This window comes from Oncorhynchus tshawytscha, linkage group LG11 (genome assembly GCF_018296145.1).
Source record: "Oncorhynchus tshawytscha isolate Ot180627B linkage group LG11, Otsh_v2.0, whole genome shotgun sequence".
Lineage (NCBI taxonomy): Eukaryota > Metazoa > Chordata > Actinopteri > Salmoniformes > Salmonidae > Oncorhynchus > Oncorhynchus tshawytscha.
In genome coordinates, this window is record NC_056439.1 from 28043667 (window position 1) to 28280309 (window position 236643).

At 42.6% G+C, this 236643-nt stretch overlaps 6 protein-coding genes and 2 pseudogenes across 12 annotated transcripts; 5 read left to right on the forward strand and 3 right to left on the reverse strand.

Moving 5' to 3' along the window:
* The first annotated feature begins 1736 nt into the window (after positions 1-1736).
* LOC112261636 lies at positions 1737-4490 on the forward strand (annotated as a pseudogene).
* A 6318-nt stretch (positions 4491-10808) lies between these two features.
* Positions 10809-20433, forward strand: LOC112261638 (annotated as a pseudogene).
* Positions 20434-38626: 18193 nt separating this feature from the next.
* Positions 38627-113038, forward strand: ldah (lipid droplet associated hydrolase). Its single transcript, XM_024437116.2, has 7 exons — positions 38627-39024; positions 39596-39748; positions 52979-53113; positions 56833-57002; positions 93662-93902; positions 103925-104007; positions 111080-113038. The coding sequence occupies exons 2-7, from the start codon at positions 39604-39606 to the stop codon at positions 111272-111274; spliced, it is 969 nt and encodes a 322-aa protein (XP_024292884.1). The 5' UTR covers positions 38627-39024; positions 39596-39603; the 3' UTR covers positions 111275-113038.
* Positions 113039-120944: 7906 nt separating this feature from the next.
* On the reverse strand, positions 120945-126754 carry LOC112261640 (growth/differentiation factor 6-A-like). Its single transcript, XM_024437117.2, has 2 exons — positions 126321-126754; positions 120945-123484 (listed from the first exon to the last, which is right to left on the reverse strand). Exons 1-2 carry the CDS (start codon positions 126736-126738, stop codon positions 122481-122483), a joined length of 1422 nt encoding a protein of 473 aa, XP_024292885.1. The 5' UTR covers positions 126739-126754; the 3' UTR covers positions 120945-122480.
* Positions 126755-131800: 5046 nt separating this feature from the next.
* Positions 131801-135512, forward strand: mtres1 (mitochondrial transcription rescue factor 1). 2 transcript variants are annotated; one of them, XM_024437120.2, is made up of 4 exons: positions 131801-131909; positions 132706-133153; positions 133422-133494; positions 134876-135512. In XM_024437120.2, exons 2-4 carry the CDS (start codon positions 132726-132728, stop codon positions 135056-135058), a joined length of 684 nt encoding a protein of 227 aa, XP_024292888.1. In that variant the 5' UTR covers positions 131801-131909; positions 132706-132725; the 3' UTR covers positions 135059-135512. The 2 variants fall into 2 exon arrangements, with proteins under 2 accessions (XP_024292888.1, XP_024292889.1); XM_024437121.1 differs by lacking the exon at positions 131801-131909 and adding an exon at positions 131917-132005.
* Positions 135394-140419, reverse strand: bend3 (BEN domain containing 3). The gene is made up of 5 exons (XM_024437119.2): positions 140215-140419; positions 139489-139687; positions 138595-138649; positions 138253-138449; positions 135394-138084 (listed from the first exon to the last, which is right to left on the reverse strand). Exons 3-5 carry the CDS (start codon positions 138644-138646, stop codon positions 135832-135834), a joined length of 2502 nt encoding a protein of 833 aa, XP_024292887.1. The 5' UTR covers positions 138647-138649; positions 139489-139687; positions 140215-140419; the 3' UTR covers positions 135394-135831.
* A 10705-nt stretch (positions 140420-151124) lies between these two features.
* On the reverse strand, positions 151125-203057 carry LOC112261644 (prenyl (decaprenyl) diphosphate synthase, subunit 2). Of its 2 annotated transcripts, none has more exons than XM_024437129.2 (8): positions 202913-203057; positions 188083-188220; positions 176927-177125; positions 166756-166830; positions 164205-164378; positions 154505-154636; positions 152432-152464; positions 151125-151460 (listed from the first exon to the last, which is right to left on the reverse strand). In XM_024437129.2, the coding sequence occupies exons 1-8, from the start codon at positions 202972-202974 to the stop codon at positions 151305-151307; spliced, it is 969 nt and encodes a 322-aa protein (XP_024292897.1). In that variant the 5' UTR covers positions 202975-203057; the 3' UTR covers positions 151125-151304. The 2 variants fall into 2 exon arrangements, with proteins under 2 accessions (XP_024292897.1, XP_024292895.1); XM_024437127.1 differs by lacking the exon at positions 202913-203057 and adding an exon at positions 198601-199260.
* On the forward strand, positions 202027-233325 carry sobpa (sine oculis binding protein homolog (Drosophila) a). 5 transcript variants are annotated; one of them, XM_024437122.2, is made up of 9 exons: positions 202027-202339; positions 210998-211069; positions 217192-217327; positions 217955-218167; positions 220043-220194; positions 220704-220727; positions 224323-224418; positions 228225-230238; positions 230798-233325. In XM_024437122.2, the coding sequence occupies exons 1-8, from the start codon at positions 202244-202246 to the stop codon at positions 230226-230228; spliced, it is 2793 nt and encodes a 930-aa protein (XP_024292890.1). In that variant the 5' UTR covers positions 202027-202243; the 3' UTR covers positions 230229-230238; positions 230798-233325. The 5 variants fall into 5 exon arrangements, with proteins under 5 accessions (XP_024292890.1, XP_024292894.1, XP_024292891.1 ...); XM_024437126.2 differs by having other exon boundaries at positions 228225-229947; XM_024437123.2 differs by lacking the exon at positions 220704-220727.
* The last annotated feature ends 3318 nt before the right edge of the window (positions 233326-236643 follow it).

The window sequence follows — 236643 nt, forward strand, 5'->3', positions numbered from 1 at the left end:
GTATTTATAAAGCCCATTATACAGCAGATGTCACAAAGTGCTTATAATGAAACCCAGCCTAAAACCCCAAAAGACAAGATGTAGAAGCACGGTGACTAAGGCAAACATTCCAGAGAAAGGCAAGAACCTAGGAATGCAAATGTTCTTCATGTTGGACCTGTGCTGGCACTGTCAGTAATCATTATTGGAGCAGTGGTATTACTCATCAAAAGCTTTGAGGATTATTTTAAAGGGACCAGGCATCAATCCAATAGGTATTGTTTTCTATAAGGGTCTGTGGTCCTACAATGGATGGAACAACTTAAATTGTGACAGAAGAGCTGAAACATCCTAAGGTTAAAAAAATTACAGAACTGTCACATATTATAGAGCTGTCACACTTACATTAGCCTACAGAAACTGCACATTTAAGTTATGTTAGTACTGATTTAAAGTACAAAGTACAAAGTACAAAGTAAATGCATCATATTTTCATTATATCTCATACAGGGTGATTTCAAAGGAACACTAAAAGTGGTTTAGGTATGCTGTGCCTGCATCTTTTTGGTATCTACTGTATTTTCAATAATGCAGCATGCTTTACTCCAAGGCACAGGGAAGCATAACATGCCCTACTTTAACTGTGTCCCTGACACATAAAAAGCGAGATTCCTATTGATGATTTTGGACCAACTCGATTGATAACAAAGTGAAACATCATACATTTTAGTGAACCACCCTTCCTCTGAGCTATTTGAGGTATTACTACTGTTCCAAAATGTTTGACATTATAGTATATGGGTATATATATTCCTGGTATGTTTCTTTCTTCTTTAGTAGACTAATGTTTCCTCGTAGAATAAAGCCGACAGCCCTGATTCAACTCAGCCACAGTCTAGTAATAGTTAACTGATGTAATAGTAGGTGTGACCTTGTACGATACGGACAAAACATTTATGCCTCTCCCCAGTTTGGACCTTGGTGTTGGTAAAACACATCTGTTGAGAATAGATCTACTACCAAGTCTCAGGATGGTAGCTAAAACACAGAAACTCAGCTTGAAGCGTGAAGTGGGGCTTATTGGTGCTATCTCATTCATTGCCGGGACCATGATGGGATCTGGAATTTTTATGTCCCCTCAGTCTGTGCTGGTCAACATAGGAAGCCCAGGAGCCAGCCTGGTGATCTGGGCAGCCTGTGGTCTGCTGGCTACGTTGGGTTCCCTCTGCTACGCTGAACTGGGCACTGTCATTTCTGAATCTGGGGCAGAGTACATATACATTCTGCGGATATTTGGCCAAGTAGTTGCCTTCATGTTTGTCTTTAGCTTCGTCATTGTGATGAGACCTGCCAGTGCAACAGGGATAGCACTGAGCTTTGCTGAATATGCAGTGGCTCCTTTCTACCATGACTGTACCCCTCCAGAGCTGGTGGTCAAGTGTGTGGCTGCAGCAGGGATTTTGGTGTTAGCAATTGTGAACAGTATGAATGTACGTCTGGCTATGTTCATCCAGGTATTTTCCATGGTGATCAAGCTGGTGGCCTTGGCAGTGATAATTATAGGAGGTGTGGTGCTGCTTTTCAAGGGGAACACTGAAAACTTTGAGGATTCCTTTAAAGGGACCAATGTGGAAATCAGTTCCATTGGGATTTCTCTTTATCAGGGCCTGTGGTCCTATGATGGCTGGAACACTTTGAATTATGTCACAGAAGAACTAAAACGGCCTGAGGTAAGGAACAATTAAACATTTTGATATTGTTTTGTCTGGATGTTTCTAGAGTGCTACAATTGTATGTTTTACCTGGAGTAGGAAAAATATACCATTTCATTTTTTGTACTACTGAGGTTACAGGCCACATGAAACAAACCAAAAATACTGAGTATAGAATATGCAGGAAAATCAACTGCACCAATACCTGACAAAGAGTATACTGCCTGACAAAATGCTTTGATATTTGAACAATCCCACAGACAGCGATACTGTGTTCCCGTATCTAGATTGCATTTGATAGACTGATCCAGGTGGAAAGACAGTGTAACATACAGTATGTCTGCAGACCAACATCATCAGCTAGGGGGCAAGTCTACACTCAGCTGTCATTTCTATATTCACATGGCTTCTGACAGCTATTTCAGGTGGCTTTAGCACCAACACATATAACAATTTTTCCAACCCTCGGGGAAAGAGAAGGAATTTCTACGCCATCCATAAACATTTAAAGGAATAATCTAACTGTGCGATGACATAGCATCCCCTTTTCTCCCTCTCCTAGGGGAGGGTGTAATCTTTATGGGAACCCTTTTACAGCTATAAACAAAGATGACACAACAACATACTTTATTCAACCTGAGAAGTTAATATTAACTAAGAACTTTACACCCAGCATCAAAGATTTGCCAGGTCATGTCATAATTGTTCTTGACTAAAAGAAGAGAGGATCTATCGTTGACAGCAGATTCTCCTGTTGTTTGTATAAATTTGGCGTTTGGCCATGGCAGAAACAGAAACAGAGAGGATTCAACTGAAGCGCGAGTTGGGTTTAGTCAGTGCTGTGTCATTGGTAGCAGGAACCATGATTGGATCGGGAATATTCATGTCCCCTCAGTTTGTGCTGTCTTACATTGGAAGTCCAGGGGCAAGCCTGATCATTTGGGCATTGTCTGGCCTTGTAGTCATGCTGGGGGCACTCTCATATGCTGAGCTAGGAACCATTATTAAAGAATCAGGAGGGACTTTATCTACATTCTTCGAATCTATGGACAGTTTCCTGCCTTCTTTGTGGCCTTCACCTTCCTACTAGTGGTGAAACCAGCAAGCATTGCAGCAATATCCCTCAGTTTTGCAGAATATGCTGTGGCACCTTTCTACCAAGACTGTTCTCCTCCTCAGCTAATAGTGAAGTGTGCTGCTGTTGCAGCCATCATGGTTGTAGCCATGGCAAACATCTTGAATGTACGTTTAGCCATGAGAATTCAGGTGGTCTTCTTGGTGGCTAAGCTATTTGCATTGATGGTTATAGTAATTGGAGGGATAGTGATAATTGCACAGGGAAATGTTGCTGTACAACAAAATGCTTTTGATGGTACGAACTTGGGTTTGAGCTCCATAGGGATGGCTTTTTACCAAGGCCTCTGGTCCTTTGCTGGCTGGTACAACTTGAACTATGTGACAGAAGAGTTGAAAAGACCTGAGGTAAGAATGCACTGTAATAAGTCATGTATTTCCTTACATAATCCTAAGGACTTGAACTATCTTTCTCCACCTTGCATCCTCTCAGGTAAATCTGCCCAGGGCAGTTATAATTGCCATCCCCATGGTAACCATGCTGTATCTACTAGTCAATGTGAGCTACCTGGCTGTCATGACGCCAAGAGAACTGATGTCGTCGAATGCAGTGGCTGTCACCTGGGGGTGAGAGTGCTTGACTCCATCCACACACCTCTCTCTCATTTCTTTACATTTGTGGTGAGCTGACAAATTATCTTGTTGTCGTCAACAGGAATAAGGTGCTCGGGAGCTGGGGATGGGTGATGTCTATCGCAGCCGCTTTGTCTGCTTTTGGCTCCCTGAATGGAACATTCTTTAGTGGCGGCCGGGTGTGCTTTGTGGCTGCAAGAGAGGGACACATGGTTAGAAACACATTCAAGAGACAGACCATTTTAACAAAACCTTTTTTTTTCTGATGTAAGTAGTAGTTTTCTATGTCAATATTTGTGTTTATTTCCTACCCCAGCCTGACATTCTGTCCATGGCCCATGTGAATCGACTGACCCCCTCTCCAGCCCTGATCTTCACCACGGCTATCTCACTCCTGGTTCTCATCCCTGGTGACTTTCAGAGCATTGTCAACTTCTTCAGGTAGTTTATGCTTTGACTTTAAAATGTCTCAATACATAAATGTTTTGTTGCTGCTTTATTTATCTTCCATCCCTCTGCATTGATATTACCAGTTTCACTGCCTGGTTCTTCTATGCAATCACTCTGTCTGGGCTCCTCTACCTCAAGATCAAGAAACCTGAACTTCCCAGGCCATATAGGGTGAGTCTCATAGGACATATAATTTTTACTTTTATTTCTGTTTCCATTTGAACAAGACATTGGTTTCTAACAATTGAATTACCCAAAGGGTCCCATCTGCTGCCCACCCCTCTTGTGAGCGTACCATTGTTTTTGTTTGTTCAACCAGGTTCCCATTGTAATCCCCATCTTGGTCATCATCGCAGCAATTTTCCTTGTGCTGGCACCTATAATTGACAACCCCGCGATAGAGTACCTCTATGTCACCTTGTTTATCTTTAGTGGTGTTTTGGTTTATGTACCCTTCATCCACTTCAAACTGTGCCCTGGACTGTTGGAGAAAGTCACTGTGTTCCTGCAACTCTTCCTAGAGGTGGCCCCAGCAGACAAAAATCTATGATTTATTTTACAGAATATATGTGTCACGTTCTGACCTTTATTTCCTTTTGTTTTGTCGTTATTTAGTATGGTCAGGGCGTGAGTTGGGGTGGGCAGTCTATGTTTGTTTTTCTATGATTTTGGTATTTCTATGTTTCGGCCTAGTATGGTTCTCAATCAGAGGCAGGTGTCATTAGTTGTCTCTGATTGAGAATCATACTTAGGTAGTCTGGGTTTCACTGTTTGTTTGTGGGTGATTGTCTATGTTAGTTGCTTGTGTCAGTACAGTTCTCATTATAGCTTCACGGTCGTTATTCGTTTATTGTTTTGTATAGTTTGTATTCAGTGTTCAGTGCTTTCTTTAATTAAAAAATCATCATGAACACATCAAATTGACCCAGAACATCATCCGTGTATAGCTTTTTCGAACATAAAGGAAGGGCTCAATTGAAAGTTTATCAGTACCTGTATCAGATCTCTGCAAGTTCCAAAATCTTTTTAAAAAGAATACCAAATCCTACTCTTATTCAGCATTACTATAATATACTTTTGTACAACTTTTCCAAAAACTGTATGGAACATTATAGCAAAGAATAGCTATAATTCCTCATACAGTGTATTGACCTACATAACGTGCAACAGGTAGGTTCAATACAATTTTTTACTTACTAAAAGACCAAATGATGTCTAAAAATGTATCCTCGTGTCTCTGACATTTACACAGATTCAATGTAACTAAATAATAAATAAATGCAACACCAATGTTAAGATGTTTACTAACATGAGGACTTTTTTATTTGCTTTTTAGAGAAAAGCTGTCAGGTGGTGAATGTAGCTGGTGCATAGAAGTCAGGAGAGCAGAGATGAGTGGACAAAGCCCTTTACTAAGGAAATCATTTGCACAGAACGCAACCTCGTTACAAAACAAATGTCCAAGGAACAAGTCAGGCAGCACAAAGTACAAAACCCAAGTACCGGCTGCCACAAAGCACAGGTAATAAAACAAAACCCGGCGCAAACCAGCAGGAAGCGTGCCAATCTTGACAATAAACAATTCCACACACAGACATGGGGGGGAACAGAGGGTTAAATACACGACAAGTAATGAGGGAAATATAAACCAGGTGTGTTGAAAAACAAGACAAAACAAACGGAAAATGAAATGTGGATCGGCGATGGCTAGACGACCGGTGACGTCGACCGCCGAACGCCGCCCGAACAAGGAGAGGAACCGACTTTGGCGGAAGTCGTGACAAAAGCAGTGAGAATGCTGATGAACAGAAGTCTCTAAGGGTTTACTTGACCTGTTAATCTTACATTCAGTGAATAAATTATTTCAGTGAAAAGTTATGTTGATTGTTGAAAAGTTATGTTGATTGTTTTAAGTGATGATTTGTCTTAAGTGATGATTTGGCCCTGAGTGAATCCTTAGCATGTAGGCAGGGGCCTTAGGAAACAAGGTACAAGCATGTTTCCTGTACACTGACCTTATAATCAATAACCTCAGCTTTAGGATTTTTTGTTTTAGTGGAACTGGAGATAACAGAGCTGGACCTGGCTAGATCTGAACATTGCACCATAATGTTTATGATTCAGTACAATTGATGTTATTCATTAAGAGAATTGCCATTTAGTACGTAAAGGGTCCAGAGTTCCAGTGGTGTTGTGGGACTTTGACTGTGAACTCAGGATGTTGTCTAAACAAATATTTACTAAATTTGGAGAAAACATCTAAAACTTAGGTAGTATATGAGAAATATTGATAAAGGTGATATAATATTTGTTCATGCAGTAAAATTATTCAAATTGATTTGCCCATTATGTGTGATCTCCAGTGTCAGCAAGGTTAAAGACCTTTACGAAATACTGTAATTATACCAATATATGACAGAGAGAAAAAATGACGTGACTGGGACATCCAACCTCAGGAATGGCCCCAATGTCATGTCAGGTAGGCCTTTGTTTGTTTTTGTGGCTCGAGTTATGCCTGCTGGTAACTGGGGGGAACTGTTATCTTACTGATCCTTCCTCACTTCCTGACCCTTCCTCTCTGGTTATCATCCTCCTCATTCAGGTGGAACTCAATGTCCTACTAGAATGCAGCTTCGTTCTTCACACGGCGGATTGTGCCTTCTGTGAGATGTTGGTCATCGACCCCCAGGGAGAGGCTGTGTATAGACAGGCTGCAGGAGCTGAGGCCTTCCAGGCTGCAATGGAGAAGTTAGTGCAAACATTTACCATAAAGATAAAACATGTATTGATCATTTGTATATAGAATGCGCTACTAGTCCCTCTTGTAAAACGGTTCTCCATCCTCCAAGTCATCAGGAGAATGAACAGCACAGCTGTGTATGGGGACATCTTTGTGTACAGTCCAGTCCTGACTTCCACCGGGTCAGAGATATGCTCATTTTCGCCCCAATACAAACAAAGCAAAGACATTATGTACGCTCTGGCAAACACTGTCAGGAAGTAAGTGAAATTAGTCTATCATCCCAAAATAACTGGAATCATATATAACTCATCAATTGCCTTTCTTTCTTTTTTTCTTTCTTTTTTTTAAATCTGGGAAAATGTTCATGTTAATTTGACCATAAAAGCTTTTAACCATTTAGATTTTTTATTCAATTATTTTTTAAAGTTAACCACCAGAGGGCAATACATCACAATAAAATTCAGAACTACTGGGTAACATATTCCCAAATCTCATCTGCAGGTTTCACCCAGGACATCCCACCCCTGAGGTCAAATAGGTGAAAGAGTTCATGGATACCATGTTGGGAGACTGCTCAAGGGATGAGGATATGACTTTCCTGATACTAAGGGTATACAACCGCTTATAAGCAATATTACAAGTCATGTTTTAAATATTGTGTTGTTTTATACCTAACATACAGATACAGCTAGAAATATGTGTGCTGTGATTGACAGGTCAGAAAAACTCTCTTGGAGGGGTACCAAGATGCTGAGAGCCCCATCCAGAAATGTGTGGCAGCTTATCTGGTGCTTATGAAGAGTCCTGACAATGTGCTGCTTAGCAAGGTGATCACCATGCTGAAGGATGAGCAGGACCCACAGGTCAGGAGCTTTGTGGCCTGCCGCCTTGACAACATCTGCCACTCTGTTGATCCCAAAATGCAACAGTAAGTGACGGTTTTCTACATGATATGTTCAGTCACTCCCTCTTCATTTACATGATTCATTTAATGTGTGTGATCACAGTGGTGGAAGGTGTTGATGTTTTCTGTATCTCCTACTGTATATGTATTTGACACATGGCTAAGGAAATCATCTTCATTGAGTTTCTATTTTTCACAGTGGCGTAAAGTACTTAAGTAAAAAATACTTTAAAGTACTACTTAAGTAGTTTTTTGGGGTATCTGTACTTTACTATGTATATTTTTGACTACTTTTACATTTACTTCACTACATTCCTATAAAAAATAATTTACTTTTTACTCCATACATTTTCACTGACACCCAAAAATACTCGTTACATGTTGAGTGCCTAGCAGGACAGGAAAATAGTCACATTCACACATTTATCAAGAGAACATATGGTCATGCCTACAGCCTCTGATCTGGCAGACTCACTAAACACAAATGCATTGTTTGTAAATTATGTCTGAGTGTTGGAGTGTACCTCTGTACATTTTAAAAGCAAGAAAATTGTGTCTTCTGCTTTGCTTAATATAAGGAATTTGAAATGATTTACACTTTTACCTTTGCTACAGAAGTATATTTGACCAATTCCATTTACTTTTGATTCTTAAGTATATTTAGAACCTAATACTTTTAGACTTTTACTCAAGTAGTATTTCACTGGGTGACTTTCACTCTACTTGAGTAACTTTCTATTAAGGTATGTGCACTTTTACTCAAGTATGACAATTACCGTGGGGCAAAAAAGTATTTAGTCGGCCACCAATTGTGCAAGTTCTCCCACTTAAAAAGATGAGAGAGGCCTGTAATATTCATCATAGGTACACTTCAACTATGACAGACAAAATGAGAAAAAAAATTCAGAAAATCACATTGTAGGATTTTTTATGAATTTATTTGCAAATTATGGTGGAAAATAAGTATTTGGTCAATAACAAAAGTTTATCTCAATACTTTGTGATATACCCTTTGTTGGTAATGACAGAGGTCAAACATTTTCTGTAAGTCTTCACAAGGTTTTCACACACTTTGCTGGTATTTTGGCCCATTCCTCCATGCAGGTCTCCTCTAGAGCAGTGATGTTTTGGGGCTGTTGCTGGGCAACACGGACTTTCAACTCCCTCCAAAGATTTTCTATGGGGTTGAGATCTGGAGACTGGCTAGGCCACTCCAGGACCTTGAAATGCTTCTTACGAAGCCACTCCTTCGTTGCCTGAGCGGTGTGTTTGGGATCATTGTCATGCTGAAAGACCCAGCCACGTTTCATCTTCAATGCCCTTGCTGATGGAAGGTTTTCACTCAAAATCTCACGATACATGGCCCCATTCATTCTTTCCTTTACACGGATCAGTCGTCCTGGTCCCTTTGCAGAAAAACAGCCCCAAAGCATGATGTTTCCACCCCCATGCTTCACAGTAGGTATGGTGTATTTTGGATGCAACTCAGCATTCTTTGTTCTCCAAACACGATGAGTTGAGTTTTTACCAAAAAGTTATATTTTGGTTTCATCTGACCATATGACATTCTCCCAATCTTCTTCTGGATCATCCAAATGCTCTCTAGCAAACTTCAGACGGGCCTGTACATGTACTGGCTTAAGCAGGGGGACACGTCTGGCACTGCAGGATTTGAGTCCCTGGCGGCGTAGTGTGTTACTGATGGTTGGCTTTGTTACTTTGGTCCCAGCTCTCTGCAGGCCATTCACTAGGTCCCCCCGTGTGGTTCTGGGATTTTTGCTCACCGTTCTTGTGATCATTTTGACCCCACAGGGTGAGATCTTGCGTGGAGCCCCAGATCGAGGGAGATTATCAGTGGTCTTGTATGTCTTCCATTTCCTAATAATTGCTCCCACAGTTGATTTCTTCAAACCAAGCTGCTTACCTATTGCAGATTCATTCTTCCCAGCCTGGTGCAGGTCTACAATTTTGTTTCTGGTGTCCTTCGACAGCTCTTTGGTCTTGGCCATAGTGGAGTTTGGAGTGTGACTGTTTGAGGTTGTGGACAGGTCTCTTTTATACTGATAACAAGTTCAAACAGGTGCCATTAATACAGGTAACGAGTGGAGGACAGAGGAGCCTCTTAAAGAAGTTACAGGTCTGTGAGAGCCAGAAATCTTGCTAGTTTGTAGGTCACCATTAAAAATCCTACAATGTGATTTTTCTGGATTTTTTTCCTCATTTTGTCTGTCATAGTTGAAGTGTACATATGATGAAAATTACAGGCCTCATCTTTTTAAGTGGGAGAACTTGCACAATTGGTGGCTGACTAAATACTTTTTTGCCCCACTGTAGGTACTTTTTCCACCACCGATTTTGCATCTGTCTGTCCAGCTGCAAAATCATGGGCTTGATTGTGTTCAATATAATCACAGCAAAATAATACCCTTTATTGTCCTAATTCCCATAATCATTTGTGCAACTCAAGCAAGTTGTGGGTTCTGAAAAGTGCTCTCTTTCTCTCTTGCTCAAGAATAAGACAGTTAGTATATCGAGGAGGCATTGCATCAGCACTCTGTTAATAACCACTTCGCCACAATGTCCCGCACCTGCAAAACAGACACCGCCATGGGCTCCATAAAGAGCAACATGATCTTTGATTCCACTGCATCCCTGCCAAAGGAAGTCCTGCTGGAGACCACCTTCAAAGCCTTTGGGTATAACAGTGATATTTTTTTTTTAACTATAGAAACTTTAAAATATATATTTACATAATAAAATGAAACATTTAATTAAAATGTTTCTTATTTAAAAGAATATTACATCAATATTGGTGTGATTACATTGATATCTTGTCTCCCCCTTTTTTCCCACTTCCATTTTGAAGGTCTGTATTGAAGGAAATGGATATGAACTGAGCCTTGAGGCCCTTTTTGGAGAGCAAGGTTTCACCCCTGTCTCCAAGGCCTGTACTGGGCTGGTCTCAAGATGCCAGACTCAGTCCAACAGGTGCTGGAAAACTGTATAATTTGATATATTGCTGCTCAAGGAATAGTCTTTTCGTTTGGCTTGTCAGTGTGAGCTGAAGTATTCAAAGACAATTTTAATCATCCATATCTTACAGGCCCCACAGGACCTCGTAAGAGACATTGGACAGAACCTCCAAAAGCTTGTCAGGGAACTGCACTCTCAAGACTCCGCTGAGGCCATGGCCTACCTAAGGATTCTTGGAGATGAAGTTGGATACATCAAGTCCAGTGAGATGGAGCACATGGCCCCGGACCCTAGCTATGAACTGACGTGTTCTTCAAGATAATGCCTCTTAAGGTAAATCATTGTTGACTGAATAGGTCATTCTGAGGGGGAAAGCATATAATAATATACAGTATGTGGAAACAATATAACTAAACAAAACAGTAAATTACAAATGAAGCTAAACATGATTTCAATTATTTCTATACATTTAGAGTATGACTGACTCACAGTCTCTTTGTTTCAATTAGCCATGCAGTCTCTGATATCCAGCATTGACAATGAGCTTCATGCCCACTATATCTTCCTGGATTAGAGTTTTTCCCTTCCCTCTGTGTCTGGCTTACCCCTGAAATTCTCCTTGTCTGGTGTCTTTGCCTCTGGAGCTAAGCGAGGTCTGAACTTTTCCCCTGGCATGGTAAACTGCCTGCTCTTTTGCTTCTATTCAATTACATGTATAGGCCTTATGGAACATGTTTGATGGATTTTGACTATATTTGGACAAATTCTTTCATTTATTTAGGATCCTAGGTGATTTTTACGTGTAAATTATGCCTTTCTTACCTGTAGCAGCAGCTGTATTTCATGCAATCTATTGATGTGGAGTATATTACACAAATAGGCCTCGACATTCCTGAGTTTGTGGTGGCTGGCATCGAGATGCACACCAGCATATCCCATGAGAGTTCCCTGAGTGCCAAAGTCACCATTAGCAGGAATGTTATCAAACTCTTCATATCTGCACCCAACGGAACCACTCAGCTTCTATTCAGTGTCAGGTGGGAATTACTCTAACTTCAACTTAAATTATTTTACTTCTAATAATTTAATTTGAAATATAAGTGGCACATTATGGTTAGCTCACATACATATTAAGAATCCAGTTTGTATTAAATGCCATAATTTTTAAAAATGTAGACCAACTTGACTTAAACCAGCCTCAACTTGCATCAGTTATATTAAGCATTACTATATGATGTAAAAAGTCATATTAAATATTCTTAAATTAAATTCCTACAACTCTTCAAAATCCAGAAAGAAGCTGATGTAAGTGTCCTCCACCCAGACTAAGATGGTGCCCTCGATAGGAGAGAGCATGACAGACTCCACTGAGTGCCAGCTCCTGTTTACTGGTATGAATATCTGCACCACACTGTGTTACGCCAACGCAAACTCAGACGATGCTCCATACTACCCCCTTACAGGGGAGAGCAGGTGAATGCTGCGTCCATTGCTTGGATTTCCAAACATGATTGATTTCAACTGTATCATTCTATTTATTAAAAGGATCATCTTTAAGAGACACATGTCTGTCAATCCATTAGGCTTGATGTGGAGCTCCATCAACAGGGGAGGTCACAGAATACACTGCTGCCATTACTTCTGAAACTCTCAGAGGGGGCAAGGAGGGACTAAAGAAAATGGACTCTCTGAACCTATCCCCGAGGGTGGAAGGTATGTGTGTCCAATGGAGAACAAAAAAAATCGAATTAAGACGGACAAATGCCATAAATATCCACATAAAATCAATTGGGGTCTGCAGAGCGTTCTGAAAGTATTCAGACCACTTGACTTTTTCCATATTTTATTACTTTACAGCCTTATTCTAAAATTGATTAAATAAAAAAATGACCTCAATCTACAAACAATACTCCATAATGACAAAGCGATAACAGGTTTTTTAGGAATTTTAGCAAATTCATTAAAAATGTAAACAGAAATACCTTATTTACTTAAGTATTCAGACTCTTTGCTATGATACCTGAAATTGAGCTCAGGTGCATCATGTTTCCATTGATCATCCTTGAGATGTTTCTACAACTTGATTGGCATCCACCTGTGGTTAATCAAATTGATTGGATATTATTTGGAAAGGCACACACATTTTGTTTTGTGTCGAGACATAGATCTGGGGAAGGGTACCAAATAATGTCTGCAGCATTGAAGGTCCCCAAGAACAAAGTGGCCTCCATTCTTAAATGAGAAATGTTTGGAACCACCTAGACTCTTCCTAGAGCTAGCTCCCCGGCCAAACTGAGAAATCGGTCAGGGAGGTGACCAAGAACCCAATGGTCCCTCTGACAGAACTCCAGAGTTACTCTGTGGAGATGGGAGAACCTTCCAAAAGGACTACCATATCCGCAGCACTCCACCAATCAGGCCTTTATGGTAGAGGCTAGATAGAAAACACTCATCAGTAAAAGGCACATGACAGTCCGCTTGGAGTTTGCCAAAAGGCAGTTAAAGACTCTCAAAACCATGAGGAACAAGATTGAACTATTTGGCCTGAATGCCAAGCATCATGTCTGGAGGGAACTTGGCACCACCCCTACGTTGAAGCATGGTGCTGGCAGCATCATGCTGTGGGGATGTTTTTCAACGGCAGCGACTTGGAGACTAGTCAGGATCGAGGGAAAGATGAACGGAGCAAAGTAGAGAGAGATCCTTGATGAAAACTTGCCCCAGAGCGCTCAGGATCTCAGACTGGGGTGAAGGTTCACCTTCCAACAAGACAACGACCCTAAGCACACAGCCAAGACAACACAGGAGTGGCTTTGTGTAATGAAGGGGCGGCGAGTCAGAGGCAGGTGCAGGTGAAACATTTTAATAAAACAAAACCAAGAACATGACACTAACATAAGGCAGAACGCCGATACAGAAGAACAATACCAACTGGTGAGTGAACATGGGAGAGTAACATATAAAGGGGAGGAAATAAAGGTAATGGAGTCCAGGTGTGAATCATAATGATTAACAGGTGTGCGTAATGATGAGTGCCAGGTGTGCACAATGATACAATCCTAGGACCGGTGGTTAGTACTCTAGAGACGTCATATGCCGGGGGGGAGAAGCAGGAGCAGACATAATCCCCAGGATGAAACACAGGGGTCTCACTGCGGTGACGGTCTGCCTGTTCCCTCTGACGATGAACGGCGTGCTGGGGTCTCACTTGCGCATTGTTCCACACCTCCTCCATGTGCCGGAACTACTCATCTACTACAGGAGCCACGGTCTGGCCCGGGGTCCATGGGGCCAGGGCCGGCTGGAAACCCAAAACACACTGGAAGGGGTTCAACCCAGTCGAGAAGTGACTCCCACCAGAATGGTGATGAAACCATCAGAAGGGGGAAGATCAGTAACAAAGTTAATGGATAGATGGAACCAAGGTTGCTGAGTCACGGGAAGTGGCAGGGGCATCCCTGCTGGAGCATTTCCGGGGGGGAATTGGTTTGAGCACCCACGGAACAGGAGTTGACATATCGAGTAACATCCTGCACCACAGTGGGCCACCAGTATTTCTCAGTGAGGGAATGGATAGTGCGAGAAGTCCCTGGATGTCCAGCGATGACAGCTGTGTGCCCAGGTCAGCAGCCGATCCCTTAACCCTGTGGGAACGTAGATACGCATGGGAAGATAATTCTGGGGTGCGGGCTCCCTCTCTAGAGCCTGGTGAATGTCCACATCTACTTCCCAAATCACTGGACCCACGACTCGGGATTGTTGTGATTATGGGTGCCCTCTGGCTAGGACCCTCCCCTGAATCGTAAGTGTGGGACAGGGCATCGACCTTGATGCTCTTAGAACCTGGGCGATAGATCAGCATGAAGTAGAACCTGGTGAAGATGAGGGCCCACGTGGCTTGGCACAGATTTAGTCTCCTCGCTGTCCGTATGTACTCAAGGTTCCGATGGTCGGTGAGGATGACGAATGGGTCCTTGGTGCCCTCCAGCCAGTGTCTCCACTCCTCTAATGTCAACTTCACCGCCAAGAGCTCCCGATCTCCAACACCGTATTTCCTCTCTGCGGGGGACAGTTTCTTGGAGAAGAAAGCACAAGGATACAATTTTAATGGGTCCCCCTGTCTTTGTGACTAAACTGCCCCCACACCCACCTCCGATGCGTCTACCTCAACCACAAATGGTAGAGTGTGATCTGGGTGTTTTAGCAAGGGGGCGGAGGTGAAACGCTCCTTGAGGAGACGAAAGTCCTCGTCGGCTGCTGGAGACCAAACCAACCTACGAGGCCCACCCTTGAGGAGGGAGGTGAGAGGGGCGGCGACGGCACTGAAGTTCCTGATGAAGCGGCGGTAAAAGTTGGCAAACCCCAAAAACCGTTGTAATCCTTTGATGGTGGTTGGGACTGGCCATGACCTTACCGCATCTACCTTCTTGTCCTCCATCCTCACTCCCTGCAGGCTGATTTGGTAGCCCAAGAAGGAGACAGCCCTCTGGTGGAATTGGCACTTCTCCGCCTTGATGAATAGGTGTTTAGCCAAGACTGCTATAATGCGAGTGATGTGATCTTCCAGGTTGGTCGAGAAGATCAGGATGTCATTGATGTACACAATCACCTGACGTCCGAGCATGTCCCTGGACACCTCGTTGACGAATGCCTGGAACACTGACGGAGCATTGGTTAAGCCAAAGGGCATAACCAAGTACCCGTATTGACCAGACATCATGCTGTAGGCCCTCTTCCACTCATCCCCCTCCCGGATGCAAATGAGATTGTAAGCACTCCGCAGGTCCAGTTTGGTGAAGAACTGGGACTCGCGGAGCTGCTCGATGGCTGACGGCACCAGCGGGAGAGGGTACCGATACTTTGTGGTGATGCCTCGATTACCGTGGCCTCAATGACAAGGGCGTCCTCCCTCCTTCTTGGCCATGAAGAAGAAACCAACCAATGCAGGGGACGTGGACCAGCGGATGAAACCTTGTTGGAGCGCCTCTTGAATGTAGTCCTCCATGGTCTGGGTCTCAGCCACCAACAGAGGGTAGATGCATCTGCGCGGAGGTGTAGCACCGGAAAACTAGTCAATGGTAAAGTCCCAGGGTCGATGAGGAGGGAGACAGGTAGCGTGGGTCTTGGAGGATACCTCCCTTAGACCCTGATATTCCTCCGGGATGTTGGGGCTGAAGGGCAACCACAGGACTCTCAACCGACGTGTAAACAGGGGACAGGAAAGCAGGTCTTCCGGCATTCAGGTGACCAGTTGGGGATTCTCATCCTCGACCATGAGATGGTAGGGTCATGGCGCTGAAGCCAAGGTAGGCCGAGGATGATCTTGTGAATTAGTGCACTGGTGATGAAGGGGATGTTTTCCTGGTGATTGGGCTCCACGGTGAGGTTGAGTGGTTGGGTGATGTGTGTGATGGTTCCGGATCCTAGAGATCGACAGTAGAGACTTTGAACCGGTAAAGGAGAGGAGAGCGGGTAGGTAGTGATATTGAGAGAGGAGGCAAGGGTCTGAGTCCCCCGAGGCGCCGGAATCCACTAAAGCTGTAGACACAGGGCATGAGGGACAGGCAGCCAGAGTGATGGTACTACAAAAAATCTAACAGGAAGAGCAGTAGATGGAATACTCACTCCTGGTCCAGGGGATGTAACATCACGTGACCCTCCCTCTGCACTAGTGGATCCTGGATTCTGAAGAAACGGACACCGCTGGCACCGCCGGCTCATTTCATCCACTGGTAGCTGCTACTGTCCGGAAGGTAAGTGCATACTCAGCAGCTGTCTGATTCCCCTGCTGGAGCTGAAGCAGATGCTCACCTCCCTCTCTGCCCTCCGCGGGATGATCGAAAATACATGAACCCCTCATAAAACCCAAGAAGACTAGCAAAAAGAAAATAGCAAAAGGAGAATGGGAAAAACACGCTGGTTGACTTGCCAAACATACAAGACGAACTGGCACAGAGAGACAGGAAACACAGGGATAAATACACTTGGGGAAATAAGCGACACCTGGAGGGAGTAGAGACAATCACAGGAACAGGTTAAACAGATCAGGGCGACACATAAGGCAGAATGCCGATACACAAGAACAATACCAACTGGTGAGTGAACATGGGAGAGTGACATATAAAGGGGAGGAAATTATGAAGGTAGTGGAGTCCAGGTGTGAATCATAATGATTAACAGGTGTGCGTAATGATGAGTGCCAGGGCCCTCATTTATCAATGTTGCCTACAAACTGAAATGTTCGTAAAACATGTGTGCAATAATTTCTAAGCAAAGTGTGGGATTTATTGATTTGTACTTATACTTGAGAATGTGCGTACATTTAAGCACACCTCTGACCATGCGTACACACAGCACCTTGTGGTAGATAAGTGAAACTGCTAATGAAATACCATCCACCAAATGGAGAAAGGATTGACATACTGTATCAAATAATAAACTATGAAGAAAAAAGATAATACATTAATGGTTTATTCATGTATTTCTTTCATAGACACTTATGCTACTAATAGTTTTCTCAGGGTGCTATCAAATTCATAAATATGAACCCATTTAAGCCTAATTAAATAATCAAATAAATTAGAAAGGGAGTGGAATGTAAGGTTGGAGGCAATTTAGTTAAACCAGTTAAATAATATTAAAGGCAACACTGAGGCATCGTGACTTGTCCAACATGGTAAAACTTGCATTTGCTGGAGGATCTGGCACAAGCTGCATTACGCAGGGAGCGTGTTTTCAGTGAGCGTGCAGATGTTTTTGCTGAGAGTGACACTTGGCTTATTAGTAGATTTCATTTTCCAAGGCATAGTTTATTGTATCTCTGCAACCAACTCTCTCCAGTATTAGAAAGGGAGATGAAACGCACCAATGCCATCCCAGTGCATACCCAAGTCCTCTCCACCCTGGGATTTTTGGCCACAGGAACATTCCAACGGGAGATTGAGGATCGGTCTGGCATTTCACAACCAACCATGAGCCGAATATTGCCTGCAGTCCTTCATGGCATTATTTCATTGACCCCACAATACATACCGTTTCCACTGCTGTGCAACAGGCCAGAGTGGAAAGGGATTTCCATACCATAGCTGGATTTCACAATGTCATTGGAGCAATTGACTGCACCCACATCGCAGTAAAAGCACCATCATTGAACAAATTCAACTTATTCAACCGAAAAGGTTATCATTCTGTCAATGTGCAGGTCCTCTGTGATTCAAATGTGCCTTTGTTTAATGTAGTGGCCAAACGGCCAAGTGGGACACACGATTCATTCATTGTGCAGGACAGTTCAGTCGGCCCTAACCTCCAGGAAGGAGCTGTTGAGGATGGATGGCTTATTGGTAAGTGACTTATGTTTTATTTGCAAGGTTTTATTTGCCATGTTAGACCTCTACTGGGAAACAATATCTGAAGGTTGTGTTCAATACCGCAGGACACCGGGGCGACCCATTAAAACCATGGCTGATGACTCCCCTCACAAACCCCACAAACCAACAAGAGGCAAGGTACAACCAAGGCCACGCACGCACAAGAGCAACAGAGGAGCGCACCATAGGCCTGCTGAAAGGGCATTGCCTGGCTGCAATACCAGCCTAGCAAGGTTTGCCTCTACAATGACATTCCTTCAAATGCCATTACGTGAATGTAATACAATGTGCAAATTCCTTTTTAGGTTTGCTACATTGTCAAGGCTTGCAGTGTGCAACATTGCAATCAATAATGGCATTCCCCTGAATGATCCACCCAGACCCACTCGCCAAAGGACACCCTTCTTGTAGGCCTGGGGATGAGGGGTCAGCCAAATCACCCACATCTGTCAAGATTTCATGTTTGGTTATCTTTGTTATATTCATTTTGTTACATTTATTTTGTTATATTTATTGTCAAGAAAAAATATTGAGATGTGGTCCATGTCTGAATATAGATGCAAAAATAAAGCTTGACTTACCATCAGTTGGTGTGTCTGGTATTCCTTCAGGGTCTGGGAGAGGGTCCTCAGTATCACCATCACAAATGAAGCCAGACACTGAGGTCTCTCCAATTATGCTGCCAATGTGCTGGTCCATAGCAGACAGTGAAGAGTCACTCTGCCCTCCTCCTGTTGCACTTATCCCTTTTGTGGATCATATTTCCATTTCCTTTTCATTTCATTAACTGTTCTGCACTCAGATGAGGCAGAATTTACCACAGCTGTAATCTGCTCCCAAGCATTATTTTGTCTCTTATCTGTCAATCCATTGCTGAGGGCTCCAAAAATAATGGCTTGTTTTGTTTCCACTTTGGTGATCAAAAGTATATTTTATGCGTCCGAAAAGTTTTTTTTCTTTGTCTTCTTTGATTTCTCCATGTTGGCGGACAGAAATTAGTGACATTTCTTGCAGCTTCAAAGGGAAGGTTTGTCACTATAAATGGTCATTTAGGGTGGTTCTTTCTGTAAATGAGACTTAACGTGCACTCGCACAGTGTTTTAGAATGTGTCTGATTTATCAAGGCAAAATACTTACAGGTATCAAGCGTACAAGCAATTGATAAATACCAACTTTTTTGTTCTTGTGAATATTCTACATTTTCTTTGTACGAGTTAATTTATAAGATTTTCTACGCAACATTGATAAATGTGCGTAATGATGAATCCCAGGACCGGTGGGTAGTACCCTGGCAACGGCTTACGCTGTGGGGGAGGAACAGGAGCAGATGTGACACTTTGGTACAAGCCTCTGAATGTCCTTGAGCGGCCAAGCTAGAGCCCGGATTTGAAACCGTTTGAACAACTCTGGAGAGACCTGAAAATAGCTGTGCAGCGACGCTCCCCATTCAACTTGACAGAACTTGATAGGATCTGCAGAGAAAAATGGGAGAAACTCCACAAATACAGGTGTTTGTAGCGTCAAACTCAAGAGACTCGAGGCTGTAATCGCCGCCAAAGGTTCCTCACCAAAGTACTGAGTAAAGGGTCTGAATACTTATGTAAATGTGAGTTCATTTATTTATTTTTTATACATTTGCAAACATTTCTAAATACCTGTTTTTGCTTCATCATTATGGGGTATTGTGTGTGGATTGATGAGGAGAAAAAAACGATTTAATCAATTTTAAAATAAGGCTGTAACGTCACAAAATGTGGAAAAAGTCAAAGGGTCTGAATACTTTCCGAATGCACTGTATCTGTCCTCTCCATATTAGGTGCTGAGCCCACAGAGGCGACCGTAACACTGAAGTACTGCAAGGACACTCTAACCACTGACTTCCAGATCCCTGATTACGACAGGAATAAAGCTGGCAGTCACAGACGGCAACGTCAAGGGGAAGAAGATGCGTGGCACAATATTTCACAGTTGTTTCTAGTTGGCCGTTCCAGGTAAAAGAAATCACAGTGTTGTAATTCTTTCCAGTCTTCCTCTGTGCAAAAAGTCATTGTGAGATATGCTAAGTGTCAGACAGCTTTTTCTCTGTGATGTGTGACCTGACAATGTCAATAACAAAATGTAACTGCAAACAGTAATGATTAAAGTCTTACATCTGGTTTTCCCATACATATGACAACAAGTTTGAGGTGAAGATGAAGTCCGACCTGAACTCTGAGATTCAAAACTCATCCCAAATACAGAAGATTACCAGAGGCAGCTACAAAAGCTCATTGATGACATACTAGATCAGAAAGTGGCTAAAACTGATATGAAAGTGCAGCACATTGTTACCAAAGCCATTGAGGTGAGGGATGTTGCCGCTGTGTTTGAAATATATTTTGGTTAATGCTGTCACGCCCTGGTCTTAGTATTTTGTGTTTTCTTTATTATTTTGGTCAGGCCAGGGTGTGACATGGGTTATTTATGTGGTGTGTTTTGTCTAGGGGTTTTTTGTAGGTTAAGGGATTGTGGTGTAATATAGTAGTCTAGGAAAGTCTATGGTTGCCTGGAGTGGTTCTCAATCAGAGGCAGGTGTTTATCGTTGTCTTTGATTGGGAACCATATTTAGGCAGCCATATTCTTTGAGTGTTTCATGGGTGATTGTTCCTGTCTCTGTGTTTGTTTGCACCAAATAGGGCTGTTTTGGGTTTTTCACGTTACGTTTAGTGTTTTGTATTGTTCGTTATTATCTTTATTAAAGATGTATCGAAATAACCAAGCTGCATTTTGGTCCTCCTCTCCTTCGACAGAAGAAAATCTTAACAAATGCCATCGGCAGTAATTTTTCCAATTGTCTACTCCCAATTGCAGCAGTTTTGTTTCCATTGATAACATTTCTCGACAAAAAGTATCAATCTCAAAGTATCTATTTTTAGGCAAGCAACATTTAGACAAGGTTGCTTCACAAGGTTGCTGGAAGAAACAAGAGGAGCCTCGCTGAACTCACTCTGCCCACCGGGCCTGAGAATCTGTTCCTTCAATCGTAAGTATCTGACAATTCACATATTAAATAGGTTGGGGTTATTTCCATTTCAATCCATTCAATTCAGGAGATAAAATGAAATCTCAATTTAATAATGGCAAAGTGTCAGGGGAAACAGAATAAATTCATCACTAATGACAAGTTAATTTGTCACTTTCTTGTTTTTTTGTTTATTTGTTTTTACAACAGTGACAGCCCTTACAAAAAAAAGATTGCAGTTCCACTGCAAACTTACTGCAGTAAAAAAAATTGTGTTATTTTGGACGCAGTATTTGCAGCATACTGCAGTTATACTGCATTCTAACTACAGTTATACCACAGTGTACTGCAATTATACTGAACTCTGACTCAAACCTTTTTTCGTAAGGGAGTTTATTCAGATACCAGTTCAACCAGAACAAAATCCTTGTTGAGCCTTTGGGAGGAAAATCTTCTGAAGAGCTAAACTTTCACACTACCCTGTACATTCCTTCGATCGATGTTACTGAAATAGGTTGGATGACTCCTGCCAATGAGACCCAAATCCTAACTTTCACCATATCCCGCTCTTTTGACTTCATGCTGCCCTTGCTTATCTTTGCTGAGGTGACCTCCAAAGTGATCAGCAACTTCTACAAATGGGACGGATCCATCTCTGGGGGAAACAACACTGTTGATGCTCCCAGCTGTATTGCTCATTATAAACTGGGTGGTTTGAGCCCTGAATGCTGATTGGCTGACAGCCGTGGTATATCAGAACATATGACAAACCTTTTATTTGTATTGCTCTAATTACATTGGTAACCAGTTTATATTAGCAATAAGGCACCTCGGGGGTTTGTAATATTTATTATTACTTACATACAACGGGTTACCAACATATTCAAATAATGATTGACATATTTTAATTAAATAAGTTATTTTGATGAATTTATTGATACTATTTCATCCTACCACAAGATATAGTCCAGGAACAAATCTATGGTTGCTACCCAAGCCGGCTGGTCGTTCGTTCTATTCTAATAGAATAGAACGGTCGTTCGTTCTAATTTTCTATAAAGTCACCATATGACAATGGTTTCATCCAATGATTTCAGGAACTGTGGAAGATAATCTGAAGTACCTCATCAAGGGTCCCTGAGCCACAGTTTCATTGATGCCAGCTTCATTGTCCTTGAAACCTTGAGTGTGACAGACAAACTGAATGCCAGGGCCAACGACAAGATTGAAGCCTCAAGTCCCCTGGGCATGCAGACCTTTCTGTACTACTCTGCAAAGTCAGAGCTCTTCTGAAGAGGTCACAGGGGACGATAACTTGGATGCAACCATCAGAGTGGGCTCATTGAAAGCTGACTCTTCCTACAGCCATAACTATACCATTCGCCCCCTCAAAAGAGAAGGAAGAAGAGAGTTCAACCTGCGGGTGAACTCAACACTTATCCAGGCTCACAACATGATCAAGGGAGTGTATGCCAATGACAAGTTGTCCATTGTGTCCAAATCCAATGTGCAGGACGATGCCCTCAAGCATATGGCAGAGCTCAACTACAAGGATGGCCAACTATCCCTGAAGTGTGATGCTGTTTCCAACGCTCTGGGCAATATACTTAACAATAAAGTTGAGCTTGGAATCTCCAGTTAGGTAATCATTTTGAGAGTCCCAGGCTAATGATGCAACAAACCCGGGCTTACTCCCTTCTCACAGGATCCATGAACTCTGATGGTCTTGAAGTCAACTCTGAAGGCTCCCTTACCTTTAAAGATGGCCATGGATTACATAGGTCCACTGTGACAGTGAACAGAAATGGACTGGTTACCAGTGGCACCAACAGCATGCAGTGCAGTCCCTTGACATTTGAAAACATCTACAATGGTGACATAGGTAGTAGTGGCACCACCCTGACCTCCACGACCAAAGGAATGGCTGAAGAAAGCAGCGTCAAGTTACGTTTGGAGGGCAGAATGTCAAGTACTGAGGCTTCAATAGGTAGGTAGTACCTTCAGAGGCAACGCCTATGATTCAAACGCAAGAAGCACAATTAAACTGGCATTGAACAGGAGGGGACCTTCCCCAACAACATGAAGGGATCTCTGCAGGACATGAAGACAGAAAACACCCATGGTCTGAGTCTCACATTATGGACCCTGGCTTTCTGCTCTTAGACAGACTACTTCATCTGTGAGGATGATACAAACATGATATAAAGGTTGGCATGAAGCCTTGTTTTACCTCCATTGACATGAAAAATTATCTCAAGTTCTTTGACCTCCGTATGACCAATGAAGGCCACGTGAAGATGAAGCCTACCAAGCTAAACCGGACTGGAATTGTAAGAGGAGCCTATGGAGAAGAACATGAGCTCGGGCTCATGAAATATGCTGACCTACAGTAGCTGGCACACTGAAGTTAAGCACAACTGGGAAGATAATGGATGCACAGATGAGACAACTGTGAAATTTAAATTGCAGGACTGACCTCCAGTGTCAATGTCAATGCCATAATCAACAGTGATGGTCTGGTGGGCCTGTTTGGGAAGCAAACTGGGCAGCTCTACAGCAAGTTGCTTGTGAAAGTAGAGCCTCTTGCACTTACTTATTCACATGACTGCCTGGCCTCAACCACACCTGCTAGAGAGTGGAGAATCTGCTGCTCACCTGGATAACACATTTGACGGTCTTCTAACACCCAGTGAACAGTCATTGACCTAGAGGACTAAATCCAAGTTTGACAACCACGCTTATAATCAAGACTTATAACAATGCTGAGAAGCTCAGAGAAGGAAAATCAAGAATTCAATGTCTCCGGTTTCTTGAAGTTTGACAAGAACAGTGACTCACATATCGTCAAGCCTCCCTTCATTAAAATACTTCCAGCTGCTTTTGAGCTTCTCATGAATGCTGTTGTCAATGCTCCGGACGCCATGCAACAATATATCATCAGTTTAGACATTAACCAGCTAATTGGTGGGCTAAGACTTCATTTGGACAATCTTCAAGTCAGTGACAAGTCAATGAGAGAGAATGATTTGGAGTACAAAGTGAATGAGGTGAAAGAGAAACGGATTCTTTTGACACAAGAGTATGCTGTGACACTGGAAGACTTGAAGGCCTCTGTGGAGAATGAACTCCACCAAAATCAGAGACCTGATGGCTACAGTCAGGGGCAGCATTGAGAGGGGAGACTTTCAAATGCCATTCCTCTCACAAATTGGAAATCAACGGAAGGACTTTGATTACCATTTTAAAATCAGAGAGACAATTGTCCGAGCTAATGATGCAATTGAGGATGTCATCAGACAGATTGATCTACAGAAGCTAGGCGACAGCCGTGTTGCCTGGTTGGGGGACATTGATGGTAGATTTAGAATCAAAGAAAAACTTAAAGATAAAATTAATGATTTGAAACAGGTTATTGAGACCTTTGATGTCACAATGTTTTTCCAGGATCTGAGGGATTGCATCCTTCCAATCAACTTTGCTATATATGTGGAGCAGCTAACTGCTAAGATTCCCTCTGAGGAGATGACCAGGATCCTTGAATCTATAATGGATGTAATTGTCAACTGGTTGAAATTGCAGACAAAATCAATGCTGTATATTCTCACATCAGAAATCTGCTTCTCAGGTATGATTTTGACAAGATAATTAAAGTGTTCATGGATCAGACTGTAGTACTTATTAAGGAATTCAAAGTTCAAGGAACAATCGCAGGTTGATGCAACCTGCAATCACAGGTTGATGCCTTGAGATCTATACACTGAAGTCATGTATGGCAAAGTTATGCAACTACTGGATGGGGCTGTAAGTACGTTAAAATCAATTGACTTCAAGCAAAGCATTGATGAGCTAAATTAATACATTTCTGGAGTCATCAAAACCATAAAGGAGTTTGACTAAAATATGTTTATTGACAATGCTAACCAGAAGATCAGTGAATAAACAAGTTATGTTAATAATCAAATTGAAGCATATGGAATCGCTCTTCCGGAGAATCTTCAAATAATAGGAACAACTCAAAGAGCCAAAAGTTGCCGTAAAGATTATGACAGATGTGATTGATACTACAGCCTTCGATGATATAAAGTTGATTAAACAGAAAGCCCTTCAAAATATGAGAGAGACTTAACGGCATGAACATTAGAGAGGAGATACTCATCTATCTGCAAAAGGCAAGTGACTCCTAAACCAACAAGGTCGGCTACATTTCTGTTCAGCAGAACAAACTAATTGAGAAAATCCGCAAAGTGGCCAAGGACCAAGATGCACTAAAGACAGCAGAGGTTGAGATTTCCTCCTTTTTAGTGCTTCTCTCACTGACCTTGTCATTCCCACCATCCAAATCAACGTGAACTGAACAGGCTGCAGGACATAAGCATTCCGGCCCAAAACTCAGTCCCTGAGTTCACCATTTGGAGTTCTTACACTGTACCAGCCATGACCATAGATTTTGAGGAAATCAAAGAAAAGATCATTGCATTCATCAACCAGGTCTAAGAATATGAGGTTCCAATGCATCTACCCGAGGCCATCTTTTAAGACTTTAAAGCACTTTACCTATCCGACCTCCCGGACCTGACCTATGCAAATTGCATAAAAATTTAACTAAATGTTCCATTATCTTTGTAACGGCTGTCGTGGGAAGAAGGTGAGGACCAATGCGCAGCGTGGTACATGTTCATCTTATTTAATGAAAACTGAACACTGAATAACAAAACAACAATGAAAACAACCGAAACAGTTCTATCTGGTGCAGACACACAAAGACAGAAAACAACCACCCATAAAACACAATAGAAAACAGGCTCCCTAAATATGGTTCTCAATCAGGGACAACGATTGACAGCTGCCTCTGATTGAGAACCATACCAGGCCAAACACAGAAATAGCAAATCATAGAAAACTAACATAGACAACCCACCCAACCCACGCCCTGACCATACTAAAACAAAAGACAAAACAAAGGAACTAAGGTCAGAACGTGACAGTACCCGCCCCAAAGGTGCGGACTCCGGCCGCAAAACCTGAACCTATAGGAGAGGGTCTGGGTGTGCGTCTGTCCGCGGTGGCGGCTCTAGCGCGGGACGTGGACCCCACTCCACCATAGTTTTTCCCCGCCTCTTTATCCGCCTCCGTGCCCTCTTAAGGACGGCGACCCTCGCCGCCGACCTCGGACTGGGGACTCTAGCCCCGGGTCCCGAATGGATGGGAGATTCCGGCAGCACCGGACAGGCGGGAGACTCCGGCAGCTCCGGAGTGAAGGGCGATTCTAGCAGCGCCGGCGTGACGGACGGCTCTGGCAGCTCCTGGCTGACTGATGACTCTGGCAGCTCCTGGCTGACTGACGGCTCTGGCAGCTCCTGGCTGACTGGCGGCTTTGGCAACTCCTGGCTGACCGACGGCTCTGGCAGCTCCTGGCTGACCGATGGCTCTGGCAGCTCCTGACTGACGGGCGGCTCTGGCAGCTGACCGGGCAGCTCTGGCAGCTCAGGACAGAGGGGCGGCTCTGGCAGCTCAGGACAGACGGGCGGCTCTGGCAGCTCAGGACAGACGGGCGGCTCTGGCAGCTCAGGACAGACGGGCGGCTCTGGCAGCTCAGGACAGACGGGCGGCTCTGGCAGCTCAGGACAGACGGGCGGCTCTGGCAGCTCAGGACAGACGGGCGGCTCTGGCAGCTCAGGACAGACGGGCGGCTCTGGCAGCTCAGGACAGACGGGAGACTCTGGCAGCTCAGGGCAGACGGGAGACTCTGGCAGCTCAGGGGACAGCAGCTCAGGGGCGGGAGACTCTGGCAGCTCAGGGCAGACGGGAGACTCTGGCAGCTCAGGGCAGACGGGAGACTCTGGCAGCTCAGGGGACGGGAGACTCTGGCAGCTCAGGGCAGGGGAGACTCTGGCAGCTCAGGGCAGACGGGAGACTCTGGCAGCTCAGGGCAGACGGGAGACTGGCAGCTCAGGGCAGACGGGAGACTGGCAGCTCAGGGCAGACGGGAGACTCTGGCAGCTCAGGGCAGACGGGAGACTCTGGCAGCTCAGGGCAGACGGGAGACTCTGGCAGCGCTGGGCAGGAGGGAGACTCTGGCAGCGCTGGACAGATGGGAGCACCTGTAGGGAGGAGACGGAGAGACAGCCTGGTGCGGGGGGCTGCCACCGGAGGGCTGGTGCATGGAGGTGGCACCGGATAGACCGTGAAGGCGCACTGGAGGTCTCGAGCACCGAGCCTGCCCAACCCTACCTGGCTGAATGCTCCCCATAGCCAGGCCAGTGCGGCGAGGTGGAATAGCCCGCACTGGGCTATGCTGGCGAACCGGGGACACCATGCGTAGGGCTCGTGCCATGTACCCCGGCCCGAGGAGACGCACTGGAGACCAGATGCGCTGAGCAGGCTTCATGGCACCTGGCTCGATGCTCACTCTAGCCTGGCCGATATGAGGCGCTGCAATGTACCGCACCGGGCTATGCACGTGCACCGGGGACACCGTGCGCCTCACGGCATAACACGGTACCTGCCCGGTCCCTCTCTCTCCACGGTAAGCACGGGGAGTTGGCTCAGGTCTCCTACCTGACTTAGCCACACTCCCCGTGTGCCCCTCCCAATACATTTTTGGGGCTGCCTCTCGGGCTTCCAGCCGCGCTGCTGTGCAGCCTCTTCATAAAGCTGCCTCTCGGCTTTCGCTGCCTCCAGCTCTGCCTTGGGGCGGTGATATTCCCCAGACTGTGCCCAGGGTCCCTTGCCATCTAATATCTCCTCCCAAGTCCAGTTCTCCAGGTATTGCTGCCTCTCGTCACCACGCTACTTGGTCCTTTCTTGGTGGATGGTTGAGCACGGCCCGAAAACGGCGGGTGAACTCCGGGTAGTGGTCCCGAGCAGAGCCTGGGCCGTTCCAGACAGCGTTGGCCCATTCCAGGGCTCTACCCGTCAAACAGGAGATGAGGAGGCTCACACTCTCTTCACCCGAGGGAGTCGGACGAACGGTAGCCAGGTAGAGCTCAAGCTGGAGCAAAAATCCCTGGCACCCAGCTGCCACTCCATCGTACTCCCTCGGGGGTGCGAGACGCAATGCGCTGGGACCAGACGATGACGGAGGAGGAGCGGGTTGTGTCGTCTGTGTGGGAGCTGGGGTGGATGTCGGGAGACCACTCCTCTCCCATCGCTCCATCCTCTCCATCATCAGGTCCAACGCCAAACCGATCCGATGGAGGACGGCTGTATGATGGAGGACGCGCTCCTCCATCGATGGAAGAGGGGTGGTCACTGCTCCTGCTGACTCCATGGTAAAAAGGTGCGAGCTTCTGTCAGTACTTCTAGAAGTAGTGGCTAGAGGAGTCAGGTGCAGAGAGCAGGGTAGTAGATCCGTGGATAGTTTATTCCCAAAGCAACAGTGTCGGTCAACGCCACACACACGGGCGCTATAAGACCCAGTCCAAAACAACAGGACCAAACGGTTCGGGAAAAAATAACATCCACAGAAATCACACACACCAAATAACAGAAAATAGGCTCCCTAAATATGGTTCTCAATCAGGGACAGCGATTGACAGCCGCCTCTGATTGAGAACCATACCAGGCCAAACACAGAAATAGCAAATCATAGAAAACTAACATAGACAACCCACCCAACTCACGCCCTGATCATACTAAAACAAATGACAAAACAAAGGAACTAAGGTCAGAACGTGACAATCTTTCAGGGTATTTTGTCATAGGTTTAGTTGGTGATATCCACATTAAAATTATGTATGGTGTGAGCTTCTGCGATGCTTCCCGCAAGGATGGCATCACCACTTTCATGGCTTCGGTTGGTTTCCTCATATTCCTTCTTACAGGGAGGTCACCTTCACAGGTGTATGGAAAAGTGTGCAGCCTCTAACTGGTAAGAAACACCTGAATTACTGGCACTTTTATTTACTGCACATACTACAAACCTCTTTACTATAAATCGTCATAATGAAAGCTTAGAGTTTTCTAGATGTTATTTTTTATGGACACAATACACAATACATTGGATTATTTTTGCCGTATTTAGTGTTTATACTGAAGGTATGAGACAAATGCTGATCCCCTCTTGTTCCTTATCTATCCAGTCTAACCCCGACAAGGATACAGACATAGTGAGTGTCAAAGCCACTCTGAAGAGCTCTGAGAAGTTGAGTTTCCAGGTTGCCTGAAATATGGATACCATGCATTCCACGATTGAAGGGCTCAAAGAGCAGATGCCTGCCATCACAGATGTGCTGCTCAAGTTCATAAACACTTGTCACATAGCTCACTTTGGCTTCGATGTAAACCGTGCCTCCATGAAGCTGAAGAACTGTCTCCAACGTCCTTGAGAGAGCCTATCATGAGGTCCCAATGTGTCTCGATACACTACAGAATTTTAGTAGCTGACAACATACTGTCTATAAACATCACTGATATGAGTGACACGCATCCACTAGGTTTTCAGTTCTTACGTTCTTGCGTGAGACCAATTTCGCTCTTCCCGGACTAGAGGAGAGACTTTCTGGACAGGAGGTCTATGAGAGGGCCAGTCGCTCTGTGTCTGCAGCCATTGACCGGGTTGCCCAAAGGTTCTTAAATCTCATGGAGGCCATAACTGAGATTGAACGTTTCATTAAATGTTTTGAGTTCCCCCTCCCTGGTAGCAATGTAGTCTTCAACGGAAAGGATATTGTTGCCAATCTGAGGTCTGCCATTAAAGCCACCAATTATTATATAACCGACGAAGAGAGCGACTTGGAGGATGTGAGTCTGGAGGAGCTGATCCAGGAAGTGAATGAACTCCTGCAACTATGTTTCCAGATGGCAGGACAGCTGATCCAGGAAGTGAATGAACTGCAGATGGCAGGAGAGTTCCTCAAATTGGAGGAAATCCAGGAAATGTCCCGCAAAATCTTGGTTGTGGCAAGATCTGAAGCTGGCGAGTACAAATACTGCCAAAATGAAGATCCAGGAAACCTATAATGAGGTGACCATGGAGCGTGTGAACAGTGACCTCAAGGAGCTTGCCGTGATTTTACAGTCTCACTTTTATGGGGGACTCAATGAATTTATCAACCTAATTGAGCAGGTGTAGTAAAGCATGGCTCCATACATTAGAGTAACCTTGAAAAAGATGGACGTTGATTTTCCTCTTCCCTTCTTCTGGAAGCCTTTCAGTGAGTGGCCAACGCAGATCAGGCAGTGAGTGAGCAATGCGTATCACCACTTGAATGAGAACAGCTAACTGCATTGACTGTGCTATATGGAAAAAAACACTATACTAACATATACTTTATGCTTGAGCTCTGACTTTGCTATGGAAAACCAAAAAATATTATACTAACACATATACATCATGTTTGAGCTGTTATTATATATGTATCTCTGTGTTAAATTTTAAAGAGAGTTTTATGTTTAAATTGCTGAACAATTAACAATTCATGTAGCATGTTGTTTCTTTTTGATGACTATGTTAATTGAGACAAAAAGGGGATTTTTACAGCACAAGTGTAGTACTGTACATTGTTCAATTCCAAGATATGGTCAACAATGCATTCAAGTGGGATTCTTACATCCCAACAATGGAAGATGGTTCACACACAAAGTACAGACTCCAAGATCCTTCTTTTGTTGGAGCTTAAGGTTGAAATAGTGTGGCCCTTAGATGGCAGGGTCGTCCAACTCATTGGAATATTTCTAGTTTTAGAAGTTCAGCTGTCTACAACATAGGAAGCTAAAAACCTTTGTTTGCTGGGTCCAGTTATTCACCCTTTACCCTGCCTCTTCTCTCCCTCTTGCCCTCCCTTCTTTCTCACTCCAAATATCCCATACAGCCTCTTGCCCTCTTTCATACTGTGTGCCACATTCCCCCTGCTTATTTCCCCTGGTTACCTGGTTGGACACTTAATGCCCCCCACAGCTATTTCATATACTCTCCCGAAGAGGGGCCCATAACAAATGTTGCTAAGCATGGTGGCTGTCACCTGTTTGGAATTCAGGGCTGTGTTGGTCGCCAGAGCGTGCTGCTTTTCCCACAGTAGTCTATCAAAAAGTTTTATGTTTGAGTTTTGCTCAAACATCAAACTGTATGGGCATCAACAATATCAGAATATGTAAATGCATTCTATCTTATAAATAACTCATATTAGACTAAAAAAAGGTTCAAGATCATTGCTGGAAAGGTGAACCAGAAAGGACTTTGGCTTCATGTATTACTTCATTATGAGCAATCTCCTTCAGATTCAAGTGGCTAAGTCACATGTCCAGCTTGGACAAGTATCTGTATGAGTTTCATGTTAATTTCAGAAAATGTAAAAAATGAAAAGTTCAGTGTGGCTTTATTTTCAGGAACAAACATGCAGTACATCATATTTCTTTAAATATTCATAGAGGTCAACAAATGACGGTGTGTTTTGGTGTTGGACACTAGCAAAACATTTGTTTTCATCTTTTTCTAGTAAGACATATGGAGTATATACAGTTATACAGTTGTAAACACATACTTTCTTCTGCTATTCAATTCCACTCCCCGCTCTCCCCACCTGACCCCAAAATGAAAGGCAAAAATAGAACAACCCATCCCTTCCCAATACCCCATTTCGTATTACATCGTCATACCAACATGATCACATATAGGCTTATTTCTCGAGCAGACATTGGTGGAATTGCATCATACATACTGTATGTCTGCAGGTGACCGGTGCACCTACTGGCTTGCCCAGAGGGTGCCACAATATGCTACAGGTGGCCAGACTTAACTGACGGTGTTACTATAACATAACAAGCTATTGCCCAGATATTAAAGTGACTTCAGAGGTAATTAATAAGATGTCCTATTGTTAAATATCCCTGAATTGGATTACTGCCAGCCTTGAGTAATCTAATTTCTATGAAGGAGTAACAAGACTGCAAAAGAAAAAAAATGTCTGTGATTTACGGGGTGCGTGAAAGGGAATGAAACATCCGCTGTGACACCCCCACCCCATTCCCATAATATTCCTCATGCACATTGTCAGCTGTGTGTCTTTAATGAGTAGATGCAAAGGATATACTGCTTTGTCAAGACAAGGCCCAAATCCCTGTCATCAGCGTGAAGAAAAGATGGAGGAAAAGGGAGAAGGGCGGGGTGCCTTGTAAGAATTTGCAGATGAGTAGGTAAACCACCACTACCCTCCGTATTATTGGCCAACGTGCAGTCATTGGAAAACAAACTGGACGATCTACGATTAAGATTATCCTACCAATGGGACATTAAAAACTGTAATAGCCTATATTTCACAGAGGCGTGGCTGAACGACAACACGGACAATATAGAGCTGGCTGGCTTCTCCGTGCATCGGCAGGACAGAGCAGCTACGTCTGGTAAGACGAGGGGCGGGTGTGGGTCTATTTTTCAATAACTGCTGGTGCGTGATGACTAATATTAAAGAAGTCTCAAGGTATTGCTCGCCTGAGGTAGAATACCTCAAGATAAGCTGTAGACCACACTATCTACCAAGAGAGTTGTCATATCTATTATTCATAGTCGTCTATTTAACACCACAAACCGATTCTGGCACTAAGACCACACTCAATGAGCTGTGTAAGGCCATTAGCAAACAAGAAAATGCTCATACAGAAGTGTCACTCCTAGTGGCTGGGGACTTTAATGCAGGCAAATCTGTTTTACCTCATTTCTACCAGCATGTCACAAGTGCAACCAGAGGGGAAAAAACTCAAGACCATCTTTACTGCACACACAGAGGCACATACAAAGCTCTCACCTCACCCTCCATTTGGCAAATCTGACCATAATTCTATCCTCCTGATTCCTGCTTACAAAAACTAAAGCAGGAAGTACCAGTGACTCACTCAGTACGGAAGTGGTTAGATGATGTGGATGCTACACTACAGGACTGTTTGCTAGCACAGACTGGAATATGTTCTGGGATTCATCCAATGGTATTGAGGAGTATTCCACCTCAGTCACCGGCTTCATCAATAAGTGCATTGACGACCTCGTCCCCACAGTGACCATACGTACATTTCCCAACCAGAAGCCATGAAATACAGGCAACATCCGCACCGAGCTAAAGGCTAGAGGTGCTGCTTTCAAGGACTGGGACTCTAGAAATCTCGCTATGCCCTCAGACAAAACATCAAACAGGCAAAGTGTCAATAGAGGACTAAGATTGAATCCCACTACACCGGCTCTGACGCTCATCAGATGTGGCAGGGCTTGAAAAGTATTACGGGCTACAAAGGGAAACCAAGCCGCGAGCTGCCCAGTGACGCAAGTCTTACAGACGATCTGAATGCATTTTATTCTGGCTTCGAGGCAAGCAACACTGAAGCATGAATGAGAGCACCAGCTGTTCCCGGACAACTGTGTGATCACGCTTTCCGTAGCCAATGTGAGCAAGACCTTTAACCTTTCTAGGGCAGGGGTTCCGCTAGCAACAACATTCCGCTGAAAAGGCAGTGCATGAAATTCAAAAATATTTTTTAGAAATATGTAACTTTCACACATTAACTAGTCCAATACAGCAAATGAAAGATAAACATCTTGTTAATTTACCCATCATGTCCGTTTTCAAAAATGCTTAACAGCGAAAGGACAACATATGATTATGTTAGGTCATAGCCAAGTCAAAAAATACACAGCCATTTTTCCAGCCAAAGATAGGAGTCATAAAAAGCAGAAATATAGATCAAATTAATCACTAACCATCGATGATTTTCATCAGATGACACTCATAGTACATCATGTTACCCAATACATGTATGTATGTTTTGTTCGATAATGTGCATATTTATATCAAACATCTCAGTTTACATTGGCACCTTACGTGCAGTAATGTTTTGATTCCAAAACATCTGGTGATTTTGCAGAAATACTCATAATAAACATTGATAAAAGATAGAGTTATTCACAGAATTAAAGATAGACTTCTCCTTAATGCAACCGCTGTGTCAGATTTTAAAAAACTTTACGGAAAAAGCATAATCTGAGAACTGCCGTCAGAGCCCAAAACAGCCAGAGGAATATCTGCCATTTTGGAGTCAACAAAGTTAGAAATAACACCATAAATATTCACTTACCTTTGCTGATCTTCATCAGAAGGCACTTCCAGGAATCCCGGTTCGACAATAAATGACTGATTTGTTCCATAAATTCCATCATTTATGTCCAAATAGCCACTTGATGTTAGCGTGTTCAGCCCAGTAATCCATCTTCATGAGGCGCAGGCGAAAACTCGAAAAGTTCCGTTACAGTCCTTAATAAAAAAGGCAAACGATGTATGGAATCAATATTTAGGATGTTTTTAACATAAAACATCAATAATGTTCCAACCGGAAAATTCCTTTGAAGAAAAGCACTGGAACGAGAGGTAACTCTGTCGGGAGCACGCGTCATGACACCAAGGCACTCTGCCAGACCACTGACTCAAAGAGGTCTCATGAGCCCCTCCTTTATAGTAGAATCCTCATTCAAGTTTCTAAAGACGGTTGACATCTAGTGAAAGCCGTAGGAAGTGCAACTTTATCTATATCTCAATGTGTATTCGGTAGGCCAAGCTTTGAAAAACTACAAACCTCAGATGTCCCACTTCCTGGTTGGATTTTTCTCGGGTTTTCACCTGCCATATGAGTTCTGTTATACTCACAGACATCATTCAAACAGTTTTAGAAACTTCAGAGTGTTTTCTATCCAATACTAATAATAATATGCATATATTAGCATCTGGGACAGAGTATGAGGCAGTTCACTCTGGGAACGCTATTCATCCAAAAGTGAAAATGCTGCCCCCTATGCCAAAAAGGTTAATCAGGTCAACATTCACAAAGCCGCGGGGCCAGACGGATTACCAGATGTGTACTCAAAGCATGCACAAACCAACTGGCAAGTGTCTTCACTGACATTTTCAACCTCTCCATGACCGAGTCTGTAATAACAACATCTTTCAAACAGACCACCATAGTCCCTGTGCCCAAGAACACGAGGGTAACCTGCCAAAATTATTACCGCCACGTAGCACTCACGTCGGTAGCCATGAAGTGCTTTGAAAGGCTGGTCATGGCTCACATCAACACCATCATGCCGGAAACCCTAGACCCACTCCAATTTGCATATCACCCCAACAGATCCACAGATGACGCAATCTTAATCAAACTCCACACTGGCCTTTCCCACCTGGACAAAAGGAACACCTATGTGAGAATGCTGTTCATTGACAACAGCTCAGCGTCCAACACCATAGTGCCTACAAAGTTCATCACAAAGCTAAGGACTAAAGGATCCTGGGACTAAACACCTCCCTCTGCAACTGGATCCTGGACTTCCTGACGGGCCTCCCCCAGGTGGTAAGGGTAGGCAACAACACATCTGCCACACTGATCCTCAATACTGGGGCCCCTCAGGGGTGTGTGCTTAGTACCCTCCTGTACTCCCTGTTCCCCCACAACTGTGTGGCCAAGCACGACTCCAGCACCGTCATTAAATTTGCTGATGACACAACAGTGGTAGGCCTGATCACCGACAACGATGAGACATCCTATAGGGATGAGGTCAGAGATCTGACAGTGTGGTGCCAGTACAACAACCTCTCCCTCAATGTGAGCAAGATAAAGGAGCTGATTGTGGACTATAGGAAAAGGAGGGCCGAACAGGCCCCCATTAACATCAACAGGGCTGAAGTGGAGCGGGTCAAGAGTTTCAAGTTCCTTGGTGTCCACATCACCAACGAACTATCATGGTCCAAACACACCAACACAGTTGTGAAGAGGGCACGACAACACCTATTCCCCCTCAGGAGACTGAAATTATTTGGTATGGGTCACGAGATCCTCAAAAAGTTCAACAGCTACACCATCGAGAGCATCCTGACCGGTTGCATCACCACCTGGTGTGGCAACTGCTTGGCATCTGACCGTAGGGCACTACACAGGGTAGTGCATACAGACAAGCTTCCTGACGTCCAGGACCTATATACTAGGCGGTGTCAGAGGAAGGCCCCAAAAATTGTCAAAAAACTCTAGTCACCCAAGTCATAGACTATTCTCTTTGCTATCACACGGCAAGCGGTACCAGAGTGGCAAATCTAGATCCAAAAGGCTTCTTAACAGCTTCAACCCCCAAGCCATAAGACTCTTGAACAGCTAATCAAAGTGCTACCCAGACCCCTCTTTTACGCTGCTGCTACAAGCCATTAGACTGCTGAACAATTAATCAAATGTCCACCCGGACTATTTACATTGACCCCCCACCCTCTGTTTTTACACAGCTGCTACTCACTGTTTATTATATATGCATAGTCACTTTACAAATTACCTTAACTAACCTGTTCCCCTGCACATTGACTCGATACCGGTACCCCCTGTATATAACCTCGTTATTGTTACGTTATTTTCTTGTGTTACTTTTTGATTTGATTTGATTTTTTTACTTTAGTTTATTTAGTAAATATTTTCTTAACTCTAATTCTGGAACTGTATTGTTGGTTAAATTATTGTAAGTAAGCATGTCACAGTAAAGTTGTTGTATTTAGCACATGTGACAAATAACATTTGTTTTGAATTGATTTGATTTGATAAAAATCATATAAATTATTGTAAATTCTTGCAATGTTTCGTCTCAGTCCTAATTTGACCTTTAAGATCAGATGCAGCCTTGCTCCTGAGAGACCTTGGCATTTGGGTGTCATCAGCACCTTGCACCAGGATCATATTAGTCATAAGGTCAGTTTCCATTCCTTTAGGGAAGACACACGGGTACTTAAGAAAGACGCCAAAGCCAGCCAGTAGCTCTCTTTTCGCACCTGCTGACACCAATTGTTCTTGAAATGAAAAGGTTTTCCTTAAGTAAATCTGAGCTGATTTAACACCAACTTGATATAAAGGCAAATAAACACTATCTTCTGCCACTGAAATATTATGGCATGATACTCCTGATAATTTTGTGCAAGCTTTTCAAATTCCATTATTGTTTGTATCATTACTGTAAAGTTATGTTCCGCCTCCCTTACTAAGAAGGATGCCCCCCAAAAACAACTAAAGAACAAATCTGCAAATGGAAGAGAGGCACCTTTGACAGCAGGAGAGGGACATCCCACCACCTAGGAGGAGGAGTGATTTCATTGCTACACACAATGTGCTGATATTGTCTTCTCCGTCAGCCCTCAAACATTAACGGCTCCCAGCTTGTGGCTTCTAAATAATAAGGAGTTCAGGTCTGGGAACTTTTCAGCCACCCCATCACACCACACCACATCACACCACATTCCATTGGAAACAGCAGCAACTTCACCACCACTGTTGCCTCCCACAGGCTGCATGAGAGCCTCCGATCTCCCTCCCTGCAGGTTTGGGAGCACATCCAATTTTGTGATGCACAGTGCCAAGCCTAGTTCCTCTTTGAGTGAACTCTTCACAGCTGGACCCAAATGACTTGCAGGTGTCTCTGTAGGCTGCACATCCCCGGCTCCCCCACTCATGGCCAACGGGGGCATCACCTTTGCCACATTGGGGATCACAGCTGGTGCAGCGTAACACTCAACAGGAAATATCTGACAGCAGCCCGCCAACGTGAATATGGAAAATGTCCATATATATATATATATATATATATATATATATATATATATATATATATATATATATATATATAGAGAGAGAGAGAGAGAGAGAGAGAGAGAGAGAGAGAGAGAGAGAGAGAGAGAGAGAGAGAGAGATAAATTGATGGGGTGGGAGGTTGGATAGTTGCTATGTAAATGCAACAGCCAAACAGGACATCTTTTGAATGTACTGTCCCATCTGACAAGGTGCAGGTGTAACAGTAAGTACTGTGATCATGAATTTTGCTGGACAATGGATGTGATGTTCAGTGGTTGTAAGTGTGCTATGGTTCTTACATGTTTCTCAATCATTGCCCAGCTGCTGTTTTATGGACCTGGTCAGGCATATATCAGCCCCTACATAGTGAAAGCTCTGAAATGTGGCTAACTGATTTAGGTTTAGGCCAGATCCATTGAGTTGAGGAGAGTTTTATCTCCTCTCCCAAGAGAGGCTCTCAGTCCTGCATGTTAACATGCTTCCTGAAATCAAAACACACACACACACACACACACACACACACACATAGACAGAGGCATCTGCATTCCCATCAACAACCAACATTAAATATTCTCTGTCCCTCCTGTATTCCCTGTACACTCATGACTGCATGACCAGGCACGACTCCAACACCATAATCAAGTTTTCTGAAGACACAACAGTGGTAGGCCTGATCACCGACAATGATGAGACAGCCTATAGGGAGGAGGTCAGAGACCTGGCAGTGTGGCCAGGATAACAACCTCTCCCTCAACGTGATCAAGCAGTACCGGAGCGCCAAGTCTAGGTCCAAAAGGCTTCTTAACAGTTTCTACCCCCAAGCCATAAGACTCCTGAACAGCTAATCAAAGTGCTACCCAGACCCCGCTTTTACGCTGCTGCTACTAACTGCCCCCGCACATTGACTCTGTACCGGTACCCCCTGTACATAGCCTCACTATTGTTATTTTACTGCTGCTGTTTAAGTATTTGTTACTTTTTTTTCCTATTTTTTACTTAACTTATTTTTGTTAAACATTAAAGCATTGTTGGTTAAGGGCTTGTAAGTAAGCATTTCACTGTAAGGTATGTTCTATTCGGCGCATGTGACAGAAACAATTTTATTTTATATTAAATAGCTTTGTTTGTTTGAAGAACAATGTTTTCACTCCAGCTCAGAAGGTGGCGGTAATGCACCTAAACAATGTTTTCCACACTGGTATTGAACCTCAATGAGAGAGAAGAAGACGAAGCAAACGGCGAGGTTTCAAACCACTTATATTGTAGTTGTGTTGCGCAGAATATCACATCGTTAAGTATTGATGGGATTTCAGCCATATTAAACGCTGCTCCCATGTTTTAAAAGATCTGATACACAGCTGAATTGTCTCAGATCCCCACACATGCGGTCGTGTCTTCAAGGTGTGATAATTTGCTGAACATGGTTCAAATGTAGCTATCTAATCTGGAACGACACGGAAGACTGTCAGACTGGACCAGCACGAAGCCGGGTGCGCGTTATCGCTCTTCTTTCTTCAGTCTCACTGGCACACACTACTAAGGCATCACCATCTTCTGTGTAGCAAAGCATTTGGAATACAGTAGCTTCGGCAAAACATTTCATTTCGAGAAGTAATTTGGTATGTAATTATCGCTGTGAAAATCTAGCTAGCTGACCTATTGGCAACATAATGCTAGCTAGCCAGCTCACAGAAAAATGTTCATATGCAATGAGCTAACAAGTTATCTAGGTTGACTTCAAATACAAGACATGTCATGTCAGACAACCTAAAAACGATTACTTAAATGCCCAACTAATGCTTATAAGATCATATAGCTAATGTATTACACTGACTGGGTGTCAAAGTTCATAACACGTTTAGCTGATAACAAATAGGTGAAAGGTTGAGTGTAGTGTGTTCTATTAATCTCAGTGAAATTGGACCATTCTCGAAAGGACAGGCTCTACTAGCTACAGTAGCTGTGCAGTTGAGATGCATAGAAAATATTAGGCTACTTCTGTAAGCTATTACTAAGGATATGATGTATTTCATAAGGTGTCTGATTAGCTCCATAATAATGAAGGCCCAATATTCATCCTATGAATAAAAAACATGTTTTTGTTGCATAACAAACATAATGTAACATTTCCAGATGTATAGTATGAAATAACAATACATAACCCTGTTTATGCCTCTCTCTCTTGCTAAGCCTTTGAGATGGGATCCTCAGTGATGGAGGATAAGGATGAGGCCTACACAGAGCACCTATACTGCTGTGGTGCTGTCACAGAAGTGCTCAAATTCGGCACCCGTAACCTACACTCTGGCAATCAACCTAAAGTGCTTTTTCTCATCATACCAGGTGAGTGTCATTAAAGCATTTTCTTAATTCAAGGGAAATGCATTATGCTATCCCTGGTTAGATTATTGTGAGATGCCTGTCGTTTTCATCCGAAATCTGTATTGGTAAATCGACTACAGCCAAGGTATTTTGAGTGGGCTATCCCTTTAAACTGGAGATATAAAAGTGGTATTGTTAATACTACAAATTAAATTGTATTCCTGACTAAGCAGTTTGCTGTAATTTACCCTTGGTGTCTCATCATCATGTCATGTGATGTTGATATTATTAAATGTGTTAAGCCTTACGCACTATCCTGAAAGTCTGAGACTATGTTCTCTGGACCAAATAGTACACCAACATCGTTTGGGTCTCGTATGCCTCGATACAACTCTGCCTATGTCACCCACTTCTTTGTGTTTAAATTTGGAAACTTTGAGAAAGATGAGCCATAGAGTCAGGGGGAGATTCAGTCATGCCAGTGACCTTTGAAAGGTCGCAGTGACTGGAGCTCGTTCATTGCCCTCTGAATATCACTGAACTTGGGGCTCAATGGACCCTTTATGGCTGACAGAGACACTGCGAAGGCCCTGTTATTGTAGACCAGCTGCCCTTTTCCCTGTGATCAGAGCAATGATCTTTGTGTCCAACCTTAGGTACAACCGGTGTTTCATACCCTAAAGCACTCACAGGTGCCTCTGTGTTCTCTGTAGGTGTGTGTTTTGATTGACGAATGGAAACCATGACCTCCTCCAATGAAACTTATGTTTTTTTGACTGTTTCGATAGAACACAGGTGCGACAGCCAATCATTCTAAAACGTCAATGCATGTAGCCGACTAGAATTATAGACATTCAGTAGATACTTTTGTATATATAGTGTATGTGGACACCCTTCAAATTAGGAGATTTGGCTATTTCAACCACACCCATTGCTAACAGGTGTGTACAATCGAGCACAATGCCATGCAATCTCCATAGACAAATATTGGCAGTAGAATGGCCTTACTGAAGAGCTCATTGATTTTCAATGTGGCACCATCATAGGATGCCACCTTTCCAACAAGTCAGTTCATCAAAGTCCTGCCCTGCTAGAGCTGCCCCGGTCAACTGTAAGTGCTGTTATTGTGAAGTGGAAACATCTAGGAGCAACAATGCCTCAGCCGCGAAGTGGTAGGCCACACAAGCTCACAGAACGGTACCGCTGAATCCTGCAGCACTTAAATATCTTCTGTCCTCGGTTGCAACACTCACTATCGATTTCCAAACTGCCTCTGGAAGCAATGTCAGCACAAGAACTGTTCGTCGGGAGCTTCATGAAATTAGTTTCCATAGCCGAACAGCCACACACAAGCCTAAGATCACCATGCACAATGCCATGCCTGGCTGGAGTGGTGTAAAGCTCGCCGCCATTGGACTCTGGAGCAGTGGAGACGTATTCTCTGGAAACACGTTCTCTGGAGTGATGAATCAGGCTTTACCATCCGACAGACAAATCTGGGTTTGGTGGATGCTAGGAGAAGGCTATCTGCCCCAATGCAGTGCCAACTGTGCCAACGATAAAATATGGCGACAACAGACATGGCAAGTCTGCTTCTAGCTCTTAAGCAACTTTGCAGTATTTTGTTTTTTGTGTGTACATTATTAGCCCAGAACATTTTTGTGTTATTACATACAGCCGGAAATAACTTTTGGATTTCAGAGCGGTGGTAACTCACCAGCATTACGACTTTCCCGAATTGTATCCTTTGTTTGTAACCCACAGAACAATTGAACTTATCACAGAGGCTGCTCCAAGATGCCGCCAGCGGAGAAGAGATATTCGGAGTGGACTTCTAGTCCGACTCAGGAGGCGGACACACCATCCACCGCTTCCGAGTATATTGCTCGCTAATGTTCAGTTTCTGGACAATAAAGTAGATGAGCTCAGGGCAAGCATCTCCTTCCAGAGCGACATCAGGGACTGTAACATACTCTGTTTCACAGAATCATGGCTCTCTCGAGATATACTGTGTTCTCGGTTCATCACACAGACAGGAATAAAGAACTCTCAGGGAAGAAGAAAGTCGGGGGTGTTAGTTTCATGATTAACTACTCATGGTGTGATTGTGATAACATACAGAAACTCAAGTCCTTTTGTTCACCCAATCTAGAATACCTCACAATCAAATGCCGACCGTATTACCTCCCAAGATAATTTTCTTCTGTAATATAGTCACAGCCATGTATATTCTCCCTCAAGGCGATACCACGGCGGCCCTCGAGGAACTACACTGGACTTTACGCAAACTGGAAACCACTTATCTTGAGGCTGCATTAATTGTAGCTGGGGACTTGAAGTTCTTGTGACTAGGAGGCGCTATTAAAATTTTTGGATGAAAAACGTTCCTGTTTTTAAACAAGATATTTTGTCAGGAAAAGATGCTCGACTATGCATATAATTGACAGCTTTGGAAAGAAAACACGGATGTTTCCAAATCTGCAAAGATATTGTCTGTGAGTGCCACAGAACTGATGTTACAGGCGAAACCCAGATAAAAATCCAACCAGGAAGTGCCGCATTTTTTAAAACCGCCTCATGCCAATGACTCCTTATATGGCTGTGAATGAGCTACAAATGAGCTTACGTTTTCCACGTATTCCCCAAGGTGTCTACAGCATTGTGACGTCTTTTTAGGCATTTCCATTGAAGAATGGCTGTAAGGGACCATATATAGCACGTGGTCACATGGTGTCTCCCGCAGAAAATCTTGCGTAAAATACTGAGGTAGCCATTTTTCCAATCGCTTCTTATGAGAAACCAATTGCCTCAACGGATATATTATCGAATATATATGTTAAAAACACCTTGAGGATGGATCCTAAACAACGTTTGCCGTGTTTCTGTCGATATTATGGAGCAAATTTTGAAAAAAGTTTGGCGTTATAGTTGTAGCATTTTCCGGTCGATTTCTCAGCCAAGCATGATGAAGAAACGGGAGCTATTTCGCCTACAAAAATAATATTTTTGGAAAAAAGGAACAGTTGCTATCTAACTGGGAGTCTAATGAGTGAAAGCATCTGAAGTTCTTCAAAGGTAAATGATTTAATTTGGTTGCTTCTCTTATTTTCGTGAAAATGTTGCCTGCTGCCAGCAGAGCCTAGCATAGCATTATGCCATGATAAATTTACACAAATGCTTGTCTAGCGTTGGCTGTAAAGCATATTTTGAAAATCTGAGATGACAGTGTTGTTCACAAAAGGCTAAGCTTGTGTTTGAATATATTTATTTCATTTCATTTGCGATTTTCATGAATATGAAAAGTTCCTAGGGGTATTTATGTCTGCTGCGTTATGCTAATGCGTTTGAGGCTATGATTACGCTCCCGGATACGGGATTGCTCGTCGCAAGAGGTTAACAAAGCAAATTTGAGGAAAACACAACCAAAGTTCTGTCAACACATTGACTGTAGTACTCTGAAAAACATTAGATCACTGCTACTCGCCTTTTCGAGACACCGACAAGGCCCTCCCTTAGGCAAATCAGATTACGACTCCATTTTGCTCCTCCCTTTCTACAGGCAAAAAGTCAAACAGGAAATACATGTGCTAAGGTGTATTCAACGCTGGTCTGACCAATCATTTTCCAACAATCGTTTACAGGCAGATTATTTAACTTATAGTTCACTGTATCACAATTCCAGTGGGTCAGAAGTTTACATACACTAAGTTGACTTTGCCTTTAAGCAGCTTGGAAAATGGTAAAATCAAAAGAAATCTCGGAAAAATAATTGTAGACCTCCACAAGTCTGGTTCATTCTTGGGAGCAATTTCCAAATGCCTGAAGGTACCACGTTTATCTGTACAAAAAATAGTATGCAAGTATAAACACCATGGGACCACACAGCCGTCATACCGCTCAGGAAGGAGACGTTCTGTCTCCTAGAGATGAATGTTCTTTGGTGCAAATCAATCCCTGAACAACAGCAAAGGACCAAGTGAAGATGCTGGAGGAAACAGGTACAAAGTATCTATATCCACAGTAAAACGAGTCCTATATCGACATAACCTGAAAGGTCGCTCAGCAAGGAAGAAGCCACTGCTCAAAAACAGCCATAAAAAAAGCCAGACTATGGTTTTCACCTGCACATGGGGACAAATTACTTACTTTTTGGAGAAATGTCCTCTTGTCTGATGAAACAAAAATATAACTGTTTGGCCATAATGACCATCGTTATGTTTGGAGGAAAAAGGGGGGGGCTTGCAAGCCCGAGGAACACCATCCCAACCGTGAAGCACAGGGGTGGCAGCATCATGTTGTGTGGGTGCTTTGCTGCAGGAGGGACTGGTGCGCTTCAAAAAATAGATGGCGTCATGAGGAAAGAAAATTATGTTGATTTATTGAAGCAACATCTCAAGACATCAGTCAGGAAGTTAAAGCTTGGTCGCAAATGGGTCTTCCAAATGGACAATGACCCCATGCATACTTCCAAAGTATTGGAGTGGCCATCACAAAGCCCTGACCTCAACCCTATAGAAAATTTGTGGTCAGAACTGAAAAAGCATGTACGAGCAAGGAGGCCTACAAACCTGACTCAGTTACACCAGCTCTGTCAGGAGGAATTGGGCAAAATTCACCCAACTTATTGTGGGAAGCTTGTGGAAGGCTACCCGACACGTTTGACCCAGGTTAAACAATTTAAAGGCAATGCTACCAAATACTAATTGAGTGCATGTAAACTTCTGACCCATTGGGAATGTGATGAAAGACATGAAATCTGACATTTCACATTCTTAAAATAAAGTGGTGATCCTAACTGACCTAAGACAGGGAATTTTTTACTAGGATTACATGTCAGGAATTGTGAAAATCTGTGTTTGAATGTATTTGGCTAAGGTGTATGTAAGCTTCCGACTTCAACTGTATATACTATTTTCTATTCTACTGTATTTTAGTCAATGCCACTCCGATTTTGCAACTCCTAATATTTATATATTTTTTCCGTTCTTTTACTTTTAGATTTGTGTATTGTTGTGAATTGTTAGATATTACTGCACTGTTGGAGCTAGGAACACAAGCATTTCGCTACACCCGCAATAACATCAGCTAAATATGTGTATGTGACCAATAACATTTGATTTGATTTGTAAAGTTTGGTTGAGGAGGAATAATGGTCTGGGGCTGTTTTTCAGACCCCTTAGTTCCAGTGAAGGGAAATCTTTATGCTACAGTATACAATGACATTCTAGACGATTCTTTGCTTCCATCTTTGTGGCAACAGTTTGGGGAAATCCCTTTCCTGTTTCAGCATGACAATGCCCCGTACACAATGCAAGGTCCAATGGTTTGTTGAGATCGGTGTGGAAGAACTTGACTGGCATATACAGAACCCTGACCTGAACCCCATCCAATTTCTTTGGGATGAATTGAAACGCCGACTGCGAACAAGGCCTAATCGCCCAACATCAGTGCCCGACCTCACTAATGCTCTTGTGGCTGAATTGAAGCAAGTCCCCTCAGCATTGTTCTAACATAATGTTCCGAAATCCAACAAGCATTCCAACATGCACCCGCAATAACATCTGCTAAATATGGGTATGTAACCAATAAAACATTTGATTTTGATCTTGTTGAAAGACTTCCCAGATGAGTGGAGGCTGTTATAGCAGCAAAGGGGGGGGCAGCTCCATATTAATGCCCATGATTTTGGAATTATAGGTTTGACGAGCAGGTATCCACGTACCTTTGGTCATGTAGTGTATATTCCTTAAAATTTTTACATGAAAATTTGTTCGTAAAAAGTTTGAAAACTTTTAATACCAGCACCTAATATGTTGTGTAATGTGTAGGCGAATGTTCTATATTCTGTGTGATTGTGTTGTGTGTGAGCCTCTGACGTCTTGATTTCCTCCTGAGGATCAATAAAGTTTAATTAAATAAAACTGATAAAAAAAGTAACCAAGAGCAGCTCTCTTTAGCCTGAAGGGTAAATAGATAGGATAGCCTACTTGATACATAGGCCACCCTCATCGGCCACCCTCCATCAATATATCCCTCCAACCTCCCTCCAGGCATCCCTCCATTCTCAACAGATGGAGGAGAGTTAAAAAGGTCAGCAAGATCAAGGGAGGGAATGGCAATCAAATGTTACCTCCAGGTTACATTCCAAAATCATTCCACCAAATATTTCAGCAATGTATGAAAAAAGCTAAACCAATAACTTGGGCTGACATTCCAGTGCTAGCCCTCAATCCACATGCCACAATGCTATTAGAGGTACCAGGCATGTTACTATTCGATAAGCGTTTGAATTGTGCCCCTGTAATACCACCGTGATTAAAGTGAGTTAAAATACATATTTTAAGGTGCAGTGACTGAAGTCTAAGATTTACCACTGCTCATTGATAACTTAAACTGCTTGATTTTTGCAGAATAAGCCTACAAGGCAAATGTGTTTTTGGAAGTATAACTCAATCTTTGGAAGTGCAGTGGAAGCTCTAAGTGCACTGCAGGTGCGGGACTACGTCATTGCTGCGGTACTTCTGGCACCAAGCCGAGAGGTCAAAGACGCTAGGGAGGGAGGTCTGCACAGTGTTCAGCTCAGCAGGCCCAAATTTATAGGCACTAGAAAAGCGCCCTTTCTGGTGAGGGAAGAAGGGAGGAAAGATAACAAGTGGGAAAGACTGGGAGGGGTTGGTTTGACTTTTCCTTGAATTACTCAAGCTTATAGGGATTCAGGAGTTGTCCTCTTCAAAAACTGATACATTTGGTCACGAGACATCTGTATTTAAAGAATTAGGCCTAATAGATACCCAATGGACTATTGTGTAATGAGTCAGACTCACATTAAGGTAGTTACAGTATGTCACTACATTAATAGTGCATCATCATGTGTCACTCTCTTATTGCCAGTGTCTGCTATATATATATTTTGGACCTGAACTGTGGCTAACAGTGTATTCCGTTAAAGGTGCACTATTCAGAAATTGCTCTACCATTTCCTGGTTGCTAAAATTTTAATTGATCGCATAATTTCAGTTTATGTGACAAAGCAAGCAAGTATAGTGTAGTCATTGTACCATCTAAACCGCTGTGAAATATACTTTCCATAACCAAAAATATCAGTAGCTGGTGTACAAAACTGAAAGTAAAAGACGCAAAACCTCAACTTTAGAATGGGAAGCATAGAAATAGTGCCCATAGAACAGATGTATCACTTCTTAGACTTGCTTTCAATGAGAATGACAGATCTATAACTCATGTCTATGTGAATTTGGTTGGGTCGCCCAAATATTTACATATTACAGCTTTAAAGCGACAGACACACTAAAACAATAAGAATGTACTTTTATTGAGTTATTATATCTTATAAACAAAGAATATTTGATTAAATAATGGATATTTCCAACAATGTAACATATAATAATAATAATAATAATAATAATGAAATAACTGTTTTACTAACTTTAAGCTCTTACTAACTTATTCCCTAATCAAGAAGACTTCTGACTTTCTTTCCTTCTATAGGCTGTCTGCTTCGTTCCTCCTATAGAGGGAGTGGTGTTACTGTCACAGAGTGCTAGTTGGGGAAGGGAAACATATTAAAGTGTGGATTCAAGCCTGACAGCTCTCTCTCTACCCATTGTCTGCAGTTTGAACAGATGCAGGACCTCCCCTGGTATTTGATACTTTGACCCACAGATCTCTTTAAAGCATTATAAAGTAAACACCTTCTTCCTTAGGCTGAATGAAATACCATTATAGCCTCATAATTTGTCTGGGTTGACCCTGCAGACTTAAGGAGCATGTAGTTCACTCTGACTGGTTAAATAAACAGATATTATTTATATGTAGTAAGACATTACATTACTTACTGGCTGCTAACCCTTTCAAGTTTTTCTTTCCCTTTTTTTGTCAAGAGTTAGAATTATGTATTTAAAATACATTTTAAGAAGGCCATCTGTGAGAACCCCAAGAGAGCAGGGTGTGAGAGGAGATTTAGTAATAAAGAGAGAGTGAATGATGACTGTCAAGTCAAGACCCCTTTCCTGCAATGTGCAGCGTCGTCACAGACAGTTATGAAGAATGGCCTAACCAGTGAAGAGTAGCGTGCTGCTTATCCTTCATCTCCCTGTATATCCTTTACCTCCCTGTAGTCTGTAATATTTATTGTATCAGTTACATTTTTGGTACCAGTTGCTGAAATCAAAAATAGTTTTACATTTCCCAATTTCTTTAGGTGCATTTGGGTACAGTGTGCTTGTGAAGTCCTCATTGTAGTCTAAATTAGTTATGACTTGTTTAATGGCTAGCCAACATCTGGTGTGGCCTTTGCTGTTGCGGTAGATGGTGTAACTTCGTCGGAATTTCCCATCGCTGTCTCATCGAAAACAATGACATCTGAATTTCGTCCTGATGTTGTGCTTTACCTACAGTACCTGAGTACCACAAACGGAAACCCTCTTTGCTCCCACTACCTCAATACCTCTGTCATGGATTATTCAGTACTCAGGTGTTTAAGAGTCTTATTGTGGAGTTAAGTATTCAGGCTTTTCCCTCTCAACCACTGACTCATGATTCTGTGAGACCTCAGCCATCTCTCTCCATCAACTCATTTGTAACCCATTGTTAGTTCAGGTTTCTTACTATGTGCTCTGTCTCTCTTTCAGCCCACAGACTTAACATTGTGTACTAATGTCATTTGTTCTATCCATTTGTTTTTGTCTTATTTTTTCACAAAAGGGGACTTCTGCAATCTCATTCATGACCTCTCTTGAGTGAGAGGTACACTCGTCGCAACATAGAACCCACGTAATCCGCCCCTGGTCCATCAATTGGCTGTGAACACCAGACAGATGTAACCTCCAGCGATTCACATTCCAAACTCGGCTTTGCTGATAGAGACAGATGTTGGGCCCAAAACTCAAACTGAAGCTTATGTTCATAAAGACCAAGAATCAGTTGAAAGTTAATCTGTTCACATCCCAATTATGTGTTCAGATTCGGGTACCTGTCTACATTTTGCAAAAGCGCGGTCTGAGGTGTGGTCCCAGACTGCTACAGTATAAAGCTGTTTTCTTTTCTACACTTGCCCCGAGTTCAAACTTATTCAAGCTGTGTGACAGTGGGATTCAGGGGGCCTTCATTACTTCTCTTGGGAGTGCAAGCCACAAGCGGGATAATGGGGGCGTCTGTTGTGGTGCCTAGCAAAAATAGCACTGTCATTTCCAATGGCACATCTCTGGTATGGGCTAGGTTTCTGAAAACCTGCTTCTTGAGCATGTCTGGGGCCATCTGGGAGAGATTTAGAAACCCAGCGTGAATAAAAACATACAAATGTATTTAATCAGTAGGCTAGGAGGGGCTGTGGATGGAGTCTAGAAAAGGGTGCTGCATTTAAGGAAAGCCCATCCCCTGCACACTCCCCACTGTCTGGGAGAAAGAGGGAGTTGACTGTTTACTCAGCTTGTGGAGAGCAGGAGAGAGTCAACACAATGTTCAACTGCGGGAGCCTGGCAGATATGGAGAAAGGTTGCCCAGCGATGAGAGAAAAGAGGGGGCCTTATCTGTCATGGTCGGTTAAAGGGGAAAGTTGGATTTCACGTTCAAGAAGGTCAAAACAAAGTGATGGTGTCCATTCTAACTGAATCTACTACAGTGGAGGCATGAGCTTTCATGAGATTCAAATGAGTTGTTTTTTCACTGATCATCACAACCTAGGCTTACTCCTGTCAATGAAATGAATAAGACTGAATAAGTTTCCACCTCCCTGAACTATTTCTAGGGGAATTGTCCTTCTAATAACTTGTGCTTCATAAATACAGTGCCTTCAGAAAGTATTCACATCCCTTGACTTTTTCAACATTTTGTTGTGTTAGAGCCTCAATTTACAATTTCTTAAATACAACTTTTCAGTCACTGGCCTACACACAATACCCCTTAACGTCAAAGTGGAATTAGGTTCTTCAAATTTTTTACAAATTCATAAAAAATTGAAAGCTGAAATATCTTGAGTCAATAAGTATTCAGCCCCTTTGCTATGGCAAGCCTAAATAAATTCAGGAGAAAAAATGTGTACAAGTCACATAATAAGTTGCATGGACTCTCTGTGTGCAATAATAGTGTTTAACGTGGTTTTTGAATGACTGCCTCATTTCTGTACCTCACACATACAATTATCCATAAGGTCCCTCAGTCAAGCAGTGAATTTTAAACACAGATTCAATCACAAATTCCAGGGAGGTTTTCCAATGCCTTGCAAAGAAGGGCACCTCCCGGATAAAAAATAAATGGAATGGAGGTAATCACAGAAAAAATCCTAGAGGAAAATTTGGTTCAGTCTGATTTCCACCAGACACTGGGAGATGAATTCACCTTTCAGCAGGACAATAACATAAAACACAAGGCCAAGTTGCTTACCAAGAAGACAGTGAATGTTCCTGAGTGGGTAAGTTACAGTTTTGACCTAAATCTGCTTGAAAAAAATCTATGGCAACACCTTAAAATGGTTGTCTAGCAGTGATTAGCAACCAATTTGAAAACGTTTGAAGAATTTTGAAAATAATAATGGGCAAATGTTGCACAATTCAGGTGTGGAAAGCTCTTAGCGACTTACCCAGAAAGACTTGCAGCTGAAATTGCTGTCAAAGGTGCTTCTGCAAATTATTGACTCAGGGGTGTGAACTTATGTAAATGAGATATTTCTACATTTAATTTTCAATACATTTGCCGAAATGTCTAAAAACATGTTTTCACTTTGTCATTATGGTGTGTGTAGATGGGTGAGATTTTTATTGATTTAATCCATTTTGAATTCAGGCTGTAACACAAAATGTGGAATAAGTCTAGGGGTATTAATTATTTCTGAAGGCACTATATCTGTACTCTTCTAAGTCTATTTGCCTCCCATATTTATTTTTGTACACTTGGCTCAGCAGAGAAGCTTGCTTGCTCTCACACAAAGTGTTGTGCAACATCTTCAGCTGCATTTGGCTCTTGATTAATGACTCAGGATATGTGAATGAAAATATGAAAACACTACCGAGAACTGCGGCAAGTGTTCTGAACTGTAGTGAGAGTTCAGACTCCGACTACAGGTTTTATCCCATATCCCTCACCCTCAAACCACTGTTTATCATTATTTCCCACAAAAGTCTCATCTATGGTAGGTCCATGTACTTTATGGTTGCCGTCACCCACCTTAGAAGAATAGAGTTGAACTCCTATCCTAAATGTTTAGGATGGTTTCAAGATTGCATCAGCTTTCACAAGGAATCCAAGTCCTTCTGCCAGGCAAAATAAGACAAGTTAATTATTTTGCTGATATTAACTGTGTGATTGTTACTTATTAGCTTGTTAGCTTGATGGGAGCATGTGGTTAGCTGCTTTCAGAATGCAATACAAAAACATCTAGATTCACATCTGTGTGTTGCAATGGCTTTACTTCGTCCTGAAGACATACCAGGGGGAAAAGTATGGGGTCTGCGTGTTGCCAGTTATTTCGTATGTGTTTTATACACACCCAATATTCATAAAACTAATTGGATGTATTTTGGGGATAATAGACAAAAATGAATGTAACAGAAGCAATGTGTTCACTCATTGACTGTATTTTCTCCCACCAAGAAATGTTCCAACATTCAATTTTTAACAGTGGCATAAGAACTATCCTACCAACAAACAACTCAACACCATTTTAACAAACACACCATCCAGGTGAATTTTATCCAAAGTGTTAGATTGCTTTAGCTAATTGTTCCACATGCTTTAGCCTAAATGTGGCATGTTATTGAACGATGATTGTCTATGTGTTGTTGTAACACTCCTAATGGGAGTGTTCTTCCAAAGATTGCATCTGTGGCTCTCTCTGTCAGCACCCTCTCACGGGGGCTGTTATACATTGAACGCTCATGAAATGACACTTACAGGCAAAATCATCATAACAAAAAATTCCAAAATAATGCAGTTAACACACATCCGGATAATACGCACTCACGCTTACAGTATACATCAAAATATCATATATATGCCTACAAGCAACTCAAACAAGCACTATACAAAACATTGACGAACATTTGTCCTGTTGGACAAAAAAAGACAGACCACACAGAGTAGCCATTGTTCTTTAGCAGCTGCTATACAGTTTTCTTTACACTTTTATCGCACCCTGATAGTCCGAAATAAACCCCCACCCAGGATAAACTCTCTTTTTTTACCTATGGAATAAAAGTCCCTCTTTGTTCTGTGTAAAGATATCAGTACCATGAGCTAAATAAAGTTCCTAGCTAGCAGCTGAGCTGACAGTGCTACCTATGACATGCTGCTGTATGGGGGCTGATGAGATTGATGGCAAAGGCCAGGGAATGACAGCCATTACATGGCCAACACTTTGTTGTCATGCGTGACATCTTCAAGAGTAGAGAAGAAAATGATTAACATACTAAGAAGTTGGTACGGTTGGCTGTCAATATATGTTTTATAGCATTTAGTCATGTAGCCTACCTCCATAAAGTGTAGTTTATGTTTTTGTTATGGATGTGCATCTTTCCCTTTCAAGATGATTTGATACAAATCTGGAGACATGGGCTCTGATACAATACAGGAATGATATGTTTGAGTATAAAACGATTCGGTTTGATTAGAGAATGAATCAAAGTGATTCTGTGCGATACGATTTGATGCACTAACATTTGTTTCATAAACACATTCATTTTCCATTCTAAATAAAAAATCTGCTGCTGTTGTAGCTCATGAGCTGAGCCTCTGAGCTGACTTGTGTGTGTGTGTGTGTGTGTGCGGTTTGTGTGTAAGTAATTATGTATGTACTGTAGGCACCTGATCTGACCCATAATGGAGACTAGGCATCTACCAACCCGCTACCACTATCAGATTAGGGGAGGGCAAGGTAGCCTATGTATCCAACACTGCGGTTTGTGGTCCACAGACAGATGCATTCGTATCTTTTTTGTTGTTGTGTATTTTATCTTTATTTAACTAGGCAAGTCAGTTAAGCACAAATTCTTATTTTCAATGACAGCCTAGGAACAGTGGGTTAACTTCCTTGTTCAGGGGCAAAATAACAGATTTTTACCATGTCAGCTCGGGGATTCAATCTTGCAACCTTTCGGTTACTAGTCCAACGCTCTAACCACTAGGCTACCTGCCGCCCCAACTTGTGAATCTGTGAATCGCTACATCCCTAGTTTTTAATCATGTGGTGTTACATTTGCAGAGCACTTTATGATGTTTATAGTGTTTTTGGCATCTTTGCAGGTAACCCAGGTGTGGTTGGCTTCTACAAGACCTTCATGCAGACGCTTCACCAGACATTGGGGCGGCGCTACCCTGTGTGGGCAGTGAGCCATGCTGGACACTGTGTGCCTCCTGATACTATGGATATGATTGAAGGTACATAACTAATTCATATCTCTTATTGAGAGTGCTTTGTGCAGCTGGACTTTCTATGAGTCCTTATTGCTGGTGTATCCACAATGATCCACTTCCACTTATTCACATCAACAGTACATCTCCTGACCACTAATGACTGATTAGCTAGCTTTGAAATGGGCAGGTCCTTGTTAGCTCACTCTCCAATACAAAAGACGATGCTAAGGATGGCGCAGGAGAAGAGGAATGTTAGCTGAGCTGGACGAGTTAGACTGAGCCAAGGGGCCTCTCCCTCTCTAGCCAGCACCACCATATGAGCCCTGTAATATTCATTCATAAAGCAGTGAGGACGTTTTTATTGTGCCTGATACATGGGAAAGACATTACCAAGCCCTCACATGTAGTAAGTTAAATCCCTTCTCTGAGGACTCATGAGATACATTGGACGATATAGTTTGGATCTGTCCACCTTGAGAAGGACAAAGGACAAATATATCCATCTTGTGGGTTTGTAAAGGACAGATAAGTGTGTAGGTGTAAGTTAACATTCTGTCAAAGTGTACCCTGGTAGGTAGACTCATTTGGATGTGCGATAACTAGCGTGAGTTCTGATGATAACTTGACGGAATTCTTGATTTCCAGGCTTCTCTTTACGTAGCTCAAAAGCCTGGAGACAGACATGACAAAGTCACGTAATCAGACAACCTATTTTGACCATATAGATTCCAATGTTGAATTTGCAGATGTCAGATGATTATGGTCATGACACAATATATATATTTTATTATAATGAGAAATAATGATGTAATACTTAGTATTGTCCAGAGGTTTGGTAGAGTTAGTCTAGATTAAATAGACATTCATGTAACAAAGTGAAGCATTGAACAGTTCCTCTTTTATTGTGAACACATGGCACACACTTGTCGAAACTTCCAACTCATAAATGATTCATGGAACACACAAGGCAAAGTCTGGAGATAGTCAATAGATACAGTAAAAATAAAATCAGACAACCCTGCCAATTCGTAGCATGTCATCCGATCATCAGAGAGAATAAATGAAAACCACTCTGTTCAGCCTGGTGTTCTAGGGGGTGACAATGAGCAGCAGCCCTATCTCAAGATGGGCAGGGAAGGACTCATCTTTTATCCCAAAACCTCAACAACGGCCCTGATTAAGACCAGAGAAAGGCTCAAATTGTCTAGCAGCAAGTCCTGTGTTCATCTCAATAGTCCTTCATCACGTCTTTCCATTTGGTGAGATGCCCTTATCCAAGGAAATCTGCTCACTCTGATTAGGATTTACTGTAAATACTACTAAATAATTTATCTGCTTGTGGCTATGATAGCCAGGCTAGACCTGCACGCTCATGTGGTTATCATGCAGTATTATTCCAGCATTACTAACTAGGTGTTCATTCTTAGGATGGCACTTTCCATATCCACTCGACTATTACCCACATCCAACATGGAAACACAAACATGTCTGACATATCAGCTTCCTTTTCACCTCTCTTCTTGCGGCTTCAATCCAAGCCTTTGGGGATTTACCACCCTGGTCAACCCCTTGAATGCTTGCCATTGATTTACAACTTGTCAAAGAGCATTCAGTTTGCTAAGGGATAGGGTGGCATCGTAGAGCAGCAGCTTCTAAAACCTCTGGGACGTCCAAGGAAAGGCCTCGCCGATACAGAGAAACCCATACAGCATTGATTGGGCCTCCTCTGACTTTCCAGTGACTTGTGCAAATTAAAGACTGGCAGTTATTATTATTAACAGCTAATGCATACTTGATGAAGTTGAAAAAAAGTTTTCCAGTTTTGGAAAAACAAACAAGAGTAATAAAAAAAAGTGCAGCATTTAAGGTTCTATTCCAAATCTTCCAGTGGTAGAAGTGTTCCTGTGGCAAGGCAAGTTTTACTTGATGGTTTTGATGACTGTAAAAATATCTGTTAATGCAAACACAGGGAACATTCTCCCTGTGCCAGCATCAATAATCCATTCCTGGGTCACGGGATCCTCCAGGGGCCTCAGATCTCATTCATTTTGTCAGAATGAGTTTGCAACGCTACTTTTCACCAGCAACTTTCTCACTTTGATATGGCTAAATTGCACACTATTAATGTCCAGAGTACTAAAACACGCATTCAGAAAATGTAATCCCCCCCAAAAAATGCTACACCAGCCAAGGTCTAATATCACGAGAGGTTTTTATGGAGACTTTCTGATTCCAATTATGCTCCCACCGCTATCGTCGGTCACGTCTACAACTCCATGTGATTTTTGCCATGGATATTGGTTGGTTGATTGTTTGAGCATATCTTTTGAAATAAGTGTTGGAGACAAATGGCACAAAATAGTCGAAATTTGCAATAATGACTTAAACCTTTTTGTTTACCACCACTTTATGACATTTTGGTCTGATGCCCAGCTTTTCAATCGGATCAAATAATTTCAAGACAACCTTCACTTTATCTTGTTTCCTGAACGCTCGTTTTTTTATGCAAGGTCGACAAGTGTGGGCTACCACTGTGGTACAGATGTTGAACCCAGCTTCACAAACCCTTTTGAGAAGGAAGTTTGTATTCTGAGAGGAAGTATGCACAGTACAGGACCTAGGCTGTTGCTAATCTCCTTCTCATCTCTTTCTCCGTATCCTCGTCAGCTTCATTAATGGTGCAACCACACCCAATTACAGAGGAGAGAGTACCAAAAAAAAGAGCCTACACCTCCCATGTTGCAATCAGTAACACCACAAGTTAGGTTTCTTTTGACACATAGGAAATCAGTTACCTTTTCCCTAGAAGAAAAAATGCAGCACACATTTATTGCACATTTGTGAGAAGGCTTTAATCGCTTAACGGGCCGCCCCAGCCTGGGATGTTCTTTCTCTTGCCAAGAGGATCATTATGTTGTGTGGGGGAATTTGTCTTTGCCATATGTTATTCTTTATTGATCCATTAATCACAATTTGCACTCATTTTGTTTTTTCCATTATACAGTAAGCATATCCCCAACCCCCACAACCTTCCCCACCCGATCCTTATGCTGTCTGTACAGAACGGCTGCTCCAAATTCCACTCTGAAAGAATCAAACATCAAGTCCCTCACCAATTATGTTAAATTCTATGCGGATTGATTTTTTTCGTTCTGAAATTAATTTTGAATTTGTCTTTTCCCGCCCGCTAAATCACCATAGACACTTTGTATTCTTCCTTTCAGTCTTTCTTACCTTCTCTTTCATCATCTCTCCATCTCCTTTTCTCATACCCTCTAATCATAACATTGTCTTGGATTTGACTGCTCTGCACAGGTAGGGAATTGTTAACCGCTTCCTTCAAAGTTTTGTTCTCTCACTAGATTTTCAGCATTATATGATAAAATATCGTTAAATATATTTCCAACAAGATTACAGAAATGAAATCAAGATGTTTCTAGAGTACTTCCTAACTTCGATTGCCCTTTGGATGTTCTTGTTTTAATTTTGTTGTCAAAGGGTCCTGAGTACTACTAATGAGAGGACATCAGTGAATGAAACAGTGAACATTACCGTAACATGATGTCCCTGGGCCTATGTTGGGGTGATCCATGTGCCAAATGTAAATAAAGACTATCTTGTGTACAGAGACATTGATGAATGATGCTGGCTCATGTCCTTGATCAGAATGATTTGGGTGATGGTGAAATAGATGTCATACTGATATAATACTGAATACTAATGATGAACCTTGATCTTTGTAGACCCAACAGTGATGGCAGCGGGGGACGTGTTTGGTTTGAACGGGCAGATTGAGCACAAGCTGGCCTTCCTCACGGAGCACGTTCCCAGGGACTCTCGCCTGGTCCTGGTGGGCCACTCCATTGGCTGCTACCTCATCCTGGAGATGATGAAGAGGGATCCTGAGCTGCAGGTGAGTCCTCACTTTGATTCAAGTAATACTGTAGAAGTGAAGTTGTAGTGTAATGTCTATAACATGGAGATTTGTCAAGCTTTAAGTGATCTATGAAGGTTTTCATAGATCTCTACAACCTTCTTGACCCACAGTTGACCCGCTTTTTATGTTCATACATTAGAATTACTGAATTCATTTACCACCATGATAAGCATTGATTCCCAAATAGCTGCCTCTGCTTCATGGTACTCTGCTGTCCAGTGATGGGTTAGGCTGATTCCAGGGTGGGAGCATGGCACATTGCGAAGTGCAGTGAAAACACTGCCTCAGCATGGGAGAGGTGCATGTTCGAGACGACCTGTGAAAACATCCTAGGCCGAGATAGGACTCCCCCTGTAACCTTCCCACTCCGCTCGCAACGTTAAAGGTTAATGGCTTGAATAACAAGCAATTGTATTTTTTTTCTGGGGGGCATTCCAGCTCTTATTTCAGATAGAGCCTTTTCACAGGATGTTTTTGTCTTGTTTCTCTACTTGTCTGTAATTTCCCTTCTCTGTGGGGCTTTTTCCTATGTCCTATGTGTTGTAGAGACCAAAATGTAGAAACATTGGTAACTGCTCTGTCTAATCTTAATCGTGCTATCTTTAACATTTCCTCAAGCAAATAGTGCTTAGTGATACAGTTGAAGTTGGAAGTTTGCATACACCTTAGCCAAATACATTTAAACTCAGTTTTTCATAATTCCTGACATTTAATCCTAGTAAAAATTCCCTGTCTTAGGTCAGTTAGGATCACCACTTTATTTTAAGAATGTGAAATGCCAGAATAATAGTAGAGAGAGTGATTTATTTCATATTTTATTTAATTAATCACATTCCCAGTGGGTCAGAAGTTTACATACACTCAATTCGTTTTTTTTAACATTCTCAGTTCGTTTTTTTTAACATTGCCTTTAAATTGTTTAACTTGGGTCAAATGTTTCGGGTAGCCTTCCACAAGGTTCCCACAATAAGTTGGGTGAATTTGGCCCATTCCTCCTGACAGAGCTGGTGTAACTGAGTCAGGTTTGTAGGCCTCCTTGCTCGTACACGCCTCCTTGCTCGTACACGCTTTTTCAGTTCTGCCCACAAATTTTCTATAGGATTGACGTCAGGGCTTTGTGATGGCCACTCCAATACCTTGACTTTGTTGTCCTTAAACCACTTTGCCACAACTTTGAATGTATGCTTGGGGTCATTGTCCATTTGGAAGACCCATTTGCGACCAAGCTTTAACTTCCTGACTGATGTCTTGATGTTGCTTCAATATATCAACGTTATTTTCTTTCCTCATGATGCCATCTATTTTGTGAAGTGCACCAGTCCCTCCTGCAGCAAAGCACCCCCACATCATGATGCTGCCACCCCTGTGCTTCACAGTTGGGATGGTGTTTTTCAGCTTGCAAGCCCACATCATGATGCTGCCACCCCTGTGCTTCACAGTTGGGATGGTGTTTTTCAGCTTGCAAGCCTCCCCCTTTTCCTCCAATCATAACAATGGTCATTATGGCCAAAAAGTTATATTTTTGTTTCATCAGACCAGAGGACATTTCTCCAAAAAGTTTGATCTTTGTCCCCATGTGCAGTTGCAAACCGTAGTCTGGCTTTTTTCTGGATGTTTTGGAGCAGTGGCTTCTTCCTTTCTGAGCAGCTTTTCAGGTTATGTCGATATCGGACTCGTTTTACTGTGGATATAGATACTTTTGTAGCTGTTTCCTCCAGCATCTTCACAAGGTCCTTTGCTGTTGTTCTGGGATTGATTTGCACTTTTCACACTAAAGTACGTTAATCTCTAGGAGACAGAACGTCTCCTTCCTGAGCGGTATGACGGCTGCGTGATCCCATGGCGTTTATACTTGCGTACTATAGTTTGTAAAGATGAACGTGGTACCTTCAGGCATTTGGAAATTGCTCCCAAGGATGAACCAGACTTGTGGAGGTCTACAATTATTTATTTAGATTTTCTCATGATGTCAAGCAAAGAGACACTGAGTTTGAAGGTAGGCCTTGAAATACATCCACAGGTACACCTCCAATTGACTCAAATGATGTCAATTAGCCTATGAGAATTTTCCAAAGCAATGACATCATTTTCTGGAATTTTCCAAGCTGTTTAAAGGCAGTCAACTTAGTGTATGTAAACTTCTGACCAACTGGAATTGTGATACAGTGAATGATAAGTGAAATAATCTGTCTGCAAACCATGCAAAAAATTACTTGTGTCATGCACAAAGTAAATGTCCTAACCGACTTGCCAAAACTATGGTTTGCTAACAAGAAATGCGAGTGGTTGAAAAAATGAGTTTTAATGACTTCAACCTAAGTGTATGTAAACTTCTGACTTCAACTGTATGTAGGCCTTTATAGATATACAGATCTGTAATAGTCAAGGAATGAATAATAAAGTGCTTAGTCTGAAAACATGCAGTACATAAAAATAGCTAATTCTATCAGGTTCTTTTATTTTATCTCATGTTTTCAAGTCAAAAACTTAAACAACCAGTTGGCTTTAAGTAGTGTTACCCAAATACCCCACGACCACTTAAATAGGCTACATGTTTATGCATCAACCTTGAGCTGCGTCACTCTCCCTCTCTGTCTCTCCTTGAGCTGGTATCTCCTCCTGAGATTTGGCACAGCCCATTCTGTGGTCCAGCCGGCTCTGCCATATTCTTGTCGGTAAAAAAGAATGAAGAGAAAAATACTTCCTTTCCCACTGAAGATTGCAGGCTGCCAAGAAGAAAACACAAGCGATTATGTCCTGTAACGTATGATGTGTGATAATCAGAAACTCCTGTTCCTTTGGGTCTCAGGTATTTGTGTTGGAATAATGGCTTGCCTTATGGGTTGGGACACCGACGAGGCCTAGGTAAGCAGTGGCGGGCCTTTTTGTATACTTATGGACAGAAAAGGAGTCAGAGTTCAGCTTGTAGCAGGGACCAGACTGGGGTGAGTTAGCACACTTCCAGAGCAAAGCATCTGGCATGCTGCCTGCCCCTGAAAATTAGATTTGGGAGGAAGGCCTGATGAGAATGTCTAGGTTATGCCCAGAGTTTTCTCCAGGTGCATTATGAAGAGTTTATGTTTGGCTTGGTCTTTCTAACACCATGTTCATACAATACTACAAGCTTTGCTTTGCATCTGACACAATTTGGAGAGAAGTTGTTTGTGTCTGTTTGTGTGTGTGTGTGTGTGTACAAGGTAGCATACACTTAGTATACAAAACATTATGAACACCTGCTCTTTTCAGGACATAAACTGACCATGTGAATACAGGTGAAGGCTATGATCCCTTATGGATGTCACTTGTTAAATCCACTTCAATCAGTGTAGATGAAGGGAAGGTTAAAGAAGGATTTTTAAGCCTTGAGACAATTTAGACAAGGATTGTGTATGTGTGCTATTCAAAGTGTGAAGACACATTATTTAAGTGCCTTTGAACAGGGTATGGTAGTAGGTGCCAGATGCACCGGTTTGTGTCAAGAACTGCAACGCAAGGGCACCCGAGTGGCGCAGTGGTCTAAGGCACTGCATCACAGTGCTAGCTGTGCCACTAGAGATCCTGGTTCGAGTCAAGGCTCTGTCACAGCCGGCCGTGACCACGCTGACACAGTCGCCAGGTGTACGGTGTTTCCTCATACACATTGGTGTGGCTGGCTTCCAGGTTAAGCTGGTATTGTGTCAAGAAGCAGTGCGGCATGGCTTGGTTGTGTTTCGGAGGACGCACGGCTCTCGACCTTCGCCTCTTCTGAGTCCATACAGGGTTTGCGGCGTTGGGACAATACTGTAGCTACCAATTGGATACCATAAAATTGGGGAGAAAAAGGGGTAAATAAAAGAACTGCCACGGATATCATATTGGTCCATCCGCCAAAGGACATCCAACCAACTTGACACAACTATGGGAAGCATTGGAGTCAACATGGGCTAGCTTCCCTGTGGAACGCTTTCGACACCTTGTAGAATCCATGCCCGACAAATTAAGGCTGTTCTGAGTGCAAAAGGGGAGGGTGCAACTCAATATTAAGAAGGTTTTCCTAATGTTTGGTATAGTCTGTGTATATTGGTTAAAAAATCAGTCTGATCTTCCTGGCAGCACCATCATGTTTTCCTTACCGGGACAGAGAACTGAGTCAAACAAAAAGCTCTTTAGAAGCCAACTCACTTAACCTATCCCTTTTCAATCTCTGTACCTGTCATTTACACACAAACAGCATCTCCCGTTGACTTGACAACAGATGGCTTTCCATCTTGCTCATACAGTTAGCATGTAAGAAAGGTGTCTCTGGGGATTCTCTGGTCAGAGGAGCGTTCTAAATCATTTTCAGCTTTGTGGCTGGCAGTTCTAACTGGAATCCAATTAATGTGAAATGATAGGTTAGACCATGTTGGCATGAGATAGCCATCAGATCATGTTGTATACATCCAATATGACTTTAAGGAAACCAGCTGCCTCAAAATATGTTTAGCGTGGCAGCTCTCTCTTCCTACCGCCTTTCACCACAATGCTTGTTGTAGTAATGGAGAGGGTGATACCCTGATACTGGGCACAGCAGGCTACAAGGAGCCAAGTCTGTCTTATTTCAAATGGAAATCCTCACACTGTTTCCACAATGGCACTTTGGTTCAATGGAGTTTGGCTTGAGTGAGGCTTATGCTGGAGCTTTCTGGCTGCTCATCACTGAGTAAATGCTGTGATTCACATTAGAATGACGCCACCTGTCAGAAGACAATGATCTATGATATACATTGACATCTGTCTCCCCCGAGATCATTGTCTGAAGCCAAGATTAAGAGCACAGCTGCCAAGAGTGGTCTTAAGTGGGAGACTACACTATTGAGACACCATTTTTGAATGGCAGGGGAAGGCTAGATTCAAACCAGCATGTTGAACGTTTATGCATTTGTTTGCTGCCTGCCCCCATGTCTAATGTTTATGCTACTGTGCAAATACTACTGGGGTTTTTGTTGCCCAAACTTCAGAAGCAGACATTGGGGTCCAGTAGCAGGGGATAGCTGGAACACTGCTGGAGTGCAGGCATAAAGAGCTGATAGCCTGAGGGGTCAGGAGAAATATGCCGCAGGAATGTAGCCTCACAACCCACTGCAACAGGGGGTGCTGGAAGCTGTGAAAACAATGGTCGCACGCAGTTCAGGGGAGTTTATATTTGAGTCTGTCTATGTTTATGTGGGCTATTAACTGCAATAGATCAATACTATGTGTTCTGAGTTTGTGCTTACAGTATATAGATCAATTCTAAATTCTGTCTACACTAATTATATTTTATTTTATTTATTGAAACTTTATTTAACTAGGCAAGTCAGTTAAGAACAAATTCTTATTTACAATGACGGCCTACCCCGGCCAAACCCTAACCCGGACGACGCTGGGCCAATTGTGCGCCCCCCGATAAACAGTACTTTTTAGTAGGCTACGTTGTGATTGTATATTTAGCACTGTTTGGAAGAACATTGGATATGATATGCCAAAACAGTGATTTCACTGGTAACCACCACTTGTTTATGTTAATCTCCATGGGATCATTATCAGGGCAGACAGACAGAAGCAGATTGGCAGAGAAATAAAGACAGAGTGGAAAAGTGATTGTTGGATATCTGGACCAGGTTGTTTATGTCTAGAGGAAGAATATGTATGGCATCTAGCCTATAGAGCCTATGTGTTGTCAAGCAGGGTAACTGACCCAACAGCCTTCAGTTTCATCTTCTGTATCTTAACCTTGTTCTGAACACCTCCAAAACAAAGGTCATGTGGTTCGGAAGAAGAATGCCCCCCTCACCTCATACAAGAACTTGGGAGTATAGACTTGGTTTCCTCTATCGTAATCGCTATTCTTTCACCCCAGATGCCAAACTAACCCTAATTCAGATGACCATCCTACCCATGCTAGATTAGGTAGATGTAATTTATAGATCAGCAGGTAAGGGTGCTCTTGAGCGGCCAGATGTTCTTAACTATTTGTCCGTCAGATTTGCCACCAATGCTCCTTGTAGGACACATCAATGCACTCTATACTTCTCTGTAAACGGTCCATCTCTGTATACGTGAAGCAAGACCAACTGGTTGATGCTTATTTATAAAACGCTATTAGGCCTCACTCCCCCAATCTGAGATACCTACTGCAACCCTCATCCTCCACATAGAACACCCATTCTGCCAGTCACATTCTGCCAGTCCCCAAAGCACAAAATTAGGAAGCTGCTGCTTCCCTCTTTAATAATACCTTTACTGATGACTTGAATCAGAAAAATAAAGTAATACATTTCCAGAAACAGGCAAGATTCCCAAGTTCTTGTGAAGTGAGGCTCCAGTTACGAGGAAGTTGATACTCCAGTCCACACAATATGAAACATCCTTTTCTCTTCAGTGCTGGGCCCTAACCTGAGGTAATGATCACGCTGGTCTGCTGGTCCACATTCACTCTCTTTTAGAGAGTCCGTCAATACAGAATATTTCAAGAACTTTGAAAGTTTCTTCCAGTGCAGTCGCAAAAACCATCAAGCGCTATGATGAAACTGGCTCTCATGAGGACCGCCACAGGAAAGGAAGACCCAGAGTTACCTATGCTGCAGAGGGTAAGTTCATTAGAGTTAATTGCACCTCAGATTGCAGCCCAAATAAATGCTTCACAGAGCACAGAGTTCAAGTAACAGACACAGCTTAACATCAACTGTTCAGAGGATACTGCGTGAATCAGGCCTGGTTGAATTGCTGCAAAGAACCCACTGCTAAAGGACAGCAATAAGAAGAGTCTTGATTGGGCCAAGAAACATGAGCAATGGACATTAGACTGGTGTAAATCTGTCCTTTGGTCTGATGAGTCCAAATTTTTAATTTTTGGTTCCAACCGCCGTGTCTTTGAGATGCAGAGTAGGTAAACAGATGATCTCCACATGTGTGGTTCCCACCATAAAGCATGGAGGAGGAGGTGTAATGTGTGGGGGTGCTTTGCTGGTGACACTGTCAGTGATTTATTTAGAATTCAAGGCACACTTAACCAGCATGGCTACCACAGCATTCTGCAACGATACGCCATCCCAACGGGACAATGACCCAAAACACACCTTCAGGCTGTGTAAGGGCTATTTGACCAAGAGGGAGAGTGCTGGACTGCTGCATCAGATGACCTGGCCTCCACAATCACCCAACCTCAACCCAATTGAGATGGTTTGGGATGAGTTGGATGAGCATATTTGGGAACTCCTTCAAGACTGTTGGAAAAGCATTCCTCATTAAGCTGGTTGAGAGAATGCTAAGAGTGTGCAAAGCTGTCATCAAAGCGAAGAATCTCAAATATAAATATATTTTGATTTGTTTAGCACTTTTTTGATTACTACATGATTCCATACAGTATGTGTTATTTCATAATGCTGATGTCTTCACTATTATTCTACAATGTAGAAAATAGTTTTAAAAAACCTTGAATGAGTAGGTGTCCAAACTTTTGACTGGTACTGTACAAGCTCTAGGATGCCCACAGGCCTCACAAGACTCATCTGAAGGTCCCCCGGTACCAGCTGAAAAAAATGTAATGTGTATTTAGTGACAAAAATAAGGGGTTAAAGACATATAACATTTTTGTAAATGTTTGCTGATCTTTCTTATATATTTATACATCAAGGGGTCTTAAAATTCTAAATGAAATATCAAAATTATCCTTGGTATGACCTTCTTAAAAGGTTCCATATAGCTTAGTAGACCCCCCCCCCTCTCCTGGCTTGCAAAAGTATTCACCCTCCTTGGCATTTTTCCTATTTTGTTGCCTTTCAACCTGGAATTAAAATAGATTTTGGGGGGGGTTGTGTCATTTGATTTACACAACATGCCTACTACTTTGAAGATGCACAATATTTTTTATTGTGAAACAAACAAGAAATAAGACAAAAAAATATGGAGAACTTGAGCGTGCATAACTATTCCTCCCCCCCAAAGTCAATACTTTTTAGAGCCACCTTTTGCAGCTATTACAGCTGCAAGTCTCTTGGGGTATCTCTCTATAAGCTTGGCACAGCTAGCCACTGGGAATTTTGCCCATTCTTCAAGGCAAAACTGCTCCAGCTCCTTCAAGTTGAATGTGTTCTGCTGGTGTACAGCAATCTCAATTGAGGTCTGGACTTTGACTAAGACATTTAAATGTTTCCCCTTGAACCACTTGACTGTTGCTTTAGCAGTATGCTTAGGGTCATTGTCCTTCTCGAAGGTGAACCTCTGTCGCAGTCTCAAATCTCTGGAAGACTGAAACATTTTTCCCTCAGGAATTTCCCTGTATTTAGCACCATCTATCATTCCTTCAATTCTGACCAGTTTCCCAGTCCCTGCCAATGAAAAACATCCCCACAGCATGGTGGTGGCAGCATGGTATTCTCGGTGTGATGAGAGGTATTGGGTATGTACCAGACATGGCATTTTCCTTGATGGCCAAAAAGCTCAATTTTAGTCTCAGCTGACTAGAGTACCTTCTTCCATATGTTTGGGGAGTCTCCCACATGCCTTTTGGTGAACACCAAACATGTTTGCTTATTATTTCCTGACCTGTTTGGAGAGCTCCTTGTTCTTCATAGTGGCACCTGCTTGGTGGTGCCCCTTTGCTTAGTGGTGTTGCAGATTCTGGGGCCTTTCAGAACAGGTGTATATATACTGAGATCATGTGACAGATCATGTGACACTTAGATTGCACACAGGTGGACTTTATTTAACTAATTATGTGACTTCTGAAGGTAATTGGTTGCACCAGATCTTATTTAGGGGCTTCATAGCAAAGGGGGGTGAATACATATGCACGCACCACTTTTCCGTTTTAAAATGTTTAACATTTTTGAAACAAGTTATTTTTTTCATTTCACTTCACCAATTTGGACTATTTTGTGTTTGTCTATTACATGAAATCCAAATCCATTTAAAAATCGATTCCATTTAAATTCCAGGTTGTAATGCAACAAAATAGGAAAAACACCAAGAGGGTGAATACTTTTGCAAGGCACTGTAGTGGGCTAATAGCAGTAATGGCAAAAATATTTATTTCATATGTTTTATTGATACTTCAAGGAGTCTTAAAATTCTAATCTGGTATGACCTTCTTAAAACAATTCCATATAGCTTAGTAGTTCCCCAACCTGCACCCGAGTCTATAATATTGGGACCGCAGCGCATCCCGCCATAAGGAGAGACTGCTATCAGGACCCAGCCATAGCCACATAGAATTGAGCTGCCACAAGCTCGATACCCACTAATATCATAAATATTATAACACTTCCCCCATGAATGTGTCTAGTTCAGGACGTTACACATGAACACATTTACAAGCAGTCTGAGATACCTACTGCAACCCTCATCCTCCACATAGAACACCCATTCTGCCAGTCACATTCTGCCAGTCCCCAAAGCACAAAATAGTAAAATTAAGTCAAATTACTTGATATGAAAAAGGTTGAGAATCACTTTGATGGCCTAACATGATAAATCTTGTGTTATGATAAATGTGACCGACCACCTTGATTGTCTTATGTAGCAAAATTTGGTATTGTGTTTTGTACATTGGATAAAAGCACATATACAAAATGGTATATCATACACTGCATTTGAAGAACAATGGGAAAGTAATTATGCTTTGAAAGTTGATAAACTTGTGACTTCACTTTTGAGAAAATGGCCTTTTGAGAAAATGTTTTGATCCGAGCGTTCTGTCATAACAACAACAGTCAGGCACTCAAGCTAACTGGCTAACATGAGATAACCGTTCATAGACCATTTTACTCGCCCTAGCAGAGCTGGTTAGGCTGTTTTTATGTTATCCAGAGCTTTGGTGATTGCAACTGTGCTGCTGGCAACAATATATGATTTTTTTGCCAAAGTTCGTAAATATGTCAGTTATTTTGCGCTCTGGCACACTCAGACGAGAGTGCTCTGAAATCGGAGTAGATAGCCAGAGCGAATTTACCAGCTACGTCTATCAACAGTTGTTACGGTGACATTCTATTGAAATGGTTACTTGTATAGTGGAGTCTTTTGTTAAGACATGTAGCTAGCTAGCTAGGTAAACAATGAACCATAATCCCAACTCACCCAGCATGAATCTGCAGGTAGCTAACCAACCGGGTTCAATGTTAGCCAGCTAACATTAGGCTATAACTAGCAAAGCAAATGGCTCTGAGATACGAATAATAAGATCATACACGTAACATAATGTTAGCTAGAGAGCCAGCCAGCTAACATTAGCTTGCTAGCTAACAGTACGCTTTAACTTGAAATGAAAATGACTTTCTGTCAAAATTAAAACGTGTAATATCATGGATGTATGCCTTTCCCTGTCACAGATGCCATGGTTGCCCTTAGTCTGAAGATGTAATCCGGATACAGGTGTTTTCTCCATCTCCTTACCTATCATACTCTAATTCCACTGATTTCAAACCTCAGTCCTCCAGAAAGTAGAGAGCAACACTTATGCAGTTCTACTACGTGATACATTTTTTTTTAAAGCTGCGTTAGACAGGATTACCTACTGTACACATACTGATCAGCTCAAATAGACAGAAATGTGCTATATGGCAGACTAATCCAAAGTCATCTCTAGGCATGTCCAGCCCGCTCATTATCTCAGCCTATCATGGCTAGCGGGAAGGTTGCTGGCTTTTTCTATGGCTAAACCAACTAGGCTCGTGATTTAACACTTTTATTTGTATTTACAGATGGCATACAAGTCTGTTATTAAGGCACATGAATCTTCACATGTTCCAGAAGGCATCTTTGCCAAATAAACTTATTTTAATTTAAAAAAAGTTTAAATGTCTCTCCTGTGAAGTAGTGACATGCGCCTAGTTTCCTGAAATGAGTAACAAATATTAGTTAACATGTAAAATGATGGGGAAAATGAATCTTCAGAATTTCTTCTAGAAGCTATGGAGTGATGACAAATGGTGACAAGGCCTCAAAACACAAGCCTCTGGAAAGACGTCAGATCTGGGAGGCCCTTAAAATCTCACTTTTTCCTAGGTGCTCAAACTGCCCCAGCTGTTTCTGTTGAATGGCAACATTTTATCACACCCATTATTCATGGTTTTGACTTCGCAAAGCCAGGCTCTACATCTCCACCAGGCTCAGAACATCTTTCGCATAGGAATGTGAGGCGGTAGTTCGAAATGGAAATGTACTTTCCTATGGGACTGAGTTATCATCAGTACCGTAGTAGCCCTATGAAGTCTTTGTCACTGTTTTGGGGTGGATGCTGAAGCTAAGAGAGTAATGGCCAAGGTTGTGTACCACACCTCAAATGTTGAGTGACTGGAGACATGGGTTGGACATGGATAGAAATGTTTTGAATGCCTTTTAATGGAGATATGTGTATCATTAATGCAGCTCTGTAGCTGTTCAGTGCCTTACAGCAGGAGTGTCAAAGTAATTTTGCCAATGGGGCCATTTCTGTAAAGCCACATTTCAGGAGGGCTGCATATTGGTGACGACAAAAAAGTGCATTGTTACACACTTATGTAGTCTATATGCTTACTTAACACCATACTCTGGCAATTGCCTTGACTGCATTAACAAGCAGTTTAAATAAGTTTGGTCCTAAAATGTCCACTGAGCCTCATGTTTGACCCCTGCTCTAGAGGTTCTATATACAATGTACACACCCTATATAGTGTAATGGAGTCTAATAGTGTAATGGAGAATATTGATGGCTTGTTAACTGTTTGGGTGGGCTCTGGCAAATTTTACAAACTAGATCATTTTCATCAGCCTGATGGGAATATTACATCTACAAATGATAAATAAATGAATACATATTGAAACATTTTAATCTGCTTTTGTCTTTCATCTTGATAATGAAGGCGTTTCTATAGAGCAAGAAAAAGATTTACCTCTCATTACCTTTCTCTGTGGTCAGGAGTATTCATTACATTATGACCTTCACCATAAGTGTGTCGTCACAAATCTACCTGTCATCCCCACATACGTTCTCTGGTCCAGCTTTCCATAACTGTACTTTCCACCTGATGTCACTTACCAGCCGAGACAGCTGACACACGTAGACACCACATTATATGCCATGGAGACTGGAGAGTGAGCCCTTAGGTCAACTCCATCCTTCCCTGTCTCCAGCTACCTCCTCTTTCCTAGTCAGAAAATCCACGGAGCAGGCCTAATAGCAGGGAGTTTGGGCATATCAATGGAGCCTGAGCAGTCCCCAGGCTACTTCTCTCTTATGAGGTGCGAGAGAGGTACGCGAGGAGAGCTTTAGTGCAGCCCTTAACCCACACTCTGTCACTTAACAGCAGCGGCTGCAATGGTCTGCACAAGGCCTTCCACACGCTCCATGGCCAGGTGGCCTGTACACTAATGTTTTACGACCAGAGGAACACCTGCTGTCTAACAGTGCGCTGGGTCTGGCCTGGCATTGCGTGGCCTGTCGGTCCATTGGACCTCGTTACCGAGTGTGTTAGGGCGGGCTGAAAGCCCCTGACCAACGTTCCATGCTGTTCCCAGAAACTTCTGTTAACTTTCCTTCTCTCTTTCCTACTCCTTTCATTTCTCAACTCAGCAACAATAAAAAAGGAAGGTAATATCTATAAAACAACTAATGTTGGAATTTTTAGTCGTTGACAAATTGTTCCCATTTCGGAAAACCATTTGGTTTCCTTAGTTCCTGGGTAAAGCTGTACCTCTCTGAGCTTGTGTGTTCTTTACAAATGTTTCACTGTCTCAGGAGTTTGACTTCAGGAGTTGACTTCAGTAAACAGTACGTACGTGTGCAGGCGTGCGTGTTTTATTTCACGAAACAGACTGAACATACACCCAAGTGAAATGTACGTGTCCTGTTGGCTGCAGCTCTGGTGCATCTGTAAAACATTAACATTCCTGCTCTGTCACATTTAGAGCTCAGGTCTTTAGAAATCAGCCCTTTTCACTGGGACATCTTAAGTCCACTCCTTTCGTCCATCCTCTGTCCGCCACAGTACAGCCAGATGCTGTTGCAGGTTCAAGGACTCTTCTGACCCGGCCACAGGGACTGGTCGTGTGTGTGTCCTAAGAAAACAAGCCGTAATTGAAGGGAAGACATGAAAATGTGTACACTGCTTTCAGAAAGTATTCACATCCCTTGACTTTTTCCACATTTGTGACCCAACACCTTGATTCAGTCGTATGTAGCAATATTTTAAATGGTGTTTTTAAAATATTTTTTACATTGGATGAAAGTATAGACTCAGAGCTAGAACATTTTGTATCAAACACTGCAGTTAAGGAACAATGGGAAAGTAATTCTGCTTTGAAAGTTGATCAAATTGGCCCGTGAATGTTTTGGTACACCTACTGGAGAGCTCTTCTTTGTCTACACCCATTCAGCATTGCTCACACCCTCTTAAGCCTTAGCCCCATCCATCTCTTTTAGGATTCACATTTGAGGCCATGTGCTAAACAGAGGAAGGTAGTGTAGTAAACAATCAAAGATTAAGACTAAAAGTGCTGAAAGTAATAGTAAAAATTGTCTTTATCTAGTCCTTGGCCTATATCCTAATCTGACTTTGGTGCCGGTCATGTTGTATTTCACTTTACCATCTTTGGTAAACACAATATCAAATAAAATCAAAATGTATTTGTTACATGCACAGGATACCGAAGGTGTAAATACTACAGTTTAGACCTGTAATCCCAACCCATACTACACTATATATAGTATGTGGACACCCCTTCAAATGACTGGATTTAGCTATTTCAGCCACACCCCTTGTCGACATGTGTATAAAATCAAGCACACACAGCCATGCAATCTCAATAGACTAACATTGGCAGTAGAATGGCCTTACTGAAGAACTCAGTGGCTTTCAATGTGGCACCGTCATAGGATGCCATCTTTCCAACAAGTCAGTTAATCAAATTTCTGCCCTGCTAGAGCTGTCCCGGTCAACTGTAAGTGCTGTTATTGTGAAGTGGAAACGTCTAGGAGCAACAACGGCTCAGCTGCGAAGTGGTAGGCCACACATGCTCACAGAATGGGACCGCTGAGTGCTGAAGTGCGTAACACGTACAATTTGTCTGTCCTCGGTTGCAACACCCACTATCGATTTCCAAACTGCCTCTGGAATCAATGTCAGCACAAGAACTGTTCGTCGGGAGCTTTATGAAATGGGTTTCCATGGCCGAGCAGCCGCACACAAATCAAATCAAAATAAAATAAAATGTATTTATATAGCCCTTCGTACATCAGCTGATATCTCAAAGTGCTGTACAGAAACCCAGCCTAATACCCCAAACAGCAAGTAATGCAGGTGTAGAAACACGGTGGCTAGGAAAAACTCCCTATAAAGGCCAAAACCTAGGAAGAAACCTAGAGAGGAACCAGGCTATGAGGGGTGGCCAGTCCTCTTCTGGCTGTGCCGGGTGGAGATTATAACAGAACATGGCCAAGATGTTCAAATGTTCATAAATGACCAGCATCGTCAAATAATAATAATCACAAGCAGAACAGTTGAAACTGGAGCAGCAGCACAGCCAGGTGGACTGGGGACAGCAAGGAGTCATCATGCCAGGTAGTCCTGAGGCATGGTCCTAGGGCTCAGGTCCTCAGAGAGAGAGAACGAAAGAGAAAATTAGAGAGAGCATACTTAAATTCACACAGGACACCGGATAAGACAGGAGAAGTACTCCAGATATAACAAACTGACCCTAGCCCCCCGACACATTAACTACTGCAGCATAAATACTGGAGGCTGAGACAGGAGGGGTCAGGAGACACTGTGGCCCCATCCGATGATACCCCGGACAGGGCCAAACAGGAAGGATATAACCCCACCCACTTTGCCAAAGCACAGCCCCCACACCACTAGAGGGATATCTTCAACCACCAACTTACCATCCTGAGACAAGGCCGAGTATAGCCCACAAAGATCTCCGCCACGGCACAACCCAAGGGGGGGCGCCAACCCAGACAGGAAGCTCACATCAGTGACTCAACCCACTCAAGTGATGCACCCCTCCTAGGGACGGCATGAAAGAGCACCAGTAAGCCAGTGACTCAGCCCCTGTAATAGGGTTAGAGGCAGAGAATCCCAGTGGAAAGAGGGGAACCGGCCAGGCAGAGACAGCAAGGGCGGTTCGTTGCTCCAGAGCCTTTCCGTTCACCTTCACACTCCTGGGCCAGACTACACTCAATCATATGACCCACTGAAGAGATGAGTCTTCAGTAAAGACTTAAAGGTTGAGACCGAGTTTGCGTCTCTCACATGGGTAGGCAGACCATTCCATAAAAATGGAGCTCTGTAGGAGAAAGCCCTGCCTCCAGCTGTTTGCTTAGAAATTCTAGGGACAATTAGGAGGCCTGCGTCTTGTGACCGTAGCGTACGTGTAGGTATGTACGGCAGGACCAAATCAGAGAGATAGGTAGGAGCAAGACCATGTAATGCTTCGTAGGTTAGCAGTAAAACCTTGAAATCAGCCCTTGCCTTGACAGGAAGCCAGTGTAGGGAGGCTAGCACTGGAGTAATATGATCAAATCTTTTGGTTCTAGTCAGGATTCTTGCAGCCGTATTTAGCACTAACTGAAGTGTATTTAGTGCTTTATCCGGGTAGCCGGAAAGTAGAGCATTGCAGTAGTCTAACCTAGAAGTGACAAAAGCATGGATTAATTTTTCTGCATAATGTTTGGACAGAAAGTTTCTGATTTTTGCAATGTTACGTAGATGGAAAAAGCTGTCCTTGAAACAATCTTGATATGTTCGTCAAAAGAGAGATCAGGGTCCAGAGTAACGCCGAAGTCCTTCACAGTTTTATTTGAGACGACTGTACAACCATTAAGATTAATTGTCAGATTCAACAGATCTTTGTTTCTTGGGACCTAGAACAAGCATCTCTGTTTTGTCCGAGTTTAAAAGTAGAACATTTGCAGCCATCCACTTCCTTATGTCTGAAACACAGGCTTCTAGCGAGGGCAATTTTGGGGCGTCACCATGTTTCATTGAAATGTACAGCTGTGTGTCATAGCAGTGAAAGTTAACATTATGTTTTCGAATGACATCCCCAAGAGGTAAAATATATAGTGAAAACAATAGTGGTCCTACAACGGAATCTTGAGGAACACCAGAATTTACAGTTGATTTGTCAGAGGACAAACCATTCACAGAGACAAACTGATCTTTCCGACAGATAAGATCTAAACCAGGCCAGCCTTTTCTAAAAAATTTGAGAGGAATGGAAGATTCGATACAGGCCTATAGTTTTTTAGATTTTCTGGGTCAAGGTTTGGCTTTTTCAAGAGAGGCTTTATTACTGCCACTTTTAGTGAGTTTGGTACACATCCGGTGGATAGAGAGCCGTTTATTACGTTCAACATAGGAGGGCCAAGCACAGGAAGCAGCTCTTTCAGTAGTTTGAATAGGGTCCAGTATGCAGCTTGAAGGTTTAGAGGCCATTATTATTTTCATCATGTCAAGAGATATAGTACTAAAACAGGTAGAACAAGGATCGGACCAAAATGCAGCGTGATGATGATTCATGATATATTTTAATGAAGGAAAACCTATACATACAGAAACTACAAAAACTAACGAAATGAAATAATGAAAACCGAAACAGCCTAGCTGGTGAAATACAAAACACTAAGACAGGAACAATCACCCACAAACACACAGTGAAACCCAGGCTACCTAAATATGGTTCCCAATCAGAGACAACGAGAATCACCTGACTCTGATTGAGAACCTCAGGCAGCCATAGACTATGCTAGACACCCCTACTCAGCCACAATCCCAATACCTACTAAAACCCCCAATACCACAACACAACACAAAATAACCCCATGTCACATCCTGTCCTGACCAAATAAATATATAAACACAAAATACTAAGACCAGGGCGTGACAGAACCGCCCCCCCCCCCAAGGTGCGGACTCCCGGCCGCACACTAAAACCCATAGGGGAGGGTCCGGGTGAGCGTCTGTCCACGGTGGCGGCTCCGGCTCGGGACGTGGACCCCACTCCAACCAAGTCTTAGTCCCCCTGTAACGCGTCCTTTGATTGACGACCCTCGCCGCCGACCTTGGCCTAATAACCCTCACCAAGGACCCCACTGGACTGAGGTGGAAGCTCGGGACTGAGGGGAAGCTCGGGACTGAGGGGAAGCTCGGGACTGAGGGGAAGCTCGGGACTGAGGGGAAGCTCGGGACTGAGGGGAAGCTCGGCACTGAGGGGAAGCTCGGCACTGAGGGGAAGCTCGGCACTGAGGGGAAGCTCGGCACTGAGGGGAAGCTCGGCTCTGAGAGGAAGCCCAGTACTGAGAGGAAACTCAGGCAGGTAGTAGGCTCTGACAGATCCTGGCTGACTGGCGGATCTGGAAGATCATGGCTGACTGGCGGATCCTGGCTGACTGGCGGATCTGGAAGATCCTGGCTGACTGGCGGATCTGGCTGCTCCATGCAGACTGGCGGATCTGGCTGCTCCATGCAGACTGGCAGCTCTGGCTGCTCCATGCAGACTGGCAGCTCCATGCAGACTGACAGCTCTGGCTGCTCCATGCAGACGGGCAGCTCTGGCTGCTCCATGCAGACTGGCAGCTCTGGCTGCTCCATGCAGACTGGCAGCTCTGGCTGCTCCATGCAGACTGGCAGCTCTGGCTGCTCCATGCAGAATGGCTGCTCCATGCAGACTGGCAGCTCTGGCTGCTCCATGCAGATTGGCAGCTCAGGCTGCTCCATGCAGGCTGGCAGCTCTGGCTGCGCTGAACAGGCAGGAGACTCCAACAGCGCTGTAGAGGAGGAAGGCTCTGGCTGCGCTGAACAGGCGGAAGGCTCCGGAAGCGCTAGAGAGGAGAAAGGCTCTGATAGCGCTAGACAGGCGGGAGACTCCGGCAGCGCTGGAGAGGAGAAAGGCTCTGGCAGTGCTGAACAGGCGAGGCGCACTGAAGGCCTGGTGCGTGGTGCTGGCACTGGTGGAACTGGATAGAGAACACGCACAGGAAGCCTGGTGCGGGGAGCTGCCACCGGAGGACTGGTGTGTAGAGGTGGCTCTGGATAGACCGGACCGTGCAGGCGCACTGGAGCTCTTGAGCACCAAGCCTGCCCAACCTTACCTGGCTCGATGCCCACTCTAGCCCGGCCAATATGAAGAGCTGGTATGAACCGCACCGGGCTATGCACCCGCACTGGAAACACCGTGCGCTCCATAGCATAACACGGTGCCTGCCCGGTCTCTCTAGCCCCCCGGTAAGCACAGGGAGTTTGCGCAGGTCTCCTACCTGGCATAGCCATACTCCCTGTGAGCCCCCCCAATACATTTTTGGGGCCGACTCTCAGGCTTCCATCCGCGTCGCCGTGCTGCCTCCTCATACCAGCGCCTCTCGGCTCTCGCCGCCTCCAGTTCTTCTTTGGGGAGGCGATATTCTCCAGGCTGATCCCAGGGTCCTTCACCGTCCAGTTCGTCTTCCCATGTCCAGTCCCTCTCTCGCTGCACCTTGGTACGGCTACACTCCCCTGGTTTAGCTCAGGGTCCTCTCCCGTCGAGGATTTCCTCCCAAGTCCAGAAATTCTTGTCGCGCTGCTCCTGCTGCCGCTGTTGCCTGTTACCACGCTGCTTGGTCCAGTTGTGGTGGGTGATTCTGTAACGGCTCTCTTCTATCTCCTCCTGTGACGAAGAGGTAGAACAAGGATCGGACCAAAATGCAGCGTGATGATGATTCATGATATATTTTAATGAAGGAAAACCTATACATACAGAAACTACAAAAACTAACGAAATGAAATAATGAAAACCGAAACAGCCTAGCTGGTGAAATACAAAACACTAAGACAGGAACAATCACCCACAAACACACAGTGAAACCCAGGCTACCTAAATATGGTTCCCAATCAGAGACAACGAGAATCACCTGACTCTGATTGAGAACCTCAGGCAGCCATAGACTATGCTAGACACCCCTACTCAGCCACAATCCCAATACCTACTAAAACCCCCAATACCACAACACAACACAAAATAACCCCATGTCACATCCTGGCATGACCAAATAAATATATAAACACGAAATACTAAGACCAGGGCGTGACAGGTGGTTAACTGTTTTTTTGTCCTCTGACGTCTGGTAGGCAGAGGGAGTCTGGAAGGACATCAAGGAATCTTTGTGTTGTCTGTGAATTTATAGCAAAACTTTTGATGTTCCTTGGTTGGGGTCTGAGCAGATTATTTGTTGCAATTCCAAACGTAATAAAATGGTGGTCCGATAGTCCAGGATTATGAGGAAAAACATTAAGCTCCACAACATTTATTCCATGGGACAAAACTAGGTCCAGAGTATGACTGTGACAGTGAGTAGGTCCAGAGACATATTGGTCTGTGGACCTTTCCATGTGAATATTAAAGTCACCAAAAATTAGAATATTATCTGCTATGACTACAAGGTCCGATAGGAATTCAGGGAACTCAATGAGGAACGCTGTATATGGCCCAGGAGGCCTGTAAACAGTAGCTATAAAACGTGATTGAGTAGGCTGCATAGATATCATGACTTGAAGCTCAAAAGACGAAAACATAAATTTTTTTTGTAAATTGAAATTTACTATAGTAAAATGTTAGCAACATCTCCGCCTTTGCGGGATGTGTGGGGGATATGGTCACTAGTGCAGCCAGGTGGTGGGGCCTAAACACAGTAAATTCATCATGCTTAAGCCATGTTTCAGTCAGGCCAATCACATCAAGATTATGATCAGTGATTAGTTAATTGACTATAATTGCCTTTGAAGTAAGGGATCTAACATTAAGTAGCCCTATTTTGAGATGTGAGGTATCACGATCTCTTTCAATAATGACAGGAATGGAGGAGGTCTTTATGCTAGTGAGATTGCTAAGGCGAACACCGCCATTTTTAGTTTTGCCCAACCCAGGTCGAGGCACAGACACGGTCTCAATGGGGATAGCTGAGCTGACTACACTGACTGTGCTAGTGGCAGACTCCACTATGCTGGCAGGCTGGCTAACAACCTGCTGCCTGGCCTGCACCCTATTTCATTGTGGAGCTAGAGGAGTTAGAGCCCAGTCTATGTTGGTAGATAAGATGAGAGCACCCCTCCAGCTAGGACGGAGTCCGTCACTCCTCAGCAGGTCAGGCTTGGTCCTGTTTGTGGGTGAGTCCCAGAAAGAGGGCCAATTATCTACTAATTCTATCTTTTGGGAGGGGCAGAAAACCGTTTGCGACCAGCGATTGAGTTGTGAGACTCTGCTGTAGAGCTCATCACTCCCCCTAACTGGGAGGGGCCCAGAGACAATTACTCGATGCCGACACATCTATCTAGCTGATTTACACGCTGAAGCTATGTTGCGCTTGGTGACCTCTGACTGTTTCATCCCAACATCGTTGGTGCCGACGTGGATAACAATATCTCTATACTCTCTACACTCGCCAGTTTTAGCTTTAGCCAGCACCATCTTCAGATTAGCCTTAACGTCGGTAGCCCTGCCCCCTGGTAAACAGTGTATGATCACTGGATGATTCGTTTTAAGTCTAATACTGCGGGTAATGGAGTCGCCAATGACTAGAGTTTTCAAAATGTCAGAGCTAATGGTGGGAAGCTTCGGCGTCTCAGACCCCGTAACGGGAGGAGTGGAGACAAGAGAAGGCTCGGCCTCTGACTCCGACTCGTTGCTTAATGGGGAAAACCGGTGGAAAGATTCTGTCGGCTGAATGAGCGACACCGGTTGAGCATTCCTACAGCATTTCCCTCCAGAAACCGTGACAAAGTTGTCCTTCTGCGGGGACCGTGCGAGGGGATTTATATTAACGTTACTATCTGTACTTACTGGTGGCACAGACGCTGTTTCATCCTTTCCTACACTGAAATTACCCTTGCCTAACGATTGCGTCTGAAGCTGGGCTTGTAGCACAGCTATCCTTGCCGTAAGGCTATCGTTCTCCTGTATATTATGAGTACAGAGACTGCAATTAGAAGGCATCATGTTAATGTTACTACTTAGCTTCGGCTGTTGGAGGTCCTGACGAACCATGTCCAGATAAAGCATCCGGGGTGAAAAAGTTGAATGAAAGAAAGTTGAGTGAGGGAAAAACCAAAAATATAAACGGTAATTAAAAAGTAAAAACCGTAAAGTTGTCAGGTAGCAAAGTAAGGTTGGCAACAAAACGCACAGCAACACGTAAACAAGTCTGCAAGTTGTGACCGGAAAAGCCTAAGATCACCATGCACAATGCCATGCATCGGCTGGAGTGGTGTACTCTGCCATTGGACTCTGGAGCAGTGGAGTCGCGTTCTCTGGAGTGATGAATCACGCTTCACCATCTGGCAGTCCGACTGATAAATCTGGGTTTTGCAGAAGCCAGGAGAACGCTACCTACCCAAATGCATATTGCCAACTGTAAAGTTCGGTGGAGGAGGAATAATGGTCTGGGGCTGTTTTTCATAGTTCGGGCTAGGCTCCTTAGTTCCAGTGAAGAGAAATCTTAACACTACAGCATACAATGACATTCTAGACCATTCTGTGCTTCCAACTTTGTGGCAACAGTTTGGGGAATGCCCTTTCCTGTTTCAGCATGACAATGCCCCTGTGCACAAAGTGAGGTCCATACAGGAATGGTTTGTCGAGATCGGTGTTGAAGAACTTGACTGGTCTGCACAGAGCCCTGACCATGACCCCATCAAACTCCTTAGGGATTAATAGGAATGCCGACAGCGAGCTAGGCCTAATCTCCCAACATCAGTGCCTGACATCACTAATGCTCTTGTGGCTGAATGGAAGCAAGTCCCCGCAGCAATGTTCCAACATCTAGTGGAAAGCCTTCCCAGAAGAGTGGAGGCTGCTATAGCAGAAAAGGGGGTACAAACACAATAATTCCCATGATTTTAGAATGAGCAGGTGTCAACATACTTTTGGTCATGTAGTGTACCATGCACAATGCATGAATCTGCAGGTAGCTAAAGCTAACCAACTAGGTTCAGTGTTAGCTAGCTAGCTAACATTAGGCTATAACTAGAAATGCAAATGGATTTCTGAGATATGAAACAGCTCATATACGTAACGTTAGCTAGCGAGCCAGCCAGCTAACCTTAGCTAGCTAGCTAACAGTACGCTTTAACTTGCAATGCAAATGGATTTCTGACAAAATTAGAAATGTATTATTCCGCATTCACGATAACTGGGAACTTGGCCAAAAATGAGCCCCAACTGGGAAAAGTCATTTTGAACTGTCATCTAACTCGGAATTCCAACTCTGAAACTCGGGCCTCATTCCAGAGCTCCCATTTTCCGACCTGAATATCATTGATGTCATGATTTGACCTCGTATTTTGCTGAGTTCCCAGTTGTCTTGAAAGCACCATAATATCTGAAAATGTAGCTAGACTTTTACCCGTATACATGGATGAACGCTTCTCCCTCTCCCTGGTTGCCCTTAGCAAACCATCTATGATCAATGTCAGCTAGCTAACATTAGGCTATAACTAGCAAATGAAATGCAAATAATATTACTACACGGCTCATACACATAATGTTAGCTAGCGAGCCAGCCAGCTAATGTTAGCTAGTTAGCTAACAGTATGCTTTAACTTGCAATGAAAATGACTTTCTGACAAAACGTCAAACTTATAATTGCTGGAAATGTAGCTTTACTCTTACCCGTATACATGAATGAACGCTTCTCCCTCTCTGTCATGGATACAGTGCCTTGCGAAAGTATTCGGCCCCCTTGAACTTTGCGACCTTTTGCCACATTTCAGGCTTCAAACATAAAGATATAAAAGTATTCAGCCCCTTTACTTTCAGTGCAGCAAACTCTCTCCAGAAGTTCAGTGAGGATCTCTGAATGATCCAATGTTGACCTAAATGACTAATGATGATAAATACAATCCACCTGTGTGTAATCAAGTCTCCGAATAAATGCACCTGCACTGTGATAGTCTCAGAGGTCCGTTAAAAGCGCAGAGAGCATCATGAAGAACAAGGAACACACCAGGCAGGTCCGAGATACTGTTGTGAAGAAGTTTAAAGCCGGATTTGGATACAAAAAGATTTCCCAAGCTTTAAACATTCCAAGGAGCACTGTGCAAGCGATAATATTGAAATGGAAGGAGTATCAGACCACTGCAAATCTACCAAGACCTGGCCGTCCCTCTAAACTTTCAGCTCATACAAGGAGAAGACTGATCAGAGATGCAGCCAAGAGGCCCATGATCACTCTGGATGAACTGCAGAGATCTACAGCTGAGGTGGGAGACTCTGTCCATAGGACAACAATCAGTCGTATATTGTACAAATCTGGCCTTTATGGAAGAGTGGCAAGACGAAAGACATTTCTTAAAGATATCCATAAAAAGTGTTGTTTAAAGTTTGCCACAAGCCACCTGGGAGACACACCAAACATGTGGAAGAAGGTGCTCTGGTCAGATGAAACCAAAATTGAACTTTTTGGCAACAATGCAAAACGTTATGTTTGGCGTAAAAGCAACACAGCTCATCACCCTGAACACCATCCCCACTGTCAAACATGGTGGTGGCAGCATCATGGTTTGGGCCTGCTTTTCTTCAGCAGGGACAGGGAAGATGGTTAAAATTGATGGGAAGATGGATGGAGCCAAATACAGGACCATTCTGGAAGAAAACCTGATGGAGTCTGCAAAAGACCTGAGACTGGGACGGAGATTTGTCTTCCAACAAGACAATGATCCAAAACATAAAGCAAAATCTACAATGGAATGGTTCAAAAATAAACATATCCAGGTGTTAGAATGGCCAAGTCAAAGTCCAGACCTGAATCCAATCGAGAATCTGTGGAAAGAACTGAAAACTGCTGTTCACAAATGCTCTCCATCCAACCTCACTGAGCTCGAGCTGTTTTGCAAGGAGGAATGGGAAAAAATTTCAGTCTCTCGATGTGCAAAACTGATAGAGACATACCCCAAGCGACTTACAGCTGTAATCGCAGCAAAAGGTGGCGCTACAAAGTATTAACTTAAGGGGGCTGAATAATTTTGCACGCCCAATTTTTCAGTTTTTGATTTGTTAAAATTTTCTTCACAAAAAAATACAGTTTTATATCTTTATGTTTGAAGCCTGAAATGTGGCAAAAGGTCGCAAAGTTCAAGGGTGCCGAATACTTTCGCAAGGCACTGTACCATGGTTGCTCTTAGTTTGAAGATGTAATCCAGAGACAGGTGTTTTATACAACAGCCATCCTTGTTCTTTTTTCGACTACCACTGCATTTGCAATCATACTCTGCTTCCACCAGACACAACTCTGTCAACTTCTTCCGTGACAACAACACTGATGATCGCCGTATCTTCCCCATCACTTTCATCAGAAGACTACAATGTCTAGTTTATTTTCAGAGCCAGAAAGAGTCAGCATTGCACAATCGTCCATCAGAATTTTCCCCACAAAATCTTTGTTGATTGTGCCTTTTAAATTCAGTTGTGAGCAGTAGTAACACTTTTGCAGTTTTTCGGGATATCTTTCAAAACATCTGCGGTATAATGGATTATCTACACATACTGAGCAGCTCATGTTATAGACAGAAGCATGCTACATGGCAGACCTATCCGAACTCATCTCTCAGCATGTCCAGCCAGTCCATTATCTCAATCAATCATGGCTAGCGGGAAGGTTCCTGACTTTTTCTGTGGCTTAACAATTTTATTTGTATTTACAGATGGCATGCAAGTTTGTTATTAAGGCACATTAAAGTTCACAATTCTTGTTCCAGAAAGAATTTCTGCCATAATGTTCAAATGCCTCTTCTGTGAAGTAGTGATGTGTGACATACGCCTAGCTTCTTGGAACGGGTCACATTTTGGTGTTACAACCTGAATTTAAAATGAAAAGCTGAAATATCTTGAGTCAATAAGTATTCAACCCTTTGTTATGGCAAACCAAAATAAGTTCAGGAGTAAAAATGTGCTTAACAAGTCATATAATACGCTGTGTTGACACACTCTGTGCAATAATAGTATTTAACACACACTTATCTGTAATGTCCCTCAGTCAAGCAGTGAATTTCAAACACAGGTTCAACCACAAAGACATGGAGGTTTTCCAATGCCTCGCAAAGAAGATCTTGTATTGGTAGATGGGTAAGAAAAAAGCAGACATTTAATACCCTTTTGCGCATGGTGAAGTTATTAATTACATTTTGGATGGTGTATCAATACACCTGTCATTACAAAGATACAGGCATCCTTCCTAACATTTGCTGGAGAGGACGGAAACTGCTCAGCTGGTGATTGTCAAGCAAATCACTGCTGGTCTCACGGTAATTGACCTTTAATTAACATAAACACATTTAGCCTCTCCTGGCTACCACCCATAGCCAACAAGCCACTGATGCAGACCTTTGGAACATCTACATTTTAAAAAGTCTAATAAATCCATCTAATATAGCCTACACTATCACAATAAATCCATTATTAATTTTATACAGGTCGCAAGAAACATGATATGAAGAAAATGTAGTCTATTTCAGAAGAACAGAATAGCATACTCTGAGTTGTCCCTATGTTAGGTCCTGATCTGGCTTTGCCATATGACTGTGTGCTAGTTCATAGTTCATTTAGCAGACAAGATTTGCTTAGAATTCCTTGGCATTATTTTTATTTTATAGTATGAAGAATACAATTGAACGTAGCTGAATAAAATAGAAAGGATATTTTCTCCAAACGATTTGAGGGAGTGCGCACATTCTGTGTTGAGCGTTAACAAAGAAACAGGTACTCCTATATGCTTAATTTAGTTATTTATGTAACTTTAGTCGTGATACAAATGTTGGTCTATATGTTTTGATTTGTAATACATTTTAAGGCTGCATGATGCGACTCAAATGATGATTTGAAAAAAGTCACATGAAAGGCATGAGCTCTGCTTTGTTTTGTTTTTGTCTCTCATTCACAATTTGACAAGCACTTGATAATGCCTCAAATGTCCTGGCTGCATCCCCTCTGCGTGTCCGTAATGCCCCCTATAAAAATCCATGCCTTTTGCGGCCAGTAGCCATTGTGCCCATGGGCTGAATATAATCATTATAATTCCCTTCTCCCGGGTGTGTGCCAAAGCAACTCTCACTCACATTGCTCTCCGTCATGTGATCGGGTCTTTTTCACAGGCTACAAGTGAAGACAGACACATCGGGGACGCAACTGCGCACGTCCTTATCCATTTCCGAGGCGCATATTGAAGATATTGGAAGAACTGTCAACATTTACTTTTCGTCAGCCAACAAGATGAGTAGGCCTAACGAACAGCAAAAGCATTAGCCTATGTCAATCTACCATCCCCCATAGTACAAAAGTTGACCTATTCTATTCTGTGTGAGAAATAAATATTCCAAACAAAGTCTGGGACAGTTATGGGATGCGATATATCCCAAATGAATACAACCACTAGCATTAAAACCCAGTTTTAAGCAACGAGCCTGACGAAACAGATGAGAATGTTTAGCTTAAAATGGCTTCACATTATAAGCGCAGCAATGTACACCCGGCAATGGGCTATAAGCGCAAATGTTCCATTAGCAGGAAAACACCATTCTCAAAAGTGACCACAAATGCGACTGTGCATGTAATGCTTTTATTATAATTTTCACCATAAAAATGCACTGTTGTCTTCCCCACCCGTTGTAAAGCGGATTAATGTGCTTCATTTTAAGTAATTATTTGGCCACTTTAGTTGTGATACAAACCTTATCAAAACATATAGGCCTATGGGCTAGGCTACTTGAGGTGTGTGACTGATTTGAAAAAAAATAAAAAAAGAAGTAATCTATGCACTTCAATAGCGAATGGAGGACGCTTTTCCTGTGCTTCCTTTTCATGCCAGCCAGGTAGTCTATACTCCTGTTGTAAAGAGAAGCAACCTGCTTAATATTAGGAAAGTTGCGAAATAAATATAGTAGGCCTAGCCTATAGAAAGCTGATGGGATCTTCCTCTTTTTAATAGAGGCCATCATTCTGTTTTCTCACGCAATTGCATAGCCTATAGAAATGTTGCGCAACATGAGCTTGATTCGATTTTCAATTACATTTGTATTGATGTCAGAGTCATTAGAGGGACAATAGAGTGCTTAGTACCAGGCAGTTAGCAAATTTGGTATAATGGCCATCAGCAGCATTAGAGCTAGGAAAAGCCTGATTGCCGTTACTAAACGGTCACCTGGAATTTGACTGCCATCATGACTCGTGCCAGTGTGACGGAAATACGGTTACTGTTAAAACCGATAGAGTTTAATGGCTGTGATAGGAGAACACTGCGTTGTAGTTACTCCGTAATACTAACCTAAATGACAGAGTGAAAAGTTGTAATAAAAAAATATTCCATAACATACATCCTGATTGCAATAAGGCACTACTTGTTAGGGCTAGGGGTTCCGCTAGCAACAACATCCGCTGAAAAGGCAGAGCACGAAATTCAAAAATATTTAACTTTCATACATTCACAAGTGCAATACACCAAATTAAAGCTTAACTTCTTGTTAATCTACCCACCATGTCCAATTTCAAAAAGGCTTTACAGCGAAAGCACACTATATGATGATGTTAGGTCAAAGCCTAGTCACAAAGACACATACAGCCATTTTCCAGCCAAAGAGAGGAGTCACAAAAAGCAGAAATAGAGATAAAATGAATCACTAACCTTTGATCTTCATCAGATGGCACTCATAGGACTTCATGTTACACAATACATGTATGTTTTGTTCGATAAAGTTCATATTTATATCCAAAAATCTAATTTTACATTGGCGCGTTATGGTCAGTAACGTTGTGCCTCGAAAACATCTGGCGAATTTTCAGAGAGCCACATCAATTTACAGAAATACTCATCATAAACTTTGATAAAAGATACAAGTATTAAGCACAGAATTATAGATATACTTCTCCTTAATGCAACCGCTGTGTCAGATTTCAAAAAAGCTTTACGGAAAAAGCAAACCATGCAATAATCTGAGTACGGCGCTCAGACACAAAAACAAGCCATACAGATACCCGCCATGTTGTGGAGTCAGTAAAAGTAAAAAATAGCGTTATAAATATTCACTTACCTTTGATGATCTTCATCAGAATGCACTTTCAGGAATCCCAGTTCCACAATAAATGTTTGTTTTGTTCAATAAAGTCCATCATTTATGTCTAAATACCTCCTTTTGTTAGCGCATTTAGTAAACAAATCCAAACTCACGAGGCGCGGGCAAGTCCAGGCGAAAGTTCAGACGAAAAGTTCAAAATTTACATTACAGTTTGTAGAAACATGTCAAACGATGAATAGAATCAATCTTTAGGATGTTTTTAACATAAATCTTCAATAATGTTCCAACTGGAGAATTCCTTTGTCTTTAGAAATACAATGGAACGCAGGTCGCTCTCACGGGTGCAATCGTGATCAGGTCATGGCCTTCTGCCAGACCTCTGGTTGAAACAGCTCTCAATCGCACCCACTTCACAGTAGAAGCCTCAAACAACGTTATTAAGACTGTTGACATCTAGTGGAAGCGTTAGGAAGTGCAATATGACCCCATAGACACTGTATATTCGATAGGCAATGAGTTGAAAAACTCAAAAAATGTGGCAAAGGAATTAACATTATGTCCTGAATACAAAGCGTTATGTTTGGGGCAAATTCAACACAACACATCACTGAGTACCACTCTTATTTTCAAGCATAGTTGTGGCTGCATCATGTTATGTATATGCTTGTCATTGGCAAGGACTAGGGAGTTTTTTAAGATAAAAATAAAAGAAATAGAGCTAAGCAGAGGCAAAATCCTAGAGGAAAACCTGGTTCAGTCTGCTTTCCAAATTCACCTTTCAGCAAGACAATAACCTAAAAGGTAAGACCAAATGTACACTGGAGTTGCTTACCAAGATCACATTGAATGTTCCTGAGTGGCCTACTTACAGTTTGGATTTTAATCGGCTTGGAAATCTTTTGCAACACTAGAAAATGGCTGTCTAGCAATGATGAACAACCATCTTGACAGAGCTTGAAGAATTTAAAAAGGAATACTGTGGTAAATATTGTGCAATCCAGGTGTGCAAATCTCTTAGAGGCATACCCAGAAATACTCACAGCTGTAGTCGCTGCCAAAAGGGATTCTAACATGTATTGACTCAGGCTTGTGAATGCTTATGCCAATTAGATATTTATGTATTTAATTTTCAAGAAATTAGCAAAGATTTCTAAAACATGTTTTCACTTCGTCATTATGGGGTATTGTGTGTGGATGGGTGAGAATCATAATACATTTAATACATTTTGAATTCAGACTGTAACACAACAAAATGCTGAATAAGCCAAGGGTTATGCCTACTATCTGAAGGCACTTTAGGTGTGTTAAAGGGAGAGGAAGAGACCAAAGAATTAAGTGTGTTTGTCTGTGCATGTGTGTGTGGTTGTCTGGGTGTGTTTTGTGTGTGTTTGTGATATTAGTTATTATATTGGTTAGTTAGTATTATTCTTTCATTAGGGTGTGTCTGAGCCTATGCAGTTTGTTCAGTGTTTAAGCACCAGCCTCTTCTTTCTGTAGTCTTTAGAACATTCCTCTGTTCCACTGGAAGAGGAGCTGCTTCCCATCAAAACTACCGCTTTACACATCAAAGCTCACCTGTGTCCCTCTGCGCACCCTCTTTCTCCCTGTCTCTCTTTTGCTCTCAAACATACTACATTTTCTCTCACGCTCACACTCACACATATTGGTATCTTTTAACATCTCCATTAATCTATAGTTACAAGGCTACATTGGTACTCAATGTTGAAGTATTGCCAAAGCGAGCCATGAAATTAGAAGATTAATGATGAAGCAACATTGATTATTTTAAAAGGGAGAGCCTCTAATTGAGCCCCACTATGGACGCGTCATAATACCCATAAAACATAGAGGTTAAACACCGAAATGGTTACAACTGTTTTTTCACCATTCATTTTATCCAATGTGGATTTTAGAAACACTTTTAAATAAGGGCTGTGTTTCGTGTAAATTACCCTGGCATGAATTTTTGATAACTTTGTAAATCTCTCTTGGACAAGGTGACTTTTTTATCAATAGATTCGTCTAGCTAGCTAGTTACTTTCTACTTTAATCTAAAATGAAAGATATATTGAATTTTTAAATTTACTGTTCCATATTTTATTTAACTAATATTTGGTGTCTTGTTTATGCATTTGGTCTTGTGTCCTGTACAGCATACTATCCTCGTAGCAGTAAAGATATTTATAATGTGCCATGAATACTATGCTAGTTTTTTTTAAAGAAGCCATATAGCTAGCTAGCTACCTACCTAGATGATATTAGCAGCATACCCTTATTTTACTAGATCCTCTTCTTCTCCCGGTGGAAGTCTTTATTTAATCCCTTATAATTTCTGCCAACTATATGAACAAGGTGAAATCGATTTAAATTCATGGTGTCAGAATGCATTAAAGCAATTCAGATCTAATGTGTTGACATGTTCTGTTGCAGATTCAAAGCCAAATTAACTACTTGCAGAATGTATCTATAATCATGAATGAATAAGCATATTTATTTGACAAGAATGCATCTAGTCACCCATCAATTCGTCAAACACCTGAACTCAAACAATTACATTGTTTTCAGGAAATCAAAATTGGAAACAATGCATACACAGCTCTGGAAAAAATTAAGAGACAACTGCAAAATTATCAGTTTCTCTGGTTTTACTATTTATAGGTATGGGTATGTGTTTGGGTAAAATTAACATTTTTGTTTTATTCTATTAACTATTGACAACATTTCTCCCAAGTTCCAAATAAAAATATATTGCATTTATTAACAGAAATTGACAACTGGTCAAAATAACAAAAAAGATGCAGTGTTGTCAGACCTTGAATAATGCAAAGATAAATAAAATATTCATTTTTAAACAACACAATACTAGTGGTTTAACTTAGGAAGAGTTCAGAAATCAATATTTGGTGGAATAACCCTGATTTTCAATCATAGCTTTTATGTACCTTGGCATGCTCTCCACCATTCTTTCACATTGATGTTTGGTGACTTTATGCCACTCCTGGCGAAAATATTCAAGCAGCTCGGCTTTGTTTGATGGCTTTTCACCATCCATCTTCCTCTTGATCACATTCCAGGAGTATTCAATGGGGTTCAGGTCTGGAAATTTCGCTGGCCATGACAGGGTCTTGATCTGGTGGTCCTCCATCCACACCTTGATTGACCTGGCTGTGTTGCATGGAGCATTATCTTGCTGGATAAAACAATCCTCGGAGTTGGGGAACATTGTCAGAGCAGAAGGAAGCAAGTTTTCAACTAGGACAACCTTGTTCGTGGCTTGATTCATGCGTCCTTCACAAAGACAAATCTTCCCGATTCCAGCCTTGCTGAAGCACCATCATCACCGATCCTCCACCAAATTTCACAGTGGGTGCGAGACCTGGAGAGGCCTACAAGCCACAGTGTCTCACACCCACTGTGAAATTTAGTGGAGGATCGGTGATGTTATCAAATCAGGAGAAGAACAAGTGAAACAAGCAGCATAGGGAATATGGGTGAATGTGGGGAGGGGCTAATAAAGATAAGATGGAGAGTTCCAAAGTGTCTGAAGTTGAGGGACCATGGGGCATAAAAGGCATAGTGTGGAATAAAGGGTATCTAGAGCGATGGTTGCCCATGGAATAAACATAAAATGGGGTGCTGGAGTGCCTCTGCATCCTTTTTAGGTTGTTGTCACAAGTAACCGGCGCATGTCCAGTCATACTCGGGGTCTAAGCGTGTGTCCCTCGGCGTCATTCCGTCTCAGTTGCAGCATTAAAGTCGTGGTCATTGTGTGTCTGTGTATCACAACATTAAAGACAATTACAATGAGTGATTACAGTATTTCCACAAATTGAGCCATAGACAATACAACGTAATATTTGAGGACAGCATTTTGTTGACAACATGGGGGTATACACTATGTCTACTATGTGTGAATGATGGAAGAATCTTACCCCAGCTATAGGTCCATTTGAGTGTGTATGTTCATTTAGGGATGCTTGCTCTCAAAGTCCTGCTTGCATGTCTTCCTGTCTGCATCTATAAAGTTAAAGTTCAAAATGGAGGAAGTTAACAATTTGTGGCTTTGATTGAAGTTGACACAAAAGATAAACTAAGCAATACGATGCAACAAACTACTACCCATTTGAAAGACTGTACCACACAGGCCAGTACAATAGCCTGCACATGGAGAGGAACCTAAAGGCACATACAGTACCAACCAATACTACTCACTGACAGACAGGGCAGGTGTGGACCAGTGTTGGCTGCAGCCTTCTGGTTCGCAGCTGCTCCCTTCTTCTTAGCAGCCACCGCCATGGCATCAGTCAACAAGTTCAACTCCAACTTGAGAGTGGAGCATGCGTTTATATATAATTGTGTTTCAGGTTGAAAGAGCTTGCCTACATTGAACAAAATTATAAAGCAACATGCAACAATTTCAAATATTTTGCTGAGTTACAGTTCATATAAGGAAATCAGTCAATTGAAATTTATTCATTAGGCCCTAATCTATGGATTTCACATGACTGGGAATACAGATATGCATAGGCTGGTCACAGATACCTTAAAAAAAAGGTAGGGGCGTGGATCAGAGAACCAGTCAGTATCTGGTGTGACCATCATTTGCCTCATACAGCGTGACACATCTCCTTCGCATAGAGTTGATTATGTTTTGTTATGTTATATGTTATATTATGTTGATTATGGCCTGTGGAATGTTGTTCCACTTGTCTTCAATGGCTGTGCAAAGTTGCTGGATATTGGTGGAAACTGGAACATGTTGTCGAACACGTCAATCCAGAGCATCCCAAACAAGCTCAATCGGTGACATGTTTCGTGAGTATGCAGGCCATGGAAGAACTGGGACATTTTTAGCTTTCAGGATTTGTGTACAGATCCTTGCGACATGGGGCCGTGCATTATCATGCTGAAACATGAGATGATGGCGGTGGATAAACGGCATGACAATGGGCCTCAAGATCTCGTCACAGTATCTCTGTGGATTCAAATTGCCATCGATAAAATGCAATTGTGTTCGTTGCCTTTGGCTTATGCCTGCTCATACTATAACCTCACCGCCACCATGGGGCACTCAGTTCACAAAGTTGACATCAGGAAACTGCTCGCCCACATGACGCCATACACGCTGTCTGCCATCTGCCCGGTACAGTTGAAACCAGGATTTATCCATGAAGAGGACACTTCTCCAGTGTGCCAGTCACCATCGAAGGTAAACATTTACCCACTGAAGTCGGGTACAATGCCGAACTGCAGTCAGGTCAAGACCCTGGTGAGGAGGACGAGCACGCAGATGAGCTTCCTTCCCTGAGACAGTTTTTTGGGTTGTGCAAACAAACAGTTTCATCAGCAGTCTGGGTGACTGGTCTCAAGACGATCCCGCAGGTGAGGTAGCCGGATGTGGAGGTCCTGGGCTGGCGTGGTTACACGTGGTCTGCGATTGTGAGGCCGGTTGGACGTACTGCAAATTCTCTAAAACAACATTGGAGGCGGCTTATAGTAAAGAAATTAACATTAAATTCTGTGGCAACAGCTCTGCTGCAGTCATAATGCCAATTGCATGTGCCCTCAAAACTTGAGACATCATTGTGTTGTGTGAAAAAACTGCACATTTTAGAGTGCCCTTTTATTGTCCTCAGCACAAGGTGCACCTGTGTAATGATAATGCAGTTTAATCAGCTTCTTGATATGCCACACCTGTCAGGTGGATGGATTATCTTGGCAAAGAATAAATGCTCACTAACAGGGATGTAAACACATTTTTGCACAACATTTTAGAGAAATAAGCTTTTTGTACATTTGGAAGATTTCTGGGATATTTTATTTCAGCTCATGAAACATGGGACCAACACTTTACATGTTGTGTTTATTGTTGCTAACTAGCTAACCATGAGCTAGCTAACTAAATAACAGGCATTTTCAATGTAGAACTTGCCCAAGACAGTTCACAGAATTGTCTATTTAAACAACTTTAGCCAATTTATTCATTATAAAATGTAGCTAACATTAGATAGTTAATCCAAAGATTCTTACGTTTGCCTCAATTCGGCAGTCTCTTCCAAATCATCATGGCCCTGGTGAGTGATGTTAGGCTGGACACATTACAACGCTTTTTTCTGATAAAAACTAGTTAATTGCATCAGCCGTGGAGCCCAGTTTCATAATATGACCATATTTCTCAGCTGCTTGCCGTCGTTTTGAAGCAATCACAAAAAAACAGACCTTATTTTAGGGCATTTTTCACCCTGTCAGCTCCTATTAGTTCTATTGAGCACCGTGGCACCAACTCGCCTTCCGAACATTCTATTCCCAGCTTATTGTTCTACGTCACAATGCCTTCGCTATTGTTGGCAGTGAGACCTGCTCACATTGTTGGTAGATAAAATGTAAACATCAACAAAAAATTACTCATGGAACTCTGAGGTCGTCCCATTGTTTCCTATAGGGGAATTATAGGCATGTCTGTCTATTTCACCAAATATCTCACAATGTGTATATTTAGATTTGTTTCAAGTCGGACGCCATTTTAATCATGAGAATCTCCTCTTTCTAATTATGTAAGTCTGGGCAGCGAGCTTGGTTGTCATCAAATGCTAGCCCCAAAATACGTTTTGCCCGTGGAACGCTGAGCTCCCCCCATTGTTTTCCTATGGAGACGCATGCCGGTCTATTTCACCAAATATCTCACTGTGTATATTTCGATTTTTTTCAAGTCGGGCACCATTTTAGTCATGAAAATCTCTCCTCTTTGTAATTATGTAAGTCTGGGTAGCGAGCTTAGTTGTCATCAATCACTAGACCAGAAATAGTCAGAAGTTTTCATTTTTTCCCTACTTTCTCATTATGCAGACATAAGCACAGTTGACACCATCGAGGTGCTGATGTTTACTTTCTACACAAGTCGTTTTTTTCCAGTTTCGTCTGACGAACAGATAGTAGTGGTCAAATAAAAAGGATACATTTTTTTGTGCCATTTAGGCGAAATGGAATTCCAAGCATCACTCCAGTCAAAACAGGCTCTGTGAACGTTCGATTCCATTCATTTGCTATGGGCTTGTGCTAGTGTTCCAGCTTAGCCAACGTTCTTTTGCCGTTTTTCAGCCTTGGGTGAATTTTGACTCGTTCTATTGTCCAGCCTAGTGATGTGATGCTTGAGACATTCATTTTTAGCTCTGTATGATAGCCACATTAGCAGCTAATTAGCATTTCATTTTGATGGTAGTAAATATAGGCGAATATATTGATAAAAGTCACCTTGCCCGAGTCAGATTTACACGGTTATCAAAACGTCATGCCAGGGTAAGCCTACACGAAACACAGCCTTATTTTAAGTGTTTGTAAAATCCACAATAGATAAAATGAATGGTGGAAAGACGATTGGAACCATTTCCGTGTTTGACCGCTAGGTTTTATGGGTATTATGACTCATACTGTGGTAAACTATGAATGTCACAGGTTTCACAGTAGTAGATCACTGTTAATGCATGCTATTATGTTAGCCCCCCCGTCCCCCTCCCCATGTAAAAAAAAAGCAGCCTTTCTTCCTACTATCTGGTCTTAAGGGGATGCCTTAGTCTTTCAGTGAGTTTGTTTCACTCACATTGGAGGATGGCCTTTCTCTCTTCCTCCCTCCTTGTCTCTCTTTCCCCCTCTTCACCCCTTTTACCCCTAAATTTAAACCTATCCTTCCGCCCACCTCTCCATCCATTCCTTATGTCCCTGGTGCAGTCCTTGAAAAGGAGTTAAACCTCCGGGTCCCCATAAGGATCTCTGGATCTAGTTTATCAATCCCTGCTTTGAACTGGTAAGAAAAAGAGAAATACAGCAACCACAAAGGATGGATAATATTCACATCCTTGCTCTCTCTGGGTCAATGACTGACTGTTATGTTGAGGTTTATCACTCTTCCAGTCTGCTGCTGGCCAAACAGTGGCAGGTGCTTCCTGTTTCCTAGGACTGGTGTCTTTTCTCTCTGACTCTCATTTTATCTATCTATCTATATACAGTATCTATCTCTCTCTCTCTTTCACTTTTTCTCTCTCCTCTTTTATTTGTTCTCCAGCTCATGTAAGCACATGCGTTGCCCATGTCACGCCCTCTCTTTTTCTGGACCTCTCATCGCTTTTACCGCTTTCATTCTACCACTACGACACACATGCTCTCACCAACAATATATTTATTTATTTATCTCTCTCTCTCTCTCTCTCTCTGTGTCTTTGTCTCTCTTTCTCTCTATCTGTTTTGTCTTTTATGCCCTTGCTCCTCCACTTAAGCAACTCCTTCTTCACATAGTGCCCCCTGGCAGCACTAGTGTAGCATAACATTAGAGCTGCACACAACTTTTAACTCTAGACTGAATGTTGCAATAAGATACCTGCACATTGTCAAAAAGTTTGGAAAAATCCAAAACCAAATTCATTGTATTTATTAAAACATGATGCCCAAAAAGTGCAATAGTCCATCTTTAAAACTGAAGCCATAAAAAGCTGAAGTTAGGTGAAGGTCTGTGAATGTCATGGACTATCTATGCTTCTATATTTATTGTAAGACACACTGAATTAATGCATAGAAGAATGAGGTTTAAGTTGGGTATTGCTAACATCCTTTCTTCTACACGTTCTTGTACAGGTGGTGAAGTCAGTGATGCTGTTCCCCACCATCGAGCGCATGGCGGCGACCCCTCAGGGAAGGGTCATGACCCCGGTGCTGTGCCGCCTGCGCTATGTGGCTTACCTGCCCATCTTCCTCCTCTCTCTTCTACCTGATGTACTCAAGGCCTTCATGGTGAAGCTGGTCTTCGGAGGGCTGCGTTCATTGGACCACTCGACCGTGCCGCCTACTGTTAGCCTCATTAATGTGGACACCGCTGGTGAGTCCTCTCCCTCTGTTCCATTCAGTTTCATTTCACTTCAGAGCCAAAGAAGAAGGGGAAACGAGTGAACTCAAGCTTTGTCAAACTACCGTGATTAACCTGTCCATGTAAAGACAATCTAATTTTGGCCTGTCTATATTATAATTTCCATAGTCTGTACATGCTCACAATTACAGTTGAAGTCGGAAGTTTACATACACCTTAGCCAAATACATTTAAACAGTTTTTCACAATTCCTGACATTTAATCCTAGTAAAAATTCCCTGTCTTTGGTCAGTTAGGATCACCACTTTATTCTAAGAATGTGAAATGTCAGAATAATAGTAGAGAGAAGGATTTATTTCATATTTTATTTATGTCATCACATTCCCAGTGGGTCAGAAGTTTACATACACTCAATTAGTTTTTTTTAGCATTGCCTTTAAATTGTTTAACTTGGGTCAAATGTTTCGGGTAGCCTTCCACAAGCTTCCCACAATAAGTTGGGTGAATTTTGGCCCATTTCTCCTGACAGAGCTGGTGTAACTGAGTCATGTTTGTAGGCTTCCTTGCTCACACACGCTTTTTCAGTTCTGCCCACAAATGTTCTATAGGTTTCAGGGCTTTGTGATGGCCTCCCCAATACCTTGACTTTGTTGTCCTTAAGCCATTTTGCCACAGCTTTGGAAGTATGCTTGGGGTCATTGTCCATTTGGAAGACCCATTTGCGACCAAGCTTTAACTTCCTGACTGATTCCTGAGATGTTGCTTCAATATATCCACATAATTTTCTTTCCTCATGATGCCATCTATGTTGTGAAGTGTACCAGTCCCTCCTGCAGCAAAGCACCCCACAACATGATGCTGCCACCCCCGTGCTTCACAGTTGGGATGGTGTTCTTCGGCTTGCAAGCCTCCCCCTTTTTCCTCCAAACATAACGATGGTCATTATGGCCAAACAGTTCTTTTTTTGTTTCCTCAGACCAGAGGACATTTCTCCAGAAAGTTCGATCTTTGTCCCCATGTGCAGGTGCAAACCGTAGTCTGGCTTTTTTATAGCGGTTTTGGAGCAGTGGCTTCTTCCTTTCTGAGCGGCCTTTCAGGTTATGTCGATATAGGACTAATTTTACTGTGGATATAGATGCTTTTGTACCTGTTTCCTCCAGCATCTTCACAAGGTCCTTTGCTGTTGTTCTGGGATTGATTTGCACTTTTCGCACAAAAGTACGTTCACCTCTAGGAGACAGAACGCTTCTCTTTCCTGAGCGGTATGACGGCTGCGTGGTCTCATGGTGTTTATACTTGCGTACTATTGCTTGTAAGGATTAACATGGTAACTTCAGGCATTTGGAAATTGCTCCCAAGGATGAACCAGACTTGTGCAGGTCTAGAATTGTTTTTCTGAGGTCTTGGCTGATTTCTTTTGATTTTCCCATGATGTCAAGCAAAGAGGCACTGAGTTTGAAGGTAGGCCTTGAAATACATCCACAGGTACACCTCCAATTGACTCAAATGATAGCCTATCAGAAGCTTCTAAAGCCATGTGTCACGTTCTGACCTTTATTTCCTGTGTTTTATATTTAGTTAGTATGGTCAGGGCGTGAGTTGGGTGGGCAGTCTATGTTTGATTTTCTATGATTTGGGGTTTTCTATGTTTCGGCCTAGTATGGTTCTCAATCAGAGGCAGGTGTCATTAGTTGTCTCTGATTGAGAATCATACTTAGGTAGCCTGGGTGTCACTGTGTGTTTGTGGGTGATTGTTCCTGTCTCTGTCTTTGCACCAGATAGGACTGTTTAGGGTTTCACACGTTCCATGTTTATTGTTTTTGTAGTGTTCATGTGTACATTTACATATTAAAAGAACCATGGACACTTACCACGCCGCATATTGGTCCTCTGATCCGTTTCGCCTCTCCTCTTCGGAAGAAGAGGAGGAAATCCTTGACAGAATCACCCACCCAACTCGGACCAAGCGGCGTGGTAAACAGCAGCGACGACAGCAGCAGCAGCAGCAACAGCTGCCAGCATCACAGGACTACACAACTTGGGAGGAGATAGACAGGTGGGCGGTCGACCCAGGGAGAGTGCCGGAGCCCGCCTGGGATTCAATGGAGCAGTGCAAGGAGGGTTACAGGAGGATGAGGTTGGCGAAGCCAGCACGGCAGTGCGACAGGTACGAGAGGCAGCCCCAAATTTTTTTGGGGGGGGCAGACAAGGTGTGGTACTAAGCCAGGTAGCAGACCTGAGCTCACTCCTCGTGCTTATGATAAGCAGCGCATTACTGGTCAGGCACCGTGTTATGTGGTTAAGCGCACGGTGTCGCCAGTGCGTGTCCATAGCCCGGTGCGATATAGGGCAGCCCCCGAAAGTGCCATGCGAGTGTGGGCATTGAGCCAGGGCGTATGGTGCCTGCTCAGCGGGTCTGGTCGCCGGTACGCAGTTTTGGTCCAGGTTATCCTGCGCCGGCTCTGCGTGCTGTGTCTCCGGGCGCTGGGAGGGTGCAGTGCGTCCTCTGCCTGCGCTCCGCTCGTGCCGGGCAAATGTGGGAGTGGAGCCTAGGGGAGAGGTGCGTGTAGTGAGCACTAGATCTCCCGTGCTTATCCACAGCCCGGTTCAACCTGTGCCTGCACTCTGGAGGGTCCGGGCTAGAGTAGTTGTCCAGCCTGGGGAAGTGGTGCCAAGGTTGCGCACCAGAGCTCCAGTGCTCCCCACAGCCCGGTCCTTCAGGTGCCTCCTCCTAACACCAAGCCTCCTGAAGGTCTCCCCAGCCTGGTGGTTCCTGTGGCAGCCCCACGCACCAGGCTGTCTCTCCGTCTCCTCCCTGCAGGTGGTCCCGCCTGTCCGGCGCTGCTGCCGGAGCCTCCCGCCTGTCCGGGGCCGCTGCCGGAGCCTCCCGCCTGTCCGGCGCCGCTGCCTGAGCCTTCCGCCTGTCCGGAGCCTCCCGCCTGTCCGGCGCTGCTGCCAGAGCCTCCCGCCTGTCCGGCGCCACTGCCGGAGCCTCCCGCCTGTCCGGCGCCGCTGCCGGAGCCTCCCGCCTGTTCGTCGCCACTGCCGGAGCCTCCCGCCTGTCCGGCGCCGCTGCCGGAGCCTCCCGCCTGTCCGGCGCCGCTGCCGGAGCCTCCCGCCTGTCCGGAGCCTCCCGCCTGTCCGCTGCCGGAGCCTCCCGCCTGTCCGGCGCCGCTGCCGGAGCCTCCCGCCTGTCCGGCGCCACTGCCGGAGCCTCCCGCCTGTCCGGCGCCGCTGCTGGAGCCTCCCGCCTGTCCGGCGCCGCTGCCGGAGCCTCCCGCCTGTCCGGAGCCTCCCGCCTGTCCGGCGCCGCTGCCGGAGCCTCCCGCCTGTCCGGCGCCGCTGCCGGAGCCTCCCGCCTGTCCGGCGCCGCTGCCGGAGTCTCCCGCCTGTCCGGCGCTGCTGCCGGAGCCTCCCGCCTGTCCGGCGCCGCTGCCGGAGTCGGAGGCGCCAGAGCCCGTCAGTCCAGAGGCGCCAGAGCCCCTGCCCCTCTGTCCAGAGCTTCTGCCCCTCTGTCCAGAGCTTCTGCCCCTCTGTCCAGAGCTTCTGCCCCTCTGTCCAGAGCTTCTGCCCCTCTGTCCAGAGCTTCTGCCCCTCTGTCCAGAGCTGCCCCTCTGTCCCGAGCTGCCCCTCTGTCCAGTGTGGTCATTGAGAGGGGTGGCCATGGTGAGAAAGCCACGGAGGCGGACAATAAGGCTGACTAAGACAATGGTGAAGTGGGGTCCGCGTCCTGCGCCAGAGCCGCCACCGCGGACAGACGCCCACCCAGACCCTCCCCTATAGGTCAAGGTTTTGCGGCCGGAGTCCGCACCTTTGGGGGTACTGTCACGTTCTGACCTTTATTTCCTGTGTTTTGTATTTAGTTAGTATGGTCAGGGCGTGTGTTGGGTGGGCAGTCTATGTTTGATTTTCTATGATTTGGGGTTTTCTATGTTTCGGCCTAGTATGGTTCTCAATCAGAGGCAGGTGTCATTAGTTGTCTCTGATTGAGAATCATACTTAGGTAGCCTGGGTGTCACTGTGTGTTTGTGGGTGATTGTTCCTGTCTCTGTCTTTGCACCAGATAGGACTGTTTAGGGTTTCACACGTTCCATGTTTATTGTTTTTGTAGTGTTCATGTGTACATTTACATATTAAAAGAACCATGGACACTTACCACGCCGCATATTGGTCCTCTGATCCGTTTCGCCTCTCCTCTTCGGAAGAAGAGGAGGAAATCCTTGACACCATGAGATCATTTTCTGGAATTTTCCAAGCTGTTTAAAGGCACAGTCAACTTAGTGTATGTAAACATCTGACCCACTGGAATTGTGATACAGTGAAATAATCTGTAAACAATTGTTGGAAAAATTACTTGTGTCATCAAAGTAGATGTTCTAACCAACTTGCCAAATTGATAGTTTGTTAACAAGAAATTTGTGGACTGTTTGAAAAATGAGTTTTATTGACTCCAACCTAAGTGTATGTAAACTTCCGAGTTCAACTGTATGTGTATATTCTCCTACACTGTTCTCTTTTATCCAGTAGTGACTTCCCCCATAAAACATTGCGTGTGAATCTCATGTTGCTTTATCCAGTCTTTTGAACGAAGAAAGAAAGTAGCTCCGTTTTGGCACACGAAGGCATACATTACTGTAGCATCAGGAGATACGATGTTTGTAATTAGGTTTATATAAAGCAAAGATAATCCCAGCCGGGAGTGGCTGCCAAGAGGAGGATGGCATATTTCACTGTCAGAGATTATATGTTATTTATTAGAACTCCTAGAATATATCCCCTCTTTATTTGCCAGATGATTGCTGGGGTATGGGTATAAGCGGGAGTAATTAAGACCGCTCCTTGGAGGAGGAGAAGAGCCAGCCATCCCTCCTTCCTGCACAGAGTGGAGGAAAGCTCACTCTCTCTTTCCCTCGGATTTGAAGTGCGCTGTGTTTTCCCCCACCGTCTGTCCTGGGAGGGGAGAGATTGATGTTGTGGCTGCCCGAGGGCCTATGCCAAAAAAGGTCTCTACAGCAAGTAGCCATGCCCTCAGTCTCTCCTGTGAGGTTAGAAAGCCTCTTCTTCTTCTTGCCTCTGTTGAGCATGTTTTTTATTATTAGCACTTCCCTTTAATTTGCTTTTGGAATTTTTATTCCCTCATGGTCAAAATGCTTTGCGTTTTCCTGCTCAATTAATTATATTCGGACTAGTTAAATAAAGCTTTAAACAACCTAAATTCTTAATGGTTTTATACCTTTTTTCGAAAGAGAAGATCATTTTTCTTTGATTTCTAAAGGCAAGGTGGAATAGAGTTGTTCCTTATTGGTGTTGCGCTATTGAACATTGGCCCTTGGCTACAGATGGTTCTCTGTCATGTGTTACATACAGTATATAATAAATGGCCAGTTGACAGGCCTAATTAACAAAACATGTTGCGATTAGATGGAATTTCCTGCGTACATTTCAGCGTTTATTTTTTCTGAAATCCCTCGCAAAGAAGCAGAGAACGTTGATGTTTTGGTGCTGAAGGAGGGTTCTGGGTGCTCAATAGCAGTAGCAGTCACAGGCCGCCACCATTATTATACAGCTTTGAAGGGAAAGCAATAGTCTGTACCCCATTTCTTAGCGTGTACTGCTCTAGACAATTGAGTTGACCATAAATTGTAGCCTAATGCCAATTATTATACAATACGAAATATATAGAATTTTGTTCACACTTTATTGTTTGAAGTATTCATTTGATTTATTTAGTAAGTATAGCTTACTTATTAACTGAACTGTGTCACAGACATTCCATCCCACCCATCTGTCTCTTGGAAAACAATATTTGTTTGTTCTTCAGCTTATTTGAACACATCTCATTGTTCTCTCATTCCTGCATGCCTTTGCTTGTTGCTGGTATTCATCCTGCTTACTGGTGAGTTGGCAATCTAGTCAGAGACTGACTCCACAGCCTGTCTCTTCAGACTCCGGGGCCAAGTGGAACAGAGTTAGCAGCATATACATCAGGAGCACAGCAGGAAGGGGATTAAACTCCTCTAAGCAGGCAACCTTGCACCAGGTAGAGCAATGTCATCACTCAGCTGGAGGGAGACTGGCCTTTTTTCTTTTTAAGGAAGTCCAAGTAACACAGTGAACAATATCCTCTGCACGTACTCCATACTGGGAAGAGGGATGTGCAGCACGAAGAGAAAGTCTTGCACTAACTTTCTTTGATATGTGTAATGTTTTGCCATCATTACCTAAACACAGGGTAAATGTGACTGGACTTCTCAACTTCCTCATTGTACTGGTCTTTGCTGATTGCATGAGATTTTATATGTTATAAAATCAATGTTATGCTACAGGTAGATTACAACCTCACAAAAACAGCAAGATGATAGCCTGTTTCAGGTGGGAGTGTTTCGCTATAGTAAGGCACTGTAGCTACTTATTAGTGCTGGCAGCAGCAGTGAGACAGTGGTTTCAATCTGATCTGGGATCTGTGCTGCTGATTCTCTCTGGTCTTATCTCCTCAGCCAGTCACTAACGAGCCACATGTGTGAGGATCTGTAAATTGGGCTGGAATGCCATGCCCTACCAAGTACAACCCCCCCCAACTCCACTGCTAGAGATAAGGGAGCTTGCTACAGCTGGGGATGTCTCCCCCAACAGATCTCATGGACAGGTTGGATTCTCCCTCCCCTTAGCCCCCCCCACACACACACACACACATACACACTCTCTCTGTTTCTCTCTCTCTCTCTTGCTAAGTTCCTATTACTCTCTTTGTCATCCCATCTGTTTTCCTTACTGTGCTCTAATTCATCTTTACTTACATGCAACTCAAACTGCATCACAAGTCTTCCATTGACATTGATGCATGATTTACCTTGACTTCCTCAAGTTAGGAATCTGTCCTCAGTCATGTGTTACAGAAAGACCAGGAACGTAGCCTAGAGGTTACTATGCTCAAACTTGACATGTGAGTGACTGGGGTAAACAGAATATTTTAAACATAATATTGCTGATATCGGCAGGTACACATGAGGAAGGGGGTACAGATTTTGTTTTCTGTCATAATACGCAGATAACTGGCCATTTGTGAGAGATCAAACATCACCCAACCCAAATGCCTAAAGGCTTTGAAATCAAGGTGTATTTGCGTTGAGGTTGGTTTTCCTATATCACCATATACAGTACAGTATATTCTCTCAAAATAGTATAACATCTACCTGAAACAGCATCTAGTTGGTTTCGGTGAATACTCAATGCATTTTTTACTTAAAGCCACACTGTCAAATATGCATACCATCAAAGAGGAATAATTTATTTTGATGTAGTATTGCTCCATATGCAACAGTAAGGCTGTGTAACTAAATGGAAGTAGATTAACCATTTATGAGTAATTACACAATGGTGGGAAGAGAAAGTATTCAGCTTGACAAGGTTAAAGACCTTTGGAACCATGGGGATGCTATCATGAAGTAATTTACACACTCAGAAAAAGCTGGATTTTACAGAGAGTGAAGATTTACGGAGATAGTTAAAAATGTGTGTGGAATGTAGGAAGTAGCCCATAAAGACCCGGGGCAGCACCTCAAGATGTCTCACAAACAGGAGTTACTGGTTGAGTTTTTCTAGACAGCTAGATGTTGATTGAGACAGGGTTACGGTGAGGTTTCAATGTTTCCTATCATTCGATCTATAATTGTTTCACCCCCCCCCCCTGTCTTGAGTGTCTGAAAGCACAGTCTCACAGAAGCTATGATTGACTCATCTTGGATGTACAATTGAATTGCTTATTAAATAGCCAGATGGTAATATAATATCACATTTTGATTTAATTTTCAAGGGAGACTGTATTTTAGAAACATATGTGCAGCACATCGGTTGAGATCCTTCAGGTTGCAGTGTGTCGCAGTTTTTGCACAAATTGACACACACAATGCCTGCATTCACTAGGCCGTTCTCTCCTGTTGGCCATCCCTCTGGAGCATAAATCAGAGAGCTAAGTGTGTCCCTCTTGTTGCTGTGAAGCTGTTGAAACCCCCAACTCACCGGGATCTCTGGGAGACGTACAAGCTGCCTTACAACCCTGGACTAAACCCTCAAAATGTAGGAAATTACCTCAAAGACTAAACAAACCAGTGCTATATGAAAGAATCACACCCTCTTTACTGACTTGGAACTTTTCGTCTTTCACTCTTTCTGCCTCTCACCCTTGGCCTTTGGAGTAAGAAAAGCATTCTTTCTCTCCAGTCCTGTGCCAGGTACAAAGCGCTTCAAAGCCGGCACTCCACAATACAAGGCGACGCCGCTCACAGATTATGATTAATATGCGCACAAGTGGTGCAGATTTGCAAACGGACATTCGCTTCCTCCTCCTCGGAACAGCAAAAGATGGCAATATGAGTGGCTAGCTATGGGGACCTGAATCCCCCCTCCCCCTTCCACACACAGACACACACACACAAACCCCCCACTGCCACCACCTCATCCAGAAAGGGACCATGGCAGTGAGGAGATAGGCGTGAGTGATCACTCACAGGACAGGAGGATATTCGTACAGGATATTAACAGTTTTCTCATCCATATATTCCTCCCCAACCACCCACTGAGTACAGCCTAGAGATTACTCTCACTGAACATTTCCTTGAATCATTGTGTTGAGCAGAAATTAGCTATTCGGTTCGATGATTTTGTATGTGTGTGTTTGTGTGTGTGCAGCTTGCGTGTCTGAATTATTGATGGACTCTCAAAACTTCTGAAATAGCAGCAATATTTTCCAGCGAGTGCAGCTTTAAAAAAAAAAAAAAGAGTGTCCCTCGACTAATGTTTTTAATAAAAAGTTCATGCTGCTGAAAGGGAAATGTAATGGAACGTAGAATCAAAGGCATTGAGTTACACTGCTCTCTGGTGAGGGTTTTCCCCATCTTTCACTCACATTTTTACCGTTATCATTTCTGGTATCCAATGAGCCATCCATGTTCTTCCCCATTATATTTTCCAGCTGTGTAAGATTGAGATAGATAATTGGGAGTTAGTGGGGGGTGAGATACATTAATCTCTGATTTCTTAGTCCTCGTACTCTTTCCTTTGAATTTTTGTTGAATGTTAAAACAATGATACTACACATGCCTGTGTGATACTACATGTCTGTCTGTGTGTTTTTACAGCTTGAGAAAATAGAAGGAACAGTGTTATACACTCAGTGGCCAGTTTATTAGGTACACCCATCAAGTACCCGGTCGGACCCCAGTAGCATGAAGGGATGCACCTGGTTAGCAACAATGTTCAGATATGCTGTGGCGTTCAAATGTTGCTCAATTGGTATCAAGGGACCTAACGTGTGCCAGGAAAACATTCCCCACACCATTACACCATCTGTATCGTTGACACCAGGCAGGATGGGGCCATGGACTCATGCTGCTTACGTCAAATCCTGACTCTGCCATCGGCATGACGAAACAGGAACCGGGATTCGTCGGACCAGGCAATGTTTTTCCACTCCTCAATTGTCCAGTGTTGGTGATCGCCTGCCCACTGGAGCCCCTTCTTCTTGTTTTTAGCTGATAGGCTTGGGCCCGGTGCAATAGCCCATCCGTGACAAGGACCGAAGAGTTGTGTGATCCGAGATTCCGTTCTGCACACCACTGTTGTACTGCGCCATTAGTGGCCCGCCTGTTAGCTTGCACAGATTCTTGCCATTTTCCTTCGACCTTTCTCATCAACAAGCTGTTTTCGCCCACAGGACTGCCGCTGACTGGATGTTTTATGTTTGTCACACCATTCTCGGTAAACCCTAGACACTGTCGTTTGTGAAAAGCCCAGGAGGCCCGGCCGTTTCTGAGATACTGGAACCGGCGTACCTGGCACCAACAATTATACCATTCCTAGGTCACTCGTTTTGCCCATTTTAACGTTCAATCGGACAGTAACTGAATGCTTTAATGCCTGTCTGCCTGCTTTATATAGCGAGCCATGCCCTAGTTTTATGAACCTAACCCTAACCTAATAAACTGGCCATCGAGTATGATAACAACAGCTTAATTATGTGACTTGTTTTATTTCAGCCAATGCTATGTACATGGGGAGTCAAGAGATGTTGGAAGTTCTGGAGAGAGACAACTTCACCATCAATCAAAACCTTGACAAGGTAGGAAACATACAGTATATATTTAATGTTTATTGTGATCTTGTTGGAATATACAGTGCATTCGGAAAGTATTCAGACCCTTTCACTTTTTACACATTTCATTACATTACAGCCTTATTCAAAAATCGATGAAATACATTTTTATTTTTTATTTTTTTATTTACATAGATATTCAGACCCTTTGATATGAGACTCAAAATTGAGCTTGGGTGCATCCTGTTTCCATTGATCATCCTTGAGATCAAATCAACAAAAACAATGTATTAGTCACATGCGCCGAATACAACAGGTACAACCTTATGTTGTACAACTTGATTAAAGTCCACCTGTGGTAAATTCAATTGATTGGACATTTGGAAAGGCACACACCTGTCTATATAAGGTCCCACAGTTGACTGTGCATGTCAGAGTAGAAACCAAGCCATGAGGGTGAAGGAATTGTCCGTAGAGCTCAGAGACAGGGTTGTGTCGGGTAACAGATCTGGGGAAGGGTACCAAAAAATGTCTTCAGCATTGAAGGTCCCCAAGAACACAGTGGCCTCCACCATTCTTAAATGGAAGAAGTTAGAGCTGGCCGCCCGGCCAAACTGAGCAATCGGGGGAGAAGGGCCTTGGTCAGGGAGGTGACCAAGAACCCAATGGTCCCTCTGACAGAGCTCCAGAGTTGGAACCATCTCTGCAGCACTCCACCAATCAAGCCTTTATGGTAGAGTTGCCAGACGGAAGCCACTTCTCAGTAAAAGGCACATGACAGCCCTCTTGGAGTTGCCAAAAGGCACCTAAAGGACACTCAGACCATGAGAAACAAGATGGTCTGATGAAACCAAGATTGAACTCTTTGGCCTGAATGTCAAGCATCGTGTCTGGAGGAAACCAGGCACCACTCATCACCTGGCCAATACCATCCCTACAGTGAAGCATGATGTTTTTCAGCAGCAGGGACTAGGAGAATATTCAGGATCGAGGAAAAGAAGAACGGCACAAAGTACAGAGAGATCCTTGATAAAATCCTGCTCCAGAGCTCTCAGGGCCTCCAACTGGGGTGAAGGTTCACCTTCCAACAGGACAAGACCCTAGGCACACAGCCAAGACAACATAGGAGTGGCTTCGGGACAAGTCTCTGTATGTCCTTGAGTGGCCCAGCCAGAGCCCGGACTTGAACTCGAACATCTCTGGAGAGACCTGAAAGTAGCTATGCAGCGACACTCTCCATCCAACCTGACAGAGCTTGAGAGGATCTGCAGAGAAAAATGAGAGAACTCCCCAAATACAGGTGTGCCAAGCTTGTAGTATCATACCCAAGAAGACTCGAGGCTGTAATCGCTGCCAAAGGTGCTTCAACACAGTACTGAGTAAAGGGTCTGAATACTTATGTAAATGTGATATTTCCATTTTTATTTTTAATACATTTGCTAAAATGTCTAAAAAAAACTGTTTTTGAATCCATTTTAGAATGAGGCTGTAACGTAACAAATTGTGGAAAAAGTGAAGGGGTCTGAAGAATGCACTATAACTCCATCCCGATATAACTTGATAAAGTTTACCCATAGATACAGGGTGAATACAGACGGTAAAACAAACCATCTCTGGTGGACATATTGAGAAATGGACTGACATGTTACATGCTGACCACACTCACCCGCATTGCGTGTGCGAGCAGTGCGTGTGCAAGCGTTGCGAAATAAATGTACACGTACATGTTATTCATTAATTTAGTCCAAATTGCTCGCACGCCAACGAGCGTCTGCATATTCAGGCGCTAAAATAGAACTTGGTTTTATGATTAATGCTTGACGCCCTGGCTAACCCCACCTCTCCCATCTCCTCATTGGATTTTAAGAGCATATACCCACATGGGTGATTGAAAGATGAAATGAGGTCCACACTCCAGTTAAAGGGGCGGCAGGGTAGCCTAGTGGTTAGAGCGTTGGACTAGTAAACGAAAGGTTGCAAGTTCGAATCCCCGAGCTGACAAGGTACAAATCTGTCGTTCTGCCCCTGAACAGGCAGTTAACCCACTGTTCCTAGGCTGTCATTGAAAATAAGAATTTGTTCTTAACTGACATGCCTAGTAAAATAAAAAGGTGGTGGCTAACCGCCATATAAAGTCCACAGAATAATTTTTTATTTTTTTATTTAACCAGGTAGGCTAGTTGAGAACAAGTTCTCATTTGCAACTGCGACCTGGCCAAGATAAAGCATAGCAGTGTGAACAGACAACACAGAGTTACACATGGAGTAAACAATTAACAAGTCAATAACACAGTAGAAAAAAAAGAGGAGTCTATATACATTGTGTGCAAAAGGCATGAGGAGGTAGGCGAATAATTACAATTTTGCAGATTAACACTGGAGTGATAAATGATCAGATGGTCAGATGGTCAGATGATGAGATGGTGAGATGGTCAGATCAGATGATAAATAAAAACAGTATGGGGATGAGGTAGGTAAAAATGGGTGGGCTATTTACCGATAGACTATGTACAGCTGCAGCGATCGGTTAGCTGCTCAGATAGCAGATGTTTGAAGTTGGTGAGGGAGATAAAAGTCTCCAACTTCAGCGATTTTTGCAATTCGTTCCAGTCACAGGCAGCAGAGAACTGGAACGAAAGGTGGCCAAATGAGGTGTTGGCTTTAGGGATGATCAGTGAGATACACCTGCTGGAGCGCGTGCTACGGATGGGTGTTGCCATCGTGACCAGTGAACTGAGATAAGGCGGAGCTTTACCTAGCATGGACTTGTAGATGACCTGGAGCCAGTGGGTCTGGCGACGAATATGTAGCGAGGGCCAGCCGACTAGAGCATACAAGTCGCAGTGGTGGGTGGTGTAAGGTGCTTTAGTGACAAAACGGATGGCACTGTGATAAACTCCAGTTTGCTGAGGAGAGTGTTGGAAGCAATTTTGTAGATGACATCGCCGAAGTCGAGGATCGGTAGGATAGTCAGTTTTACTAGGGTAAGTTTGGCGGCGTGAGTGAAGGAGGCTTTGTTGCGGAATAGAAAGCCGACTCTTGATTTGATTTTCGATTGGAGATGTTTGATATGAGTCTGGAAGGAGAGTTTACAGTCTAGCCAGACACCTAGGTACTTATACAGTGCCTTGCGAAAGTATTCGGCCCCCTTGAACTTTGCGACGTTTTGCCACATTTCAGGCTTCAAACATAAAGATATAAAACTGTATTTTTTTGTGAAGAATCAACAACAAGTGGGACACAATCATGAAGTGGAACGACATTTATTGGATATTTCAAACTTTTTTAACAAATCAAAAACTCAAAAATTGGACGTGCAAAATTATTCAGCCCCCTTAAGTTAATACTTTGTAGCGCCACCTTTTGCTGCGATTACAGCTGTAAGTCGCTTGGGGTATGTCTCTATCAGTTTTGCACATCGAGAGACTGAAATTTTTTCCAATTCCTCCTTGCAAAACAGCTCGAGCTCAGTGAGGTTGGATGGAGAGCATTTGTGAACAGCAGTTTTCAGTTCTTTCCACAGATTCTCGATTGGATTCAGGTCTGGACTTTGACTTGGCCATTCTAACACCTGGATATGTTTATTTTTGAACCATTCCATTGTAGATTTTGCTTTATGTTTTGGATCATTGTCTTGTTGGAAGACAAATCTCAGTCCCAGTCTCAGGTCTTTTGCAGACTCCATCAGGTTTTCTTCCAGAATGGTCCTGTATTTGGCTCCATCCATCTTCCCATCAATTTTAACCATCTTCCCTGTCCCTGCTGAGGAAAAGCAGGCCCAAACCATGATGCTGCCACCACCATGTTTGACAGTGGGGATGGTGTGTTAAGAGTGATGAGCTGTGTTGCTTTTACGCCAAACATAACGTTTTGCATTGTTGCCAAAAAGTTCAATTTTGGTTTCATCTGACCAGAGCACCTTCTTCCACATGTTTGGTGTGTCTCCCAGGTGGCTTGTGGCAAACTTTAAACGACACTTTTTATGGATATCTTTAAGAAATGGCTTTCTTCTTGCCACTCTTCCATAAAGGCCAGATTTGTGCAATATACGACTGATTGTTGTCCTATGGACAGAGTCTCCCACCTCAGCTGTAGATCTCTGCAGTTCATCCAGAGTGATCATGGGCCTCTTGGCTGCATCTCTGATCAGTCTTCTCCTTGTATGAGCTGAAAGTTTAGAGGGACGGCCAGGTCTTGGTAGATTTGCAGTGGTCTGATACTCCTTCCATTTCAATATTATCGCTTGCACAGTGCTCCTTGGGATGTTTAAAGCTTGGGAAATCTTTTTGTATCCAAATCCGGCTTTAAACTTCTTCACAACAGTATCTCGGATCTGCCTGGTGTGTTCCTTGTTCTTCATGATGCTCTCTGCGCTTTTAACGGACCTCTGAGACTATCACAGTGCAGGTGCATTTATACGGAGACTTGATTACACACAGGTGGATTGTATTTATCATCATTAGTCATTTGGGTCAACATTGGATCATTCAGAGATCCTCACTGAACTTCTGGAGAGAGTTTGCTGCACTGAAAGTAAAGGGGCTGAATAATTTTGCACGCCCAATTTTTCAGTTTTTGATTTGTTAAAAAAGTTTGAAATATCCAATAAATGTCGTTCCACTTCATGATTGTGTCCCACTTGTTGTTGATTCTTCACAAAAAAATACAGTTTTATATCTTTATGTTTGAAGCCTGAAATGTGGCAAAAGGTCGCAAAGTTCAAGGGGGCCGAATACTTTCGCAAGGCACTGTAGATGTCCACATATTCAAGGTCAGAACCATCCAGGGTGGTGATGCTGGTCAGGCGTGCGGGTGCAGACAGCGAACGGTTGAAAAGCATGCATTTGGTTTTACTAGCGTTTAAGAGCAGTTGGAGGCCACGGAAGGAGTGTTGTATGGCATTGAAGCTCGTTTGGAGGTTAGATAGCACAGTGTCCAAGGACGGGCCGGAAGTATATAGAATGGTGTCGTCTGCGTAGAGGTGGATCAGGGAATCGCCCGCAGCAAGAGCAACATCATTGATATATACAGAGAAAAGAGTCGGCCCGAGGATTGAACCCTGTGTCACCCCCATAGAGACTGCCAGAGGACCGGACAGCATGCCCTCCGATTTGACACACTGAACTCTGTCTGCAACGTAATTGGTAAACCAGGCAAGGCAGTCATCCGAAAAACCGAGGCTACTGAGTCTGCCGATAAGAATATGGTGATTGACAGAGTCGAAAGCCTTGGCAAGGTCGATGAAGATGGCTGCACAGAATAAGAATGGATGACTGTTAGCTTCTAGTAATCTCTAGTAAGGTTTCCCATTTTATCTGTGGATTATTAGTTGGAGTAGAGAACTCACAAAAAGACTCAAAATGGGAAAAAATTCTACAAAAATCCCCCAAAAAGGAGCTTGTGCATTTCAGGTAAAATTACAACCCAATGTTTATGAACCCAGGACAAATTAGCTAGCAACAGCAAACTAGCTAGCTAAATGTCCATTCATGTTTCATGTGTTTCCACCTGTCCCCAAATTAATATAATTGGTTCAGAGTTCATTTTGATATTTCAACATGCTTGTACTGATCACGTCTGTTGGGGATGGACAAAATCAAAATGTGCCTAATGGCACATGCGGACGCACGCACGCACATGCCCGGTCTAGTCAGCATGTTAATATAAGGTGTTGTTTGAAACACAGTGACAGAAGTTCTCCCATGTGCCAGTCCTTCAAAGTGTTAGTCCCTCTCTGACCCATTTAAACTACTGGAGGACCTGCAACATATCCTCCTACACACCATCCATTTACCTTCCCGTTACCTATTCACAGGGAGGTGTTGAACTCCTGAGGACTCTTGGCCCAATGCAGTGGAACACTTACAAACTGCAGTTAAGAGATGTCTCAGTTGATCCATTTTATTAGCCTCATAAATCTGCTGTTCATATACCCTCACGTTTTAATGTTTCCTTGTTGGCAGATGTGAATATTTTATGGGTTACACTCTCTGTAGCTATAACATTCTCACACATACACTCTCTTTTTCTCAAACACAAACACATACACTGTAAAGACAAAAGCCAGACATTAAATGGCAGATACTCCTTTTCTTCCTTTTCAAAGAGAGTGGAGAGGTGAGTGCCACATTCAAGCTGATCAAAGGGAGATAAGCTCTTGCTTCATAGTTGATGTGCAGAGGGTGTGGTCAGATTATAATAGCAGGTGTCACTGTAAGGATCCCCCTTCCACTCTCTCTATCAGGGTTGTGCTCAAATCAGAATTAAATTGAGGATGCCTCACATATTCCAATTAAATTATTGTATTTGAACTGAATTTGAATGTACGTTTTTATTAAAGGCAATATAATTGAATTCAGGGAAATAGCACGGACCCTTCAAAAAGAAGCCAAACAAACAAAATGGTTGATGGAAATATAATAGCCTATTTTTTAGCACTGAGGCTAAAGGAGTATTATGAACCCTGTTTCCAGAGAAAAGTGATGTATTCTTTGGTATCTGGAAGTGTGACCTGTCAGATTCAATGAAACTCTCATGTTTTATGACTGAGTAGAATTTCTTTGAATTTCACTGAATTAAATTCTACTTCCTTTCACTCAAATTAAAATTCTACATCCCATGTGGTGTGGCCAACTCATGAGGTGAATGCGAGTCAATTCCAAAATTCTGAATTGAGCCCAACGTTCTCTCTCTCTTTCTCTCTCTCTCTCTCTCTCTCTCTCTCTCTCTCTCTCTCTCTCTCTCTCTCCCACTTTATTCTGATCCATTTTTTCATCAAGAATAATGAGAATAATGTGTATCCCCTTCAGTGTGTGTGCATGCGTGTATGTGTTCTCGCTAGTGTACTCCTTCCCCTCTCTGTGATATTAACCAGAATCCCCATCCTCACAGAGGATGGGTGGAGGCGATGGATCTGCACTGGTTGACAGTCTTTAGACTTCATCTATTGTCGGTTAAAAAGGAGAATTAAAATAAGTGAATGAAAACCTTTGAATCTTCCAGTGCCAAGTGTATCCACAGATCAAATGGAGTTGTAAATTCATAATGAAAAGTGTTAATGCTATGTTAGTTATGGATATTTTGTCATTCCTCTGTTCAGCTTGTGTTTTACTATGGAGCCAGTGACCACTGGTGCCCTGTGCAGTATTATCAGGAGATCAAGAGGAAGTTTCCAGAGGGAGACATCAGACTGTGTAGTCGAGGAATTCGTCATGCCTTCGTCTTGGACGCAGGAAAGGAAGTGGCTGGTATGATCTTTGAATGGATCCGCGAAGATTTGCAAACATGGAGCTAGTTTCAAATACGGTGCAAGCAGCATGACAGTGTGACCGTGATTTAAAGAAATTGTCATCGAAATATCAATTGGATAATGATATTGTCAGTTTATGTTACCTAAATTAATGTAAAACTTTAAAGGAGTGATGACATCTGGTAGTGAAATGAAAGAATGAAAATATTTGTCCAAATCATTGTCAAAGCTCTTTAAGCACTTAACCAGTTCCCTAGGCTATAACGTGTGATTATAGCCACTACTGTACCATCACTGCCTTATAGTTACAGAGATATCAGGTAGGCTTCAACAACCACATAGTTTTTATGAAAATCCCAAAATTGACTTGTATTTTGACATTGGACCCCAAAACTTTGTTCTCTGTTTTCTTTCCCGATTTTACATTTTAAAATTAGTTTTTATTTCAATATACTGTATAGCTAAGTAATGCATAATGACCAAAACTTTGATACGATTATTAATTCTAATTGTATTGATTTGCGTATCGCGTTATATCTTTATTGGACCACCAATCATATAAATATGTATTTTTTGTTACCAAATTTCTGTTGGGTTGGCAGGCAATTGTGATACTTCACTTTGTAAAGTATTGGTATGTGTTTGGTGAAGAGGACCAAGAGAAATCAGCTGGAATCTATTCATACATTTGATTAGTTCATAGGTTCTTAATTACCCTGTAATGTAATGTAACTATTCAATCAAAAACAACATCCTTTTCGTTTTGCAAAAATGCACATTAATGTCAAACAAACTCAAAGGCATATTAACTCAAACATGCTTTCCTGATGCATGGAAAGAAAGAATGCTGTTTCTGAATTATTCCAGACACGTGTTGAACATGTTTGATTGCGCATGGCAAAATGTGTTGGCAGATCAACTCAATGGTTTTATTTGATGTATGTTTTTCTGTGTTCTGTCAACACAGCCTGATACAGATAACTTGTCTCCATTTCCTGCCCTACAGTGCAGTGCCGGAACAATGTGTTTTTAGTGCATGTTTGATTGAATTTTGCAATAAATCTGTGATGAAATAACAAAAAGGCATGCTCATCATTTCAAAAGTTTAACTCCATCTAAAGTTGGATTTCCTATATTTGGAAGTCTAAGAAAGTCTATTTCTGACAAAGGAATCTGTAGACTTAGTGTTCATCTTTGACCTCCAACCTCTGACCGAGCTCTCCTTCCACTGTTGGCCACCAGCCACTGGTGATGTAACCATTTACAGGAAAGCTCTTCAAAAAGCCTTTCTTAATTTACGTGTTTGATGGGGAATCTTGGTTTATTAGTTGTCTGGATGTATTTGATATCTTCCCATTTTGAAATGCAAATGAATATGGAAGGCTTAGTGTTATCTGAAGCTTAGGCTCCTGTTGAATACACACTGAGACTAATGTTGTTTATACCAGTGTGATGGATGAGATCTGGGCGGAGAGGGAGAGAGAGTTACTAGATGGGGTTTCGTTCATCCTAGTCACGACTGCAATGCAGTAGAAAGGATTTCAGATACAGAGACTAACAGAAATTCATTAAACAAAGCAATTGGTGGTTGATCCTCTACAAAAAAATGTTTTTTGAGTTGTGCTCATGTGTACATTTGGTTTTACATTGCTTTAGATTATATTGCTTTAAATTACTAATCATTATGTACCCTGTATTAACTAAATGTTTTCTAATTGTCATGAAAAATATGAAATTAAATATATATACAGTACTCGTCAAAAGTTTGGACACACCTACTCATTCCAGGGTTTTTCTTTATTTTTACTATGTTCTACATTGTAGAATAATAGTGAATACATCAAAACTATTAAATAACACACATGGAATCATGTAGTAACCAAAAATATATTTTAGATTTTAGATTCTTCAAAGTAACCACCCTTTGCCTTGATGACAAAAAAATGAAGAAAATCCCTGGAATGAGTAGGTGTTAAAACTTATATATAATTATTAAAAAGTGATAGCTTTTGTAAATATTTTGAATTGAAATAAATTAAGGACAGGTGTTTATCTGGGGAATGTATGTTCTTTCACATCCATTGACTTGCTTTGTGATTGCAGTGCCTCTTTCACATTTCCTTTGAAAAAAAATAGAATTCGTGAGACAAAGTAATGTATCATTGATGACTGTCACGACTTCTGCCGAAGTCATTGCCTCTCCTTGTTCGGGCGGTGCTCGGCGTTCGACGTCACCGGTCTTCTAGCCATCATTGATCCTTTTTTCATTTTCCATTGGTTTTGTCTTGTCTTCCCACACACCTGTTTTCAATCCCATTCATTACCTGTTGTGTATTTAACCCTCTGTTTCCCCTCATGTCTTTGTCAGAGATTGTTTTATTGTCAGTGTAGTGTGATTGTTGTATAGGTGCGCGTCGGGTCCTCGTACCCATGTTTGTTTGTTTATGTACATTTAGTGTTATGGAGCATACTCCGTGGACTTTATTAAAAGACTCCATTTTTCACTCCATTTGACTCTCCTGCGCCTGACTTCCCTGCCACCTATTACACCTATGCATGACAATGACTAACTATTGGGTTTTTAAATTCTATTTCCCAGCTCCACAAAGAAAGACAATGTAGTGGTGTGTGAGTTAATATTTGCTCTGACATTTCAGCATACCCTTTTAAAGCCATGGCATGGTCCCTTTATATCTAATTGTCCACAGTTCAGAAAATTCTGTGACTTTTTTCCGCCTCTTAGAAGGAGGGGTTAAATAGTCAATTTCTTCCATAAAAGTACAACAAGATGGCAATAGAGACAGACATGTGCAGCCAAAACACACAAGAGCTGATTCAGGACAATTATCCCCATTCTGAAGATGAAGTGGCATTTCCCTCAGTCGTGTTTTACAGAGGCAGGCACCAAAAACACTCCAGGGCCTCTATAAAGAGTCTCAGAGTAGGAGTTCTGATCGGTTTTGCCTTTTAAATCTTAAATTAATATGATTATATGGACAGAGGGGACCTGATCTCAAAATGAGTTTCTCACAGTGTATTAACATTGCCAGAATTGCAGTACTTTAATGTAAGTTTTTCTGAACCTGGAAAATTATTGGAATTTTACAATTTATTGACTGCTTAAGTGAAGGCGATCTCTTTGAGTTTTGAATACAAAAAACAAAATCAGTTATTTGACAAAAAAAATACTAATCTTGGAAGTAAGAGTTTGCTTTTGTCAGAGTAAGCTGTCAGCCCTTTTGGGGTCAGGAAGGATGTGTTGAGCTTGCTGACATCTGAAGGCTTTCCAATTCTAAGACTATAAAAAAGAAAAGGTTCTTAATTTGCCTTAGGGGAAAGTCAACTAAAATCTAAATGTTTTTTGAAGTAGTTAATATTTTGTTTTTGCTTCATTTAAATAAACTCAAGCTCAGGAATGACTCAATGGATTGAACTCCATGGAAGTTCTGAGGACTAAATCTTGGTCTGAGCATTGGCTACACATTGTTATGTGCTTCTACACCTGCATTGCTTGCTGTTTGGGGTTTTAGGCTGGGTTTCTGTACAGCACTTTGAGATATCAGCTGATGTACGAAGGGCTATATAAATAAATTTGATTTGATTTGATTTGTTATATCCCTCGTGGTCATCGTTTAGATTTTTCTGTGAATGGACTTGGCATTGACCATGGACTGATGGCCAGGGTGCCTGTGCTTCTATCAAAGATCTGCTTTAGGTAGATGTTATATCTTACCCAACCCAAACCCCATGCTAGTTTTTACTTATGGAAAACATAGAGGGAAACATCTCCCTAGAGATATCCATCACCAGCTGCATTGTGGAGACATTGGAGGAAAGAATCCCTGTGTAAACCAAGCCTACTTTAATCTCCCTCTTTGGCCCCATCAAAAGGAATGACAAAACCCCTTAATTAACTTATCTTTGATTTAAACCATGAGACAAGGGTATTTTGTGGCGGGAAATGGAGTAATCCTGCCCTGGTGGTTTAAACTGTGGCAAAATCAAACAAGCATTACTGTGTTATGTCTCCTTAGTGGTGCAGGTCCCCTTGCGGGGACAAAAAAATACCCTGGAATATTCTGTATTTCTCCTGTTCCACTATCGTCTGCAACAAATCATCATTTTACAAAGTCCCTTTAATTGTTTCCCTTTGTTATGTTTTCTTTTGACATTGATACAGTAGCTTATTTTCAGCCTTCCTCAAATGTTTATAACAAAATTACATCATTTAATTTCCAAATCCCACAACAACTACAGTGCCTGAAGAAAGTATTCACACCCCTCAACATTTTCCACATTATGTTGTGCCTACAATGTCAAAGTGGAATTATGTTTTTTTGATATGTTTACAAATGAATTAAAATGAAAAGCTGAATTGTCTTGAGTCCATAAGTATTCAACCCCCTTGTTATGGCAAACCTAAATAAGTTAATGAGTAAAAATGTGCTTAACAAGTCACATAATAAGTTGCATGAACACTTTGTGCAATAATAGTGTTTAACGTGATTTTTTTAATGACTACCTCATACAATTAACTGTACGGTCCCTCAGTCGAGCAGCGTATTTCAAACATAGATTCAACCACAAAGACCGGGAAGGTTTTCCAATGCCTCGCAACGAAGGGCACCTATTAAAAAAAGCAGGCATTGAATATCCCTTTGAGCATGGTGAAGTTATTAATTATACTTTAGATGGTGTATCAATACACCCAGTCACTACAAAGATGCAGTCGTCCTTCCCTAACTCAATTGCCGGAGAAGAAGGAAACCGCTCAGGGATTTCATTGAGGCCAATGGTGATTTTAAAACAGTTACACAGTTTAATGGCTGTGATAACAGAAAGCTGAGGATGGATCAACAACATTGTAGTTACTCCACATTACTAACTTAAATGACAGTGAAAAGAAGGAACACTGTACAGAGTACAAATATTCTAAAACATGCATCCTATTTGCAATAAGGCACTAAAGTAAAACTGCAAAAAATGTGGCAAAGAAATTAACTTCATTTCCTGAATTCAAAGCATTCTATTTGGGGCAAATCCAACACAAAACATCACTGAGTACCTCTCTTCATATTTTTAAGCATGGTGGTGGCTGTATCATACTATGTGTATGCTTGTCATTGGTAAGCACTAGGGAGTTTTTTAGGTTAAAAAATACATGTAATAGAGCTAAGCACATGTAAAATCCTAGAGGAGAAACCTGGTTCAGTCTGCTTTCCAACAGACACTGGGAGACAAATTCACCTTTCAGCAGGACAATAACCTAAAACACAAGGCCAAACATACACTGGAGTTGAATGTTCCTGGGTGGCCTACTTACAATTTTGACTTAAATCGGCTTGAAAATATATGGCAAGACTTGAAAATGGCTCTTTAGCAATGATCAACAACCAACTTAACTGAGCTTGAAGGATTTTAAAAAGAACAATGTGCAAATATTGTACAATCCAGGTGTGCTAAACTCTTAGAGGCTTACCCAGAAAGACTCACAGCTGTAATCATTGCCACAGGTGATTCTAACATGTATTGACTCAGGGGGTTAAATACTAATCTAATCAAGATATACTAGTGTTTTATTTTACATGCATTTTTTACAAATGATATATTTTTTCTTCCACTTTGACATTACAGAGTATTTTGTGTAGATCATTGACAAAAAAGGACAAATCCATTTTAATTCCACTTTGTAAGACGACAAAACATTTTAAAAGTCCAAGGGTGTAAATACTTTCTGAAGGCACTGTGTGGGTTCTTTTTGTCCCAAGGTCAAAAAGTCTGCGTTTCAAATCTAGCTTCTGCTATACAGGGAAGACCGTGGTTATCACAGTTTTTGCTCTAATATATTACTAAGACTCTCAAAGTCACTTACAGGAAGACTCAAAGGAAGATTATTCATATTATTATGAATACAATATTTAATAAAATAATCTTTACAAAAAAACTGGTGAACATAAAATGAGGATAAAAAGTGTGCTTACATATACTTTTTCAAATATATACTACTATAAAATATTTCCAAAAGAGAAAAGAGCTGTTTACAGTTCATTTACAATTACATTATGTACAGACCTTTATAACCCATAGAATACATACATACATACATACATACATACACACAGTGCATTTTACATGAACACATATAAAACTAATGGCCGTCTAACGGTTAAATCTCAAACATTTCCCTTCTCAACAAAATATGAACTTGACCAAGCTTTTACTTGTACAATGATCTTTATACAGAAGCTTACATGTCTTTAAAAATATGTGGGGGACTTTCATACAATTTGCGTTTCTTGCCAGAAATCAAATGCTCTCTAATATTCAATAAATCCAATCCATAAATGTGGAAAGGAGGAGAATGAAAAGGTAAAGGTTACCTTTATCTGAATTTCCCTTGAAAAGTATGGGGAAGACATCATATTTGAATAGGTTAAAGCAGAATTATGGGGAAATACACATTGCATAGATGTTGTTAAGTACTTGGAATTTTATATCAATAACGAACCAATGCTCTTACACAAACAAAACTCAAAATATATTTTGTCAGTGTTAACAGCTACTAACTTTAACATTGCCCAGGTCAAACCGCAACTGATGATATTGTTAAATTAGAATCAAGCATGCAGATCTCAAGTCAGAATACCTCCCACATTGCTTTTGTAACAGACCATCCTTGGATAAGCCGACCCAGGAGTTGGTCAGATGTTCACAACAACACTTTGTACTCGTGAAGCATCCATGAGTCTTGAAACAACATCCATCCTAACCATGGCACAGCTTTCACCTTTTGTTGCGTTAGAGTCTAGGATTTTGAGACATTTTCCCCCAGTGATCTTTACAACACTCAACACTACATCCTAACATGTGTCCATTGTTCTTGGCAAAATTGCTCAAGCTTTGTCAAGTTGGATGGGGATCGTTGATTTACAACAAACTCTGTCTTTCCACAGATTTTCAAACGGATTTAAGTTGAGTGGAGTCGCAAAATGTGCAACAAAATGTAACAACTGTGCAGCGGGAATACTATTTCAAGACAATGGACATGCTAAGACAAGCTTGCTGAAGTAAACATGCAATGAAGTATGGAAAAGCCCAATCACTTCCTTGTCCTGCCATTTTCATGAAAATGTGTTTGGCATTATGGATCACAAAGAAGCAGAAAAAAAGTCATACAAAGTAGCTGTAATAGGACACGCACACAAACAAAGTGGAGAAAAATACAAATGTATCTAATATCAAGGCATAGCATACCAAAGGAGCTACTCTCTGGACTAAATTAGCTTTTGGGGTTTATTTTCTGCCTGCCACTTTTGTTTTATTATCCTTTGCCGTATTGATGTAATTTAGATAAAGGGTATACACGCTAATCAAGAAGCTCTTATGGTAACTATTTTCCACTGAGCAGAATGTCACTACAGTTGAAAAGATATTCAAAAAGGATGGTAACTTTGGTAGTAATCATGTTTCCATCAAAAATATGTGCAACAGGAATTTACAGGAAGTTGTATCATTACACCCCCTTTTTCTTAATGTTTGGGCAGTTTTATGTTTACATTTAAATAGAAACTCTGGAAAGTTGATTCGAACATTGCTATTGATCAATGTATGTTAGGTGAATTCAATGATGTTTGGGGAGTTGCATTATAGCCATGTATCGGCCTCCTGGAAATGATGTACCACTAAATTTCCTCTGCTGTTTGAAAATATAACACAAGCAGAGGATTTCTTGTTTGTTTTTGAGCGTAGTCCTTTGTTCAAAATGCCACTATATTCCGTTTTGCAGGTTTTTGTTTTAATTCATAAAGAACCAAATCGGTTTAACATAACCGTAAAAGAAAACCGTAAAAAATAAACAATCTCTGGTTTGGACTAAAACATGTGGAACAAAATGCATGAAAGCTGCTTTGGATTTTGGTTAGAAATTAAATGAAATATTTTAACAGACAGAATTCCAAACAAAAGAAGCAAACACTCAAATATGGTAATTAGTACATTACATTTGACTCACAAATTGTATATCAGTACAAATACTCCTGTACTTAGAAATGCACTAGTCTGTAGTCATAAATGATCAACTATTTGCCTTTTGTGCAAAAACATGGGAATATATCTATTTGAAGAAATAAAACTAAATGTACATCAATCTTGATACACCACACGGGGGTCAATGCAGACAGAATGGTTTGGTAATTTCAAATTCTGTTCAAGAATCTTTGTTTAAATTTGACTTGGAATTACAGGAAATATAATTACATTTAAACTGAAACTCAGTGATATGACGTTACCACAAACAGCGTTAAATATATTACAGAGAGAGTGTGAAGCAAAAGGCTGATCTCTTTCACTAATACTATGAAATATCTGCAAGGGAGTTCTCTCCTAGGGACACCACATATGATCTGTGCCTAGTTTACACTTTGCAAGTGGTTTTGTTTCCTATGTGTTGACTGTGCATATTTAGTTACCTTGTATTAATGTGATTCCACTGGGATTTGTGAAATAATATACAGTGGGGAATTTACACTTAATTACCACCTTTGAAAAGCAGGTAATAACTTATTTATTGCTGTGATTCCTGTATGTTTGGAATGACAATGAACAAACACGGCAGGGAAGAGTTGGCTAAAGCACAAACATACACTACATGACCAAAAGTATGTAGACACCTGCTCATGGAACATCTCATTCTCAAATCTTGGGCATTAAATTGGGGTTGCTTTGCCTGTTGCTGCTATAACAGCCTCCCCTCTTCTGGGAAGGCTTTCCACTAGATGTTGGAACATATTGCTGCAGGGACTTGCTTCCATTCAGCCACACGAGCATTAGTTAGGTCCGGCACTGATGTTGGGCTATTAGGCCTGGCTCGCAGTCAGCGTTCCAATTCATCCCAAAGGTGCTCGATGGTTGAGGTTGAGGTCAGGGCTCTGTGCAGGCCAGTCAAGTTTTTCCACACCGATCTTGACAATCCATTTCTGTATGGGACCTCGTTTTTCTGCAAATTTGGAAGCACAGAATCATCTAGAATGGCATTGTTGGATGTAGCATTAAGATTTCCCTTCACTGGAACTAAGGGACCTAGCCCGAACCATGAAAAACAGCCAAGACCATTATTCCTCCTCCACCAATCTTTATAGTTGGCACTATGCATTGGGGCAGGTAGCGTTCTCCTGGCATCTGCCAAAACCAGATTAGTCCGTTGGACTACCAGATGGTGAAGCGTGATTCATCACTCCAGAGAACACGTTTCCACTGCTTCATAGTCCAATGGTGGCGAACTTTACACCACTCCGGACGATGCTTGGCATTGCGCATGGTGATTTAAGGCTTGTGTGCAGCTGCTCTGCCATGGAAACCCATTTCATGAAGCTCCAGACAAACAGTTAGTGTGCTGACGTTGCTTCCAGAGGCAGTTTGGAACTCGGTAGTGAGTGTTGCAACCGAGGACAGATGATTTTTACGCGCTTCAGCACTCAGCGGTCCCGTTCTGTGAGCTTGTGTGGCCTACCACTTCGCGGCTGAGCCGTTGTTGCTCCTAGACATTTCCACTCACAATAACAGCACTTACAGTTGACCCGGGGCAGCTCTAGCAGGGCAGAAATTTGACGAACTGACTTGTTGGAAAGGTGGCATCCTATGATGGTGCCGTGTTGAAAGTCACTGAGCTCTTCAGTAAGACCATTCTACTGCCAATGTTTGTCTATGGAGATTAAATGGCTGTGTGCTCAATTTTATACACCTGAAGGGGTGTCCACATACTTTTGTATATATAGTGTATTTGGACCAGCAGGCTAACATGCCACTCTGGACTGAACTCTAAAATAAAATGGAATAGATGGAAATTACATCCAAAGACCAACACATGTTGCTGTTTGATCAATAGTATTTAGCAAAATCATGTGCTCTTATAATTCAGTACCTGGAGTGTTAAATGGTGAATTCCAATGTTCCATTTCCCTGACAAGGAATTCCTATGGACATTATAAGGCCTATAGGTTCTGTGCTGTTGACAGGGAAATTAATTGCCATATCAATCAAAGTTAGCACGGGATCTTCTTGTTTAAGTCATGTACATTACCAGCTGTAGTAGAAAGCCTACTCTGCAAAAAAATGAAATTTCTCAGTTGCAAGCAATAATAAATCGGAGTCATGCCATAAAAATCTGCTTCAAATTCACCTTGTCGGCCTTCATTCATACCGCCTTCATTCATACCTTAAATGTTCCATATCATATACCTCTGATCTTTGCATAGTAATGATATAGAGTGATATAAGCAAATGCATTGTGACACAGCTATTTTTCTAAGTTAACTGTGTAAATGGGTCCTATAGCATATCCCTAACTAAAGATCACTGTTCCTCCAACTTGGGCTGATAGACAGAGGTTTCTACAGCAGACAGCTCCATGAATGGGAGACGTTTTCTGTCTTGCTAAAGAGATGCATAACAATGTCCAGATTTCTCAATACTGACAGCAGCATTATCTAAAACATGTCCAAGAGATGACAGTAGGGTCTTGTGTGATGCAAACGGCAATATTCAAAAGTCCTTTTTGATTGTGTCCTCCCATACATTTGAAATGTTGTTTTAGTTAAGAGCAAGCACAGTGGGAGCAGTTCAATGGAACTAAAACTGTCTTACTATGTCTTCTGATAGTTAAGGATATCAAATCATTTACTCCCATGCCTCTCTTATAGGCACACAAATGTACTCTAATGCTGTTGTCATAACGCTAGAAGTCTGGGGTTTTGTTCATTTCAATTCATTCTGTCTGCTGTTCAGCAAATTAAAAGCTAGGGCTGATGTTTTATACACCTTATTATAAATGGATTACTAAAGTAATGTGATAGAACCAAAGTCAGAAGCATATCAGTTGTTTAAGAATGGGATATTTACTAAAGTTGACAGCATCGAACAACATGCAGAGCCAAGGAGACAGAGAGAGAGAGAGAGAGAGAGAGAGAGAGAGAGAGAGCCAGAGCATGTTATGAGTAAAGAAATGCTAAAGAGCTCATGAAATTAAATAGCAGCTCAATGACAAATTCTAATAAATTAAGCAGCAAATTAGATTATGTTCCACTCAAGTTAAGGAAGATCAGTAATGAGCATACTTGTCGGGACTTTTTTTCAGCAAATCACAAAATACAGTTGGTTTAGGGGGAAGAGATAGGGGAGGCCTGCGTTAACAAGCGCATCAAACCACCAATTGATTTTCCGACAAGACAATCAGACATCCCCCTCTGTCGCAATGCTACCTGCAGCCACAGCTCTCCACCACCATGTCCTCATACTGCTTGTAGACCACATTGTTGCCAGAGTCAATGTAGAGGATGCTGATGGGGCTGAGTTTGGAGGGGACACAGCAGCTGGGCGGGCTGGAGTCAGGGTCCATAGAGTTCATAAGTGTCTGAATGATGGCGTGATTTGTTGGTTCCAGGTGTGAGCGCAGCGGAAAGTCACACACGCCCTCACAGTGGTGCGCCTCGTAATCCAGCGGTGCGATGATCCAGTCGTCCCAGCCCAACTCCTTGAAGTTGACGTGGAGCTGCCTGCGGCTGCATCGAGTCTTCCTGCGCCCGCTGCCTCCACCACTCCTTCCTCCTCCTCCAACACCGACGCCTCCTCCTCCTCCCCCACCAGCTCCACCTATAGATCTGCTGGTCAGGGCAGTCCGGCGTCTGCGACGCCTGGATAGGTGACCAACCACGTCACCAGAGAGGTCCAAAGGATCCAGAAAACCCATGTCTCCTCGCACTGCCTTTATCTGCTCCCTGATCTCCTTGAACAGGTTTTCTTTCCTGCGGGTGCGAGAAAAAGCCACCAGCAAGGCCCTCTCCTGGGGCTGCCGAGACTGGCGTTGCAGCCCTACTGTAAGAGGGTTGGCTGCCTCTTTGGTCAACTCCGAAACGACCAGCAGGTCAAAGCAGGCCACAAGGAGGTCATTGCCCGCTGCTGTCCTGTGGCTCCTTCGTCGAGCCTTCACGCTTGCCCACACATCAAATACATCCCATTTGGGAGGCTCGCCATCCAGAACGTCGACTGTCCTGGAATCCAGCAGCCGTCTTCCAGAGTTCCCCTCAGACGAACAAGTGTAGAGGAGGAGGCGATAAAGATTCCTGCCCCATGTCAGCACAGGAAGGAGATCCAGCGGTGGCTTTCTCAGGATCCTCAGTTCTGCCTCCACAAGCTCATCAGTCCTGGACAGACTGGAGAGATCGAAGAGATAGCGCTGGCCACTTCCCCAGGAGGAGTGATCTGTAGTGGAATCAAACAAAGGCTAGTCACTTGAATCTAACACTAACACACACATACACAGTTATTAAAACACACCTATTCCAAAAGAGGTTGGGGAACGCAAACCAAGCACTGGACGTCAGCTGACTTAAATCTCTTTGAGTGTCTGCGGCCATATGTAAACAAGTCTTCAACGTTTGGCAGGAACTCCCCTCTCCTTGGTCAAGTGGAGTGGCTCTCTACGCTAGACAGAACGCCTGTGGCCATGAAGCCCTGTCTGTGTGTCTCCCCCTCGGTGGGAATACCATTTCCACATGCAAGCAACAGAGCTGACAAAAGCTGCAGGAGCAGGCCAGGAGGAAAGCACTTGGCTGACCTGTAGGCAGGCTCAAGTCCTTGGCAGTATGTGCTAATTACACTGATTGAGTGAGAGGAGGGCTTGGCGAGACACTGGAGAAACTGAAACTGAAGTGGCCTCAGCTCCCTTCCTCTCTTCCTCCTTCGGTCCATATTTCTCAAAGAGAGAAAGTGGTGGCTATAGAGATTTGAACACACCAAAGTGATGGGAATGTACTGTATATTTAGTAGAATGTTTGGATTTCATATAGTGATGGGTGCACATACAGCTGTAGTCCACAAACAAACAGAAACCTGACACTCACCTGAATTATCACATACATGAAAAAAAAGACAAACAAATAATATTGAAATAATTTCTATGCATCTGATATGTTAGTCACGTCTACGTCCTCCCTCCCCAGAGAATTCAGTTTGGCACGTAACAGCTATTCACATCATCAGCCATACCACAGTTGCAACCATGACGGAGATGTGGCAATTGGCAGGGGGGGAAGCTTGCTAAGAGGGAACAGACTATCGCCTAACTTTCAAAAGTTTTCATGTTGACATTCAACCCAAGCAAGAGGTCTTGGGATACGGTGCAACCTGAGGACGAAACCGCAGTTCCATGGTTAAAACATGAAGGGACTTTCTTCTCCAATACAGATGGGTAGCATAAGAATCCAAGGCCAGATTGTGGTGTCGTGTCATCGATGCATTATGGAAGGGACCTCAAAATAAAACGGAATTGTGCACAGTGAGGCTCCGGCTGGAAAAGGACATTTAAGCCTTTGTTGAGTGCAGATGATCTTCACCCCTTGTCCCCCTCTGAGAAAGACCAGTCAGGCAGGCTTAAGTGGAATACCCAGACAATGAAAGGTGAAGGGAGCAGCACTATCCTAGCAAATATCCGCTTGCAAGACAAAACAATGACATAACCCAGACTATGTTGTAATCTCAGTGAATAAAAGATAAAGCTGCATTCTTTTCATATATTTTGTGTCTACGTGTACCTGAGGTGAACTTGCTCTGTGAGCTTTATGGGGGAAAGTTAATAGGAAAGTCAGTGCACACATTTAAACTCACACACAGGTGCACATTGACTTGATTACTTTGTTGGCAAAACTAAATGACCAATAAAAAACTAGAATATTGTCTCCTAAGACTACTACTAATTTCTGACTTTGAAACCAAAATACATGGAAATGATACTTCTCATCTTTGATGCATTTAAATGATTGTGCATTGAGACCGAAAAGATGTTCATGCCTGTTTTGGAATCTAGTTTAAAATTATTTTTAATTACCTCCACTTTTACCTTCTAATTGTGTTTGTTCTTGAAAACAAGTTTGGAATCCTCAAAAAGATTATGTAAAATGACTATAGTCCTTTGAAAATAAAAACACATTTCTTAACACACAAGAATAACACACAGTTATAACATGTTTTGAGAGGAAGTAGAGAAATCATTCCTTGCCATAGAACTACAAACCAAAATGTTGAATAATCATTGTTGTTATTATTATTACTATTATTGTTATTGTTATAATGTATAGGTTTACATGAACCTAAAACAGTGTCATTGTTATTATATTTACATGAAAATGTATTCCTTAAAAATCCCGATTAACAAATTGCACTATGCCCAATAAAAAAAACTGTTTTGGACATAGTTTAGGTACTTGTATTCCTGCAATTTAATTTGATGGAATAGGCCTACTGACAGAGTATACTTATTCAAACAAATATTCTATGTGAACACCCGTTTTAAATTACAAGTATGTTTTTATCAGCAACACCTGGACTCGGGGAAAGCAGGCCTTCTCGAAGTGTTTAGCTCAAGGTGCCAGTGAGGTTTATACATCACAGATGTTGGAAATACGAGACATTTGACTTCATATTTCGTTGGAAGTATTTAGAGTATTTAGAAAACTCCCATATAAATGTGAAACAAATGTAGGCTACCTCCACAAACAGACTAATGTTTCAGTTGTAGGTAGCCTACTTAAGACTTGTTAATACTTTTCAATAACGCATTGTTGCCAACATGACAGATGTCGGGATGTGGCGTAGGGGAGCATTTCAAATGAATGCATTCATCTTAAAATAATGACTGCTGGAGAAGGAAATTGTCAAGCAATTCGCTGTAAGGTTATCAGGTTTTTCAAGATATTGCAATTCAATGTTTCTATTTTAATTAATGAGGGGAAATCATGTTTTTTTTAAATGGCATAAAAGTTTTTTTTTAAACCCTATGACAGACATTTTTCTAAATATTCCCAAAACAGTTGTCTCGTATTTACCATATCATTTTCCAACACAGACTTGTCCAGATAGGTTGACCTATAATACAGCAATTTGCAGTAGGCTATGGATATTTGGATAACTGATTGATTGTAACCCATTAATCACAATTAATGTATTTGAATTGCCTTCAAACCCCAAATAAATGGCAACCACCATGATTAAGTCTACCCTGAGTGATAATAATAAACCTACTGATTTCACTTTCACCCACCTTTTCCTTGATCCACGAAACTGGTCACGGTGTTGGCGAGTCTTGCGGTGCGAGGAGCACTGCTGTTAAGCCCTCTGCTCTCTATCTCAGATAGTGTCCTGTATAGAGATACCATATACTCATGGGGGACGATAGTATCATTTATCGGAGGGTCTTTCCTGGACACCGCTGTCGGCTCTCTGCGACTCCGCTCATCCAGATGTGATACAAGCCCGTTATCATCCGCACCGGAGGGGTACTGCAATGATCCAAGTACCGCTGCCTCCAGAATATTCCCAAAGCACAGGGAAAGCCATAGCAAAGGAACAGCAGCCCTAATAGGATCCATTTTCAGTGGTCTATAGCTGTAAATGAGAAAGTTGGACGGGTTTGATGACTTTGGAAACTCCCCTTGCTCTTTAGATTGTGTTAATATCATGGATTTGGCTGACACTGAGTGGCTACATTGTCTTCTCTATTGCACTGTGTTCAACCAGCGCCCCTAGCGAGGAGCAACAATTGTAGGATACTTTTTCAATCAAGATGCTTTGAGTCTCACCATCTTTCCCAGCCAAAGTATAGGCTATCCTACTTATATTTCGGTAACTAGTCTACTTAATAGGATTTATTCATAAACCGTTACAAATTACTGTATATGGGGTCTATGAATAGTTTATGCATCTGTAATAAACCGTTAAAACACATAGGTTGAAATTGTGTTCTTGTTTTTTTGTTCTTTGCCAAATAGTGAGTTTATGTGACTTCACTGTTGCACATTGATAATTAGCCTGTTATTATTGCCAATGTATGCAGCTAATGACAAGGACACATATGAATGTATTAGTTTATTTATAGATGCATAAATTATATTGGATTAATCTAATAATTAACCGTTACAGTATACCTACGTAAACTCTTTTATACATCATTTCAAGTCGGCCCTATACCTTAATGTAAATAGTTAGCCATTTTCAGTTATTCATAATATGCTGAGACATGTTGGAGAGGAAATAATCCATAAAGATCCTCATCTACTTTCAGTAGGGATATTAATAAAAAATAGTCCTGCACAACAAATTAACACTTTTTACTGCCTTCGTTTTTTACTCATATTGTACGTGTGTAGGCCTACATTGCCATCTGCCGTTTCATTGAGGGTTTGCATTTCTGAACAATCTTTTAACCTGAACAAGCTCAAGACATATCGCATAACAATTTCACATTGTCTTGCCCGTCTGCTTTTTGTTTTCTTACCATTCTTTAGTGTTTATTTATAAATACAATTATAGTACATACTATTGTTATTAGTAGCCTAGGCAAGTATTAGGCTAGTAGGCTGAATCAGTTGTATTGTTACTAGGCAATTAGTAATTCTATTGTTGTTGGGCTATTATTGTTAGGTTGTTGTTCATATGATAAAGTCCTTATAACAGGTGTGTATGAGCCGACCCAATTTGCTCAGGTTGACTGTAATAAGATGCTTAGTGGAGAGGATAACTTCTGCATACCGACAAGGTCACGTTACTTAATCTGAGTGAGGGAGTATTCAAACACGATTCTAAATACCCTGATTTCTTCTAAAACGCCGCTGGTGTAAATGATTTCTTGATCGCGACATTTTAGTCTGTTACCTGTATGTTTTATTCGATTAAATGTCTGCCATCAGCTCTCTCCGCTGCTGAATGCCTTTATTTAAAATGCATACCCTATAGATCATAAGCAAATAAATCACGCTATTTATGTGCAAAATTAACAACGGAAACTGAATAGACACAAGCAACTATCTCTACGTTGGAGCAAGGAATCTAAGTAAACTCAATTCGGAAATTCGGCTGCGACAGCGAGTTAGAGCAGTACAACCACCGTTTTCGAGGATGACACCAGAGAAGAGGTACCACTCATATTATGCTGCCATACAATTTCCACAGGCCTTGCTATAATAAAAGCAATACATGGTCGAATATTGATGGCAATCGAAAGATTCAAGATGTACATTCGTACATCAGATGCCTACGTTTACTCAGACCTCACTGTATTCAGGTGTAGCCTAGGATGAACAAGGTGGAAATAGAGCAATATTTTTTTTTAAACATTAAGGGGGTATGAAGATTCCTTTTATCCTGTTATTTAATTGTATTTTTTGATAGTATTTTCCTATCAAGAATTAAGCAAATTGCTTCAATATATATATATAAAATATGAGTCAAGCAACCTTGCAGTGAATTAAATAGGAGCTTCTTAGATGTGGGGGAAAATAGGATAAACATTGTGAATAAAACGTCAGAGACCTCAACAATGGTCATGAAATGTTGAATGGTTTGAAATACAAAATTCTGTGTCCATTTACATTTACTTACACTATCCTCCCTTTTTTTTGCGTGGTCAGTGGTCAGGGTAGGAGTTCTCAATGAGCAGCTCCTCCATTTTCTCCAGCAGTGCCCTCAGCTTATGTACAAGGCACTAGCCCGTGCGTCGGCCAGGTGTCCTACAGCGACAGCCGCTTCTCCTTGGGCCAGCGTTATGGCTCGCAGCACAGCTGTTTCTGGAGGAGTAGAAACAGTTTGGATGAGCAGTTGAGTCCCAGTGAGAACATACGCTGCCTGTCCGGACACCTAAGCACTGACGACGAGGACCCCCCTGGATTACCAGGATGCTCTCTGCTTCCCAGTGCTCATTGTCCACTGTAGTGACAACTGCCACAATCATGTCCACTGCAGGGAGAACTACCACAATCGCAGGTCCTTTCATAGGAATGGCTCCAATGTGGAGACCTCCCTTGGACAATGCAGTGTATTCACAGACACCATGACTTTGTGTATGAACAAAGATGTATGTCCGCAGGAAACTAACAACTCCTGAAAACCGCATAGCATAAGATTGTTAATGGGTCTGTGTATATGTAAATCTTAGGTGATTAGTTCCGCAATACCTTTTAACTAGAAATCTCTAGGGGTTACATTTTGGCTGTGATAACACAAAAATGTGTGGAGATTTTACCAAAAAGAGAATTAGAAGGAGCATACTTAATTTCACACATGACACCGGATAAGACATGAGAAATACTCCAGATATAACAGACTGACCCTAGCCCCCCATCACATAAGCTATTGCAGCATAAATACTGGAGCCTGGAGGATGTTTCTACAACTTGATTGGAGTCCACCTGTGGTAAATTCAATTGATTGGACATGATATGGAAAGGCACACACCTGTCTATATAAAGTCCCACAGTTGACAGTGCAAGTCAGAGCATAAACGAAGCCATGAGGTCCGAGACAGGATTGTGTCGAGGCACAGATCTGGGGAAGGGTACCAAAATATTTCTGCAGCATTGAAGGTCCCCAAGAACACAGTGGCCTCCATCATTCTTAAATGGAAGAAGTTTAGAACCCCCAAGACTCCTCCTAGAGCTGGCCGACCGGTCAAACTGAGCAATCGGGGGAGAAGGGCCTTGGTCAGGGAGGTGACTAAGAAGCCGATGGTCACTCTGACAGAGTTCCTCTGTGGAGATGGGAGGACCTTCCAGAAGGACAACCATCTCTGCAGCACTCCACCAATCAGGCCTTTATGGTGGAGTTGCCAGACAGAAGCCATTCCTCAGTAAACCTGCTCCAGAGTGTTCAGGACCTTGGACTGGGCTGAACAGGACAAGACCCTAAGCACACAGCCAAGACAATGCAGGAGTGGCTTCGGGACAAGTCTCTGAATGTCCTTGAGTGGCCCAGTCAGAGTCTGGACTTGAACCCGAACTGCCATCTCTGAAAATAGCTGTGCAGTGACGCTACCCATTTAACTTGACAGAGCTTGAGAGGATCTGCATAGAAGAATGGGAGAAACTCCCCGAATACAGGTGTGCCAAGCTTGTAGCGTCATACCCAAGAAGATTTGAGGCTGTAATCACTGCCAAAGGTGCTTCAACAAAGTACTGAGTAAAGGATCTGAATACTTACGTACATTTCTATTTTCGGTTTTTATTTCTAATAAATTTGCAAACATTTCTTAAAAACCTGTTTTTGCTTTGTCATTATGGGGTTTTGTGTGTAGATTGATGAGGGTAAAAAAACGTTTTAATCAATTTTAGAATTAAGGCTGTAACAAAATGTGGAAAAAGGTAACATTTTGTGACTCTGAATACTTTGAAGGCCCTGTATACAGTGCCTTCAGAAAGTGTTCATACCCCTTGACTTATTCCACATTTTGTTGTGTTACAGCCTCAATTCAAAATGGATTAAATAGATTTGGAATGAGTTGGCTGCAGAGTGAAGGAAAAGCAGCCAACAAGTGCTCAGCATATGTGAGAACTCCTTCAAGACTGTTGGAAGAGCTACCTCATGAAGCTGGTTGAGAGAATGCCAAGAGTGTGCAAAGCTGTCATCGAGGCAAAGGGTGGCTACTTTGAAGAATCTCAAATATAAAATATATTTAGATTTGTTTAACACTTTTTTGGTTACTAAATGATTCCAAATGTGTTATTTTATCATTTTTACGTCTTCACTATTATTGTACAATTTAGAAAATAGTGCAAATGAAGAAAAACCCTTGAATGAGTAGGTGGTACTATATATATATATATATATATATACAGTGTGTGTGTGTGTGTGTGTGTGTGTGTGTGTGTGTGTGTGTGTGTGTGTGTGTGTGTGTGTGTGTGTGTGTGTGTGTGTGTGTGTGTGTGTGTGTGTGTGTGTGTGTGTGTGTGTGTGTAATGTACTGTATGTATGTATATATTAACAGTATAACATGTCTGGAAAATACATCAAATATGCAAACAAGACAGTGATGGGAAAGGTAATTATTGTGCAATGTAACTAAGATTTTGCACCAAAATCATCACAAATCAAGAGATTACAAAAACAACAGGTGGTACAGGAGGCATAAATAGGCTACATTGTCACCCGTTTTTGAGGAACCTCATATACTTTCAATTATTTAAAAAACATAATTAACAAACACTGATGAAGGTTTTTTCATTGAAATGCTGGAAATTATTAATTTAAAAGTTATGGCGCAAACAATAATGGTTTTCGTGAGGTGTAAATCCACCTGTACACCTTCTTTTCAATAAAAAGCAACAAACCCCCTTTATTTAACTAGGCAAGTCAGTGAAGAACAAAGTCTTATTTACAATGACGGCTCTTGTTTTTATGCAGATTGTATATTCCTCTATTATGTCTCGTAGAAATGTATGTGTTGGATTACTAGTCAGATATGATGATTATGGTGCCAATGGTCCATCTTTTTTGCCTTCACAATTCATTTTCTATGTTTACGTCTCTTGTCTTAGGTCTCTCTTTATGGAGTCGTGTGTTGTCTCTCTTGTCGGGATGTGTGTTTTGTCCTTTATTTGTATTTATTCATGTTTAATCCCAGCCCCCGTCCCCACAGGAGGCCTTTTGGTAGACCGTCATTGTAAATAAGAATTTGTTCCTAACCGACTTGCCTAGTTTAAATAAAGGTTAAATAAAAAATGCAGCGGACTTTTAATTTGAAGGATTGTCTAATTTGACGCGGAAGTGATATTACTGTTGCTGACCTTCACACGGGTCATGTTATAAGTACCTAGCTAGCTATCAAGCTAACTGAATGAAGAAGACTCGTCTCAAAATAAAGGTAACTACGACATGAATGGGCTTAGCTACAACCACTAATCATGAGGGGAAACAACGTTTGTTAGCTACTAGCTGTATTGCTTATCTCTGTAGCAAGGTATTTATTTGTTAGCTAAACTAATGTGACACATTACAACGTAAACTCACTTTAGCCTAGGTTGACGAAAACAATTATTTGTAGTATTTAAAAAAAAAAGTTTTTGTTGACCTAGACTTAAGTTAGCTAGCCACATATATCATGTACCCTAGCTGTGGACGAGAAGAGGTTGAGTACACTGCATAATATAAACAATGTGATTATGTAGCTAGCTACTGCATGTCAATTAGGTAACCTTAGTTAAAAACAAACGAGGTAACGGTAGCTTGTGCACTAGTTAGTTAAAGCTATTCAACCCTAATGAATGCTACTCTTATGGGCACACCCCCACATTTTCTTTTAACGTTTTAATATAACCTTTATTAAACTAGGCATGTCAGTTAAGAACAAATTATTATTTACAATGACGGCCTAACCCGGACAACGCAGAGCCAATTATGCGACTCCCAATCACGGCCAGTTGTGATACAGCCTGGAATTTATCAGGGTCTGTCGTGACGCCTCTATCACTGAGATGCAGTGCCTTAGACCGCTGCACGACTCTGGAGGCTTACCATAGTGGGCCACCAACATAACTTGACAATGTATCCTACCTATATTACATATATAGTTATTGATTTCCTAAAGGCTTGTTGTACCAAAAATCCACATTCAACTGTTTTTTATAACTAGTTGTAAACGACTGTCTACTTTTTTCAAGTTACAAGGAGGAGCTACAGCATGCAGGGATTGTTGATACAGGCACTGGCACTGAGACAGTTGGGAAGGCTGAGTACCCGAAAGCTGCTGAACCCTGGACCGGGACCTTACTGGACAGAATGGTGCCCAAGGACACTACACACCCGCCAGCTGTGTGGTTCCCCCTCTTTCCTGACCCTTGGTGGACACAAGCTTCCTAAACGCTGGAATTCAGCTAAGAGCAGGTTGGTTCTTCATCACGTGAGGTTCAAAAGTAGCAAGAAGAAAGGAGGCTCAAAGGTCGTACAGGAAGAGGAAGAAGATGATGAAAAGGACCTGGAGGACAGTGACTATGATGATGAACCTGAGGATGACTCCAGTGTGCCAAAAGACTACAAAGACATAGAGAAATATGTGCAGTCCTTTCGATATGATGTTATCATGAAAGCTGGCCTTGACATAGCACGCAAGTGAGTTGTTACAGAGATATGCCTTTGTTTTCAAATGGATGCACTCAAGGAGATAAAGATGGTTGGGTTATGGTATCATTAATATTTGACATTAATATTGACAATTTGAGGGAATCCAAATGGGTTGACTTTGAGCACCTCTCTCCTGAAAGCTTCAATGAAGAGAGATGAGGTCAAATTATTTGATTGATATGGAATTACTTAAAAGGCTCAAATCTAGGCCTATCCTCAGTGGCCAACTGATTTGTTGTTATTGTCTTTATTTCAGCAAAGTGGAGGATGCATTCTATGGCAACAAGCTTTGGCTAAATGGACAGAAACTTGTCAAGAAAAGTAAATTGGTGAGTTACTTTTGTGCCTAGTAATGATGTATAAAATAAACAAAATTTCTGTCAACCTTCAACATCTTACAGGACTGTTAGGATCCAAACCCACCCCCCATGGACTGAAGTGGTAGAGCAGTCTAACCAACTGGATTGTCAGGGACAAGTCTAAGGGCTCGATTAAATCCGTAGCACTGAATATGCGCACTATAGCGCGACTGAAATTTAAAGGCAATGTTTCCTTGTTCGGAGACTGCATTTACGGTAAATAACCTTAATATTTAAATTGTGCTTGTAATAGCAGCCGAAGCATCACCCATATGGGTGATACACTTTTCATGGTGCATCTGTTAAAGCCTACCTACAGAGAAGGATTAACTGTGAACATCAGAAACAGGTGCCTAATGAACAGCTCCGTGTCTGCCTGTCTAATGTGTCTCCCTCCCTGACCATCGACACCACCTCCACTCAAGCTACTCCTTTACTGAACTGCATCATCATCATCCAGCTGTAGAAGACCATCTCCCATGAACTGCCAGCTCCCTTAAGTTTATTTTTTAAATCGACAGATTCTGTATGATAAGCGCTATATAAACAAAATCTATACTGAATAAAAACAACATGCACCAATTTCAAAGATTTTACCTGTTACAATTCATATAAGGAAATCAGGCAATTTTAAATGTATTGGGCCCAAATATATTAATTTCACATGACTGGACAAGAGTGCAGCCATGGGTGGGCATAGGCCCACCCACTTGGGAGTCAGGCCTGGCCAATCAGACGTTAGTTTTCCCCATAAGAGGGCTTTATTACAGACAGAAATACTCCTCCACACCCGCTCAGACAATCCCGCAGGTGAAATAGCCAGAAGTGGAGGTCCTGGGCTGGCATGGTTACACATGGTTGTGAGGCTAGTTGAACGTACTACCAAATTCTCTAAAATTACATTTGAGGCGGCTTATGGTAAAGAAATGAACTTTCACTTCTCTGGCAACACCACTGGACATTTCTGCAGTCAGCATGCCAATTACACGCTCCCTTAACTTTAGACATCTGTGTGGTATTGTGTTGACAACTGCAGATTTTAGTGGCCTTCTGTCCACAGCACAAAGTGCACTTGTGTAATGATTGTGGTGTTTAATCAGCTTCTTGATATGCCACACCTGTCAGGTGGCTGGATTATCTTTGTAAAGGAGAAATACTCACTAACAGGGATGTAAACATTTGCGGTCAAAATTTGAGATGCGCGTTTTGTTTTTTATCAGCTCATGAAACATGGGATCAACATTTGACATGTTTTATATTTTTGTTCAGTAGATAATGTAGATCTTCAGCAATATGGATTGAATCAAACCCTAAGTTTCTTAATTGTACCCATATTTGGTTCTCTCTTCAGGTTAAAGTTGGGGACACCTTGGACCTGGTATTGTTAGAGAACAAAGAAACAGACACTGTCACGCTTTTGAGAGTCATCATTAAGAAGGAATTGGGTGAATCCAAGGATGGAGACCGGTACAAAGTTGTTCTGAGGCGCTGGAAAAACTTAGAACTTCCCAAGCAGAATGCTTTTAAACAATGAGTTTGTGTACAATACTGAATACACCACTCCCCATTGACAAGGGATTTGGAATATCTATGTCTATGCATGTTACTACATCAAAGTGAATGGTGCATTTTTTACAGTCTTCTTGGTATGTGTCATTGGCTTATCTGTTTTCAAATGGCTTTGGGCCTTGACACAATTTTCTATTAACAAATATTAGTAAGACTACTTCTCAATATTACTAAGTAATTATGAAATGGATGGTCATGGTTTGAATCAGATGCAAGGGGATATGTGTGGGATAAGTTATGGAGTGCTAATAAAGTGAAATGCTGAATTTGACCGACTTGATTACAAATGGCTTAACGGGATCTGTTGCCATGGTTTAATGCATATTTATAATACAAAATTCTATAAGAAGGTAGAACATTGTTATAAAAGACCAGTAGTGCCACAAGCAATGGAAATAAACAATCACCATTTTTATCCATCTTTGCCTGTGATCTGTCTTTGTAATATTTACATGGTTATTGTTAAGGCTACACATCTTATATACAGGGTAAATTAGATGAGCTATGACACTTGTTTTGGTGTATACATACAGTCTATAATCTCAAACAAGCAGACGATGAAACACTAAACTAATACTGTAGTTCAATATTACAAATACATTGAGTACTAATGAAATGCCTTTACAAGTTGGCCTTATCCTACACAGGACAGTGTGCAAAGGCTCCACTATGCTATTCAGCTTCTGTACTTGTGCAAATATTTAGAATAAAAAATTTAAATTGTCTTTAGCTTTGCTACTAGGACACAGTATTTGATCTCTTGGCCTTCTTCAGTATGTCACACTTCTTGCGGTTGGGCCGCCGGCATCGCTCATCTATGCTTGGCACACATTCATAATGCCAGACCTCCTCCATCTTCTCAACTGGGTACACGGCTTCTACATAGTGGCGGATGAGCCTGAGACGCACTGGATCCAGCTGCTTCTTGTTGCAGGCGCCTGAATGGTTATACTGAAGCCGCAGGTTCTCCTGAGTGAAGAGCTCAGGGAAGAGGCGCACCAGTAGGCGGGCGGCAAAGTTTCCCACTGAAAGGCTCTGCTGGACAATCTCTCGCACCTCAGTGTCTGAGAGCAAGTAGACCAAAGGCACTGGGAAGTCTGGAATCGATACCTTCAATTCCTCCAGGGGGATCATGCAGAAGTCTTTGCTACTTTTTTCAGGGGGTAGTGGAGGGATCTCAAAGTCCTCCTTCAAGTGCTCTGTGTTGAGCTGGTTCACTTGGCAAGCAGCCACAAAGTCCACAGGCCCTTGCTCCAACTCAGGAGCATAGACTTTGGGTTGCTGCTGGTACGACCTCCGTTGTTCCGTGTCTCGTCGCCTGCACCGCTCGTCCAGTTTACCCACAAATTCCAGGGTCCACACTCTGTCATTCTTGGCCTGTGGATATAGTAGCTCTACATAGTGGCGAATAAGGTTGACCCGCACAGGATCAAGCTGTTTCTTCCCGAGAGAGCCACTACAGTTGTAATGCTTCCGTGTGTTCTCGTAGGTGAAGAGCTCAGGGAATGTAAGTACCAAGAGGCGAGAGGCAAAGTTCCCAATTGACAAGCTACAGTCATAGTTGTTCCTCAGTTGCTCCCTAGAGAGCAGATACTCTTGAGGCACACTGAAATCTGGTAGGGGGAGCTCAAGTTGTTCAAAATCGACTGGCACAAGCAATGACTTTTTTGACCTATGACCTGGTCTCTCGTAGTCACACATGTCACTGATCTTGATGATAGAGACATCATCAGGGAGGCTTGTGGAGCCATAGCTCTCATCGTTCATGTTCTCAGGCTCACTGCCATTACCGTTACTGTGATAACCCTCTATTGCATCTTCTATGCGCTGCACACACACATGCAGCCAACTATCCTCTGGGACGTCAGGAAAATTAGCTTCCATGTACTTACGGATAATCTCTATCCTGTCCGAGTCCAGGATCATCTTTCCCACACTACCCTCTAGTAATTTCCCCTCCTCAAAAACCTCTGGGAAAACTCTGTTTACAAGAAACATAAAGTCTTCAGGGGAGGAGAGCTTATCAAGATCCTCTCCAACCTCCTGAGTGTCAAACACAAGGTCTGGCACTACTCCTTTATTGTTGGTGTGGTCACTATTGGAGTCTAAGTCGAGGTGCACTTCTTGCCCCTCCTCATTTATAAAATGGCAGGGCTGGTTCCGTTCAGCTTTTAAAACAAAGTCTGTAAGAGTCTGTCTCCCACATGACTGTGGCCCGCTCTCCATATCCTTCTGAGCCCAGAAGCGGTTAAAGAAGTTATTAATCTGTAATAGGCATTCATCCTGCCAAATGTTGTTATTCTTTACCAGAGGAAAACACACCTTCACATAGTTGCGTATTAGCTGCAGCTGTAGGGAATCCAACGTTCTCTTGTTGGCAATACAACCAGGAGTGCACTCCTTGGCTTTAAAAAGTTCTGGGAAGAGATGTACTAGCAGTCGACAACCCAACTCTCCAGCATTTGATGTCTGCTCCATCAGTTGACTCAGCTCCTCACTTGTCAACAGGTATTCTGGAGGAGGCTGGAACTCATTTGCCATCTCTGAGGGTTTGACCTGTTTTTTGATGCGAGTGACCTCCAGGGAAAGTAGATCCACCTTGCTGTGCAGTTGGGTCATGCTTGAGTTAAGCGTATTGAGGATGAAAAACATATTCTCAATGAGGGAGTATAGATTAGAGTCTGTTGAAGACATGGACCCTGCTGCCCCCAGGGCAGAGAGGGGTTCACTTCGGCTGTGCTCCCCTGTATTGACCAGTTGAGGGGATAAGAGATTGCTGTAGCTTAGCTGCACTCCTCCCTCATGCTGAGCCTGCTGGTCCAGGCTTGATATGTGCTTCTTCTCTGTGATTCTGTGAGAGATGCTGTAGAGAGGCTTCCTGTAAGAGGCTATAGTCTTCTCCTGGGCAGGGTCCTTCTCTGCAGATGTCAGGCAGAGAGATTGTGGCCTTGTGGACTCTTCAGACAATCTCCTCAGCAAGCGCCGCCCTGCCTGCACAGAGACAACAACAACATTATGCATTTCTTATCTCAAATAAATTTAAAAATTTTATTTTTAAATGTCCTGTAAATAAAAACAGGAATAAGCAAGTCTGTGTCTATTTGATGACATTTGTCTATTTACCAAATGAAGTTAGATTATGCCATTTCACTAATTTACCTCACTAGAGACCCTGACTCTTTTGCTGCTGGTAGACTGGAGCAATTCAGAATTGTGTGCGTCACAGCCCATGTCCTTGGCAGTACGTTTCCTGGTGGCCTCACTAGTTCCAAGGTACCATCTTCGGGGTCCTTCAGTTGTCTCACTAATAGTACATTCATCTGTCTCCGTCTTGATGTCTTGAATGGGTTCTCGCTCTGCAGAAAATAAACATTTCAAATCATTGTTATGTTATTTCCAATATACAGCTTGATTAGATTTCCCCACTTTAGCTGTTGCTAAATCCAAACAGTTTGGAAGTGAATAGTTGCAACAGTATAATATTAAATGGTTTATACTTACCTATCTCCAGCATTTCGCCATCTGTGTTTTCCCTATGGTCAGAGGAATTCATATCCTATAGTAAAACAATAGAATCAAAATAAATAAAACCTGCAACATCACTGTTTATGCCATTTTCAGAATTCCAATCTCACTGCACTGGTAAGTAACCTTGACTGTTGTAATTTCTCTAAATAGGCACATTACTTTGATTGCATTGTCCTAATGTTGTTATATTGTTGGAGACTTTATCTTTCAAATTAAAAGTCACATTATATGCTTCAACAACAATTGTGATTCTTGCTCCATAGAAAAAGTCAAGCATTTGATGTAATAGTGTTATAATCAATCAGGCCCTTGTCTCCTGCACCGCTTTATATGTTCATAGGCATTCATGGATGATATTCTGAACCCGTGCTATTTGATCAGCTGCTTGGGCGCATGTTTACTTAACGAAAATTCGCAGTAAGCTACGTTCATTTTACAATTAAATATAAGACACTAACTTGTGCTCTATTGTTTAACTTCTAACAGTGTGTGAGTGTTGTGTTCTCTGATGCAAGAGGACTCAGTCTGTGGATGCTTTATATGATTTGCTTCACTCGCCCTCTTCGGTTTCTGTCCCATCCACTTCCTCATTCTTCTACACTAGAAGCCCATGAACCAAAACATTAACACACACACACACACACACAACTGTTTAACTTTTCCCACTGGAAATAAAAACTTCAGCCTTTCGTGGCAATTAAAAAACGCTATGACATGTATTTGAATACACAGAAAATACATATTTCTACTTTGCATTACAGCTAGCTTATCATTTCGTGACGCGTCAGTGTATATCCTTGTACGAGTTTTCCCCACTCTTCGTGGAATTGTCCAAATGAAAACACAGATGCTTTAGCTCGAACTCACCTTTACGGTTTAATGTAGTCCTTTGCAGTAATGGAAGACGTGGTCAACATCTCTGCCGTGGGAATTTCACACTGTTCGTGTTTCTCCTTTTTTGGAAGGGGGGTCTGTGTCGTCTCGCGTGACGTGTCGGGGCGCGCGCCTGCAGTGTCATTTCCGCACAGCTGTGGATGTGTCTTGTGTGGCGGTGTGGCCTGTGAAGCTAGCGACAATAAGGATTAGCCACAAAAGAGGAATTTGCGATTTGCCTTCAAAGTGTATTAGACTGCATAATTGTGTTGTGTTTTGTGGGTGTCACTGAGTAGGCTGATAACTCCATTTCATTGGTGTGCACTCCATAGTACTGTCCAATATTAATGTTCAACAACGCAATAGACTAACTGGGGAGGTGATTTCCCAGGGTCAAAATCATGCAATAAACAATGACGCTAATATTTGTGTAAACTCTTTGGGATTGTAATCTGTGTGTGTCACTGACAAGGCTGACACCTAATTTCCATAGTTAAGGCTGCACATAGCCCTTGATATGACTCTCAGTTCCATTACGTTACACATAAGAGTCATTGGACGAAGGCGTCCTCTGTACGGGGAGTTTTGTTAATAAGAGCCCCAACGCTCAATCTGAACATTAACAACTGTCGTTTGCGGTACGGTTTTGGAAGCATAAGGACCTTATATTCCATATCAGCGAGAAATTATATTTTAAAAAAAAGTTACATTGATACACACCTTGATAGGGTTAGTGTTCCCACACGGCCATATTTTCATGTTAAAATGCTTGTTCACGGAAGACATGAGGCGAACGACCACCTGCGCTAATTACCTATCTAGCATGCTCCGAACACCTGTGTGTAAGCATAACTCGGGAAGTGTAGTAGAAGCGTAGTTTCGTCGGATGGAGGTACCCATAGCTTTATGGATATGTGCAAAACTACTACAGTAAATTAATCATTTTTATTTAAAGGATTCTTTCTGATGAAAGATGAGGCCCATATGTTTCTAAAGCCGTATCGCAAGCAACGATTATTGGCATTTCTAAACGTTAAAATAGTGTTGGGATTGTAGTCGTGGGAAAAGCTAATGGATGAAAACTGTAGGGGTAAGGCAGAATGCCACCTTGAGTTTGAGGGCTAGGCTGTATATTGAATAACTATATGTATGCCCCCAATGCAATTATGCAGTCACAGTGGGATTTGAACGTTGTTTACAGTTTCTTGTGAAATTAATAAATTATTGTATTCATTTAAGTTATATAACATTCCAACCTTGTTTAGCATTATTCCACTATTTGGATCCGTTTCAAAGGGGACTTTTATTTAGAAGGCGAACTGCAAATTCCATTATTGTGATTTATACTTATTGTGGTTAGGGTCACAAAGGTGGCCGTTTGCATGATGAACGAGAAACTATGGCCTAAATTGCGCAAGTTATTTTATTAGTATGTATGGGATACATCATCCAACGAAATGCTTACTTGCAGGTTCCTTCTTGACAAGGAAACAACAATAAGAAATAGTACGTACATGCCCCAACCAGAATCCATGGATTACAGGCAACATTCTCACTGAGCTAAAGGGTAGAGCTGCCGCTTTCAAGGAGCGGGACTCTAACCCGGAAGCTTATAAGAAGACACTTGGCAGTTGGTCAAACCATCAAACAGGCAAAGCATCAATACAGGACTAAGATCGAATCGTACTACACCGGCCCCAACGCTCATTGGATGTGGCAGGGCTTACAAACTATTACAGACTTCAAAGGGAAGCACAGCTGAGAGCTGCCCAGTGACACAAGCCCACCAGACAAGCTAAATAACTTATATGCTCGCTTCGAGGCAAGTAACACTGAAACATGCATGAGAGCATCAGCTGTTCCGGACGACTGATCACGCTCTCCGCAGCCGATGTAAGACCTTTAAACAGATCAACATTCACAAGCCAGCTGAACCAGACAGATTACCAGGTCGTGTACTCCGAGCATGCGCTGACCAACTGGCAAGTGTCTTCACTGACATTTTCAACCTCTCCTTGTCTGAGTCTGTAATACCATCTTGTTTAAAGCAGACCACCATAGTCCCTGTGCCCATGAACATAAAGGTAACCTGCCTAAATGACTACCGACCCGTAGCACTCACATCGGTAGCCATGAAAAGCTTTGAAAGGCTGGTCATGGCTCACATCAACACCATTATTCCAGAAACCCTAGACCCACTCCAATGTGCATACAGCACCAACAGATCCACAGATGATTAAAATCTCTATTGCACTCCACACTGCCCTTTCCCACCTGGACAAAAGGAACACCTATGTGAGAATGCTATTCATTGACTACAGCTCAGCGTTCAACACCATAGTTCCCTCAAGTCTCATCACTAAGCTAAGGACCCTTGGACTAAACACCTCCCTCTGCAACTGGATCCTGGACTTCCTGACGGGTTGCCCCCAGGTGGTAAGGGTAAGTAACAACACATCTGCCAAGCTGATCCTCAACACAGGGGCCCCTCAGGGGTGCGTGCTCAGTCCCCTCCTGTACTCCCTGTTCACTCATGACTGCACGGCCAGGCACAACTCCAACATCATCATTAAGTTTGCTGATGACAAAACAGTGGAAGGCCTGATCACCGTCAACGATGAGACAGCCTATAGGGAGGAGATCAGAGACCTGACCGTTTGGTGCAAGGACAACAACATCTCCCTCATCGCGATCAAGACAAAGGAGATGATTGTGGACTACAGGAAAAGGAGGACCGGGCACGCCCCCATTCTCATCGACGGGGCTGTAGTGGAGTGGGTCGAGAGTTTCAAGTTCCTTGGTGTCCACATCACCAACGAACTATCATGATCCAAACACACCAAGACAGTTGTGAAGACGGCACGACAAAACCTTTTACCCCTCGGGAGACTGAAAAGATTTGGCATGGGTCCCCATATCCTCAAAAAGTTATACAGCTGCACCATCGAGAGCATCCTGATCAGTTGCATCACCGCCTGGTATGGCAACTGCTCGGCATCTGACCATAACGTGCTACAGAGGGTAGTGCGTACGGCCCAGTAGATCAGTGGGGACAAGCTTCCTGCCATCCAGGACTTATTTAATAGGCAGTGTCAGAAGACAGCACATAAAATCGTCAGAGACTCCAGTCACCCAAGTCGTAGACTGTTTTCTCTGCTACCGCAGCGCAAGCGGTACCAAAGTGGCAAGTCTAGGACCAAAAGGCTCCTTAACAGCTTCTACCCCCAAGCCATTTGACTGCTGAAATATGTATCAACTGGCCACAGGACCATTTACATTGACACCCCCCTCTATTTGTTTTGTACACTGCTGCTACTCGCTGTTTATTATCTATGCATAGTCACTTCCCCCTACCTACATGTACAAATTACTTCAACTAACCTGTACCCCCGCACACTGACTCTGTACTGGTACCCCCTGTATATAGCCTCATTATTGTTATGTTATTGTGTTACTTAAGCAAAAGTTAAATCATTTCTATTTGGTAAATATTTTCTTAACTCTTGAACTGCAAACAGTCTCACAGCTTTCCATATCTGAGGACAAAAAACATCAAAGGAACAGGCTTCATTACATGAGACTAGACTAGACTGGGCGAGCGTCCGCGTCCGTATGTTGATTTTGTCCATTCACACCAGACGCGATCAGGACACGCATGTTGAAATATCAAAACGAACTCTGAAGCAACTACAGTGGGGCAAAAAAGTATTTAGTCAGCCACCAATTGTGCAAGTTCTCCCACTTAAAAAGATGAGAGGCCTGTAATTTTCATCATAGGTACACTTCAACTATGCCAGACAAAATGAGGGGGAAAAATCCAGAAAATCACACTGTAGGATTTTTTATTAATTTATTTGCAAATTATGGTGGAAAATAAGTATTTGGTCACCTACAAACAAGCAAGATTTCTGGCTCTCACAGACCTGTAACTTCTTCTTTAAGAGGCTCCTCTGTCCTCCATTTGTTACCTGTATTAATGGCACCTGTTTGAACTCGTTATCAGTATAAAAGACACCTGTCCACAACCTCAAACAGTCACACTCCAAACTCCACTATGGCCAAGACCAAAGAGCTGTCAAAGGACACCAGAAACAAAATTGTAGACCTGCACCAGGCTGGGAAGACTGAATCTGCAATAGGTAAGCAGCTTGGTTTGAAGAAATCAACTGTGGGAGCAATTATTAGGAAATGGAAGACATACAAGACCACTGATAATCTCCCTCGATCTGGGGTTCCACGCAACATCTCACCCCGTGGGGTCAAAATGATCACAAGAACGGTGAGCAAAAATCCCAGAACCACACAGAGGGACCTAGTGAATGGCCTGCAGAGAGCTGGGACCATAATAACAAAGCCTACCATCAGTAACACACTACGCCGCCAGGGACTCAAATCCTGCAGTGCCAGACGTGTCCCCCTGCTTAAGCCAGTACATGTCCAGGCCCGTCTGAAGTTTGCTAGAGAGCATTTGGATGATCCAGAAGAAGATTGGGAGAATGTCATGTGGTCAGATGAAACCAAAATATAACTTTTTGGTAAAAACTTAACTCGTCATGTTTGGAGGACAAAGAATGCTGAGTTGCATCCAAAGAACACCATACCTACTGTGAAGCATGGGGGTGTTTTTCTGCAAAGGGACCAGGACGACTGATCCGTGTAAAGGAAAGAATGAATGGGGCCATGTATCGTGAGATTTTGAGTGAAAACCTCCTTCCATCAGCAAGGGCATTGAAGATGAAATGTGGCTGGGTCTTTCAGCATGACAATGATCCCAAACACACCGCCCGGGCAACGAAGGAGTGGCTTCGTAAGAAGCATTTCAAGGTCCTGGAGTGGCCTAGCCAGTCTCCAGATCTCAACCCCATAGAAAATCTTTGGAGGGAGTTGAAAGTCCGTGTTGCCCAGCAACAGCCCCAAAACATCACTGCTCTAGAGGAGCTCTGCATGGAGGAATGGGCCCAAAATACCAGCAACAGTTTGTGAAAACCTTGTGAAGACTTACAGAAAACGTTTGACCTCTGTCATTGCCAACAAAGGGTATATAACAAAGTATTGAGATAAACTTTTGTTATTGACCAAATACTTATTTTCCAGCATAATTTGCAAATAAACTCATTAAAAATCCTACAATGTGATTTTCTGGATTTTTTTTTCTCATTTTGTCTGTCATAGTTGAAGTGTACCTATGATGAAAATTACAGGCCTCTCATCTTTTTAAGCGGGAGAACTGGCACAATTGGTGGCTGACTAAATACTTTTTTGCCCCACTGTATATGGTGGTGAGAGGAAGCCCAGTGGGCGGCAGTGGGAGAAGATGGAGCATGATGGATTTTGGCTGGCATTATGCTAATTTTCTCATTGATGAGTGGACCATATTTTACCCTTTGCCAAAATAAAATAATTTAAGTTGTTTAAGAGTGCAAGGGTTAATTGATTTAATGCACACACTCACTTCAGAGTAGGCGTTCCCTAACGGATGCACCAATAGGCTCTCGCTAGCTCGTGCACGTCTCTGCACCCCTCCTTGCTTGTTCTGTCTACTATGACCCATTTGTTCACATTGGAAATTACAGGCTGTGGTCTAATCTTGGGTTAGTTATACTGTCAATCTGACAATGTCAAAAGTTTTTCTTACTCATTTTATGCCTCCTTTTGCAATGTAATTTTTATTTCCAAGCCACTATAATGCACTTTTGATATTCTACTCAATGCATTGAGGACATGCTTCTCAGGTAGGGGCTTGCTTGTTCTTGAGAATAGCTATCATATTGATCCCCCTCGAGTAGTTATTTTCAGTGCATCATATATATAGCTTGCTAGCTAAATATGTCTGTTCTAGAAATTATATCATGCTAGCTAATTATTTCAATGCTCCTTCCAAATGTGAAATTAAAAGACAAAAATGACACCTACCTAAGATGTTCCTCTATGTCATCATGGTTGTGAAAGTAAGACTTCCGCCCAAATGCGCACTCCATGGGGGTCTAGAATATGACGTAAACACCAGACTGCAGTTTGGGTAACCGCATCAGTTTGTGTCCATGAAGCTTCCCATGTCGGTCAGATTAGTTTTTTCCGTCTGCTGTAAGAGCCTCGAACTCAGAATTCTCCGTAAACTAATTACAACACCATCTATATTGCTCAACGACACGAATATCTCCCAATGCCTCAAACGGAGGAGAAAATAAAAGTTGATCAACTCAAGCAAACCAGCCATAATGTCAACCTGTGCATGAGAGGATGCCTGGCTTGCCAAGTACCCCAGGCTACCGTTTCAGCATTAAAGGCTATTTCTCATGACATGCAACCAGATTATTTCGTTATGACATCTTTCTCGAAATAGTGTTATTTCTCATAACGACAATTATTTCGAAATAATTATATAAAAAAATATTGGTTTCTGAGTGGCAGCAATACAAAAGTGCATATCAGACCGAGAGCCTAATGCTTCTTAGGTAGGCCTAGTTCTTAAAGTTTTAGTTGAGAAAATGATCTCGCCGCAGAAGCAAGTTACAGGGATGGTTAAAAACAGCATGATTGCCGTAGAAACATCAGGGGAACTTGGCAGAGGGGAGTGGTGCTTCGAATAAGCAGTTCTGAAACATCTTTAATTGAGCCTCTCATTATCCTTAATTGCCAGCCTCACCACGTTACAGAAACCGATGAACTGTATAGGAAGCTCTGTGGACAGGTCGTCTGGATACTGGGCAGCCAATAAAGTGGCAGATGCAAACAGATGATCATGTTTAGCGGACAACAGTTGAGGGCTCAAACAAAACAAGCAGCTTCCGATTTCGTTCATACTGGTGAACCGGCGCTTGAGTTGTGTGGTTGCAATATCAACCGTCTCTGGTATATCTTAGCATGCATAACGTGTGTGCAGCGCAATGGACATGCACCGAGTATGCAAAACCTTATGAGCACCTGTTCTTTCCATGACCGACTGACCAGGTGAAAGTTTTGATCCCTTATTGATGTCACTTGTTAAATCAGTGTAGATGAAGGGGAGGAGACAGGTTAAAGAAAGATTGTTAAGCCTTGAGACAGTTGAGGCATGGATTGTGTATATGTGACATTGAGGGTGAATGGGCAAGACAAAAGATTTAAGTGCCTTTTGAACGGGGTATGGTAGTAGGTGCCAGACACTGCTGGTTTTTCATGCTCAACAGTTTCATGTGTATCAAGAATGGTCCACCACCTAAAGGACATCCAGCCAACTTGACACAACTGTGGGAGGCATTGGAGTCAACATGGGCCAGTAACCCTGTGGAACACTTGACATCTTGTAGAGTCATGCACAATATAATGCATAGTGTCTCAGGAAAGAGTTATCAATACTTGTTATAGAAAACAGTTGGGACCGCAACCTAGGCCTACAGGCCGAGGTGAAAACATTTGCACAGAAAAATGTAAGGCAATGCAGTCGCATACTGTAGCTACTATTGTCCTCCACGTAGAAAACAAAGAGGAGCACAGACACAGAGAAATGTATTTCTAAGAGAAAGAAACAACAAAAATAAACTTCAAGAGAATTGTTAGGCTATTTGATGTGTAATTTTTATATAGCAGCTTAATACTTTATATAGATAGTAGGCTACACTGCATAATGAAACAATCCCTAGCAAGTTAGTGCTTTGAGGGTGGACTGACTATTAGTTGGCATTAGACTGGTTTTACGCACCACAACTTTCTATGGGCGAGAGTGTGAGGACATCTCATGTCATGCAGGTTCAGATATGCTATACAGTACAATTGGTACAGTAGCTGATTAGTATGCTGTTGCATCAAATGTATTTTACAATCTGTATCGTTTGAATTTCCAACTTTATGGGCCTCCCGAGAGGTGCAGTGGTCTAAGGCACTGCGTCGCAGTGCTTGAGGCGTCACTATAGATCCGGGTTCGAACCCGGGCTGTGTTGCAGGCGACTGGGAGACCCATGAGGCGACGGGCAATTTTCCCAGCGTCATCCTGGTTAGGGAAGGGTTTGGCCGGTCGGGATGTCCTTGTCCCATCGCGCTCTAGCATCCGGGCGCATGTACGCTAACACGTTCACCAGTTGTGCTGTTTTTCCTCTGACACATTGGTGCAGCTGGCTTATGGGTTAAGCGAGCAGTGTGGCTTGGCAGGGTTGTATTTTGGAGGCATGGCTCTTGACCTTCGCCTCTCCCTAGTCCGTACAGGAGTTGAAGCGATGGGACAAAACTGTAACTACCAATTGGATATCACGAAAATTGGGGAGTAAAAGGTGTAAAAAGTCCAAAAACGAAACAAAAATCCAACTTTAATCACTAAACAAGTAATTACATTATTGCCGCCAGCCAGCATTCTAAATGTCAGCATTATGACACCGTGAATAGCTTCTTGAAATGTTTGGCTTAACATAAGAAAATGACGACCAAATAGGCCTACCAATAAACAATTATCCATCAGCTAAAGAAAAGCTATAGGCTACATGCCCTGGCACCACAGAAAGCCTATCATCAGTTCGATAAGCAGCCACATAGAAGTAACAATTTCAGCACCCTGGACAGTGATTCGGAAGTCTATACTGTGTGAGCGGCTGACTATTCGATTACTACTATTTTCTGGGGGAGGGGGGTCTATTAAACTGTTAAACACCATTTCCTTCACAGAGTGGGCCACAAACTAAATGTAAACAATGTAAACAAGAAAATGCATCCCATGACATTAACCAGCACAAAGTAAATGATAGTGTTCTTATGAAATGACATTCCATGATACTATATAACCTACCTAAACATTTGTGATCGAATGCACCATTCTATGACAATGTAAACATAAATTAAATTGATTTACAAACCCCTTTAATACACATTGCAATCAACAACCCCCTTTTCAGCTCCACTTGCAAATTGAACATAAAAAGTAACATTACTATATGGTTTGTGACCCTACTGTGGTTTTAAAACAGAATTGTACAGAGGGTGGAGGTAATGAAATGGTTCTATGGGGTCCACGTTAGATTCCCATGGCCCTTTAAGTCAGCCAAACTTAAATATATCTTATTATACTTGTTCGGTCAGGGATATGTGCTGTTTTTTAATTTATTTATTTCACGCTTAAAATGCCCGAAATCCAACATCATAACCCTTTGATCTAAGGAATATGTCAGTATCTAACAAGACAAATCCAGTTTTGTAAGGCCATTCATGCATGCGGACAGCAACCTGTCTGAGGACTAGAGGCTTTAATGGTTCTATTCAATCCGCATCACTAAAATCTGTGATTTGAATTTTAAAGGCAATGTTCCTGTTTTAGCGGCGACTGCATTCACAGTAAACACGGGCTTTAATTTTCTATAGCGGAATCTATAACACTTCAGATCAAATGGAGCCCTAAGTCATTATGTAGACAAAGGCAACTACTATTCTACCATTTTAAATTATTTGAACTGCGCTTTTAAGCTAAAGAGGATATACAAGAGGAGGTTTGGGAGATTCTCAATAGATAAAAGTCCATCCTCTCCTAGACTCCTCCATCCTCCGTTACCCGGAAACTGAAAGCCATATGTAGAAGTGTAAATTCATTAATAGGCGAAAGGAGAAGTTTGCTCCTCTCCTCAATTACCTCCTCTGGCAGAGGATGCACAAGTGTATCCTATGCGGAAGAGTTTTGAAATCTACCTCACCCCCTTTGAAACAGCGGTTGTTATATCGGATTAGAAAAGCATGTGCATGTTAAAAAAGATAGGGTACTCATCATTTTTAATCTATAAAATGTCTGGCACAACTATTTATTTTGACCACTAATCATATTTTGGGATTCCTTCTCTGTAAAAAGCACAACTTGATCTCTTTCTGTAGAGAACATATCATATCTAACATCCACGCACTCTAGTACCCAATGTTCTAGCACTGACTGGTCACAAATGTGTCTGTTGGGTATATAATAAGACACTGCAACCGAGATGGTGCGACAGTCATTATTTGGGTAATGAGCTGGTTCAGTGGCAGCGTGTGGCGCCGCAGTCTGATCTGTCAGCCAATAAGAGCGAGACCTGTGCTGGAAAGCAGAGTCGGGGATCACTGAAGCGAAGGCTTGCAAAGAGGGTCTGGGATTCAGCACTTAACACTGAGAAGTGCTCGTTAAAATGCAATTTTTGGACAATATGCTCATTTCTGTAGAAGAGAGAATAGCATATTGCTCCTATTGAGTGATTTCATCCATCAGTCAACCATGTGATGTTATTAACAGGTGTTCACTTGTAAAATAACAAAAAAAACAATTAAGTCTTAATATCCCACTATTATGGATCAGATTTATTTTTACGTATCATGTTTTCAGTGCACACAAAATATAAAAATAAATGCAAGGCAAAGGGGTAGCCTAGGTCTTCAGTTGGTCTAGAATGCATGCAAACCAATCGATGGATGTCCCCCCCCCCCCACCCTTTTGGGACACTCCTGTCAGAGAGTTGAGGTTTCCTTCAAATATGCTGTGAAGTTAGTAGACAAGGCCAGAGAACTCATCTTCATTTGAGTGGCATTTGAAGATTCTGCCCCTCTAAGACACACTCATTGAAGTCTGAAGTCTCTCTGTTTTGTGGACTTTGAAGTGGTATTGTCCTCTATCTGTAGGAGCATGATGTGGGGACGCTGTAATGGAATCTGTTTTGCTGCGCTGGCTAGCTCTCCACTGCGCCCCATCTGTAATTACAACACACAGACACCCACCCACAGGGGGTAGCAGATGCCCCCTCCAACATTTTATGTAACCTCAGCCCTCTTGACAGCGGAGCAGTCTGGGTGTGACAGACGGCAAACCACAAAAATCATCTCTATGAATAATACCAGTTTTGGGTTTCAGATGTGCGATACTGTACATGGAGCTGTGGCTCTGTATGGAGCCTTCTAAAATGCAACCTCCCTGCCTTGAAGTTAGATCACTAATCTGTAAGGACCCAATTCTAACTAGAGATCCACACATGTAATTCAGGCCCTGTAGCCCTGTGGCAAGGATCTCAAGAACAGGTAAATGTTCTCAGTCAAAGATATTCTTAGTTTTAGTTATTTGAAGAAGACCCAAAGCAGGTACCTTTATCTTCCCATGTTTCTTTCCTCCTGTCGGCGCACAGCATGGATGAATATTTCATCAATGGCCGGAGGCTTGCCCTTGTACACACTGAATGAAGGAACCTAACAGAGCCAAAAACATAGCGGAAGTGGACACAAACTACCATCGACTGAGATCCAAATTTGTATTTGAAATGCCCTCTGCATTCCTGGATCAGCCTCATATCTTTCCCCCTCCTTTCCCTGTGCCCTTCAGGCCGGGCCGCATGTGACAGACACGGTTGGTAGTGGTGACGCTTCTCCACCCAGTTTCACACCTTGGCTGTCCCAGCCGAGAGTGCCTGGGAAACCACAGGCCACCACCCTGGCGCCAGCCCACAGCGGCCCAATCAATACCCTTGCATTTCCTGTCCATTTGCTGCAGGTCACGGGATTGGACCTCATTAATAATTACTGCTTGCGGAGCTTCAAGTGTGCTTCTCGTGGCAGGGACAAGGAAAGCTTTGACATTTTTCCCCACCTAGATTTTATTTTGCTATTGCACAGTGACATATCAAAGTTGTAATAGTAGCAAACACAAAACAACTCAAGACGACTGGATGGGAATTGTTTTAATAGCAAACAGTTACATGGCGTTTTGAAAAGGGCAATCTGTAGTTTAATTTCTGGTAAATGTCTATAGGACTGAGTTCTGCTCACTGGTTGGCTTAAATAGAACAAAGATTGTTTTTGTGTGTTTGTGCAATTCATCCTGAGGACACAGGGTAATGGGGGGGTCAGAACTTTGTGACAGTGCTAGCGATGTTCTCCAAAGCTGAGCGTGCCTCAGAGGAAGGAAAACACTGGATGGACTCCAGAGCTTTGTTGCCGTGGTAACGACACAGGTCCATTGTTGAGGTGACACCTTCCTCCAACTTGATCATGGACCGCAGCTGTTGCAGGAAGAGACCAAGAGGACGACAGCATTTTTTTATGTAAGCAAATGAGCAGCCTATTGTGACTGCGGAGGACAGAACGTGCAGTGGTCATAACAAAACTGTACATTGGTCATTAGAACCCCTCATCCCGGACACACTGAGTAATCTTACGTGTCTTTCCCCCCTGCTGCTCTAACTCTGTCAGGACATATTTGTTGCTCAGGGCGTTCTACCTAATGAATTCTGAGACCGAAAAGCCCCTGTGGGCCTTCGCTTAAAAAAACAGCAGGCAAGGTGCGTTGCTCCACTGCGCTAATGTGTGTGCACACTCGTCAGTTTCAACACAGGGACACAGCACACTCCAAGGGTCTTCTCCACACTCCATTACTTCCCAGAAAGGCCCTGTCCTCTGTCCACCACTTACTTTCCTATGTCGAACAACAGGTGGCAGATATTTCCAAAATATGGTCTGACCATCATGGCTTCAGACTGCATTACATTAAGACTAAGAGGAGCAGTGCACAGGGTACACCTAGTGTTTGACACAATATACATTTCAGAGTAAAAGCCCAGGCAAGCAGAACAAATGTATTCTATTCTAAGTACTAATCTATATGGAAATGGAAGTTAGAGTAACTATAATAACTGGGGTGCAGTTAAGGAGGATACATTCTCTCCATATCCCCCCTCCTGTCCTTATGAAGGAGATTCTGACAATGCCACTGTCGCTGTCTCCTCCACAAATAGTCCTAGGTACCTAATCCCCCACGATCTGGTTTCAGACGTGATCAGAGATCCCCCCACCACCACCTTTGTTTCTTCCTGCGCCCAGTCTGTCCCCTCCTTTCCCTCCAACTGACTTTGGAAATTTCAAACTTAAAATTGGTTAGAGCGGATGGCAACCGCATCTTAGTCTTGGAACCCACCTTGCTACCATACCACAATAATAAACATCCACCGTATGTATGTACATCCACCCTGCTTACCTTTGTATAGTCAACAGTTCCAATAGTTTTTGCCTGTTCACAGAGCAAGAAAAAGGGAAAGACATTTAAGTATACAGTGAGTATAAAACATGCTCTTTCCATGACAGACTGACCAGGTGAAAGCTATGATCCCTTAATGATGTCACTTGTGACATCCACTTCAACAGTGTAGATGAAGGGGAGGAGACAGGTTAAATAAAGATTTTTAAGCCTTGAGACATTGATTGTGTATGTGTACAATTCAGAGGTTGAATGGGCAAAACAAAAGACTTAAGGGCCTTTGAACGTGGTATGTTAGTAGGTGCCAGGCGCACCGGTTTGTGTCAAGAACTGCAACGCTGCTGGGTTTTTCACACTCAACAGTTTCCCGTATGTTTCAAGTATGGTCCACCACCCAAAGGACATCCAGCCAACTTGACAACTGTGGGAAGAATTGGAGACAATATGGGCCAGCATCCCTGTGGAACGCTTGATACCTTGTAGAGACCATGCCCTGACGAATTGAGGCTGTTCTGAGGGCAAAAGGAGGTGCAATTCAATATTTTTATTGAATTTATTTGCAAATTATGGTGGAAAATAAGTATTTGGTCAATAAAAGTTTCTCAATACTTTTATATACCCTTTGTTGGCAATGACAGAGTTCAGCTGTTTTCTGTAGGTTTTCACACACTGTTGCTGGTATTTTGGCCCATTCCGCCATGCAGATCTCCTCTAGAGCAGTGATGATTTGGGGCTGTTGCTGGGCAACACAGACTTTCAACTCCCTCCAAAGATTTTCTATGGGGTTGAAATCTGGAGACTGGCTAGGCCACTCCAGGGCCTTGAAATGCTTCTTATGAAGCCACTCCTTCGTTGCCCGGGCGGTGTGTTTGGGATCATTGTCATGCTGAAAGACCCAGCCACGTTTCATCTTCAATGCCCTTGCTGATGGAAGGTTTTCGCTCAAAATCTCACGATACATGGCCCCATTCATCCTTTCCTTTACACGGATCAGTCGTCCTGGTCCCTTTGCAGAAAAACAGCCCCAAAGCATGATGTTTCCACCCCCATGCTTCACAGTAGGTATGGTGTTCTTTGGATGCAACTCAGCATTCTTTGTCCTCCAAACACAACGAGTTGAGTTTTTACCAAAAAGTTATATTTTGGTTTCATCTGACCACATGACATTCTCCCAATCTTCTTCTGGATCCTCCAAATGCTCTCTAGCAAACTTCAGATGGGCCTGGACATGTACTGGCTTAAGCAGGGGGACACGTCTGGCACTGCAGGATTTGAGTCCCTGGCGGCGTAGTGTGTTACTGATGGTAGGCTTTGTTACTATGGTTCCAGCTCTCTGCAGGCCATTCACTTGGTCCCCCCGTGTGGTTCTGGGATTTTTGCTCACCGTTCTTGTGATCATTTTGACCCCACGGGGTGAGATCTTGCGTGGAGAACCAGATCGAGGGAGATTATCAGTGGTCTTGTATGTCTTCCATTTCCTAATAATTGCTCCCAGAGTTGATTTCTTCAAACCAAGCTGCTTACCTATTGCAGATTCAGTCTTCCCAGCCTGGTGCAGGTCTACAATTTTGTTTCTGGTGTCCTTTGACAGCTCTTTGGTCTTGGCCATAGTGGAGTTTGGAGTGTGACTGTTTGAGGTTGTGGACAGGTGTCTTTTATACTGATAACAAGTTCAAACAGGTGCCATTAATACAGGTAACAAATGGAGGACAGAGGAGCCTCTTAAAGAAGAAGTTACAGGTCTGTGAGAGCCAGAAATCTTGCTTGTTTGTAGGTGACCAAATACTTATTTTCCACCATAATTTGCAAATAAATTCATTAAAAAATCCTACAATGTGATTTTCTGGATTTTTATTTTCTCATTTTGTCTGTCATAGTTGAAGTGTACCTATGATGAAAATTACAGGCCTCTCATCTTTTTAAGTGGCAGAACTTGCACAATCGGTGGCTGACTAAATACTTTTTTGCCCCAGTGTGTGTGTGTGTGTGTGTGTGTGTGTGTGTGTAGACAGACAGACAGACCAATTAAACTGTCAGGGAAAAAGTAATGGCACGGGATAAGTGGTTCAGTACCTGTTGCAGCTGATAACGCCATCTCTCCTGCCCCACAATCTGCCGGTGGAAAACCACAGGAGCAGAGTTCAAACTGAATGTTACTGGGCCTGCTGAACTGTTCTTCACAAATGGCTGCAGGTCAGAGTTCAACTAAAGAGTGGGAAACGACAGCATTAGTCAGTCATGACAGCCTAATCATGTTATACATGTTATATCTCACCAACTACAGCGTTTCCCAAACTTGGTCCTGGGGACCCCAAGGGGTGCATGTTGAGTTACCCAGCTGATTAAAATAATCAACTCTTGTTGAGGAGTTGACTATTTGAATCAGCTGTACTATTATGTCCTTTTCACATTTCAGCATGATTCCTTTTCAGCAAAGCCAATCTTTCAGGTTTCCTGCAGTGTGGTGTATTGGGGTTGTGCCACATAGCATCATGGGGCTTTATGTGTTGAGACTGAGCATGTTCTAGATAAATGGTTGAATTGATTCCCGTCTCATTATGAAACAACTAAACATTGGCAATGAGACTGAACCTATGGGAACTATTCTGTCTGGAAGAAGTCGGTTTTAACAAGTTTAAGGCTAATGTTAGGACAATGTTTTGCCAGTAGAGGCAAGTGCATAGTTGAGCTAGCTAAGAGAGAGAGAGTTTGCATTGTCATGGATGGCAGAAAAGGATTTGAGACGGACGTCGAAGCGAGGAAACAAAGTGATTAAAAAGGGAGGAATAGGCATGCGAGGAAGAACTGGGGAAATTAACCTCTAGGGTATGTGGGACGCTAGCGTCCCACCTGGCCAACATCCAGTGAGATTGCAGAGCGCCAAATTCTAATACAGAAATACTTATTATAATAATTCAGAAAAGATACAACTATTTTACATAGGTTTAAAGATTAAATTCTACGGCGAAAGCATACCTTACGATTATTTGAGAACATAGCCCAGCAGACAAATCATTACATACAAAGAAGAGTTACACAAGTCAGAAATAGAGAAAATTAATAATTTACCTTTGATGATCTTCATATGGTTGCACTCAGAATAGATTCATTTTTTCAATAAATGTTCCTTTTGTTTGATAAAGTCTCTTTATATCCAAAAACCTCAGTTTTGTTTGCGTGTTTTCTTCAGTAATCCACAGGCTCAAACGCAGTCACAACAGGCAGACAAAAAAATCCAAATAGTATCCATAAAGTTCGTAGAAACATTTCAAACGATGTTCATAATCAATCCTCAGGTTGTTTTTAGCCTAAATAAATCGATAATATTTCAACCAGACAATAACCTCGTCAATATAAAAGGTAAACAAGAAAGGCACTCTCGGTCGCATGCATGAAAAAGCTCTGACACGGCCGGGTCCAAGCATTCAGACTGCTCTTACTCCCTCATTTTTCAGAATACAAGCCTGAAACAATTTCTAAAGACTGTTGACATCTAGTGGAAGGCATAGGAACTGCAATTTGAGTCCAAAGTCAATAGATACTGTAATGGCATTGAATAAAAACAACAAAAAAATCCCACTTCCTGAATGGATTTCTCTCAGGTTTTCGCCTGCCAAATCAGTTCTGTTATACTCAGACACTATTTTAAGTTTTGGAAACTTGTGTTTTCTATCCAAATCTACCAATTATATGCATATCCAATCGTCTGGCCCTGAGTAGAAGGCAGTTTAATTTGGGCACGCTTTTCATCCAAAATTCCAAATGCTGCCCCCTACCCTAGAGAAGTTAAGGATGAAACGTCAAGTGAAGTGGATGAGGAAAATATTAAAGTAAGTGACAATCAGGAGCCAATTGAGAAATGAAAAATTGCTAGAATTGTTGAGAACATTGGACAGTTTAATGAAAGTGTGGAGCTCATATACAGAACGGTTTGAATATTTATTACTTGCAAATGACATTGATGAGGACAATTGTGCCTACATTTTTTAGTTTAATGGGGCTAAAGACATTTAATTGACTATGCGGTCTGCTACAGCCACACAGGCCAGATAAGACATATGGGGATATACTGAAAGGACACTTTTCGCTGAAAAGTTTAGGTTCCACAGAAGAAATCAGGAAGAGGGAGAATCAGTGATAATGTTTGCTGCTTCGTTAAAGAAGCTATCAGAGTACTGAGTTTAATGATGTTCTAAATGACACCATTAGAGACATAGTATGTGGGCTATGGCGTGAAGCTACACAAAAGAGACTATTGACTGCATGTAATCTGACACTGGCAAAGGACATTGAAGTCCGTGTGTCCATGGAACTCGCTGCTAAAGATGCTCAGTAGTTGAGTACATCAGGAAAAGTGCAGGGAGTTGCAACTGAAATCAGAGGTCTTTAATGGAGAGTTATGTAGCATGAAATACATTACATTGAAGCTTCGCATTAAGCTAGATAGCACACCAACATTTCTGAAAGCCCGACTCGTACCTTATGCTATAAGACCAAAAGTCAAGGCTGACTTGGACACTGAAGTCAAGAACAACATACTGTAGCCGGTCAGAGTGAGTGAATGGGCAACACCCATCGTACCAGTCCTTTAAAAAAGGTGGATGAATTAGGATATGTGGAGACTAACTTTACCGTTAACCCTGTGTTGTCCACTAAGCAGAATCTGCTATCACACATACAAACTTTTCACAGGATTATCTGGGTTCAAAAGTTCAGCAAGATCGACCTCTGCCAGGCCTACTTGCAGATGCACATGGATGAAAAGTCAAAGGAGCTTCTGACCATCGTGACACACAAGAGGCTCTTCAACTATTCTCATCTACCATTTGAAATCCCAAGTGCGCCAGCTCTGTTCTAGAGGGTGAATGACAAGATCTTGCCAGGAGTACAAAGCTACCTGGATGACACCTCATTACCGGTAAAGACGAAGAAGACCATCTCCTGAACTTGGATACGACCTTACAGAGATTGAAGGACTACGGACTAGGAGTTCGTAAGGACATACACTGCATTACAGACGAGTTCGTAAGAACATATACTACATAATCAAAAGCATGTGGACACCTGCTCGTTGACCATCTCATTCCAAAATCATGGGAATTAATATGGAGTTGGTCCCCAACAATAGCCTCCACTCTTCTGGGAAGGTTTTTCCACTAGAGGTTGGAGCATTGCTGTGGGGACTTGCTTCCATTCAGCCACACAAGCATTAGTGAGGTCGGGCACTGATGTTGAGCGATTAGTCCTACCTCGCAGTCGGTGGTTCAATTCAACCCAAAGGTGTTTGATGGGGTTGAGGTCAGAGCTCTGTGCAGGCCAGTCATGTTCTTCCACACCAATCTTGACAAACCATTTCTGTATGGACCCCACTTTGTGCACCTGGGCACTGCTGAAACAGGAAAGGACCTTCCAACTGGTGCTACAAAGTTGGATTCCCAGAATCGTTTAGAATGTAATTGTATGCTGTTGCATTAAGATTTCCCTTCACTGGAACGGGGGGCCTAGCACGAACCATGAAAAACAGCCCCAGACCATTATTCCTCCACCATCAAACTTTACATTTGACACTGCATTGGGGCACGTTGCGTTCTCCTGGCATAGGCCAAACCAAGATTTGTCCGTCAGACTGCCAGATGAAGCGTGATTCATCACTACAGAAAACGTGTTTCAACTGCTCCACAATCCAATGGCAGCGAGCTTTACACCACTCCAGCCGACACTTGGCATTGCGCATGGTGATCTTAGTCTCGTGTGAGGCAGCTCGGCCACAAACATTTCTCGTGTTGACGTTGCTTCCATATGCAGTTTGGAACTCGGTAGTGTGTGTTGCAACCGAAGACGTACAGTTCTTACGCACTACACGATTTAGCACTCGGCGGTCCCGTTATGTGAACTTGTGTGGCCTAACAGGGCAGAAATTTGACTAACTGACTTATTGGAAAGGTGGCATCCTATGACGGCGCCATGTTGAAAGTCTGAGCTCTTCAGTAAGGCCATTCTCCTGCCAATGTTTGACGATGGAGATTGCATGGCTGTGTGCTCGATTTTATACACCTGTCAGCAATGGGTGTGGCTGAAATAGCCGGATCCAAAATTGTGAAGGGGTGTCCACCTAGTTTTGTATATACAGTGCATTCAGACCCCTTGACTTTTCCCACATTGTTACTTAACAGCCTCATGCTAAAATGTATTTTTTTTTGTCTTCATCAAGCTACAAATAACAATCCATAATGAAAGTCTAAAAAACTGTTTTTACTTTATAAAAAAATATTACATAAGTTTTCAGACTCTTTACTCAGTACTTTGAAGCCCCATTGACTATAATTACAGCCTCGAGTCTACTTGGGTATGACGCTACAAGCGTGGCACACCTGTATTTGGGGAGTTTCTCCCATTTTCTTCTGCAGATCCACTCAAGCTCTGTCAGGTTGGATGCAGAGCATCGCTGCACAGCTATTTTCAGGTTTCTCCAGATGTTCGATCGGGTTTAAATCTGGGCTCTGGCTGGACCCCTCAAGGTCAAGGACATTGAGAGACTTGACCCGAAGCCACTCCTGCGTTGTCTTGGCTGTGTGCTTAGGGTCATTGTCCTGTTGGAAGGTGAACCTTCACCTCAGTCTCAGGTCCCGAGTGCTCTGGAGCAGGTCTTCATCAAGGATCTCTCTGTACTTTGTTCCGTTCATCTTTCACTTGATCTTGACTTGTCTCCCAGTCCCTGCCGCTGAAAACATCCCCACAGCATGATGCTGCCACCATGCTTCACCGTAGGGATAGTGCCAGGTTTCTTCCAGACGTGATGCTTGGCGTTCAGGCTAAAGAGTTCAATCTTGGTTTCATCAGACCAGAGAATCTTGTTTGTCATGGTCTGAGAGTCCTTTAGGGGCCTTTTTGGCAAACTCCAACAGGGCTGTCAGGTGCATTTTACTGAGGAGTGGCTTCTGTTTGGACACTACCATGAAGGCCTGTTTGGTGGAGTGCTACAGAGATGCTACCCTGACCAAGGCCCTTCTCCCCCGATTGCTCAGTTTGGCCGTCCGCCAGCTCTAGGAACTTTTTCCATTTAAGAATGATGGAAGCCACTGTGTTCTTGGGGACGCACAGATCTGGTACCCTTCCCCAGCTCTGTCTTGGAGCTCTACGGACAATTCCTTCTAAATCATGGCATTGTTTTTGCTCTGACATGCACTGTCAACTATGGAACCTTATATAGACAGGTGTGTAACTTTCCAAATTATGTCCAATCAATTGAAATTTACCACAGGTGGACTCAAAGTTTTCATCAAGGATGAATAATGCAAACAGGATGCACCTGAGCTCAATTTAGAGTCTCATCACAAAGGGTCTGAATACTTATGTATATAAAAAGGTATTGTTTTTTGTTGAATACATTTTTAAAAACCTGTTTTTTCTTTGTCATTATGGGGTATTGTGTGCAGATTGAGGGGAAAAAGTGCATTCTTCCAATCACCAGTTGAATACCTTGGACTTGTCATCAATGCAATGGGCCTTCACAAGGCTCCGTCAAAGGTCAAGACTATCTTGGACCCCAGCTCCTCAGAACGTAAGCCAACTATGTTCTTTCCTGGGGTTACTGAATTACTAAGGACGATTTATTCCGAGCTTAGCAATGGAAGCTGAAGCCGCTGCATTAGTTGTTTTGTCAAGACAAAACATGGAAATGGACAGAACAATCCGAGGAAGCATTCGTGAAAACCAAGGAAACACTTCTGAAATCTGATGCACTTCGACCCGTCATTGCCCATCCAACTAGCTTGTGATGCTAGTACCTATAGTGCGGGAGCAGTCGTGTCCCATATCATGCCTTCAGGTGAAGTATATCGCTTTCACGTCAAGGACATTAAACGAAGCCAAAACTAACTATGCACAGATAGAATGAGAATCCCTAGGCATTTGTTTTTGGAGGGTGTAAATGTCACCTGTAGCTGTACAGGAGTAAGTTCACCCTTTTTACAGATCATCGTCCGCTGACGAGCATCTTTGGACTGCATACTGGGATTCAGTCACTTGCTGCCAAGGACATCAAAAGCCGCAAGTTAAAGCCATCTGCATTGCAGTTCTTCCAGGTTACCACTACCTGTGGTCAAGCCAGAGTCCCACCAAGTGGACTTCTACTCCAGACAAGTGGAAAATGCACCAGCTACACTCAGGTAATTGTGGAATGTTTTTTTAACGAAGGAAATCGCACAAAGCTACCTCTGATGGACTGGATGGAGGAAAAAGCATGTTCCTCATGTCAGAAGGTTTGCAAATATACCTCAAATTGCACCTCTTCATCCGTGGGATTGGCCAGAGGCGTGGTAACGCATCTTCGCAGGTCCATTTGAAGACCATGTTTCTTGTGGTTGTGGATGCTCATAGCAAGTAGCCAGATGTTACCATCATGAGGTCTACTACTGCAGAGAACACCATCGAGAAACTTGGGGAAGTGTAGTCTGTTCGGATCACCACTCCAACTCGTTGGCGACAACGGACCACACCTAGTGTCCCAATAAATGGCTACATTCCTACAGGTGAATGGCGTATAGCACATCAGGCCCGCCCCGTATCATCCATCTATAAACTGGCTTGCGTTGAGGTTCATACAGACCATGAAAAATGCATTGAAAGTGTTATGGTCAAGGGACGTTGCACCAACGCTTGAACAGCGTCCTACTATCCTAAAGGAACAAGCCTCATGCAACAAACAAGGCTTCCCTGCTTTGCTACTCATGAAGAGGGTGCTAAGCACAAGCTTCAACCTACTCAAACCTCAGAAGGAAAAGGAGTGCGACGTCAACAGGAGAGTCAAGTCGAACGTTGTGAACTGAGAACAAAAGACAGAGCTTTCAATCCTGGAGAAACTACCTCAACGGACCAAAGTGGGTTCCTGGTACAGTCATTGCTCAGACTGGTCCCGCAACACCGACAGATCCACCAGTAGTCAGCTTCTCAGGACTATTGTTCATAATGGGGACAATTTAGGTAGGAAGGGGAAGAGATGTGGTATATTGGGGTTGGGCAGCAGAGCATCATGGGGGTTGTATGTGTTGAGACCAAGCACATTCTAGAACAGGGATGTGCAAATGGTCCCTTTTGTAGGCCCGCAGATCAGTAATAATGTTAAATGTTTTTGGGGAAATCGGGTCTTAACTTAGAATAGCAGAATACACCATTTCTAAATTTGATTGTGCATCAGCAGTTTTTCCTCTTGTTATGTCAGTCACTGACAGTCACTCAATTAGCCCATGTCAACTACATTTCTTTTTGACTGGCAAGTTAGTCTAGCGGCCAGCGTTCTCAATTTGTAGTAATCATGGTCGAATTACCGACCAGGGGGCCCCTCTTACTCGGAGTGTGCGAACCACTGCCGTAATGAGTAATATATTTCAGCAGAAGCAAACTCCTTTGCCGGCCACTTTTTCACCCGCGCACACACGCAGGCTGGGGAAATACTTGGTTGCGCCGTGAGGAAACTTGCTTAAACCAGTGGAGGTTCTGGGGGGGGGAGGGGGGGGGCAGTGCCCCTGTGACAATTTTGGACCCCCTTGTGGCCCCCCTAAATGTGGAGTATGAAATCATTTTTGCTATCGTTCTTTTTTTACATCCGTTATTAGATAGTGGCAACGATGATTATTATGAACATGGTCTTTTGCCTACAATGCAGTGAAGAAAACAGTAACATCTAATATAACTGGCCCCAGCTTGGCCCTCCCCAGTTGAAATGGTCTAGACCCGCCACTGGTTTAAACCAGTCTGAAGGCTCTCATATATTGGTTCACTTATGCCCGAAAATAAATGTGTTAAAATGGGCAAAATATTTTATATAAATGAATTCATATGGGCAGAATATTGAGTAAAATAAATCAAATGCAATGGCTCCATGAGGAAACATGTTGAAACCAGTCTGAAGGTTCTCATATATTGGTTCCCTTATGCACTAAAATAAAAATATGGGCAGAATATTGTATAAATAAAAATGTGTTGCATTCCTCTTAGACAGAATAAATAAAACTTGGTAAATCCAAAGTGATGAATGCGGTTGCAAAATCGAATGCTTCTAACCGAAAGTCACCTAACTTTCGTGGTTCTTCCATAGGCTATGGTAGGCTAGACCAACTTGTTGGATGCACATTTAGTATCCAGCTGTTTAGTTAGGCCATCATCAGCTGATCCAGAAAATATGTTTCTGAATGACAGTCAAGTGACACAGCACATGATGCCAAAACAGTGTTGAGAAGAATGTCCAGAATATGTTGATGTCTCGTTTGTTGCGCCAGTGAAGGCAGTTATGATCCGTGTTGGATCCAATCCAATACCCCTACATTTGTTGATTATCTGCTCGTCTGCTTGAGTTACAGAAGGGTCTAGAGGATTTAACAGAGAAAGCATCAAGGTTATGTTTTCATATGTTTCTGTGTATCGGATTGGACACCGAGGTACAGTAGGGTACTGTGTGGAATTGTGTAGGATAGGCTATTGCATTAACACCCAACAGCATGTTCCTTTTTATTATCCAAAATATTTAATGCAATAAATGAGTAGCCTAGTGGGCTTTTAAACAAAATTGTTTGGTGAATTTGAAAGATATAAATAATGGTAAGAGCCCAATAAGATGGACTCTGATCCCTTTAATTGTAGAGGCTATTGTTACTTTGTCTCTAAAATCAGTTTCCATTTCTATTGTCATGTGACAGTGTTTTTTATTTTATTGAAACAACCAAATGTCAGCCTTTTACCAGATCCGAATATTTTCACATGAACTGGTTATTTTCATAAATTCAGTAGCCTACGCTACAAAATATAATATTCTGCCTGTATGAACACATTTATCTTAGGCAACAGCCTAAAGAACAGCTACATGATTGATTGAAAAGCAGCAAATAGACAATGTTACATTTTCTTTTTTTATAAGACTCAAACAAACAGACAATAGGCTAAAGCTCACTTCAGTTTCCCCGCAGCATTGAGTGCACAGCAAGGTCTGTATGCAGCATAGTACCCTCTACAAAAAGATACTCAGATATTAAAATGGCAAAATGAGTAGAATTGCAGGAAATTAACTCCATTTTTTTTTTAAATGACCTCTGCTGTCAAGACGGGGGCAGCTAAAACGTTTTGCTCCTCTAGGTGGGGGAGGGAGGGTCGGCTCTGGGGTCGGCTCTGACTGCATGTGTGTGTACGGATACACAAACCCCCGAGCCACTGCAGACCCTCATGATGAGTGGCCCGCACCACTCTTTAAAAGTTGCCCATCCCTGTTCTAGATAATGGTTGAACTGATTCCTGTCTTCGGTCTCATAATTTTTTGCCCATCCCCAGTTCGATCTCGTCTCATCTCTGCAACTCCCCAATGGGCCTGGGCGGCGAAAGTAGAGTCATGCATCCCCCGAAACATGACCCGCCAAACCACACTTCTTAACACCCGCCCGCTTAAGCCGCTTGCCAACTGCACCAATGTGTCGGAGGAAACACCGCTCACCTGAAGACCAAGGTCAGCCTGCATGCGCCCGGCCCACCACAAGGAGTCGCAAGAGCACGATGACCCAAGTAAAGCACCCTCGGCCAAACCCTCCCCTAACCCGGATGTGGCTGGGTCAATTGTGCGCCGCCCAATCACGGCGCTTTGTATGACAGCCTGGGATCGAACCCGGGTCTGTAGTGATGCCTCTAGCATGGTCTCAGACCGCTGCGCCACTCAGGAGGCCCCTTCAGTCTCATCATTATTGAATTATTATAAAGACGAAACCCACGAGTCATAATATGCAGTACTTGCCTTGTGGCCCAGTGATAGATGCTTGCCGTATTTGTAGGCCAGTCCTTGGGCATCTTTGTCATGTTTGGCGAGCTCCATCGCTGCCTGACAGCTTTTCGCCAGCAAGGCACCATGGGACAAGAACCTCTGCTCCTCCCACGTAACCATGTTGATGTCATCAGTCAGGGACTTGTCCTGAAAGTTTACATCAAACGTTATGTATTCAGTTCTGACTGTTCCCATTGTGTGGAAGTACATTTTTATTCCAGTAGTAGCCTTTTGCAGGAATATATGATGACACTCTTATTCATGACAAAAAAAACAAGTCGCTTAATAGAATAAGATTCAATAATTTGCTGTTAGTGAAAGAGCAAAAACATTTTCATCTTTGCATTCTAAAATAATTAGAAATAGGCATCTTTCCTATTATTTATTTTATTTCCATGAACATTGCAGAATAAATATCTCACCTTTTCTGTGATGGTTTCCTATTGGCGAAATAGCCTATAAGCCTAGAACAAGTTAGGATAGGCTACCATTCGTCCCATCATTCATTTAATTGGACACACTTCACAGTAGTAAATAGATAAGCTATTTCAAGTATTTTGCTCAATTTGATATGATCCTAAGCGCAGTTTAAAATCCTTAAGAGCCTTGATGCACCTGTGCGTCAATCTAAGTAACATAATAAAATGTCAATTTAAGCTAAAAATATTTGTTTTGCTGCGTCTCAAACCATCGCATCCGTTTATGTTGGCCTTCCGCATCTGCGGTGGAAGGTGGCCGAGCTATAGCAGTGTTAATCAGACCATCCCGAAAATCTTTAAATAATTCCATATGTTAGCATAGTAGACCATCTTCCATCCAGCTGCAAAGAAACCACTACTAAAGAACACCAATAATAAGAAGAGACTTGCTTGGGGCCAAGAAACACAAGCAATGGACATTAGACTGGTGGAATTCTGTTGTTTGGTCTGAGTCCAAATTTAGATTTTTGGTTCGAAGCACCGTGTCTGTGAGACGCAGAGTAGGTGAACGGAATATCTTCGCATGTGTGGTTCTTACCATGGAGGTGGTGGCGTGAGGGTGCTTTGCTGGTGACACTGTCAGTGATATATTTAGAATTCAAGGCACACTTAACCAGCATGGCTACCACAGCATTCTGCAGTGATACACCATCCCATCTGGTTTGCGCTTAGTCTCACTATCATTTGTTTTTCAACAGGACAATGACCCAAAACACACTTCCAGGCTGTGTAAGTGCTATTTAACCAAGGAGAGTGATGGAGTGCTGCATCAGATGACCTGGGCTCCACAAATCACCCGATCTCAACCCAATTGAGATGGTTTGGGATGAGTTGGACCGCAGAGTGAAGGGAAAGGAGCCAACAAGTGCTCAGTATATGTGGGAACTCCTTCAAGACTGTTGGAAAAGCATTCCAGGTGAAGCTGGTTGAGAGAATACCAAGACTGTGCAAAGCTGTCATCAAGGCAAAGGGTGGCTACTTTGAAGAATCTCAAATAGAAACTATTTAGATTTGTTTAACACTTATGGTTAATACATGATTCCATGTGTGTTATTTCATAGCTTCGATGTCTTCACTATTACTGTAAAAATAAAGAAAACCCTTGAATGAGTAGGTGTCCAAACTTTGCAGAATAAATTCCTTACCTTTTCTGGCTGAGTTCATATTCCCGAAGAAGCCATACAACATATTACTATGCGCATCTCTCATTGTGCCTATTGTATATTATAATTGAACATTTCCTCAAACTGGTGACAATGTAGGCTATTTATGCCTCCTGTACCACCTGTTGTTTTTGCAATCTCTTGATTTGTGATGATTTTGGGGCAAAATCTTATGACCTTTCCCATCACTCATGTTTACATATTTGATTTATTTTCCAGACATGTTACTGTTAATATATACATACAGTACATTACACACACACACACACTACCAGTCAAAAGTTTCTTAATTTTTACAATAATAATTCCACTTGGAATCATTTAGTAACCAAAAAGGTGTTAAATCAAAATATATTTGAGATATATATTATATTTGAGATTCTTCAAAGTAGCCACCCTATGCCTTGATGACAGCTTTGCACACTCTTGGCATTCTCTCAACCGGCTGCATGAGGTAGCTCTTCCAACAGCCTAAAAGGAGTTCTCATATATGCTGAGTACTTGTTGGCTGCTTTTCCTTTACTCTGCAGCCAACTCATCCTATTAAATCTATTTACATTTTTTACCCCCTTTTTGTGGTATAGTATTCTATCAGAAAGGATTTGTAATGTTGTACTTCTTGTTGACGAAATTTGAGCTAATGTTGGGTCTTTGAGCTAGCGCCCAATAGACACCCATTCACTCCTTGAAGGAGAGCGCTCCTTGTCCCAGAATGCACTGTGTGGCCCATTGATGTAGCGTATGTTAAGACTCCTCTGTGAGGCACATCGATCTGCAGGTTGAACATGGTGAGATTGTAGACTCCTAAATTGACAGTGCAGTTTGTTTAGGTGAGTTTACAGCTAACTAGTTACACTGTCCCTGGTATGGAAATGGTCTTACCTCCAAACTGTTGGGCATCTCATGGTAGATTCCCTGCACCAAGTCACCAATGGCACTTGAGATCAACTCCACAACCTGTCAAACACAAAATAAAAAAGCTTTTGTTAACAACCATGAAAGCACTTTATGTAGTATTGAAATTGCTCTAAAGAGAGATGGTATAGGGCAGGGTTCCCCAACAGGATTGTATTTGGACCCCAAGTTCTCTGAGCAACAACAGTAAAAATAATCTATATTCAATACCAGTCAAAAGTTTGGGCACACCTACTCATTCAAGGGTTTTACTTTTTATTATTTTCTACATTGTAGAATAATAGTGAAGACAAAACTATTAAATAACACATATGGAATCATGTAGAAAACAAAAAAGTGTTAACAATTTGTATTTATTTTATATTGAGATTCTTCAAAGTAGCCACCCTTTGCCTTGATTACAGCTTTGCACACTCCTGGCATTCTCTCAACCAGTCATGAGGTAGCCACCTGGAATGCATTTCAATTAACAGGTGTGCCTTAAGTTAATTTGTGGAATTTCTTTCCTTCTTAATGTGTTTGAGCCAATCAGCTGTGTTGTGACAAGGTGGGGTGGTATACAGAAGATGGTAATTTACCAAATAGGGCTAAGTCCATATTATGGCAAGAACAGCTCAACTGGCCTCCCGGGTAGTGCAGTGGTTAAGGGCGCTGTGCCATCAGAGACTCTGGGTTCGCGCCCAGGCTCTGTCGTAACCGGCCGCGACCGGGAGGTCCATGGGGCGACGCCAAATTGGCCTAGCGTCGTCCGGGTTAGGGAGGGCTTGGTCGGTAGGGATGTCCTTGTCTCATCGCACACCAGCGACTCCTGTGGCGGGCCGGGCGCAGTGCGCGCTAGCCAAGGTTGCCAGGTGCACGGTGTTTCCTCCGACACATTTGTGCGGCTGGCTTCCGGGTTGGATGCGCCCTGTGTTAAGAAGCAGTGCGGCTAGGTTGGGTTGTGTATCGGAAGACGCATGACTTTCAACCTTCGTCTCTCCCGAGCCCGTACGGGAGTTGTAGCGATGAGACAAGATAGTAGCTACTAAAACAATTGAATACCATGAAATTGGGGAGAAAAAGGGGTAAAAATTCCACACAAAAAAAAACCCACAAAAACAGCTCAACTAAGCAAAGAGAAATGACAATCATTACTTTACGACATGAAGGTCAGTCAATGCGAAACATTTCAAAAACTTTGAATGCTTCTTCAAGTGCAGTCGCAAAAATCATCAAGCTCTATGATGAAACTGGCTCTCAAATCAAATTTCACATACGTGTTTAGCAGATGATATGAAATGCTTGTGTTTCTAGCTCTAACGGTGCAGTAATATCTAACAATTTCACAACACACACAAATCTAAAGTACATGAGGACCGCCACAGGAAAGGAAGACCCAGAGTTCATTAGCGTTACCAGCCTCAGAAATTGAGACCCAAATAAATGCTTCAGTGTTCAAGTAACATTCACATCTCAACATCAACTGTGTGAATCAGGCCTTCATGGTCGAATTGCTGCAAAGAAACCACTACTAAAGGACACCAATATGAAGAAGAGACTTGCTTGGGCAAAGAAACATGAGAAATGGACATTAGACTGGTGGAAATCTGTCCTTTGGTCTGATGAAACCAAATATTTTATTTTTGGTTCCAACCGCTGTGTCTTTGTGAGACGCAGAGTAGGTGAACGGAAGATCTCCGCATGTGTGGTTCCCACCATGAAGCAGGAGGTGTGCTGGTGTTTTGCTGGTGACACTGTCAGTGATTTATTTAGAATTCAAGGCACACTTAACCAGTGTGGCCACCACAGCATTCTGCAGCAATATGCCATCCCATCTGGTTTTGGCTTAGTGAGACTATAATTTGTTTTTCAACAGGACAATGACCCAGCACACATCCAGGCTGTGGAAGGGCTATTTGACTAAGAAGGAGAGTGATGGAGTGCTGCATCAAATTACCTGGCTTCCACAACCACCCGACCTCAAAACAATTGAGATGGTTTGGGATGAGTTGGACCGCAGAGTGAAAGAAAAGCAGCCAACAAGTGCTCAGCATGTGTGGGAACTCCTTCAAGACTGTTGGAAAGGCATTCCAGGTGAAGCTGGTTGAGAGAATGTATTTTGATTACCACATGATTACATGTGTTATTTAATAGTTTTGATGTCTTCACTATTATTCTGCAATGTAGAAAATAGTACAAATTAAAAACCCTTGAATGAGTAGGCGTGTCCAAATGTTTGACTGGAACTGTATATGTATTTTTTACATTTTTATTGTTGGACATAAGACTAAAATCACTTGGAGCTGGTGTTTTAATGCTGGAAATCTGTTCCCCAAAGTATTCCCACGCATAAAGAGATGTGTGCTCTTCTACAAATGTAAGGAAGGTTTGAAATGATTGTTTTAGTCATTGGGTAACACTTGACACTCAGCGTCATAATACGGTCATAACACTGTCGTGACATATTGCATTATTTTACGGCTGGTTATGACATCTTCATAAGTGTCAAAAACCTACCACACAACGCAAAATATTCCATAACACCATAGCCTACATGTCAACAGTACGTTTATGTCGCACAACATTCCATGAAATTGACCATATTAAATTGTAATTGCGCACAAGGGAAAAAACACATTTGAATAAATGTGCGCTTTGACACTTATGCAGGTGTCATAACCAGCCATAAAATAATGCAATATGTCACAGATGTAAATATATGCGTTATGACGCTGGGTGTCAGGTAAAGTGTTACCCAAATATTAAATCTGTTTGGGCTTCTTGCAGAAAATGTGCAGTCGACAAATTATTTGTAATTATGTTCCGGTGCCCTGACCATCATCTCAAGAAAAAAAAATTGTCCCACGGCTGAATTTAGTTGTTAATCCTTGGTATAGAGGATTCCCATCCTCTAGGCTAAGGGGTGGCTGTAAACATAAGGGTTGAGTGTGTGGGTGTCTGGGCTGTGAATTGACCAGATCTAACTCCTCACATTATCAGACCAGTGTGGACTGGCTGAGGACTGCCTGCTGTTTTCTTTAAGTACACACAGACTGAATTTTTTCAATTTTTAATTTATTTATAGCGACCTCCAGTTTAAACTGAATTATTATGAGGCTTTATCAGGTGTCAAGTCTGAGGAGCTGGAAGGCAGATGGCAAGGCAGAAATCAGGAAATGTCATGGGGGCTGTGGGGGTTGATGAGGCTCTTGAGCAGTGGTCTGACATCTGTTGCTGTGGATCTTTGTCATTAAGAACCCAACTCGGTATTAATACCTTCTTCTTGTTTTAGATATAACTTCACTCTGTTCAACAGTGTTGCTGGGTGGTATCGTAAGTTCTTCACTTGCACCCTCTCTCGCCTTCAAGGAATTTTACTTGGTCCAGGTGTGCGGGCATGTAGTGGAATAAATGTTCCAAAATTAAAAAAAGGTTCTTCTTACTTCATTTGTTTTTTCTTATTTAGGATTCAACTTGCCCCATGTAAAAGTGTGATCTTTGGGATGCCAAGTTAAATATTTTTGGGAGGCTGAACAGCTTTGTCTCATTAAGCTCCACTAAACTTGTGTCATCTGTCTGCAGTTGCAATATCCCTCTTGCAGGGGGCATCCATGACTACATTTTAAATAGCACCCTTGCTCACACATGTGATACTAATCCTCCAAAGTAAATTCAATCAGACACCTTATTTAAATCTCAATCCATGATTTTCACAAAAGGTTAGCTTTATCTTCTTTCACAAGCAATTTCAGAAAGGACCGTGTATGGGCAAACATTTACATGTCTACGTAGATAAGAAAAAAATTATTCATACGTTGTACTCCCTCAATATATTCAAGTCGTTTTTTCATCATTTAAAAGTGGTTGCACTCTCTGTCTCTAGTCTTAGTAGTGACCTCTGGGGTAACGAGCCTCACAAAAGGCCCAAAAGGACAATGCCTCTAAAGTGCTACCAGATGTGCTAGCTGGCTATGAGGAACATTTTTGGGGAAAGTATCAGATAAGTCCCCGCCTCCCCCTTACTCTATTCCCAAATCTAGGCGGATCGTGTTTTGCCGACAGGTCTGTGAGGGAGAGAAACCGTATCTGGGCTCTGAGATCACTTTACCATTTATACAAGTACCAGCCTAGGATTCCTCTCAAAGCCAGGACACATAATACAGATGAATTGCTCTCCTAAAAAAATATATTTTGCAAAACCACAGTGCTAATGCTACGACTGCTACTACAGTTATGTCTGTCTTTGTGACACACAAAACAAAAAAATACAATTTAACATCATTACAACTCAAGCAATTGGTGAGTTCAAAACATTTTATTCTCCATTAAGAATTGAATAGGGTTCTCGATTTGTCATTGTCTTTTGGTTTAATAGGCAGTGTCATGAACATAGTTTGGACACAAGTGTGAGTACTAATTGTTTTGATATGTTCCGGGTAGCCTCTGAGATTAACATTGACAAATACACGGATATGGTGAATGAGTTTCAGGAAATGTGTAGGAGATGTTGTACCCACTGACTTAAAACCTACCCAAACCAGAAACCCTGGATAGATGGCAGCATTCATGCAAAACTGAACCAACGCATTTAACAATGGCAAGGCGACTGGGAATATGGCCGAATACAAACAAACAGTGTAGTTATTCCCTCCGTAAGGCAATAAAAAAAATAGCCAAATGTCAGTACAGACACACAGTGGATTCGCAATCAAACGGCTCAAACATGAAACCCATGTGACAGGGTCTACAGACAATCATGGACTACAAAGGGGAAAACAAGCCACGTCACGGACACCGACGTCTTGCTTCCGGACAAGCTAAACACCTTCTTTGCCCGCTTTGAGGATAACACAGTGCCACTGACATGGCCCGCTACCAAGTGTATTGCTGTGGGCTTTCCTTCTCCATGGCCAACGTGAGTAAGACATTTAAGCGTGTTAACCCTCTCAAGGCTGCCGGTCCAGACGGAATCCCTAGCCTCAGAGCATGCACAGACCAGCTGACTGGAGTGTTTACGGACATATTCAATCTCTCCCCTATCCCAGCAAAGGTAACTGATCCTCAACACAGGGGCCCTAAAAGGGTGCGTGCTCAGCCCCTACCTGTACTCAGTGTTCACCCACGCCTCCAACTCAATCATCAAGTTTGCAGACGACACAACAGTAGTAGGCCTGATTACCAACAATGATGAGACAGCCTACAGGGAGGTGGTGAGGGCCCTGGGAGAGTGGTGCTAGGAAAATAACCTCTCACTCAACAAAACGAGCTGATGGTGGAATTCAGGAAACAGCAGAGGGAGAACGCCCCTATCCACATCGACCAGACCGCAGTGGAGAAGGTGGAAAGCTTCATGTTCCTTGGCGTACACATCACTGACGATCTGAAATCGTCCACCCACACAGACAGTATGGTGAAGAAGGTGCAACAGAGCCTCTACAACCTCAGGAGGCTGAAGAAATTTGGCTTGGCCCTTAAAACGTTTACAGATGCACAATTGAGAGCATCCTGTCAGGCTGCATCACTGCCTGGTATGGCAACTTCAAATGCAGGGCTCTCCAGAGGGTTGTGTGGTCTGCCCAATGCGTCACCGGGAGCAAACTACCTTCCCTCCATGACATCTACAGCTCCCCATGTCAGAGAAAGGCCAAAAAGATTATCAAGGAGATCAACCACACGAGCCACGGCCTGTTCACCCCGCTATCATCCAGAAGGCGAGGTTAGTAAAGGTGCATCAAAGCTCGGGACCGAGAGACTGAAAAACAGCTTCTATCTCAAGGCCATCAGACTGTTAAGTAGCCATCACTAGCCGGCTTCCACCAGGTTACACAACCCTGCACCTTAGAGGCTGCTGGCTGCTGGCCCTTTAATAATGTTTTACTGCTTTACTTATCTCAGACTCACTGGCCACTTTAATAATGTTTACATACTGCTTTATCTCTCGTTCCTGCCCCTTATCTCATATGTATATACTGTCAAATAAATAAATAATATTCTAGTTCTTTTCAATGCCAGGCTCCGCAATAACATCTGCATTGCTCAATCTAATGTGGCCAGTACTCCCTGTTAACCCAAGAGTGCATGGCCACTCACGTCTCCAACTCAATCATGAAGTTTGCTGAAGACAAACGTGGTAGGCCTAATCACCAACCACGATGACACAGCCTACAGGGAGGAGGTGAGGGCCCTGGGGGAGTGGTTTAAGAAAAATAACCTCTCCCTCAACAAAATGAAGAAGCTGATCGTGGACTTCAGGAGACAGCAGAGGAAGCACCCCCCCCCTCATCCACAGAGCCGCAGTGAAGAGGGTGAAAAGCTTCAAGTTCCTCAGTGTGCACATCACTGACAACCTGAAATGGTCCATCCACACAGACAGTGTGGTGATGAAGGCACAACAGCGCATCTTCAACCTTTTGGAGGCTGTAGAAAATTGGCTTGGTCTCTAAGACAAACACATTTCTACAGATGCACCATTGAGGGAATCCTGTCGGCCTGTATCACCGCCTGTTATGGCAACTGCACTGTCCACAACCGTAGGGCTCTCCAAAGGTTGGTGCAGTCAGCCCAATGCATCACAGGGGGCACACTGCCTGCCCTTCAGGACATCTACAGCACCCGGTATCACAGGAAGACCAAGAAGATCATCAAGGGCCTCAGCCACCCGGCCTGTTCACCCTGCTAACATCTAGACTGCGGAGACGGTACAGGTGCATCAAAGCTGGGACAGAGAGAAACAGCTTCTATCTCCAGGCTATTAGACTGTTAAATAGTCACCACAAGCCAGCCTCTGCCCAGTACCCTGCCCTGAACTTAGTAACTGTTACTAGCCAGCTACCACCCAGTACTCTGCACCATGTACATAGTCATTGAACACTGGTCACTTTAATAATGTTTACATACTGTTTTACCCACAACATACAGTGCCATCGGAAATGATTCATACCCCTGGTCTTTTTCTACATTTTGTTACATTAAAGCCTTAATCTAAAATGAATTCATTTTTCCCCTCAACCTACACACTAAAGCAAAAACAGGTTTTAGAAAGAAAAAAAAGTCAACCAAAATCACATTTACATAAGTATTCAGACCCTTTACTCAGTACTTTGTTGAAGCACCTTTGTCAGCGATTACAGCCTCGAGTCTTCTTGGGTATGATGCTACAAGCTTGGCACACAAGTATTGGCGGGGAGTTTCTCCCATTCTTCTCTGCAGATCCTCTTAAGCTCTGTCAGGATGGATGGGGAGCGTTGCTGCACAGCTATTTTCAGGTCTCTCCAGTCAGGTTCAAGTCCGGGCCCTGGCTGGGCCACTCAAGGACATTCAGGACATGTCCCGAAGCCACACCTGCGTTGTCTTGGTGTGTGCTTAGGGTTGTTGTCCTGTTCGAAGGTGAACCTTCACCCCAGTCTGAGGGCAGACAGAGCTTTGGATGAGGGTTTCATCAAGGATCTCTCCGTACTTTGCTCCATTCATCTTTGACACGATCCTAACCAGTCTCCCAGTCCCTGCCATTGAGAAACATCCCCACAGCATGATGCTGCCACCACCATGATTCACCGTGGGGATGGTGCCAGGTTTCCTCCAGACAGGACACTTGGCATTCAGGCCAAGGTGTTCAATCTTGGTTTCAAAAGTGCAGAGATGCATTTCTTATGGTCAGGTGCATTTTTGGCAAACTCCAACCGGGCTGTCATGTGCATTATACTGGGGAGTTGCTTCCATTTGGACACTACCATGAAGCCTGTTTGGTGGAGTGATACAGAGATTGTACCCTGACCAAGGCCCTTCTCCCCCGATTGCTCAGTTTGGCCAGCTCTAGGAAGAGTCTTGGTGGTCCCAAACTTTTTCCATTTAAGAATGATGGAGGCCACTATGTTCTTGGGGAGGCACAGATCTGGTACCCTTCTCCAGCTCTGTGCCTCGACACAATTATTTAAAAAGACAGATTAGTTCACTTATAATTCACTGTATGGGTCAGAAGTTTACATACACTAAGTTGACTGTGCCTTTAAACAGCTTGGAAAATTCCAGAAAATTGTGTCATGGCTTTAGAAGCTTCTGATAGGCTAATTGACATAATTTGAGTCAATTGGAGGTGTACCTGTGGATGTATTTCAAGGCCTACCTTCAAATGCAGTGCCTCTTTGCCTGACATCATGGGAAAATCAAAAAGAAAACCACCCAGAAAAAGATTGTAGACCTCCACAAGTCTGGTTCATCCTTGGGAACGATTTCCAAATGCCTGAAGGTACCACGTTCATCTGTACAAACAATAGTACGCAAGTATAAACACCATGGGACCATGCAGCAGTCATACCGCTCAGGAAGGAGATGCGTTCTGTCTCCTAGAGATGAACGTACTTTGGTGCGAAAAGTGCAAATAGTTACAAAAGTATCTATAGCCACAGTTAAACGAGTCCTATATCGACATAACATGAAAGGCCGCTCAGCAAGGAAGAAGCCACTGCTCCAAAACTGTCAATAAAAAAGCCAGACTACGGTTTGCAACTGCACATGGGGACAAAGATCCTACTTTTTGGAGAAATGTCATCTGGTCTGATGAAAAAAATATATAACTGTTTGGCCATAATGAGCATCGTTATGTTTGGAGGAAAAAGGGGGAGGCTTGCAAGCCGAAGAACACCATCCCAACCGTGAAGCACGTGGGTGGCAGAATCATGTTGTGGGGGTGCTTTGCTGCAGGAGGGACTAGTGTACTTCACAAAATAGATGGCATCATGAGGATGGAAAATTATGTGGATATATTGAAGCAACATCTCAAGACATCCGTCAAGAAGTTAAAGCTTGCTCGCAAATGGACAATGACCCCAAGCATACGTCCAAAGTTGTGGCAAAATGGCTTAAGGACAACAAAGTCAAAGTATTGGAGTGGCCATCACAAAATTCTGACCTAAATCCTATAGAAAATGTGGGCAGAACTGAAAAGCGTGTGCGAGCAAGAAGGCCTAAAAACCTGACTCAGTTACACCAGAACGGTCAGGAGGAATAGGGTAAAATTCACCCAACTTATTGTGGGAAGCTTGTGGAAGACTACCTGAAACGTTTAAACAATTTAATGGCAATGCTACCAAATACACCCAATTAGTATGTAAACTTCTGACCCACTGGGAATGTGATCTAAAAAATAAAGAGTCTCTACTATTATTCTGACATTTCACATTCTCTCATTTCGGTATATTGTTAGGTATGATGCACCTGTGTTAACATCTGCTAAATATGTGTATGCGACCAATAACATTTGATTTCATTTGAGGGGAAGAGTGGGTACTTGCATTGTTCCCAACCAAACATATTTTTGACATGCATGTCTGACCAGCAGGGGGAGCTCTAGAATGCGATGAAATGGTGAAAAATAAGCTATTAAGAATACTGTCACTGACAACCTCTGAAAGCTGCCAGATGTTTTTGCTGTAATATGCCCAAATGTATTTGAGGACGTACTTCCACTATCCCTTTGATCATGATCACCATGACCTGAGGTGGTATTTTAAATGCCCGTTTTCTATCTGAGCATGAACCATCTGAGCTGATGCAGGGAGGATAATTTTTTAAAGATTGCAAAGCAGAGAGAAAATAGGTTATTTTGATTATTTTGTGCAGCCATATTCTGACAGTTGAGCTTGATCACAGATTGTCAGCAATGGGTTGCCAGCGTACACACTGGAAGCAATCTGTGACACCCATGCCTGCACCCAGACAGGGGTACAGACACACATAATCTGCAGAAGTGCTTGGTAATAATAAGTAGAAGGCAGTAAGAGAACGCAACCTCTTCTACATAGTGTGGGTGCATTATTCCCACCCAAACATATTTTTATTTTTATGTGTGTGAGTATCTGTCTGCCTGCCTGCCAGAGGTCTAAGTGAGAGAATAGATTTGTTGATTCAAATCAATCCACAACAGCCAGGAAAAATTGAGTGGTGTTTAAACTCCTCCGCTTAGACGGTTTGTGTTCTCATCAATATCGTTAGCCATACTGCAACGATCTCAACATCGTCAAGTATCATTTCATCTCACTGAAAAACTATTGAGACCTCAGACATATAAATGCGGAATTCAGATTGCATTTTGGAAGACTCATTTGAAGGCTGAACAAAAAAGCTCCAGGGTAAGAAATCTTTCTATATGACTATTTCATACCTTAGTATTATTTAGCTGGGCCAGTCCGGTGCAGGCGTTAGCGAGCAAGAAGTCCCCACTGAGAACGGCCATCTTGTTTCCAAACTGCATGTCCTTCAGGGGTCCGTCTGAGTTGGTCCACTCCTTGAGGTTGACAATCCCACGGTGCACCAGGAAAGCCGTGTGGATGAGCTCTGTGATTTCAGCCAGGTTCCGCTGGCTGCAGAGGAGAAAAACACATTTGACATCAATAAAACATCCAATTTAACACATACAGTGAGCTCCAAAGGTATTGGACAGTGACACATTTTGTTGTTTTGACTCTGTACTCCAGCAATTTGGATGTAAATATGATACGAGGTTAAAAGGATACTTTGGGATTTTGGCATTGAGGCCCTTATCTACTTCCCTAGTCAGATGAACTAGGGGACACCATTTTTATGTCTCCTTTATGAAGCAAGTTAAAAGGTAGTTTCATGAGCCAATACTAACTAGCGTTAGAGCAATGACTAGATGTCTGTGGGTATCTGCTTTAATTTGAGGGTATTTTCATCCATATCGGGTGAACCATTAAGAAATTACAGTACTCTTTGTACATTGTCCCCCCATTTTAGGGGACCAAAAGTTACAGCCACACAAATATCATACCCCCAAAACATCCTAAACTCTCACCATTACAATAAGAGGGGAGGTTAGCATATATATTTGTGCATCTAACTTTCTCACTCAGAATGATTTAAAATCAGAGTAGCTTCAACATCCATGTAGAAGTGTTTAGAAACATATTATATTCTTATTTACAATAAAAGTGACTCCAAAATGACAATACATTATTTACCATTAATTTCTATTGGGCACAAAATAATCAGAAACACAACCAAAACAAACATCCAACCAATATAGTCTATATTTATGTAGTCATTGCGTGCAATGAATATGGGACCAAATACTACTTTAATACACATAAGTGAATTTGTTCCAATACTTTCGGTCCCCTAAAATGGGCGGGGGGACTATGAAAAAAAAAATGCTGTAATTTCTACATTGCTAAAGCTGAGGAGTGGCTGACGGTCTGTACTTGCACCTCAGTCATTGTATTATTTCAAATCCAAAACAACAAAATGTGTCACTTTCCCAATACTTTTGAAGCTCATTATATTTCACATTCACTTCTACAAAAGCATGTATCAACAATGGTAAAGATCAAAAGTGCAAATTATAGGGTGTCTAATCAAAAACACACCAATGACTAATTGTGTAGACAATCCCCTAAGAAAACCAATGGTCCAGACCTCATGTCTCTATCATAATCCATGCATGGCCAGAATTAGGGTGACTAAATCAATAGATGTCAGACGGGGAAATAAGTGGTAAAAAGGAATTATCAGGGAAATTACATCGTGTCAGGCTGGATTATGTGCTAGTATTAAGGTTACTGGCTACCTGACAGGCTCACATTCGCATTGAACTCATCATATTTCTTCTCGAATCGGAAGGATATCGATTGAGACATGACGTAGTATTTTAGTATATTAATTTGAAATTCCTGTTCGTTTTCGAAGATTTCTCTCAAAAACAAACTTAACTCTGAGCGTATAAGAAAGCTTTTTATTTTCAAAGTCTTTCATTTAATTTAGCTCTGTCATGATAATGTTCTTTCGACCCGCTGATACAACCAACAACTTTGAAGACAACCACAAAATATAAAAGATTATTTTTAAATAGATTTTATATAACCTGGAGAAAAAAAGATTACCATTATTGAGAAAAAAAAAGCCTTAACTCAGTGCTATTCTTGATTACCATAAAAAAGATGTTCAACTGGTTTTTCAACGGAGCTTTTGAACTTGGCCTGAGGAAGCCTATAATCAAATGTTGATTCATTCATTGCGGGTGGATAATTACGTCCCTCTCCATATGGGCTGAGCCTGCCAGGGCGAGACAGACAGGGGGATCTGTCTGTGGAGGGAGCCAGGGATGGGTGCACTGATGGCCACTTAGGACCATCTTTCAGCCAGTGTGAAACAGTCCTGATAAGACATTTCAATTCCAGTCTGTCAATTCTAGTTGTTCCTGCCCATACTACGCCGTATAGCCTGACACATACGTGCTTTGTCTAACGGCAGGTAATTGCATGTTCTACAGTTGCTCAGAGAGAGTTGTTATTAAAATGCAATAATGTACTTTATTTCTCTGCTCAATCATATCTATTGTCCCCCTTCTGTGGAGAGGAGAACATTTGGCAATGTCTTTCATTTCACTCCCTGACACTGCATTGATGGTATTGTTAACACACACAGGATTCAATTGTGTTGCTGTAAACGTTTTAAAAGACCATTCAAGTTAGGGATGAAAATGACAGCCTAAATGTTGAACAATTGATCTAATTTAACAAGATGTTAATTAAAGACCTTACATTCAAAATAGGCCTATTTGATTATTGGATTCAACATTTTAAAACAGTTTAATAATTTATATGTTCATACTCCCTACATCAAATATTAACCTTGGTACAAATATATCAGACAAATACCAAACACATTGTTACTGCAGCAAAAGAAAAAAGCAGGATATTGAGTACATCCTGTACCAATGCAGCTAAATAATAACGTTGGCACTAGGAGCTATTCTGACGATATTCACCACTCCTCCCACCCCACCCTAGGACCCCTACAGAATCCTCGCCCCTTCTCTGCCTTAGATCTACAACTCATGATAAGCAGCGTCTTCGCCAGGAGAGGAAAAAGAGGACTTGTGTATAAATAGCTTCAGCACCCGGTTGCATAGCAACTGATGCCATCTCGCTGAGGCATTCCCGCCCCTAACACGCCCATTGTCCTGAGTGTTCTGTTCCATTTTCCTCCCTCTACAGGGTCCCCATTACCCTGCAATACAGCTGTGTATCTGGCCTCTCTCTCTCTCGGTCGGTCTTTATCACTCTCTGTGCTTCTGTCTTTCTCTCTCTCCATCTCTCCGATTCTGTACAGCTCTGGCCCGCTCTCTGTGTTTAGTTCCCTGGTGAGCCATCAGTATTGGGCACTGGAGTGGGAGACATTTTACAAATGCTGGCTGTCAGAAGGGGGGGGGAGAACATTCCCCTAGAGGTATCAATCAATCCCCCCCATCAGTGCTCCGGCCCAGGTGCTAATGAGCCCACCCTCTGACAGGGAAGCGGGGGTGAGACAGAAGGAGAGAGAAGAAAAGGGGGGGTTGTGGTACAGAAAGAGTGAAAGGAGCAAATGAGGTGACCCAGCAGAGATTTCTCTGTGTGCGTGTGTGTAGACGTGTCCCCACAAGAATAGTAAACAAACACTAATTTGACCAACTGGGGACATTTTGTTAGTCCCCACAATGCTATTTCTAGGGGGTTTAGGGTTAAGGTTAGAATTAGTGTTGGGGTTAGGAGCTAAGGTTAGGTTTAGTGTGTGTCTACACACATATGATTGTGTATGTAAATACAAAGGTCAGTGAGTACAATACAATAGTTAGTCATCATGAGTCACGACACATGACATAGAAGGCACGAGGTCATGAAACTGGATGCAACATCTTGCATTATGAGTAGTGTAACTTTAAAAAAGAATGATGTAGAGGTTGTGTATACTTTAAGCCAGTAGCTTTAAAAGTAGCAGTCAAGAGCCAAAAAGGGTATCTGAACAGTGCGCGCGATGTCACATACAGCGCCTTCAGAAAGTATTCACACCCCATGACTTTTTCCACATTTTTTGGGGTTAGTGTGATTCAAATGGATTTCATTGTAGTTTCTTGTCAATGATCTACAAAAAATACTCTAATGTGAAAGTGGAGAAAAAAAATCTAACAAAATGTATGGAAAATAAAACACTAATATACAATCTCTTTCTTAGATAATGATTAAAACCGCCGAGTCAATAGATGTCAAAATCACCTTTGGCAGCAATTACAGCTGTGAGTCTTTCTGGATAAGTCTCTATGAGCTTGGCACACCTGGATTGTACAATATTTGCCCAATATTACTTAAAGAATTCAAGCACTGTCAAGTTGGTTGTTGATCATTGCTAGACAGCCATTTTCAAGTCTTGCTGAAGATTTTTAGGACAATTTAAGTCAAAACTGTAATTAGGCCACTCAGGAGCATACACTACCGTTCAACGCTGTGTACTACTCCCTTCACAGAACAGCACAAACGGGCTCTAACAAGAATAGAAAGAGTGGGAGGCCCCGGTGCACAACTGTGCAAGAGGTCAAGTACTTTAGAGTGTCTAGTTTGAGAAACAGACGCCTCATAAGTCCTCAACTGGCAGCTTCATTAAATAGTACCCACAAAACACCAGTCACAACGACAACAGTGAAGAGGCGACCTCGGGATGCTGGCCTTCTAGGATGAGTTCCTCTGTCCAGTGTCTGTTCTTTTGCCTCTTTTATTTTTATTGGACAGTCTGAAATATGGATTTTTCTTTGCAATTCTGCCATGTTTTTTTCTCTAGAATTTTGCCTGTACTTAGCTCCATTCCTAAAAAACTCCATAGTCCTTGCCAATGATAAGCATACCCATAACATGATGCAGCCACCACCATGCTTGAAAATATGTTCTCGTGATGTGTTGCGTTAGATATGCCCCAAACATAATGCTTTGTATTCTGGACAAAAAGTTCATATTTTTGCCATATTGGAAACAGTATGCATGGTTTAATATTTGTATTATTATATATTTATTTTATATATTGTGGAGAAACTACAGTGTTGTTCCATCCTCAGTTATCCCCTATAGAGGTCGAACGATTAATTGGAATGGCCGATTAATTAGGGTCGATTTCAAGTTTTCATAACAATCGGAAATCGGTATTTTTGGCCACCGATTTGGCTTTTTTTTTTACACCTTTATTTAACCTTTATTTAACAAGGCAAGTCAGTTAAGAACACATTCTTATTTTCAATGACTGGCTAGGAACGGTGGGTTAACTGCCTCGATCATGGGGCAGAACGATAGATTTTCACCTTGTCAGCTCGGGGGATTCAATCTTGCAACCTTACAGTTAACTAGTCCAACGCTCTAACCACCTGCCTCTCATTACACTCCATGAGGAGACTGCCTGTTACGCGAATGCAGTAGGCCAAGGTAAGTTGCTAGCTAGTATTAAACTTATCTTATAAAAAACAATCAATCATAATCACTAGTTAACTACACATGGTTGATGATATTACTAGTTTATCTAGCGTGTCCTGCGGTGCATATAATCGATGCGGTGCGTATTTTTGCTCCAATGTGTACCTAACCATGAACATCAATGCCTTTCTTAAAATCAATACACAGAAGTATATATTTTTAAACCTGCATATTTAGCTAAAAGAAATCCAGGTTAGCAGGCAATATTAACCAGGTGAAATTGTGTCACTTCTCTTGCGTTCATTGCACGCAGAATCAGTGTATATGCAACAGTTTGGGCCGCCTAATTTGCCAGAATTTTACGTAATTATTACATAACATTGAAGGTTGTGCAATGTAACAGGAATATTTAGACTAATGGATGCCACACCTTACGGTTCCGTATTTCACTGAAAGTGGTAGGCAGCAGCAGGCTCATAAGCATTCATTCAAACAGCACTTTCGTGCGTTTTGCCAGCAGCTCTTCGTTGTGCGTCAAGCATTGCGCTGTTTATGACTTCAAGCCTATCAACTCCTGAGATTAGGCTGGTGTAACCGATGTGATATGGCTAGCTAGTTAGTGGGGTGCACGATAATAGTGTTTCAAACGTCACTCGCTCTGAGACTTGGAGTGGTTGTTCCCCTTGCTCTGCATGGGTAATGCTGCTTCAAGGGTGGCTGTTGTTGTGTTCCTGGTTCGAGCCCAGGGAGGAGCGAGGAGAGGGACGGAAGCTATACTGTTACACTGGCAATGCTAAAGTGCCTATAAGAACATCCAATAGTCAAAGGTATATGAAATACAAATGGTATAGAGGGAAATAGTCCTATAATTCATATAATAACTACAACCTAAAACTTCTTACCTGGGAATATTGAAGACTCATGTTAAAAGGAACCACCAGCTTTCATATGTTCTCATGTTCTGAGCAAGGAACTTAAACGTTAGCTTTCTTACATGGCACATATTGCACTTTTACTTTCTTCTCCAACACTTTGTTTTTGCATTATTTAAACCAAATTGAGCATGTTTCATTATTTATTTGATGTATTTTATTAAGTTAAAATAAGGGTTCATTCAGTATTGTTGTAATTGTCATTATTACAAATACATATTTTTTATATATTTTATCATTATTTATTTTTAAATAATGATTTAAAAATCATTTAAAAAAAAAAAAACGCCGGTATCGGCGTCGAAAAATCATAATCGGTCGACCTCTAATAATCTCCTACCACAGCCACTAAACTAACGGTTTTAAAATCACCATTGGCCTCAGGGTGTAATCCCTTAGTGGTTTCCATATATATATATATATTTTTTTTTTTTGCTACTGATTTAGGAAGGGTGCCTATATCTTTGTAGTGACTGGGTATATTGATATCATCCAAAGTGAATTAATAACTGCATCATGCTCAAAGGGATATTCAATGTCTGCTTTTTTATTTGTTTTACTCATCTATCAATAGGTGCCCTTCTTTGCGAAACATTGGAAAACCTCCCTGGTTTTTGTGCTTGAATCGGTGCTTGAAATTCACTGCTCAACTGAGGGATCTCACAGATAATTGTATGTGTGGGGTACAGATATGGGGTAGTCATTTAAAAATCATGTTAAAAACAATTATTGCACACAGAGTCCATGCAACGTATGTGACTTGTTGACCACAGTTATTCAGGCTTGCCATAACAAAAGGGTTGAATACTTGACTCAAGACATTTCATCTTTTCATTTTGGGAAACACATTTCAGCAAAAAAAATATGTTCATCAAATGACAGACAGATGTCAGTCAATTAATTTGTATTTTTGTAAAAACAATGCATGGCAATTATAATTATGTTAATCATAGAAGGAATGTAGCCAGCTACACTTCCTAATGTTAATCTTCCATTTTAAAGGAGAAAAAAACGTATTTTTTTGTAAAAGCATTTTCTTTCCTTTTCTGCATGACAAACGCAGAATCCTGACCCCTGGACTAAAATAATTTGTTATTTAACAAAATGCTTCATTAGATTGTAACATCCCTATAGTAGCCACCAGCTGACAGCGAACATACACTCCCCTCTGTATTTATTTGGAAAGTGTAGCTAAAATGTTTAATTTGGCTCTATACTCACTTTGGATTTGAAATAAAATGTTTCATCTGAGGCAACAGTACAGCATGTGACCTTTTATTTGAAGGTATTTTCATACAACTTTGTTTTGCGTTTAGAAATAAAAGCACTTTGTATCTATTAATAATTTAATGTAAATTTATACACTGGAAAATTATACTTATATTTGCATCAAATACACTATTTCCTTGGAAGTTGAGTATTGGTTATATATATAGCATACGATTACATTACGTGATGAATGATTACCACTGGCAATCAACAGTTAATGTTGCCCAGATTACCCAATATCATGGAATACGTGTGTGAATGTTTATAAAGACAAAAGGCGGACGGACACATGTAATTATTTGAGTTTGATGGATGGTTGACATAAGAAATATTGACCTACATTTTTGTTATCTAAAAAGTGGGTGAACGTTTGATTCACTATAGATTTCTCGAGCGCGTAAAAAGTTCGTGTTGTGCCAACAGGATAAAGATGGCTTCGCGCCTGTTAAAAACCTTTATAGCGTACCGCGCAATTTATATTCCAATTTTTTTTTTTTAACACGCTAGCGACACAATTTAAAATAAACGGTCGTGAGCAGAGTGTTTCTGATCGTGTTGACAATACATTTGTGGCCCTCCATTTATTATGATATGTTACATATGCATTTGTGGATGTCCATTATTCATTTCGTATGATTGATATGTTACGTCCTCCAATTCGCCTGCTTTGTTACGAATTCCAATGCGTACAATACAGTATATTACGAATTTGTACGTGCAGTTTCACAATGAAAGCGACGAGCGCACAACTCACAATCACTAAATATTTTAAACCAAGGCTACGATTACAGAGTTTTCCCGCCCGCCTGCCCCTCTAGAAACTACTTTCTCAAAACTAAGGATTCGAAATCACGTTGTGTTATTTTACACACACGTTCAAGTTACTCTCTTTACTCGATGCTTTACTCATCCTTTTCTGAACCACTCTACCAATTTGTAGCCTTTGTCCTTTCATCATACTGTACCAGTAAAAACTTGACACTTTCATTTCAGGATTTCTTTATTTTTACTATTTTATACATCAAAACTATGAAATAACACATATGGAATCATGTAGTAGCCAAAAGTGTTAAATCAAAATATATTTTATATTTGAGATTCTTCAAAGTTGCCACCCTTTGCCTTTTTATTTTACTAGGCAAGTCAGTTAAGAACAAATTCTTACTTTCAATGACAGCCTAGGAACAGTGGGTTAACTGCCTTGTTCCGGGGCAGAACGACAGATTTGTACCTTGTCAACTCGGGGATTCAATCTTGCAACCTTTCGGTTACTAGGCCAATGCTCTAACCACTAGGCTACGCTGCCGCCACAATGACAGCCTTGATGACAGCTTTGCACACACTTGGCATTCTCTCAACCAGCTTCATGAGGTAGTCACCTGGAATGCATTTCAATTAACTGTTGTGCCTCATTAAAAGTTAATTTGTGGAATTTATTGTTCTTAATCTGTTTGAGCCAATCAGTTGTGTTGTGAAAAGTTAGGGGTGGTATACAGAAGATAGGGCTATTTGGTAAACGACCAAGTCTATATTATAGCAAGAACAGCTCAAATAAGCAAAGAGAAATGACCGTTCATCATTACTTTAAGACATGAAGGTCAGTCAATCCAGAACATTAAGAACTTTGAAAGTTTCTTCAAGTGCAGCCGCAAAAACCATCAAGCGCTATGATGAAACTCTCTCATGAGGACCGCCACAGGAAAGGAAGATCCAGAGTTACCTCTGCTGCAGAGGATACGTTCATATTACAGTCCAAATGAATGCGTCACAGCGTTCAAGTAACAGACACATCTCAACATCAACTGTTCAGAGACTGCGTGAATCAGGCCTTCATGGTCAAATTGCTGCAAAGAAACCACTACTAAAGGACACCAATAAGAAGAGGAGACTTGTTTGGGCCAAGAAACACGAGCAATGGACATTAGACCGGTGGAAATCTGTACTTTGGTGTAATGAGTCCAAATTTGAGATTTTTGGCTCCAACTGCCATGTCTTTTTGAGACACAGAGTAGGTGAACGGATGATCTCCAGGTGGTGTGATCGTAGGTGGTGGTGTGTTGGTGCTTTTCTGGTGACACTGTCAGTGATTTATTAAGAATTCAAGGCACACTTAACCCGCATGGCTTCCACAGCATTCTGCAGCGATACGCCATCCCATCTGGTTTGCACTTAGTGGGACTAACATTTGTTTTTCAACAAGACAATGACAAGCAGCCAACAAGTGCTCAGCATATGTGCGAACACCTTCAAGACTATTGGAAAAGCATTCCTCATGAAGCTGGTTGAGAGAATGCCAAGAGTGTGCAAAGCTGTCATCAAGGCAAAGGGTGGCTACTTTGAAGAAACTCAAATATATTTTGATTTGTTTAACACTTTTGGTTTCCACATGATTCCATAGTTTGGATGTCTTCACTATTATTCCACAATGTAGAAAATAATAAAAATAAAGAAAAACAAAAACTCTTGAATGAGTAGGTGCTTTTGACTGGTACTGTACTTCTGAACAGCTAAAATAAAATAAAAATTGCTGGGTGATTTGAACGAACCTTCCCAAAAATATATATGAAGGCTATTTGTATTTTAACAGATATTGGGGCAAAACTATCAGCGTTTGTGATGTAATCATTATAGTTATATTGCCAGAGTTGCTGAAAAAATAACTCTGCCTCCCAATAGCCAATGGTTGCCCATTGAAATCGCTATTGACTCTGTCTTGCTTGTTAATATACTTTGTATATAGCTTGCCTAATAGCTGCATGTAGGCTAACTCCCCTTCTGAAAAAAAATTACATGAAATCTCTAGACTGCCTGTTGTGTCATGCTTGCACTCCCCGAGTAGCGCAGCGGTCTAAGGCTCTGCATCTGAGTGCTAGATGTGTCACTATAGACACCCTGGATCGATTCCAGGCAGATTGGGAGTCCATAGGGCGGCGCACAATTGTCCCAGCGTCGTCCGGGTTTGGCCGGTGTAGGCCGTCATTGTAAATAAGAATTTGTTTTTAACTGACTTGCCTAGTTAAAATAAAAAAATAAAATGTTTGATTTGATCACTGTTACAACAGACAAAGAAATATGTTTCTTCGAACAGGCGGCAGTCACAGAGTGAGTGAGCACAGCTGAATGGACTGAAGGAAGCGCGCAGCGGATCCTGCACATGCACAGAAATCTCTTTAGTCCAAAACTTCCAGGTTCCAGAAAATCAGGAACCGTAGCCACTCCAAATATTTTATGCATTCAATGTACTGCTAGGTTTTCTCCGCCAGGAAAAGATAAATGGTGTACTATGCATGTATGAACCCTACATTGCCACGTCGAGTCCAAAACAGAAGATTTTTAAAAATACAGTAGTTTCAAGATGCTGTTCATTCTCTTTAATCTGAATAGTTGGTCATGTCAATAGCTGGTGCCTTAATCTTACCAAATGATTAACCATAGACAAGTCACACTGTAAGCATATTAATTTCAGCCACCCCACAATATCCTCTCCACCCGCCCTGCTTGACAGACTCCCTCACTGATCCGATAGTAGAGGCAGTGCTGCTTGCCAGCTCAGAGAAAAGGGGCCATTCAGACACCCAGCGCATCACATGCCAAACACAACAGCGACTTCTGGTAACCACCTGGCAAGGTTGTAGAGTGATCTTCACACAGAATTCCCTCTTCTGGGCAACATTCTGTTTATGTGCGGTGTGCTTGTGTGCGTGTGTGAGTGAATGTCATCATCAGGAAAAAAAACATAAATTGGAGCTGGTGTGTGTGGGTGCTGTCAGATCAGGAGCAATGACAAGCATTTTCCTGTCTTTTCACCAAGTCAGTGGTAATAAAGGAAAGGAGTTAAGGAAAGGAAGATAGAGGAATGTGAAGACAAAGCCCCAGAGAGGCGTGTTTACCTGGGGTAGATGCCACTGACCATGTCCTGGGGGAGGAGGTCTGAGGCTGTGTGCTGGCTGGGACCGGCTGCCTTGGACATCAGTAGGACGACCAGACCCCTCATCTGAAGGTTGTTTCTACTGTCATAGACGAAGCCCCTGAAAAGAGGGACAAGCAACACATTTATTGTTGGGTAAGGATTTCGAAAATGTGGGAATACACTGTTTCATACACAAATCCATAAAACAGGCAGCCCTTGTGCCAAATCTAGACTTTGAATAAATTAAACATGTTTGTTCCCACACATTTAAAGAAATGTCCTTCAGGAGTAAGAAAAATGAACATATATTTTCATCATTCAAAAAATCCATTCTGACAAGCAGGGAATTGACTTGGGATGGCAGGCTAAGTAAGCAACCTCTTAACAATGACAAAAGAAAATGGGCAGTAATTGTATGGAAATGAGATGTGGTGCAACTATGCTAATGAGACTGTGTAGCTTTCACCACCTCTCTCCAGGGGTGCCCCAAAAATCCCTTTATTCCCTCTCACATCATGGCTAAGCAAACAAAATGGCTAATTGCTGCTTCATGGGGGTGACGCATAGAGAAAGGTCAACACACTCATGAAGACAACTGCTTTTCAAGATCATTAATTCAGCTGCATTGCCAAAGGGTATTTGGGCTACATCTTTGCAAATAGTGGAGGGGCTTTTTATTCAGTCAAGAGCTCTACGTTAGATAAACATTTTCAGTAGCTGAAATGCCAGACAAACTTTTTTTAATTGCTAGTGGAAAGTGTCCACCTAAGAGCACAGCTATGGGGAGGCAAGGGAATAACTTGATTTGCCATTTGTGAAAATGTAAGTCATTGAATGGACCTTAGAATATTGCTCCACTACTCCATGTTTGTTGGTGGACCCCACTCTTTGATGGAAATAAATATACATCTCACAGAGTAGCTTTAAATAAGCAAGCTTTGACGTCATTTGCAAAATAGCCTCCAACAACACTCTACTCAGCATTGGATGTAGTCCATCACAGTGCCAACCATTATCACTAAAGCCCCATATACTAAAGGTTGCAAGATCAAATCCCTGAGCTGACAAGGTACAAATCTGTCATTCTGCCCCTGAACAAGGCAGTTAACCCACTGTTCCTAGGCCGTCATTGAAACTAAGAATTTGTTCTTAACTGACTTGCCTAGTTAAATTAAAAAAACAGGTATATTTCACTGGTCATCCCCAAAGCCAACACCTACTTTGGCCACCTATCCTTCCAGTTCTCTGCTGCCAATGACTGGAACGAATTGCAAAAGTCACTGAAGCTGGAGTCTTATATCTCCCTCACTAACTTTAAGCATCAGCTGTCAGAGCAGCTTACTGCACCTGTACACAGCCCATCTGTAAATAGCCCACCCAACTACCTCACCCCCCCCACCCCATGCCTTTTGCACCCCAGTATCTCTACTTGCACATCATCTGCATATTTATCACTCCAGTATTAATGCTAACTTGTAATAATTTTGCCACTATGGCCTATTTATTGTCTTACCTCCCTAATTTTACTACATATAGATTTTTCTATTGTGTTATTGACTGTACGTTTGGTCGCAGTTGTAAATGAGAATTTGTTCTCAACTGGCCTACCTGGTTAAATAAAAGGTTAAATAAAAGAGACTACTGATTCATTAAAAGACCACACCATATTGATCAGCTGTGGCACAACATGCAGTTCAAGCAGAGCTGCAAGTCTAGCACTGGTCTTGCCACTCTGGAGATAAAATATCTGTGGTCCCGGGGGAGCGCTTAGACAGAGCACATCTAATCCTGTCCCCAGGGTGCCCCCTGTGCCATGAATCACACTCTCGTTAGAGCCCCGAGTAGACACCGAGCACCGCCCACTCTGCTCGAGCCCAGACACCAGCGTCCACAAGACAGTCTCCCTCCCCCTGACCCAGCTCTGCACCACAGGGAGGGGAGAGAGAGATGGGGAGATGGAGCAAGGCAGAGGAGGGGAAGAAAGAGACAGACAGAAAATGAAGGGAGAGCAAACGGCAGAGGAAGAAGAGAGAGCGGGAGAAAGAGGTGGAGGAAGAGAGACGGGCAGGGAGAGGGGAATGGAGAGAAATAAAAAAAAGGGAGATGATAGGAGATACGGTAAGTGCAATAGATAAGCGAGGAAAGTGACACATCTAATTAGATCTGTTAAATCCAATGGACCCTAACGAAAACCATCACATGAAATAATGTAAGTTCTGGTCTGATACTTTCCAGTGTTCGTAATGGTAACAAAAAGAACAGCATGTAGCCTAGGTGAACCACAAAAGATTCAGAGATTGAGTTTTTAATCGTCACATGTACAGGGTTTCAGGTGTGATTGCAGAGTACAGTGAACATTTTAGGCTCCGAGCTTCAACATGCAGGACCAAGTGAAATAAAACAATGAAAATTGTAATAATAAAAAAAACTACAATATAAATAGCACTATACACACACATAACAACTGTAGCAGTGATGAATAAATAAAATGTCCATTGGGGTGGAGCCAGAGTAAAGACTGTTGAAGGGGTGGAATGACCATAGGGGGAGCAGCATGACCATTGAGAGGGTGTGGGGACCAAGTGAAATAAAAACAAAAATGATTAAACATTTTTTATGTTTTACTCTAATATACATATTAACAACAGTGATGAATGTCATTGAGGTGGGAGCAGAGTGAAAGTCAGTTTGGTGGGGGGGGAAGGGGGGTAGCTGACTAGGGTTGGCTATTCAGCAGCCTGATGGTAGAAACTATTAGTCAGTCTTCCAGTTTTTGTCATGATGCTCCTGTACTACCCGCGTCTGATCGATTGAAGCGGGGAGAACAGGGCATGGTTTGGGTGGCTGTGATCCCTGATGATCTTCTTGGCCTTCCTGCGACACCTGGTGTTGATGAAGGTGTGTCCAGCCTGGATCCTCCTGAAGTTCACAATCAGCTCCTTGCTGACATTGAGGGAGAGGTTGTTTACCTGGCACCAAGCCGTCAAAGTGCCTACCTCCTCTCTGTAGGCCGCCTCATCGCTGTTGGTAATCAGGCCAACTACTGTCATGTCGTCAGCGAACTTCATGATGGAGTTGGAACTGTGGGAGGCCATGCAGTCGTGGGTATACAGGGAGTACACAGGAAGCGACTGAGCATGCAACCTTGTGGGGCACCCGTGTTGTGTTGAGAATCTGTGTCGAGGAGGTAATGTTGCCTACCTTCACCCCATGGGTGCGGCCCGGCCCGTCAGGAAGTCCAGGACCCAGTTGCATAGGGAGGAGTTCAGACCCAGGGCTGTGAGCTTTGTAAAGCGCTTATAGGGTACTAAGGTATTGAAGGCTGAGATGGGAGAATGCTGTGCATTGACTACATATGCATTCCTTTTGTCCAGGTGGGTAAGGGCAGTGTGCAGTGCAATGACGATTCTGTAGTCCGTGGATCTGTCAAGGCGGTAGGCAAATTGGAGAGGGTTGAGTGCATTGGCGAGAGAGGAGGTGATATGGTCTTTGACTAGCCTCTTGAAGCACTTTATGTAACCAAAAAATATGTATTCAAAGGTAAAAACTGACATTACGAGGGGTGAAATTACACTGGAATTCCTATAGCTTTCAATTAAACAACGGCAACCACACCAAAAATGTCTGCCTATGGCGACTGGCCAAGTCTGCAGCCTGAAGATGACAAATGATTAATATGCATGCCAGTCTCTACACCATGGCAAATCAATCAATCATAATCACCCTCCTGCAAAGGGGTGGGGCTGGGATGAGTGCTGGGAGAGAGATGGGTCAATGTCATTTTAATGGGTAGGACTGCATGTTAGCCACCATTTATTACAGTGCTCTCTGAATCTTATCTACCGGTCCTCTACCTAGACCTGCACAATTATTCAAATGTATCGCATGTAGGCCTACTGGCCTGTTTTGGGGGTAAAGCAGCAATAACCATTTCTTAAGTGAGTGCACAACCACTGAAGCCTTAAGCACTTAAAAGTAACATTTGGATAAACTCTTAGTGTACAAAATAGGATTTGACATCTACCTCGAAATATTTCCTGAAGCCTTAAATGTGACAGAAAAAAAAGCAGGACAAAACTCAGTCAAAAACAATGAAGCCACTTGATGAGAAAAGTCAAACTGTGTCAAGGTCTTTCACTGCTACAAAGTGAAAGTTCATTTTTCCTGCATGGCCACACTAACTCCAGACTTTGGGCAAAGTTAGCTGAGCTGCATTTTTTAGAATGAAAGGAAAGGGAAAACCGAAACACAACTCCACAAGGGTCTGCCTGTCTGCTATTGTGGATATTTTTATCTGCGCCGCGTCTTGGGCAGAGACACAGTAGGAAATAGGAACCAGCCAACCCAAGCTGACAGTGAGGAGTCAGACTGTCAGAGGTCCACTTCACCCCCGCACTACAACACCCAAATGGATTGTCATATCAGATTTAGGTGTATAGGTTATTACACCCTTGAGCTACAGTTTCCAACACACTCGTCTGCAATGGCGGGATTGGATTCCAGCACTATCATTCCATGTCCCTCTCCTTATTTCTTACAGTGAGGAGCCATTCATCCCCAATGAAGAGAGATGGCACTGGAGGGTAATCCAACTACAGTGCATTCGGAAAGTATTCAGGACCCCTTTATCCACATTTTGTTACGTTCGACATATTTGAAAATGTATTAAATAAGTTTTCCCCCTTCATCAATCCTAAACACAATACCCCATATTGACTAAGAAAACAGGTTTAGACATATTTGCAAATGTATTAAAATTAAAAACAGAAATACCTTATTTACATAAGTATTCAGACCCTTTGCTATGAGACTTGAAATTTAGCTCAGGTGCATCCTGTTTCCATTGATTATCCTTGAGATGTTTCTACAACTTGATAGAGTCAACTTGTGGTAAATTAAATTGATTGGACATGATTTGGAAAGGCACACATCTGTCTATATAAAGGTCCCACAGTTGAAAAAAATCTAACCATGAGGTCGAGGGAGTTGTCTGTGGAGCGCCGAGACAGGATTGGGTTGAGGCACAGATCTGGGGAAGGGTTCAAAAACATTTCCGCAGCATTGAAGGTCCCCAAGAACACAGTGGCCTCCATTCTTAAATTGAATAAGTTTGGAACCACCAGCTTCTTATAGCTGGCCGCCTGGCCATACTGACCAATTGGGGCAAAGGGCCTTGGTCAGGAAGGTGTAGAGATGGGAGAACCTTCCAGAAGGACAACCATCACTGCAGCACTGCACCAATTAGGCCTTTATGGTAGAGTAGCCAGACGGAAGCCTCAGTAAAAAGCACGACAGCCCGCTTGGAGTTTGCCAAAAGGCACCTAAGGCCTCGCAGACCATGAGAAACAAGATTCTCTGGTCTGATGAAACCAAGTTTGAACTCTTTGGCCTGAATGCCAAGTGTCACGTCTAGAGGAAACCTGGCACTATCTCCACGGTGAAGCGTGGTGGAAGCATCATGCTGTGGTGATGTTTTTCAGTGGCAGGGACTGAGACTAGTCAGGATCGAGGAAAAGATGAACCAAGCAAAGTACAGAGAGAACCGTGATGGAAACCTGATCCAGAGCGCTCAGGACCTCAGACTGGGGTGAAGGTTCACCTTCCAACAGGACAATGACCCTAAGCACACAGTCAAGACAACGCAGGAGTGGCTACGGGTCAAGTCTCTCAATGTCCTTGACCTTGAGTGGCCCAGCCAGAGCCCGGACTTGAACACAATCGAACATCTCTGGAGAGACCCGAAAATAGCTGTGCAGTGACACTCCACATCCAACCTGACAGCACTTGACAGGATCTGCAGAGAAGAATGGGAGAAACTCCCCAAATACAGGTGTGCCAAGCTTGAGGCATCATACCCAAGGAGACTCTAGGCTGTAATCACTGCCCAAGGTGCTTCAACAAAGTCTGAATACTTATGTAAATGTGATATTTCCATTTTTTTTAATGTATAAATTAGCAAACATTTCTAAAAACATTTTTTGCTTTGTCATTATGGGGTAGTATGTGTAGATTGATGAGGGGGAAATTCTATAATAAGGCTGTAAGTCAAGGGGTCTGAATACTTTCCGAATGCACTCTATCTAGCTGATAATTTAGAGAGAGGTCAAAAAAAAAGATATATTCCCCTGCAATACCTTTGTTGAGGGGATGGGAGGGTAAATGCTTAAGGGGTCATTTGGTCAAATTCAGCTATGAGGCTTTGTAATTAATCAATTTGAACTAAGTGATAGGTGTACTACAAAATCAAAGTTAACATCTAACAGAGCTGGCAATGTTTAGATCAGTTAATGTCACTCTGTCAATGTCACACACTCATTTGGGGTTAATCATTTAACAATCTAAACAGCACAGATTCCATGGGACTTGTCATTTAAATTAAACACATTTAGAGAGATGGAATAATAAAACAAGAAGTTTATTTTGTTTCACCTTTTAATAGACCACAATTCACTGAAGGAAATTCACCAATATTGGCTTTCTTTTAGTTGTCATACCGTGATCCACATTGCATCATTGTGTCCATTTGATTTGCTGTAGTCTGTTTTTCAAAGCAACTTAGCCAATATGTTTTGTTATATTTACATTTAATCTCAGGCTATTTTTTGGGCTTTGTTACATTTACTGGGTGACACTATTTGTCAGAGGAGGTTACTCTAGTCTACACAACTTTGCAGCCAATACCAGCAGGCACTGTACGAGGAGAATATTTAAATTGCCAGTACAAGCCACAAGGGGGTAGCCACTGTACCCAGCTCACTCCTCTTCAGCTCAGAGAAACAAGACACACCAGCATCTTACTCTGGGAGCAGTAAAAGCAACCATGAAATAAAATAAGAAATTCAAACTTTTCTGATACATAAGGATGGTTAATTATGGGGCTTTGCCTGTGACAACCATCCAGTCAATCACACTTGCTCTCAATACCAGCATCTTTGACACACCTCGCCTATAGCGTAGACCCCTCAAATTTAACTCTAGACCTGGAAGACAGTTCCACTGCAATTTTGTGTTCCCCTCTAATCAGTGACTGATTTAGACCTGGGACACAAGGTGGCTGCAATTAATTATCAGGTAGTACAGAGAAACAGCAGGCTCTGGACCTTGAAGGGTAAGAATGGAATACCCCTGGCGTAGACTGTACTGAGGCGCCAGAAACAATGGGTTTTCTAATGAAATGTAATTATGATAAATTAAAAGGAATTGTCCACTCAAAATACAACCTAACATGACAGAGTAGGTGCACCAATGGATTGGTCCTCTGCAAGTAAGAATGTTAAATAAAATTCTATTTGAACCCGATTGTCCGTAGTGTTGGCCCTTCAGCTGCTCAAAATTTAAACAAAACCATGTAAACACCTGTGAGACTTTGGTTAGTGTGCATGACACACTGCTCACTTAACCTGGAAGCCAGCCGCATCAATGTGTCATAGGAAACACCGTCCAGCTGGCAACCGAGTCAGCTTGCATGCGCCTAGCCCGCCTCAAGGAGTCGCTAGAGAGTGATGGGACAAGGAAATCCCGACCTGCCAAACCCTCCCCTAACCCGGACAACGCTGGGCCAATTGTGTGCCGCCTCATGGGTCTCTTGGTCATGTCTGTCTGTGCCACAGCCTGGGATCGACCCGGGTCTGTAGTAACACCTCAAGCACTGTGATGCAGTGCCTTAGACAGCGGTGCCACTCGGGAGGCCCATAGGCCCACTTTTTGAAGTAGGTTTAATAATACTTTCCTGTGGATATTTTCTCTCAGATTTCGACCAGAGACTGACCACCAACACCACAGACAATCGGCAGAGTAAGTTTAAACATAATTGTATTCAACATTCGTGACAGACAAGGGACGTTTAGCATTTTTCTATGTAAATGTGCATGGCATGGTCTACATAATTCATCGACACATTTCGTAACTAACTGCAGCATTGCCTGGTCCCAGATCTGTTTGCATTCATGTCAACTTCCATGACAAGGAGTGCCATGATGGCACACACAGACTGGTACCCAGTAACTGCAGCATGGCTTGGGTCACTAAAAGTGAGCTCTAGTGGCCCGACGGCACATGGTGCCAGCTGCGACAGGCCTACGTGAAAGAAAGTAGGCCCTTTAGTGCGCCTACATTTTGGGGCATTGTTGTGGTTGTGAACTTGTCAGTCGAGAAGGCAGAAGTTGGTTGAATCAGCTCTATCAGAAGTTATGCTTAGGAAGATGCGGGGGTGACACCCTAGACCCAAACTGTTACAGACCTATATCCATCCTGCCCTGCCTTTCTAAAGTATTCGAAAGCCAAGTTAACAAACGGATCACTGACCATTTCGGTACCCCCCGTACCTTCTCCGCTGTGCAATCCGGTTTCCGAGCTGGTCACAGGTACACCTCAGCCACGCACAAGGAACTGCCATCGATAAAAGACAGGACTGTGCAGCTGTCTTCAACGACCTGGCCAAGGCTTTCGACTCTGTCAATCACCGTATTGTTATCGGCAGACTCAACAGCCTTGGTTTCCCAAATGACTGCCTTGCCTGGTTCACCAACTACTTCTCAGACAGAGTTCAGTGAGTCAAATCGGAGAGCCTGTTGTCCGGACCTCTTGCAATCTCTATGGGGGTACCACAGGGTCCAATTCTCGGGCCGACTCTTTTCTCTGTATATATTAACGATGTCGCTCTTGCTGCAGGTGATTCCTTGATCAACCTCTATGCAGACGACACCATTCTGTATACATCTGGCGCTTCTTTGGTCACGGTGTTATCAAACCTCCAAACGAGCTTCAATGCCATACAACACTCCTTCCATGGCCTCCAACTGCTCTTAAACACTAGTAAAACTAAATGCATGCTCTTCAACCGATCGCTGCCCGCACCCGCCCAGCATCACTACTCTGGATGGTTCTGACTATGCGGACAACTACAAACACCTTGGTGTCTTAGGGCCTCCCGGGTGGCGCAGTGTGCCACCAGAGACTCTAGGTTCAGGCTCTGTCGCAGCCGGGAGTTCCATGGGGCGACGCACAATTGGCCTAGCGTCGTCCGGGTTAGGGAGGGTTTGGCCGGTAGGGATATCCTTGTCTCATCGCGCACTAGCGACTCCTGTGGCAGGCCCGGTGCAGTGTACGCTGACCAGGTCACTAGGTGCACGGTGTTTCCTCCGACACATTGGTGCGGCTGGCTTCCGGGTTGGATGCGCGCTGTGTTAAGAAGCAGTGCGGCTTGGTTGGGTTGTGTTTTGGAGGACGCATGACTCTTGACCTTTGTCTCTCCCGAGCCTGTACGGGAGTTGTAGCGATGAGACAAGACAGTAACTACTAACAATTGTATACCACGAAATTGGGGTGAAAAAGGGGGGTAATAAATAAATAAACACCTATGTGTCTGGCTAGACTGTAAACTCTCCTTTCAGACTCATAGTAAACATCTCCAATCCAAAATTAAATCTAGAATCAGCTTCCTATTTCACAACAAAGCTTCCTTCACTCACGCTGCCAAACATACCTTCATACCCTAAAACCGATCCTAGACTTTGGCGATGTCATATACAAAATAGCCTCCAACACTCTACTCAGAAAACTAGATGCAGTCTATCACAGTGCCAACCGTTTTGTCACCAAAGCCCCATATACCACCCACCACTGCGACCTGTATGCTCTCGCCAGCTGGCCCTCTACATATTCGCCGCCGGCTCCAGGTCATCTATAAGTCTCTGCTAGGTAAAGCTCCACCTTATCTCAGCTCACTGGTCACCATTACAACACCCACCCGTAGCACCCACTCCAGCAGGTATATTTCACTGGTCACCCCCAAAGCAAACACCCCATTTGGCCACCTTTCCTTCCAGTTCTCTGCTACCAATGACTGGAAAGATTTGCACACAAAAAAAAAAAAAAAAAAAATCACTGAAGTTGGAGACTCACTAACTTTAATAATCAGCTATCTGTGCAGCTTACCGATCGATTCAGCTGTACACAGCCCATCTGTAAATAGCCCATCCAACTACCTACCTAATCCCCATATTGTTTTATTTACTTTTTGCACATCAGTATTGCCAGCATTTCTACTTGCACATCTATCACTCCAGTGTTAACTTGTTGAATTGTAATTACTTCGCTACTATGGCCTATTTATTGCCTTACCTCCTTATGCCATTTGCACACACTGCATATAGACTTTCTATTGTGTTATTGACTGGATGTTTGTTTATTCCATGTGTAACTCTGTGTTGTTGTTTGTGTCACACTGCTTTGCTTTATCTTGATCAGGTCGCAGTTGTAAATGAGAACTTCTTCTCAACTGGCCTACCTGGTTAAATAAAGGTGAAATAAATAAAGAATAAAAAAGCTGATGATTGACATCATAGCCATGACAGGTCCATAAAATCAGGTCTTCTAAAACTACAGGCAATATTGAGTTGCATTGTGTATAATGAAGTTGTGTATTGGAAGATTTGACATTTGCATTACAAACATGATGTAATGTATGCAATACTAGATGATCGTGTGTAAACCATACCTTGCAGTGTTGAGTAACGGGTGTTTTGTTCCAACCAGTTTCCTCACGTGCATTGCTACATTACTGAGTTCATCACTCAGCAAGCAGCGTAGGCTCATAAAAGAAGTCGGATAACCCACGATTTTCTCTGCATCCGAGACCACTTTATTCCAATTAGAAGGCGTTGTGTTGGAGAAAAGACTTATGTTCCTCTGTCCACGGTTTAGCAAAACAATGCATGAGAGCCGAGACCAAATTACTGTCATCTTTACAGCTGAAGGTCTTTTACTAATTAAAGTTTAAACAAATATCAAGCAAACCCTTGAGAGGTCTATATCCAAGCTTGACACAAGCTAGTATATATAGCTAAGTCGATTAAATAAATAAACTAAACGGTGGCAGGAAAATTACATTAACCGATTAAATTAGATATGTAACTGTTAACTAGCTATCCATCCATATTTACAGAATCTAATGTTATTATGATGGATATCATCCTCGCTGTCGAGTCACATTAACTGAAATAAGTATTATACATAATGTTATCACCCTACTTAATTTAATACTTATACCCTTTGATGTATCCTATAAAATGTCCAGTAAATATACCGTAACACGCGACCTAAAATGTTAAACATTGACACAGGAGGCCGCCATCTTGACGAAACGCAATACGGTATGTCGCAAAAACGTTACAACAGTTATTGATTGATGTGTCCTGGGCTGCGTTCAGTGCGAAAAAATGTTTCCACTAGATAGCACATCCACTATTAGCTATATCGTAAATAAATCTATGTATGAGAACAAACATTTGCTTTATGGTCTTAATTTAAGATTATTTTAGGCATACGCTTAGCGTTGTGGTTAATTTTAGGGATAGGTTTAAAAACAGGTTTTAAGAAGATAAATTGTAGAAATGGTGGTGTTTGGCCTTTGAATAAGGCACTGATAGCTTCAAGCCACACCCGCGACACCCACCTAACGGAGAAACGTACATCAAAATCTGTTCGAGAACGTTGAAGAATTTTTTGGGGGAAACGCGTCATTCAGTACAAACCGTCACGCAATTTAGCAAAAAAATATTAGGCTTGACAAAACAAAGCATAAAACATTGTTTAATTTTACTAACTGAGAAGGATCCAACATTCGGAGTGAAATAAAAAACATGTTTTTTTTCCCTTCAGATTTTGGATATCCTTCAGAAGAAGTGTCTTTGATATATGATTATTGAAAAGTCATTTAGAATAACAAAGCTGACATGATACCACCATGTAGGCTAGAATTTGTCATTGGCATCACAGTTGTTACATTTGTGTTCGTGTCTGGTGCGCTCCTGCTGCTGTTACATTTGTATCAGCGGCGAGCTAAGTCGATATATTATAGCCTATCATTTTACCTCACCTGAGGGAATTCAGAAACTCTTGAGAGGACAGTGGAAGTTTATAAAATTGCTTAGCCCTATTTGTGTCGTTCCACCAATTGGTGCCTTTTCAACATCAAAAAACGTTGATTTCACCTCATTTTAACATGCTGTCATACAGAGCACATGTTCAACTTAATAAAAAACACGTTTTCACATCTCAAGAGAAACAAAATACTTGTGCCTATTAAGTGCCAAATAGAGTAACAGGGTTGACGATTTAATCTAAAATCAGCCATAAATCCTCTTGTGACATGGGGAATGGAAGCTTGTTGTGTGCAACAGGGAAGGGTAATTGTAAGCAAAAAAATTGAATTGGCAAAACATTTCAAGTTAGGCCTATGCTCAACCAGCTCCGTTTTCCACCCCTAAATCTATTTTTCTGGTCTCCTAAATATTGTTTGGTGCTCCTAACTTTTTAAAGTTGGGAGCACCAGTGTACTACCAAAAGTTTGCCTAATTAAAGGTAGACTCGGCGAAATGACGTTGCCACGAGCAGCACCGCAGATATTGAGATGAGCGAGACGCAAGACTTGGCTCTTTCACAGTCACACACAGTATCTGCACATGTGCACGAGTTCGCTACATGCTGTTGCCAGCATGGTAGCCAGGGCACCAAAACAGGGGAGAAGTTGTAGCTTCGCGCTTCAATGCTGTTAGTTGTTGCGGAAGTTGGCCCACTATGCTGTTTACTTTTTACATCTACGTCATAGTCTATAAGAGTGGGCTCTTCACCATGGGTCACATTTGTAAATTCACTCTTATTCAGAGAACTTTGGCTGCATTTATACAGGCAGCCCAATTCTGATGTTTTGGCCAATTATTGGCAAAAGAGCTGATCTGATTGGTCAAAACATCAATTAGAATTGGGCTGCCTGTGTAAATGCCTGTGTAGATGCTAAAGAGCATCTTTAGCTGTGTTTACACAGACAGCCCAATTCCAATCTACTGTCCAATCTGATACCTCAAAAGACAAAATTGTTGGAAAAAAGAGCAGAATTGGGCTGCCTGTGTAAATGCAGCCGTTGAGCATGGACTCCAGGAAAAATATATAAATCTGTTAAATATGACTGTTAGCTATAATTTCATTAAATATGTGTTTACTTTAATTAAATATTTTGATAACACTTTATACCAAGTTGCTCATATAAGCCTACCTGTGTATTAACACAACTACCAATTGCAGATGTCTGGAGGGTCTGGTTGAGTGGAAGGAGCTGTGCTACATTACATTTTGTGTTGACTATTCTACAGGAAAAACATAATTATTATGTTTCAATTCATGTAACAATATTGAACTGCAGGCTGTGTGTGTGTCTGTCTGTCTGTTTGTCCGTGCATATGCGGGACAATGCACTCATTGAGTTACACTATCTGCTTTTGAACAGAGACTAGACAGGGATATTATTTCAAGGACATTTTCTTTTAGAACAAGGAGCTCCCATTTTTGGGACTCCTCTGTGGATTAATGATGATGCCTCTCCTTTCCTTCATCTGCATTGAGGATAGTAAAAGCAATTATAGCCTACCAGGAAGGAAGGAAGCCACCTTACAGTAGATACACCCTGTGGAAAGTCATGGAGCTAATATGTTAAGTAGGAGGGCATCTGCCTCTTCTCACCATAAAATTGTGCAAGTGTGTTAGACCTTTGCCTTTGTTGCAACTGAGTTCTACCTAAACTCCTTGGTTCTATCACACGGAAGAGGTCAAGAACTTGCCCGGGACCACCTGTCAGAGGCTTGCACAATTTCTATTGTAAATCTGTAATGGCTACTCATAACCACACCAACATCTGTCCAGCAGTGGCAGACAGGATAGGGCGCAAATACCTTCATGAAGTGGGAAAGCCTACCAGACTAGGTTGTAAGATTGTATGTGTGAGGTGAGGAGGGCCCAAAGTTAAAACGTTACGGAAAATCGAGAGGAAATAGCCCACCTCTGATCAACAGCGTCATATTATGTTACAGGGGACGCTCCTCCCCCTGTCTAGATTTTTTTCTCACTCAACCTCTCATTTGATTCAGAGGCAGCTCACACACACACCAACTTGCGCACAGACCGTGGAAAAATAGGGGCAGAAGATGGCTGACTTAACAGGGCAACGCAAGCCCTCAACGGCATCATCAACTTCACCCGGGCTGTTCCCCAGCTTGACATTAGCCTTTGGGCAACTTTAAAGCGGCCCCGCCTCGCACTTGTCCACTCTACCCCAATCGCAAATATTGACAGAGCTATTATAAAAAATGGCAGAAATGGAAAAAGAGGGCAGACCCCCCGAAAATAAAAGAAGCAGAAAACCGGCTCACCCCGTGAAAAGGGAAATCAACGAAGAAATGAAGGTAAGTGATCGACATTGGACCACTTGGTTGTGATTACGCATGGAAACAGAGCACTCATTAAAACGCGTGATATATGTGGATGCGTAAAGCGAGCATCCTCTCACATTTTAGAGCAGACCTGATTCATTGATGCAATTTATTGGATGAATAGCGAATAAGTTCAATGTCATATCAATTTTTGGGAATTAATTAAACCCATTCATAGTCCACAGCAGGTTGAATAAAAATGGATAGGGTAGAATGTCTTGCCATGCGTTATAATACAGCCTAGGCTACACCGTCTTTGTTGTTCCACATAGGCCTACCAGTAGCCCACATTTACTTTTTGGCAATGAATGGGAAAACATATTCTGGAGAATTAGGACCCCATTATAGTCATTTGTGTGGTTTTCCTTGGCCCACATGGTTCCATTGAAGTAAATGGTAAATCCAGTGCGTCAGTCAAGGCGTCAACAGTGCCACTATACTATTACTACCGCTACTCCCGCAGAAACAACACTGAGCGTAGCCTACGCATTTAAAATAAAACATCGCGAGGAGACTATCATGATCAATGAAAGGAAATTGACTTACTGCAAATTATTAACGCTAGACATCGTCTCTAGACGGCATCGTGAACTCAAGCCAAACGACATCTGTCCTTTCCAGCTGTGGACGAGCCGAAGCGCTAGAGGTGTGCGTCCAGATGTGTGTCTACAGACGCCGGACAAGATCACATTGTTTATCGTGCGTTATACTGTTCTGCATACATTATAAGCCTACCAAATGGTACACTTATGCATGCCATGTATTGATCTAAATATTTAACAGTAAGATAGATTTTCCTGCTGTGATGGAATTGTCGTACATTGTGGGAAAAAAACGTGAAGAGGGCATGGCATGCAGGGAACCTATCGCTGCTTTGTCTCAGGGTTTCATCATGTGTTCATTGTTTGTACACATTCTATGCCTGGGTTGAGAAAAATTATTTCCAGTACAGAATAATTCCCAACGCATATTCAGATATAGGCTTATTGTTAGAGTATGGGTTTTATTTTGTATATATTGATTTAGAGGAATTATGAACAAAGATTGTCAGAAAAGCCTACAGACGTTTTGGTGTGCATCATGTCTCTTCCCGTCTAAGAGGTGTGTGTACTGGGTTTCAGAGAAACACCCCTTTTTCTCTTGCTGTGAATTGTGTGGAGGCATGCTACATACAATATTTGGATTTGAATATTGGTCTCATACGTGCTACATTCATCCCTATTGCATTTAAGATGCCATATTTATTTATTGATTCATTTTAATTTCTACAAAATGAGTGGCATATCAACGTAAATTACGTGAGAACAACGTCAATTCAACTGTTGTGTGCCCAGTGGGAGACAATGGACCAACAAGCATTCTAAATGTGAATTATTTTGACAAGCACATAATGGTATTCTGTGGATTTGATTTTGTTTCTTTGTCTCCATCAATCAAATTATGAAATGCTGTCCAAGTGTTTAATTAATTTCATAGTGTCAGACAGACAAAGTTGTCTGCACTGTTGGGAAAATGACTCAATCGTCATATTCATTCTCTGAAGTGACTGACTTACATCAGTTGTAAAAAACTACTCAGAGCAAAGCTGCCATATCCTTCTGTTCCATCTCCTCGTCAATGAGCTTAGTTTAAAGCAATTAGCTTAGTTTAAAGTGTGGAAGGTGCCACATCTACAGTATAATTATCAGCATATGTAGAGAATTCTGGATGTCTCCGTACAACCAAATATAAGATTAACTGATTATCCTTCAACATTGAAGAACACAGTTCCAATTCAGAGCTGATGGTAGCCAGAAAACAGCAAAAGTCTACATCAAGTACAATGTACATCTTTCACTTACTACTGTGAATTCCAGTTCTATGTCAGCCTTAACAGATAAGTGATTATCAATGAAGTGGCAATAGAATTAGAGACTGATCCAATAGCATTCCTAGCCCGTTTGTGGCTATAGGATGTGCTGTAGTGTCAACAAGCTGTTCCTGACCATCAAGACTCTAATGGGGCCACAATTACAATTGGCTTTATGCTGACTGGGCTGCAGTAATTCCATCTGGAAAAACAAGGTTTAAACTTTGCACCTGGTACTAAATCAAATCTGACCCTGAAAGTGTTCATGGATTTGATTTTGTATGCCATTTACAGTGCATTCAGAAAGTATTCATACCCCTTGACTTATTCCACATTTTGTTGTGTTACAGCTTGAATTCAAAATTAATTATCTCATCCTCCTACACACAATGCAATAATGACAAAGTGGAAATCTGTTTTTAGAAAATTTATTGAAAATTAAATACAGAAATATCTAATTTACGTAAGTATTTATACACCAGAGTCAATACACGTTAGAATCACCTTTGGCAGCAATTACAGCTGTGAGTCTTTCTGGGTAAGTCTCTAAGGGCTTTGTACACCTTGATTGTACAATATTTGCACATTCTGTAAAAAATTCGCAAAGCTCTGAAAGTTGGTTGTTGATCATTACTGGACAGCCATTTTCAAGTCTTGCCATAGACTTTCAAGCTGATTTAAGTCAAAACTTGGTAAGAAATTCCAGTGTATATTTGGCCTTCTGTTTTAGGTTTTTGTCTTGCTGAAAGGTGAATTTGTCTCCCAGTGTCCGTTGGAAAGTACACTGAACCAGGTTTTCCTCTTGGATTTTGCCTGTGCTTAGATAATTTTTATCCTAAAAAACTCCTTAGTCCTTGCCGATGACAAGCGTACACATAACATGATGCAGCCACCACCAAGCTTGAAAATATGAAAAGTGGTACTCAGTGATGTGTTATGTTGGATTTGCCCCAAACATAACACTTTGTATTCAGGACTTAACGTTTATTTCTTTCCCACCTTCTTTTGCAGTTTAACTTTAGTGCCTTATTGCAAACAGGATGCATGTTTTGGAATATTTTTATCCTGTGCAGGGTTTCTTCTTTTCACTCTGTCATTTAGGTTAGTATTGTGGAGTAACTACAACGTTGTTGATCCAGCCTCTGTTTTCTTCTGTCACAGCCAATAAACTCTGTAACGGAAATTGAGTTAGGATGGACACCTGTACCTTTGTAGCGACTGGTAGTATTGATACACTCTACTCACTCTACTCAGCAAATTGAATGTAGTCTATCACAGTGCCATTCGTTTTGTCACCAAAGCCTCATATACTACCCACCACTGCGACCTGTATGCCCTCTTTGGCTGGCTCTCACTACATATTCGTCGCCAAACCCACTGGCTTCAGGTCCTCTACAGTGCCTTGCGAAAGTATTCGCCCCCCTTGAACTTTGCGACCTTTTGCCACATTTCAGGCTTCAAACATAAAGATATAAAACTGTATTTTTTTGTGAAGAATCAACAACAAGTGGGACACAATCATGAAGTGGAACGACATTTATTGGATATTTCAAACTTTTTTAACAAATCAAAAACTGAAAAATTGGGCATGCAAAATGATTCAGCCCCCTTAAGTTAATACTTTGTAGCGTCACCTTTTGCTGCGATTACATCTGTAAGTCGCTTGGGGTATGTCTCTATCAGTTTTGCACATCTAGAGACTGAATTTTTTTCCCATTCCTCCTTGCAAAACAGCTCGAGCTCAGTGAGGTTGGATGGAGAGCATTTGTGAACAGCAGTTTTCAGTTCTTTCCACAGATTCTCGATTGGATTCAGGTCTGGACTTTGACTTGGCCATTCTAACACCTGGATATGTTTATTTTTGAACCATTCCATTGTAGATTTTGCTTTATGTTTTGGATCATTGTCTTGTTGGAAGACAAATCTCCATCCCAGTCTCAGGTCTTTTGCAGACTCCATCAGGTTTTCTTCCAGAATGGTCCTGTATTTGGCTCCATCCATCTTCCCATCAATTTTAACCATCTTCCCTGTCCCTGCTGAAGAAAAGCAGGCCCAAACCATGATGCTGCCACCACCATGTTTGACAGTGGGGATGGTGTGTTCAGGGTGATGAGCTGTGTTGCTTTTACGCCAAACATAACGTTTTGCATTTTTCTACGGTTTGTTTAACCCATGTGTAACTCTGTGTTGTTGTTTTTGTTGCATTGCTTTGCTTTATCTTGGCCAGGTCGCAGTTGTGAATGAGAACTTGTTCTCAACTGGCCTACCTAGTTAAAAAAAGGTGAAATAAAAATAATACACCATCCAAAGTGTAAGTGTCTGTTTTTAAATTTTTACCCATCTACCAATAGGTGCCCTTCTTGCGAGGCATCGGAAAACCTCACTGGTCTTTGTGGTTGAATCTGTGTTTGAAATTCACTGCTCGATTGAGGGACCTTACAGATAATTGTGTGTGTGGGGTACAGAGATGAGGTAGTTATTCAAATATCATGTTAAACACTATTACTGCATACAGAGTGAGTCCATGCAACTTATTATGTGGCTTGTTAAGCACATTTTTACTCCTGAACTTATTCCGGCTTGCCGTAACGAAGGGGCTGAATACTTATTGACTCAAGACATTTCATCTTTTCATGTTTTATTATTTAATTTAAAATATATATATCTATATATACTGTATACAGTACCAGGCAAAAGTCTGGACACAGCTACTCATTTATTCAAGAGTTTTTGTTTATTTTTTACTATTTTCTACATTGTAGAATAATAGTGAAGACATCAACAATATGGAATAACACATATGCAATCATGTAGTAACCAAAAAAGTGTTAAACAATTTGTATTTATTTTATATTTGAGATTCTTCAAAGTAGCTACCCTTTGCCTTGATGATAGCTTTGCATACTCTTGGCATTCTCTCAACCAGCTTCATGAGGTATTTCAATGAACAGGTGTGCCTTGTTAAAAGTTAAGTCCATATTATGTCAAGAACAGCTCAAATAAGCAAAGAGAAATAACAGTCCCATCATTACTTTAAGACATCAACCTCAGTCAATGCGGAACATTTCAAGCACTTTGAAAGTTTATTCAAGTGCAGTCGCAAAAACCATAAAGCGCAATGATTAAACTGGCTCTCATGAGGATCGCCATAGGAAAGGAAGACCCAGAGTTACCTCTGCTGCAGAGGATAAGTTCATTAGAGTTATCAGCCTCAGAAATTTCAGCCCAAATAAATGCTTCACAGAGTTCCAGTAACAGACACATCTCAAAATCAACTGTTCCAAGGAGACTGCATGAATTAGGCCTTCATGGTCGATTGCTGCAACGGAACCACTACTAAAGCACACCAATAATAAGAAGAGACTTGCTTGGGCCAAGAGACACAAGCAATGGACATGAGACCGGTGGAAATCTGTCCTTTGGTCTGATGAATCCAGATTTGAGATTTTTGGTTCCAACCACTGTGAGATGCAGAGTAGGTGAATGGATGATCTCTGCATGTGTTGTTCCCACTATGAAGCATAGAGGAGGAGGTGTGAGGGTGTGTGGGCGCTTTGCTGGTGACACTGTCTGTGATTTATTTAGAATTTAATGCACACTTCACCAGCATGGCTACCACAGCATTCTGCAGCAATACGCCATCTCATCTGGTTTGAACTTAGTGGGACTATCATTTGTTTTTCAACAGTACAATGATCCAACACCTTCAGGCTGTGTAAGGGCTATTTGACCAAAAAGGAGAGTGATGGAGTGCTGCATCAGATGACCTGGCCCCCACAATCCCCTGACCTCAACCCAATTGAGATGGTTTGGGATGAGTTGGACCACCGAGTGAAGGAAAAGCAGCCAACAAGTGCTCAGCATATGTAGGAACTCCTTCAAGACTGTTGGAAAAGCATTCCAGGTGAAGCTGGTTAAGATAATGCCAAGAGTTTGCAAAGCTGTCATCAAGGCAAAGGGTGGCTACTTTGAAGAATCTAAAATATGGTTACTACATGATTCCATATGTGTTATTTCATAGTTTTGATGTCTTCAATATTATTCTACGGTGTAGAAAATAGTAAAAATAAAGAAAAAACGTTAAATGAGTAGCCACATCCACACTTTCGACTGGTACACTATATATAATTCAATTTTGACATTATGGGGTATTGTGTATAGGCCAGTGTCACAAAATCTCAATGTAATACATTTAAATTCATACTGTAACACAACAAAATGTGGAAAAAGTCAAGGGGGTGTGAATACTTTCTGAAGGCAATGTATGTCACAGTGTGACAAAATTGTTACTGCTAAACAAAGACTAATAAGACTAGCGGATACAGATGAAAAAGTAGCCCAAGTTCCATGTTTCCATAAGATACAGTATTTATCTCAAAAGCCACTATCTTAAACATTCTCTGCCAAACATGCTACAGGTTAACTCTCTCCCTTAACCATAAACTGAAGGCCTGTTTGCTACTTTAAACATTTTAACTTTTCGTTCTTTCTTTTCTCCCTCGTCTCTCGTCTGCTTGAAAAAGAAAGAAAGAAAAAAAAACACCACACAATGTGCCCTTGTGAGAGATCATACCTCAGAAAATCTAAGTCTGACAGTGTTTCCTTCATCTTGTGCTGCTTTAATGTGCACCATGGTAAAATAAGCTACAGTAAGTAATCAAGGAGATACTTGGTGGAATAGGGGATAGTGCAGGGTAAGAGCAGGGGAGAAAGGAATGTATACAGCAATAGGCTGCCTAAGCTGTAAAAACTGAAACCTGAGCGTCTGCACAGGATCACATATCAAGGAAGGTAGGGGGAAATGAAATCGGAGCAGTGGGAGAAAGTCTGGGCTAGGAGAGTGAAGGAGGGCCCACTCAATGAGACTTTTATTATGGTGTACTGTGACCTACTCTGGTTTCTGCTCAAGGTATCGGATTCCCCCTGCTCACCCCTACCTTTCACTTCTTGCTAACTGAAGGAAACAAGCTTTTGTATTAAAATAATATCATTATTCTAAACTGCTAAAGTTTTTCTGTTCAATGTTGAACATTGGCAGCAAGTCAGTGTTTCGCAGAGCTGTGATTGGGGTTGAATGGTGGTATTTTGCGACCATTTCTTATATTAAAGTTTGTTCATACTTCTGTTTCTACATTGATCACTTTTGATCTCTGTTGATTCAACTGATTAAGAGGTTGATGATTAGTTGAATCAGGTGTGTTAGTCCTGGGCTGAAACAAAGTCCTGTAGGACCAGGGTTGAAGGACACTCTGTAGGACAAGCCATAGAAGAGGCTTAGTACAGCCCAGAGAGTTTGCACATTTGTAATAAACAGTTGACTATCAGTGACCAGACAGCACCATAGCACTGCCTCCCTCCTCATCAAGCCTGTGTGCTGCTTTCATGACCTGCCATACAGATTGGGTTCCACTCACTTTACCACTCCCTCTTTCTGGAAGTGGCAGGGTGACAGAGGGGACAGGGAGCAAAGACGTGGGCAAACTTTCTTGAAGGACGGAGAGAGATAGACAGATGACCGTTGCTGGCTTTATACCCTTTCATTTTGTTTGAGTAATGTGATCCAGTCACATCTGAGTCAAACAAGCACTTAGTCAATGTTCTTCTGTAACATGTAAAAACCTCAGAAGTTGTTGAAAGAAGTAGCGCAGCCGAATCGAACCGAGACAATAGTAGGGACTACAAACTCTTTCATTGAACCTGTCTCAGGCAAACTTCAATTGACCTTTTGTGTTTGATGTCATGATTTCTTAGATTTTGTTTTCACGAACTATTGATGTGTTTATATCTTTTGATCTCCATGAGTATTGACATTGACTGGTGATGAAACTCAGACATTGTGTCTTGTCATGTTATGTTGTTGTGAGTGTAGTGACTAAGAAGTCTCAGTGAAGTGGTGGATATGCCTCTCAGCGTCCTTAGTGACACCCAGTGCCTGGAATATTCAACTGCTCTAGAGGGGCAGAAGGCAAACATTTTTCTAAGGACGGCTGATTTGGACTTATTTTAGATTTGGTATTTTAAGACAGGGTTTCCCAAACTCAGTCCTAGGGGGTGGTTAAGACATTGAAATTTGGAGCTATTGGAATTTGAACATGTACATTGTGTAATTTACAGATGGTCCCTAACTAGCCCCATAGGGATATTCAAAGTCAACCCAAATTTACCACAGGCATTACCATCGGGTCTCGTGCAGCTGCACTCCGATTTGATGTTGGGGTAACTCACCTCACCCTGAACCAATGTGTTGGACCAACTGATTGTAATGAATAACCTCACTTAAGGGTCCGGTCATCCCTGCTAAAGACCGGCAGTAATATCAATGGATACTTAGGCAACTTTTGAAAAGCAATTCATCGGTTAGGGCATAGATTACAAATGTCATAATGAAAACAAAATTATTATTGATTTGACATAATGTTCACTTTAGTAGATGTGGTATGAATATATACATGATCGGCATGTGAAGCAGCTAGCCCAGTCTTGTCTCAGTCTGTTCTTGGTGTAAGATATACATTTATCAGTGCTTGTATTTCTAAAATATTGCCTTTTTTCTTTGGCTAAATGTTACTTGTATGTCATGCCTTGTGATTCCACGTCTGCAGTTTTTGATTCCGAGCTGATGTTATAACTGATGTTGATTACGCTTTCATGTAATGAAATTACCTCCCTGATCCAGTGGTATTGACAGGGCAGCCCGTAATTGACAATTAAATGCTTGATTGAGTACTATTTGATTGACAGTTCAATGCCAGAATGTAATGAAATGACTCGTGTCTCATCAGGTTCGGGCTGAGCGGGCCCACCCATGGGCAGGCAAGGCGGGTGATCTCCATGGCAACCCGCCCTACTCCATGGTGAGCCCCCTTGTCCGTGCGAGACAATAGTGCTACTCTGAGCCATATATATATGTATTTATTTATTTATTTATTTATTTTTATTTCACCTTTATTTAACCAGGTAGGCTACTTGAGAACAAGTTCTCATTTGCAACTGACACCTGGCCAAGATAAAACAAAGCAGTTCGACACATACAACAACACAGAGTTACACATGGAATAAAAAAACATACAGTCAAAAATACAGTAGAAAAATCTATATACAGTGTGTGCAAATTAAGTAGGATGAGAGAGGTAAGGCAATAAATAGGCCATGGTGGCGAAGTAATTACAATATAGCAATTAAACACTGGAATGGTAAGGTGTGCAGAAAATGAATGTGCAAGTAGAGAATATTGGGGTGCAAAGGAGCAATACAAATAAATAAATACAGTATGGGGATGAGGCAGATTGGATGGGCTATTTACAGATGAACTATGTACAGGTGCAGTGATCTGTGAGCTGCTCTGACAGCTGGTGCCTAAAGCTAGTGAGGGAGGTAAGAGTCTCCAGCTTCAGAGATTTTTGCAGTTTGTTCCAGTCATGTGCAGCAGAGAACTGGAAGGAGAGGCAGCCAAAGGAAGAATTGGCTTTGGGGATGACAAGTGAGATATACCTGCTGGAGCGCGTGCTACGGCTGGGTGCTGCTATGGTGACCAGTGAGCTGAGATAAGGCGGGGCTTTACCTAGCAGAGACTTGTAGATGACCTGGAGCCAGTGGGTTTGGCGACGAGTATGAAGCGAGGGCCAGCCAACTAGAGCATACAGGTTGCAGTGGTGGGTAGTATATGGGGCTTTGGTAACAAAACGGATGGCACTGTGATAGACTGCATCCAATTTGTTGCGTAGAGTGTTGGAGGCTATTTTGTAAATGACATCACCGAAGTCGAGGATCGGTTGGATGGTCAGTTTTACGAGGGTAGCATGAGCATTGGCAGCATGAGTGAAGCATGACTGAAGGATGCTTTGTTGCGAAATAGGAAGCCGATTCTAGATTTAATTTTGGATTGGAGATGTGAGTCTGGAAGGAGAGTTTACAGTCTAACCAGACACCTAGGTATCTGTAGTTGTCCACATATTCTAAGTCAGAACCGTCCAGAGTAGTGATACTGGACGGGCGGGCAGGTGCGGGCAGCAAACGGTTGAAGAGCATGCATTTAGTTTTACTTGCATTTAAGAGCAGTTGGAGGCCATGGAAGGAGAGTTGTATAGCATTGAAGCTCATCTGGAGGTTAGTTCACACAGTGTCCAAAGAAGGGCCAGAGGTATACAGAATACAGTATACAGTGTCATCTGCGTAGAGGTGGATCAAAGAATCACCAGCAGCGAGAGCGACATCATTGATGTATACAGAGAAGAGAGTCGGCCCGAGAATTGAACCCTGTGGCACCCCCATAGAGACTGCCAGAGGTCCGGACAACAAGCCCTCCAATTTGACATACTGAACTCTATCGGAGAAGTAGTTGGTGAACCAAGCGAGGCAATCATTTGAGAACCCAAGACTGTTGAGTCTGCCAATAAGAATGTTGTGATTGACAGAGTCGAAAGCCCTAGCCAGGTCGATGAATACGGCTGCACAGTAATGCCTCTTATCGATGGCGGTCATGATATTGTTTAGGACCTTGAGCGTGGCTGAGATGCACCCATGAGCAGCTCTGAAACCAGATTGCATAGCGGAGAAGGTACGGTGAGATTCGAAATGGTCGGTAATCTGTTTGTTAACTTGGCTTTCGAAGACCCTAGAAAGGCAGGGTAGAATAGATATAGGTCTGTAGCAATTTGGGTCTAGAGTGTCTCCCCATTTGAAGAGGGGAATGACCGTGGCAGCTTTCCAATCTATTATGGGAATCTCAGACGATACGAAAAAGAGGTTGAACAGGCTAGTATTAGGGGTTGCAACTATTTCGTCAGATCATTTTAGAAAGAGAGGGTCCAGATTGTCTAGACCGGCTGATTTGTAGGGGTCCAGATCAGCGATATGGATTTGGGTGAAGGAGAAGTGGGGAAGGTTTGGGCAAATTGCTGTGGGAAGCACAGAGCTGTTGAGCGGGGTAGAGGTAGCCAGGTGAAAAGCATGGCCAGCCGTAGAAAAATGCTTATTGAAATTCTCAATTATTGTGGATTATCGGTAGTGACAGTGTTTCCTAGCCCCAGTGCAGTGGGCAGCTGGGAGGAAGTGCTCTTATTCTCCATGGACTTTACAGTGTCCCAGGACTTTTTTGAGTTTGTACTACAGGATGCAAATTTCTGTTTGAAAAAGTTAGCCTTTGCTTTCCTAACTGCCTGTGTATATTGGTTCCTAACTACCCTGAAAAGTTGCGTATCACGGGGGATATTCGATGCTAATGCACAGTACGCCACAGGATGTTTTTGTGCTGATCAAGGGCAGACAGGTCTGGAGTGAACCAAGGGCTATATCTATTCCTGGTTCTAAATTTTTTGAACGGAGCATGCTTATTTAAGATGGTGAGGAAGACACTTTTAAAGAATAACCAGGCATCCTCTACTGACGGGATGAGGTCAATGGCATTCCAGGATACCCCGGCCAGGTCGATTAGAAAGGCCTGTTCGCTGAAGTGTTTTAGGGAGTGTTTGACAGTGATGAGGGGTGGCCGTTTGACCGCAGACCCATTACGGATGCAGGCAATGAGGTAGTGATTGCTGAGATCTTGGTTGAAAACAGCAGAGGTGTATTTGGAGGGCGAGTTAGTTAGGATGATATCTATGAGGTTGCCCGTGTTTACCGATTTGGTGTTGTACCTGGTAGTTTCATTGATAATTTGTGTGAGATTGAGGGCATCAAGCTTAGATTGTAGGAAGGCCGTTTTTTAAAACCTTTTTTTAACTAGGCAAGTCAGTTAAGAACAAATTCTTATTTTCAATGACGGCCTAGGAAAAGTGGGTTAACTGCCTTGTTCAGGGGCAGAACGACAGATTTGTACCTTGTCGGCTCAGGGATTCAATCTTGCAACCTTGCGGGGTGTTAAGCATGTCCCAGTTTAGGTCACCTAGCAGCACGAGCTCATAAGATAGATGGGGGAAATCAATTCGCATATGGTGTCCAGGACACAGCTGGGGGCAGAGGGGGGTCTATAACAAGCGGCAACAGTGAGAGACTTATTTCTGGAAAGGTGGATTTTTAAAAGTAGAAGCTCAAACTGTTTGGGCACACACCACTACAGTATGACAGAACTCTGCAGGCTAACTCTGCCCCCTTTGGCAGTTCTATCTTGACGGAAAATGTTGTAGGAAATTTCCGAATTTTTGGTGGCCTTCCTAAGCCAGGATTCAGACACGGCTAGGACATCAGGGTTGGAGGAGTGTGCTAAAGCAGTGAATAAAACAAACTTAGGGAGGAGGCTTCTGATGTTAACATGCATGAAACCAAGACTTTTACAGTTACAGAAGTCAACAAATGAGAGCGCCTGGGGAATAGGTGTAGTACTGGGGGCTACAGGGCTGGGTTAACCTCTACATCGCCAGAGGAACAGTGGAGGAGTAGGATAAGGGTACGGCTAGAAGCTATAAGAACTGGTTGTCTAAGAACTGGTCATATTTTTTTAATTATTTTTTTCATCTTTATTTAATCAGATAGGCCAGTTGAGAACAAGTTCTCATTTACAACTGCAACCTGGCCAAGATAAAGCAAAGCAGTGTGACAAGAGTTACCCATGGGATAAACAAACGTACAGTCAATAACGCAATAGAAAAATCTATGTACAGTGTGTGCAAATGTAAGGTTAGGGAGGTAAGGCAATAAATAGGCCATAGTGGCAAAAAATTACAATTTAGCATTGACACTGGAGTGAAAGATGTGCAGATGATAATGTGCAAGTAGAGATACTGGGGTGCAAAAGAGCAACAACAACAAAAATAACAATATAGGGATGAGGTAGTTGGGTGGGCTATTTACAGATGGGCTGTGTACAGGTACAGTGATCGGTAAGCTGCTCTGACAGCTGATGCTCAAAGTTAGTGAGGGAGATACAAGTCTCCAGCTTCAGTGATTTTTGCAATTCGTTCCAGTCATTGGCAGCAGAGAACTGGAAGGAAAGGCAGCCAAAGGAGGTGTTGGCTTTGGGGATGACCAGTGAAATATAACTGCTGGAGCGCGTGCTACGGGTGGGTGTTGCTATGGTGACCAGTGTGCTGAGATAAGGCGGGGCTTTACCTAGCAAAGACTTAGAGATGACCTGAAGCCAGTGGGTTTGGCGACGAATATGTAGTGAGGGTCAGCCAAAGAGGGCATACAGGTCGCAGTGGTGGGTAGTATATGAGGCTTTGGTGACAAAACGAATGGCACTGTGATAGACTACATTCAATTGGGTGGTCTATAGCAAGCCAGGATTCAGACATGGCTAAGACAACCGGGTTGGCAGAATGTGCTAAAGCAGTGAATAAAGCAAACTTAGGGTGTAGGCTTCTAATGTTAACATGCATGAAACCAAGGCTTTTACGGTTACAGAAGTCAACAAATGAGAGCACCTGGGGAGTAGGAGTGGAGCTAGGCACTGCAGGTCCTGGATTAACCTCTACATCACCAATCACCAGAGGAGAAGTAGGATAAGGGTACGGCTAAAGGCTATAAGAACTGGCCATCTAGCACGTTCGGAACAGAGAGTAAAAGGATCAGGTTTCTGGATACGATAGCATAGATTCAAGGAATAATGTACAGACAAAGGTATGGTAGGAAGAGAGTACATTGGAGGTAAACCTAGGCATTGAGTAATGATGAGAGAGATATAGTCTCTCTCATCATAATTTGGGGACAGGTCGAAAAGCATTAAACATGTATGGCAATTTAGCTAGTTAGCTTGCACTTGCTAGCTAATTTGTCCTATTTAGCTAGCTTGCTGTTGCAAACTAATTTGTCATGGGATATAAACATTGAGTTGTTATTTTACCTGAAATGCACAAGGTCCTCTACTCCGACAATTAATCCACACATAAAACGGCCAACCGAATCGTTTCTAGTCATCTCTCCTCCTTCCAGGCTTTTTCATCTTTGAACTTATATGGTGATCGACATCTAAACTTTCATAGTATTACCACGACGACCGGCAAAACAGTTTGTCTTTCAATTACCGACGTGGGTATAACCAATGAGGAGATGGTACGTGGGTACCTGCTTCTAAAAACCAATGAGGAGATGAGAGAGGCAGGACTTTCAGGGCGATCTGCGTCAGAAATAGAAAGGAGTTCTATTTTAGCCCTTGGCATCGCAGACGCTCGTTGGCGCGCGTGAGCAGTGTGGGTGCAATAATTGAATTGCGACGCTTGCGCATGCTACGTGTCCGATCTGGTCAGCATGTAGCATTCACTAATTAGGTAGCTAATTGAACTGTTAGAAATTCAACACGAACATACAGTAGCACCACTAAAGATGACCAAAATCTGTCTACATAAGATTCTACTATGAGAGTGTCTTGAGATGTTCAAGTTTAATGTATGAGGGGCAGAGGTTCTGTCTTAATAGAATAACACTATTGTGCTCCTTACATGTAAGGATGTGAGGTGGGGTTGACTGGATATTACTGCCTGTGTAGATTTGCAGTGGAAGTGCAGTGAAAATGTTCTGTGGTCATGCTCAGTCATGGTTTAATGGGTTGGGAATTCTGTATAAAGTATGATAGTATGAGTGGAATTGTTGTGCTGTGATCAGTATAGACTTGTTACATGCTACTCATGTGGACTGCTTCTGGAAATTAACTGTAAAAAGCTATGATCAAACTATTAGATTGTGTGCTGGTAAATTGAGGCCTTGATCAAACTAGTCTGGGATAAGTCAGCTGTCAAGTTGTCCTGATCCAATACGTGTGCATGTTTCTCTAGTTAGGATCCTGCCATCAGTGAATAATTGCTACTGTGAATATATTAAACCTTATTGCAGGAAATTGGAGCAACCCATTCAAAAAACATGTAGATTTGTTTCATATAACAAGCATTTCCTTTATTGTGTGTTTTGGGGGTGGAAACCTCGTTCATATGCAAACAACCCCTTTTATCCCTCATTGCTCCCCTCATCACACTGTGATGTAATAGTGAAACGGAGTTCATGCTTGTTAATCCTAATGGCAAATATTGTGTCTCTTGTCTTGCAGAGTTTTGCTGAGAACACCATGAATGAGCTGCTTGGCTGGTATGGCTATGACAAGGTGGACCTGAGAGACCAGGACAACATCGACATACGAAACTACCCAGATGGAGAGACACATCCACACATCTCTGTCCTGAAAGGTGAGCATAACCATGGAGACAGATATTCATTTATCTGGTCATTGCAGTTGTTGATTCGTTGAAAAAGCTATGTTCTGTGCACAGGAGCATACTTCTTCATCTAAAAATATGGTTTTGTAAGTGGTATTACAATTGGTGCAAAATGTGACATTTACTGTCTATGCTGAGTTGCAAATTCCCTCTGCAGGGTCAGGGTGAGGCTGGGGAAAGTACTGCTGCAACTTGGCAGTAGTTTATCATGATTGATGAGGCAATTCAGTTAGGCTATCCAGTTCAAAATCTGCTGTAGTTGCATCATCCAGTCATTATGGTGTAGTTATGTTTCAGCAGAAAACTGCACTTTGCTTTCCTATTGGTGATTAAACAAGTGTCTCTGGAATCTCTACATGGTGATCCCTGATTATAATGTTGGATAAAATTGTAGAAATTCACATCAGGCGGCATTGAGCAAGCATACAGTAGGGCCTTATCTAATCAAAGATGCCAACATGGTTTCCAGGGTAACACTAAGGACACCCATCTTGCGTCAAGAGCATATTTGTTTGGAAGTGATCAATGATGTACATTTCCGTTGCTTTACATACAGCAAGTCCAGAAAGACCAGCACACTCACTCTGTCTCCCTCAGAAAACTCTTTACCAAAACTCCCAGGAGGATCGGGGGAGAATAGTGATGTCTCCCCAAACCAAGCCAATAGCTCCCGCTCTACACCGACATTGAGGAACGGAGTGACAGAGTCCTCCACCACCCCGTCCACCTCCACACCCAGCACCAGGGAGCATGGGAACATGCCCATCATAGTTCCACTGATCCCACCCCCCATGATCAAGCCACCAGCAGGTAAAACACTTCACACACACACCTAAAAAACAACAAACATACTGCATGTGTTTAAGCTTGCACTTTAAAGACTATCAGAATGGATCCTACAATTGAATCCCAAGTATATCTACAGTAACAGTGTAGTACGAATCTAACGAATCACTGCCATTTCAGTGCTCAAATCCACTGTCAGTTTTACAATCACTTGATAAATGAGGAACAAAGGTCTGTAAATACATAGACAGACACCCCAGGTTCCCCTCCTCCAACTGTTTAAGTGTCAGTATCACCTGGTCAACTCAGTGGAAATGTACATGGACAGAGGGCTTCATTGAACCACAAGTGTGCCGTGATACTCAAGAGGCTCATCAGCCTGCATGGGGAGAGGAGAGTGCCATGGCATCACCCTAGATGCGGCCTCACAGCCTCACACAGCCTCACACAGCACAGGGTGAAAAACAGATGGTATGGTCCCTCTCTCACAGCTCAACACCAACCGCCCCCACTCCCCCTCCCACTCCCCCTCCCACCGGCCCATCCAACTTGTACCCCTTTTGAATTATTCATATGCCCTGCAAGAGCAATAGAGGGGCTTTTGAGGTGCAGGTACACTGGATGATAGAGGTATTTAATATGGGCGCTGCATAATTACAGTACAAGGCTCTCTCCCAGCAGATGTGACTTCATTAATAAGGAAATGCATAACGAGAGCCGAGAAAAAGGCCAGAAAATTCTGAATGCAAACATACCACGTCAAGTGACCTTTTTGTATGAAAATAATTAGATGCTTTCAAATGAACACTTTACATTTTAGTAGACACTCTTATCCAGAGCGAATTACAGGAGCAATTAGGATTAAGTGCCTTGCTCAAGAGCACATCGACAGATAGATATTTCACCTAGTCATCTCGGAGAGTCGAACTAGCAACCTTTCGGTTACTGGCCCAACGCTCTTAACCGCCAGGCTACCTGCCACACTTCAACTTGTTTGTTGTTGCCAAATATTTTATTTAATTACTGCCAGGTTGCCATGGGACTTTAGACATAGATTTTCTAAAACAATGCAATAATGGAGAGATGTAGAGGGGGAACTTCCCCAGGAATATTTTCTACCCCCCATTCACACCTACCTACAGAGATCTCTCAATATGGGCCATGCAGCAGGAGCATAAAGGAGCATAAAATATGCATGCTGTGGCCACGGTGCTATCTTTGGGCCTCCCGGGAGTTATTCCCCTTAATTGAAAATGTCCTTCCTTTAAAACAGATTTGCACTATAGATCTATTAAGCTTAACAAGAGGGAAAAAGCCTTCCCAGTACCCACCACAGTGTGATAAGGGAGGTGAAAGACTAATGGGCACATTTCTTTTCACCTTTGCACACACTTAGTCATAATGTGATAATTGTGAGTCTCCCAGGAAGAAGTCTCTCCACATAGTACAACACTGAGGGGCTAAAAAAGCAATGTAAATTACCCAGCAACCCTTGTTTAAGAGGAGAGACCCATTTGATGTCATGGAGGGTGTTTAGTTTCCATGTTCTAATGAATCTCCAATGAAGCCCTCTGCAATTTAATTAGGTAGACTTCAGCTGAAGCATTTTAAAATCGACAAACGATTTTTGTCCACAGCAATTTCTTAGGGCATCTCTGTCTAGTTAGAATGTCTCTAACTGCCTTCATGACTGCAGCAAAAAAACCTTGGGGTGGGAAGCACTGTCCTCTTTTGCCTGGAAGGGGAATACTGTCAGGATGCATTGTTGGTCAGCTCATTCACATGATGAGATTTGACAGGTGGCTGTCAGATTGTTTGGGTGGCTGGAGGGGGGAGGGGTGGCTGGAGTGTTATCCAGTTATCCTCATATTGTGTCTGTTTGTGTTTGTGGTCCCCCAGACGAGGATGTGTCTAACGTCCAGATCATGTGCGCATGGTGTCAGAAGGTTGGCGTCAAACGCTATTCCCTCAACATGGGCACTGAGCTGAAGAGCTTCTGCAGTGAGAAGTGCTTTGCCGCCTGCCGCCGAGCCTACTTCAAGAGAAACAAGGTAAACTCCTTCTTAACACTCCTATCTCATTAATGAACCAATTATGCAAGTGCACACAAGACCATGTGGTACATACATGTACTGACATACATCACTTCCTCCCTACATCCACTCTTCCTGATTTCTCAGATTAAGATGCTGTAGGACACTTGTCAGTCCTTAGGAATTGTATTGACCAACTTTCAACTTTGTACAATATCTCCACTAGATGGCTGGGTGAGGAGCCCAGAAGCTTTGATACTTTGGATATTTTGCTCCTGAGTTTGGCCTTTCTTTTGAGTACCCATTGTAGTAGAATAACACAAAAACAATATCCATCCTTGGCTTGTGGTTTCATCATTGAACATGCAGAAACACGGTTTCAGTCATACCCTATGCAGTTGACTTTCAAACATGCATTGGTTCCAATTATCAGTATATATTTCCAAAGACAGACCATAAAGTAAATAGTGTTTTAATTTGTCCTGATTTCTGAAGTTAAACATTCTGCTTTCTTTCTTATACCTAAGCTTGGATATGTAAGGAATTACAGTGTAAGTATGATATGTTTTTATTTATGTCTTTATTCCTTTCCCTTTTTTCATCAAAACATAATCACTTAGCATAGTTCTGTATGCTACCGGCTGTTGAAATGGAAGTATACATATGTCTGATCATTTAAGATACTGTACGGGAATCCAGTTTTTTCTGTTCACATTATCAATTTTCATAGCATGAGTTGCCTTGTACCTGCTGTGGTTTCTCCCACATTTGTTAAGTATTGCTAGTCCTTAAGAGAAAGTTCACACTAAAGTCTAAGTTTATTTGACACTTCTATGAGTGCTGTATGTGGATAAATAAACAAAAGAACAACTGAAGTGATATTGTATTTCAGTGAGTAAGGACCAATGTGAAGAGCTATCCAGGGACAGAATTCCCACGTTAGGAAAACAGACATGGCTAGAGCACATTAAGTCCTTGTCTGCTGAGGTGGTGCAGATTCTATATTATGTCTCACACTCTCACATTCATGCAAGCCATTTGTGTAAGTGATATCCACATGTTTCTTTTTTTCATGCACCCACAAGATTGGCCACAACTCCAAACCTTCCAGTTTTTCCAACAACAAAAAATGGCATGGCTGAAAACGTATGTTGTCTGTTTGTGTCTGAAAGGGGAGCCAGGACATAGCGAGTAGGGTGGCGTAGGGGTGGGCAGTGGAGACGCATCATGTTTCGCTAAATATCTACAGCTGCTTCGTCCGCGTAATCCAATCTCCTCTTATGGCGAGCGCGGGTGAGGAGGATTCAGTTTCTTCCATTGCCACTGCACAACACCATCCATCCCGTGCACCAGGAATAATACCAACATTCAGCCATGTGATAGGGTGGCTGGGGGGTAGAAGATTTTTGATCCAGTTTTGAGCTCATCTAATGACTAGTCTGGTTTATTTTACATAGACATTCAACATAGACACACACTCTCACTCTCAGGCCCCCCCTCACATTATGTAAAAGCACTAGAGAGGGTAAAGTCCAAGTGAAGAGGCCCTAGCTTGTATTTTACAGCCCATTTCTGATGTAATACGTCTCTTTTTTCATGGCTCAGGAATCTTTCCTTCCACCTCTAGAGACCTGTAAAATTCAATTTCTGTCTTTGTCTCTGAGGTCCCTCCAGGCAAGTGCTTCTTTACGTAACCCCAGTAATGTCACATCCCCTCAAACAGACACACATTTTTATACACAGGCTGTCGGTTGCCTGCACTGCTCTGACACACTCTGCAATTTACTTTACCATCTGGATCCAGTATCAAGGAAGACACACTGAATAAGATGTGTATGTGTGTGTGTGTGTGTGTGTGTGTGTGTGTGTGTGTGTGTGTGTGTGTGTGTGTGTGTGTGTGTGTGTGTGTGTGCTTGATGAAGTGTGTTACCTGTCTTCGTTGTGATTCACTCCTGGCTAGGGAACCTATAGGTCCCCATGTCGCAGCAGGAGAGCCTCGTGAGGGAGGTGATTATTTCATGGCTGACAGCGATTAATACAAGGGAAAGGGGGAAACTTAGAGAGTAGTTTGAAGGAAGAAACTGGAGCTTGAACTTGCACTACACAGACATGGTCATATCATACTCTCTCTTCCTCTCAAAGTCTAACTATCCCTGCTAGATAGCGTCGGGGCTTAGATTTTGTAATTTATTTTTTAGGTAAAGGTTGATGATCATTAGAAATCACAACAAAGAGGCCTGGCTGGACCAATCAGCGCACCTACCGACAGAACCAATGTTAGTCAGATAAATAAACACTGACTTTCTAGATCGTTGTAATATGACATGAAGATCACTTTTACAACAGCAGTACATAAGTTACTTGACAAGCTTTAACAAGCTTGTTATCCCACAACCAAAAGAGAATGTTCAAGGAACATTTCCCGTTAGCTGGTTAATCTAATGAGAGGACAGAAGGAGGGGGTTGGCCCAAAGATGTGTGTTGTCCCAGGTGGGTGGAAAGTTGTGAATTTGTGCTAGATGTGTTTGAGAATGTGTGAGTGTGTGTGAGTGTGTATGTGTGTGTATTTGTGCGATGGGACGTCTCCATGATTGTCTGTTTCTCGTTGCTGTGGTTATGTGTGTGTGTGTGTGTGTGTATATATGTGAGGGTATACCTTTTGGGAAACACACCTCTTGACAGGTGAAAAGCACACACACCTGGGCAGGCACTGATGCCCAGATGGAGGCTTGCACAGTGACAGCTGGTGTGCCACTGCCTCTGGGCATCTTAGTCACCAATGGGCACAGATACCGGTGGTGTGGAACTGTGATGCCATGTTTACACCGTACACTTTAGCCAGACTGCAACTGTATTTAGTTGTCATAGTGTTTCCAACAATAAGACATCACATATTTTCTGTGATAAAAAGTGTTACTGGATTTTCCAGGGGAATAAGCTCTGGTAATATTTGCGTAAATAACATTTTTAATAGCCAAGGAGTAGTTTGAGGAAGAGTAACTTTTGAAACAGCTTTCCTTCCAAAAAGTGGAGAGTGGGACATCGTCACCCATAATCACTGCAACAGGAAAGGAAAGGAAGGAAAGTTGTTTAAAAATGCAGCTTGACTTCTCTGGACGGACAAATGTTTTACCCATGGCGGGTAGGCACTTTCATAGCCAATGTGTGGGTTTATCACCAGGTAGTCGGTTTTACTTCATACTCTCAGTCTCGTCATACAACACAGTTGTGCCTGATTCCCAGTAAAGGACGTGGTGTCCCCATTGTATGACTGTACTGTCACCCAACACTATGTCTGGTGCTGGTTGATCTCTCTCTCCATCGCTCTCTCTCTCCCTCTCTCTGTTTGTGTATGTGTGTGTGTGCCCCTCATGCCTCGTTCACTGTGCCAGCACCTCATTAGCACTATATGTAAATGAATTGGCACCAGACCAGAGGGTCACAGCACAAAATGGAGACTGGATAATGACACAATGACACATCTGTGTGTGTGTGTGTGTGTGTGTGTGTGTGTGTGTGTGTGTGTGTGTGTGTGTGTGTGTGTGTGCGGCGTGCGTGCGTGCGTGCGTGCGCGCGTGTGTGTGTAAATGTCAATGCTTATAGACTGCACAGTGTCTAATGCCAATGTAAAAAGAGAGAGCATCCCGTCAACCCAGTGGTGCTGGTGGATTTTAAATCCCATATCCTCTTTCCTTTAACCTTTATTACTGGGACATTGCTTGTGATATTGTTAAACAGTTGTTTCTCCTTGGAAGTCTTTAAATAGGTTTAATGCAGCATTTACTCCCCGGATAACAATGTTTAGATTAATGTGCAATCTCATAGAATTCCCCTCTTTCACAGTTCATAATGCCAATACAACATCTAGGCTCTTTAGCTGTCAATGTGAACAATTAACTATAGTTACTACACACACACACACACACACACACACACACACACACACACACACACAAACTTTCCACATGGCTTTATTTTATGATGCTGAGAACCTGCATATGATTCCACAACCCAAATGCATGTTCACCATTTGACCTTTGTCACTGTCTTTCCATTCCTAAGTTTGTTGTTGTTTTCCCTTCTTCTTTTCTGTCCACCTGTTTATTTTGTCCGTTCGTAAAAAGAGGCCGTTATTTCTCCCCTCAGGCGAGAGACGAAGACGGCCGTGGTGAGAAATTACCCCAGCACAGCTATTCTAAGGATACGCCCAGGCTTGTCTTCAAGACAAACAGCGATGTGCTTGTAAGGACTAAAACGTTTAACAAAGATAGAGTTTAAGTTTTTGATGGCTAGAAATGTAATGACATATTTTGATATTAATGACTGTTTGATGTGTTGAATAATGTAAAGAGGTTTGTTTTTAGAGAATGTACTGTTAGCCTTTAGTTATATATAAAACAATTACATTGATTTAAAGTGAATCACATACTTTTTTCATTCAAATTGTTTTATTTTCTCATTTTCATTTTGCATTGTGTTAGAATTCAGATGTTGTGTTCTCTCTTCATAGATCCATAATGAGGAATTTTCTGCCAATTTTGTCTTGACCATTGTTTTCGGTGACATTTCAATACATTTCAATCCAGTAATAGAATTGGGCATGCGGTTCACATGTAAAGATTAGCTCTACAACATTGGCCATTTTCTATTTGAATCGTGTCAGGTTCAATGAATGCATTTACATGATTTGTGATGGAATATACCCACTTTGTTTTGCAAGCTTCATAAGATCATCATGATCCAGATATTGTACCACCAGCAGATACTGGTCCCCATAATATAATTTCCCGAATAATACATTCCACCCCATCAGATATTGTTCCTCCAGCACATACTATCACACACAGTATCAGAAACTGTTCCCTTGCTGATCACTTTGTTAAGTGTTTAACCAGATGGTTAGCGAAATGGACAGGTTTTCAAAAACGCTTAAATTCTCTAGACAAACCAGAAATCAGTATTACAACCCAACCAAGCCGCACTGCTTGTTGACACAATGCCCACTTAACCCAGAAGCCAGCTGCACCATTGTGTCAAAGGAAACACCATACACCTGGCATCCGTGTCAGCATGCATTGCACCCAGCCTACCACAGGGGTCGCTGTGGTGAGGACATCCCTCCCGGCCAAACCCTCCCCTAACCAGACACCGCTGGGTCAATTGTGCGCCACCCCATGGGTCTCCCGGTCACAGCCAGCTGGGACAGAGCCTGGACTCAAACCCAGAATCTCTAGTGGCACAGCTAGCACTGCGATGTAGTGCCTTAGACAACTGCACCACTCGGGAGGCCCAGGTAGCTTGGTAATTACCTACAGCAAAGCAAATGGTTAAACCGAGCCAGAGCGACCGCCAGTATGATGGCTGTGGTTGAAATAAATGACCATAATTACATTAAACTGCAAACATCTTTGTGCAGGAGAGGAAGTGAGTAGAGAGAGAGAAAAAATAACTCCATTAGGGTAATGCACAGTGAAATTTCACTCACAGTGCAGAAAGTCGTTAATTGCTCTCCATCTGTCTTCTTTTTTAGCCCAAGAAAATGTCAACACATTTATAATTTAAAATATCCAGGCTTACCATCATTGAACCCAACTCTCAGAGCACTTTTCAGACTTAAAAAAAATATATGGCTCATTGTGTACCAAATGGACAGTTTAAAAAGAAGACTACTGATATCAAGGCTAAAGGGCTGACTATTGATCACTCACCTGTACGAGTACCGAGCTACAGTATCAACCTGGACTCAGGGCTAGACGTAACATTAATTTGTGGATATCCATCATCCATTTCGTATGATATATAGAGAAACAAAGTAAGTAGTTGCAAAGTTTCTAATTAGCTAAAATGCTAAAGTTGTCCGTGATGAGATTCGAACACGTAACCTTCTGACTTATGTACCTATACCAAATGTAACATATCATACTAATTTGAGTGTACCAGATTTTTGTTTACTATGTTACGTCTAGTCTATGAAACCAGGCTGACAGTATATGGAACACTAGTCTTTGGTCCTGTAATGCTGCGCCACTATAACAGTAAAGAGCACTACAGATATGGTCTCTGATGGTCATATCTACATTATGACAGCCTTTCTAACAGTGGCCATTTGACTGAAATCTAGTGATGGAGGAGACCTCTGTTTAACATTAAAATCCAATTATGGATGAGATTGTCATTGACTGATTTGTCCATCTCTTTGACATGTGTGATCTGTCAGTTGAGAGACGGGGAAAGGATGGAAAAGAGAGATTAAAGAAGAGTGAATGAATCAGGGTGGCCTATCAACTGAGATCTAAGTACTTTATGGAAAATCTAGTTTAGTGAAAAATTAGGTACAAATCAATGAATCAGGCCAGGGTTCAGAGGAGGATGACACAAGAGTAGCATATTATTATGAGGGTTCCATTACCGTTCCAAATCTGAAGTTGCCATGACGTGTGTGTGTTTGCGTGCTTGTGTGCGTGTTCAAATCTAATTTTGACTCAAGTGTGACAGGCATATATATATGTGAGCTCTGAAACATCAAATGGTTAGGATCATAAGGATCATACAGTACATGTATGTCTGTGAGCCGAACCTAATCGTCTTCCAGTAGCATCCCACAATTTATTAGCATTCAACAAGGGGGATTATGGTGTGTGTGATGGATGGACGTCGTTCATGGGTCTGACAGCTGATTAATGCTTTAATTATCTTCAGTGAGTCGCTGTCACGTCCTTCTGAGCTGGGAGAGTGAGTTGTGTGCCCGGGCTGTACCCATCTCCCTGGCCCACCCATTGCCATCCACTCACCAGGGTCATGTTCATTATCTCAGGTACACTAATGAAACTAACCGTATGGAAACGAACAGCCATATGATGATTGAACATTCACAGTGAGCATTTTGGAAACTTTTGTAGCCAGTGAAAAATATCCTGGCATCACAAGGCCCTGGCAACCCACAGTGTTGACTAGCTGTGCCAGGCTGCTCCTCTGCCCTGTGTGTAATGCCCCCGGGGTAGTGTTCGATAATCACATTCCATTTAAACACAGTCAATTCCACTTTAATGCATTCAATTCTACTTGAATGCAGTCATGTCCATTTTAATGCAGTCAATTCATTAATCAGAATATTTTTTATGCAATAAAAATATCCAAAACACTTATATTAAAGTTGCACACCAGTAGTGAATAGCGATGCATCATAGCACCCACCTAGGTGGTTCTCAGCAGCCATTTTCACCAGAACATGTAAAACTCCACCCAGCTGTCACTCTCACTTCCATGCCCCCTACTGGCAGCTTGTTCACTTGTCTCCGTCTGTCCATCTCACCCAGCCACCACATTCATCTACCCCCACTTATGATCATTCCTTACAGGGAAAACCTTTTACTTGAGGCTGTTATGTCCTGCGGCTGTGCCTGTGGCCACTGTCACACACGGCTCAGTGGATTCAGGTTTATCGGAGTGGTTCCTCCTTATGAAGGAAGTTTTAAGAGGTGAAAACCCCATGGCAGGTGTAAATGTGAATTACATGTCTGGACAAAGTGTTTTTCATTAAAAAGCTTTAAGTACGCCGATCCAGATTTGCACTCACGTTTAAAGCCAGTTGAAAGCTACTTCTTCCTCAAGTTGTAAGCATTTATCAAGATGTTACCATGTGTTGTACATTACCTGTACCTGAAGGGTCAGAGCAGAGTGAAGTTAGTATGAAAATCTCTCTGTCTCCCTCACTACATATAGACTATATATGTGCCATTATGCAATGGAAGCACAAAAATACAGATGGGTTTCAGTAATGTGGATACAAACATGCCATGCATATGTACTTTTATTTACTTGGTGTAACAAAACAAAATTTGACCAGTTAATTTAATTACAATCCAGGTTTTAGTGTACCTAATCTGCAGATACTGTGTGAGGCTGAGAGATTACATTCTGCTTACCAAAGTTGTTTGAATAACCACATGGCAAAAGGGCAATGTTGCTGACTTTTTTAACTGCTTATGTGTTGTATCTGTAATGCATTCTACCTGATGATGTCTTTTGTCTTGTGTTTTGTGTTACAGGTGTGTGACTGGTGCAAACACATCCGCCACACCAAGGAGTACCTGGACTTTGGTGCTGGTGAACGGAGGCTGCAGTTCTGCAGTGCCAAATGCCTGAACCAGTACAAGATGGACATCTTCTACAAAGAGACTCAGGCGGCGCTGCCAGGGGGCCTGTGTAACCCAGGACACGGACCTGTGGAGGGCAAGTCGGAGAGCAGCACCGGGGCGCAGCTCCTCACCCCCGAGTCCTGGGGCACGCCCTTGGGTGACTTACGTCGCAAAGCCCCTTCCCCTGGGGGAAACCCCTCTGTGCCAGTCCCCTCCAGCTCCACCGCTGCCTCTCCCTCTGAGACAGGCACTGTCTGCTCCCCTTCCTCCAAAAACCCCACGCCCAGACCCCACGAGAGCCCCACCTTACCCCCTCCCTCACACCCCTCTCTGCACTCTCCCATGGGAGTCCCCTTGGGTAGCCCCCCAATGGTGATGACGCCCCGGGGACCAGTGCCCCTGCCCTTCTTCATGGAGCACCAGATGATGCAGCAGATGCGGCCACCTTTCCTCCGCCCACCTCCCCACGGCCCAGGCCCTAACAGCCCCCTGTCCAACCCCATGATCCCTGGCATCGGACCACCACCACCCCTGCCGAGAAACCTGGGTCCACCATCCAGCCCTATGCACAGGACACAGTTCTCACCCCACCACCATCCCTCTAACAACCCCAACCTGGGAGGGAACCCCCCAGGGATGATGCCACCCCATCCAGGCCTACACATACCCGGTTTTCCCTTCCACTCCAACATGATGCCAAACGGGCCCATGCTTATGCCACCCATGATGAACTTTGGTATGCCTTCCCTCGCCCCTCTGGTTCCCCCGCCAACCCTGCTGGTCCCTTACCCTGTAATCGTGCCCCTGCCGGTGCCCATCCCTATCCCCATACCCTTCCCCTACAACCCCAAGACCTCCAAGGACAAACCCAGCAACAACAACAACCCCATTCCCAGTGCATCGGGGGAGGACCACAGGCCCTTCTCCCCTGGTTCCTCCAGAGGGGATCACAAGTTTGGGCCCTCCAGTTCCGGGGTGCACTCCCCGGGCTTCTCTGGCTACAATCTGGCCCGCTTTGGCTCTGAGAGGAGTAGGACTGACGTGGTGGACCTGACCGTGAAGACTGAGAGTCCGGGGTGTGCCTCCACCACGGCCTCCCTTCCCGAGGGCGTGATCGACCTGACTCTGGGCCGGCGATCGCGGCTGCAGCAGGTCATCCAGCGGGTGGTGCCCAGTGTCCAGGTAAAGGTGGAACGAGATGGGGACTCAACCAGCCCCCCACCTTCTGGACCATCCCCTCTGAATGCCTCTGGGCAGGGGAAGTGGGACAGCAGCCTAGAGGACATGAGCCAGGAGGTCAGGGAGGCCATTAGTGACTCTCTGGAGCCAGACTTCCTGCCTTGTAGCCAGGCCACATCACCATCCTCACAGCCAAACCAAAACTCCTACAATACCCAGCTAACAAATCACCCTGGCACACCACGGACCCAGCCCTGCAGCCCACCTGCCCCCTGTGATGTCATAGTAAATGGCAGCAGTCAACACACAGACGGCCCCAGCCGGAGCACACTACCCACACCTCTGTCTGACCCTGGCCGGAGAGGAGGAGGAGGTTGCGGCGAACCAGCCAACTGCGAGCTGGAGCTGGAGGCGCTGAAGGAGAACAGCTGCTTGGTGCCAGAGTGGGAACCAGGTAAGAGGGGCCCAAGTGAGGAGGCAGTGCAGGGGGGCACTTGGGAAGGCAAGCTGGAAGCCAACGGCAATCTTATGGATCTGGACGATGATGACGACCACGCCTATGCACTGCTGCTGCCCAAGGCTGGCTGTGTCATCCAGCCCCTGCCAAAGCCCAGCGACAAGACGGCCATCGTGTCATGCAGCATCAGCGCTCCCCTGGCAGCAGGGGCAGGGAGCCCCGAGCTGGAGCCACCGCTAAAGAGGAGGTGCCTGCGAATACGCAATCAGAACAAATGAGGCAGAAAAGGTTGGTCTCATGGCGCCCTCTACTGAGGACCCAAGGTGGTCCCCCTCCCATCATCTCTGCCCTGTACCTGTCCCTACGGGTGGTGTGGAAATATCACAAAAATATCAAACAGTCTGACAGTTTTTCAAAAAGGCCTTCAAAACATGAAGATGTCCGATTTAACTCTGTGTAGGGTATTTTGTGTTTGTGCTGCTTTGCAGCATATTTTGATGCAAGCAATTGCACTGTTTGATCATATTGTTTAAATATACAGACTTTTCTTCATCAAACATAAAATTACCTTTTTTGTCAGCATAGATGCAATGTTTCCCTCACCACTGCCATAGTTTTTGACCTGATCTGAGAGAGGGTGCTGACAGAAATGTACAACCATGAAGGAAGATATACTCTTGATGTCAGGGTTGATAACACGCTAATGTTACTTTAGTCAAGCGTGCAGCAGTAAATCTATTGGATCTGAGCGAAAGAGATGTCTGGTTGAAAAAATAGATCTGTAGAATGGGGATTCCCTTTGTCTGATCTAACATGTCTAATTCTAGATCCTCTTTCTCCTTTTCAGCTCAGACAGATTTCAGCTCAGACAGATGGCAGTAACTCCCCTACAGAATGAGGTATGCTGTTGAAGCTCTTGACAACACTAGCCTTCCACTATCTGCCCCTCGCTCCTCCACTCCATGAACCTCTCTCCCAGCCAACTAGCACTCCAAATTCTAGCCTTGTCACCCTAATCTTAACAACTCGGCACAGGCCGACCACAATAAACCCTGGACCAGTGGAAGTGGGACTTGGAGCCATTCACCTTTAACCCAGACCAGACGTGTTATTTTCTCTTGAGACACATTCCTTTAGCCCACACTGCCCCTCTCTCCCTTCCTTCCAAAGCAAATGCTCTGTCAGATCTCTGCTGTCAGACTGATAAGCCACAATGCTAAGCCAATAGATTTACCAGCAGTTTTGTGTTTGCTGGAAGAGGCCTAAGGTAGCATTTCTAGCCAATCTGTTCCAAAGTGAAAGGTGTAGCATTTTTATGTGGCAAGAAAGTCAGGCTAAAGTCATCCCCACCCGCCCCCCACCTTTGCATGATCACAACCAGCACAAAATGCTAACCTCCAACCCCCATCCCACCATTGAGGGTGACAGGACATTTGTTTTGAACTGGAAACCAAAAAGAGACATCTCATAATGGAAGGTAACAATCAGAGGGAGACATTTTCTGAGCCTCACAGGTTGAGGAATAATAACAAGAAAAAGAGGAGCGGTGAAATCCTTGTGTTCTGACTGTAGCACACTCTATTCCTGGAGATACCAGGGGCCCCTTTGCGTCACAGAACCTTTCTCTTGTGGAGCAGTGGGGATATCTCCACAATAAAAGGAGACCTTGGCACTATTGAACTGCTCATCTTCAGTGGGTTTCATGGTCATAAAAGACAAGAATTTTCAAGTTTATCCTCACTCACTGATTTGTGGACAACAGGGTAGAGACCTCACCAGCAAACGACGGTGGGTAACTGTGGACAATGTGCAATCTCTGCCAACGTGGAGGCTATTTTGCTTCTCTGCAAGCCCCTGGTCAGACAAAATCAGATGTGTAATTCTAATTGTAATCATCACGGCTGTATTTACATTTTTAATACCGCAATGATATTGATGATAATGATATATCTTCAGCCACATCTCTGATGTGTACAGTAAGGTTATGGTAATGATGTGACTTTCATCATGGAAGCAAAAATATGACTGCTGCTTATCACACCACAAAGGGATTGCGTCAATCGAGAGTTGAGACCACAGCCATTAGCATTGTTTCGTCACTAGTGCTCAGGGTCGTAATGTTGCACTAGGATTTATCATTGACAAGGGAAGCTGGCTCTCTTAAATCAAATTTGCTTGTCAGTCATAGATAATTCTCTGGAAACACTGGTCCAAACGTACTGTAGAACTATTTGTAAAGTCAAACTACTGAAACAAATTAATCAATTCTTTAATGAGTCAAAGATGTTGTCATATTTACATTATGATATGGGGAATCATCTCACTTCCCTGTCCTTCACCCTGTTCAAAATGTTGTCATTTGCAAGTGTTAATCTGTCTGCATTATAACATTTTGGCAGTGTATATTTAGCTTCATTCTAGTCTATATTGCCGGTAGACACTAACAGACCCCCCACACACACTAGTTGGTGCTCGGTGATCTGAAAGGACAGCGAGTCTATTGAGGGACATAATGACGAACCTTATGTATTATTACCCAAAATGAGTTGCACTTACAGTACATGTTGCCAAATTGGTGGGTAGTGTACCACATGGGGGTGTCAAAAAGGCTCTAAGTTTGTCAGTTGCACAGAAAAATTAGAAAGCATCATGTTGCTTGTCAGGTTCAAATAAAAGTATTTGTTTGGTGCAAAGATTTCTCCCTATAGACTTCTGTCGACATAAAATTTGCTCTTTCGATTTTCATGCTTTATCTGTCCAGCCAAAATCTCCAGCTTCTTTGCCAACTTCTTTTTCCATCTCTCCCATTTCCCTTTGGGTCTGAACCCTCTTTCTCTTCCTCTGAACGCAGATGGGACGTGTAATTCCACACACCAGCCAGAGCTATGGGTTGCATGTTTTATTACAAAAATGGGAGAGTTACACACATAAACATACACACACATGAATGCATTTGCAGACACGCACAGCAACGACTCACCACCCTCCATGATGTACTCTCTCACACACGCACATGCACACACACTGACTAAAATGATGTTTAGAGATTCATTCTCTCTCCTTCCATGTATGGTTTCAACTGCTCTATCTTGACTTCCTCCCCGATGACAGTAGTGTTTGCCAGTGTCTGTGTATGCCAGGCAGGTGGAACCAGAGACCAATGTTCAGATTAGAGACTTTTGACTCAAAGTAAGCACTGCAATACAATCTGCCGCATGGTAGTCAGGCATTTAGGCTTCGCCTGTCCTGTGCCAAGACTAGGATTCTGTGTCACAGTAATTATTTTCTTGAATTTCCAGTCTTAAAAATAAATATATATATAGTACCAGTCAAAAGTTTGGACACACCTACACATTCAAGGGTTTTTCTTAATTTTTTTACTATTTTCTACATTGTAGAATAATAGTGAAGATATCAAAACTATGAAGGTACACATATGGAATCATTTGGTAACCAAAAAAGTGTTAAACAAATCAAAAAATATTTTATATTTGAGATTCTTCAAAAGTAGCCACCCTTCGCCTCGATGACAGCTTTGCACACTCTTGGAATTATCTCTACCAGCTTCATTAGTGGCAGGTAGCCTAGTGGTTAGACGTTGGGCCAGTAACCAAAAGGTTTATAGATCAAATCGAGCTGACAAAGTAAAAATCTGTCATTCTGCCCTTGAACAAGGCAGTTAACCCAGTGTTCCTAGGCCGTCATTGTAAATAAGAATTTGTTCTTAACTGACTTGCCTAGTTAAATAAAGGATCAAAAATGTAGGTAGTCACCTGGAATGCATTTCAATTAACAGGTGTTTCTGTTAATTTGTTAAATTTCTTTCATTCTTAATGCATTTGAGCCAATCAGTTGTGTTGTGACAATGTAGGGGTGGTATACAGAAGAAAGCCATATTTATTAAAAGACCAAGTCCATTTCATGGCAAGAACAGCTCAAGTAAGCAAAGAGAAATGACAGTCCATTACAGAAGATCAGTCAATCGAGAAAATTTCAAGAACTTTGAATATTTCTTCAAGTGCAGTCGCAAAAACCATCAAGCGCTATGATGAAACTGACTCTCATGAGGTCCGCCACAGGAAAGGAAGACCCAGAATTACCTCTGCTGCAGAGGATAAGTTCATTAGAGCTAACTGCATGTCAGATTGGAGCCCAAATAAATGCTTCACAGAGTTCAAGTAACAGACACATCTCAACATCAACTGTTCAGAGAAGACTGTGTGAATCAGACATTCAAGGTCAAATTTCTGCAAAGAAATCACTACTAAAGGACACCAATAATAAGAAGTGACTTGCTTGGGCCGAGACACACAAGCAATGGACATGAGACCGGTGTAAATCTGTCCTTAGGTCTGATGAGTCCAAATGTGACATTTTTGGTTCCAACCGCCATGTCTTTGTGAGATGCAGAGTAGGTCAATGGATGATCTCCGCATGTGTGGTTCCCACCGTGAAGCATGGAGAAGGAGGTGTGATAGTGTGGGTGTGCTTTGCTTGTGACACTGTCTGTGATTTAGTTAGAATTCAAGGCACACTTAACCAGCATGGCTACCACAGCATTCTGCAGCGATATGCCATCCCATTTAGTTTTGGCTTAGTGGGACTATCATTTGTTTTTCAACAGGACAATGACATCTCCAGGCTGTGTAAGGGCTATTTGACCAAGGAGAGCAGATGACCTGGCCTCCACAATCACCTGACCTCAACCCAATTGAGACGGTTTGGGATGAATTGGACCACAGAGTGAAGGAAAAGCAGCCAACAAGTGCTCAGCATATGTGGGAACTCCTTCAAGACTGTTGTAAAAGCATTCCTCATGAACCTGGTTGAGAGAATGCCAAGAGTGTGCAAAGCTGTCATCAAGGCATTGTTTTGATTTGTTAAACACTTTTTTGGTTACTACATGATTCCATATGTGTTATTTCATAGTTTTGATGTCTTCACTATTATATTCTACAATGTAAAAAATCGTTTTTTTAAAACCCTTGAATGAGTAGGTATGTCCAAACCTTTGACTGGTACTGTATATATATTTTTTAACATTTTATCCAGACTCAGCAACCTAGCCTTTTGCAGTCATCCTACTGCACACTCAAAGAGAAGCAGGTAATTTGCAAACAAATATCTTTTGCACTGACTAATCCTCAATGATTTCAACCAAAATTAGAGATCACATAGGAAACAGAGATAATGAGGAATCATTTCCATTCTTTCATTCACTTTTACTTGACCTCATCACCATATGTGCGAACCAGAGATACTTCGACAAATATAGCCTTGAAACTGGAAACTTGTAGTGTCTGCGGTTCTTGACAGATGTTGGAGACAGTTGAAACTGAGACAATGAAACAGGTCGGGCTTTTCGTCTGACAGCAGAAATGTGTGTCTGGGTCTGTGTGTGTTCAACTGATTTCAGCCGACCACTGCTGCCATTGTCTGTTGGACTGGAGGCATCTCAGTAAAATATAAATAACTGTGTGGAGCTAAGAATTGCCACTAGGTGTCAGGGTAGGTATTCTTTGCTGCGAACACAGTTGAACTGAAAATATTCACAACTATGATTTTTGAAGCACTTCCACAGACCTTTGACGCATAGTGGCCCTGACGCATAGCCCCCCTCACCCTAACATACCAACAATGCCACACACACACACCTTAATATCGCCTTCATCGTTGTGACCGAAAGGCCAATTCACCCCTCCAGTGCCAGCATCGTCAGTCTTGCAAATGCTACTTAAAGGAATGAAGTGGAAATAACTGTCTATTTCATTGGGGAGAGATGAAGAATAAAAGCAAAAATCCAGCACCCATTTAATGGAATTAAATAGGCTAGGTCAACAGCCTAAGATATGCAATGACAACTTCCTATTCAAAATCTTGATAGAGAGTAGACATACTAAACTAAACAAAAACATGACATTTCTCATGTCACTTTTCAAATGTGAACAAAAAATCTGCCTTAACTCTCACTTGTGTACTCTACAGTGCAGACGATGATGCTCGCTTGTAAAGACTCCCCACTTTGTACAAAATAAAATGGACAAAAAACAACGTTGTTATGTTGCTAGTGTTGATGTATAGATGATCAGCTTTCTGTGACTTGTATAAACCCAACCCTCACATTTTGTTAAAGGACCCTTCTTCCTACACCACCAACAAACATCCTCCTTCCCCTTCTATGTTTTATCTAGTGGTGAATTATCAACCTTTGTGTACATTTTATAGTATTATTTAATTAAAGTGAAGAAAACTGCAAGAAATGGATATAACTGTTGTCTTTTTATTATGAAGTTGTTACTATAACTTGTTGCCAAGATTGCTTTGAAAATAATAATTTTGTGCTGTAACAGTATTTGCTTTATTCAGTGAATTGCTTATGGAGACTAATAAATAGAGGCACACACCAACTTGTTTCATCTTTGTCAATATCTGTTTAACCACAGACATACACACACACACACATGAATTCCTTCTCTCACCGTGGAGCATAAGCACAAAAATATGTATTGGTCACATTGTGTCATAGCATCCACTGTGCATCACAGAACACTTGGGGTGGCAAGCAGCAAAAAGTCTGCACCAGCCTACACAGCATCTAGACTGATGCAACCACAGTGGCACATTGATACTCTACTGCAGGGATGTACAGTAGGTGCCTGTGGCTATGGCGCCATCCTATGGCGCTTTCCCCAC

What these genes read in the sequence shown, in the direction of transcription:
- ldah (XM_024437116.2), top strand. Translation starts at nt 39,604, where the DNA reads ATGGGATCCTCAGTGATGGAGGATAAGGATGAGGCCTACACAGAGCAC. An exon ending in GCTTTTTCTCATCATACCAG is followed by an intron (nt 39,749 to 52,978) that starts GTGAGTGTCATT and finishes GCATCTTTGCAG; the next exon opens with GTAACCCAGGTGTGGTTGGC. An exon ending in TACTATGGATATGATTGAAG is followed by an intron (nt 53,114 to 56,832) that starts GTACATAACTAA and finishes TGATCTTTGTAG; the next exon opens with ACCCAACAGTGATGGCAGCG.
- LOC112261640 (XM_024437117.2), bottom strand. Translation starts at nt 126,738, where the DNA reads ATGATATTAACACAATCTAAAGAGCAAGGGGAGTTTCCAAAGTCATCA. An exon ending in TTTCGTGGATCAAGGAAAAG is followed by an intron (nt 123,485 to 126,320) that starts GTGGGTGAAAGT and finishes ATTCCACTACAG; the next exon opens with ATCACTCCTCCTGGGGAAGT.
- mtres1 (XM_024437120.2), top strand. Translation starts at nt 132,726, where the DNA reads ATGCAGGGATTGTTGATACAGGCACTGGCACTGAGACAGTTGGGAAGG. An exon ending in GGCCTTGACATAGCACGCAA is followed by an intron (nt 133,154 to 133,421) that starts GTGAGTTGTTAC and finishes TCTTTATTTCAG; the next exon opens with CAAAGTGGAGGATGCATTCT. An exon ending in TTGTCAAGAAAAGTAAATTG is followed by an intron (nt 133,495 to 134,875) that starts GTGAGTTACTTT and finishes TTCTCTCTTCAG; the next exon opens with GTTAAAGTTGGGGACACCTT.
- bend3 (XM_024437119.2), bottom strand. Translation starts at nt 138,646, where the DNA reads ATGAATTCCTCTGACCATAGGGAAAACACAGATGGCGAAATGCTGGAG. An exon ending in TGGCGAAATGCTGGAGATAG is followed by an intron (nt 138,450 to 138,594) that starts GTAAGTATAAAC and finishes TATTTTCTGCAG; the next exon opens with AGCGAGAACCCATTCAAGAC. An exon ending in GAGTCAGGGTCTCTAGTGAG is followed by an intron (nt 138,085 to 138,252) that starts GTAAATTAGTGA and finishes GTCTCTGTGCAG; the next exon opens with GCAGGGCGGCGCTTGCTGAG.
- LOC112261644 (XM_024437127.1), bottom strand. Translation starts at nt 198,845, where the DNA reads ATGACAGTAATTTGGTCTCGGCTCTCATGCATTGTTTTGCTAAACCGT. An exon ending in CCGTTACTCAACACTGCAAG is followed by an intron (nt 188,221 to 198,600) that starts GTATGGTTTACA and finishes CCCTCTTTTCAG; the next exon opens with GGGCTTCGTCTATGACAGTA. An exon ending in GGCGTTATCAGCTGCAACAG is followed by an intron (nt 152,465 to 154,504) that starts GTACTGAACCAC and finishes CTCTGTGAACAG; the next exon opens with GCAAAAACTATTGGAACTGT.
- sobpa (XM_024437122.2), top strand. Translation starts at nt 202,244, where the DNA reads ATGGCAGAAATGGAAAAAGAGGGCAGACCCCCCGAAAATAAAAGAAGC. An exon ending in GCAACCCGCCCTACTCCATG is followed by an intron (nt 211,070 to 217,191) that starts GTGAGCCCCCTT and finishes CTTGTCTTGCAG; the next exon opens with AGTTTTGCTGAGAACACCAT. An exon ending in ACACATCTCTGTCCTGAAAG is followed by an intron (nt 217,328 to 217,954) that starts GTGAGCATAACC and finishes TGTCTCCCTCAG; the next exon opens with AAAACTCTTTACCAAAACTC.